The 283,589-nt window shown below is 43.3% G+C and overlaps 10 protein-coding genes and 1 long non-coding RNA gene across 23 annotated transcripts; 5 read left to right on the top strand and 6 right to left on the bottom strand.

Annotated features, from left to right (window-relative positions):
* Positions 1 to 35,375: 35,375 nt before the first annotated feature.
* Positions 35,376 to 41,424, bottom strand: VPS18 (VPS18 core subunit of CORVET and HOPS complexes). The gene is made up of 5 exons (XM_072624401.1): positions 41,145 to 41,424; positions 39,715 to 39,856; positions 39,343 to 39,434; positions 37,272 to 39,142; positions 35,376 to 36,692 (listed from the first exon to the last, which is right to left on the bottom strand). The coding sequence occupies exons 1-5, from the start codon at positions 41,233 to 41,235 to the stop codon at positions 35,988 to 35,990; spliced, it is 2,901 nt and encodes a 966-aa protein (XP_072480502.1). The 5' UTR covers positions 41,236 to 41,424; the 3' UTR covers positions 35,376 to 35,987.
* Positions 41,425 to 41,464: 40 nt separating this feature from the next.
* Positions 41,465 to 67,026, top strand: LOC140514253 (uncharacterized). Its single transcript, XR_011970516.1, has 2 exons — positions 41,465 to 41,951; positions 66,915 to 67,026. It is a non-coding gene; the product is annotated as an uncharacterized lncRNA (long non-coding RNA).
* Positions 67,027 to 70,513: 3,487 nt separating this feature from the next.
* On the top strand, positions 70,514 to 73,931 carry RHOV (ras homolog family member V). Its single transcript, XM_072625646.1, has 3 exons — positions 70,514 to 71,262; positions 71,669 to 71,727; positions 72,367 to 73,931. The coding sequence occupies exons 1-3, from the start codon at positions 71,055 to 71,057 to the stop codon at positions 72,808 to 72,810; spliced, it is 711 nt and encodes a 236-aa protein (XP_072481747.1). The 5' UTR covers positions 70,514 to 71,054; the 3' UTR covers positions 72,811 to 73,931.
* A 17,431-nt stretch (positions 73,932 to 91,362) lies between these two features.
* On the bottom strand, positions 91,363 to 108,917 carry SPINT1 (serine peptidase inhibitor, Kunitz type 1). Its single transcript, XM_072624477.1, has 11 exons — positions 108,615 to 108,917; positions 107,757 to 108,291; positions 98,870 to 98,997; positions 98,066 to 98,204; positions 97,790 to 97,960; positions 95,649 to 95,675; positions 95,298 to 95,423; positions 94,982 to 95,032; positions 94,042 to 94,212; positions 92,851 to 92,898; positions 91,363 to 92,614 (listed from the first exon to the last, which is right to left on the bottom strand). Exons 1-11 carry the CDS (start codon positions 108,900 to 108,902, stop codon positions 92,394 to 92,396), a joined length of 1,905 nt encoding a protein of 634 aa, XP_072480578.1. The 5' UTR covers positions 108,903 to 108,917; the 3' UTR covers positions 91,363 to 92,393.
* Positions 108,918 to 141,498: 32,581 nt separating this feature from the next.
* On the top strand, positions 141,499 to 152,738 carry PPP1R14D (protein phosphatase 1 regulatory inhibitor subunit 14D). 3 transcript variants are annotated; one of them, XM_072625422.1, is made up of 4 exons: positions 141,499 to 142,092; positions 151,457 to 151,537; positions 151,883 to 151,915; positions 152,337 to 152,738. In XM_072625422.1, exons 1-4 carry the CDS (start codon positions 141,841 to 141,843, stop codon positions 152,400 to 152,402), a joined length of 432 nt encoding a protein of 143 aa, XP_072481523.1. In that variant the 5' UTR covers positions 141,499 to 141,840; the 3' UTR covers positions 152,403 to 152,738. The 3 variants fall into 3 exon arrangements, with proteins under 3 accessions (XP_072481523.1, XP_072481525.1, XP_072481524.1); XM_072625423.1 differs by lacking the exon at positions 141,499 to 142,092 and adding an exon at positions 142,140 to 142,233; XM_072625424.1 differs by lacking the exon at positions 151,457 to 151,537 and having other exon boundaries at positions 141,746 to 142,092.
* Positions 152,739 to 153,353: 615 nt separating this feature from the next.
* On the bottom strand, positions 153,354 to 159,128 carry ZFYVE19 (zinc finger FYVE-type containing 19). 3 transcript variants are annotated; one of them, XM_072625417.1, is made up of 11 exons: positions 159,005 to 159,128; positions 158,141 to 158,262; positions 157,823 to 157,876; positions 157,178 to 157,308; positions 156,683 to 156,828; positions 156,363 to 156,477; positions 156,009 to 156,218; positions 154,940 to 155,013; positions 154,474 to 154,563; positions 154,060 to 154,190; positions 153,354 to 153,873 (listed from the first exon to the last, which is right to left on the bottom strand). In XM_072625417.1, the coding sequence occupies exons 1-11, from the start codon at positions 159,056 to 159,058 to the stop codon at positions 153,795 to 153,797; spliced, it is 1,206 nt and encodes a 401-aa protein (XP_072481518.1). In that variant the 5' UTR covers positions 159,059 to 159,128; the 3' UTR covers positions 153,354 to 153,794. The 3 variants fall into 3 exon arrangements, with proteins under 3 accessions (XP_072481518.1, XP_072481519.1, XP_072481520.1); XM_072625418.1 differs by lacking the exon at positions 159,005 to 159,128 and adding an exon at positions 158,300 to 158,482 and having other exon boundaries at positions 158,141 to 158,209; XM_072625419.1 differs by lacking the exons at positions 158,141 to 158,262; positions 159,005 to 159,128 and adding an exon at positions 158,300 to 158,482.
* Positions 159,129 to 159,402: 274 nt separating this feature from the next.
* On the top strand, positions 159,403 to 195,688 carry DNAJC17 (DnaJ heat shock protein family (Hsp40) member C17). 2 transcript variants are annotated; one of them, XR_011970774.1, is made up of 12 exons: positions 159,403 to 159,533; positions 182,367 to 182,436; positions 184,355 to 184,413; positions 184,773 to 184,860; positions 186,140 to 186,225; positions 186,398 to 186,494; positions 187,088 to 187,131; positions 187,571 to 187,648; positions 188,382 to 188,462; positions 189,107 to 189,226; positions 192,487 to 192,672; positions 195,482 to 195,688. XR_011970774.1 is itself a non-coding variant. In XM_072625420.1 (11 exons), the coding sequence occupies exons 1-11, from the start codon at positions 159,456 to 159,458 to the stop codon at positions 195,602 to 195,604; spliced, it is 924 nt and encodes a 307-aa protein (XP_072481521.1). In that variant the 5' UTR covers positions 159,403 to 159,455; the 3' UTR covers positions 195,605 to 195,688. The 2 variants fall into 2 exon arrangements, 1 of the variants encoding a protein (XP_072481521.1); XM_072625420.1 differs by lacking the exon at positions 192,487 to 192,672.
* C7H15orf62 (chromosome 7 C15orf62 homolog) lies at positions 191,950 to 192,598 on the bottom strand. Its single transcript, XM_072625421.1, has one exon. It carries the CDS (start codon positions 192,596 to 192,598, stop codon positions 192,074 to 192,076), a length of 525 nt encoding a protein of 174 aa, XP_072481522.1. The 3' UTR covers positions 191,950 to 192,073.
* A 188-nt stretch (positions 195,689 to 195,876) lies between the features above and the next one.
* On the bottom strand, positions 195,877 to 199,261 carry GCHFR (GTP cyclohydrolase I feedback regulator). Of its 2 annotated transcripts, XM_072625427.1 has the most exons (4): positions 198,973 to 199,211; positions 197,469 to 197,563; positions 196,414 to 196,483; positions 195,877 to 196,094 (listed from the first exon to the last, which is right to left on the bottom strand). In XM_072625427.1, exons 1-4 carry the CDS (start codon positions 199,006 to 199,008, stop codon positions 196,071 to 196,073), a joined length of 225 nt encoding a protein of 74 aa, XP_072481528.1. In that variant the 5' UTR covers positions 199,009 to 199,211; the 3' UTR covers positions 195,877 to 196,070. The 2 variants fall into 2 exon arrangements, with proteins under 2 accessions (XP_072481528.1, XP_072481527.1); XM_072625426.1 differs by having other exon boundaries at positions 195,877 to 196,483; positions 198,973 to 199,261.
* Positions 199,262 to 207,380: 8,119 nt separating this feature from the next.
* On the top strand, positions 207,381 to 230,303 carry RMDN3 (regulator of microtubule dynamics 3). The gene is made up of 12 exons (XM_072625408.1): positions 207,381 to 207,567; positions 210,312 to 210,504; positions 210,924 to 211,067; positions 219,426 to 219,696; positions 220,771 to 220,873; positions 223,271 to 223,331; positions 225,656 to 225,731; positions 225,908 to 225,985; positions 226,237 to 226,335; positions 226,580 to 226,633; positions 228,919 to 228,999; positions 229,455 to 230,303. Exons 1-12 carry the CDS (start codon positions 207,381 to 207,383, stop codon positions 229,506 to 229,508), a joined length of 1,401 nt encoding a protein of 466 aa, XP_072481509.1. The 3' UTR covers positions 229,509 to 230,303.
* Positions 230,304 to 231,227: 924 nt separating this feature from the next.
* Positions 231,228 to 276,471, bottom strand: RAD51 (RAD51 recombinase). Of its 7 annotated transcripts, none has more exons than XM_072625415.1 (10): positions 276,449 to 276,471; positions 258,824 to 258,919; positions 255,318 to 255,455; positions 250,054 to 250,171; positions 248,898 to 248,989; positions 243,708 to 243,802; positions 235,520 to 235,633; positions 234,826 to 234,955; positions 234,295 to 234,416; positions 231,228 to 233,246 (listed from the first exon to the last, which is right to left on the bottom strand). In XM_072625415.1, the coding sequence occupies exons 2-10, from the start codon at positions 258,908 to 258,910 to the stop codon at positions 233,123 to 233,125; spliced, it is 1,020 nt and encodes a 339-aa protein (XP_072481516.1). In that variant the 5' UTR covers positions 258,911 to 258,919; positions 276,449 to 276,471; the 3' UTR covers positions 231,228 to 233,122. The 7 variants fall into 7 exon arrangements, with proteins under 7 accessions (XP_072481516.1, XP_072481511.1, XP_072481512.1 ...); XM_072625410.1 differs by lacking the exon at positions 276,449 to 276,471 and adding an exon at positions 275,684 to 275,900; XM_072625411.1 differs by lacking the exon at positions 276,449 to 276,471 and adding an exon at positions 275,696 to 275,879.
* Positions 276,472 to 283,589: the final 7,118 nt, after the last annotated feature.

Raw genomic sequence — 283,589 nt, 5'->3', positions numbered from 1 at the left:
TTTTATTTTCAATAACCTCTAATTGAAATTTTGTGTTTCCTTCAGTTATGATTTAAAATGAAAAATTCTTCAAATGGATACTCCCAAAGGGATCCATGACACAAAAAGAGATTAATAACTCCGGGAATCGACCATTTCCTTCCTTCAGTCCTATGAATAACCTTAATAGCTCACATTCACAGTATCTCTTCCAGGTAAGTATTACTATCCCTGAAGAAGCAGACTGAAATAGGTTAAGGGACAAGATGAAACAATGGAGAAGGAAGTAGAAGGAGGAATGGAAGAGAGGGAGAGAATTTCCTCTTGGAATATTTTTTAGAAGTCAGAAAGCAGAAGGTTTTTTTGAAGCATTTGGAAGAACCATCTTTTGTAGCAGGGCTTCTGGGTAAACCCATCCAACCATGGCCAAGTCTAGCACCCAAATGACTTGTCATTGGGAGACAGTGTGGTTCTGTTCAGAGTGCTACTTTTGTGACTATTTCTCGTTCTATGATCCTTTGATGTGCACTGGGCAGCTAGTTGAATGTAGAAGCAGGAAAGAAAACAAGGTTTATTCTGAAGTGTTCTGGTCATGGAAAGCTGGGGTGGGGGAGAGGTGAGGGTGCCTGGGGTTTTATACATATATACATTCCTCACCTATATATGTGATATGTATGTGTTTCACAAATATGTTGTTATTTTTATCATTAGATGTGGCCTATTCTTTCCTCAGACAGGCATAGAACATAGTTACATGTGACCCTTGGTTGCAAGTGTCAAATTGCTCTGACCAGAGAGGAAGCCAGAATGAGAGGGAGCATGGTGTGTGTGCATGCGTGTGTGTGTGTGTCTGTGCATGTGTCTGTGTGTGTACACAAAAGTCAAAGCTCCCAGCCCTGGCTCCTTGCAGGCCTCTCTGACCACCCCAACCTATCCACCTCATTTCTTTCCTAGCTTCCTGAGTTGTGGACCTGTTCAGAACTTAGCACAGTGACTGATCCATAATAGGTGCTTCATAGAGGCTAGTTAACCAACTATCCCTGCAGCCCTTTTCTAGGAGTAGTCTTGGTAAATGGAATGGGCAGGGAACAGCTAGCCATATAGACTACCTCCTGATCAGAATGAGTATTGGGGCAAACAAGTTTTCGGGCCAGGGCATCAACATGTTCCTTCTTCATGTGACCACCATCCTTGCCTCTCCATCGTCCGCTATCAGCTCTCTGGGGACACCCCTTCTACTAACCTCTACTGTGCTTATAGCAGGACTGTGTCCTCCCCCACACCCACCCAATGATTGCTCCTCCCCATCTCCAGCTTTTTTTTGCCCAAGATTATAAACAAATCCTTGCTACAGCTCAGTACCTTATCCAGGCTAACCCATGGGGATTTAACAATTCAGCAGACATTTACAAAATGCTAACTATGCGCAAGATACTGAGAATACAAAGACAAAAATAAATTAGTCCCTGTCTTTGAAGAGCTTATATTGCATGGGGGCTATCTGATATCAAAGTCCAGCTGGAAAAGAGGTGGGCCTGCATTAGGAGACTCTGCCCTTCCAATACTCCTTTGAGAGGAGCAGTGTGGGGGTGTCCTGGATATATCCAAGGAAAAGCCCTCAATGGGCACACTTGGGGCATTTGGATAGAGACCTCCACCCTCCCAGGACTTCTCCTTCAGGGACAATGCTGATCAGGAAGAGGAGAAAAGAGAATTTGCAAAGGGAAAAGAAAGCATGGTGTTAAGATCGAGGAGGAGGAGAGGGGTTGAGAGTTGAAGGCTCCGAACTTGGGTAGAGACCTCTACTGTGACCCTGGCAGCTGCCCCAGCACAATTAGCTGGTGCCAAGCAGTAGCAGCCTCCCTGGAAGCCACACCATGGGTATTTCCAGACACTGAGGAGGCCAGGGGTTGGGGGCCCCCTCCAGAGCAGCCTTCTCTGGGCTCCTGGCTTCCCCTTCCCTAGCTCTTTCCTGTCCACGCCCAGGCTCAACAGAATGTTGGCTGGCAAATTGGCAAATTGCACCAAGGAGAGAGGGTTTGTGTGGGTACCCCATGGCCAGGAGACATCTTGCCCTGAGGCCCAAGGGGGACCACGGTGACCTGCATTGCCTTACCCCAGTCACTTCCTTGTCTCCCAGGATTTGAAGTCAGTACAGACGAAGCCTTCACAGTCCCCAGGTAAAGTTTGAAAATTGAGCCCTATCTTTGGGGGGCTTTAAGTCTTCATGAGGAATTGAGGGTGGCTTGATTATTCACAAAATTATTAACATTCTTATGCCCTGAAAGAAGAATTTTCTGGCATTAAAGTATATACATTTATACGAAGTCATACTAAAAAGTGTCCCTTATACCCCCTTGTGTGTATTCTACCCTAGCTGACTCCCTGTCCTGACTGCCCCTCGTACAGCCCCTATTTTTTCTGGAAAAATTGGAAAATCCCACCACCTCTAATATCTCCCTAACTCTCTCCACTACCCAAGTAATCCCTGGAATTCTGTAGGCCCGGAAAGGGATCCCCTGGGTTTATAGCAAAAGGCATTTCTGAGAATCAGTGGATTCAAGGTATAGAATTTTAGATTTGGAAGGCACGTTAGAGTTCAGCTAGGCCAGCTAGGTCATTTTACAAGTGAAGAAACAGAAGCCCCAAAAGTGAAGTGATTTTCCCAAGGGCTCACGGCTAGTTTGTAGCAAAGATAGGATCAGAGCCCAGGTTTCCTGACCAGAGCCCAGTACTCTTTTCATTTTGTTATATTGCCTCTCAAGGAAACCACTTTTCTCTTTTTTTTAAATTATTTTTTTCCAATTAACAAGGATTTACTTTTATTTCCTTCTACTGCCCCCCCCTTAAAAAAAGAAAAAACAAAACTCTTATAACAAATAAGTTTAAGCCAAACAATAAAGTCCCATATTGGAAGGAGGCCATTTTTCTCTTCCTTTCTTCCTTCCTTTCTTTCTTTCCTTCCTTCCTTTCTCTATTCCTTCCTTCCTTTCAGTTATTGGGGTTAAGTGACTTTCCCAGGGTCACACAGCTAGTCAGTGTCTGAGGACAGTTTTGAACTCAGGTCCTCCTGCTTTCAGGGCTCTACTCACTGCACCACCTAACTGTCCCAGGGGTCATTTTTCAAGATTGTACACAGGGTCCTTAAATTTAATCTTCAGGCTCTAAGCCCTCCCTCTCTGACATTCTGCTGGGCCCCAGGTTTTTCTAATGGCCTTTCTCTGGAATCCTTCATTTAGTCTCTCCTCTATATTGTCATTTGTGACTCTTCTGACTGGAGTCATAGCTCTTATTTTCTACCTTTCGTGTAGCCCTAGGCTGAAAACTCTTCAGTCCCTCATTCTGGCCTTCATTCCATCCTCTCTGCCAAGTCTGGAGGGCTTCCCAAGCTGCTGCCACCCTTGACTTTTTTGCTATTGAATATACCACCTCTGAACCTGACCTCAGGGAAAGACCCTAACTTCTCCTAATCCTCCTTACCGCCAGTGTCTGATCTCAAGTTCTGTCAGACTTGAAACAAGCAAGAATCAAGGAAAGGGGACCTCTCCTACTCCCTGCCTCCGTTGCTGTTATAACTGGCACCTTCCCCAGTGGAGAGATGAATCAGTCCTTCTCTACTCCTCCAACCTGGTCTGTCTTAGCCAGCCTCCCTCAGTGTCCACTCTAAGCTAGAAAGTTCAAGGCATTTAATGCTTTCCTACAATGATGGATACCTGGAAAGGAAAGCAATGAAATGATGAAGATTTGGGAAAATGGAACGTAGGTAGAAAGCTGAAAGAATGGGGGATGGATCCTTGCCTGCCTGGAGAACAAAAGACCATTTAAAAACAGTATTCAAGTATGTGAAGGGTTATCCTAAGGAGAGGATGGTGGCCAGATGTTGCCTACCTAATTCAGAATAGAAGGAAATAGACTTTGATGAGGGCAGGAAGGATTTAGGTTAGATTTGAGAAAGAACTTCCTGTAACAGAATGTGTCTATCCCAAGTAACATATATGTTAATCTGAATTGAACTCCATTGGATGATAGGAATTGCAAATTTCTCTCCTGCAAATCAATTCATTTGCCATTTGATATGTGGGAGCAAAGGACTCCAGGAATCTCTTCCACAATAGAGAGAAGTTAGGGAAAAGTGGTATATTTCCTCTCCACTGTTGAAGTCAATGGAAGTGTTGACATGGTGTGGGTCTCTTCAAGTAAGACATTTCAGAATAAGGAAATAATAGTAATAGCAGTAATAACTGCTTTCCAGTTTATCAAGCGTTTTGCATATTATCTCATCTGATCTTTACAACAACCTGATGAGATCAACAAGGAAGGTATTTTTATTTCTAGTTTGCAGATTTGGAGACTTAGGTGACTTATCCAAGGTCACACAACTAGGCACAGTGGCTTTGTTAACTGACTGGTTAGAGCCAGGGTTCGAATCCATTTTTTTCTGATTCCAGATGCCATGTCCTTTATGTTACTATCCTAGACTAGGGCTCTAGATGAGCTCTCTGGGCCTGGAAGTCATTGGGTTTGAGGATTTAGTGAGTCTGAGTCCTGACCACTCCATACCCCTCTGCCCTCAACCTCCAGGTATAGAAAATAATACTGGACTACTCAGCCATTTGTTCACTAGAGCAAGGACAGAAAGGGCCTCCCTGAATTCTCTTTTCCTTTACAATCTGGGCTCTTAATACTAAACATGTCAGAAAGACCCCCTTAGATCACCTTTATATTGTCATTTGTGACTCTTCTGACTTGAGTCATAGCTCTTACTTTCTACCTTTCGTGTAGCGGTGAGATACCCACTCATTTTATGCTCCCTCTTGCCCTCCAAAAGTAAGACTTGCATGGTATTCGTGGCACAACTGAGTGGATTTTTCCTAACTCAAAATTATTAATAAATCAATATGCATTTATTAAGTGCTTACTATGTATCAGATACAATACTAGTAGGTCAGATCCTAGGGTTACAAAGACACAAATGAAATCATTGTTACCCTCAAGGAGTTTATATTTTATAGGAAGAGACAATGTGTAGATATATAGATATGTACAAAATAAATAGGTAGTCTAGTGGATAAAGCACTGGACCTAGAGTCAGGAAGACCTGAGTTTGAATCCTGCCCCCGACACTTACTAGCTGTTTGACCCTGGGCAAATCATTTAACCCAGATTTCTTCCAAAACAACAACAAAATAAAACAGTTGGGGAGAGGAGAGGAAAGGGAAGGAAATCAGGAAAGACTTCTTCTTGTAGGAGGTGGAACTTGATGGAAACTAGGGAGGCTAAGAGATGGGAGTAAAGAAGGCCAGTGCTTCAGGCATGGGAGATGGACGGGTGCAGAAATGAGAAATGGAATATCACATGGGAAAGGGAAAAAGACCAGTTTGCCTAGACTCTAGAGGGCATGAAAGGGGATAACAAGACTGGAAAGAGCAAGATTGAGCAGGGTTTAAAACGCCAAAGTCATTTGTATCCAATGCTAGAGATGACAGGGAGCCACTAGCTTGGGAGCAGGGAATTGACATGGTTTTAGGGAGACTTCCCTGTTGCTTATCTCAGCTCTAGATCCTGACCTGGCTCCATCCTCATTCTTCAAGCTACCATGGGATTTACCTCAATAAATGGGAAAGAAATGTAGATTGGATCTGGGAAAAAAGAAGGAAGGAAGGAAAAGGGAAGGGAGAGAGGGACAGAAGGAAAAAGGAAAGGAGAAAAGAAGAGAAGGAGGAAAGGAGAAAGAGAGAAGGGAAAAGGAAAGGAGAAAAGAAGAAGGGAAGGAGGAAGGGAGGGAGGAGAGAAGGAAGGGAGTAAGGAAAGGAGGAAGAGTGAAGAAAAAAGGAAGGAAAAGAGAAAAGGGGAAGGGAAGAAAGAAGGGAGCAAGGGAGGAGAGAATGAAAGGAAGGAGAAAAGGGAGGAGATAAGGGAGGAATGAAGGAAAAGGAAGGAAGAAGATACGCCTCTATTAAAGCTTGTGCCAGGCACTGTACCAAGTGTTTTACAAATAATCCTCACAAGAATCCTGGGAGGTAACTGCTGTTATTATCCTTATTTTACAGATTAGGTAACTGAGGCAAACAGAGGTTAAGTGACTTGTACCCAGTCACATAACTAGTGAGTGCCTGAGGCTGGATTTGAAATCCAGTTGCTGGAACTGAAGTCACAGATTCATCTTCCTGAGTTCAAATCTAACCTCAGACACTAACTGTAACTCTAGGCAAGGTGTTGCTATGTTTGTCCTTTGTTCTCGAAGAGGACCATGACATCAAGATGATGACATGCCTTGCCGTTGACTTTGATTTGAGTGAGGGAGGGCTGTGCAAGGTCACCTGTTATGGTTCTCTTCAAGAAAGAAGGACAAACACAACTCCAGGCAAGTAATTTAACCCTGATTGCCTCAGTTCCTTTTCTGTAAAAAAAATGACCTGGAAAAGGAAATGGCAAACCACTCCAGTATCTTTGCCTAGAAAACCCAAAATGGCGTAAGAAGAGTCAACATGACTGAAATGACTGAACAATTTCCTGACTCCAGGCCCAGGGTTTTATCCACTGTGTCACCTCACAGAGTGGCCTCTAGATGTTTTAGAAATATTTCTGTGTTTCATTAATGCGCAATGTGTTTGCATAAATGTGGCAAGTAGAGTATTTCAATGTCAACCAAGACTTACTGACTGAAAACCTGCTATGTATCTGGCATTGTAAGGGGATAAAAAAAATTGGCTGTGGGTCCTACGCTCGATAAGCTTATACTTTGGTTAGGGAGATAAGACATGATGCAGTCAGAGAATGGTGAGCTACTAACTGTATGCTACAAGACTGTGATGTGCACTAGGATTTCTGAGAAGGGAGGGATCCTTGTAGGTCAGAATTATCAGAGAAGGTTTGGAAGAAGTAGAGTTGAAGCTGGGCCTTGAAGTATTGGTATGAAGTATTGGTAGAGACTCGGAGATGGGAGGGTATGCCTGGTCAGACTTTGGGAGACATCATGAGCAAAGGATAGGAAGCAAAAATGTATGTGGCATGTACTTGAATGATGAAGAGACAGGCCCAGCTAGAACAAGGGATGAGTAGCAGGGAGTCATTTTTGTTTGTTCTTGAAGAGGACCAGTGCTATCAGGAGGGTGATGTCTTGACTTGCAAGTGAATTGGATTTAAATGAGGCCGAGCTGCGCAGTCATCAGCTTCACTCTCTCCTCCAGAGTCATCAGAGTCCAATGACAAGGTCCAATAGATCAAGATAATTGGTGAATGCCCTGGCTGCAGTGGGAGACCCTGACTTTTTAAATTTTTAAATTAAGGTCTTTCCCAGGTCTCAGTTTGTCTGAGGCAACACCCATTCAAGCTAGGTAAGAATCAAGGTAAAAAATGATCTAGTTTGCCTTCCCAAAAGAATCAGTCCGAGAGGTTTGACCAGAGTTTCTGGTCAGAATGAAACAACTGCTATTAACACTCATGAATCATGGAAAATAAGGTTAGACAGACAGAATGGGTCCAAATGATGAAGAACTTTGATGCTAAGCAGAGGACTCTGGATTTGGTTAAGCGGACAATAGGGCGCCACTGTAGCTTCTTGAGTAGAGGAGGAATGAAAAGGAGCATGATGGGAAGGAGGTTAAGGGATGGAGGGGCAGGGGTAAAGATCCAAATGAGAACGTGACAAGATAGGATAGTTGCTAATAAAATTAACAGCCTTTTCCAATTATTTTCTTCCTTTAAGAATTTGACTGTTATGCCATTTAGTGTACGTGTGTATAAATATATACACACACATATATGTACACATACACACATATATTTTTATATATTTAGTATTGCCATTGTTGCATTATCTATGGTGCCTTTAAGCATTATGTAGTTTCCTTGCTTATCTCTTAACTATGTCTATTTTTATTGTTGCCTTGCCTGAGATCATATTTGCCTCCCCTGCATCTGTTTCAGGAAAACTAGCCAGCAGTGGTATGCAAGATGGATCGGAGGATGGAGAGGCTGGACTCAGGAAGGCATATTTCTGGGTTTGAGTGGGAGTGGTGTCACAGAAGATCTCATTTAGCGCTAGAAAAGATCTCAGAGGTCCATTTAATCCCACCCCCTCATTTCACAGATGAAGAAACTGAGGACCAGAGAGATAAAGTGATTTGCTTTAAGCCACACAGGTACAGAGCTGAGATTTGAACTTGGAGCCTCTGATTCTGAAACCAGTATTCTTTTAGGGCATTTGATTATGTTCGTGAGTGTAATCTTCATGTCTATATCCTGTCCCTATGATATATGATGGATGTCACCTCCCAGAGGATCACCTCTAGGGCAGAGACTTCTGGAATCTCTACGGTCCAGCTCCCCTCGCCCCGCCCCTTCATCCTGCTTCTCCCTCCATTTCCCTGACAGCTCTCCCACCAAGTGCATAGTCAAGAATAGTAGGAGGGCTTCCCCAGGGCCTCTCCACTCTTTACAGTCTGGACCTCTGTGAGGCTGGCTTGGAGCAAGAGTGGGAGCAACTCCGAAGTATTTTCTGATAGCTTGAATCACCTTTCTTCCTTCCCCTCCTTCCAGAGTCCTGAGAATTAGTAAACCTGGGACTTGGGAGCCCAGAATCCTTCATGCTGACCTCCCCTTACACTGCCCAAGTTCTGGTCCAGTCCTCGGAGGCAGATCTGACCTGGGTTGCTGAAGAGGAGACTATCTGATTTTTTTTAAGGTTTTCGAATCATTCGACAAACATTATTTCATTTAATCTTCAGAACTGGAGGAGGTAAATGCTTTTGTTGTTTCTTCAAGCACTACAGTTGTGTCCAACTCTCCATGACCCCATTTGGGGTTTTCTTGGCAAAGATAATAGAGTGGTTTGCCATTTTCTTCCCCAGCTCATTTTACAGATGAGGAGACTGAGGCAAACAGGGTGGAGTGATTTGCCCAGGGTCATACAACTAGTAAGTGTTCCAAGCTGACTTTGAATTCAGGTCTTCCTGAATCCAGGTCCTGCCCTAAGGTAAGTGCAATAGATATTAATTATTATACCTATTTTATGCCTGAGGAACACACAGTTCTCTCTCTCTTCTTTTCTCTCTCTCTCTCTCTCTCTACACACACACACACACACGTACACACACACAGACACACACACAACATATTCCACATCCTTAGAAAGGATCATTTTTCTCAGCTCTTTCTTAATCACTATAACTATACAGAGGAGTTCTCAAAAGTCTTAGCAATTTTAAACTTGAAAAGCTGAAAACTGGATTAAGACTTTTGGGACACTTTGTACAAGGGCCCTCCCAGTTATGTTCTAGTCACCTCCTTTGTAATGAGTAGACTGAGCACCAGAGAGAAAAAGTCATAGATTTAGATTTGGAAAGAATCTTACAAGCCATTTCTTCCAAACCCCACATTTTACAAATTTTACCAGAAAGGACCAGCGACTTGCCCAAGGTCACACAGCTAATTAGTGGCCAAACTAGAACTAGAACCAGAATCCAGGTCTCCTAACTTTCAATTCCTCTTCTCCTTGATTACGCTCCTGGACCCGAATCTGATGACGGATCAGGGCTGTACAAGACTGATTCCTAAAAGAATTCTGTCATGTTGTGACAGAATGAATGAAGAAGAGAAATGTGGGTTTGAGAAAGGCTCTCTCCCCCTGGGCCCTGCCCTCCCTGGCCACATGCACCAGGCTCCAGTCAGCTCTGACTTTGTCCAGAGACTGGCAGCCAACCCTGATCTAGCCCAACAAGGGTCGCTGGGTGGAGACAACCTGAGCATAGGAGGAATGTAGAACAATCCAGCTGGTATAGGGGAGGGACAGAGAGAGAGAGAGAGAGAGAGAGAGAGAGAGAGAGAGAGAAGGAGAGGGAGAGAGAAGGAGAGGGAGAGGGAGAGGGAGAGGGAGGGAGGGAGAGGGAGGGAGAGGGAGAGGGAGGGAGAGAGAGGGAGAGGGAGAGGGAGAGAGAGAGGGAGGGAGAGGGAGGGAGAGGGAGAGGGAGAGAGAGGGAGGGAGAGGGAGGGAGAGGGAGAGGGAGAGTGAAATGTCCCAGAGATCTCTGGGTACCTCCCTCAGCATCACCCAGAAGGGCCAAGTTCAGGTCAGCACAGCTCTTCCGCCTGCCCCCACCTGCCCCTCCCAAAACTGAGGTCATAGTTCTCTGACTTCCATGACAGCTCACTCTCTCTCTCCCTTCTCCCCTCCTCCCTGCTGAGCTCATGGCCTACTGGCTGCCCGGCAGGTTTGGGGCATTGTTGTTCTACTACCCCCCCCTCCCTTCCCTCCCCTCATCTCAATGAGCTATTTGTTGGCATGTCCGGGCGCGGGCAGGCGAGGGGCCGGCCATGGCGGGGCCGCCCGCACACAATGGGGATTCCGTCCATTCTGAGCTGGCTTCGGGAACGGCTCTCACTTTGTCCGGCGGGGCCCAAGCAGGAGCCCAATTCCCACCATTTAACAGGAGCCGGAACACTAGGAGGAAGGCCCTGTCATAAGGACAACAATGTCGTCACCCCCAGCCAAGGGTGGGGGAGGGTGCTCCATTCTCAGCCTCCTGCTAACCCAGGGTCTCCCCCAAATCGGGAGGACTGCCTTAGAGGCAGCCGTTTCAGGACAGGGGTGTCAGGCATGCATGGGCAATGGGAGGGGAGGATTAGCGTTGAGGCATCTACCTGATCTGATGAGGAAATGCAAGAGGAGGCAGACTCTAGAATTCACATAGTTGGCAGCTCACCTTGTCAGACCCACTACCCTACCCATGTATTTCTTGGGATCTGCACTAGTTATGGAAGGGTAGGCCCACTGGTGATGTGTTTATTTGGGTGGCTCAGGCCAGAAGCAGCTTCCCTTCCTTTAAACAGGAACGTCTCCTAGCACACTTCTTCGGAAGGGTACGTGCTTGGCTCCTCATTACAAAAAGGAGAAACTGAGACCTGAGTCAGCTGTAACACTGGAAAGGGCCCATAGTTGGCACATTCCCAAATACATGGAAGGGTTTTCAACAAGACTCAGGTCAGGGGTAGAGATACAGACCAGTTTTGCCTTCAGTTACAAGGATCAAACCCGGGGCACCATCCTGGGACCTGTACATTGCTGAGGAAAAGTCCTCTGCTCCCCACTACCTTTCCACTTGCACACCCTGCCCTGCCCTGCACCCCCATCTGAAGGGGTGCTGGGCCCACTCAGACAAGTGTTTATTTTCCGGGGGACGTCATGGCGTTTCCTCCTGCTTGGAGCTGTAGTCTTTCTCACAGTCCGGGCACTGATGACATCACCAGCCCTTCCTCCCCAGCCCCTAGACAACCCCCCCCCCACTTCCCCAGAGACACCCCCCCCCCCCCCCCCCCCCCCCCCCCCGCAGCTGCCCTGGCCATATTGCAACATTCTGCAACTTTGGCTTCCGGATCGGGCACTTCTGAGCATGAGGCGTGGGGTGGAGGTGGGGGGGGAAGGGTGGCAAGATGGGTCGAGGAGCACCAAGGCTGCAGGGGATCGGGTTAGGAAACTACCAGTGCCTTGCCCAGATCAGTGCTTAGCACTCGGTCCCCCATCTAAGACTTGAAAAGCCACCCCACTACCCAGCTCTTTTCCCCTAAACTGATTCTTAACCTATCACTCAACTCAGTCTTCTACCACCCCCATCCTAACCCCCATGGGCCCAACTTCCCGCCTAGGCCATGCTCCTAGTGTGGTGCTGGCCCTTTAAGGGTCTCTGGAAGCCTGAACAACAGGAAATCCAAACGGCCTCATTAGGCTGCTAGGGGCTCAGCACAGTAATTAGTGCCCTGAAAACAAAACAAGGAAAAGCAGGTGGTGGCGGTCCCCCCCACTCCCTCCCCCCAACACACAGCCGCCCCTGGCGTGGCCCATTGTACCCACATCCAGGCTGCTAGGGCTGGTACGCCCCCCTTTGCTCTTCCCCCACTCCCAGCTCACATTCACACAGGGGCCCCAGGGCTTACAAGGCTGCGGGGCCAGTGCCCAGGACAAGGGTCAGGAACTGAGCCAATCTAGAAGCAGGCATCCCAGGCGATCGAGCTCCGATCTCTGGGGAAGGAGATAGATCAGTACGGTAACCACAGACCCCAAGGAGCGAGGAATTGGGGTTTGTATGCCCCCACAGCTAGACACCAGGCCAAGGGGAAGCAGGCAGGTTTTCCAGCATGGACCCTGCTTTCTAGCTGGATGCAGGCCTCCCCCTCTCCAGAGGGGAAAACCAGCCATTGGTGAAGGAACAATGAATAGGAAGTCTAGATTGGAGTAGCTTGGGAAGAATTTTCAGGGCAGAGGAGGAGAGAACATGGGCCCTGATCTCTGAAGACTCCATTGTGTGGAGGGGGAAACTGAGTCTCAAAGAAAAGAAATGACTGGTCTATGTGTGTTGACTTTCAGCTCCACACTCATCCATCCACAGCAACTCTGAATGACCCAGACTAACCCTTTGGAGGATTATGGGAGCTTAGGCTTGCCTAGTGAATTCATGGTCTTGGCCCCAGTTCTGATTCCTCACTGCAAACCAGTGCTTCTTGTGGTAGGGTGGAGAGTGAGGATATTGTGTGATTGTACCTTGCTCTTTGACCTAGCCCTGGGAAAGTAACAATGAACTACTGGGAAAAGACTAGCAGGTAATGGTTGGGACTAGGGAGGGTAAGGGGATATTTAGCATGGACACTGGCAGGTGCTCTTCCTAAGTATACTTCCTTGTACAGTCAGCTGAAGCCTAGTCTACCCTCTCCCTTCCCTTTCCTCTTCTCTACAGGATTCCCCACCTTCCCTTGGTTTCCCTGTAGTCAGCCCCTTGACATTCTTAGCTGTGCCCAATCTTGTTATCGCTGCCTTTCTTGACAGTGTTGGTGGTATTGGCATGCTATAACTGACTTAATCGATCATTAATCAATAATATCAATAGCCTATTTTGTACCAGGCACTGTGCTGGGAACTTCGAAGATCAGCGTTAGTAATAAAGCAGGATATGCAGCCCTGTGGTGGAGGCTGCCAGGTCTGGGGAGGAGATACTTGACCTGGGTACCTAACTCCTGGTTTATGCCCATGGAGCCATACTTAAAGAAACTAGATTGCTGGTCATATGGATTATGGGGTCATAGAATCATCAGGATCATAGATTTAGAACTGGCAGGGACCTAGAGATAATCTAGTCCCATTTCATTTTACAGATGAGGAACATGAAGGCTGGGGAGGGGATTAAGTCACACACAGGTAGGAACCTGGTTTTCTTTAACCATGATACTCTGGGTTCCTTTGGTTGGAGGGAATCACAGATGAGTACACACTCCTATTATTCATTCTTCTTTAAAATTTTTATATACCTTTGTAGTATCAAAGGGTAGTAGTAAAAAAAAAATAAAATCAAAAGCTTTTTTTGGACACATCTGGACTCAATTCAGTTCAGTATTTCTTAAGCCCTTACTGTAATGTTGAGGATACAGAGATAAAAAAACCAACAGGTGGACAGCATCTGAAAGCAAGAAATATCATAGATTCTGGAAGGGTGAGGAAGAAGGGATTTTAGGTGGGAAGAAAAACACCTGAAGATGTAACTGAGAGAGATAAGAGAAGAGACAGTGCTGGGGGCAACACAAGAGAGGAGATTGCTGGCTTGGTTGGAAGGTTCATAGGACCAGAAGGACCTCAGAGATTGCCTAGTCCAACCCTGCTCTCACTACCGACTCTGGTCCATATACCACCACCATCAGGAAAAAGTTTATAGATGAGGAAACTGAGCTGGACAGGGCATTTTGCTTGAAGAATAGGGGAAAAAGGGTTATCAGGGAATTTCTGTGGGCAAAATCCAGGGGATGCTGACTCAGAGTTCTGGTGGATTTGAAGGGAGCGATTTTGATCTGAAGCTGAAAGGGGGTGGACCAGGGGTTCAAAAATAAAAGTACCTTGCTCCTCAATCAGGCAGAAAACCAAACCAAACCAACAACAAAAATTTTTTTTCAACCCTGGGAGGTGAATTTCTTTAATCTTTTCCTGGTCTAATCTTAGTCATGGAGTACTGGGTGACTAAAGTGCTGGGTTTATTGTCAGGAAGATTGAGGTTTGAACGCTGCTTCTGACACTTACTAACTGTGTGATCCTTAGCACATCAATTCGTCTGTTTTCGCCTCAGTCTCCTTATCTGTAAAATGTCTATAATCATACTCCCTCCTCCTCATGTTAAGAGGCAACATGATGTGGTATATAGAGAGTCTCCCTAGGAGTCAGGAAGACCTAGGTTTTCAATCGTGCTTCTGGTGCACACTGTCGGTGTAACCCTGGGCAAGTCATTTAGCTTCTAAATACTCCAGCCAATTCTCCAAGACTGTAAGATGCAGCAAAAGCGAAAACTGCATTGATAGATATTTTCTTTATCTGAGAATCCCCTATATCAATGAATTTGCAGGTTTAATCCCTATTTACCCACAAGGTTGTTGTGAGGTCTATCACTTTGCAAACTTTATAGTGTTAGATAAATGTAAGTTGTTATTTTTTATTATTGTCCAGAATCACACAGGTAGGAATTGGCAGAGACCAGTTATTTTTTTTTAACCTAAAAAGGAAAGATAATTTTATAGATACATAGTGTTCTTAGTCAGAAAGTCTCAATTTGTCCAGGATGTCAAGAGGGGTCCATGGCACATAACTGTAGGTAAATTGATCTCAGCCAGGTAGATCTTCTGTTAAAAGATAGAATGTCCCTTGTCAGGGGGAGTTTGAATGACGATGGCCTCTTTCAAATGGGGTAGGTAAGAACTCTGGATCAGGGGCAACTCCTAGTGTAGTTCAGTATAAGGTGACATCTTGGAAGTTTTGGCCAGGGGTGATCAGAACTGCCATCTCCCATTTCTGTCCCTGTGGTTCTGGTCATATCATGGCCAGTCTCCTTGGACCTTTACCTCATTTTTCTCCTCTTGTTTTTCAGCTTTGTTCTCATGGCAAAGTAGTAAATGACAAATTGGCACAAATGACAAGTTGGCACAAAGACTAAGAACCTAGAATTTACCTTGTCTATATATGGTTTGCCACTATAAATTTCTTCCTCATGCCTTCATTCTTTCAGAAGATTTGTGATTTCATCACTGTGGGTATACCCACAGATTCTCACAGACTCTCCACACCTAAGTGTTAGACACTCTCATGAGTTACTCGGGCCAAAACAATCGTCACCTGGGGCCAGTCATTTAGTGATGAGTCCCTCCCTAATGGTAGAGGAGAAAATATTTAGGGTATGTGGAAATATGTTTAATATGATTGTACATGTTTGCAGTCTTGGAGAGGGAAGGAGGGAGAAAAAAATTGGAACTCAAAATCTTATAAAACTGAAAGTTGAAAACTATCTTTACATGTAATTGAAAAAAATAAAATACTATTAAATAGAAGAAAAAAGAAAATTACTTAGGGTAATTAATTAGACTGAAAGGGCTCTATATCCCAATGGAGGGGGCAAGTCACTTTATCTCTATGTACCTCAGTTTTCTCAACTGTAAAATAAGGAGATAATAACAACTAACATTTATATAGTGTTTACTGTATGCCAGGTGCTGCCCTAAGTGCTTTACAAATATCTCATCTGATCATCACAACCATCATGGGAGGTAGGTGCAATTATTTTCTCCATTTTACAGATGAGGAAACTGAGGCAAAGAGCAATTAAGTCACTTGTCCAGGATCACACAGCTAATAAGTTTCTGAGGAAAGATTTGAACTCAGGTAACTGGACTGGATAACCTCAAAGGTTTGTTCTACCTCTAAATCTGTGATTCTATGACTTTTTTTCATGGTGTTGGTAAGCATAAAATAATATTGCATTGGTAAAGATAGAGATTTAATGAGATTTGGAGTCAGAAGGTCTGGGGTCTACCACTTGTTACATGGGTAAGTCTGAACAAGGATTTCCACTACTTGGGATGTCAGTTGGTTACCTTATAAAATAAGGTTAGACTAATGACTTCTAAAGTCACTTCTAGCTCTGAATTGGACCCTAGAATTCAATAAGGTTTCATTAAGCTCCTACTATGTGTCAGAGCCTGTTCTAGATTCTGGGAATTGAAGACAAAAAAGGAAATAACTCTTGACCTCAAGATGCTTATGTTCTCCTTTGAAATCCTGTTATCCTATGTCAAGGGATATATAAAGGTGAGAGCTATTCTTATCAAGCTATTTTAAGAGCTTTGGAGCGTTCTACAATTGGACTTTGTCCCATCCTATCAACCTGGCTTCAAGCACCTGAGGAGGAAGACTGGACACAGGGACAGGGGGATGTGTTCCAGTCCTGAATCATTTCCCGGATATAGTTCAACAAACCAGGCCAGACTTCAAGGTTTGGGGGGGGAGGGGAACGGCTTTTCCCCCCCCAAGTTCCTTGATCTGTCATCCTTCTACCCTCCCCCACTTCTCTCAGTCCTGCCAGATAGGATGAGTCTCCTCTTTGAGCTCTGCCTGCAGCTCTCCCAGGCTGAGGACTTCTCAACCTCCCTCTCTGGACATTGTTTTCCACCTCAGGAAGTCTCTGATGCCCTGAACTGGATTTTGTTTTCCTTGTTATCGGGACAACTAATATTTTTTCCTGTATGGAAAAAAAAGAGGAAAAAAAAGATTTTCCCAAGCAGATTACGACTATTGGTGAAGGGGAGGGGGGGGGGAAGGGGGAATATCCGAGGCTGAGTTGTCCTCCTCTCCCCACCCCTCAAGCTATATGACTACTTTTGAATGAAGGAGATGGCAAAAGCAGACTGCTTGAGGCCTCATCCCATGGGTGATACAGGATGTGATGCCCAACATTTCAGGCAAATAGCAGAAAGTGATCAGAGTCCACATGGACCCTGGGATCCCTGTTCCTTTTGTTTAGGTTCCCAGGCTGGCCCTCAGCCTAGTCAGAGCAGAATAGAAAAAGTGGGTAGGAGCTAAGAACCATTTCTAAACAACTGTGGCATAGCTACTCTACATGTGAGATTCTTGTCCAATGCCCAACAAATTGAGCCTACTAAAGAAACAGAATCCTATCATTGTTAACATTCTCATTATAAATGAAACAAGAAGATAGAAGGAAGCTTCACCTAAATGAAAGGGCAGCTCACTGGTTCTCCTTGGAGAGGCCAGCGAAAGGGTTGGTTTTATCAATTGCCCAAAGTCAAGAAGAAATATTGTTCCATGGGTGGTGTGGATAAATATTTTCAAACAGACCACCAGGAAGATAATTTCAACTTATTTATTGATACCTGTTGCAGAAGATGAGAATGTGAAGAAATTCTACAAACAACTACAAATTATCTTGACATTAATACTCAGCAATTTGAATGTAAAGGTAAGAATAGAGTGGAATGGGGAAAATATGGTAGATAATGTTGTTTGACGCTAAGCAGAAAGGAAAAAAAGGATGTCAAAGGCTTCAGACAACACAGAAGCGTCATACTGACATATCGTGAATTCAATGACATCTCTTCGGAGAGGATTCCAGATCTAAACATCCAGCCCTAGACTCTTTCCTAAGTTACAGTAATGCATTACCCACTGCCTTTTGGACATACTGAGCTGGCTATCCCATAAACATCTTCAACTTGAAATCTCCTAAAACAAAATTCACTATCTCCAACTCCATCTTCCACTCAGCTTCCAAGGAGATGTTTCTAAAGCAAAAATCTGATGGTGTCATTTTTCCCACCCCCAATTCATAAATTTTACTGGCTCCCTATTAAGCCTAGGATGAAATAAATGCCTTTTTTTGGTGTTTAAAGCTCTTCATAATCTGGCTCCTTGCTACCTTTCTCTTTTTTTAACCTTATGTACTCTATGATTCAGCAATATGGATCTGCTTGAAGGTCTGCAAACAACACTCCACTTCCTGACTCTGTACTGACTTCTGCCCTGGCTGTCCCCCATATTCGGGATGCTTTGCACACTCCCATCTGCCTCTCTGGCTTCCTTCAAGATTCCACTCTATTCTCACCTTTGTAGCCCAGCAGACTTTCCTAGTCTCCCCCAGCTGCCTTTCCTTTTCAGAATGCCTTCCATATACTCTGCATATGCCTTGCATGTATCTATTACTTACAGATTCTCTCCTCCATTAGAATGGATGTCTCTTGACAGCAGGGACTGTGTTTTGGCTTTCTTTGCATCAATTCCAGTGCTTAGCATAGTGCTTTCATTTCTCTAGAAATTCACCAGAGTTTCTCTGCCACCTTCATCCTTTTAGCTTTCTTTTATGATTTGCCTTTCCCCACTAGCTTGTCAGCTCTTCAGGGCACGGACGGTCTTCCTTTCTATTTGGTTTGTATTCTCAAAGATACGTAGTGCCTTGTTACAGTGAACACTTATTAAATGCTTTTGATTGCACTTGACTTGCCTTCTACATAGTGTTTAAAAAATACTGAATAAATGCTTTCTTCAAGAAGACAGTCAAGATATACTAGGCAAGGACATGAGCAGCAAATAATACCAGAAAAATCAAGTTGACTATATTCTAATGGTAAACTCCTGGTTACAGATGGGGTAGTCATTTCCAAATCAGGTCTATGTAATCAGACCATCAGCTTATTAGAGAGAATATAAAAATTCATACATAATTGGTGAAAGTATAAAAGTAAGAAGATGAAGCATAACAAGCCAAACATGAACAATTTAAACAGGCTACTGATGGGGGAAGAGAGGAGAGGGAGGGAGGGAGAGAGAGAGAGAGAATGGATAAAAGGACAGACATTGACACAAACTGGCACTATTGCCTAAGAAAGTATTTTGTTATATTATTTCAGTTATGTCTGACTCTCCATGACTCCAGTTGGGATTTTCTTGGTAAAGATACTGGAGTGGTTTGAGGAAACTGAGCCAAATAGGGTTAAGTAACTTGCCTAGGGTCACATGGCTAGTGAGTATCTGAGGCTGGATTTGAACTCAGGAAGTTGAGTCTTCCTGACTCCAGGCCCTTCACTCTATCCACTGAGTCACCTAGTTGCTCAAGGAAATTTAATTAATGTAAATCAATTACCACAGTTAGCAGGTAAAAGAGAATAGAAAACAGATCAGTCAGAAAACATATCATTTCAAGCACACTGTTTTAGTTTATTACTTTTACTTTTTTCTGTGTTTTCTCTTGCAGCATAACTAATAATGCTTTGCATGACTGCACATGTATGATCTATATCAAATAGCTTGCTTTCTCAAGAAGGGAGGACAGAAGGAAAGGAAAGAGAGAATATGGAACTCAAAATTTTTGAAAATGAATGTCAAATTTTTTTGGTTACATGTAGTGAAGAAAAAAGATAAAAATTTAAATTAAAAAATCATTTCCTTGCCAAGGGGGAAATATAGAAACCAAGGGCAAGACTGATTTAGAATATAACCTTATTTATAAAATTGAATGGAGGAAGTAAGTAATACTGTATCACAAAACAGTAAAAAGCAGTGAGGCACATTCATACATACAAGAGAAGCCCTTAAGCCAACTCATTATGAAAGTATCTTTAAGAATGAAACTGAAAGCAGGACAACAAATGGAAGCCCAATGACAAAGACTTGTTAAAATTTCTATTTTAAAAAAATCCAACTCTTTTCTCCACAGTGGAACCATCACATTTGAACTCTAACATCAAGGTCCCTGATGTTCTATATGAGGAAACACAAATAGGACCAAAGAAGGCAAAGATGAGAAGAAAAGCTGGACCAGATCACGTATGCATGATGGAGACCTGTTTTGGAGATGATACATTTTTTATATCGTTGAGGAATCAATTCTTGAGATACCTGAAAGAAGGAAGGATGGCAACTGACAAAATATAGACATCTTTACTTACCTCCCCAAAAAAGGGGTTCAGATAAGGTGATGCAGTAACTTCTGACTCATAAACTTACTTTTCCATCTTTATAAAATCTTTTACACATGTTTTGAGGGCAAATTTAGTGAAAGGAATAAGTAGGTTCCCATTAATTTCTTTATTTCTATTTTGAGCCCCACTATCCTTCTAGTCGTCCAATGTTTGAAAATTTGATGTTATTTGACATCCAGTCAGATGCCAAGTCCTTCCTGTTTCTACTTCCACAATAAATCTTGCATCTCTCTCTACTCACAAAGCCACCCCCCTCCTTCAGGTTCTTATCACCTCTTACCTAGGCAACTCTCACAGCTTCCTAATTGGGCTTCTTGACTTGTCTCTCTACTCTCCTATCCATTCTCCTCACAATAGTCCAAGTGATATTCTTAAAGTAAAAAGTTCTAACCATTATAGACCTTTAATCAACAAACTCCAATGGCTCCCTATTTCCTCTAAGATGAAATAAAAGCTCCTCTGTTTACTTTGTAAAATTCTTTACAACCTGACCTACCTTCCAACTTTATTATCCATTCCTGTCCTCACAGTCTATAATCCAGTCAAACTGGCCTTCTTGCAGTTACTCACAACACAAATCTCCCATCTTTGTAACTTTGCACTAGCTGTTCCTTCTGACCAGGGGTGTGCTGGAGCCAGCTCGAACAGCCTCCTGAAAGCCAATTGTTAAATCTTCTGACTTGGCTTTTACACAGTCGATAAACCTTTGAATTGGTCTTTGATTTATCGTTCTGTGGATTGTCTATACTAAGAAAGTGTTAATAAGGTTAATAAATCTAATAAGATTAAACTTAAAAGTACATTTTTTTTCCCCCTGAAGAGACAGTTGTGAAAGATTTACCGTAAGATGCCTGGAGCGCACTCCCACCTTACTTCCACCTCTTAAAATCCCCTGTTTCCTTCAAAATTATTTTCAAATGCTACCCTTCTAAATAAAGCCTTTCCTGATCATGACCCTTCCCCTTTCCTCCTTCCCCCCCAACTCCTAATTCCCTTCCCTCAAAAACTTATCTGGTATTTATTTTGTAGATGTAAGCTACTGTCCTTTTAAGGTACTTCCCTTTCATATGAAAGCAGTTTGTTGCTGAGTTAAGTTGGCTCATTGTTCTAAGAGAAACAGTTACTCTGACAGATTTCTGAGACAGCTGTTGCTTATTTTGAATGTGACTAGTCATGGTATACTGGAGAGATACAGACATGAAAGATAAGATGAAAAAGAGAGGGGAAAAGACACACTTCAGACCTTCATCACCCTTTGACCCAGCAATACCACTTCTAGGGATGTATCCCAAAGAGATCATAAAAATAGGAAAAGGACCCACACATACAAAAATATTGATAGCAGCTCTTTTTGTGATGGCAAAGAATTGGAAATTGAGGGGATGCCCATCCATTGCGGAATGGTTGAACAAGTTGTGGTATATAAATGTAATGGAATACTATTGTGCTACAAGAAATGGTGAGCAGGTGGACTTCAGAAAAACCTGGACTTACATGAAGTGGTGCTGAGGGAAATGAGCATTTGTACACAGTAATAGCCACATTGTGCGATGACTGACTTTGATAGACTTACCTCTTCTTAGAAATGCAAGAAGCTAAGACAACTCCAAAAGATTCATGATAGAAAATGCTATGCACATCCAGAAAAAGAACTGAGTCTGAATGCAGATCAAAGCAGACTATTTGCTCTCCTTTTCTTTTCTTTTGTGGTTTTGTTTTCTTTCTTCTTTCTCTTGGTTCCTCCCATTAGTTCTAATTCTTTACATGACAAATGTGAAAATATGTTTAATATGAATGCATATGTATATATAAATGCTATGTAAATGTTAGCTATTATTATTAAGTAAATGTTATGTAGAGCCTACATCAGATTGCATGCCATCTTGGAATAGGGAGAAAATTTAAAACTCAAAATCATGTGGAAGTGAATGTTGAAAACTAAAAATAAATAAATTATATGTTTTTTTGAAAAAGAAAAAATAGGAAAAGAAAAAAAAAACAAAGGAAATGAGGATAGTTTGGCATGACCTGTCTGTTCCTCATGAAATCTTAAAAAAACAAACAAAAAAAAACCTTCATCAGCTAGAAGCTGGAAGTGATAGATACTACAGTTGCAATTGAGGAGTAAGTCTAATTGATCAGAACAGCTTAGAAGACGAGAATTAGAGGGATCACTCAGGGAATCAACTGATTTGTTTTAGAAATCATGCTCAGTGAGGTGTTGTTAAGTTAAGCATGATAAGAATCAACTCAGCCGTAGAAGAATCTGTTCAAGCCTTTGCCACAGGAGGTCTAAGTGTTGTACTGTGAGGCCAATCAGAAGGAAGACACATCTAAATTTAAAAGGTCCTCCGGGCTGACTTGATCTTTGGTCATTGAAAGAGGTCACTGACACAATTTATTGGTTACTGCTAGCCTAACTAATAAATTTGTGGTGGTGAGATGGCACAGTGGAATTGGACCTGGCACCAGGAAGACTCATCTTGTTTAAATCCAGCCTGAGACACTTGCTAGATGTGTGATCCTGGGCGAGTCATTTAACCTTGCTTGCCTCAGTTTCCTCATCTGTAAAATAAGCTAGAGAAGGAAATGGCAAACCACTCCCACATCTTTGCCAAGAAAACCCCAAATGGAGTCATGAAGAGTCAGACATGACTAAAATATTGAAAGCCTAATAAATGGATTTTGCATGAGTCTCTGGTTTACTACTGGGAGACCAGTATAACTCATTTTTACTAACAGTATATACACATCACTGTTTTAAAAGTATTATTTTGCTCTTGAGATAACTGTACCTTAGCATCATTTTTACTTGCCACCCCACCCCAAATACCTCTTTGTACATACATACACATATTACATATACTTAGTTATGTACATATTATCTCCCATGATAGAATGGAAGGTCCTTGAAGGCAGGACTGTTTCATTTTTGTCTCTGTATCCCCAGTGCCTTCCAAATAGTAGCGCCTTAATTATTAATTATCAATAAGGCTTATTAATTGATTGATATTCTACAGCAGATCACAGCTCTTCAACAGTGACAGAAAGGGACACAAAATATATTATTTCACTTGTTTCTTGTTTGTATTTGACATAGTATAGGAAAATGATACCTTAAAGCATCTCCTCTGACCATGAGGTCATAGGTTTACAATCATGCAAAATTTCTTGAAAGATGTGATAATAGAAAAAAACTTTCACAATCTTTCAATAAGCCTTCAAACAGGAAGGTGTATATTTGCCAAAGGTGTTTGGCATTGTCATGGGAGACAAATGGAGAAGAAATTCACTATAGATGGCGAGGTCCTCCAGATACACCTGTTTTCAGATAATTTTGTGCCAACTACATTAACATTCAAATATTAAAAAGACTCTCCCCACTCTATCCCCATTTTTTTCTTTTTGTTTTGAGATTGGGTCTCCTTATCTTGACCAGCCTGGAAAGATCAATGATCAATCCCACGACTGATCACTATGGGAATTTTGACTTGTTTTGTTTCCAACCTAGACTGATTTGCCCTTTCTTAGGCAACATGGTGCACACTCCACTCTCCCCGCCCTTCCTGCTCTTGGGAAACCACTTTATCATTACTGGACACTCCATCAACTTAGCACACTGAAGCTCAGAACTCCTGAACTCAAGAGAGCCACAAGCCTCAACCTTCCTGGTAGTAGGGAATACAAGTGTATGTCATCACTTCTAGCCAGAGTCTCCTAAGTGAAATCCAAAAAAACTCATAAGACTTTGGTCTAACATCTATAAAAGAGAAACTTAGTGAATTAATGCTTATTATCCAGACTGACATGAAATCAGCTAGATAGCTTATAATATCCATCTACCTATCTATGCCTAGATCTATACTTATGTATCTTAAACAGAGTGTCTGAACAATAAGATTGGCCCAGAATTGGAAAAAATTAGAAAAAAGTAGAATAGACTCCATTTGGGAAACTGGGGAGCACTTTAAGTGATCTCAAGTTTCTTTCTGAAAAAGAACTCCATATTTTCAGTATCAATACTATATGGCTATAAATCATGGTGCACTCCAATCTCAAGGACAACAGAGAGCTGTATGGGGAGGGAGGGAGGGAGGGAGGAGGAGTTGGTGAAATTATGAATCAATGCAAAAAGATTATCAAAGAAATTAAGTGTTAGTAACAAAAATAAAGTAAGGCACTATTTCTCACTCTACACTGCTACTTCCATTACTTTCATTATATTAGCTTGACTAATCCTATCCTACTGCTACAATGGGGCAGCTAGGTGGCCCAGTGGATTGAGCACTGGGCTGTGGAGTCAGGAAGACCTTAGTTCAAATTCAGCCTCCAACGCTTGCTAGCTGTGTGACCCTGAGCAAGCCATTCCACACTGTTTGCCTTAGTTTCCTCATCTGTAACATGAGCTGGAGAAGGAAATGGCCAACCAGTTCAGTATCTTTGCTAAGAAAACCCCAAATAGGGTCAGACATGACTGAAATGACTCAACAAAAAGTCGATACTAGGATTACTCCCCTGACAGAATCACCAAACCTCAGATTTGAAAGGGGCCCTCGAGCCCATGTAGTCAAACCAATGTAGAATCATGCATGGCAGGTGTGAGCCAACTGCAGTGTATGACCAATGAGAAGTCACATGAAACATTTTCAAAGAAATGCCCAGCCAGGAAAGAGGTGGGCTGGTTATAGATCCAGAAGAAGGAATAGCTGATAGACAGCCTGGGTGCTTTTTTGGGTCCCCATGCAATAAAAAGATCTCGGGGGTGGAGCCTACATAGAGCATCTGTGATAGGAATTGGACAAGAGCTGCCCAGGATTAGAAGCTATGGAAAGTCTATGATCCACCCATTGTGATAGTGCCACCCCCATGAAGAGATCTAAGTATGCAAAGATCCAAGAGGCAAAGGAGAACAGTCATTGCAATGCCCAAAGTAGAGCAGTGGCAGGAATTATAGCAGGAATAGCATCAGGAGGGGGTAGAATTAGGGGTTCTAGCCAAGAGAGCTAACTGGTAAATTTTCAGTGTGAATGTGTGCACCTCAAAAATAATCAAACATTACAAATCAGGGCTTGATTTATTGTTTTATTGATTTTCTAGACTTTCAGAAAGGGAAGGATAAAATGTTAATAATGCAAGGTAGACTTAAAAGTGTGTCCAGCATAATCTGGAAGGGGGAGAGGAAAGCTGGTTGTTAAATATTTACCCGCACCCCCATAAGAAGAATTTTAGATTTAGAGATGAAAGGTGCATCTAAGGTTATCCACTACAACCTCTTCACCTATCAGTTGGGGAAACTGAAGTCCAGTGACTTGCCCAAGGTCACACACAGTAGAGGTAAGATTTGAATCCAGCTCTTCTGACTCCAAATATTGTGCCCTTTAGACTCTTCGTGGTTGTTCTGTCTTTCCAGTTGTGTCTGACTCTTCGTGACCCCATTTGAGGTTTTCTTGGCAAAGACACTGGAGTGGTCTGCCATGCCCTTCTCCAGCTCATTTTACAGATGAGAAAACTGAGGCAAACAGGGTTAAATCACTTACCCAGTGTATAAAGGTGAATTTGAACTCAGAAAGATGAGCCTTCTTGACTCCAGGCACTGTGTTCTGCCACTTTCTTCTCTAACCAGAGTAATAGCAGCAGCAGCAGCAGGAACAGCAAAAGGAGTAGTTGTGGCTGTAGAATGAATGTCTGGAAGACAAGGGACCTCAGCTCCAACTGGGATCATCCCAATCCTTCCTAATAGAGAAAAAAAGGGCTGACAAAAGCTGGGCATTTGGTTCCCTTTAATTCACTTTAAACATTTATTCACAAATATACTCACATCAAAGCACACACACAGAGTCACTCTCATACATTCCTCCCTGGAATAGTTTCACTTTCTAAACTGGGGCACCTTGGTGCCAGGGAAGGGCTGGGTGTGTCTCTTGGGGTGATCTATGAACCCTAGACTGGAAATAACCGTAACAATAGTAACAACCAGAGTCACAAGCACAATGTCCTGACCCAGGGCCTTTCTACTGTCACATACTCTCCTGACCCTGCTGCTGAGCGATAGGATAGAAAGAGGATGAATCCATGGAGGTGCTGGTTCCAGCCCAGCCCTAGAGCCTTGGAGTAAGCCAAGAATGGTCACCTGGACACTCAGCTACTCAATCCTGTGCAGGTGACAGTTTGCTAAAGTCATATTTTCCTCCTCTGTAAAATGGGGATAATGATACTTGACTATCCACAATGCAGGTAGTGCAGGAAAGTGTGACTGGGGAAATGTGATTGTAAACCTTAAGAAATTATCAAAGTGTGAGTTATCACCGTCTCAGGATCCTCTACACTAGAAATACTTCCCCAAACCCCAGCTTCTCCTCAATGCTGAATCATGCTTGCTTTCCCTCTTCCCTTCCCCACCAGTTTCCCAGCCCTAAAAACCAAGCCCTCTCTGAACCCTGCCACTACAGTCAGGTACTAGGGAGGGTTGGAGGATGTCCGCATTTGATTCGAGTATTAAGTATTTGTTGCTACCATCTCCAGCATCATTATTATGAACTTAGTCATTAACTAAGATGAACATTTCAGTTTACAAAAAAGTTTGTATGGGGCCATGAACTTACTACATACAATTCGTTCATTTAAAAAGTGTATATTTAAAGATGAACAGCTTTGGTGTAGGGAAAGATCTGCACATTGTCTGTGTTACCCTGGGTCCATTTAACCTCCCAGCGATCTAGACATCTCTCAGACCATAAGGTACGGAGAAGCCACCTGGCCCCATTGGTACAGAGTTCCCAGTACCAGAGAAATTACAAGTCTAATCCCTACCCATGTATCTTTAAGAAGTATATATAATAGTAGTAAAACTGCCCAGTTTGTACCCTTGGTTGGATTTGTCGTCTTGTTTTGCATATCTGCAAATGTTTTACTGATGCTCTCTTTTAAATCTGGGGGCCTCTATTAACATGCTCCCCACCCTCAAATCTCCCCCCTTAAAAGGCTTCCCTTGTAACAGATGAACGCAGTCAAGTACAACAAACCAACACACTGACCATGTCTGTTAGATGGAATATTCTTCTCTGTCCCTGAATGTGATCTTGGGTAGGAAGGCTTGAAGAGAACCTTCTGAATGATCGATACCTTTCAGATACCTTCCTTCTCCACCCTCCATGCCTATCCTCCAGTTGAAGGAAGGGGCAAAGGCTGATGTCCTAGGAAGCTTTCTCAGCAGCCTGGCTTCAAAAACTGTATCACCCCAAGGAGAAAAGTCCCTGGCGGTACAGGAGCCACAGTGCCGGGAGGCTGTTTCCTCAGGCAGCCAAGGTAAGAAGTGGGGGATTTCCAATACAGCTAATAGGAACTGATTTCAGTTATTGGGGGAAGAATGGTTCCTTTGCTTCCTCATGCAGAAAGACACCCTGGAAGAGAGGGGGAATCCTTCGTGAGGAGGAATGGCCCCCTCAGGCGACTACTGTTTTCTGGAAAGCAGAGGTCAGGGGAGTGAGTTGGGGCCTCAAACCTCCAGCTTCCCTTCTCTGTCACGTCCCCAAAATGAACCTAGCACAAAGGGGAGGATCTCAGGGAACGATGGAATCTTTGGAGTTTTCATCTGGGAATGATGAATGTCTTCAAAGAATATCCTCAAGGCCAAAGGTCAGGAATGATGTCCCCTGCCCCAGGCCTAGGACAGAGTCCTTAGATGGAAATCTATGATAGGGCTTGCCTACTGTTACAGAAAGAGAAATCCCCCCAAGAGTAACCACATACACACTTTATCCCCCTTCTTTTGAGGTTTCAGGGTTACTCTGACTCTGACATAGGGCTGTTAAAATGGGTTGGGGGGATCAGAGTTACAGGCACACCTCCAGAGCCAATCTCACCAACAGGATGTAGCAGGAAAAGAACAATCTGGAGTCTGCAACTAATAGGAAGAAATGATTTAACCCACTGAGTCTCAGTTTCCTCATCTGCAAAATGGAGATAACGGTACCTGCTCTGTCTGGCTTATAGGGCTGTTGTCAGGGTTTTACAGAGGTAGCAGCACCACAAAATTTCTAAGGCAGAATGCAGGTGGGAGCTGAGGGAAGGAAGGGAGACTAGGTCAGGGAGGTGGCTCTGGTGAAGAGTGGCCAGTATCCAGCGATCTGTACCCAGGCTCCTATTGGCTCTGAGAAGACCATTCCCCTGGTCTGGGGATGTCTGTGTGCTTTAGCGCACACAGGCCTCTGCCTGGTCTGAGGTCTGGCTTATTTCAGTCGTTCCCAGCTAATCCAGGATAAGATAAGAATCTCTCTGACCTTCTGAGTTGGCCCTTCCCCTGTTCAATAGTTTTGTCCAGCTTCTGGGGCGTGTGTGTGTGTGAGAGAGAGAGAAAGAGAGAGAGAGAGAGAGAGAGAGAGAGGGAATGTTAGGGTGGGGGTAGCAAGTGGTGGCACTCTTCGCTATTACCATTTCACAGACAGATAAACTGAGGCCAGAAACTAAAGTCTTTTAACAAATCTGAGATAGGAAGCAGAGATACTGATGATATTCCAATAGTTTGTAGTTCCAGATTCCAATCCCAGAATTCATGGAATGTTAGAACCAGAAGGAACCTTAGAGATCATCTATGCAAGCTTTTCCTTTCACAGGGGGTAAAGTAGAGACAGAACTAGAACCCAGGTGGAGTGTTTTGCCAGCCTCTCCAATCGCCAGCTGCCTTGTAGCTTTTTTCTAGTCACTAGCACCTGCCTGCTCCCCTTCCCAGGCTTGAAGGTCACAGAACAAAGTCCAGGAACCTGTACTTGGGTGAAGGCATAAGACTGCTGGCCCTAACCAGGAGAGTCCAGGGGGCACAAGGTTGAGGGTCCAGACCAGAACAGCTAGGGTTGATCTGGGGCAGATGTTTACAGTAAACAGAAAGCTCCCTCCAAGAGAGGGAGGGAAGGAAGGAAGGAGAGGAGGGGCTGGGGTCGTCATGGAGACTGGGACCTAAGCACAGGGACCGCCCTCAGCCCTGTTCTTCAAAGCAGAGTGGACTGAAAGAGGTCTGCGACAGGGAAGTACGGAATGGGCAAGAGAGGAACAATCTGATTTGATAAGGCGGGTAGAAGACAGGTCTTCTCTCTTCCTACAAGGAGAGAATCCCATCTCACCACTGCCTTGCCACTCTGAGGCAGGTGGGACATCAAACCCTTTCTTGGGTGGCATCTCGAATAGGTTACGGTAGCCAATTCAGGCTTAACAGTAATGGAGAAAGTGGGGAAACTGAGTCCTTGTGGTACTTAAGGGACTTGCCCAGGCCCCCAGGGTGAGTCAAAGGTCAACCTGGGGACAGAACCTATGAATCCCAACTCTAACCACTAGACCACATGGCCTCTCCACAGCCCAAGTTGGGAAGGTCCACAAAGAAAACTCCCTTCTGAGATCCAGTGTAGGACCCGGGCCCTTCCCCAGTTAAAACAGCCGTTCTCTCCCCCTACATAGCGGCATCGGTGGGGGGTGGGACTATAGGATGCTGGGGATTTTCTAGGCAGGATATATGGCTACCAGACATCAGAGTACCAGAAAGAGGCCACTAAGGGCAGAAATGGGGGATGCCAGAGGACAAATTTAGATTGATTACTGAAAAACCCAAGAAACCATTAAGAAATCCAAGCAAAAATTCCATTTGTACACCAAAGGGAATTATTGGGTTGTGAAACCAAATGCCAGAGTGTAAAATAATTGAGGATGAAATGTAAAGTATGGATTGCAAAATATGAGTATGAAACAACACTAAAGCCAGAGGATATGGAAAGGCCTGTCATTCCTGGTCCTGCCTAGGTTCGGGGGGTTTTCTGATGTGGGGTTCAGCAAGCTAAATCTGGAAGCCTTCCGGCTCCTGGGGGACAAGCTGAGAAACGAAGAATGTGCCCGGATGAGGGACCTCCTATAAAGTCATTATAGTCTCACCCCTCAGAGGGTCAGGCCCTGGGGTACTCTTTCCAGCATGTGACTGTGAGCCAGGGCCTGCTCCAGCCCACACTGAGTACTGCCCTAGGCAGGGTTCCAGCCTGTCTGAGTCCAAAGCGAATGAATGGGAAAGGCTTTGAGGTGGGAAATCTAGGAAGCCCCAGGTCCAGGTGTGAAAGTGAAGTAGCCAGGAACAGGTAAGGAGGCTTCAGGGCTCCAACTGGGAGGCAGAGAGGTATGCTTCACTTCCTGGAATACTGGCCTGGTGCCTGCTGGAGGGGTCAGGGATGGAGGGGAGACTGGGGGACTTCCTGTGACTCCCCAGAGAGTGCCAGCCTGGGTATTATGCAAGCTCTTGGTGGGTAGGGGCCAGCTGGCTAAGGAGCCATCCTCGAACCAGGACTCCGGGAGATATCTTGATGTGGCCCCCATCCCATTGAGCTGAAGTGCTTACTTCCTCCCACTAATAGAACAGGGATCCCTAATACTCCTTCGTCCGGCTCTTATTTAATTTTGGAGATCACAAACGTTCCCTAATGCTCATGGTGCGGTTGTTTCAGGGTTTCAGGCTTCCCTAGTATTTCTGCTTATCACTGTGGGGGGTAGTGGAACTGCCACTGATTAGCTGTGTGACCTTGGGTAAGTCACTTAACCTCTTTGGAGCTTGGTATCCTCATCTATAAGATGAGCCAGCAGATCCAAAGGATTTCTAAGGTTCCTTCCAACTCTGATATGCTAAGTTAAGAAAACTGTATACTCCAGTGGGGTGAGGCTTACCCTTAAGGTTCTACTCTCACTCATTTCAGATTCACATTCATCATGTGAATCATACCAGTCTCTAGTTCTTTTGAGGGAGCAAAGCTCACCTAACTTCACTGATTCTCCTTCAATATGTGCTAAAGGTACTGTTGGAGAGGGAAAGGGATAGGGAGAGACAGACGTGAAGACAGAGAGATGGTCACAGGGGGCTCTGTCAGTAGGATTTCACCCATAGGGATAAGTCTCTGGGTTACTTCAGAAGAGGTTGCTTTGATACTACTGCCAGAGGCAGCTCCCAGGCCTCTGCTGTGCCTTTCTGATCTCCAACTCATCTTCTTAGATGAAGGGAAGGAGCAAAAGGCATTGCATGCCACTATGGAAAGAGCTCTGAACTGAGAGTCAGGATGCCTGGGTTCTTAGCACTAGTGTAAAGAGCCTTGGATTTAGAGGTAGAAGACATTACTGATCTCAGGCAATTTTGCTTCAACTCTATGGGCCTCAGTTTCCTCATCTATAAAATGAGAGGATTGGACCTTAGAGATCAAGGAATCCAATGAGGAAACTGAGGCCTACAGCAGTGAGGCAACTCATTCAGCTCTAACAGTCTGAGGTCTATGATGGTTCTAAGTTCAAGTCCAAAGGAAGGGAGAGAGATTAGGAGAATGGGGTCAGTTCCACAGAATGAGTTTCTCAATTCCTGAATGGGGAAGGCTATTAGAAGTCACAGAGGATCTGGGCAAGGCTGTGAGAGCTACGCAGGAGGGAGAATCCGTAGAAATATATGGTACCTGAGAAACACAAACAAACCTTTGGTCCCAGCAGCCTGGGAACCATAGGCAGCACCCACCTCCCATTCTGAGCAGTGCCAGCCTAGCCTTGTTCCCAGGAGACAAACACTAGGGTCAGTCAAAACAAGCGAGCAGCTCCTCCTGGCAGCCAGTCCTAACTGTGCTGAGGACACCCTCAGCCCTGCCCAGTTCCCTGCCCCCATTCCTAACTCAGCTCTCACAGGATTCCATGACTTTCCCCCTCCCCCCAACTTCTTGGAGCTTTGGAAAAAGCCCAGAAGTTTGTTTTCCTCTTGCTTTCTCAGTAGGGAGGTAGGAGGGAGAGAAAGCAGTTATTTGTTTGAGAAAAAAAATTTCTAATTAGAATTAAAGAAAAAAGACCCAAAGGAGAAAAGACTCAGGGTAGCTTCTGAGCAGATCAGTGGGGATAAAGGGAAACATGCCAGCTGTGGAGATTTATCAGGACCAAGTACTGATCTCTCCCTGAGGAGAGACAACCTCCATGTGCTAGGCTTCCTGGGTTCTCTACCCAGGTCAGTGTCTGTGCTTATAAAATCAGAAGGTCAGAGTCATCTAAAATGTGGTGGTGTGTTGACCACTGTAATTTTCCCACCTGAAAACCAGGCAGAGGGACTGTGCCCCTCTCCTAAGGGCAGCTTTCTGACATCACTGTTATCTTTAAAAAGTGCCTAGGAAACATCTGAGCACTGTTTGTGGCCATCATACCTATCAGTCACTGAGTAAACATATATTCCACTGCCCATCTTTTCCATTGTACCTGAATCTTATTTTGCACACTCTCTCACGCTATGCCCACCATTCCCCTCCAATGGAAAGACAGCTGCCATCAGGGTCCTTTTGTGGGGCTGTTCCCATGTGGCATTGGCTAGGGGGCCCCACTATGGGGCACCAGATGGACCCATGATCTCCACAGAACAATGGTGGGGGAGGGGCCCTGGCATCACCAGACCCAAACAGGAAGCCCTGAATGAGCTTCAAAGGGTTGGCAAGGCCAAGGGGCTGAGGGGCCAGAGCCAGCTCTAAGGGATGCCCCAGGTCCGAAGAGGGAAGGCAGGGGAGGAGGTAGCCTCTAGGGTAGACAGTGAGCAGAATCCATAGACTTCCCCAGCACCAAGCTTCCAGTGTCTCTCTGGCCTTTTCCTGTTCCCCCAGGGGAAGAATGTGCAGAACCTGGGGCCCAGACTTCTTAACTCTGCTCCCATTTCTGACCCCACTTTATTCGCACGAGGGGCTTGTTTCTCTCCTTGTCCACAGGAGGGGAGAAGAGGCCTTGGGACCCAGTCACTGGGAGATTGACCCAGGTGGTTCTGCCCCACCACACAGGGTCACTAGCCCTGTAGCCAGGGAGCATGTGGGGTGGGGTTGGCATGGAGCCTGGAGGGCCGCCCACTCCCTCCCTCCTGCTCCCAGCTGCTGTAGTCAGAGCCTTTTCCTCTGCACTTCCTGTTCACACAGTGGGGGGGGCGGGAAGTGGAGGGAGGAAGTGGGGGGAGGCAACCAGGGGGGGACTCATTGAATAAAAGGAATTAACCATTTCCCTCCTCTGACCTCTGGGAATTTCCGCCTGTGAAAGTGTCTCGAAGAATCTCAAAAACTGGGGATGAGGAGGAGGGAATTGGAAGGGGCGGAGGCGGGAGGAGTCATCTCTCCAGTGCTTCTCCGTACTGGCCACATCTCTCACCTCCTCCGACCCTGTGGCACCAGGAGCTAATTCCCTTTGGGCCCCTAACTTTTTGTTCCCACAGCACCAAGGTGCAAGGTCAAGGGCAGCCCTGGACACAGGCAACGTCTGAACCAGCTCTCAAGCCTTTCAACAAAAATAATGAGGCTCAGGCATGACCTCACCTCTGCCTTGTCAGTCATGGGGCCATAGCTCTACTTACCCACTGACCCTTCTGAGGGCTTTCTTTGGTGTCATTCAGTGGCAAGATGCCAGGGTCAATATCTTTTTTTCTAAATCTCCCTCTCCCATGAATAACTGCCACCCTGTGCTGACCCTTAGGTAGAGGGAGAATATCAATGGGAGAAAAAATGTTTTCCCCTTCCCTGGGGACAGCATCCATAGGGTGGGCAGCAGTATGGCTGAACAGAGACACCCTCTACCGGCAGTTTCAGATGAGCCAGCCTGGGAGGAGGGCGATCTCTTTACCTAAAGGTACCCCCAACAGAGGAGTCCTCGTTAAGGTCCTAGTTCTAAAAGCCAGTGGAGAGCACCCCCTGGTGGCTACGAGGCAGACAGGGAGGTTCCAGGGTGGGTCAGCTCAGGAAGCACCTGCTCCCCCATGACAGGGAAGCCTCCTGCCCCCCTCCCCCAGGTGGTTTCCTTGTTTACAACCTTCCCGCCCCTATCCTGAACCCAGCACCAATGGCCACAGCCCCTCCTATTTCCAGTGACTGCTCCAGAGGCAGTTCATTGATCTTGGCGCTTCTGAGAGCAGCTGCTCCCCACACCCGCACAAATCCTCCCCTCCCCCCCACAGGCTCTTGGCCAGGGCCCCGAGGGCCTTGTCCCTTCCATTCCCAACCCTGCCTGGTTTCCAGGGATCTCAGAGCTGCGGTTTCCCGTCGCCCTGACTCACCGGAACACCATTCTGTCATAGCCAAGGAAGGCCCGGGGCCTTTTTTCCAGGAAGGGGGAAGCAGCCTACAACCAGATGGGCCAGCTTGGGAGACAGGGCAGAAGGGCCAGGGAAGTCTGAATCCTCAGCCAAGCCCTCTGGGCCCCTTTTGGGATGTGGAGGTGGGCAAAAATAGGTAAAAAAAAAATGTAAATATCCATTTGAGCTCCTTTGTTTACGTGAGAATGTGAGTGAGGCCAAACCAAGGCTGGGCTTCTAAATTTCCAAGGATAGGAGGCAAGTGAGAAGCCTAACCTATTTCACAGGTAGTAATGGCTACCTAGGATGGATAACACCATCTTAGCAATTCTTGGAGGCTGAGCATTCGCTTGAGGACCAGAGAGAGGAAAGAACAGGTAGCCTGGCTGTCCCCACCAGGAAAAAGTTGCTATTACAAGTTCTCCAGGTTGGCATAAAGGCCCCATAGACTTAGTAAAGACATGACGGTACATACACATAGCCTAATTACAACGAACTAGGCCCGTGTCCAGCCATGCTGTCTGATTTAGAGTTCTGTCAGTGCCTAACTCTTCTGAGCAGCGAGGTAACCCTGGTCTGAACCTAACTGGCCAGATGATTTTGTGGCTCCAGTCAGGATCTATGATAAAGGCCCATCACCCCAGTCTCTGATTCCAGCAAAGCAGGGGCCATCCTGGGCAAGGGGCACAGAACGGAGATAAGGGGGGACTGGAATGGAGCCACACCCAGGGTGTGGTCAGCAGGAGCCTTTGGGGCAAAGTGAGGCCAGAGAATGGAGGCCACCAGTCACTGGACTATGGCCATCCTGATTCATGGTCTGGGGAGGGGAGCGGCGTAGGGGAGGAGGCGAAGCCCTTCCAGTCATTGGGCTGTCTCCCCAGGACTACAAGGACTCAGCCCCTGAGCGCGATGAGGAAGGGCAGGCCCCCACAGGAGAACAGAGGTGCAGGCTGACCCCAGGGGACCCAGAGCCCAGAACTATGGCAGGATCAGGCAGCAAGTGTTGCAGCTACCTCCTGTCCCCATGAGAGCCAAGGGTGGCCAGAGGGCACTTAAGTCCAGCAGGAGCAGTGGTTTGGGCACCTGGTGTGGGGGAAGGGAGGCTGGGCCGCAGAGCCTGTCTGAGGGAACAGTGTCCCCTGGTGGCTACAAGCAAGAACACCACGAGCCATCCTATGAGTGTAGTGCCACCTCCTGGCCAAAGGCAGGAATGGACTCTCTTGTTCCCCAACCCAACAATGGATCCACTGAGAAAGTTCAGCAGGGATCCTCACCTTAGCTTCCTTGCCAATCCCTCCCACCTCCGGGCACAAGATTACAGAAGAGGTCTCCTGGGGAGGTTCACCGATGGCCATAACTATGCTGGCAGCAGGGCCCAAAGAAGACCCTGATGCAAACACTGGAACCACCTAAACCTGCCCCTCATACACACACCTCAAGACCCAGGCTCCTTGAATACCAGCCCAGATTCACTCAGCTTCAGACACAGCTCAGCCCTGCGTCACAAAGTAACCAATGCCAGGGACAGCATCATAGAGTTTAATGTCTTCTAAATCCGAGGAGTGGATTCCCCCACAGACCTTCCCAAAGAGAAGCCCTTACAATGGCTTCCTAGGCACATGGGGCACAAATGCCCACCAGCTGATATCCCCTTCAGCCAGTCTTTTTTTCCCCAGCTCAGGGAACCCATGAGGATTCAGAAAAGTATGCAGACTGCTGGCTCCTCCTCTGAAGATTTAATTGTGTTTGCTAGAACCTGAGAGGTTATGCAGTGAGAACTCTAGCAAGTGAATGGGAATTGCCTCCAGCCAGGAAAAGAAACAGAGGCATGTAGACAACAAAGGGGAAGGCAAAATTTCTAAAAAACAAATGCTCTTGAGACAAGAAGCACTGGTTAGATTGGCTGGGGAGTAAGGGTGGCCCCAAGAACATGGCACCATCTCAAAGAGACAGCAGAAAAGCTGGCAGATCCAGCTCAGACAAACAAAGGGCTGAGGTGAGATAGGCCCCACAGGGGCACTTATAATCCTGCCTGTCCCTCACCTCAGTGGAAATGAGAATCACTAGATGTCTACAGGAGGGACAGGGACTTAGCAGGTGGTGGGTTTCTGTATCTTGTGGTGAGCAGCAGAAGCCCCTAAAGCCAGCTTTGGTGTTCCTCTTCATATCGCTGGGGGTCGATGAAAGGTCGGTCAATGGAACGGATCATCAGCTCCCCACAGTAGACACATTCAGCTGCCACCAGCTCATCCAGGTCAGCTTTCAGCTGCTCCCGGCTGGGAGCCCCTGGAGTCCCTCCCTCTCCCTCCTTTGTGCGAGGTGGAGCAGCCCCCAGCTTTCGCTGCAGCTCCTCCAGACGGGCTTGCTTGTAGGCAGGGAGGCCAGGCCTAACAGCCTGCAGGAGGCAGTCAGCGTGGAACATGTGACTGCAAAGAAAGACATAGAAAGGACGATTGAGCAGAGGGAAGTCACAGGCTGAGCATTTGTCTTGAGGCTCCACAGTGCCGTAGCGCCCACGCAGCTCCTGCAGGTCTCTTCGAATCCGCTGGGCACTGGCAGTAGCCTCCTCCATCTCCCGCTGGAGCTCGTCAATGTGCCGGTTGTAGGCTTGCAGGGAGCTGCAGATGGCCTCCTTGAAGTGGTCAATAGTGACAAAGTCAGGAAAAAAAGGCAACACATCCTCTATTTTGAGGAGAGGACAACTAGCCAGACAGGCCATGGCAGTCTTCACGTCTTCTTCCTCTTGTACAACGTGCCGGGCGATCTTCAGCCACAGTTTCTTACGCAGCTCCTCATCCTCTTCTGGCAGATCCGCACACTGTTTAGCCAGGTCCACATCCACCTGGAAGGAATAACACAGTTACTGATGGCACACTCTGCCTGGCTGGGAGAGGAAGTGGACACAGATTGTCTCCCTGGTCCCCATGTCAGACCATGGAGCCAAAGCAACCTAAGAACTCATGCTCCCTGCTTTTTCTGGGCAGCTGGAAGGATAAGAACTTCAGAGTGATGGGAATAAGAAACCATACTCCTTACTTCTAACCAACATCCCATGGTCCCAACAGTCAATTAGCTTTCAGTGTCCCAGCTGACCAAATAATTCTACTGATACCAAAAGTCTAAGCCTAGAGGCTTACAGCTCACGTTTTTTAACTAAGCAATGAACTCAAACCTCTGCAAGGAAGAGTGAGGACTCTTCTCACCCAAATTAATCCTCTATTGTGCCTCTCCATTCCCTTGGACCAACCACAGAAGTCAATATCAATCCAAAAAGCACAAACTGATCTCTTCTCTGCTGCTCTCATAGTAGCCAACCCCAAATAACAAGGAATTCTTGGCCCATCCATCTACCACCCTCATACACCCAGAGACATCTCTTGGACTCTCTCTCAGTATGACACCAGGACTCTGCACCCCTCACCTGGAGAGCTAAGTCGACGGCCTCTTCATAAAACTCTAACACCTTGTAGACGTGAACACAGGCCCGGTGATGGCCGTGCTCCGCACAGAGTCGTAGGGCGTATTTGAGGTCATAGTGCACGCGGTGGGGACTGGTCCCTGCCTGCTCCAGGTAGGCCAGCAATGAGGCAGCCTGACCTCTTGCATACAATGAGAGAAGGTAGTTGTGAATGGCTTGCTCAGTTTCCCCTAGCACATTCACACAGAATTCCATGTAGCGGATGGCCTGGCTCACTTGCTGGGCTTCCCCACCTTGGCTGTAGTTCACCAGGGCGGGGATGAGTTGCCGGGCGTCCAGCCGGCTGCCCAGCTCAATCCAAGCATCCACCAGCTGTCGAGGAATATGACGAATGAGAATGGGTGAAAATTTATAAAAGAGTTGGGGATCATGGTGCCGGGAGAGCACAGCCAAAGCCTCCTCATAGGCTTCATGCTGGCAGTGATATGCTACAACCCGCTCATAGTCCTGCATGATCACAGCAAAATACACCATGTGTTCTGTGTCCCCATGGCTGGCCAGCAACTCATGGATTGAGGCTCGGCTGGCAAAGAGCCATTCTTTGTTGCGTGGGCTACTGAGAAAGTCTCGGAATCGCTCTCGTGTTTCCCGATAAAGAGGCAAAGAATCTGCATCACCCTGTAGTGCTCCCAGCCGGCTCAAGTAGAGTTCTGTCAGCCAGGCAGTGAGTAGTGTGGCCTGGGTGCGCTCAGTGGGCTTCAGCCCCGCCAACTTCCGCTGCAAGAATTCTGCCAAGGCTTCCTCCTGTCGAACTTCCAGGAACTTGAGGGCAATCTCTTCAAAGTAACTTTGGGTCAAAGCATAGCATCTAGCACTCTCTACGTAGCGGCGCTGACGGAAGCAGAAGTCAGCTTCACGGGCCAGGACTGTGTCGAGACAGTCAGGCCGCTCACGGCAATATTCCTTGGCTAGGTCGAAACGGTTCATATCCAGATAGGTACGCCAAACATCCCGGGCCTCACGCTGCACATGGTAACGGAACACGGCCCGCTCAGTGTGAGCCCACAGGTGGCCTGTAGAGGAGTCTTTCACCATATGTCGGAGGGGACCAAATTTTTCTAGAAAGTGATCTCGTAACACCACCTGCCCTGTTAATGTACACACAGCTTCTACTCGGTCTGCTAGGAGCAGCAAGAAGTGGAACTGGGTCAACACAATAGCCAGAGGTGGGCTGGCTCCAGGGCCTACACCAGGTGGATAATCCCATACTCTCTCTTCACTCAGCAAAGAATCAGGACGCCCACAGTCCAGGGCTCCATACAGTACACCATCCCCCATCATCCAGGCAAAAGCACGGGGTGCGGAGCGCAGCTTGGGGGTATAGAAAGCCAGCTCACTGTAACCCAGATTGCTGGGGAATTCTCGAAAAGGTGGTGGGTGGTCAGTATAGGTGGCAAAGAGCCCTGAAAAGCCCTGGACCTCAGCCCCCTCTGCCACACGGCCTGTGAACTGGAAGAGGCGCTGGCGAGTAGTAGCAATGACGAAACAACGTCCATCAAGGCCACGTTCTGCCTCAATGGAGCACACAGGTGCTGGGCCTCCCTCCTCCATCAGTACATAAAGTGGGCGGAAGTAGAGGTCAGGTGCAGGACCAAAAAGTCCACCTTCACTGGCTGAGAGTTCTGCTTCAAAGATCTGGCCCTGGGCTGTACCCACAAGAATGGGTCCAGTGCTGCTCTCTGTGCCCAGGGCCTTGTTCCAGCCCACGCTCTCCACTAGCTGCCCCTTCCATCGTGCCAGTGGCCGAACCTTCTGTCCATTGCGGTTGATGTAGAGGACCTCAGTACTGCTCAGGGCAATCAAGAGATGTGAGCCTGGAGTAAAAGGGGACAGGAGATGCCAGGACACACAGTCTGGCTACTAAGTCCCTCCTACCCTCTACCCCATTTCTGAAAACACCACTCTCAAAATGTTTAACATTTTCAGGATGATTCTAGATCCCCTATGACTAACTTGTCCTTCCTCCTCCCCATCCTCAACTCCCTCAGTACTTCAGTACATTACCACCTCTTACCAGTGTGATCCAGAAACATCTTATGAACTTTGGCTTCATCTTTGCGTCCCAACTCCACATGGTTTGGTTCATTTGCCTTTCCCAGATCAATGCTGTGTGGAAGGAAAGCCACAATTTCACCCCTGAGAAATAAAACCTATGGGAACTACCTTATCCTGAGATGTGACTACACTGAAATCTCTCTCTTCTAATCAACAAACCAATATGTCAAGGATACCTCAGAATTAAGGTGGATTACAAACTGCTTCCAAACAAAATTCTAACTAAATTACTTCCTCTTCTTAGAATGGAGCAGTGGCTTTGGTATTTTGAAGTAACTCTTCCCCACTCCCATAAGCTGCTTCCTGTCTGGTTGTTTGGGCCCTGAGTTACCGGAGTAGGGTATCCTTGCCCAGGCTCATGCAGAGTTGATTGCAGGAGACTACAAGGCTGGTGATACGGTCAGACGGAGTAAAGTCAATCCGCTGCTTGGTAAAGATGGGTGCCTCCTTCTCCAATGGAGCATTTACAAACCCTGTAATCAAGAGGAAAGTGAACTCTAGAAAGTAAAAAAGGGAAGCATGGTATTCTCTACTTATGTAAGAACGGTTTAGCTTTCTTGCTCTACTTCAGAGCCAAGACCTTAGTTAGACTGGACTCTGAATAGGCACTTACTCAGTCTTTAGGGTTTTCTCACACATCAGAAAAAGGGATCCTTAACATTTTCAGTGAACCTCCAGACTGTTTCTGACCCTGTTATACCTGCCCCCATCCTGTGTTTACTCACTGATGTCCTTGCCATTAACCATACATTCCCTTAAGTTTTGTAGGGTCAGCAAGCCCAACTCAAAAAACTCAGTTACAGTGTGTCTACTTTCTGAACAACTGAGACAGCAACTTTTGGAATGAACTACCAAGGTGGGGATAAAATTTGCTTCTTCCCCAAAAGTCATTCAAAAAGCTTCCATCCTTTTAAAACTCTCACCCCCTCCAATTTTCTGCATCAACTTCAACCAAACACCAGGGCATTTCCAAATTCCAATTTCAAGTCCTGAGCTCTCTTTTTCATCTACCTAATCTACAAAATAAGAGTAGCTAGGTGGCAAAAGTGGCCCTGGCATCAGGAATACCTGAGTTCAAATCCTGCCTCTGACACTCACCCCGGGCAAGTCACTTCACCCTGTCTGCCTCAGTTTCCTCATCTATAAAATGATCTGGAGAAGGAAAATGGCAAATCACTCTATTATCTTTGCCAAGATGGGGTTACAGAGAACAATAAAAATTTACACAATGACCACCGTCATCTCTCTTTCCAGAACTACTCTGCAATTTCTTTCCTTCGAAATTCCTCATCCCCTGTCCTGATCTTTACCCTGAACAAAGATTCCCGCCCCAATCCCACTATTTATTCAACGACAGAACGGGTGCAACCCAGCCTCTGGATACTTCATGTTACCAAGGTGACCGCGGGCGGTAATTTACTAATTAGGAAATTTACAAGACTCAGCGAGCCCAGCTTCCTAATTCCTGATCAGTTTCCTACTCTGTAAAAGCCTCCCCGCACAGGCTGCCGGGAGGAAGACGCGCGTGGCCGGCCCCTCGAGGCAGCCCATTCATTCGGACACTCAGCCGACCGCTGCCACACTCAAGGCACCCCGCGGGGCCCGACGCGAAGCGGAGAGAAAGGGGAAGTGACACGGCCAGAACGGGACTCGCCCGGGTCACCTGACAGCCCTTTCGGACGCCAGGAGCCCGGGCCCCTCCCGGGCAGTGGGCGAGGGGGGCCCCTCCCCAGCCCCGCACCCTCCGCGGCTCGCGCTTACCCGAGTGGGGGATGCCCACGCTGGGGCAGCTCGGCTGCAGGACGGCCGAGCGCGACAGCGAGTCTTCGTACTCGTCCAGGATGGACGCCATGGCAGCCGGCCTCTGGGCCTCCCCCGCCTCGGGGACCGACCCCTCCGCGCCCCGGAACCGAGGGCCCTCCCTGCCCGCTCCGCCTCGCGCGGCCCAGCCACGACCCCAACCCGGCCCAGACGGCTCAGCTGACTCCGGCCCCGTGACGTCACGTGACCTGTCGCGGCGGGCGGGCGCACCTGCCGTGACGTCACTTCCCCTGCCCCAATGCGCATGCGCTGCACCGCTTTCTTGGGCGGATGTAAATAGATGTCAAGGAGGTGGAGCAAAGGAACCCTTCCCCTCTCCTTACCTCCTCCCCCTGCAGGCTCCCTCTCCCTTCCTTCCTTCTCCCCTCCCCCTCCTGCTTTCCTCCCCTCCCCTTTCTCTCCCATCCCTCCTCCCCTTTTTCCTCTCCCCGTCCCCTTTCTTCCCTCCCCTCCCCCTCCTCCCTCCTTTTACAGCCAGGTTAAGTGATGTGTCCAGGATGGCACAGCGGGTGCCCCTGGCAGAGCTGGTGTATCCTTCCGCCTTTCTGCCTTTATATGTGGGCGTATATAGAGGCCCGTTGGAGCAAATTGTCCTCATCCGCCCATTCCGCCAGAGGAAGGCTTTACAGGCTTGGGTAGGCACCCCCCTAACTCACCGACGGGATGGAGAACCCTCGGTTACCCCCGTCTGCCCAAAAGGTTTAGGGGTGTGGCCGCTGCACGTGCTGCCCCTTCTTGGAGCCACAGGTGAGAGTTCGGTGGCCCAGGTGAACACCCAAGGTCCTGGTCCTCCCTGAACACACCTCCGCAGGCTGGGAGGGAAACTTAAGCCAGAGGGTCCGGAGGAGCCCAGCTCCAGAGCTGTGTGACTGTGGGCAAGCTACTGAACTGCCAGTTACCTCAGTTTTCTCATCTGTAAAATGGGCATAATAACAGGATCTGTCTCCCAGGGCTGTTGGATCAAGTGAGATAATCTGTGTAAAGCGCTTAGCACGTAGTAGGTGCGATGTAAATCCTAGCTGTTATCATCATTACTGTATAAACTCCAGTGGCCCCTACCCCCTGCAGGATCATATGTAAAATGCCATTTGTCATTCAAAGCCCTTCCAGCCCTGCCCCTCCCCTTCCAGTGTTCTTGCCTTGTTCTCCCACATGCTTTTGACCCAGTGACACTGACCTCTGTCAGATAAGACACTCCTGCCCACTCGGAGCATTTTCACTGGCTCTCCTCATCTCTGCCTCTGGGCTTCCCTGGCTTCCTTCAAGTGTCTGCTAAAGTTCTACCTTCTAAAGGAAGCCTTTCTCAAATCCTTCACTCTGCTGATGATTGCAAGTTTATCCTACTGTATATAACTGCTTGTTTGCACATAACTATTTAGACATGTTATCTTCCATGTTAGACTGTGAGATCCTTGAGAGCTGGGAGTCTTTTGCTTTACTTTGTAACTCCATTTTGCACATTGCCAGGCACATAGGAGGAAGTACTTTATAAATATTTATTGCCTGACACAGGTAGTAAGTAGAAGAGTGTAAATCTGGGCTCCCGGTTTCCTACCTCTAAATTCCCCCATCCATTGCTTATATCACTACACAATGTTGTCTTTCTCATCCCTACCTCCAGCACTATCCAACTGCTTTCTTATAGGGTCCAAGTCCCCTACCAAAATAATTTCTATATGTTTCTAGCACCAGCCCAATTTTGAATTCCCAAGCTTACCTCAGCAGCTTCCTGGACTCCCCTGTCTCTCACTAGATCCAGCTCTTACAATTATGTGTGTTCATTCTTCGTTGCTGAAGAAGACCATGCCATCAGAGAAATGATGACATGACTTGCACTTGACTTTGTTTTGAGTGAGGGAGGGCTGTTCAGGTCACCAGCCTCACTTCTCCTCCAGAGCTGTCTGAATCCAGTGACCAGATATTCATCAGGATGACTGGAGATGACCCAGGATGAGGCAATTGGAGTTAAGTGACTTGCCCAAGGTCACACAGATAGTGAATGTCAAGTATCTGAGGTGAGATTTGAACTCAGGTGCTCCTGACTCCTGCACTGGTGCTCTATCCACTGCACCACCTACCTTTCTTTCATCTACTGGCTTCTTCCCTAGAACAGCCCCCTTTGATTTTTTTCTACTCCTCTGCCTTTCCCCTTCCCCTAAAAATTCCTGCTTCACCCTGCCTTTTTTTCTTTAGCAGAACTTTCCTCTTATCCTTTCTAATCCTAGTATCATAGGATTATAGATTCAAAGACTTCTGGATTGTTTTCCCAAAACCAGACTGCAGTTGCCCAAGGTTTGGAGCTGACCCCTGGGCAGGGGATGGGCCTACTATGCCTTTCCCATACCCAGTTAAAAAGGGAGTTTAGCAAGTCATCCCTTCTCTCACACAAACTAAGGCCAAGAAAATACAGAACAGGTTCCCCAGGTCAGGGGCAGGTCATCTCCATAACTCTTATTCCCATCTTGCCTTAGAGTTTGTCTCTTTGGTGTCTAGCAAGGGTGGGGATGGGACAGTTGTGATTTCAGAGAGGTAATAATAACTGATATTCCTATAATAGTTTCAGGTTTGCAAAGTGCTTTACCTGTCCTGTTCCCTTAGCTCCACAACACACCTGTGAGGAGGCACAGACGGGGTCTAGATCTAACTGTGTGTCCTTAAACAAGTTGTCTTAGAGACTCAGTTTCCTTAAAGGGATAATGGTAGCACCTCTCTTACAGAAACCTGAGGATTAAATGAGATAATAATATGTAAAATGATTTACAAATCTTAAAGAGCCATTTATATGATAACTATTATCATTCCTATTTTACAACGGAGCCTTAGACTCTAAGTGTGCGGGAACTGAGATTTGAACACGGGTCTTCCTGATGTCAAATCCAGTGTTTTATCTATCTACTCTACCACATTGTCTTCCAAATTCTGTAAGTGTTATGCTTCTGTGGATTAAGTAGAAGCAAGAAATCAGTTCAGTCAACAAGAATCTACTAAGTACCTACTATCCAGGTGCTGAGATTGTGTGAGATGTTGAAAATACAAGCACCAAGAGTGGAACAATCCCTCCTTGAAAGGAACTTACATTCTAAGTTGTAGAAGGAAGAGAGAGTTCCTTGAGAGTTGTTGTTCAGTAGTTTCAGTCCTGTTTGACTCTTCCTGTCCTTATTTGGGGTTTTCTTGGCAAAGATACTGGAGTGGTTAGCCATCTCCTTCTCCGGATCATTTTGTAGATGAGGAAACTGAGGCAAACAGGGGGAAGTGACTTACCCAGGATCACACAGCTAGTAAATATCTGAGACTGATTTGAACTCAGGTCTTCTTGACATTCTACTGAATGTTTGTTGAAATGAACTGCTAGGACTTCCATTCCCAAACCTACCTAGTTAGATGGCCAAGCTAGATATATTTTCTTCTAAGTACACACAGTCTGTTGTTGTTGTGGCTGACTGTACAGCTAAAATGAATGGTTCCACTAACTATGTGGAAAATAATTGAGAGAGTAACTTCATCATCTTTCTTCCTAAACCTTCCCTCCCCAGACCTTCTCTATTTTAGTGAATGACACCACTATCCTCCAAGTCATCCAGGAGTCATCTTTGTCTCTTCTCTTTATCTCATCTCACACATCCAGTCAGTCCTGTCCCTTCTGTCTCTACAGTACAGTATTTCTATATTTGGTCTCTCCTCTCTACTATCAACCCAGTTACACTGGTGATCGTAACAAACTTTAACTGGTTTTTCTGCATCCGGCTATCCCATTTTGAATCCAACCTCTACACTGCTGCTCCAGTACTACTACTGTGTTCCACCCTTTTATTCAAAAGCTTCCTATTGCCAATTTACTAGAGTATAAAATTCTGCCTTTGACTTTCAGGATTGTTCCAAATCTGGTCCCTACTTACCTCTTCAACCTTATTTTCTACTACTCACCTTCATATTTCCTATGTTCTAAAGAAATTGGGCTACTCATCATTCCCCCTTCTCAATATGGCCTCTCAAATCAGGGAATGACAATAATTTACTATATCCAGACACTGGCAATACAAATGTAAAAGTGAACCAGTATCTGTCCTCAAGAATTTTACATTTTCCTGGCAGGATGAGAGATGTTCACAGATAATTAAGTACAAATAAATAGATAGACATTCATATATTATACACACACACACACACACACACACACACACACACACACACACACACACACACACACACCAAAGTGTTTGGGGGAGAGAACTCTAATAATTGGGGGAATTAGGAAAGGCCTCTTGAAGGTGGTATTACTTGAGTTGACCTTTGAAGGGATCCCATGGCTTCAAGATCCTAAAGTGAAGAGGGAGAGCATTCTAGATATGAGGGACAGTAAGGGTGTCATGCAAGTTTAGTGTAAAATTCCAGTGTATGGCAAGGGAGGGAGCCTGGGATAGATTAGAAGAGTTTATTAATACAGCCAGGCAGGGATAGAGTCACACATGGTCTCCTTTGCCCCCAACATGGAGCAATATGTTTAGTGGTGGCACTTAGAAGCAGTAGGATATTTTCTTGAAAGCTGAAGGCTCAGAACTCCTGAGGGCAAGGGTTTACATAAGAGTTTTCATTCTAAGGGTCTGCCTTAGCAGCTGACATATCTATAGAGGGGCAGTGGGGTCAAAGAGCATGAACCAGTAGTAGTTAAAAGTGGGGTGAGTAGGGAGGAATCTAAAACTGGAAAGCCTAAACGTTTTCCATTTAGAAAATTCCAACTGGCAAGGTAGGATTATAGCTATGCCACATCAGCAAGTCATTTCTAGCTAGAACTGGATTCGTTTTAACCTTTAGAATATCGGTTGTGTAACCCTACATGGCTCTAAGAGAATGGGACCAGAGACTCCTTTTGTTATCCAAAGTGCAAAGGCAAAGAAGTGAAAGACAGAATGTCATGTATGGGGGAAGAGTAAATAGACCAGTTTGCCTTAAGTGTCTGAGTGTCTGAGTCATTTGTAATTATCCCAGAAAGATATACTGGAGCTGTGTTTCACCATAAACAGAACTGCTCTGTCGGCTCTCTCCAGTATGATTGGTTGGTCTGGGGGTCATGATCCACTGTGCTAGATAGATGCTAGGAATACCATCATGAAAAAGGATGATATATTTTCTCCCTTCAAGGAGATTATAATATGGTAGAGAGAAGAGATTTGTCCATAAGTAGACACAATAAAAGGTAGAATATGATTAAGTGCATAGAAAAGGTCGAGAGCATGAGGTATTCAAGGAGAGATGTAGCACTTCCTGCTTGCAGAAATTAAGGAAAGGTTCGTTTAAGAAGTGCTCATTGAGTTGTGTCTTTAAGAAAGAGAAGAAATGGGAGAGAATCTACTCCAGGCATTGAGATTTTTCTTGTACAAGTATAAGAAACTGAGGAATAACAGCATCAACCAATGAATAAGTATTTATTAAGCATCTACTATGTGCCGGGGACTAGGCAAAGTGCTGGGAATACGAATTAAGAAGGAGACAATTCCGATTTGCAGAGAGCTTACGTTCTAGTGGGGGAGACTATGAGTACATATAAAAATATAAACAGCGCAAATAAAAAGTGAATAAATACAAATCTGCACAGAGTTCTAGGAGAAAGGGCATTAGCAACCTGAATTACATTTTATTTTAGTTTTAATAGTATTTTAATTTTTCCAGTTACATGGAAAGGACATTTGTAAGCACTCATTGTTTTTATAAGCTTTTGAGTTCCAAATTTTTCTCCTTCCGTTACTTCCCTCCCTTCTCCCTAAGACAGTAAGCAATTTGATATAGGTTACATACGTGCAACCATGTAAAATGTATTTCCATATTAGCCATGTTGTATAAGAAGAAAGAACAAAAGGAGCAAATTATGAAAACAATAAAGTGAAAACAGTGTGCTTCGATCTGCATCAGACTCTGTAGTCCTTTCCCTGGACATGGATAACATTTTCCATCATGTGTCTTTTGAAATTGTCTCGGATTGTATTTCTGAGGAGAACTGTCAATCATACTTGATCATCGCACAGTGTTTCTGTAACCGTGTACAATATTCTCCTGAGTCTGCTCACTGCACTCAACGTCAGTTCATGTAAGTCTTTCCAGGATTTTCTGAAATCTACCGCTGAGCCACATTAAGAAAAAGGGAATATGAAACTGGAGGGCAGTCAGTAGGTAACTGAATTTTACTGGCACAAGTATTTAGAGAGGAGTATGAATTAGTGCTGGAAAGATGGGTTGGCAACCAGTTGTAGCAGGTCTTGCTTGCCAGGGCAATAAGAATATATTTTATTCAGGAGACAATAGGGAACCACTGGAGTTTCTTGAGTGAGAGAGTGATTTTGGCTTTGCTATAAAGGATGACCTGGAGAAGAGAGAGACCAGTTACAATATTACAATAATTCTGGCAGTAATTTAGGGACAATACCACATTCTCCCTGCAGGTGCTGCTACTCAGCCAGACATTGCTATGAGAAACCACTAATAAGAAAGAAGGTAGTATCTGTGCGTAAACATCCCTATCATAAAGTGGCAATTGGGGTAATTGAAAGAAAAGAAGCAAAGTAGACTTCTGGTGGGAGAGGCTTCCTTTTAGGCAGAGAGAATGCTGATCCCCACAGAGATCATATCTGAGACTAAGGAGCGGAACCCCACCCCCCAACTGTATTACATTATTAGAAGCTGAGAATCCAGAATGAGGAAGGTGATTGTCCGTTTGTTTTCTGCCCTGAACTGATCTTAACTACAATATTGTGTTAAGTTCTAAGTACCACATTGTAGGAAGGATATTGACAAGTTCCTGTCAAGAGAGATCAAACCATATCTGTCATTTCAAGAAATGAGATATTCGGCCTGAGCTCATTGTGCGGCTCCACAGCTAGCCTTTCTGCTGGGAAGCTCTTTAAAGGCAACTAAGTAGTGAAGTGGTTAGAGCACTCAGCCTGGGGGAAGGAAACCCCAAATTCGAATATGGATTCAGACACTTAGTAGCTGTGTGACTCTGAGCAAGTCACTTAACTTCTCTTTGCCTCAGTTTCCTCAACTGTAAAATGGGGGTGTTAACAGCATCTATCTTGCTGGGCTGTTTCTGGGAGAAGCTACGATGCTATAAGATACATAACCCTTTCTAAACAAACTACATCACCCTCCTGGTGGCTGGCTTCAGAGGCCCTGAAGGGAGTTGCTGACTGAATTTATGTAGATCCAGACAAAGTAAGTGATTTAGCAACTCTGAATGAGTAATATTCAGGTGACACATACTAGATCTAGTTGGCCTAGATCTCCAAAGGGAATTGTGCTTTAGCATTTGTAAGAAACTTGAATAAAGCTTGTACAGATGTGAAAGCATTCCCTAATTACTTCCATTGAAATGTATATTTTAACTGTTATTAGCCCAAATCAAGTGACTTTGACTAAGATCTCTAATGTAGAGATAAGTAGGAGCAGATAAGCTTTAATTTAACTTTGGATAATCTTTCTACCTGCCTTTGATTTCTCTTTAAGTCAAAGATTTGAGAATTCCCTGTTCCCTAGAGCTTGGACTGGGGCCACAGGGCCTCCTGCCCCAGAGCCCCATCTTCTCCCTTCCCCCACCAGGCTCTGTCCCTCCTTTATCATCCTCCCCTTTCTGGGGGCCATTTCCAGTGGTCCTGATCTATATCCGTCCCAGATTGCCCCAGAGGAGAAAGTGAGACCAGTGGCTCTGCACAGTCTTTCCTCACTTAAATCTAAATTATTTGCAAGTCATGGCTTTATCCTCCCTCCCCCCTTATGTCTTGGTCCTCCTGGAAAATGAGAATGAAGGACAAACAACCACAAATCAAAGATTTATGATTTATTTGGACTGGGAACTCACAGTGTGACAGCATAGGTTTAGAGTGGGAAGGAGCCTGGTCTAACTCCTCCATGTTACAAATGAGGAAACTGAGGCTCAAGTGGGTTACACCTACAGTCACATAGCTAGTGGGTAGGCGGAACTAATATAATAAAAATGACAGTTCTACCTAAGTTAATTTATTTATTCAGTGCCATATCAATCAAACTGTCAAAGAATTATTTCATAGAGCTATAAAAAATAATAAAATTCATTTGGGAGAATAAAAGGTTAAGAATATGAAGGAAATCAATGAAAAAAAAATGTGAACAAAGATCGCCTAGTAATACCAGATTTCAAAATATATTACCAAGTAGTTATCATGAAAACAATCTAGTACTGGCTAAAAAATAGAGTGGTGAATCAGTGAAATAGATTAGATACATAATTTACAGTGGTAAATGACCATAGTAATCTAGTATTTGATAAACCCAAAGATCCAACCTTTGGGGTCAAGAATTCACACCATTTGACAAAAATTTCTGGGAAAACTGGAAAGCAGTTTGGCAGAAACTAGACATGGACTAACATCTCACATTGAATGCCAAGATAAGGTCAAAATGGATAAATGATTTAGATATAAAGGGTGATATCATAAATAAATTAGGGGAGCATGGGAAAATGTACCTGTCAGATCAACGGATAAGAGTTTATGACTAAACAAGAGATAGCGAGGTAAAAATGGACAATTTTGATTACATGAAATTAAAAGACTTTTGCACAAACAAAACTAATGCAGCCAAAATTAGAAAGAAAACAGGAAATGGGGGGGGGGGGATTTTTACATCCAGTTTCTCTGAAAGGCCTCATTTCTAAAATATATAGGGAAATGAGCCAGATTTATCAAAATATTAACTATTCCCCAATTGATAAATAGTCAAAGGATATGAACAGGCAGTTTTCAGAAGAAGAAATCAAAGCTATCAATAGTCATATAAAAATGCTCTGTCACTATTGATTAAAGAAATACAAATGCAAATTAAAACAACTCAAACAAATTGACTAACGTGACAGAAAAGGAAAATGACAATACTGGAGGGGAAGGTGGGAAAATAGGGACATTGACATACTGTTGGTCAAGTTGTAAACTTGTCCAATCATTCTGAAGAACAATTTGAAACTATGCCCAAAAATGCTATAAAACTGTGCATACACTTTGACCCAACAATATCACCATTAGGTCTGTATCCCAGAAAGATCAAAGAAAAGGGGAAAGAGCTATTTGTACAAAAATATTTATAGCAGCTCTTTCTGTGGTGGCAAAGAATTGGAAACTGAGGGGATACCCATCAACTGGGGAATGACTAAACAAGCTATGGTATATGATTGTGGTGGAATACTATTGTGCTATAAGATATGACAAGAGAAATGGTTTCAGAAAAACCTGGAAGACTTATCTGAACTAATGCAAAGTGAAGTGAACAGAACCAGATTATTATACACAGTTACAGCAATATTGTAATGATGATCTACTGTGAAAAACTCAGCTACTTTGATCAAGACAACGATCCAAGACAAATTGGAAGGACTTGTTAAAAAAATGCTCTCCTCTTCCAAGGAGAGAAATGATGAACTCTGCATGCAGATCAAGGCATGCTTTTTTACTTTCTGTATTTTTTATTAAATTCTAACTTATTTATTTATTTTTAGTCTTCAACATTCATTTTCACAATATTTGAGTTCCAAATTTTCTCCCCATTTCCCACCCAGCCCAAGACAGCATGCATTCTGATTACCCCTTCCCCCAATCTGCCCTCCGTTCTATCATACCCCTCCCTTCTCTGATCCCCATCCCCTCTGTTTTCTTGGAGGACAAACAGATAGAAAGATAGATTTCTGTACCCCATTGCCTGTATATCTTATTTCCCAGTTGCATGTAAAAACAATTTTTAACATTTGTTTTCAAAACTTTGAATTCCAGCTTATTTCCCTTCTTCCCTCCTTACCCATCCCCAATGAGAAGGCAAACAATTCCATATATGTTATACATGTGTAGTTATGCACAAGACTTCCATAAAAGTCATGTTGTGGAAGACTAACTATATTTCCCTCCATCCTATCCTGCCCCACCCCATTTATTCTATTCTATCTTTTGACCCTATCCCTCCTCAAAAGTATTTACTTCTAATTACACCCTCCCCCCATTTGCCCTCCATTCTATCATCTTCCACCTCCACCCACACCCCTCTTCTCCCCTTCTCCCCTACTTTCTTGTAGTGTAAGATAGAGTTTCAGAGCAAATTGAGTATGTATGTTATTCCCTCCTGAAGTCAAACGTGATGAAAGTAAGGTTTACTTTTTCCCTCTCACCTCCATTGAAAAAGCTTTTTCTTGAGTCTTTTATGTGAGAGATAATTTTCCCCATTTCATTTTTCCCTTTCTCCTCCCAATATATTCATCTCTCACCCTTTAATTTTATTTTTTTAGATATCATCCCTTCCTATTCACTAACTCACCTTGTGCCCTCTGTCTATATGTATATAATCCCTTCAACTACCCTAGTATTGAGAAAAGTCTCAAGAGTTATAAATATTATCTTTCCATGTAGGAATGTAAACAGTTCAACTTTAGTAAGTTCCTTATGATTTCTCTTTCCTGTTTACCTTTTCATACTTCTCTTGATTCTTGTATTTGAAAATCATATTTTCTATTTGGCTCTGGTCTTTTCATCAAGAATGCTTGAAAGTCCTCTATTTCATTGAATGACCATTTTTTCACCTGAAGTATTATACACAGTTTTGCTGGATAGGTGATTCTTTGTTTTAATCCTAGTTCCTTTGACTTCTGGAATATCATATTCGAAGCCCTTCGAATCCTTAATGTAGATGCTGCTAGATATTGTGTTATCCTGATTGTATTTCCACAACACTCAAATTGTTTCTTTCTGGCTACTTGCAATATTTTCTCCTTGACCTGGGAGCTCTGTAATTTGGCTACAATATTCCTAGGAGTTTTCTTTTTGGGATTTCTTTCAGGAGGCAATTGGTGGATTCTTTCAATATTTATTTTACTCTCTTGATTCTAGAATATCAGGGTAGTTTTCCTTGATAATTTCTTGAAAGATGTTGTGTAGGCTCTTTTTTTGATCATGGCTTTCAGGTAGTCCCATAATTTTTAAATTGTCTCTCCTGGATCTGTTTTCCAGGTCAGTTGTTTTTCCAATGAGATATTTCGTATTGTCTGCTAATTTTTCATTCCTTTGGTTTTGTTTCATAATTTCTTGATTTTTCATGAAGTCATTAGCTTCCATCTGCTCCATTCTAATCTTTAAGGAATTATTTTCTTCAGCGAGCTTTTGGGCCTCCTTTTCCATCAGGCCAATTTTGCTTTTTAAAGCAGGCTTCTCTTCGTTGGCTTTTTGGATCTCTTTTGTCATTTGGGTTACTCTATTTTTTACAGTATTATTTTCTTCAGCATTTTTTTGGATCTCCTTTAGCAAGTAGTTGACTTGTTTTTCATAATTTTCTTGCATTGCTCTCATTTCTCTTCTCAATTTTTTCTCTACTTCTTTTACTTGATTTTCAAAATCTATTTTGAGCTCTTCCATGGCCTGAGACCAATTCATATTTTTCTTGGAGGCTTTGGATGGAGGATGTTGTCTTCTGTTTGCATGTTTTGGTTTTCCTTGTCACCAAAGTAAGTTTCTATAGTCTGATTCTTTTTCAGCTTTTGTTCATTTCCCCAGCCATTTACTTGAGTTTTGAATTCTCTGTCAAGGTGGATCTCTGCTGCCAGTGGGGGTGGGGGGGTGTACTCTCATCCACTCTATTCCCCCACAATCTGTGGGCCTAAACCTCCAGAAAAGCTCCAGAAATAGTCGCTTTCTCTACCCTTGCTGCTGCTATGGCTGCTGCAGGTTCCTCTGCCCCCTCCCCCTCTGCTGCCTTGGGGCTGGAGCCAGACCACTCCACTCTCCCACATTGGTTCCACAGCCTTTTTTCACTGAGCTTCCAATTTGTCCTGGGTGCTTTGGGATCCTGAAGTCTGGAAATTGCCACAGGTATGAGAGAATGAGTCTCCCCAAGGCCTGCTCAGGTCCTGTCTGTGCTGGTATGGCCCACTCTGGACTGTCCTTCACCCTGTGTGGTGGGATAGATACTTCCCAGTGATCTCCCAGACTGTCTTGGCCTGGAGCTTTGCTTCACTCCATCATTCATCATTCTGTGGGTTCCGCAGCTCCAGAATTTGTTTAGAGCCATTTTTTACAGGTATTTGGCTGGCCTTGGGGGCAGCGCTCTAGAAAATGTGTGCTATTACTCTGCATCTTGGCTCCACACACCCCCCCACTTTCTTTATTTTTCTTGCTTTCTTGTGTGTGTTTTCTTTTCCAACATGGTTAATATGAAAATATGTTTTACATTACCTCATATGTATAACTGATATCACATTTCTTGCCTTCTCAAGGGGTAGAGAAAGGGGTAAAGAGGGAGGGAGAGAATTTGGAACTCAAAATTTTTTAAAATGAATATTAAAATTTTTTTAATGTAATTGGGAAATATTTAACAAAAGAAATTAAAAAAATGTATTTTTCAAAAGGTAGGACATGAACCCAAAACTTCTTGACTTCAAGTTCAGCCTTGACTCTTAGCAATGGTGCTATACTAGGTTCTCACCCAGGTCTTCTAATCTAACTCCCTTATTTTATAAGTGAAGAAACTAAAACCCAGAGATTAAGTGAATTGCCCCAAGGTTACATATCAGATCACAACCAAAATCAACAGGTACAACTGATGGAGGCTCAGAAGACAAGCGTCTAACTAGCCCATAGTCAAACCTGACTTAATCCACTGCTCCTGGTTACTGGTCTACTGGTCTTTACTGTTCATAAGTCTCTCTTCCCTTCTGGCTCTGGGCCCTTTCCAGAAACTGCCTATAGTGGATTGAATCTTGGACTTGTAGTCCAGTAGACCTGTGTTCAAATCTTACATCGAATACTTAACTATCTATAAAACCACAGGCAAATCACTTAACCTGAATACTAGTATTCTCATCTGTAAAATAGTGATAATAATACCAGTTTTACTCACCTCACAGCGTTGTAGGGAAGCCCAAATGAATAATGTCTGTAAAGTGCCATATGAATGTCAGTTGTTAATATTTTAGGTGCTTTTTTTTTTTTTAGTGTCCTTTCTCACATTGTGTAAGATTTTTGTTAATTGTGTAAGATGGGGCTAATGACTTCAACTTCCCCATCAGAATAGGAGAGTCACTTTAGAGCAGGGTCATGTTCTGTTTTATTTTAGGTTTAGGTTCTTTTGTGTGTTTGTTTGTTTTCATTTCCAGTGCTTATCACAGCTCCTGGCACATAGTAGGTGCTAATAAGTGCTTGTTGACTGAGTCACTGGGTCAATTTCTTTTTTTTTTTAAATTAATTAATTAGTTTATTTATTTATTTTTAATGTTCTACAATCACTACCATAAAACTTAGATTTTTACCCCCCCACATCTACCCCTCACCACCCCGCTCCCTCCCCGAGATGGCATACAATTCTATATAGGATCTACATATACTTTCCTATTGAATACGTTTTCACTACAGTCATGCTATGTAGACGAACTAAAATAAATGGAAGAAATCATATAACAAATCAAAACATGATATACACACACACACATACACAGACATGATCTGCTACATTCTGTGAATGAATTCCATAGTTCTTTCTCTGAGTGTGGAAGGTATTTTGCCTTAGAAAACCATTGGGAATTTTTTTTTTTTAAATTTCTTGTGTTATTATGAAGTTCCAAGTCTACCAGAAAAAACTCTCGCACACTGTGGTCGTTGCTGTGCACAAAGTTCTCCTGGTTCTGCTCCTTTCACTCAACATCAGATCATATAAGTCCTTCCAGGCCTCTCTGAAGTCTTCTTGTTCATCATTTCTTACAGTACAATAGTACTCCATTACATTCATATACCACAACTTATTCAGCCATTCCCCAATTGATGGGCGTCCCCTTGATTTCCAGTTTTTGGCAACTACGAAGAGTGCTGCTATAAATATTTTTGTACATGTGGGACCCTTTACCATTTTTATGATCTCTTGGGGATATAGTCCTTTTTAGGTGCTTTTAAACAATTTGATTCTCCTTAAATATGCCTAGGCCTTCCTAAAAAAAAAAAAAAAGGATTCTTCTGCTTATATGTACCTACTGTAACATCTGTCTTTCCAGTTCACCTCAAATACTTCTACTAATGTAGTATAGTATATAAGAATCAGGGCTGACTTGGAGTCAGGGAGATTTGGATTAAAATCCTACCTTTGACTCTTACTAGCTAAGTGACCCCATTTAAGCCTCAGTTTCCTAAACTGTAAAATGGAGGAGTTGGAGTAGGCTTCTTCCAACTCTAAGTAGTGGGAACCTAAAAAGGCCTAGCAAAAGGCTTTTTGGGAAAATGTACTGAAAAATACTCCCAATATCCCCCTCCCCCAGAAAAAAAAATTCCCTTCAGCTTTTTCCATAAATGGAAACTGATGGAGGTGATAGCTGACTTTCTTTCTGCTTGGTGGGAGTGGGGTGGGGATGTGGAGAAGTATTTGGAGAAACTACAGGGATTAAGGAGAGGAAAAAAGACCAATAACCCTAAGAAAAGATCAAGAATGAAAACTGTAGAAAGGCCAGCAAAAGAGCTAGTACATGGGGTCAAAGGTAACTAGCTAGAGTCATTGACTCTGCAAGGAGATCTGGTCAGAGGAGCCGTGCCAAGGATCCAGCCAGAAACTCAAGTGTTCAAGAGGAAATGAGGTGTTGGTGGGAGATCGGCAAACATGGAAATTTAACCTGAGCCATCCACCTTCTTTGCGTTGTGAGTCACAGGGAATGGAGCGGGGAGAAGACTTTGAGAGAGGGAAAAGTTGTTTTTTCTTTACATTCTATTCTTTATGAGCTTCTATTCAAACCCTTTTTGTGTTGTTCATTGTGAGAAACCTGTTCTGAGTTTGAACCCTTGTAAGCCAACTGTTGTTTTTTAAGAGAACTGGTGCTATCGTTATAGCAAAGACAGAGACAGAGATTTTGAATTTCTTTCTGGGTAGGGCCTACAATCTAAGTTAAGTGATCACTCAATAAATCACCCAGTCATATTTGCTTTTGTCTGGAGAAAGGTAGGTGTTGAAGTGGAGAGAGATAAATGTTGGGCCCAGAGTCAGGAAGACCAGAGTTCAAATCCAGTCGACTTTTAAAACTAGCTGTGTGACTTGGGGCAAGTTACTTGACCACTGCCTCAGTTTCCTCATCTGTAAAATGGGAATAATAATAGCACCTACCTCCGAGGGTTGTTTTGAGGATCAAATGAGATAATTTGCATAAAGAACTTTGCAAAGTTCTGTAGAAATGCTAGCCATTATTATGTTAGGAGGGAGATTGATACAAGGGTTATTGATCTTAATGATATGGCTGTTCTCTCTAACAAAGCCCATCTCCTCTCATTCTCATCTTGCATGTTTACTATCTCTGTACTCTGTACTCCATAAGTCAGGGGTTCTTAATCCAGGTTCCATACGCTTGGTTCTTAAAAATATTTTGACAATCATATTTCAATATAATTGCTACCCTTTGTAATCCCACATCTTTTATTTTACGCATTTACAAACATGATTTGGAGAAGGTGGTCCATGGGCTTCTCTATATAGCCCAAGGGGTCCGTGACACACAAAAAGGCTCAGAATCTCTGACATGAAAGATCTCCCATTGTGCTGGAAAACCTTCCTCATGTTCTTTTCATGGGTCCCAGTTTAGTGCTTGAGCTGTAAGAGTTCAGTCTTTTTTCAGTCATGTCCAACTTTTCATGACCCCATTTGGGGTTTTCTTGGCAAAGATACTGGAGTGGCTTGCCATTTCCTTTGCAGGCTGCCCATCTGTTATCCCTCGCTCTCATTACCTGACCAGCCTCATTGCCTTTTCCAATCACGCATTTCCCATATGATTTCTTTTATGCCATTTTTTAAACTGAAGTTATCATTGGCAGTATGTCACACCCTACCTGCCCACCAGGTATCTCTTCATTGCCTTCTGAGTCAGTCACTTGACATCTTGATTTTTCAGAGATTTTGACATTCTATGATTCTCAGCTTAGTAGTACCATAGGAACAGAGATAGAGACTGGACCTGTTATTTCACTGTATAGGTAAACTCCAAAGCAAGCAAATTCCCTTTGCCAAAGCAGGTCAGCACCTTCTCTGCCATTTGTTTGTCTTAGAGATCTTAGAAAAGTGGCATTAAACTCAAGTAAAAATGGGCAGCCACTAAGCAGTCCACAATGGTCCTAGGGAGCTGAAAATTGACAATGTCTATGCTATTGCATTTTTATTTATTCTGTTAAACATTTTCCAATACATTTTAATCTGGCTGGGGAGGGTTGCCTCCAGGATGTGTGCATATTTAGATATCACATTATACATATCTGACTTAGAGCTCTGAGAAGTGATGTGGTTTGCTATAAACCAGTTGGAGCCAAGTGAAAAGACTGTTCAAAAGTCCTCTCCAAAGATGTAGACAAAGTGGTGGAATTGTGAACTGATCCAACCATTCTGGAGAGCAATTTGGAACTCTACTCAAAGGGCTATAAAAATGTGCATGTTCTTTGACCCAGCAATACCACTTCTAGGTCTGTATCCCAAAGAGATCATAAAAATGGAAAAATGACCCATGTGTACGAAAATATTTATAGCAGCTCTTTTTGTTATGACTGGGAATTGGAAATTGAGGGGATATCCATCAATTGGAGAATGGCTGAGCAAGTATAGGAATGTAATGTAATACTATTGTGCTGTAAGAAAGGATGAACAGGCCAACTTCAGAAAAACCTGGAAAGACTTCTATGAACTGATATAGAGTGAAGTGAGTAGAACCAGGAGAACATTATATACATCAGGTGGCATAGTGGAGAGAAAACTGAGCCTGGAATCAGGAGTCAATTCTAATCTGGCCTCAGAGACTTACTTAGCTGTATGACCCTGGGTAAGTCACTTCACCTCTGCCTGCCTAGGTTTCTTCAGCTGTAAAAATGGATACAACAATAGCCCCTACTTCCCAGGGTTGTTGTTGCCTGGCAAAAATACCCCACACATCCATACACACATATAACACACACATGCACACAACACACATATGTATATTGGGCAGCTACGTGGCACAATAGTCTCAAACTGTAAAGAAGGAAGATTCATCTTCTTGAGTTCAAATCTAGCCTCAGACACTTACTAGTTGTGTGACCCTGGACAAATCATTTCACCCTGTTTGCCTTAGTTTCCTCATCTGTAAAATGAGCTGGAGAAGGAAATAACAAACCAGCCCAGTATCTTTACCAGGAAAACCCCAAATGGGGTCATGGAGGGTCAGACGCAGCTGAAAAATGTTTGGACAGCAAAAGAAGAAGTAACAGTGGCTTGAGACCCCTGGACACTTAAATGATTTGGTAATTTGAATTTGCTTAGCTTGCTATGTGGAAATCATTTAGCCACACCAGGATTCTCTCTCTTCTAGTTTCTTGTGAACTTTCCTTCGTCCAGTCTAAAAAGCCCCTTATAGGTACAAAAACAGTTGGGGTCAGGGAAGCATGCAGGACCCCTTGAGAGGGGGATGTAGGGAGGTGAGAAAAAGATAAAATTCTTCTGGGAGAGATGGAGGGAGGCAATAATTGCAAGTACAGAGCAGCACAAGCTATTGGAGATCTACCAGGTGAAGTGTAGGGACTGTAGTATTGATGCCCTGGGGCAGATAATAAACAAACAAACCTATTCACTCCATGCTAATTATAGTTCTGAACCTGGATCTCCCTTACAGACCAGCAAAGTTTAAATCTGTTTGCTATCAACATTTCTGTGTCTTAGCTTTGTTTTTAGGTTCCGTGGTACTATTGTATCCTTGGTTTTTATTTCTTTCCACTCCCAGGTCCCTTCTTCACTCTATCCCCTAGTTCTATCACGGATTCAGATCTCTTGTGCCTCTGAATGATTCATAGAGATAACTCTCTAGCCTCAACCTGTCTTTCCTGTCCAGTCCTACTCTACAGACCATTTTCAAATGGAGGTCCAACTACCACGTGAAATTAAACATGATAAACATGATATCTTACCTTCTAATCATTTTGTTCTACCCAACTCTTAGAAAATACAATGATTTTATCTATTCGTGCCACCACCTCTGTCATAGTTTCAACCTCACAAACAGAAAAGGGATTATATTGCCTAAAAGTGACACTGGAGTAACCAAGATAGACTTGGTCAAGAACCTGCCCAGATTCAAGGATTTAAGTCCAATAAAACACTTGCTAGCTTAAAGGAAACTAAGAGAAATGTTCTTCAATTATACCATGAAAAGCATCAACTCTGGCTTGTTAGACACATAGCAACAGTACTGAGTACTGGTTATCTGCTGAAGGGAGAGTTGCAATGAATGCTAAGAAGCATATATTTTTTAGATTGCTACAACTATTAATTTAATTGTATCTTAATGTTTGCTGTTGGTCCATCAATGAACAAATTAACAAACCAAATGCAACGAACTGTATCAGTGTTGACATTCTCACTGGAAGTGAAACTAGAAGCTATAAACCAGTTGAAGCCAATTGGAAACACTGTTCAAAAGTCCTCATCAAAGAGGTAAACAAAATGGTGGAGTTGTCAACTGATCCAACCATTCTGGAGGGCAATTTGGAACTATGCTCAAAAGGCTCTAAAACTGTGTATACCCTTTGACTCAGAAATATCACTACTAGATTTGTATCCCAAAGAGATCATAAAAATGGCAAAAGGACCCACATGTATGAAAACATTTATAGCAGCTTTTTTTGTAGTGACTAGGAATTGGAAATTGAGGAGATGCCCATCAATTGGGGAATGGCTGACCAAGTTGTGACATATGAATGTAATGGAATACCATCATGCTATATGAAATGATGATCAGGTGTACTTCAGAAAAATCCTGGAAAGACTTATATGAACTGATGCAGAGTCAAGAGAACATTGTACATAGTAACAGCTACATTGTTTGATGATTAACTTTGACAGACAGCTTTTCTCAGCAATGTAAGAATCTAAGGCAACTCCAAATGACTCATGGTGGAAAATACTATCTGCATCCACAAAAAGAAACATGGAGTGTGAGTGCAGATTGAAGCATACTCACTCTTCTATTATGTTTTGTTTCTTCTTTCTCATGGTTCCTCCCATTAGTTCTAATTCTTCTGTATGTGAATCATGTTACATGTTATGGGGGAGGGAGGGAATGGGAGAAAATCTTATGGAAGTTGAAAACTAAAAGTAAATTAATTAATTAAAAAATATATAGACAAAGGATTTAGTGAAGTAGGTTTCATCACATGCCCAAAGGCAATAAGGAACTTCCTTTCATGAGATACTTGGTTGCTTTGCAAAAAACATAAAGAAGACTACCATGAAAGTAATTACATCTTATGTGCCAACATTCAATACGGAGGAGGAAGGTCAGGTATTTTATGAAGAACTTAACAAGATTGTCCAAATTAAATAACATATAATTTGATACTTGGTAATATAAGAGTATGGAAAGGATGGTGAAAATTAGGTTGGAAATTAAGATCATCGTCAAGAAATGAAAGATGAATAGCTTCTGGACCACTCAGAATTCTCGTGACTCTATGTATCAAGAATACTTTTTTTTATACTTAAAAAAGTTTTGTTGATATCTTTCCTTTTTATATCAAATTTATTCTGAATATGTTCCCTCCTCCCTCTTTCACTCAAAGAATCTTCCCTTGAGCAAAGGTTAAAGTCCAAGTTGTTTAAGGGTATGACAAAAACACCATAAGAATTAATCATGTGCAGCATTCTGTCCTCATAGTCTCCACCTCTCCAACAAAAAGAAGGACAGTACATCTTATCATCTCTTCTCCAAAGGGTAGCTTGCTTATTGTAATTAAAGAGCATTCAGTCTTGTCTTATTTTTCTTTTAGCTTGATTGCTGTGGTCATTGTAAATATCACTTTCCTGGTCCTGCTTACTTCACTCTGTATCAGATCATAAAAAGTCTTCCAGAGTCTCTGATAGTATTAAATTTGAATGAATATTGATTGTAATAATTGGATCAAGTGTAACAATATTCAATTTGATTCATATCACAATTTGTGCTTTTTATTATGTGCCAGGCACATAGTAGGCACTTTAATAATTGCATTCTCTCTTCCCCTTTTCCCTGATCAATTTTATTTTCAGCTCTTTGAAACCACAGAAAGAGCTGTTGTGAATATTTTCTTTCTTCATTTCAACAAAGCCAGTGTGCACTAAGCAAGGTTGGAACATTTTTGCCCCTATATGTAACCATCTGTGAAAAGTTTTAAGACTTTACTGTAACAAATTTAACTTGATTTGCCACAAAATAAATACCTACATTCCATGCAGAGCATTTCTGGCATTTAAAATACGTTTCTTTAGGAAAAGTAGTATTTAGTAGGCAGTACTGTACAGTGCATAGATATTCAGGCTCACAGTAAGAAAGGTGTGGATCCAAGTCCCATCACAGACATTTCATGTGACTGTAGGCAAGTTACCTTTCAGTGCCTCTCCAGGTATCTAAGACAGAACAGTTGCTGATCTACATTGGTAGAAGGAACCTACACTACACTACACTAATTACATCACAGATTCAAACCAAACCCAACCAAACCAAAAAAACCAAAAAAAAATTTTTATGTGTCCTTAGTTTCATTTCCTTGTATGTTTTACCTCAGGTAGCTGCCTATTCTTAACCTGAGCATTGCTTAGGGAGAGAGTATAGGTAGAAAAATGAAAGAAAGGGGCCAGGACAGAGCTACTGAGTGAGAACATCCACATGAAAAAGAAAAACCAGTGAATGAAACCAAAAAACAGAGATCAGATATTTAGGAGGAAAGTCTAGAAGCCTAGGAATGAGGGTGTATCAAGAAGAAGGATGATCAACAGTGGCAAAAGTGGTAGCAATATCAAGGAGAATGAAGATTAAGGGCATCATAAAATCTGTCAATTGTAAAATCAATGGTGATCTTGAATAGTAGATGGGAATGGAAGCCAAATTACAAGGAGCTGAGGAGTGAGTGAGTGAATGATGAGGAAATGGACACAAGGAGTACGGAATACTCTAAGTATGTCAGTGAATGGGAGAAAAAAAAGATAGGAAGATGGGTAGAAGATGTAGGAGGATCAAGTGAAGGGTTTTTTTAGACCAGGAGGAATGTGAACTTGTTTGAAGGTAGAGGGAAGGGGCCAGTTGAGAGGAAGATATTGAAGATGCATGAGAGAGTTGTTGATTAATAATACTGGGTCCTGAAGAAAGCAGAGAGATCAAGAACACAGGTGGAAGGAAGAGGCTCAGAAAGTTAGGACACCTCTTCTCCTAAGACAAGAAGAAAGGAAAAAAGAATGAAAGAAAACATAGATTTTTAAGGTGTGGTTGCTGTTTATCCTTCATACTTTAAAAAATATTTTAATTAATTTTTAGTTTTCAACATTCACTTCCATTAGCTTTTGAGTTTTCTATTTCCTCCCCTTCCCTTCCCTCCCCACTCCCCAAGATGGTGTGCAATCTGATAAAGGTTCTACATATATATTCATATTAAACATATTTTCACATTAGTCTTGTTGTAAAGAAGTATTAGAACTAGTGGGAAGAACTATGAAGAAGAAACAACTCAAGAAAAAAAGAGATCTAATAGTATGCTTCGATGTGCATTCAGATTCCATAGTTCTTTCCCTGAATGTGGATAGCATTTTACACCATGAGTCTTTTGGAGTTGTCTTAGAGCCTTGCATTCCTGAGAAGAGCCAAGTCTATAAAAGTTAGTCACAGCATAATGTGGCTGTTACTGTGTACAATGTTCTTCTGGTTCTGCTGACTTCACTCAGCATCAGTTAATATAAGTCTTTCCAGGTTTTTCTGGAGGCTGCCTGCTCATCCTTTCTAATAGCACAATAGTATTCCAATACCACAATTTATTCAGTCATTCTGTCCTTCATTCTCGAAGAGGACCATGACATCAGGGAGGTGATGCCATGACTTGCAAGTGAATTGGATTTAAGTGAGGGAGGGCTGTGCAAAGTCACCAGCCTCATTTTCTCCTCCAGAGTCACCTTGGTTCAATGGCAAGATATAGATCAAGAGATCTATATCTAGAGATACAGTACTATAACTGGAGGTGGCCCAGGATGCAGTGGGGGACCTTGGCCTTTCCAAGCCCAAGTCTTTATGAGGTCTCAGAAAAAAAGACCTTCTTAAGATGTGGTAGAGGGGAGATGAGAGAGGTCACTTGAAGACCTTAGTCAAGTAGAAGGCAAAATCATCTCCTGAGAGAGTAGGGTTTGGAGGAAAGAGAATGTTCAGAAGAGTGGCTGAGAGAATTGCTTGGGAATCGATACAAGAGAAATAAAAACATTTTGTTCAAATAAAAATAAAGAAGTACTCTGAAACCAGGAGAAGGAAGGTGGGGGAAGAGGTAGGACTGGAAATTGTGGTTAGAAAGGGAAATTTCAAAGATCAAGCTCTTGGAGGCTGGGCAGATGGTGAGATTTAAGGTATTATCACCCTAGGGGATAACTGATATACAGTAGAGATAGAAGTCATAAGAGTAAAGAAGTTGAGGTTAGGGAACTGAGAAGTTTGAGTGAGCTATAGTTAGAATGGCTAGCAACATAACTATTGATAACAGGAGGAAGGGATGGAGAAGAATATGACAAGCCAGCTACTTACAGGGGGGAGGGACAAAGAGGGGAAGTTGGAGTGGAAAGTAGCAAATTCTTCCCAATGTCTTCCTTTATAAAGGGCAGAAACTGGGCTTTTTGTCTTACTCTACTCTGTCTGTTGGGGATTTTCAGGAAGGACTAGCACCTTTGGTGTGAGGACTACAAAGCCCTTTCCAGGGCTGCTCATCCACCTTTGGTGTCCACCTGCAACCCAACTCTCACCTGTGGTTCCAAGAAGCTGTAGCATGTGCATTGACCACACACCAATAAAACTGTCTGGGCAGGTGGGCAAAACCAGGTTGAGGGTAACCAGTAGGCCTCAGACTCACTGGTGAGTTAGGAGGATGTCTATCCCAAGTGTCTGAAGACTTCTGTGGCCCAAAGGGGCAGGTAAGAACAATTTGTTCCAATGGCCATGAAGGTGGCTGAAGCGGGAGTTGTAGAGCACTTAGAGCTTTGCCAGGTATCAAAGATGCCGAGGTCATCCACTGCATCCCAAACCATTACCAGTTGTCCTGACTTTTATCCTGCCACTGGTTTTCAATGACTGGAAGAAAGAATAAGGCTGAGGAGTGTGTGACTGTGGATTAAATCCAATTCACTCGTAAATCAAGACATCATCCTTTGACACCATTGTCCCTCTTCAAATATGAAGGATGAACAACTGCTGTTCTGCCTACTTTCAACTCCATGGAACAAGAAGTCTGGTACCCTCTGCTCTCTCCCCTCCCCACCTTTTCCTCTTCCTTTTGTGTGTTGTCTCTCCCCTTTAGATTATAAACTTCTTGAGGCAGGGACCATTTTTCTCTCTATTAATTGTATCCTCACGGCTTAGCACAGTGTATGGCACATAGTAGGCACTTAATTGGATTGAATTGGAAAGTAGAAGTGTCCTGGAGGTCTATAATTGTCAACAACAGGATCAAGAGAGAGTTATAGAATCAGACAGATGGTACAGAAGTTCAAAGGGGGAGAAGCTGATGAATGTCAGTGGTAGAGCAAGGTTTTGTATGTATCAGGTGGGAGAAAGACAAAGGTTGACTCCTGCTGTTAGAGAAGTTGAATGGTATGGAGCCAAGAGAGAGAAGGGACAACCAGCTTTAGGAATAAGAGATGTAGTATCCTCAAGGAAAAGCTAGGTTTCACTTATTCCTAGAAGTGGGGGATGAGTCTAAGAAGGAGAGATTGAAGATGAAAGGCCTAGACCTTAGTACCCACAGGACTGAATGCCTGAATAGACTTGTAGGAATATGACCCTATTCTCCACCCATCCTTAGGAGTGCACTTTCCCAGCAGCTAGATTTGTAGCTCATCTGATAAATAGGTGATTCATTTACCTGGGTAGGTCTGGTGGTTTGGAGATTTGTTTCTCTTTCTTGCTTGTAATCAGAACCTTTCCTATGCCAGTGGGAAGAGAAAGATGGAAAGGTCAAAAACTTCTAGAGAAGCAGTCTCCATAAGCTTTCTTCCACATACAAATGGAATGATAACAGATCTACAGTATTTTTACCACACAATTGTTGCAGATTTTATGCCAATTTTTTTGCAAAAAAGGAGGGGTGTGACTATTATGTGTAGCTTTTTAAAAAAATTTGTGCTAGTATTACTTAAAAATCATTTGTTACTAAACTGCATCCCTGGCTGACAGACTGTACAGTTTAGCTAGTGTAGGAAAATGCAAGTCTTACCATATCACATGACTTTCTCATAGCAGCTTTGCCTGCCTGCCCACTCCCTTGTCCCTCCAGCTCTTCATTGGGTTGAATGATGAGACCATTAGTACTACAGTGCTCTAAACAAACCATGCAAGTCTGCTTTCAGAAATATATTAGGCTTTGGCTCCCAATACCCAAGAGATTAATGTGAATATATATGTCACAGGTGAATACATTGCTGCTCTGTTTACCTTTTAAGTGGTATGACAAACCAAACCATACCATGCAGCGATTACATGATGAAAGGTTATAAACTAATTTTTGAATTGAAAAAACATGGCACAATGATTATGCCGTGGTGACGATTATGCGGTGAAATATGGTAGACTAATATTGAGCATATGTATACAACTGAAACTGTTATGGACTACCATGTTTTCCATAGCCAATAGCTTCATATCCCTCCCTTCACAGTCAGACATTCTCTGGTTAGCCTTTTCAACTATGCACTCCTTTTTCCCTCAAATCCCTGCCTTCTTTCCCTTCTGACTTTCCCTAGATAAGGCAATCCACTCCTGGATAGTTCCCACCTTTGACCTTTATCCACCTTTCTTTTGGCAGTATGATTTAGTGAAATAAATCAAAGATTCTCCCCCTTCCTCTTTTCCTCCTCTTCCTCCTTCTCTCTCTGTCCATCACTACTTCCCAAGGACTTTGGACAAATCTCTTAACTCCTCTAACCCTCAGTTTCTTCATCTGTAGAATGAGCCAATAATACTTTCATAATCTACCCAACAGTGTTGTTGAGAAAAAAATTTTGTCAGCTACAAAGAAACCTAGTACTAGTATTACTGCATCATGATGTGATGGTGATAATGATGCAGTAACATGGCCAGGTAGATACAGTGCTGGCCTTGGAGTCAGGAATACCTCTGTTCAAATGCTGCTCTCAGATATTTGGGCTGTGTGAACCTAGACAAGTCACTTAATTTCTCAATGCCCTAGTCAGTTCTCTAAGACAATATACTGCAGAGGTATCAGATCTGTATTGGAGCTCCCTATACCAATAAAAATCATTGGTCTCATAAAAATTATCATGATTATTTCTCAAAAGTACTATTGGGGAAACTGAGTAGATTAGATCTTCTACAAATCTATGTGTTAGAATTTCAGCTAAACTCTTATTATTACAACCCTTGATTTTTACCACCAACTTGCTGATGGGTCTGTTTTCCATAGGACAAGTATACAGGACAGCTTTTGGGCCCAACCTCTTTATAATCTGATGAATTTTAAAAAACCAAAAACCTTACACAGACCAACAACAAAAGTCAGACCTGAATGCTCACTCTGAAATTACGACAAACATGTTCCAAAGAGGAAATATAAGATGGCAGAGATGGTGTCTACAGATATGCCACACTGCCTATAATATCAGACTTTTTTTGATGCTATTTGATTTTGCTAAACCATTTCCTTTTCTCTTTTTTCTTTTTTATAGGGGATTGTTCTCTGGAAGGGACAGGGATGATAGATCCATTGGAAAAATGGAAGATAAAAAAAGATGAAGACCAAAGAAATCAATAAAAGTCTATATATCTTTTTAAAAACACAGATTGGTTTCACAGTTTTCTGGGGTCACAAAAAGCTCTACAATATGATTCTGAAGTAGGGCTTCTTAAATCTTTTGGTGTCAAAGATCCCTTTGACAATCCTATGGATCTCTTCTCAGAATGAGTTAAATGCAGAATGAGTTAAAAAAAAATACATATGATTGCAAAGGAAATAAATTATATTTAAATATACTTGTCAAAGTAGAAAAAAAAAATTATGGAACCCTTTCATAGACCCGGGTAAAGAACCTCTGCCCTTGAGATTCAGACGATAGGACTGGTTGGGATATATGAGGACTATTCAGTCTCCATAACCGTGAGGGCAATAGTCCTTAAATCAGCTAGTCGAGTATTTTCTAGCTGTGATTTCCATTACTTTAAGGACACATCATTTCATATTTGTAGGGACTCTCTCTAATGTTGTAGTTCATGACCCTCACTTGCCTTAGTTTACCGTCTTTGTGAGTTGTTGAGGCTGAGTCTGTCCAAACATAGCTAACATGGTTTTTTTGTTGATAAATATGCAGTATTTCAATAATCAGTTTAACAATCCTGATCCCCCAAGTATCCTCCCAAAAAATTGACCTTGGAATTATTTTTGTGTATATTCTGTTTATACTTTCTTATGTTTACTTATGTAAATATTGCATCTCATAATAGAATGTAAGCTTTTTCAAGGCAAGAATTACTTTGTTGGTTTTTAAAAATCCTTTGGCGCATAGTAAGTGTTTAATAAATGCTTGCAGATTGATTGATGCATTAAAGCTTTTCCAGCTTTATAAAATCTCCTGACATATCCATGTCTGGCATGGCCTTTAAGAACCAAATCCATTTTTCTGATGTAACAGGTATTGGAATAGGGCTTTAATGGAGATTTGATATCTTTCAGATTAACTGAAAAAGTTCTTCCCCATAATAACTAGGGGGAAAAAAAGTCAGATATAGGATCCTGGTCAAAATTCTGCTCATCCTTTCCTCTATCAGTCTTTCCTTCCTGTTTTCCAACTCTACTTTCTCTACCTCAAAAAACATCTGAAATTTTTACGGTTTTCAATCTTCCATTGGAGTCACAGACCAAAAGATTATTAGGTCATAAGGTCTTTGACAAATGAACCTGTGTCTTTCCTTTAATATATACGTAAAATGTGGGCTGGGTGTAAGAGTCACCAATGCAGACCTCCACTTATCTCCATGATTTAATGGATAAGTCTGAGGTTAAGAGGATAAGTAATTTGCCCATAGTCTCACAGCTAGTGTCAGAAGCAGAATGGGAACCCAAGTGTTCTGCTCTGTCGCACTGCTGGGATGCTCTCCATTTGTTATTTTGTCATTTTGGGATTAGACTTGCAATTCCATTTAAGTAGGGAGCTGCCAATGTGACCCAATATGTGTCAGAGGTAAAATCTGAACCCAGTTTTTCCTGATACCCCCCACCCCTTCCCATGTTCTTTCTTGTTTAACATGTACTTTTCCTTAATGTGAACTCCTTAAATGCCACCTACTCTGTCTAAAATAGCTCAGGAATGAATGATTATTGTTTTTTTAATTAGTTAATTTATTTATTTTTTGTTTTCAACATCCACTTCCATAACTTTTAAATCTTCTCCTCCTCCCTCCCCAAGATGGCATACAATTGGATATAGGCTCTACTATATTAAATTAAATAATAAAATCTACTATACCTATTAAAAACATTTTCACATTAGTCATGTTGCATAGAAGAATTATATTGAATGAGAGAAAGCATGAGAAAGAAAACAAAACAAGACAAAAAAGAAAATGGTCTGTGCCTCTCTGCATTCCAACTCCGTAGTTCTTTGGATGTGGATGGCATTTTCCATAATGAGTCCTTTGGAATTTTTTTAGGTCCTTGCATTGCTGAGAAGGGCTAAGTCTATCAAAATCAGTCCTCACACACTGTGGCTGTTTCCATGTATTGTGTTCTCTTAGTTTTGCTCACTTCACCCAGTATCAGTTCATATAAGTATTTCCAGATTTTTCAGAAGTTCACCTGTTTGTCATTTCTTGTAGCACAATAGTATTCCATTATATTCATATACCACAATTTGTTCAGCAGTTCCCCAATTGATGGGCATCCCCTCGATTTCCAGTTCTTGGGCACCACAAAAAGAGCTGCTATAAATATTTTTGTTATGTGTGGGTCCTTTTCTCATTTTTAATGATCTCTTTGGGATACAACCCTAGAAGTGGTATTGAGGGTCAAAGGATATGCATGATTATTTGTAAAGGAGGTTTTGCAGTATTGCTGAATTGAATGTTTCCCAGGCTATTAGAGCCAGAACCATCAGCTTCTAGATATCTGCTATCCCTGAGTGCCATCATACGAGGTTGATTGAATGAATGGACCTATTTAGGAAGGAGAGGGTATGTTATAGTGGAAAAAATCTTGGGTTTGGAGGCAGAGTTTGATTCTTGCCCCTGACCCTGAGATAACCACATGAAAGCAAATTAAATAAATCCTTCCCTGCCCTAATTTACAGCCTAAAACAACCTCTCACCCAGAGTACAAAGTCACCAAAAGTGGAGAGTTCATTATAATAACTAATGTTTATATGGTGCATTAAGGTTCATAAAGCGCCTTACAAACATTTATCTAATTTTTTCTTCACAACAACCCTGTAATGTGCTATTACAGATGGAAGAAACTTTTCCTTCGAAGTTTTGGACTTAGGCATGCAGGTAAATGGGAGGGCTAAGATTCCAACCCTAGCGCCTTTGACACTAAAATGGTTCAGAATAATGGTTCACAATTTACTTAATATTTTCCTGACAACAACCTTGCTGATGAGTGCAAATATTTAAAATAGTAAAAATTTTATTTACCACCACCACCCCCTCCCTCCTCCTCCCCCCGCTTTTGTAGATGAGAAAACGGAGACTCAGAGACTAAATGATTTCCCCAAGATTGTATACCCAGTTAGTGACAGAATTGAGGATCCCAGTCTCCTGCCTTTTGGGATGTACCATCCTTCTCTGTGCTCTTGGTAAGATTCTTAGATTATAAAATCCTCCCAGGAGAAGGGCAATGTCTATTTAATTTGCTTTGTTCCACTCCCAGAATAGATTGCTTAGACGCTTTGATAGATCCATGATCTCATCGCCGTCAGTTCACCAAGGCAGATTGCGACGCCTCCCAGCCTATCTATTCTGATGCAATTCTGGCCCCTGTCTTTTTTATAAAGAGCCATGAAGGATCCAAACAGCGCACTGGAGACTCTCCTTTGGATCTTTCAATAGTGTTGCGCTTCTTAATCAATATACATATTACATATACGCCAGGAACTGTCCAGGGCACAGGGTGGGGGTGGGGATACAAGGAGAAGCGTTAAACAATCCCTGCTTGCTCACTTCTTTTCTGGGAACCCATGAGCCTCCCCAGGAAATGAGAAGAGAAAGGAGCTCGGGGGTGTCAAGAACAGGGTAAAACTAGATTAAAGGGGAAGAACTTTCCTTTCTAAATCCTATGATCCTGTGAATTGGCAGGGCTGGAACAGACCGTGGCTTTCCCTTCTCTGTGTGTTCAGCATTTCTGTAGGAAGGTGGCTGGCCCCTTTCTTTCCCTCTGTGAATGTCTGTTTCTTTTCTTTTCTTTTTTAAATATTTTTTGTTCTTGGGGTGTCTCCCAGTTTCTTTGTGTATGATAGTCTTTGTCTCCTTACTGGGTGTTTCTTTGCCTGGGTAACGTCAATTTCTGCCAGTCGATCTTTTTTCTGTGTGTGTCTTTCCTGGATTCTTTCCAGTAGGGAAATCACTCAGGGGGTGGGAAGGAGATGGACCGGTGGGCAGGGCCAGAGGCCGGCCAGGTAGAATATGCAAAGGAGGCGGGCGGACCTATGCTAATGAACCAAGGGTAGGGAGGCCCGGGTCAGCTGGGCTTTTCCAGAGGGAGATCTCGGAGCTGTGAGGCTGGCCGGGAGCGGAGCCTGTCTGAAAGGAGAGGGCTCAAGGCCAGCGGACTGAGGCCCCCCATCCAGAGCCGGCGCCCCTGCCATACCGGGGAGCCGGTCATGCCTCCACGGGAGCTGGCTGAGCCGGAGCCGCCTCCGGTCCGGGCCCCGACCCCTCCCCCGCGGAGGGGCAGCGCGCCCCCGGAGCTGGGCATCAAGTGCGTGCTGGTGGGCGACGGGGCGGTGGGCAAGAGCAGCCTCATCGTCAGCTACACCTGCAATGGGTATCCCGCCTGCTATCGGCCCACGGCGCTGGACACCTTCTCCGGTACTGTTAGGTCCGGGTGTGGGGGGTGGGGCCGGGACTGGACTGGATCGGGCCAGAGGCCCAGGACCACTCACTGGCTATATAGGCTCCTCTCCTCTCGCTGGATGTGGGTGGCTGGGAGGGTAAGGAGGCACCCGCAGTGCCAAGGAAATAGATCTGCTGTGCGGCAAATAGCCCTGGCCACAAAATCCATGAATCTATATAGTCTGGGCTCTCCTATTCTTACATTTGTCTGGATGGATCTGGGCCCTAAGAGCCTTTCCATTTCAAACCTGTTTTAATTCTGGGGAGGCTATAGCGGTGGTGGTGGGTGAGGTCTAGGACAGGGACACCTAGGGATGGAGAAGGGAGTGTTGATTTGAAGGAAATGACTTCCTGATGGTTCTGAGACCTTCTCTCAATGCAGTACAAGTCTTGGTGGATGGAGCCCCAGTCCGGATTGAGCTCTGGGATACAGCTGGACAGGTAAGAAAGAATAGTAACCCCCTGGTTTGGCATCAGGACTCTAGAAAGGGTGGAGGAAGGAGAGTCCCTAGCCTCATCATCCCTCAGCTTTTAAAAACATTTAACTGATGGCTTTTTAAAAAATATATTACTCTTACTTTCCATTAACTTCTCTCTTCATCCCCCTGTCAATCCACAAGTATTTATTGAGTGCTTCCTAAGTACTAGGTACTTTACTAAGTGCTGAGAATACCTGTGGAAGCAATGTAGGCCCTTCCATTCTAATGGGGGGAAACAACTCATAAAACAACCTGGGAGGGGCAAGAGGGGGAAAAATATTAGTTATTCCCATAGAACAAAGAAATATCTAAGCTAAACATCCATTTATTGACCATGTCTGCAAGCGTATGCCTCATTCTGCACCTGTAGTCCACCACCTCTCTTCCAAGGTGAGAAAAGTACCCATATCAACTCTTCATTATTTTATTACCTAAATCCCCTAGTGAGAGATGAGCTAGAAAGGAGGATATTTAGCATAAGGCACAAAGGAGGAGGCAATGTTCTCTCCCTTCAGTCCCAGAGGGAGTTAATACTTCCTAACCAGTCCTTCGACTTATCGTCACCATCCTTTTGCTGATTCGAATTTATTTCCTGCTCTAGGAGGACTTCGACCGCCTTCGATCCCTCTGTTACCCAGACACAGATGTCTTCCTGGCCTGCTTCAGTGTTGTGCAGCCTGGCTCCTTCCAAAACATCACAGAGAAGTGGCTGCCTGAGATTCGAACCCACAACCCCCAGGCCCCTGTTTTGCTAGTGGGCACTCAGGCTGATTTGCGGGATGATGTTAATGTACTGATTCAGTTGGACCAAGGGGGTCGGGAAACACCTGTGCCTCATCCCCAGGCTCAGGGCTTGGCTGAAAAGATCCGAGCCCGGGGGTACCTGGAGTGTTCTGCTCTGACTCAAAAGAACTTGAAGGAGGTGTTTGATGCTGCTATCCTCAGTGCCATTGAGCACAAGGCCAGACTGGAGAAGAAGCTCAATGCCAAGGGCGTCCGGACACTCTCCCGGTGCAGATGGAAGAAGTTCTTCTGCTTTGTTTGAGCTCCTGCAGGGAGGAGGGGAGAGGAGGCTAGAAATGCCTGGAACCGAGGGGCTGTGGGAGACCTTGGAGCTGCTGGAAGGAGCAGAGCCTAGGTCACCTTCACATGGTGTGGACCTTTCCTGGTAATTGTAGGAACAGAGAGCCGTTAACTGTTCACTTTATTTTACCTATTTGGGACTAAGACCTGTAGGAGGGAAGGTGCCTGGAGTCTCCTTCCGAGGACCAACCAGTTCACCCTTTAGAAAGCAGCCTGTTCCTTCAGGTGACTCACATAGCCCTAATTTAATGGGGTTTTCCAGCATGGGCCTACAAGCCAATACAATTCTGAACAAGGAAGAGTCCTTGCTTGGGTTCCCTCCAGGAAAATGTCAGAGTCCCTTGTGCCCACAGATTGTAGCACAAGGAAGGGAGAACCTGGCCAGAACATCTTAGCACTCTGAACTCATCCAAGAGGACAGCTAGCTGAAAATAAATGTTTACAATAGGAGAGGGCTCTGAGGAACCTTGGGCAAGGTTTTATAATGGAAGAGAGATCTCTGGAGAAGAGACAGGAAAGAAGGTACTAGAATGATGGGACAAGGTGGGCATGGTGGGAGTGTAAGGCGAAAGAGATCTGAGAAAAGCAGGCTGGTAGAGAATGAGAAGATGGGAACTTGCGGGAGAGTCTACAATAGAAGAGAGATCTTTGGGAACAAGCCCTTTTGAGATGAGAGATAAGGAAGCTTGGAGCAGAGAGGTTGGGGGGGGGGGGAGGGATGACTATTGCTCTGGGGAGATAGGAGGGACCTGTCAAGGGCTCTTCCCTGGCCAGCCCTCAGCCCTATTTCTGCCTAAGGCCAGAGAGGGAGGGGCCGCCTGGGGCCCCTTATGAGAAGAGCTCTCTCTCAATCCTTGCTCTGTACTGCCCAAACTGGCTGGACAGGAGTCGAAGTGAGGGCTGAATCTCAGAGAAGGGGGTTCCTGGAAGGGAGTGGCCAGAGCAGCAACAGGGAGTAGCAGAGGAGAGAGCTTTGAAGACTGTATCCCAATCTTCTTCAATGAGGGTTCAGTCCCTAATAGGGCAATGCAGAAGGGATTGTGTGGAGTAATGTTTACCAATAAAAGTCTCAAGTGTCTGAAATTGATGTTTTGGTCTGTCATTTCCCAGTGCTGGGGCTACATAGGAGACTCCCTGACCTCCTATTCCATACTCAGGGGCCCATAACTTGGGTGTGAATATGACAGGGACCCGCTGGGTTATCTAGGGTCAGAGCCTGTAGTCTCCTAGAAGGAGACAGGGCCTGGGATTTGCTGAAATAATGTCATGGGAAGTTATGAGAGGCATAGAGTTAAATCCAATCCTTTCACTTTTATAGATAAAGAAACTGAGGCCCAGAGAAATTCAATGACTTCACATGCCAGTTAAATGTCTGAGGTAGGATTTGAACCCACACCTTTCTGATGTCAAGTCCAGAGCTCTATCCCCTACACTCAACTGGGAGAGTATTAAAACCACTTTAAAACACCCAAGTCAGAACCTATCCTCCCATCTTCTTTTGGCTCTCTAGCCCTCCTCCAGCCCTCTCAACGTTCCTTTCTGTTTCAGCTGAGAGCAGTGGCTGGAACTGGGGTGTGGGGCTCCTGGGATGGGTTTAGTCGGTTCCCAGGGAGCAAGCGTGGGAAGCTGGCCTGAGAACGGGTTTCCCCAGGTGTCAGCGCCAGTGCTTCTTTCCCATGACCTCACCTGTTGGGCGGGGCCCCTTCTTTCTCTTCCTGCTCCCCCCCAACTCCGAGGATGGCAGCAGCTCAAAACAGACTCTGGGGTAACCTGGAGCCTTTTCACCTTACTGCTCAGACTCAAGGTGAAAGCTGGTTCCCTTATCGACATCCCAGGTAGCTTAGGGAGTGAGTGAGCTCTTAGAGTTTGGGTATAGGTACAGGATGAAACCTCACATAGCCTGATCTTCTCCTCTCTGGAGATAGGGGTGGTAGCATCAGGAGAGACCTAGGCATCACTCAGATTTTAGGACAATGAGTGGACCAGTAGCTGTGATTTCACTAGTGTTTTAAAGGTTCCAACTTTAAGTCATTTGGACTTCCAAGCTGAAGTAGTCCTAGGAAACCCATATAGATCATCTCTGAAAAATATCTCAGGTAGATGACCTAGGCTTGCCCTGGAAGATTGGCTCACTGGTTAGGACCTGGGTTATAGGATCACAGATTTATTTAGAGCAAGAAAAGACCTTGGATCATCTCGTCCAACCCCCTCATTTTATAGATGATGAAACTGAAACCCAGAGAGGGGTAGAGAGTTTGGTCAGGTGCCCTGAGGTCACATCTGGACCTGCTGAACAGGACCATAACTTGGGTGGAATTGGAGAGGGCTGACTAAGGAAGGGTGTAGAATGAACCTGACCTGGAAGAGTTTAGGGAGCTGAATGCACTATTTGATTCTTTGTCCTAGAGATTTGGAGATAAAGGGGACTTTCAAGGATTCTGGGATCCATAGGATATTCTGAGCTAAAGGAACCTAAGAGATCTTCTGATCCCTCATTATAAAGGATCAAATCAACAAACGGATATTGAACTGTAAGAAAATGGAGATCCAGAGAGATTATATGATTTGTCCAAGATTTAACAATAAGAGTAATGGGTAGCATTTATATATAGCACTTTGAAGTTTGCAAAGCCCTTCATGTTTTTAAAATGTAGGTGCTATTGTTATCCTTGTTTTGCTCATAAGAAAACTCAAACTCAGAGAAATTAAGTGACTTATCCAGGTTCACATATCTAATAATTATCTGAGACAGGACTTGAACACAGCTCTTTCTGACTCCAGGTCCAATACTCTATCCACTTTGCAACTGGGTTAATGGTAATAGCCTCAAGGTCTCCCTATGAAGGCATAACTTGTAACCAATAGAAAATTAGAGGTCCCTAATAGGAATTTAATCAATACTTATTGATTGACAATACATCAGTTCTAGAGATCCTGGTTTGGAATCAAAGGAACTGGATTCGAATCCTAGCTCTGCCAATGCTACTTTCTACCTGTGTGCCTTGGGTAATTTGCTTAGTCTTTCTGGGCAGTAGTTTACTCATCTGTAAAATAAGGGGGTTGGAGTAGATCTCTATGATCCCTTATCTGGGTCAATCCTTCTGTTTATGGGAGCAGATCTCTATGATCCCTTATCTGGGTCAATCCTTCTGTTTATGGGAGCTATGCCTGTATGTGCCGGAGAGTGACTAAAGGATTAAGAAACAGTAAACAAATGAAAGAAAGACATGAATAATCCTTCAGAGTGGTATAGTACTCTTTGACTTTCAAAGTAGTTTCAACATAATAGTATCTGAATTTCATTCTCAGCGCAATAGTTAAGGTTGAAAAATTGACTTTGCTCCCCATTTTTCAGATGAGAAAACTGAGACTTAAGACTCCTCAAGCATTATCAGACACATACCAATATGAGTACAAGACAAGGCAAGAAGACTAACCAGAAGGCTATTGCAATGATTCCAGCTTCATTATACTGTCCAGCCAAGCTGGTCTTGATGTCCTTCACATGTGACATGTCTATCCTCTATGTGCAAAGGCCTTCTGGTTGGTCTCCCAAACACAAGTCTCTCCCTAATCCAATGGATCCTCCCCTTTGCTGCCAAAGTGACTTTCCTTTTAAAGCACAGGTCTGACCATGTCTCCCACTACTCTCTCACCTCAACAAACTCCAGTGGCTCCAATTTCATGGGGTCCCTTATGTCTCCTTCTTCCACTCTGCCTCTTGTAAACCCTACTGTCCTTCAAAGTTCAACTCATACACCTCCCCTAAGCTACTAATACTCCCCCTCCCCATTACTTGCCATATAACTATGTTTGTAGGCGCTCTCTTTCTCCAGTCCCCCTCACTAAAATGCAAGCTTCCTGACAGCACACAGGGATTGATTCTTTTTTTTTCTTTGAATCTTTGTATCTCCAGAACCTAGCATAGCACATAGCTTGATTATTGATTGATTGACTTGGCTATTCCACCATTAGTGTCTTTAAAATCATCTTTGCCACAAAACCAGTTCCTCCCTCTGAGGTTTTTAGAGACTTCCTCTATTGTCTCTTCTGGAAATAGATGCATTAAAAACAAACAATTAAAAAGAAATCAAGAGAGGGTAAAGTTAGGCCAAAGGAGTCAATGGCTCATGGGATTTGATTCTGGCAGGTGAAAGGTGAGATAATGAAAAAATTCTTATATTTTATGATCTTCATCCATGAAAACAGAGAACCCTTGGCCAGCCCATCTGGTAAATGTTGTTATGAGAATCTAGTTGAGGTAATGTTTGGGAGGACATCTAGAAAAATGTAACCAATTGACTAATCTTCCTCACTCTTCCCCATGTCTAAAAAGTAATCCAGTTCAATCTCGTTGTTCACTCATGTCCAACTCTTTTGTGTCTCCATTTGGGGTTTTCTTAGCAAAGACACTGGAATGGTTTGCCATTTTCTTCTCCACCTCATTGTACAGATGAAGAAACTGAGGCAAACCAAGTTAAGTGACTTGCCCAGGGTCACACAGCTAGTAAGTGCCTGAGGCCAGATCTAAACTCAAGGAAGATGAGTCTTCCTGACTCCAGGCCACCTAGCTGCTGGTTCAGTCTTTATTGTTGATCAGTTTGACCTCAACCCCTTGAATTTGAAAGGTAGGTGTGGTACAAAGAGCCTGGGATTTAGATTTGAAGTTAGAACACCAGAGTTTGAATGCTGACCTCTAACTCTTATCAGTTGGCTGACCTTGGGCAAGTCTTACTTTTCTGGGCTCCTTAATCTTTAAAATGAGGATTTTGGAGCATGTGATCTCCTGACCCTATATTAGTGTGTGACCTTGAGTAGGCTGAAAACTGCTAGTGCAAATGGAAGGTTATTGTAATGGTGTGGGGGAGAAATAGGAATTAGTATAGTGGTCATATCAGGAGAAAGATGGTACAGACATTTGCAAGAGATGCTAAGGTAGAACCAACAAGACTTGGTAAGGGATCAGCTATGGGGGAGAGGGGAGAGAACTGAGCCTCAATTTTCTCATCTGTAAAATGAGGATGATGACAGTATTTACAGTCTGGTATAGCAGAAACAACAATGGATTTAGAATTAGAAGAAGGAAGGAAACCCCTATGTATTACGTATGCATTACGTACTACGTATATATAATAAACCATTTATTATGTATGTATTACACAGTCAGGCACTGTGCTAAATGCTTTGTGATTATTAGCTCATGTGATCCTCACTGCAACCCTGGGAGACAGGTGCTATGATTTTCCCCATTTTATAGTTGGGGAAACTGAGGCAAATAGGTTAAATGACTTGCCCAGGGTCACACAGCTAGTAAATGTCTCTGAGGCTAGATTTGAATTCAGGACTTCCTAACTACAGGCCCAGTGCTGTGTCCACTGCGCTGTCTAGTTGCCTTAGTCAGAGGACCTGAGTTCTGCAATATGAATTAATTTGATGTCCTTATTTGATGTCTCTTCCAACTAGAGATTTATGATCCAAAGATTTTCCCAGAAAGGATTCTTCAGCGGCTCTCAGGAATTTATCTTTCCAGCTTTATTTCCCACTACTATCCTATTTGTCCCCAGTGCGACCGTGAAACAGGTCTACTTATTGTCCTTCAGACTTTTTGGGGATTTTCTACCTTAGAGGTTTTACTTTTCCTTCCCTTCTCTTCCCCTCATGCTCTGCCAAGAATTCCCTCCCCGTAGTGGGAGTATAGGGCGTCTCCTGTACCAACTGAAGGATGTAAGAGCCCTGAACTCTCAAACTCATGAGATTGTCACCAGACTTGGGAAGGTGCCTTTCAGGATCACCATTCTGTCACCTGTGTTCAGGGAAAGAAAAGGCAGCCAGAGGCCCACGGACTTGCCTAGCAGGATCTTTGCTCTCGCTGTCACATAGAAGCTGTTACATTTCTGCCAGGGTGGGGAAGGGTACCTTTCCTCCACCCCCCATGGGAAGTATGAGAAAGTAAGGGAAAGAGAATGCCATAGGGCAGAATTCCTGACTTCTCTGATACAGCCTTTCTCCCCAGATGTTGTCAAGGAAACCAAAAGGATTTCTGCATCATCCACAAGTCTTGCAGCACTGAGCTAGCATCAGAAAGGACCGGCTGGGCAAATATGTAACTGGAAGGGAATCAGCTCCAAGGCATGATTGCCTGGAGCCAATAAGTTGTGGGGCAATCCTTTGATTATATCCATCATGTATATACAAAGTAATATCCTGGAGAAATTACTCTCCCCTTCCTGGAAAGGACTGGGGAGATCAGAATTGGGAGATAGATGGAGGGAGGTAGAGGAAAAGGAAATGGCCCCAGAAGCTAAGACTCCCTCTGGACCAAGTCTCTTCCTGCTAGAACCATCAGGGATCCTTCCTCATACCCTCTCCTGATGTTCAGTTTCTGGGAATCAATACAACAATGCCCATGGACCCACAGGTCTCCTAGTTGCTAGATTGGACTTTGTTGCAGTTGCATTCTTATAGTCCTGTGAAACCTCATCCTTTCCAGGCTGGAGAAAATAGCTGTGGTGGAATCCTGAAGACTGGTGAGCCTAGTGGCAAGAGGGAATGATGACCTAGACATCCAGAAAGAGTACCTTCAGTGATCATCAGATGACCCAGTGGTTTGCTCCTTTAGCTTGAGTATCAAGAGGATAGCAATAAGGTGGGATGAGAACAGGCTGGACCCAGTGGGAATTTTTAATTCTGGGGATATTTGGGAAACAAGTGGGAAGAGTGTTTGTTGTTTTATTATATTTTCCTGATTATCTACTCTGAAGTTCTATTTTTAAAAAATTGTTCTCTTATTACTGTAAAATGAGGGAGTTGGATTTGAGAGCTTCAGATATCCTTTCTAGCCTGTAGGTCCTCAAGTGTGACCCTCTGACTGAATCCAAACTTCACAAAACAAATCCAATATAGGTTCCCTAAAGGGGGAAACTGTTGCTTGTTCTTCATGCTCAAAGAAGACCATGACATCACGGAGGTGATGCCATGCCTTGCAAGTGATTTAGATTTAAGTGGGGGAGAGCCTCACTTTCTCCTCCAGAGCCATCTGTGTTCAGTGACCAGATAACAATCAGGATGATGCAGTGGGAAACCTTGGCCTTTTTAAGCAAAGGTCTTTAACAGGTTTCAGTTTGACTGAGGCAATGCCAATCAATAATTAAAGCTGGGTAAGAAATGAGGTACAGAATGGCCTCTTTTACCTAGGTCCCCCCCCCCCAAAAAAAAAAATCTGGGAGGGGAAGACCTTCAGGGTTTCTGGTCAAAATAGAAACAATTACTATTTATATTCACTCGGAGCCAATTAGGGCCCAAACTGTGACCAGGTGGGACTTGGCCTGGAACCTTCCATTGGCCAATGAGAGTCAGAGTGATTTGGGTTTAAGGCAAGAAAGAAAGAAATCTAGCTTGTAAACCTCAAGATATGTGGAGAGGTTTCAGTTATCAAAATTTGCATTCCTTTGGGTAGTTGGGTACTTGCAGGTAAAGGTATGATACCCCATGTGGACAGAGGGAAGGAAAGAACTGGGGGAAACCACACACCTAGAGGAATGGTAACCAGGAAGGAGCGGTTTGGCTCTGGAAATTTACAAGGACTGTGAGTGGGGCCAAAGGGGAGCATTTTGACACACCCCATTCAGGAACAATGGTAGAGTTGATTTGATCTTGGGTTATGGTTCCAGAAGTGGGGTGGGTGGGAAAGGAAAGGGTATGTTTCTGAATGACTGGGGCTTTCCTGAAACAGTATTCCCAGGGTGAGGGCCCAGGGTAGAAGTTCCTCCAGGGTATGGTTTCAGGCATGGATATCTAGAAGGTCATAAAGGAGGGAATGTAGTAAAACATAGTTGGGACTTTTCTGAAGTAAAGATCTGGGAGAGGCAGTCACAAATCTAGGATCCCATTGCAATGAAATGCCCTGGATATAATACATTCTGGTCAATGATGTATTCAGAGAGGGGCTCAGAGCAGCAGTTGAATAGATGATGATCCTGGAACCAAGTTTTGGGGACCTATGTGACAATTGGCATGTTACATGCCTATTTCATAGATAAGAAACTGACACTCCAAAAGATAAAGTCTGTCACACAAAGCTGATATCAAAGTCAGGATTTAGCATCAGACTTCCTGATACAATGTCTATCAATTTTTCCACTGTCAAAGGGCAGCAATCAGGTTTCTGAAAGCCCACAACCCAAGTGAACTTAAGGATAATCTTTCACTAAGCCTCTCCCCTTTTTTCTTTCTTTATTCTTTCTTTTCCTCTCTTTAATTCTCTGTTTTTCTCTCCTCATACTCTCTCCCTATGTCATCTTTATCTCTTTTCCCCTTTCTAGACTCTTCTATCTTTTCCTATCTCTTTCCAATTTCTGCTCTTTTTCTCCTTTTTACTTTTTCTCCTCCTATCAGTAATAACACAAAATTAAAGACTGTTTTAAGAGATCTGTTATATCAGTCTAACAAAGTTTTATATTCTCTACTCAAGTTAAAAATGAGATAATTCTTATTTTTGGTAGATATTTTTAAAAACTAAGTTACTTTGTATGTGACTCAATGAATTTTCGTTTGGTTCTTTTTTTTAGACAATTAGGGTTAAGTGCTTTCCTCAGAGTCACACAGCTAGTATGTGTCTGAGGTCAAATTTGAACTCAGGTCCTCCTGAAACCAGAGCCAGTGCTCTGTCTACTGCATCACCTAGCTGCCTTCCCAGATTTTTTTTTTTCAATAGGTTAGCAGCCCTTAGTGGAAAGTTCTTCATTCCTGGTCTGAATACTCAGAACCAGAATGATTAATAATGCTGATCATATACAAGTAGGATTACACTTCTGTAATACTAATGGTTGTGTCTAGGTTTTGTGTAACTATGTGGATAAGTGTGCAAGACACTGTGTACAAAGTCTTAGTCTGGAGTGGATAGGAGCAATGGACTTGGAGTCGGGAGGACCTGAGTTCAAATTCCATTTCGTGACTCTGGGCAAGTTACTTATCCCTTCTCAGTCTCAGTTTCCTCATCTGCAAAATGGGAATAATCGTAGCACCTACTTCTTGGATTGTGAGCATCCAATAAGATAACCTACGTACAGCGCTTCACAAACCTTAAAGTGCTATAGAAGTACTAGCTGTTTTATTAGCAATGGGAGTTCAATAGAGAATAAATCAGGCAGAATGCTTTTTCCCCTCTTAAAATTCTTTGTTACAAGAAATGGTTTCAGGATGGCGGTGGGGGGAGGATATTTCTGGAAATGAAAGGAATGTAAAAAACAAAAATCATCACCAATTTTTAAAAAAGTAGTTCAGAACATTGTTCAATGATCAACTTTTATAGACTTGGCTTTTCTCAGCAATACAACATTCTAAGACAACTCCCAAAGACTCACGATGGAAAATGCTATCTACATGCAGAGAAAGAACTGTAGAGTCTCAATGCAGATTGAAGCAGACTATTTTCTTTTTTTTCTTTCTCGTGGTTTTCCCTTTTGTTCTGATTCTTCTTTCACAACATGACTAACGTGGAAACAGGTTTAATCTGATTGTACATGTATAGCCTATATCAGATTGCCTGCCCTCTTGGGGAGAGGGGGAGAGGGGGAGGGGCGGGAGGGAGGGAAAAAGATTTTGAGTAAATTGTAATTGGCAATTCCCCAAATTTTCATGTAATTGGAAAAAATACTATTAAGTAGGAAAAAATAAAATAACCACGGACAATAAAAGTGAAGAAATAAAGGAGTTCAGAGGAAAGAAGATAATGAATCAAAAACATTGGGTAAACATTCAAGGGTGATATAAATATGAACTGTTATTGATTCATTTTTAATCGTTAAGATGACAATGTATCCATGATTCTTAGCATGCATGATTCTTTTAATCTGTGTTGCTCTATGCATTCCTCTGTGTATATGTATTTATGTGTGTGCGTGTCCCTGTACGTCTAGATTGGTGTGTTGTGTCTGTTGAATGTCTGTTTATATGTCTTTGGGTGTGTGTCTATGCTGATGTATATAAGTGTTTATAAATCTAGATTTTGTCTATGCAGGTATAGATCTGCATCCATGTGAGCCTTCCTCTGTGCCTGTGTGTATATTCATAAATGAAGGTGTGTACCCCTTAAAGGGGTTGTGTCCCCACTTTCTCCCTGGGAGCCAAGAGCTGCCCAGGGCAGGAGTGACGCACCCTCTTCTGAGTTCACCTTTCTCTTGGGAACCTGCTCCTGAGAGCGACTAGACCGAGAGGAGGCTGCGTCAGGATCCTGGCTGGGCCCTTTCGAAACAGGCCCTAGGCAATAGTTAGAGCCGCTCACAGGTCAGACCTGCCCATCATTGCCAGGAAAGCAGCACTCTCTGGGGAGTGGCTGCCTTGTCAGCCTTCTCTGCTGGTACCAGGCCAGGCCCCCTTCACTGGGCAGTGCCAGCTGGTGCTCCAACTGACTGCTGTGACCTCCTAACTCTGGGAAACGTCTCTGGCTGCATGAGGAATCTGTTGCTTTCAGCTTGCCATGAGGAAGAGGCAGGCAATGAGAAAAGTAGCAGGGGGCGAGATCCAGAAGTGATGCTGGATTGGAGGCAGAGGATCCAAGTACAAATCTAGGCTTTACCATTGCCTCTGTGACCTTGGAAGACCAGAATTCAAATCCAGCCTCAGATACTTACTAGCTATGTGACTCTGCACAAGTCACTTAACCTCTGTTTGCCTCAGTTTCCTCATCTGTGAAATGGGCATCATAATAGCACCTACCTCCCGGGTTTGTTGTGAGAATCAAATGAGATAATTGTAAAGCTCTTAGCATGGGACCTGGCACATAGTAGGCACCTCATAAACGTTAGCTATTATTATTACTCATTTTTCTGAGCCTCAGTTTCTTCTCCTGAAAACGAGATGATTTCTAATGTCCCTTCTAATTCTAAACAGATGACCCTGAGACACAGGAATAATAAGTGAAAAATTTCACATTTACATTCGGTTCAATTTAATGCTTAAATTGTGCCCACTGTTTAAAAGGCACAAGGAGGAGAGATGGCATGGTATAATAGAGATCGTATTGAAGTTAGGAGACCTGCGTTCAAGTTCTGCCTATAAGATATATTGACTGTGTGCCCCGGGGCCAATCATTTGATTTCTCTTTGTCCCAAGCAACTCTCTAGTATTGCCCTTTGTATAGGAGCAGCTGCAGATCTACCCAGAAGAAGGTAGATGCCAGTGAAATCCCAGATCAGGTCCAAAAAATGTCAACCCTGACTGTACAAAGATAAGAAAATGACAGGGTCCCTGCTCTCGAGGAGCTTACGCTATAGTACTTTTCTCCCCCTTCTTTCATTTAATCTTCACATTAGCCCAGCAATGCAGTTACTACCTCTATATTATAGAGGAGGAAACTGAGGCATAGAGAAATTAAAATGGTTTACCATGCATCGTACATTTACTCGGTGGTAGAGCTAGGCCTACATAGAACTGATGTCTCCTGAAGTCCAAGCCAATTTTCTTTCGATTTTACCATAATGTCTAGGGCTGCTAGTTGGTGAAGTGGCCTTGGATAGAGCACCAGAACTGGAGTTAGGAAGACTCCTCTTCCTGAGTTCAAATCTCACCTCAGACATTTACTAGCTGTGTGACCCTGAGCAAGGCATTTAAACTTGTTTGCCTCCGTTTCTTCATCTGTAAAATGAGTTGGAGAAGGAGATGGCAAACCACTCTAGTAACTTTGCTAAGAAAACCCCAAAATGGTTCACAAGAATGGAACATGACTGAATGACAGATAATGACTAGGATCTGCCTCTAGCAATTACCTTTAGGAACTTGGGATGGGGACTCCCAGTCTGGGTAGGGGAATAGCAAAGGGCTAGTCAGGACTGTGGTCTTTAACACTTTTCTTTCCCCTGGCTGGGGAAGAGGGTCCATCACACTACAACAATGTTGGAATGGAAAGGGAGCCTAGAAGCCATTTCATTCTCCACTCTCACTTTCCATCAGTGGATGAGGAAATGAAAACACAGATAGGGAAGTGATTTGTACAGCATTACTCTTTAGAGGGAAGAGTCCTCACTACGCTCACTGGCCCCATCCTCCTCCTTGGAGCTCAGTAGCCAGAAATCTCTTTTTCCCTTTTCAGGTGTCTAGTTGACCTAGGCCAATATGTCTCTAAGCCCAGATGTGATCATGGGGGATATTTCCCCCAATTCCCGTAGTCAAAAGGAGGCCAAGAAAGAGACATGGAACCTGGGATTTCCTGCTCCTTATAGGCTGTTTTCTCCCACAGCTGGCCTGTCCCTTGTGCCTGTGACCTCACAACTCTTCTTTCTCTCTCTTCTCCTTCCCTCTTCCCTGTCCTGCCTGAGGCTATGGAGCAGGCTCTCAGCCAGGGAACTAGGGAGTTGGGTTCATGAGAAACCTGGTGTGATGTGAGTCACCACCCTTCTGCCTCAGTCTCATTAGTCTCAAGGGACCTCTATAGCACCCCCTGTTGTCCCATAGGCCTAGATTCATCCAAGGTCCTGGAAGGTCAGACAGATGGGAGGAGACAGTGGGAAACCTTATGGATTACCTTTGTATTTCTAGACAAGACCTAGGTAGGTAACATGATCTGAGGCCCGAGAATCTCGGGTTCTGTCCTATCTTTGATCTGGACTTGCTGGGTGACTCTGGACAAGTTATACCCCTTCACTTACTACATCTCAAGTATCTCCCCATTTATAAAAACAGGGTAATAATTCCTGCCCCTCCTTAGCTTACTCAGATTCTCTGAGGATAAGGAAAATAACAGATGGGAACAGGCTTTGGAGGAAGCTGGGGAGACTTTAGTTGTCAGTTTATCAAGTGTGTGTTCGTCCTTCGTTGCCATCACAGAAATAATGACATGACTTGCACTTGACTTTGTTTTGAGTGAGGGAGGGCTGTGCAGGTCACCAGCCTCACTTCTCCGCCAGAGCTGTCTGAATCCAGTGACCAGACATTCATCAGGATGACTGGAGATGACCCAGGATGAGGCAATTGGGGTTGAGTGACTTACCCAAGGTCCCACAGCTAGTGAGTGTCAAGTGTCTGAGGTGAGATTTGAACTCAGGTCCTCCTGACTTCTGCACTGGTGCTCTATCCACTGCACCACCTAGCTGCCCTATCAGTGTATACATTTTCATAGAATGAAATAATATTTGTTAACCATAATTTCTGGCATACAGTAGGCCCTTAATAAATTCTTGTTCCCTTCTTTTGCTCTCCCTCCCTTGTCCTCCCATCCCTAGATATGTATAGATGGCTTTCAATCATTGGAAGTGGAGATTCATTTTGTCAGCTAGGTAGTACAGTGGATAGAGTGCCTGGAGTGAGGAAGACTCATCTTCTTGAGTTCAAATCTGATCTCAGACATGTATTATTCGTGTGATCCTGGGCAAGTCACTTAACCCTGTTTGCCTCAGTTTCCTCATCTGTAAAACAAACTGGAGATGGAAACTCCAATATCTTCACCAAGAAAATGCCAAATGGGGTCACAGAGCTTCTGCCACAACTGATTAACAACAGAACTCCCACGGTAGATGGGCTCTTTGCTGTCTTGTTCTAAGGAATCCTCCCTACTCAGATACGATAGCTAACTGATCAGTAGTGAACTGCTCTAGAAGTATTGTATGGCTACAAGCTGGAATGTCGGGAGGTTACCTCTCAGGCAATCCCAAGCTCATTTCCCTTCCAAGGGAAGTCCAAACCACAGGGTGACAATTCTGAAGGATGATAATGAGCTCTTGCAGGGGGAGGGAGGGAGGAGTGGGATTCACTGGATAATATATTCAGAGCTAGAAGGGACCTCTAATCCAACCTCCTTTTACAAATAAGGAAACAGAGTCTCACAGAGGTTAAATGACTTGCCCAGGTACTAAGTGACGGAGCTAGGATAAATAAACTCAGATTCTTTGACTCTAAATCCAGCTCTCTTTCCACTCTACTGAACTGGAGGAGAAATATAGGCATTTTTTAGGGACTCTGGTGAGTTCCTTATTTTCTATGGGACGAACCTTTTGGTTCATGTTTACAAGGGATCTGGGAACTCTTTTACTTACGTATAATAAGGTATAGTCTCAGAGGGAACTCTGGGTGGAGGCAAAGTGAGGAGGAAGCAAAGTTGGTGCTTACCAACTGGGGAACGGCTAAACAAATTGCAGCTTGTGAATGTAGAGGAATATTTGTGTTTTGTTCAGTCATTCAGTCATTTGGGGTTTTCTTAGCAAAAATATCAGAGTGCTTGCCATTTCCCTCTTCAGCCCATTTAATGAATGAAAAACGGAGGTAAACAGGGTGAAGTGACTTGCCCAGGGTCACACAGCTAGTAAGCGTCTGAGGCAGGATTTGAACTCTCAGGAAGATGAGTCTTCCTGATTCCAGCCCAGTACTCTATCCACCCACGCCACCTAGCGACCCTAAAGGAATACTGCTGCACTATGAAAAGTGATGCATGAGAGGAACGAAGGAAGACTCACCTGGGCTGATAAATAGCCAAGAGAACCGGACCAGGAGAACAATGCATACCATGGCAAGGATCCTAAAATTGAAAATAACGCAGAACGGAAGCTAACTGATTAAATGCAATCAGCAATATTGAGTCTGAGCTTTGAGGTAGGGGTCGAGAGGGGACTGGGGCTGCAGAATAAAGCCAATAGGAACAAAGCTGCTGTTCCTTCTCTTCTTTATTGTGAGAGTGTGAGAGTTCAGGGTTGGGCTTTGGGAGGATAGGTCAGGGAATGAGACATAGATTGTCAGATATGTTTAGGGCAGGGGTGGGGAAGCTGCAGCCTCGAGGCCACATGTGACCTTCTAGGTCCTCAGGTGAGGCCTTTGGCCTCAGTCCAGTTTTCACAGAACAAATCCTTTTATTAAGGTTTGGGAGGTCTGGATTCAGTCAAGGGTCCCAATTCTAAAATCACATGTCTCTTTAAAAATCACACTTCTCCCTAGCCTCAAAATACTCTCCCAGGCAGTTTCTCCCCATTCTAAGGACAGCCTGCCCCAGCAACAACCATTATTTCCCTTCCTGCTATAGTAGTCAGCTACACCTATAGAACTCATTAGGCTTAACCCGCTATGCACTGGCTTAATGGACTGTGTACTGAGACGTTTACTACTCACTGACCAATCCTATGTATCCTAGACTTAGCCATACATATACTCCCTTACAGTTATCTTGTCTAATGAGACATTGATGAGAGCATCCTGGCATTTCTGAACCAGACCTGACCACTAGTTGACTTAGTGACATTTCAGGCCTAAAACCACACCTCTAGGTAGCCCCACCTTGGGCTATTTCCCATTGAATTTTGGGTAAAATACCTGTGCAGTAGATACCAAAAGTGCATGTTCCTTTAAGAACTGACCACTCCTTAATCCCACCCCAAAACACCTAGTTAGCATATTTGGCACAAGGAACACTACAGAATATCCTATATGAACTTTCCTTGTACCCCTCTAAAGTTGCAGGTTTCCTAAGAACTCTTTGCCCCCTGAAAAGTGTAATAAATCTTTACTTTGACTTCAACAACGCTTGAGTCCATGAATTCTTCTCCAGACGACCTGCCCCTGGTACTCTGGTCTTTGTAGGGGTCTCACACCTCCCTTCCAGCCCTCATCAAAGGGACTGCTCTTGAGGACCTAGAGGGGATTTGTTCTGTGAGGTTTGGATTCAGTCAAGGGGCTGCACTTGAGGACCTAGAAGGGATTTGTTCTGTGAGGGTTGGATTCCGTCAAAGAGCTGCTCTTGAGGACCTAGAGGGCTACATGTGACTTCAAGGCTGCAGGTTCCCCACCCTTGGTTTAGGGTGCCAGTTTGTTTACTTTAACTTGTTACAAGGGAAGGGCCTATAATAGTAGTACATAAGGGAAGTAAGAGAAATGGTTGTTTATTTTAAAGCATAATAAAATATTTTAAAAATAACTTGGACTTAGGTTTGGGTTCAAAGGCCACCTCAAGCACTTACCAGCTGTGTGGCCAGATGGCAAATCACATAAGCTGAGAGCCTCAGTTTTGTCATCTGTATCAAAGAGTATAGTATACTAATATAGGCACTTCATGTTGTAAATGAAGACAAGGTCAGCATGAGATGTTAAGCATTTGCAGACTACTGACCACAAAAGGTAGCAAGTTGGATAAATCTGGGCAAACCCATCCTCCTGCTGGAAAAACTACTCAACATATGGTAAGCAGATGGTGAAGGGGACTCAGGATGGAGGTTTTTTCTAATTGCACAAGGTTCAAGAAGAGATAATGGGTTCCACAGACAGCATGGTGCAGTGGAAATCCCTCCACCACCCCAACTACCGATCTCCTTGGCTTCCTTCAAATCTCAACTAAAAATCTCACTTCCTACAGGAAGCCTTCCCTGACCTCTCCTCATTCCAGCGATTTCCCACTGTTAATTATTTCCTAATTATCTTACTTTGCATGTGGTTTCCCCCATTACATTGTAAGCTTCTTGAGGACAGGGTCTGTCTTTTGCCTGTTTTTGGGTATCCCAAGTGTGGGCACAGTGCTGGGCATATTGTTGGTGCCTCAGTCATTTAGTAGTGTTTGACACTTGGTTGACTCTGTGGATCATAATTCATGATGTTTTCTTGGAAAAGATACTGACTGGAGTGGCTCACCATTTCCTTCTCCAAATCATTTTACAGGTAAGGAAACTGAGGCAAAGAGGGTGAAGAGACCTCCCCAGGGTCACACAGCTAGTGAGTGTGAGGCCAGATCTGAACTCAGGCCTTCCTAACTCTAAACACAGTGCCCTATCCACTGAGCCACCTAGCCTTTAGCCTAACACATAGTAAGCACTTAGTAAATATTGAGGTATTGAAAAGCTGCTGAATTAACCATCAGAAATCCTTGTTCAAATCTCACCTCTTCCACTTAATATGAGTGGCATTAGGCAAGTCACTCAACCTCCCTGGCCTCAGTTTAGGCATCTGTAAAATGGGTGGGTTGGACTAATGACACCTCCCCCTCCCCCCAAGCCCTTTCAGGCTCTATGGTTTTCCTCAATGAAGGTCTTCAGTTTGGGGCTCTTGCCACTTTTCAGTTTAGACTAAGGCATGGGGTGAACTGGCCATAGTACTGAAATTAGAGCATGTAAATTCAAATCCCAGTTCTGCAGCTTACTCTCTGTGTGGCGGGGGCATGTCCCTTTACATATCTAGATTTCAGTTTCCTCATTTATAAAATGACAGTGTTGGACTAGAAGGCTTCTAGTGACTTTTTTTTTTAAACTTCAGATCCATTGTTCTGTGTTCTGCTCTCCTTATAACGGCCCTTTACAATTTTGATATTCCATAACAAATGACTCTTGTTCAAGAACAGTAATAATGCCCCCTCCTGGAAAAAAGTGAAATTACAGTTTCCTAAGGAAAGGAAGGGAAATTTCCTAAGCAAACCAGCTCATTATCGATGGTCTACCCAAGAGAAATTTTTCTAGGCTGAGCGCTTTCCTCACAGATTCTCATTTCAAGTTCACAACCTGTGAGACGGGTACTCTATTTTCCAATCTCTCACCACCAGGTAGGTGCCACAATGGATAGGGTGCTTAAATTCAGAAAGATCTGAATTCTAATCCTGTCCAACACACACTGAGTGTGTGACCCTGGGCAAGTCACTTATACTGTTTACCTCAGTTTCTTCATCTCTAAAATGAGCTGAGGTGGCAAAGCATTCCCATATCTTTGCCAAGAAAATCCCAAATGGAGTCAGATAGGACTGAGCAACAACCAAAAATAAATGAATGGAGGGGGGAGAAAGTGGTTGAACCTAATGATTTCTAAGGCTCTTTCCAACACTATATTTTACGATTCTTAACAAGCAGACACAAACCAAGTTGGGGGGGGGGGGAGAGGAGCTTGCTTTTTCCCTTTTTTCCAAGGAGCATCTAAAGCAAGCCCTAGAGACAATGGTGAAACATGTCACCTTCTGACAGAGGTGATGGCCCAAAATGATATTCAAATTTTTGGATGTGGTCAACATAGGAAATTTTTTACTACATAGATTTGTTATGAGGTCTTTTTTTAAAAAAATGTTTTTTGGGGGAGTGGTAGGAGGGACAGAAAATAACTTCTGCTAATTGAAAAAACATGTTCAAACAGATGATAGACTACAAAAAATAAGTAAATAAAGGCCCTAAGACAAAGAAAGCTACTAGAAATCCCAGATTCCCACTGGGTGAGGAGGGTACCTCATGTCAGTCTGTATAACATTGAGATCTCTTGGCATTTATATCTTGGCCACAAAAAGAGTAAACCAAAGAGCCCGTTTTCTGCTGATACCAGCAAACCCCCTTTTCCCTTCCTACACCTTCCCATCCCCCAGCCCTTCCCCTGGGGTGGTCAAACTTGGCACTTCTCTCCTCCCACGTGGGCTGGGACAGTTTCGGGAGAGGCAGGGGAACCTGCTGAACAGGGTACCCAGAGTCTAAACCGGTCAGACAGGAGAGGTCCCTACTGAGGCATCAGCTGTCATCCTCCTCCCTCAACCCCTTTCCCCCTCCCCAGCTCAGATCCCCAACAAGTGGAAAGAGGCGCCTCGGACCCAAAGATTTTTTATTACAATGAGGAAGACGGCAAAGACTGGGCAGTGGGGGGAATGATGACTCCCCTGGAGGAAAATAACATCCTTTCACTAAGGAAGAGACTAAGGGAAGGTGAAGGCAGCCTTTGACATCCTCAGCTCTTTTAAATCAGCATACTCAAGCCCAGCATTTCAGGTAGAAGAGTTGCCACCCCTGTTCAGGCCCTGAAGAGGAAGTAGGGCTATAGAAAGGGACACAGAGACATAAGCTCTAGTCCCTACTCATTAAATAAACAAAAACAAACTTTATAGCACAAATGTACAGGCCCCAGCAGGGTGGTGCCCAGTGTCTTTGACTGGGAGGGGGAGGGGAGAGGGAACTTGAGCATAATGAGGTAATGAGGAAAGAAGGGACAGACTCAGGAGGTGGGGGCAGCTCTTGCCCCATCTTGATGTCACAGTACCACTTCCTCTCCTCTACCCTTTGGTGAGTCAGTGCCCTGGGAAATTAGGAGAAAAGGTAGAATCACAGACCATTTTGAAAAGGAAAGAGAATTCAACTTTCTCTAGTCCTAAGTAGTTGATAAGACTTTCTAAACAGGGGCATGCTGTCTCCTCTTGCCTACTCAAGTCTCTTGCAGCGCCAACTGTGTTTCCAGCCCCAGGGCCAAGACAACTCTGCCAAGGCAGGGCAGGAGATTTGGGCTCCAAGGCAGAATGGAGATAGGGAACAGGGGGGGAGTACCCCTAAGCCCAATCATTCTCTGCCCTGCCCTCCATTCTGACTGGGTATAGAAACTAAGGGGGGGAGGGCTAGGTCAAGTTAGAGCTGGCCAGAACTCATGGTCCACAATACCCAGGGAAGCCCCTGGCTCAGAGGGGTCTGGTGGCGTGGTTGTAGACCAAGTACTCCATGTCCTCAGTGGTGGAGACTGTAGAGTTGACTGGCCCTCCATTCTTAATGGGGACAGAAAGTAAGGGGGGGGGGCAAGGCTGTTAGAGCTGGCCAGAACTTGTGGCCCACAGTACTCAGAGAAGCCTCTGGCTCAGAAGGGTCTGGTGGTGTGGTTGTAGACCAAGTGCTCCGTGTCCTCTGTGGTGGAGATTGTGGAGCTGGCTGGTGTAGGAGGAGGAAGGTGGTGATGGAGGGGTTGATGACCTCGGAGGTCTCTGTTCAAATGGTTTTTGAAGAAGCAGTAGCCTATGATGGCTACCACAATCACAATACAGGTCCCCAGGAGCACAGCCACAGCCACCTCCACAGAACCTGGTAGGGAGATGGAATATGAGGGAGAGGTGAGGTGTAAGTCATTCATGTTGCATGCCTTCTGTCTCCAAAGAGGATAAAGAGAGTGGGACAGTAAGCCTGGAGACACAGACCCAGACCAGAGACAGAGGATCTCAAAATCCTGGGCAAATGAGGAAAGTTTTATCTCTAAGGCTCCAGGGTGCCAAGCTAGGAGGGAGTCTAAAGAAATGGCCCCATGTAAGAGTAAGGCTTACCTGAGTTTGGATTCGGGGATTCTCGCCGCAGGCCAAACACATCTTTCTCTGTAAAGATGGGGTTGGGGAATTGTGATTTTATTTTTTTAAATAACTTTTCTCAAAATTACATGTAAAAACCATTTTTAACATTTTTTTAAATTTTGAGTTCCAGATTCTATCCCCTCCCTTCCCTGAAACAGCAAGCAATTTGATATGGGTTATAGGAAATGGTGATTTTAAAGAACCAAGAGCACAGCATGCTTTCTAACTCTAGGGGTGGTCTACAGGTATAGAATGAAACATTCATTTCTAGACAGGGCCAATGCATTAAGGTGTTAGTAGCAGCTAAGTTATTCCTTGTTACTACTTGTTACAAGGGAGGGTGCATCACTGGGAAGTAAAAATGATTTTTAAAAAATGTATCAGTCAGAGTGGTGCAGGCCTGTAATCTGGGAGAGGCCAAGGTTGGTGGATCAATTGAACTCAGGAGTTCCAACCTGGAGTAGGTTAAAGCCAATTGTGTGTCCACACCATATTCACCACTAATAAGGAAAGCACCCATAAGGGTCACCAGGATGTCAAAAGAGGGTAAACAGGTACAAGTAGGAAAAACTGAGCAGATGAAAACTTTTATGATCAGTATTGAGATCTGGCTCGTGATCCCAACAAACAAAAAATATTTTAATTTAAAAAGTATTTAATAGAGGAAGATGCATGTCTAATAGACTATTTTTAAAAAATAACCTGCTGTTCTCCCATATCTCCTTCCTCAACTCCAAGTCATTCCTTTAAGGGAACAGTGAGGCTTTGAGTGGGGGTGGGGACAGAATAGTAGGGCCTGACAGTCTCTTAAGATGACTTAGAACTGGAAAGGACCTTAGATCGTTAAATCCAAACTCCTCCTTTTATAGTTGAGGAAACTGAAGTCTAAAGAGACCAGTTACTTAACCACAGGGCCAGCATTTAAAAGCAAGCTTTCTGACTCCCATATCAATTCCCTCCTTCCTGCCTTCCTTCTCTCTCTCCTTTCTCCCTTCCTTCCTTCCCTTCCTCCTTCCCTCCCTCCTTCCTTTCTTCCTTCCTTCCTTCTTTCCCTCTCTCCTCCCTTCCTTCCCTCTCTCCTCTCCTCTTTGCATCATAGTCCTGGCCTAAGTACCTTTCCCCAATTGATCCCTCAGGTTGCTCCCCCTCCCTCAACCTCTTGCTCACTGGAGATGCCTTCACAGGACTTGAGGCACTTTTCCTGATCTGGGAAGTTATTTTTGTTGCCATCACAACCTCCATAGGTGAAGAGATCACAGCGCTCACTGAAGGGGTTATAGTACCATCGAGGGATACTTTCTTTGCACAGTCCTGTGTCTGGCAAGTCTACACAGTGTCCTGCAGAAGGAAGAGAAGAGAGGGTCATCCAAGTCCCCAGGACCTTCCTAGATTCCATCCTGCTGTTCCAACAGGGGCAGATATAGCTCAGAATAAGGGTCTGGGATTTCTTTGCTATAGGGAACTCCCCAAAGTTCATCTGGGTAATGCAGATCTTAGACAGTTGCCCAGAGCACTGAGAGGTTCTTGCTTGCTCAGGGTCACACAGTCAATGGATGTCAGAGGTGGGATTGGAACCCAGGTCTTCCTGGTTCCAAGGCCTGTTCTCTATCTGCTACCCTAAGGCTCCCTCTCACAGCTTAGAATGTGAACCTGGTACAAATACACTGGTACAAAGACCTGGGCACTTATCCCATCTTCCACCTCATCCTGGGACTGGGTCACAACCTAAGTTGCATAGGAAGGGCCAGAGGGGCTAATGTGGTTCTGGGAATTTATATGAGATTACATGGCTCTGGGAAGGTCCTCTCAGAAACAGGACATGTTCTTGAAAAGGAAGGGACCCAGTCCTTTCCTGCCTGTGTCTGATCATAGGTGGTGAATCTGGATGACAGGGCTGGGGCCTGTTAGAGAAGGGTTGGGAAAAGTTAACCTTTGGGCAGCTAGGTGGCATAGTGGATAGAGCCAGCCCTGGAGTCCAGAGGGCCTGAGTTCAAATGTGGCCTCAGCTACTTACTAGCAATGGGACTCTGGGCAAATTATTTAACTCCATTTGCCTCTGAGGAAAAAAATAAAGATAACCCAAAGCCCCCCACATCTTGTCACTTACCTTTGTCACTAGGAAAGTGGATGCTTTGGAGCTCATCAAAGCCTTCAGTATCTGTATAAGGAGAAAGGCCCTAGTTACAAAGCTTAGTCAAGGGAGACAAAGGAAACCCAGGCCACACAATCCCATCTGTTTCTGAACTTGTGGTACCTAGTCGCTACCCCTTCCTTCCTTTTAGTCCCCAAGTCAGTTCTTCCAAGGACCCATGAGATTTGCTCAGTTTAGAGGATCAGAGCTCTTGTTGTGCCCACCCTGATGCATGGCCTTCTGGGGGGCACCACTAAGAAGATTCCAGAGACCTCCCTTCCCAGAACCTCACACTTGTCACAAGCAGCCTCATCAGAACCATCCGGGCAGTCAGGCAGGTCATCACACTCCATGAAGCCATCAATGCAGCAGCCATCGCGACAGCGGAACTGGAAGGGCTGGCAGGTCCCCGAGCATACTTTGTGGAGAGGAGAGAAAGAGCATGGATCAGCTGGGCTCCACAAGTGCCCGGTGAACAGATGATGTTGGAATAAGAGGGAAATGGTGTTGGGGGACCCCACCCAAAGAGCAGGTGTCAGAGACAGGGCCTTAGAAACTGATCTAACCTCATTACTAAGGAATCTAGAGAAGGGGAGGGATGGGGGATTGGAGGGAACCATATGGTACAGAGAAAGGCACTCACCTGGATGTTGCCTTTGGATTGAAGGACCTGAAAGAGAAAGGACAGAGTGGCAGCCATGGAATTCTTAGCAAAAAGGGAACATGATGGAGGCCTGGAACCTGGGAGTAATCCTCCACTCTCTTCCCTTCTTGGTCTGGCGTACCAGTAGCTCTTTCAGAATAGCCTATTAAATTTCACATTTGATGAAATACAATAGAGATAAAGCTGAAGCCTTATACTTGGGATTCAAAAAAGTCAACCATAAGTATAAGATGAGGGAAGACCTGGCTACTACCCCGACGTAAGTTGTATTTCCAATTAGAAAGTAAACTCCTTGAAAATGAGTTTCTTGTTACTTGTTAAATTGAGAAATTATCTTAAAAAATGTTTTGTTTGTATTGATAAATTTTGTTTTTTTTTAAAGCATCTGCTATTTCCAACACTCCAAGCAGGAAGTATACTTCCCCACCCCAAACCTGAGGAGACTGTATTTGTTGTTCTGTTTGTGCTCTCTCCAACCCCACCCCCTCCACCCTTGCCTAGCAAGGTGCTTTGAAACATGCAGATTCATTCATTCATTTATTCGTCAGCAATGGGATGTGGCAATCAAAAAAACTAATTCAAACTTTGCCTGCATTAACACAGAGAGAGTTTCTAGGAATAAGGGGCAGTTAGGTGGCACAATGGATAGGAACACTGGGAGTCAGGAAGATCTGAGTTTGAATCCAGTCTCAGACACTGACTAGCTGTGTGGGCCTGGACAAGTCACTTACCTTCTGTTTGTCTCAGTTGTCTCACCTGTATAATGAGGAAAATAAAACCATCTACCTCCCAGGACCAAATGAGATACTCATTGTCAAGAGCTTCACACAGTGCCTGGCACATATTACATTGACAATACTCTGCCCTCATCATGCTAGATGGCAATCATTATTTGGTTCTGAGTGCCACAATCTAAGGACATTTAAAAGCCAGACAGTATCTAAAGGAAGTTAAACAGAATGGTCAAGGATCTCAAGTAGAGGTCAAAAAAGGATCAATTAATTAAAAAATGTTCAACAAAGGAAAGATGCAGGGTATGGGGGATCCAATGGCCTTCTTCAAGTATGAGAAGGGCTGTAATGTGGTAGAGAGATTGGACTTATTTTACCTGGTCCCAGGAGCCTAAGAGCAATGGGTAGAGGCAGTGTGGTCCAGTGGTAGGAGGTCTAGATTTGGAGTCAGATGACCTGAGCTCAAATCTTGGCTCTGTCACTTACCATTTGACTCTAGGTAAGCCACTCAACATACCCTGGCCTATAATTTCTGGGTTTTTTGGTTTTTTTGGGAGGCAGAGAGGATTAAATGACTTGCCCAGGGTCACCCAGCTAGTAAGTGTCTGAGGCCAGATTTGAACTCAGGTTCTCCTGACTCCAGACCTGTCACTCCATCCACTGTGCCACCTGGCTGCCTCGGCCTATAATCTCTGTAAAAATGAGAGGGTTGGACTAGATGATCTCTATCTAAACCCATGATTCTGTGACAGAGTAGCAAAGAGGAAGATTGAGGTTTGATGTCAGGAAAAAAAAAAACCCCAACAACTTTCTTACCAATTAAAGCTGACTAAAAAGAGGAACGGGGTGCCTCCAGATGCGCCCCTTGTCAATCATGGAACAGTCAGGGATTCCTTCTGGGCATAGTCAAACCAGACAGCCACAGAGGTCCCCCCAGAAATTCTATATTGTAGTTCAGGATTCTATATTGTAGTCCAGGGTAGGGGTTGAAGGAAGCCCATTTTAATTCTCTAGCTCTAATCAACTACTCTCTTTTGTGGCTGTTCAGTTGTTGCAGTTGTATCTGACTCTGTGACTCCATTCTGGGGTTTTCTTAGCAAAGATATTGTAGTGGTTTGCCATTTCCTGCTCTAGCTCATTTAACAGATGAGGAAACTGAGGCAAACAGGGAAAAGTGACTTGCCCAGGGTCACACAGCTAGTAAGTGTCTCAGGCCACTCTTATCCACTGCACCACCTAGCTCTCTTTTTACAAAATGTCACTGATGCCTCTTTTTTTTTCATATCACTATCACTTCTTTCCCCCAGGACCTTCTATTCCCCTCAATATCTCCCTATTGCCTAGCCTGGTCACTTTCCCTTCCCATCCCAACCCTCCCCACCTGCTCACCTTGCACATCCTTGCAGGCCATCTTGCACTCCTCTTCCCGCAGGTAGTTATTCTTATTGCCAAGGCAACCACCATAGACAAAACTTTTGCAGAGCTGCTCAGTGGGGTCATAGTACCATCGGGGGAAGGAACCTCGGCAGCGACCCACTTTCTTGGGTGCCAGGCAATGTTCTGGGAAAAGAAGGGGCAAGCCTGAGGTAGCCATCTAAGGGGGTTATTTGGGCCCCTATCCCTTTCTTTGGTCCTTGCCCCTTCTCCCCCAGGCTAATCCCTTACCTTCTGTCTGCTTAGGTGACAGGACAAGGATAGTCAAGTTGGCAGTATCCTGCGTTTGGTCAGGCTCCTTCACAGTCAACTGAAAGACGTAGACCCCTTCTTTTAGCTGTGAGAGCTCTAGCTGATCTGGATCCTTTCTCTGTAGAAAAAAAGGGGAGTGGGCTTCAGACGTTCCTCATTCTCCTCTGTAATAGGTCCATGTAGATCTGAGGATATCTTTTATCTTTGTCCCCAAAAATCACTAAAGAAATCTTGTGGTACCAGAGTAGGGGAATACAGATGGAGAACAGTTAAGGGGCAGCACTGTCTGCAGGAATTTTTCATTAATGAGATTATAGAAATTATTTTAGGCAGCGGTATGCTGGTAGATCTTTAGCAATTGTCTTTCTCCCTCTCTCTCTCCGTGTGTGTGTATATATATATGTATATATACACATGCACACACACACACACACACACATATATACACAACACACTTCTTGGTTTATTCTGAATTATTAGTATTTTTCCATCACTTAAGTCTAGACAACCAAAAATCCAACCTTGATTTATAACGTTTGCAGATTTCCAAGGTGTAAGTGCTCATACCAAAACTTTAACAGTCAGTTCTCTTGCGCTGGTTCCAGTACAACCACACCCTTGGTTTTAGGGCACCCATAAGTCCTAGGACTCAGGCACCTCCCAAATGAGACAATGGCCCCAAGGAGATAGGGATAAAGGCTAGGAGAGGGTATTTAGGGTATGCAGTGGTTTGAAGGATGCTCTCAAAGTCCTTCCCTCCTAGACCCCACCTCAACTCCTCACCTCCACCTTCACATCAGTATCTCCCTGAATAAGATGCCATTCAGTGTTTTCTGTGCCCTGGAGCACTAGTGGCTCCTGAGGTTGCACCTTCATTTCCATGCCGGCCCACAATTTTGGAAGGCGAGCTCCTGGGGGAAGAAGGAGGAATGGTTAGGATGAACTCTCTACACAAGGAATGAGTCTCCTTTATCATATATATGATGTCCAGACATGCAAATGAGCTTAGGAAATCCATCAAATCGATCAAGAAGCATTTGTTAATCTTGGATTATGTGCCATGAACTATGCTGGGCACTGAGGATTCAAAAATTAAAATGTAATAATCCCTACCCTCAAGATTGCATTCAGTGAGAAAATGATAACAACAGGTCATCTCCCAAAGTCATTCAAGTGGAAAGGCACAAACTGGTTGGTGGGGGGGAGGGAAACTTTCAGCTTTACCAAGTAGTGCCAAGGGCAAGAACTGGTAGGAAAAGGAGTATCCATTGTCACCCCTTCTATAGTTCTTACCTTTTTTACTTGACAGAGAATCTATCCACCATCCCCAAATTTTGGTGGCTGCTCTCTCTACCTGAAATATCATTCATTCAACAAATATTTACTGAAACCAACTACGGGCCTCGTACTGTGGATAACGCAAAAAAAAACCCAAACACATTAGGAATCCCAGAACCTCAGAACTGGAAGAGATCTCAGAGGCTAGCAAATCTAATTCATGTGAAAAAGAATTCACTACATTCTGAGGCATCTTCTTCAACCTGTGAAGTTTATAATTAAGTATATGTACACAAGCATCGATGGGAGAGTTCATCCCTGGTTCATGGGTGGAATGTTATTTTAGTATTCTTGCTTTGTCTTCTGTAAGTGTTTCTGATTAAGATGTAATGGAGATCAGCTGAGTGATTTGTTGAATTTGGAGGTATACCAGTAGGGGCTCAGCATCTGAGGTATGTAGTCGTAGTAGTATATTCTTGTCACCAAGGTTAGTCCTGGAATCTGAAAAAATAATTTGTAGTTCTGTGATTGTCTCTGTCTAGGAACCAACGAGTGTGTGAGTGCAGGTTGGGGTGATCAAGGCAACCCAGAGAGAGAAGAGAGCAGGATTGGGTGCCAAGTCTAACTCTATATACACACAAATCCTTCCCCTATTACAAGGTAACATATATTAAATGCCAAGTGAGTTACATAGATATGTCATTGCTGTTCTAAGAAAGGAGGGAAAGGTCACAGGAGCCTGGAGTGGCCCTGGAAATTTTCCTGGGGAGTTGAACCTTGTCTTGAACCATGGACTTGGGTTGAACCTTAGAATGATACCACTGCTACAACTAAAATGGACCTTAGAGTTTCCAGCTTCCACTGGATTAAGGAACAGGCCTATAGAAATTAACTGAATTGCTCAAGGTCACCCAGATAATATGAGGCAGATCCAGAGGAAAGAATCCTACCCACCTTACATATCCTATTGCATGGGGAGTCAGAAGACCAGGGTCCATGTTCAAGCCAAACTACCCATTTGCTCTTTTGGGTATGTGACATTCCATCTCCCATCTCTATGCCTTTGTATCCCCATAAAAGACTACCTCCTACCCTTTCCATTTTAGAATGTCTAGCTCTTTAAGGCTCAGCTCAAATACTGTCCAGGGCAAGTAGGTGGCAAAGTGGATAGAGCACATGGGTCTGGAGTCAGGAAGACTCATCTTGCTGAGTTCTAATCTGGTCTCAGATGCTTACTAGCTGTGTGACCCCAAACAAGTCACTTAACCCTGTTTGCCTCAGTTTCCTCATCTATAAAATGAGCTAGAGAAAGAAATGGCAAACCATTCCAGTATCATTACCAAAGAAAACCCCAGATGGGGTCATGAAGAATCTAACACAGCTCAACAAGTACCGTCTCCTACAGGAAGCCTTTTCTGATTCACCTTGATGTTAAGTATCCTCCCAATTCTAAAATTTCTTTGCGTATGTGCTGTATCAAGTCATATGTGTACATATGGTTCTCTCCAGTAGAATATAAGTTCCTAAAGGGTGGAGATTATTTCCCCTTTGATTTTGGATTCCCAGCAAAGGGGAAGGGAAATGTACAACTGACGGTAGGGAGATCAATTTGTCTGCAGCAGAAAATCCACGTAGTGGAATAATGCAAAATGAGTTTGGTACCCAGTTAAGAAGTTCAGATTTTATTGTTGTAAGTAAAGAAAATTGTTGTAGGTAGGGAAAATTTTTGAGCGATAGTGACACTAAGTAATATATTAAAATATATTAACATTAGTGTTATTTATATTAATATATTAAGAAAATTATAACTTGGAGCAGAGAAAGGCAGGAGATCAGTTAGGTAGCCATTGAGGTAGCCCAGATTTGAGGCACTAATTTTCTGAATGGAAGTGCAGCAGAAGTAATTGAAAGGAAGAGTAGGAAGGTATGTGTGATTAATGTAGAAATTACAGACAATGATGGGAAGGGTAGGTATTGGGACTTGTACTGCTGGGGAACCTTTTTGGGGAGACAGTGGGCAGAGAGGGAGGTAATGGTGGAAATTTTACTGTTAAGAGTCATGGTTCTGTGTGTGTGAGGTGGACATTTTGGTGTTGAGGTCACTGATGACAATGGCATGGCATCACGGTTCAGATTTAGAGTCAGAGGACCTGGGTTAAAATTCTGGATATCCTACCTATGTGACCTTGGATAAGTCACTTACCTATTCCTCATTTGTAAAATGAGACTAGATGGTCCATTTCAACCCTAAATCTATGATCCCATGATCCAAATAGAAAAATTCAGCAGGCAGTTGGATACTTAGGACTACAGATCAACTGAAAACCCAGCTGATGAAAGGGTGGTCCCATACCATTTCAACTCAATGAGAGACTCAGGGTCAGAATTCTAATCTCAGAAAACAACACTGCTCTCTGTGGGTATATAGTGTGTACAGGAGTAGTTACTTAGGAGTGAGATATGGAGTGTGGGAGTAGATGAGATGGAAGGATAGAGAAGGTGGAGGGCAGAAAGACTGAAATTTTGACTACACCCACATCTACAGGACAGGAAGAAGATCCAGCAAAAGTAGTGGTTAAAGAGATGGGAAAACTAGGGTGTGTCAGGAGAATTGAAGGAGGAGAAAATTAATGAGAAATGGTTAACACGGTTAGTTGCGAGAGCAAGGTTAAAAAGAGTAAGAATAGGAGAAATAAACTGCATAGGAAAGGGAGAATGGGAAAGTGGAGAATGTATCTCATTCTGGTACCACTCCCACCGACCCTTTCCTTTCTATTTCCACTATCTGGTACCATCCTAGATAGTATATTTCTCACCCCCAAATTACTGTAAAAATAGTCATCATAGTCTTCAAACCTCTAGTTTCATTCTTCTTCACACATTTTATATCTTTGTATACTTTTTATTTGCACACATCTGATCATGTTCCTTTTCTTTCCAAAATTTTCAGTGGCATCCTACCTACTGTCTAGGAAATAACAGCCAATGTCTTGACTAGCATTCCATGCCCTCCGCAGTCTGGTAGTCAGGCAACAAGCATGTGGTTAATCACCTACTAGCAAATGAGATAACATTCACAAAGTGCATAGTATGGTTCCTGAAACACAAGTTGCTGCTTGTTTCCTTTCCCCTCACCACCTCATGTTCCACATATTGGGCTAAGCACTAGAGATACGAAGAAAGGCAAACACACTGTCCCTGCCCTAAACATTTCGATTCTAATGGAAGAAACAGCATGCAAACACACATGTACATACAAAATCTGTGCCAGGTAAATTGGAGAGCGTCTCTGGGGGAAGACTCGAACAGTAGTACCAACTGACATAGGGTTTATCTTATGCTATGTATGCCCCTCCACGTATGTACACCTCACTCCAGACAACCTGGGGACCATCCATCCTCCCAAAGACATCCTTCTTGGGAATAGGAATCACTCGCCCTTTGTATTCTTATCCCCTGAAGCACCTAGCACTAAGTCTAGAACTTAGTAGGCATTTAATCATACTTGTTGATTGTACTGTGCCTTTGTTTACACAGTCAAGCCAGTCAAGTGACCTTTTGCCTCCACAGATCTCACAAAACACTTTGTAGGTTTTTCTCTTATTCACTCTCTGCCCCAGATGGACAACCCTACTGTACACACCTTTGGATGAATGGAGCAAAGTCCCAGTAATCCTGTAAGAGTAGGGTGCTAGGACACCAGAGTTGTTTCTCCTGTGACCCCAAAAGCATCCTTGCAGGCATCCCACTCCCACTACAAAGCACTCCAAGGAAAAACCTGAAGAGTGGGTAATATCCCCTCCATTGCACAGGGAAGAAAAACTCAAGGGACAGGGAACTACATCTCAGATTCAGAATAATTTCCTTGCCAGTCAGGGACCCAGGAGGTAGAAGCAGGGTCAAAGAGAGGCATTGTGGTACATAACCTAAAGAACCTTTCCAGGTTTATCATAATATTTGGAGGCTGATGGGAGAACTCCCAATCCTTCCGCTCTCCCTTGCTGTTCCCTCTCCCTTTTCCCCATGCACAGAGCAAAAGGGCTAAATAGCCAGACAATAAATGGGTCCCTCCCCTCAGAAGCTCAGGTCCCAGGAAATCCCCATAGCAACCACAGGCCCCACCTCCCAATTCCACTCACCAGAAAGAAAGGAGCTGGAATTGCAGAAAAGAATAGGGGAGAGGGTGAGAAAGGAGGAGACAGAATGTAAACCCTCCCTCTCCTTTCTGAAATCTGGGCTGGCCCCAGGTAGGGAAACGAAAGAAAACTGAATCAACTTGCTAGGAGGGGGACTTTTTCTCCCCATCTGGGGGAATAAAGAAATCTTTCCTCTAGATGCTTGGAGCTAGGTTCTCCGTACCCAACAGCTCTCACACCTTATGGAGGGATGTTGTAATTACTTAACTCATCTCAGCCCCTCTGATACACAATAACCCAGACTTTCAGTCCATTCTGCTCTGTTGCCCTCCAAATGCCCCAATCTTCCTCCAGGCTCCAGTATTCCTGTCTGGATGAAAGAGGAGAATTCTGGGGTTTTCCCAAAGAGGAAGGACACCAAGAGTCTATTCCCATCTGCTGATTCCCCAGCTCAGGTCACCCAATCCTAGGAGCCATCTGGTCCCTGGGGGTTTCCTATTATAGTGAAATGGCTCCTGGTGGAAAATCTGCAACCAGGGACAGGAAGTGCACAGTCAGTGGTGGGGCCAATTACAGTCAATTACCACCCACCTGACCTGCCACTTCCTGGTGGAACAGGCTTAGTCTCTAGTTCAATGGGACCTGGTGAGTTAGCCTGGCTCCAGGAGAGAGGCATCCATCCCCAGGCTTTACTCTGAACCTCGGAGGGTCAGTGGAAGAAAAGAAGGAGCAAGGGAAGACAAGGGGGCCAATGAACAACTTTGAAAACTAGAAGAACTCGGGTCAATTAAATGAACGACCATCATTTCAGAGGGCTAGCTATCAAACGTACCCAGTGGACTCAGGGTACAGACTGATATGTATATGTATATTTGTGTATATATATGTGTGTGTGTGTGCGTGTGTGTGTGTGTGTGTGTGTGTGTTGTGGGTATGTGTTTGTATATATGTGTGAGTTTGTGTATATACATGCATACACATATATACGTATATATTTTTGGACCAGGCCAATGCAGGAATTTGTCTTCTTGACTAAAAATATTTATTACAAAGCTTTTGGCTCTTTTTCTTTATTTTTTTTTAATCTAAGGAGGATTGTGAAGGAGGGAAAACACATTTTTTAACTGAAAAAATTTAAATGGAATAATAAAAAAAGAAATATAAGGGGCCTAGTTTGGGAAGGAGAAAAATGTCAGCAAGAATTTACAAGTTGCACAGTATGTGGCAGGTGCCATGCTAGCCATTCTAATCAGTCTCCAGTACTTGGGTCGCTCTCATCTCCAATTCATGGTTCAAGCAAGGGATATGTAAAGCACAGGTCTCCCCATGCTAACTCTTATTCAAAGAACTCTAAGAAATTATCTTTAGCCTAAATGATCAAATCAAAACTCCTCTGTTTGTTTTTCAAAGCTCTCCAGAGTCAGGCTGTAGCCCACCTTTCCAGATTTATTATGAACTACTTCGCTTCATGAATTCTGTGGTATAGACCAACTGGCCTCCTTGTGGTCTCTCACTCAGGACATTGTACTTGTTTCCTTGACTTTGCACAGGCTGGTCCTCCAGGCCTGGAACTCAATCCCTCTTCAACCCTTATAAGATGTTATCTTGAAATTCCTAATCTTCTTTCAGGATTTAGCTCAAATATTACCACTCATAGAAGGCTTTTCTTGAATCCTTTTGATTAACTTCAGTTGCTTTGTATGTATCCTGTTTACTCATAAAGAATAAAGATCGGACCTGTAACTTGATTGATATAGAGAATCTCCAGAAGAGGAAAATCTGTTCAGAGGTTAAGTGACTCACCTAGGGCCACACAGTTAGCATGTATCAAAGGTCCAGGAATTGAACCCAAGTCTTCCTGCCTTTGGGCCAGCTCTCTATTTCCTACACTTGCCTCTCATCTACTCATTTGTATACATGTTTCTCCCTTCCTTTCCCTCACTTAAAGTAAACTACTTAAGGGTAGGGACTCTTTGCTACCCTCAAGGAACTTACATTCCACCCAACAGGATATGGAAATACAAGCTACATACAAAATAAAGTCAATTTAGGAGAAGAAGCGTATCTTACAGGAAGTAGTACTTGACAAAAGTGAGGAGAGAGAGAGCATCCTAGGCATGGAAGACAGAGGATTAATAGAAGAAACTTTTCTCCAATTCCAGATTGGTGGCATCACCTCCAGACTCAGCATCTGGTCCAATTATTGTATCACTGCTATTTCTAAACTTGTTAGTTCCTGGATAGGCTGGTAATACTAGATGTGAGAGTAAGATTGTGGAAGAGGGAGGCAGTAGAGAAAAGGCAGATAGGTAGGCAGATGCTGGGTTCTCTTTCCACAGATGTCCAAGAAGCAGGGTGGGGTTGACAATGAACCAGAAATCTGTGGAGGGCCTATAATCCCCAGACTGGTTCCCCTGGCTGCCAGCCAGGTGGGCTGGATCTGTGGGGTTGACTTCATCCCCAGATATAACCAGAGGTTAACCAGGGACTCAGAACCACACACACACACAGACACACAGACACACAGACACACACACACACAGACACACACACACACACACACACACACACACACACACACACACACACACACACACACACCCTAAACAATTGACAACCTTTCCTGACCAGGTACACCACATCAGTTGTTTCTATCTTTGTCTCTGCCTTCCTCTCCTCTCCTCCCCCGATCTCTCTTTCTCTCTCCATTGAAGCATCAAGCTTAGTCCAGTTCCAACTGAACCCCTTGGATTTGGGACAACTTCAGCTTGGGCAGGAGATTCTTGTGGTGCATCTGTTATCATTAGTAGTAGCCTGGAAGAGATTCCTTATCATCAGAGATCCCAGAAGACTGACCAGTTTTGTTCCCATCAGAAATATTTGGAATGTCATTCATCTGGTCCCGGGGTCCTCAATAGTTAAAGTTTTATGGGAGTTTTCCTAAGCTACCATACAGAAACCATAGCAATCAAGTACAGATATCTCATCTCTGAGGCTACTTTTGTGGTTCTGAGCATTTAATCTCCCTGGGCCTGTTTTCTCATCTACAAAACTGGAGGTTGGACTAGATGTCTTCAGAAGTCCTTTCAGCTCCATTTCTTTGATCCTATAATCCTATGAGTCTTCAGTATCTAAGTCTAGTTGGCTATGGGAACAGCCCCTCTCCATGTTATATACAGGACAGAACCAGATCTCACACAGTTTGAGTGCAGTACAACCTAGAAAACACTCAGGCTAGAATACCACAAAGCTGATAGCATTTGGCTCCAGGCTTACAGGACCTGGTTTAGGGCCCTCCCCTAGTCTAGCTGTTTCTGGGAGAATGTGACAGGATGCTACTGGGCAAGTCACTTACACCCATTAGACTTCAGTTTTCTCATCTACAAAATTTAGTCAACTGGATTAGATGGCCTTGGAGGAATCCTTCAGTTCTAGAGCTAGAGCAATGACCTTATACAGATATGGCACTGGAATCATTAAGTACCATTTTCTGCATGACATCAACAAAATAGAAACTCCCTGAGTATAGGGGCTGTTTCTTTGCCTTCTCCCACACTTTGCATACTGCAGGCACTTAATATATGTTCGTTAGATGGGCCTGAATCAGGATATTCCACCCAGTGTTTTAACTCAACATATAATGATCCTTTCACAGTCCTAAAAGGTGGAGTGGGGGGAACTCTTTTAAATTCAAGGAAAGGGCCTGCCCTAAAATCGTTTCAACTCAGTAAAACAGTCACCTACGACTCAGTGGAAAATACTATACTACATAACTATAGTATATGTAGCACTTTAGAATTTACAAAATGCCTTCACACCCATTATCACATTTCATCCTTAGAAAACCCTGGTGAGGTAGGTATGATCATCTCCATTTGACAAAAGAAGAAACAGGGGCCCAGTTTGGTTAAATGCCCTGCCCAATCTACTTTGTGGTAGAGGCAAAGCTAAAACCTTTCTCTTTCCATTCTCCCAAGGCAAATATCTTGCCTTTGAACGGCCAACCTATGGACCAGCCTCCTATCTGGTTCCCCTTCCCCCTCCTCCCCAATGGAATCTCCCTTCCTTACCCCGGATTCCCTCCCCTCGAGAATTCTCTACTTTCTCTTCTGAACTTTGCTCCTGCTCACCGATTCCAGCTTTTTCTGCGCTCCCACCTGCAACAATTCAGTCGTTACTAATACTCTCCCTCTATTTTGGGGAGTGGGATACTTCAACCTAGGTCTTCCCCATCCCTCCCTTTCTTCTCGATTTACCTCGGAAGGCTTGTTTCCTCAGCTCTCGGTAGGACTGGTACACATCCCGGGTAAGGTAGTTAAGGAAACCCTCCTTTCTGGAGAATTTGCAGACAAAAGTATGCTCATACAGACAGTTGAGAAGGAAGCAGGCATTGATGGCGTCCTCATCCCCACCTGGCTGCTGTTCCACTAGGGCCAGGTTGCAGGACGGGGTGGTACAGCAGGCACGGACACAATCCCAGCTCCTGCGCACCACGGGAGAATCCAAGAAAGTAGCCCCATTGCCAACGGAGGCGTCTAGGTCCAGTACAAAGGCTGGTACCCCAACTGTAAACTGTTCCAAACAGAGAGGCCCAGCCGGTTTCCCAGGGGGCATAGGTGGCTGCCCAGTCACTGTGTCTGGAAGGTTGGACGTCACCAAGAGCCACAGGGTAGTCGTGATCCAGGCCTCGGGGCAGCAGTTGGGGGTCATCTTCCTCCTGGGGAGGATCACCTTCCTCCCAAGGAGGTTCACCTTTCTAGGGTAGCTCTGTGTGGCGAAGGTGTTTGGGACCTGTAGGGCGGGGAAAGGAGGGGAGGAGAAAAGGTGACATACCTGATCAACAAGCCAGGGAGAGGACCTTAGAGGAAGGGAGGGCGGAAGTGAAAGGGAGGAGGATCTGGGACGAATGGGGGTACACAAGGATGTGCGTGGGGTGGGGTTCCCACACACGTCGGGTCAGTAGGGGAACACAGAAACTTCCTCTCTCCAGTGAAAAAGTCAAACTAAGAAGACCGACACGCCACTAGATGGGCAAAGCTAGGCTGAACAAAGGGCCAGGCTTGTTTCTGCTGCCCGCCCTGACTCCCTCTGGGAGGCGAACCTCCCTTAGTTACCTGCGCAGGTGAATGGCGCGGGGTGGGGCCGTTCCCAGTGCCCCTGGAGAGGCTCCGAAGGCCGTCTAATCCTTCCCAGACCGTGAGCCCTTCGGACCCAGGCCACCGCCTCCCGCAGAGTTTCAGGTGAAACTGAGTCAGCGGCCACCCGGTCGGGGCGGGGCCGGACATTAACTCTTGCGCCGCTGGCCCCGCCCCTGCCACTGCCCCTTGGCTCCCCAGCCCAGCCGGTTCCCCCTTCCTCCATCCCTCCAGACCAGCTTCCGGGCTCGTCCGCTTAGACCTCATTGTTCCAGACCCCCACGCCCCCGCGCAGACTGGCCGGGGTGGGGCTCTCCTGGGACTTCGGGGATTGTCCACCCCCAAATGTTGCCGCAGCCCTGCGCCCTCTCGTGGTTGCTCCACACTCGATCAACAGCCGCTCCAGACAGTCCCACCTTTCTTCTTGAGGTCCTGGAGGGAAAGGTGATTCCTTGGGTTTTGTGGGAGCGGGATCCATGAACCTCCCCCACCCCTACCACCCGCCATGCACACGCCCTAGTCCTTGCACCCCCTGCAGCTCCCATGGACGGTGAAACCAAGGACTAAGGAGGAGGAGGAGGCTTGCAAACCCTGGTCACAGCGAGTGCAGGTGTGATTTTCTAGAACTCCCGCCCGGTATTCCTAACTCTATACTAGAGATCGCGTTTTGAGAGGAGAGGGCGAAAAGAGAAATCATGAGGGGTCTCTAGTTGCCGAAGATTGCAAATTGGACACTATGTCAGGTTCTCATAGGAAGTTATTAGTAAGGAAAGCAGTTGTGGACTTCCTTCTTTCATAACTGGGCATTAGGCGGATTCTTAGCCCAGTCCATTCACTGGCAGTCATCCTGCCCACCCCATTCCCCACATCCGGAGTTATTCAATGCTATTGCTTTGAGTGGGGAAACTGAGGTTAGGGAAGGACCTTTACTGTAACCACTTCACTACCTACTGGAACTCCAACCTCCTTTTCCCCCCTCTTGCCTGGAGCACTTCCTCCTCATGCTATATTAATGTTAATATCAGGGTCTGACATCTAGAAGCCTAGTCTTCTTTGGTTGAACCTCTGAGTCTTCTCACTCTCTCAGTGACCCTTTTACCTTTCAGGAAGTCAGGCTGGATCTTGTTCAAGAAAGCTGTTAAGCTCCCTTTAAGTTACATTCTCTAAACTTCCCCAGTTCCTTCCGTGGAATTTTATGTGGCAAGATCTCAAGAACCTATACTGGTTGCCCTCCTATGAACTCTCCTAACTTATCAATGACCTTCCTAAACTATGGTACCCAGAATAGGATGTAATACTTCAGACATCAAAGTATAGCGTGATTCACTTCTTTATTGCTAGAAGCTATGTACTTCACTTACTACAGCTCAAAGTCAACTTCGCTTTTCTGCTCACCACTCCACCCTGCTGATCCATATTGAGTTTGTAATCTGCTACGAAATTGCATCTTTTTTCCCCACAGATCTTTTTGCATCTAATCACACTTCCATTTTTTAATTTACTTTCAACTTTTTACTTTGAAGTTAATTTTTTTCTGAACCATTAAACTTCCTCTTATTAGATTCAGCCCAACATTCTAGTTTGTTGAAATCTTTTTGTCTCTAACATCCAGTGAATTAACTATTATTGATGGGTTTTGTCTTCTGCAGGTTTGATAAGCATGCCCTCTATGCCATTATCTAAGTCACTGATAAAAAAGTAAAACACCATTGGCCCAAGCACAGATCTTTGGGACACTCCACTAAAGACTACCTTCCAAGTCGATAATGAACCTTTTAATAATATTGTCAGAAAATACTTTTTATCATACTTTGTGTTTCAAGCACATCTGCCAGAAACAATTGTAGTTTATCATTATTCTATATCCAAGCCCTTGTAGATAAAGTGCAGCCCAGTTGATTTCTTCATCTTCATTCAGTCCCTTAGAAATGGAAATTCATCCCCTAATTTAGGGAAGTATTCTTGACTTACCACAGTAAAGAAAAGGATAGCTTCTAGGTAAGGAGAAGGGAGGCCAGCTGCTGCACAGTCAGCTTCCTCCTGTCTGTACAAAAAGCTACCTGCCCTGCCTTCAATAAACAGTTCTGACAAAAAACTCCAAACCATTTCTAGCTTAGAAAAAGAAATGGACACTGGCATAGTCTCCCCACTTTATGCTCTTGGATATGACTCTCCCTTCCCCAAGATGATTTGAGGTAACAATTATAACAATCTTGAATAAAGAAAAAAATCATCACATGCTAAAATACAAGTTAACATTCCAGAATAGTCTCTACTCAATTCCTCCCTTGACCACTGTTATCAAGGATTGCAAGGATGTCCTTCCGATGATCAATATCAGTACTGGCAGTCTTTTCTGAATGGAGAAGGGTGGGATTATAGTGCCAGGGATTCAGAGGATGGGATGGCAATGATCTCATCTAAGCAAGAGTTAAAGTTTGATTATCACCCTTGATCCATTTCCCGGGACCTTACCTTTTGTGTCTGCAAAGGGCTTCTAACTAGAGAAAGTATTATTTCTTTACACTTTTAGTTGAACTAAGAAGTTTTTAATATACTTCCATAATTCCCCCATTTGCACATCTTGTACAATTATTTTAGGCCTAATCTATGTTTATTAATTCTAGGATCTCAGCTTTGTACCTTCTAATCAGTAGCAAGATATATTTCTCTAGTTGGTCCAAAATATGGAGTTTTCTGTGGTTTGCTTTTAATACAGCAAATATAGCAAGGCAGTAAAATGACAAAAATTATTCTGCATATTATTACAGTGACACAATAGTGTTGAGAGTATTGCCTCAAACTGGGGTACAGAAAACAATTCTTTGGGTGGAGACAAAACCCAATGTTTAAACATACTTGAGTTTACTGCCAGCCCTTTAATCTCCTGAACATTAGTCAGAAGTCTATGAAGAGCAGCAAAGGGATCTGAGATCAAAGTAGATCACTATAAAGGCATTTGGAATTTTACCCAGCTGCCCACTAGATAGTCTAGTCCTTTAGTTACAGTTATTTCAGAATATATATTCTGAATCCATATACTGATTCTTCAAATATAGTTATACCTCTCATCTGGAGATGAAGAATCTTTTGTTGTTCAGTCATTTCAATCATATCTGACTCTCTGTGACCCTATTTGGGGTTTTCTTGGCAATGATACTGGAATGGTTTGCCATTTCCTTCTCCAGCTCATTTTACAGATGAGGAAACTGAGGCAAACAGGGCTAAGTGACTTGTTCAGAGTCACAGAGGTAGTGTCTGAGTTCGGATTTGAACTCAGGTCTTCCTGACTCCAGGTCCTGCACTCTATCCCACTTCATCACCTACCTGCCCCTGGAGAATCTACTTACTATAATTTCTTGAATCCCACAGATCTTGTCATGTACTATGATTACATCCTCTTCTAAAATTTTGTGCCGAATGTATCTTTATGGTTGCAAAAATTCGAAAATTTTAATTCCCTATTCCATACCCAATACCTGGCATTGTTCTAGGAGAACTTACTCAGAGCAGAAGAGGTTCTCCTGGGCATCTGAGCTCCCACACTTCATGCTAGATTATTCGGTCCCAAGTGCCAACTTTCTAGGACTTCTGAGTCAGGACCCAGACTGTCTTCATTGGGCCAGAATTCCTGGAAAGCAAGTTATGAATATCTGATAAGCTCTGGAGAATAACTCCATGGCCCTAGGTCAGAAGTGATTTTTGATTCCTTGAATTGTCCAGTCAATACTGAGGAGTGAGGCCATCATTTGTGGCCCACAGCTGACCATTCAAGAAATGATGGGCTTCAGAGCATCACTTGGTCCCACTGGAGACCAACAAATTACAACAATATTACAACAAATGGAGAAGTTTTGAATGCTGTGGAGAAGTTCACTTATCTTGGTAGAAAATTTTCCAAGGATGTACACATTGACAATGAGGTTGATGCACTCACTGCCAGAGCTAGCTCAGTGTTTGGGAGGCTTTGAAGAAAAGTTTGGGAGAGAAGAGGTATTAGACGGCTACCAAACTGAAGGTCTACAGAGCTGTTGGGCTGACCTCATTGTTATATTCTTGTGAAGCATGGACAGTCTACCAGTGCCATGCCAGGAAGCTGAATCACCTCCATTTGAACTGTCTTAGTAAGATTCTGAAGATCACTTGGCAGGGTAAGGTACCAGACACTGAAGTCCTTGCTCGATCTGAACTGCCAAGTATTCAAACTATGCTTCAGAGATGCAACTCTGATGGGCTGGCCATGTTGCTCGAATGCAAAATGTAGGCTTGCCAAAAAGACCATTTTATGGAAAACTTGCATGGTGGCCAGAAGAAATGATACAAGAACACTCTCAAGGTCTCTCTCAAGAACTTTGGATTTGACTGTGCAACATGGGAGCCACTGGCACAGGACCGCTCAGCATAGTGTGCCCACATAAGAAAAGGTGATGTGCTGTTTGAGCAAAGCAGAATTGAGACAGCACAAAGTAAACACAGGATGCACAAATTTGGGATATCCACTCCAAATATTCATATGGACTAACCTGTGGGAGAGCCTTCTGAGCTCATATTGGTCTGATCAGCCACAGTCGGATGCCCTGACATTTCACTTTACAGTGGAGATGTCATTTTTGTCCTCTTCGAAGATGAAGGACAACAACCATCTGGTCCTATTGGAGTGTCGCAGCTTGCTAGACAATATCCTTTATTAATGAGGTCAGGAGAATTCTCATATAGCTACTGTTTTGGAAGTGGCAGTAGGACTGATGTAGCTACATGCAGTGCCTGGAGGGCTCTGGCTTTTGTCCTGACTATGGGAAAGAGGGATTCCTTTTTGCTGAGGCACATGGTTCACATCTGGTTCTGATAGCAGCAGGTGAGCTCCCAGTCACAGCCTTGATCTGAGGGGAAAAAGAGTTCCCTATTTCAGAGACACAGAGTTGAGATCCCTGACCTTGGCTTTCACATCCTAAATCACAGGGCTACATTCATCAGGTGTGGTTGCTGAAGGTCTTACTTCCAGACTTGGTTAGAAATTTATGGATCTAGTGGTAGGGGTCATATAGTTAGTAAATGTCTATGTTAGGATCCCAGGTCTTCTTGACTCCAAACTCCGCATTCTATCCACTACACCACCTAGCTGTCACTTTTTCTTGACTTCCCAACATCACATGCCTGCAAAGGAGCTAGGTGAGGAGGACAGCAGTTCCTGGGCAGCTAGGGGGTTCAGTGGACAGAGCACTATGCCTGTAGTCAAGAGGACCTGAGTTCAAATCTAACCTCAGACGCTAACCAGCCATGTGACTCTGGACAAATCACTTAACCACTCTGTTTGCCTCAGTTTTCTTGTCAGTAAAACAGGGATAATAATAGCACTTAGCTCCCCTGTGTTGTTAGAATCAAATGAGATAATAATTGTAAAGTGTTTAACATAGTGCCTGACACATGTAAAACTATATAATATGAATATAACATAATATAAAGTTCTATATAAATGTTATTATTATTACCATCATCATCATTATAGGAATCAGGTACAATAATATTGTTGAGCTATTAGAGAAAAATTTCAACCAATCTTTTTTCAGTTACTTTTTCAATTACAACAACACCAATTAATACCAATTTCCCCTTTTGTTCCAGTGCATTATGCTAAGCCCTAGAAGCAAAGTAAGAGATCATTTTAGGCAAAAACAAACCTTGCAGAAGAAAACAAGATCTTATAGCCTATCTAATAAATGCTGAAAAGAAATAAAATTAAACCCTAATTGTTCCATCTGAGGGGTGAAAAAAGCTACAAATCTTGGTTGTGTAGATTACCTCAGTTTAGATCTTTTTAAAATTGTCTTACCATTCCCAGGATGGTGTTGAACTGTACTTCAGAAAGACCTCTCTGCACAGGCTTCATGCAGTCTACAAAAACAAAGATATCAAAGTTTGTTCGTGATTTGCATTCTTTTTCTTTAAAAAAAAATTCTGTAGTTCTTTCATTTTTCTTTTATTTTAAAAATAATATCTCTTCCACCCCTTTCCTCATCCTGTCCCATGTCTGGATTTTCCTATTTAACTTTTTCGCTATTCTCCTGAACTAATCTCCTGGCCATTCATGTTTATGTCCAGTCTGGGAGGGGTTTTCTCAGCCCTTCACACATTAGAATGTTTCACATTTCTCTCATATGTCCCTCCACCCTGGTATAGGTTCTTATCAACTCCCCCTGGAATATTGCAGTACTCTTCTGGTTGATTTCCCTGCCTCAAGTCTCTCCCCACACCAATCCATCCTCCACTAACCTCTCAAATTGATCTTCCTAAAGTCCACGTCTGACTGTATCACCCTCTCCATTGTCAATAAACATCTCAATGCTTCCTTGTTACCTCCAAGATCAAATACAACCTACTCTGGCTTTTAAAGTCCTCCATGACTTGATCTCTCCTACTTTTCCAGTCTTCTTATAGCTTGCTCCTTTTTCTCCTACCATCCAGAAACTGGCTTCTTTATTGTTTCTCAAAGAAGACCACTCCATCTCCTAACTCTATGAATTTTCTTTATGAAAATATTAAAGTTTTATTAATGTGTTTTATTTTTACATTACATACATTTTCAGATTGCTGTGCCTTCGTGAGAGGTCTTGTGTAACAAATTTAAAACAATTAAGATAAACAGGCTCCTTCCCCACCTCTCTATATTAAAAAGTTTTTTGTTTATTGACATAAACCTATTTTCTATCCATTTTATCTCCCCTACTTAAAAAAAAAGATGAGAAAAATCAAACTCCTTGTAATAAATATGCATATTCAAGTGCAGCAAATTTTCGCTTTGGCTGTTTAAAAAAATTACATCTTATTCCTCAGAATGTCTATTAAAATTTTTTTTCTTGCTCAATCATTTATTTTTCAATATAGCTGACAGGTAGTTTTCTCACACATGTATGTGCACACACAATTTTAATCTAAAAATGTCATTCTTACAATTAGAAAAAGAAATAAAACATGGGAGGAGAAACTAAGTAGCTGGGTGTACACACTTTAAAATCTCGCAATTAATTACCTTTCAGTTCAGCAGTGAATAGATACTATGTTGCCATTTCAACATAGGTCCAATAAATTCAGCTTGAGTCAATATCACCTTTCTGTCAGGAGGTGGATAACATGTTTCATCATCAGTCCTCTGGAAGTATGCATGGTCATTGGCATTGATCATAATTTTTACAGTTTTCAAAATTATCTTTACAATTTTGTTGTTATTGTATAAATCATTCTCCTGATTCTGCTCATTTCATTCTTTATCGGTTTAATAAAGGTCTTGAAAATTGTTCATCTAAAAATATTATATTATAGTATAATTGGTTCTGGCTCTGGCTACTTTATTCTGCATCAGTTCATTCAAATCTTTTGATGTCTCATTGAAATCTTCTTTCTTCAGTTTTTATAACAATAGTATTCCATCATATTAATATATAATAATTTTATTCAGTCATTCTTCAGTCGACATACATCCTTTTCGTTTCCAGTTTTTTGTCACCACAAAAAGAGCTGCTACAAATAATTTTGTACATATAGGATCTTTTGCTATGATTTTATTAATTTATGTAGATAGGCCTAAGAGTGATATAGCTGGGTAAAAGGCCATATACTGTTTATAATAGCTTTTTGTGCATTAATTCCACATTGCTTTTTAAAATGGTTGTACCCATTGATAGGTCTACGTTATTTTTCTAACATGCCTGTTTTCCCACATCCTCTCCAATATCTATCTTTTTAATTTTTTGTCATTCATGCATTTTTGCTGGTGTTCCTCCATGCCTGGAACTCTCTCCCTTCTTTTCTCTGCCTTTTGGCTTCTTTATTCTCCTTCAAATTTCAGTTAAAATTTAATCTTCTGCCAGAAACTTTTCTCAGTCCTCCTTAAAACAAATATTTTCCCTCTGGGTCTTTATTTTTATTTTTTGGATCTCCAATTTATTATATAAACAAATATATAATTTTATATACATACACGTGTCTATCTATCTATCTATCTATCTATCTATCTATCTATCTATCTATCTATCTATCTATCTATATCATCTTGTTTGTATATAGATGTTTGCCTGTTGCCTCCACCATTAAACTGTGAGTTCCTTGAGAAGAGGGACTGGTTTTTGCCTTTCTTTGTTTCTTTAGCGATTATGGTATTTGGCACATATTAGTTGCTTTAATAAATGCTTGTTGACTTCACATAATAGAGAAGAGATCTGCAAACAACTGAAAACAATTGGCTGGGGTTCTAAATTACCCAATCCCCAACATCTATTAATTCAAATTTAACTTTCTCAAAGTAATGTCATCTGAATAGACTTCTGCAGTGGGATTTTCATTTCTATGGAACAATCACCAAATTTATCACAAATAAAGCACAAACATGCTATTTCACGTTTCAATTACATTCCAAATATCCTCAATTCTTTCAAATGTTTACCATTTTCAAATTCTGCCTTCTGATAGCATTTCTAGCTTCCCAACATCTGCTCTACTGTTTACCCAACACAAATTAACTCTTTGACTAACTGAATACTCAAGATAATCATTAACCAGAAGAGCCCTATAGTTGGATGTCACAATGGATAGACTGCTGGTCTTGGAGTCAGAAAGACCTGAGTGTGACCCTGGGTAAATCTCTTAACCTTTCCATGTCTCAGTTTCTTCATCTGTAAAATGGTGATAATAATGCCACCTAACCCTAACTCTATATCCCAGGATTGTTGTGAGAACCAAATAAGGTAATATTCCTTATTTAATTTTTAAAAATTTTATTTTCATTTTCAGTTCCAAGTTCTTTCCCTCCCTCCACCTTTGCCTCACCCACTGAGGAGTCAAGAAATAAGATACCCATTAATACATATGAAGTCATGCAAAACATATTTCCACATTAGCTATGTTGAGATAATACTTGTACAGCTCTTCAAAAACCTCGCAGCACTGTATAATTATTATTCCAGACAAAAGTCTCTATTATATAGTAATCCTAATCCATAAATCAATCAACATTCCAAACAAAGGGTATCTATAATTTCTCAATGTTGCAACTGCATTTCACTAGGTGAAGCAGAAGAGCTAGGGACCTGAAGATCAGAAGGCTCATTTTCCTGAGTTCAAATCTGACCCCAGACATTTACTAGCTATGTGATCTGGGCAAGTTACTTAACCCTGTTTTCCTCAGTTTCTCAGCTGTAAAATGAACTGGAGGAGAAAATGGAAACCGCTCCAGTATCTTTGCTAGGAAAGCTGCAGTGGGGTCATGGAGAGTTGGACACAACTGAAAAACAACTTAGCCCCAACAACAAATCCCATTCTCCAAATCAGCAGCACTTTTATATAAAAATTTCCGAAATCACAATCCAAGAAAAGAGAAAATGCAGCACTAACGTAGAACGTAGATTTCAAAAACAAACATTTAACAAAACTTATTGTTGGTCTAATACTTAAATTGAATACATATCCAAATCAGTCATACAGAAAAACCATTTTAATAATCTAACCATTTTGGCATTCAATACTTGTTGCATTCAGAAGGCAATATAGGATAGTTATCAATTTCACTCTCACCTCTACAAAGATGTGGCACTAGCTGTTATTTATTATTCAGAGCCCAGAATAAATATGCTAGGAATAATAATTGCTTCCAATTAATTTATCAAAATCCAATATAAATTTAAATTGTTCAATTTTATAGGTTGCTATATGATTTAAGTTAGTTTTCCAAAACCGCAAGAATACCAGTATTTTTGGTTAAGCTTGGCAATCACAAGAAATCTCAACGCCAACTCCATAAGAAAGAAGCAAGCATCTCTCCAAGTGGCATTCATAGGCAGGACAATCTATCTTGTTATATGATGTCTAAAAACTTGCTTAAACTGTCTGCCAGCAATACTTTCTAAAATCTTGAGTTTTTCTTTTTCTTTGCCTTTCCCGCCCCTCCCCACCAAGTTGGAGATTCTAAGTGTTCAGGAATCAGAAATTGAAGCCATCGAACTGGGTTCTATGTGAGTTAACACCATTGTATGCAAAATTGAATTTTAAATTTTTTCTGTTTTCCAAACACCTTTGTAAATTTCTCTTACTTAACTTCCAAACAAATTGTAAATTCAAGTCACTTAACCCCAGTTACCTCATCCTGGGTCATCTCCAGTCATCCTGATGAATATCTGGTCACTGGATTCAGATGGCTCTGGAGGAGAAGTGAGGCTGGTAACTGCACAGCCCTCCCTCACTCAAAACAAAGTCATGCGCAAGTCATATCATCATTTCCCTGATGATGTCGTCTTCTTTGGCAACAAAGGACAAACACACACACACATTTTATTTCCTTTTAGATGATTTTGTTTCTGATTTCTAGGCAATTTAAATTTGCCAAATCATTTAGAAACCAATGTGATCAGGTATACCACTCTTAAAATGAAATTTTCCTTTTTTTTCTCAAAATATTTTACTCATTTTAATCCCTGAGGTAACTCCTTTTTTCCAAGTTGGAGTGAAAAGTTGAGAGAACTGTCTTCAGAGCCAAAATCTTAAGAAGCACATGACTTTTGAGCCTCTTTGTACTTTCTCTGTTTTTTTTTAATCTCTTGAAGAAAAAAAACATTTAAACTGTCTTCAGTTTTTTGGATAATCTTAAGGTTAGCATTACAAATAAAATCAGTTCAGTCACTGAGCAGCAGTTGATGAAAGATTTTACTAAGAACAAATAGCCCAAGATGGTGATCAAGATGAATTTAATAAGAAACCTAGCAATATTTTGTTTAACTTTTTAAATAGCATTTTCTTTTCCTAATTACATGTAAAGATAATTTTAAATGTTCACTTTTTTAAAATTTTGAGTTCAAATTTTACTTTCCCATCTTTACTTCCCCTTCCCTAAGACAGTAAGCATTTGATATAGGTTCTATATGTGCAATCATGTAAAGCATATTTCCATATTAGTCATGTAGAAATATGGCAATATTTTTAAAAATTGAATTCATCTTTCAAATTTTTTATAAGTTCATAGCATTTATGCTTTTGAAATCATTAAAGCTTAGAACTACGTTAAACTTTGCCACATCCAGTACTTATATGTTAAAAGGGAGGAGTTTTGTTTGTTTGTTCGAAAGGAAGGAAAATTTGTTTATGGGGGAAGGAATGAAATAATAAGCAAAAAAGGGAGAAGAAAAGAAATAGGTACTAATGAAGCATTTATCAAATACATGGAAGAAAGCGGAAAGAAATTGAGAAAAGCAGGAGAGATAAGTATTGCGATTACAGACTACATGACTGAGATTTATGGATTCATACAGTATTCTCTTTTTCCATTCTTTGTCTATGGGGGGTGTGATCATATCCATTGATGTCACATTCACAATTATAAAAAATGCTATAAAGTGCTTTAGTCTCGTATCTGTGTTCAGATTGTATATCTTTGCAAAGGCTGTTCCCTATGCTTAGAATGGGCTCCTTTTTTACCTCACCTCTAAGAATCCCTGGTTTCCTTCAAAGATCAAATTGTGTCATTCCCTCCCTTTCTCCTTTCCTCCGTCTCCCATTCCAGGTTATATTGGATTTGCTTATTTTGTGTTTACTTATAAATGTTCTTGTTATTATGCCTTGAGAGCTGGGACTATTTTGTCTCAGAATCCTCACTGCCTAGCACGCCCATCGTAGGTGCTTAAATGCTTGTTGAATGACAGAATGTGAATGGTAACTATGATAATAAAAAATTAGAGAAAACTGTCTGGGTCAATTAACTCAGCGGCTCAAGCATGATACTAAAAAGGGCCAGCCACATCTACATTCTGACTACTCCAGTCCCATTACAGGCCACTGAACTTTGCATAGAGAAAAACTTCATTTTTTAGCTTAAGAGTTAATAGGTTACGTATGTGCAATCATGTAGAACCTATTTCCATATTAGTCATGTTGTGAAAGAAGAAACAGGCCAAAAGAAAAGAACCATTAAAAAATAAAGCAAAAATCATATGTTTTGATCTGCATTCAGAGCCTGGCACTTTTTTCTCTGGATGTGGATAGCATTTTCCATCATGAGTCCTTTGGAATTGCCTTGGATTCTATCACTGAGAAGAACTCATCAACCCCAGCTCATCATCACACAATGTTGCTGATACTGTGTACAATGTTCTCCTGGTTCTGCTCACTTTACTTTGTGTCAGTTCATGTAAAACTTTCCAGGTTTTTCTGAAATCTGCCTGCTTGTCATTTCTTTTTTTTTTTCCACTTAATAGTATTTTATTTTTTCCCAATTGCATGTAAAGAAAGTCTTCAACATTCACTTTTATAAGATTTTGAGTTGTAAATTTTTTTCTCCCTCCCTCCTTCCCCTTTCCTCTCCCCAAGACAACAAGCGTTCTGTAGGCTATACACATACAATCATATTAAACGTATTTCCACATTAGTCATGTTGTAAAAGAAGAATCAGAACAAAAGGGAAAAACCATGAGAAAGAAAAAATAAAACATGAAAAAAAGAGAAAATAGTATGCTTTGATCTGCATTCAGACTCCATAGTTCTTTCTGTGGATGTGGATAGCATTTTCCATCATGAGTCTTTTGGAATTGTTTTAGATCATTATATTGCTGAGAAGCTGTTTATCATTTCTTATAAGATAATAATATTCCATTACATTCATATAACACAACTTATTCAGCCATTCCCCAACTGATGGACATCCCCTCAGTTTCCAATTCTTTGATACCTAGAAAGAGCTGCCATAAATATATTTGTACACATAGACCCTTTTCCCTTTTCTTTGATCTCTTTGGTATACAAACCTAGTAGTGGTATTGATGGATCAAAGGTTATGAACAATTTAATTGCCCTTTGGGCCTAGTTCCAAATCACTCTCCAGAATGGTTGGATTGGTTCACAACTCCACCAACAGCGCATACGTGTCCTCCTTTTCGCACATCTTCTCCAACATTAATCATTGTCTTTTTCGGTCATATTAGTCAATCTCTTAGGTATGAGGTGGTACCTCAGAGTTGCTTTAATTTGCATTTCTCTAATCAATAGTGATTTAGAGCATTTTTCATATGACTATAGAGAGCTTTGTTTCTTCATCTGAAAACTGCCTGTTTATATCTTTTGACCATTTATCAGCTGGGAAATGGTTTGAAATGTTTACCTTCTTAACCTAGATATGTTAATTTTGTTTGTGCAGAAGCAGAAAGGATTTTAGTACAAATCTAATGACAGGCTGCATGTCTGAATCAGCCTAGCTAAGTTTAGGGAGACTCATTATCATGATGACTAGATCATAGTGGTTTAATGATACAACTCCTTTAAAAAAAAAAGCTTTATCAGTGTTTTGGATTTCTTGATGTATTCCCTCTTGCATCACATATAAGCCCTGTCTTATAATAAAAACTAACAAAGCAATCTCATCAGGAAGGCTATGTGACACTAGATAGTCTCCCACATTTCTATAGAAAGGAAGTAAGTATGTTTCATCAGGAGTCTTTTACAACCAAGATTGATCATAGCAATAAATCTGGGACGTACTTTTAGCACTGACAGTAACTGTTTTCAAGAGGGTAAAAATCTGTGTCAATAGAAGAAATAATCGCATCAATGAAATCACGAATCTTTGCAGTATTGAAGCATTTACTGATGCATTCATTTGACAAATATTTATTAGGTTCCTACTAAGTTCAAGGCACTATTCTAGTTGCTGGGTTTAAGAAAATGTAAAAGAACATATTTCTTGCCCTTAATTTACATTCTCTTAAAGGAAATACAATTTGTTGCAAAAATAACTATAGTTTTGTAAGGAATAATGTTAGAGAGTTGTCTTTGGTTATATAAATTTTTTTTTAAAAAAAGGTTTTATACAAGTAAAATAAATGCAGCTAGAATAAAAGGTTATGAAGTTGGAAAAAATCTTCCCATAATGCATCTCTGATAAAGGTGTGACATCTAAATTTTACAAGTAGTTTACATAAATCCACAAGACTAAAAGCTATTTCCCAATTGGTAAATGGACAAAATACTAACAATTCTGAAAAGAGATGCAAACTATTGAGAGTCATCTAAAAATTGCTCAAAATAGCTAATAACCAGAGAAATGCAATTTAAAACAATTCAAGGCATCTCTTCACACCTTTCAAACTGCAATATTACAAAAGGTGGAAAAATTCAGTGTTGTCAAGTATACAAACAAAATTAGGTAGCTGCTGGTAGAACTATGAATTAATCCAACCATTTTGGAAAACAGTTTGGAACCATGAAAGAAAAAATACAAAATTGTTCATGCCTGTTGACCCAGCAATCCCACAACTTATTTCTAAAAAGATCTCTCTGTATAAAGATATTCAGTTCAATTTGTAATAGAAAAAAATGGAAACAAAATGTATATTCAACAACAAATTAAGAAAATTGTAGTAGAAGAATGCAATGGAATGTTGCTGTACCATAAGAAATCACAAATATGAAGAATTCTAAGAAACTCCAGAAGGCACAGAGCCTGGTGAACAATTTACATGATGACCACAATAATACAAACAAAAACAATATTCAAACACTTCAGAACTATGATGAATGCATTTCCTGAGAGGAGATAGACAATAGGTACAGAAAGAGACAGGTATTTTCAGATAAGACCAATGTGTTGATTTTACTTGACTCGGTGTGTGTGTTCATCCTTCATTGTCAAAGAAGACCATGCCATCAGAGAAATGATGACATGACTTGCACTTGACTTTGTTTTGAGTGAGGGAGGGCTGTGCAGGTCACTAGCCTCACATTCTCCTCCTGAGCCATCTGGATCCAGTGACCAGATATTCATCAGGATGACTGGAGATGACCATACTTACTCACTGAAAGGAAAGTTCTGTTGTGCAGTGAGAGGAGTCCTTGGTAAATAACAGTAATATTTTTTAAAAAGGCATCAATAAAACTGTTATCTTTTTTCATTTCATTAAATATTTCCTAATTATGTGTAAAAAAATTTTAATAAACATTTTTAAAATTTTGAGTTCCGAATTCTCTATTTTCTTTTTACCCCTCCTCCCTCCTTGAGAAAGCAAAAATTTGATATAGACTGAAGTCATGTGAAGTCAGGCAAAACATATTTCCATATTAGTCATGTTACAAAATAAAACAAAATAATAAAAATAAAGAAAATTTAAAAAGTTGCTTCAATCTGTGCTCAGAATTAATCAGTTCTCTCTGGAAATGGGTAGCATTTTTCATCCTAAGTCCTTTGGAATTGACTTGAATCATTGCCATAATCAGTGTAGCTACGTCTTTCACAGTTGATTATCATTACGAAATTGCTATTATTATGTACATTGTTCTCCTGGTACTGCTCACCTCACTTTGCATCAGTTTATATAAATCTTCCCAGGTTTTTCTGAGAGTGGCATGCTCATCATTTCCTATAGCACAATAGTATTCCATCATAACCATAGGCCACAACTTGTTCAGAACAAAGAGAACAATTTACCCAGCTCAATGATGGAAAAGATAGTAACGTTGAATGACATTAGAACTCTGGCCAATGCAATGACCAATCTTGACTGCAGAGTACTGATGGTAAAGCATACTTCCCTCCTTTCAGCAGAGGTGGTGAATTATAAATGTGGAAGGAGCCATACATTCCCAGGTATAACCAGTGTATTAGTTAATTTTGTCTAATTATATTTCTATTACAAGAGAAAGTTTTATGGTAGGTGGCTAGTGGAAGGGAAAAGGTCAAAAGGAAGTGACAGAAATGAAAAAAAAAACCTATCACTAAAACATTTATTTTAAATTTGTAAAGAGAAAAACAGCTCAAAACACATTGTCTTAGACCAGTGGTGTCAAACTCAACTATAAATGAAAGTCCAAACATAAGAATGGTCCACATATTGACTTAGTTTTAAAATGTAATATTATCAATATTTTATCATATTTTTATTTATTTCATTAAACATTTCTCAATTACATTTTAATCTGGTTTGGGCTGCACTTGGGAGTTTGGAGGAAGTGCAGGCCCCCTGTTTGACACCTTTGTCTTAGAGGACAGACTGAATGGGAAAGATAAACTCTCCAGGTGTTAGTCATGGGTTTCTAGCTACCAGTTAGATGCATCCACCTAAATGACTCATTGACAATTTAAGTACAAATTTAATTCATGATTGTTCCCTCCTCCATGTCTTACTTTTCTAGTGGAGAGCATATCTTCCACAGTCACCCGGGCTCTTAACTGAGTCATCTTTGTCTCTTGCCTCTCCCTCCCCCTCATATCTAATCAGTTCGCCAAGCCTTGAAGTTTCCATTTCCATCATATAATATTACATATGGCTGCCTAGTTCCTTTCAGGGGTCACCCTTACTAATTCAAGTCTTTATCTTTTCTCTCTTAGCTTATTGCTAAGCTAATGTTGCTTAGCTAACGTGTTCAATGTCCTCAGGTCTTGTCCTGAGTCCTTGTCACCTGACAGAACCTATATTCTGGTAATGGTGGCATCTTCCTGCTTAGAATATGGAGGATCCTGTGCCTTTACTGGTAGGAACTTGTTCTGGTGTTCATGGGACCTCCTTGGCAGGGTATAGAGTTACTGGGCAGCACTATCTTCCAGGTGAGCTGTGAGGTCCTCACCTTGTCCTTAGTGCCTGGTGCATCATTGATACTGCATTATTGACGGTTTGTTACAGCAGATTCATATAGCTGTCCTACACACTTTTTTAAAAATTTCATTTAGAGGCAATGGGGGTTAAGTGACTTGCTCAGGGTCAGATCTAGTAAGTGCCATATTGCAATAGTCCAGGTGGGAGGTGACTGGGTGGGACAATGGCCATGTGAATAGAGAGAAGTGTATGAGAAATATTATAGAAGTACAATCAATAGCTTAGCAACTCAAAAACCTTCAATAATTGTTCTGATACCTCCTAATAAAAATCTTCTCCATTGCCCCTGATCTCACTCTTTCTTGGACCATGATTCTTTGTATATTTATCCTTCCCTGTTGGACCATGAGCTCCTTGAAATCAGGACCTTGTTTACCTTTGTATCTCCATGGCCCAATACAGGACACATAGAAGACCCTTGAGAAATATGCTATAGGGAATTATGAGGTGGTGTCAGAACTACCAGTTGGGATCTCTGTTATTGAGAGCTTGTTGCAAAATGTTTTTGATAAGGATGTCTATTAAAAGGGGGTAATAATTTTCTGTGTTCAGACGTTGATTGTTTTTCAAATCGTTTTTAGAAATGCCTCAGTAGTACAGATTTCATTTCCCGCACAGGGTCTATAGTTCCTAGTTGCACTCCCTTACCCTCTCCTTATCTTGGGTCCCTGACCTCTCTTATCTTGGGCAAACTCATTGATGAATGGAGATGCGTGGAAGCCTGTAGAACCTCCAGTGTTTAAGGGGACATATGTGAGTTGTATGGAGATGTATACATTTATGCAAAGGTTTTGTGGTATATCCTTGTATAAGTATATGTATTTGTGCATGTAGACCACATCTTGAAGCTCCACCAAGACTTGGATGTGGAACAAGACAGAACAGGGGCGGGATTGTTCACTGGCACACAGTTTTCTTTTGAACATTCTCTAAACTATCTAATATTACCCACAGGGCCATTGACCCTGACCTTAGGGAGGGGCTTATGGGTAAGAAAGGTAGAAACCAAGCTGAGCATGTAAGATGGGAAGAAGCAAGCAGGAAGGGGGGGGGGGTGTCATGATAACCAGTTCATGGATGAGTACAGCTGCAGGGAGTCTTGAGGCAGGGTACGAAGGATATGACAAACACAAACTATGTCTGAAGCAAAGCCTGCGCTGTTGATCCATTAGTCCAGGCAAGAGCGCATTTAGGCAAGAGACAAAAATGGGCGGCCTTCGCACCCCAGCACTTTCCTTTTTATTTGTTGATGTTGTCCAGTCATTTTGAACTCTTTATGCTACCGTTTGGGGATTTCTTGGCAAAGATAGTGGAGTGATTTTGCCATTTCCTTCTCCAGCTCATTTTACAGATGAGGAAACTGAGGCAAACAGGGTTAAGTGACTTGTCCAGGGTCACACAGATAGTAAGTGTCTGAGGTCAGATATGATGAGTCTTCCTGACTTCAGCTCTGGCACTCTATCCTCTGGACCACCTAAATGCCACAGAGAGTCGTTCTATGACAGCCCATTTCTGCGTTCTGAACCTAATACTTTTCTTAGAGTTTCAGAGGCATTTACCTTATATATTAAGACAACAAATAGGATAAAGCTATTGCTCAACAGAAATACTAAGGCATGTGTATATTTTATTTAAAGTTTACCAGTGAGAAGAGGGAAAGAGAACATATTCCTAGATCTAGAAGGACTAAAATGTTTCATTTTGAACCTGAGGGTTTAGGAACTGATTTAAGACAACTGCACAAAGTGGGAGAGTGTTAGTTATCTCTTACAAGCCTGGCATATATATTTGGAATTTATATACCACTAGATTGAGAGAGGGGGAAATTAACCCTTCTTGTTGTCATGCATCCCTTTGGCAATCTATGGACTTCTTCTCAGAATAACATTTTTTCTTTTTTAAAAAATAATATTTATTTTTAACATTCTTTTAAAAAAATTTTGAGTTCCAAATCCTTTCCCTCCCACTCCTTCCTCCCACTCCCCACTGAGGAGGCAAACATCGTGCTATCAATTATACATGTGATGTAATGCAAAACAAAACATATTCTGCAAAACATAGCAGAATTACAATAATATAAAAATAATATTAATACAACAATTTTAATAATAACATGATAATTTTAACAGCTTAAGTAAAATTCATTGTATTACAAAGGAAACTAATTATATTGAAATACAGTTATCAAAATATTTTTAAAGAGTTCCTTGTACAATCTTTTTTTATTATACTATTATGAAAATGCTTGTCTTATTCCATAAATTAAAAAAGAAAAGAAGGAAGGAAGGAAGGAAAAACTAACACTGGGTTTTAGAGGAAGAGATATGACTTTCAATATTTGTTTTTAACCATTTGATAGCTAAGACACTCAATCTACCTAAGTCTCAATTTCCTTTCTTGTAGAATGTGAATTTAAAAAAAAATTCGTGGATCTCAAGTTAAGAACCTCTGCTTTAGATTGCACGTTGGCTTAAAAAGCCTGTGGAAAAAGAAGCAAACCACAGTTATTTTCACTTTCCTTTTCTTGACTGGGGCCATTTGCCCTGCTATACATTAATAATGATATTTTATTACTTAAATATTAGTTGGTTTTTTTTAAATTTTGAGTCCCTCCTTCCCACCTCTCGCCTCCTCATTGAGAAGGCAACATGATATCAATTACGTACATGAAATCGTGCAAAACATATTTCCCTATTAGCCATGTCACCCAAAAAAAGCAAGAAAAATAAAGAATGTGGAAAATGTAATCTTCAGTCTGCACTCAGAGTTGATCAGTTGTCTCTCTGGAAGCAGATAACATTTTTCATCATGAGTCCTTTGGAATTGTCTTCAATCATCGTCTTGATGAGAGTAGCCAAGTCTTTCACAGTTGATCTTTGTTACAATGTTGCTGTTACTGTATACAATATTCTCCCAGTTCTGCTCCTATAATAAATTATGAATGTTATTTGCAAGACCATCCTGTTTGTCTTGGATTTCACCTATCAGGAAGTATGTAATAATAACAACTGATATCTTTTGTAATTTTAAAGTTTGTCAGGTACTTTATATGCATCTTTTCATTTCAGCCTCTTAACAGTTCTGTGAAATAGATGCTATGGACATCACCTCCATTTTATAGATGAGGAAATTCAGACTCAGAGAATGTAAGTGACTTACCCTGGGTAAGTCACAGAGCTAATGTCAGGGATGTATTTTGAACTCAGGTCTTACTGACTACAAGTCTAGCGCTTGATCCATGATGCCATGTCAATACAGATACATTAATTTTTATGGTTCATTCCCTTCATTAGAACTAACTTCTCTCCTTCCAAGGAAATAGGAAATAAACTAAGAAGAGAATCCTAAATCTATTTTGGTGATTATCTCTGATATTCCCCTGTCTCCAAGGAGGAAAGAGAAGAGGAAGAAGCCCAGAAAATGTCAGCATTACAGCTTATAGGCCAGAAGGGCTAAGAAGACCCTCAGCCTTAAAATATGTCTCATATCCAGATGTCACAATGCCTAAAATCCACCCTTTAGACATTTATTCATTGGTTCTGAATCTTTAAAAAATGCAAATATCCCTCTGCTGGTTTGGGCCAGCTAACAGTTCCCTAATGAGCATTCTCTACAAATTAGGGCTTGATTTACTGCTTTGCTGATTGTCTAGACTTTAGAAAGTATTCATAATGTAGACCAAACTTAAAAGTGTATGTGTATATACTCCTCTCCCCAATTCTGTTAAACATTTATGAGCATGCCCCTGTATCGCTCTATGAACATTGTTTGAGCTCAGCAGGAGTTCAGTAGAAAATTCAAGGAATGAAGCCATTGGTGATCGTAAGCTAACAGTAATAATAGTTAGGCATCTATATAGTACTTTCAGGCCAGCAAGGTGCTTTACATCTGTTACACACACCTGTCTGGGTCCCTTATTTGGGGACCTTAGTAAGAATTCCTTTAGATTAGTGGGCTAAGCCAATGAAGAGCGTGTTTAAAGAGGGCAAAGGGATCTGAGAATGGGGAAAGGATTAAGAAAAGATTATCACTTTTTGGCAGCAGCTAGCCCTACCCTGAAGAGTCAGAATGCATTTTGACTTAGAATTAGCAAGACTTTTAGAACTAAGGTAATTCTTTCTCCCCAAGGTCAGAAACTAATTCAACTGGACAAATTCAATTTACCAAACCTTTATTCATCCCCTACTGTGTTTAAGGCTTTACGCTGGGCACTGGATGTAAAGCTGACAAGTGGTATTGTTTTGCACTCAAGGAATTTACAATTTATTGGGCTGGGGGCAGAAATAGGACTTGTGTAAAAATGGTTGATTGGTTGTTGTCTTTTGTTGTCTAAGAGGACCAAAATGACATCCCTATGCTAGAGTCAAGTACAGTGTGTCCAACTGTGCTTGGTCAGACAAATAAGCATGATACAAAAGAGAAGCATGAAGGGGGCTGTGAGAAATTTGAAAAGAGAGTACTTTTACCAAGGGTTTGGCCAGGGAAAACTGTGTGAAAGAGAGGATGGTCAACCACCATGAGGAAAGGCATTTGGCAGCAGGTCTACCAAGTAATGCTGCGTAATTCAATCTAATTCAATAAGCACCTGGCTGGTGCTGACTAGGTGGCACAGTAGATAATGCACCAGCCCTAGAGTCAGAAGGACCTGAGTTCTAACTGTGTGACCCTGGGCAAGTCACTTAACGCTAATTGCCTGAGAGAGAGACAGAGACAGAGACAGAAAGAGAGACAGAGAGAGAGACAGGGAGAGAGACAGGGAGAGAGAGAGACAGAGAGAGACAGAGAGACAGAGAGAGACAGAGAGACAGGGAGAGAGAGAGAGACAGAGAGAGAGAGAGAGAGAGAGAGAGAGAGAGAGAGAGAGAGAGAGAGAGAGAGAGAGAGAGAGAGCATATAATAGGAGACTGAAAAACAGTGGGCAGGGCAGGGTATCCAGTGGCACGATAGAGAAGTCCATAGGAATGCAGACTGTGGGAAATGAAAAGATGGCTGGCCTGGGTGACCTCTTTAAATGGAGGTTTTTGGGAGGAGCTGTCCAATCAGAGGAGCTCCAGGAGCAGAGGCTATATCTATGAGGTGGCTACATGTAAAATACTGTGCTAGTCCCTGAGATACAAAGAAATGATCCTTGCCCTCAGGAAGAGGGAGTGGGAGTGGGCTCAAACAGGTCTATTACCATCATCCAGGGGACACCACAAGGAGCTCCTGCTCAAGAGTCACTTGTCTCAAGTTCAATGCTCGGAGAACTGACCCCAAAGAGAAGGGAAAAGATCTTTCTTAAATTTTGTAACTCATTTTGCCCTCACCTTGGAGTTCCAGAAAATCTTTACAACAAAGCCTGAGTATGGCTCTCCTCTAAAAGGGACTAACAGGGTTTCTTTTGGGAAAGATACCCAATGTACAAAGTAGATATTGGGCATAGATCAGGTATATTTTATCTCCTCTAAATCTCCAAAATACAAAGTACACATTAACAAACACTTAAAAACATAAAACAATAATGCATCAAAGCTATTATACTGTCTTGGGAGGTAAAGACAATTTTAGGACCGCTGAATAGAGAGTTTTTACATGTATGTGTGTATATATAGTATAGAATATGTATATACACAGGTATGTATATAAACCTTGGCTCTAATTCTGTATGAGAAACTCAACAAGTCCCCAGTTTCTGGCCAGCCAAATATAGTCCTTTAGTCTCTTTGATAATTACCCCCTTTGAGAAGTGATTACAAGAAGCACCTCCCACTGGGTAGTGTGCACTCACTCTGGGAATTTTGAACCCACGTGATAGTTGCCAAGACTGGAAAACCCCAGTCTTCAAGGGCAACTATTCAGGAATCTGAGCTCAGGGAAGGAAAGAGAAAGCTGAAGAGGTAGCCAAGGACTTAAAGTTCAGTTTTTGGCTCACTTAGGCAAACACATGTTCTCATGGCCATATGCATGGAGCCCCCACTGCTCAGTAGAAGGCCTGTGGAGAACTTGCAGAACTCTGAGGGGTGGAGCCTTTCTATGGCTTTTATAGTCTCCTATAGCTCTTCCTGGCTCAGTCACCAATCATTTTCAATGTTAGCTCCCAGTCTTGGCAACCAAGGGACTAATCAAGAGTTGGCTAGTCCCTAAGTAAGAGAGTAATACATATAGTACTTCCATCCAGACAAAACCAGAGTGCCTGCTCCTTGGGATCAATTTTGTTGCTTGTACAATAAAATGAGTCAAAAGAATATATATGCAGAGTAGAAAAAGGCATTTCAGGAGAAAGAGAGCACTACCTATTGGGGGATAACAGACAATGGCTCTTGAAGGGGTTTATGCCTGAAACGCGCTTTGAAGGAAGGTAGGTCTTCCACAAAGAAGAGGTGAGGAGAGCACATTGTAGACCCGGGGAAATACCTCTGCATAGTAGAGGTGGCAAATGAAGCATCATGGATGGATGAACAGAATCTAAGTAAATTTAGCTGGAAGGGAAAGGATATGAAGATATAGAATGAGTATTATATTTCTTGCCTTCTTGATGAGTGGAAGAGGGAGGGAAGAAGGGATAGAATTTGTAACTGAATATAAAAATTAACGAAATAAACAACAGAAAAAGAAAACATATGAAGGGGGACATGAAAACTAGAAAACTAGTGGTAGATCATGGTTTGTTAGGTAGAGAATAAAAAGCAACACTTACCCAGGAAGTACAGAAGAAAAACAAGCCTCTACGCTGTGTTTAAGATGAAGTCTATTAAGGTCACTTTTATGATTATATTTTATGCAATCGCCAAGAGAGTGCTTTCTCAGACTCTGCTGTCAAAGCGAATTCTGAGTAGTCGTGACCTAGTAGCTCCGATACATTTTTAAGAGTAATGTTATTTCTGGTTTGCATGTAAAAGGTTATAAACTAAGATAGAATTGTTTATCTTGAGAAAGCAAGCTCAAAGTACAAACAAGATAGGAGATAAGGTAGAATCTAAAGGATTTTTGGATGCGGCATCTTCATAAATTCGAAAAAATTCTAAATAAATAGCATTTTTTCCTTGTTTTTTCATCCTCAGAACAAACAGCTTATGATTCTTGTTTACTGGACTCTTTCCAGAGGTGTGGTAACAAATGTTTAACAACTGGCTCTCCAACAAAAAAAATCTACAGAGGTCATACTTTGATGTTTAATCTGTATTATTAACATTTTCTTCATCACTTTCTTAAGTCTGGACAATCAATAAAACAATATCTCAGACTGATTTGTAGGACTTGCCTCATTCTGTTTGCCTGTTTCCAAAGTATAAGTGCTTACACTGAAAATTTAACACTCAGATCCTCAATTGTAAAGGTTGACTCCAGTATTCCCCAGGCTCTTGCTCACTCCACCCACTAACAATTTACTAAATGGAGTTTAACTAAATACAATCTACTAAATAAAATTTAACTATAGCTCAAGGCCTTAGTTTCTTGGTTTCTATAGTAAGGTGGTCTTTTCTTTGCAATCCTCTGTTTCCTCACGCACTGGCACATTCTGGAGACCAAAAAGGCGAGTAGCTGGAAGTGGAACTGCCTAGAATACCGATGGCCATCCCTCAGTCAGAGTTAGCAGCTTATGTATGTTGCCTGGATAGAAAACAGCCTGTTCTACAACAGGGGCTTACTTTGTAAGTTTGGGAGACCTTAGACCAATTCATTTCCTTTTTCCTAGAGACTTATCTGCCAGGTATACAAGTGGTTACTTAAGGAAAGCAGTTGGGCTCCCAAGATTGCAGACATTTCAGACTGGTAAAGGGTGGAGAAATTATAAATTGAAAGTTTTATGGAGACAGCGCCTGTCATTGGTAATGAAGATAGCGGTCCCTTTTGTGTGATCTTCGAGTCTTTTGTTTTTGAATTAGCAAACCTTTATTTTCTATTTATTTCTATATTTTATTCTATATTATTTCTATGTATTTACACTTATTACCTCACCAATGGAAAGACAAAACCAGAAATATGAAGAAATACACAGTCAAGCAAAACAAATTCCCATGCTGGTCACATAAAAAGGTATGCCTCATTCTGAACCGGGAGGCCATCACCTCTCTGTCAGGGGGTGGGTGGCATGCTACATCATGGAGTCATGGATGTTTATTGCATTCATCAGTTTTTAAGACTTTCAGAATTATTTGCCCACATAATGTCATGAATGTTTCCATTGCTCTGGTTTTTGAGCTGAATTTTAAAACTATATCCATTTAGTTCAATTTTATACAGTAACTACACTCATCTAGATTGGGAGTGTGTTTTCCTTTTGAGTCACATAGAACCAGAATTGGAAGTTGATAAGAATCTTAATGGGAAACAAGACATGAGCTATTTTTGGAGATTTTCCAGGAGTTTTGGATGGGGATACAATGGGCCAATTTTGTGATAAATTAGGAAACTTTATATGTGAATGGTTTTACATTTTAAATCCTAGGCTAAGATGGGAGGAAAATGGACCAAGGAAGGAGATGAGGGAAGCGGGGATAGGGACAGGTCATTCTGCCTCAATATACAGGTAGGGAATTTCCTGTACCTGGGGCATACACATATCACTTCTTTTCTAGAGAAGGGTACCTAACCAATGCCCTGTTGTTTATATATGGGGACTCATTTTTTAAAAATTGTTTTTCTTGATGTCTTTTGTTATTTTTACCTCACCTTAGTATTTCCCAGTATCCTTCACTTTCTCTCTCCAAGAAAGCCATCTCCTATAACAAATAGTAAATCAGATTAATTGATCAATACATTAAAAAAAGTTTGAAAATAAATACAATGGCTCTCTTTGTGGTGGCCAAGAACTGAAAATCCATCAGTTGGGGAATGCCTGAACAGGTTGTGCTATATGAATGTAATGGAACACTATTGTGCTATAAGAAATGATGAATAGGAAGACTTCAGAGAGTCCTGGAAAGACTTATATGAACTGATGCTGGGTGGAAGGAGCAGAACCAGAAGAACTTCATACACAGCAACAACCACAGTGTGAGAGGAATTTTTCTGGTAGACGTAGCCCTTCACAGCAATGCAAGGACCTAAAACATTTCCAATAGACTCTCGAGGCAAAATGCCTTCCACATCCAGAGAAAGAACTATGGAATTAGATTGCAGAATGAAGCAGATCATTTTTTTGTATTATGTTTTGGTTTCTTTTATGATTTCTCCCATTCATTTTAATTCTTCTATGTAGCATGACTAAGGTGAAAATGTATTTAAAGAATTTATGTGTAGAACCTATATAAGATTGCATGCCTTCTCAGGGAGGGAGGGGGGAAGGATGGGGACGAGAGGGGGAAGGAGGGGAAAAATCTAAGATACATGGAAGTGTTTGTAGAAAACTGAAAACAAATATGATAATTTAAAAAAAGAAAATAAATACAATGCACATGAGTTGCGAACATCCCACTCGAGGGTAGAGTGGAGTCAGCTTGAACCAGCTCAAATGAGCTAAATTTTCGGGTGAACATCTATACCTTGGAAATTGGCAAGCCTACAGCTTAGAGCTTGATTTACAGTTTTGTCGATTTTCTAGACTTCAGAAAATGATGGAGAAAAAATAGATTAAAAAATATGTGTGTATGTGGGTGTTACATCCCCCCCCCTCACTGAGAGCTAGTGGTTAAACTTTTACCAGCACATCCCTGCCTCTTTAAATGGGTAGGGTGGAAGTGTCTTCTCCTATTCCTCCATCAAGCCATGTGTTCTGGGGACTCATTTTTTAAATGGGATTATATATATGAGATATGCAAATTTAGAGACATCTCCTTCCCAAATATTCATACTGACTGTGTCCAACCTGTGGTGGCAGAACCTTCTGAGTTCATTGGACAGCCACCATTGGACATACTGTATATTAACCTGTAGGAGCACAAAAGAAAAGGAACAACGAATGAATATATACATACATATACATATATGTATATACACATGCATGTATTACATGACCTTAGAGATCAACTAGCCTAATCCCTTCATTTTGCAGGTCAGGAAACTGAGGCTCAAACAGATTAAATGACTTACTCCACAGGTAGAAAATAGAAGAATCAGGATTTAATCCTGTGTCCTCTGACTTCAAACCCTGCCTTTGCTTAGTGGCTGCCCTCTTCTGTTTTTGGAAATAGGCAATGTGTAGGCGTAGAGGAAACAAGAGAGGGAGGATGGGAAAAGGGGCAGAAGAGATGAATTTCCTCCTTACCCTTGTCACAACCTCTTGCTTGTAATTCTGCCCATGTTTTTCTGTACTTTGTACTGTCTCATCCCTCTATATACTCAGCAGAGCAAAGCAAGTGGGGTTGATTACCAAAGGGTGGAGTTGTAGGGTAAGATTGTACCCATGAATCCCTGGGCTTGGGTTAAAATTGCTTCTGTTTGTTTATTATCTTCCTGGTGAGTGTCGTTGGGGAGTGGAGAGAAATTCTGGTCATTTTCTGTCTCTTGCCTCTTCCTGTTTTCCCTATTGGTAGATGTAGCTGCAGAGACCATTGAAAGGACAGTTTTTTTCAGTCATGCCCAACTCTATATGATCCCATTTAGAGTTTTCTTGGCAAAGATACTGAGTGGTTTGCCATTTCCTTCTCCAGTTCATTTTATAGATGAAGAAACTGAGGCAAGCAGGGTTGAGTGAATTGCCTAGGGTCACATAGCTAGTAAGTGTGTGAGGCCAGATTTGAAGTCAGTGCTCTATCCACTATGGGACCCTAGTAGCTCTTAGAGCTTATCAAATCCAACTCCTTTATTTTATAGATAAAAAACAAACAAACAGAACTAATGGCCAGAGAAGAAAAGTGAGTTGCCTAAAGTCTCCTAAGTAGTGAGTTATAGAGTCAGGATCTAAATCTAGGACTTTTGACTCCACATTCAGTTTAATCAACTAATATTAAATTTTATCCTTTATTCTTTTGTGACCCAAGGATGTCTATAGTCAGGATTCTCTCCAGCTACACTTGTAGATCTTTGAGGACAATTAGAATGGGAGCTAGTAGAGAATGAATGCCTCCATAAATAGTGTCTGATCTAAGTTCCTTTTTTCATTTTTTTCTGCATACAATAAACTGTTTGCTCACAACCTGCTAAGTCTTTGAATCTATGAATGCAAAAGAACATGAATTGAAAAAGAGGATTCCGTAAGTGGAATGGGGACTATATAGCTATATAGTCAAGGAATGAGCTATATAGACAGAAAATTTCAGATTTTAACAATTTTAGAGATAGCTAGGTGGTATAGTGGATAGAGGGCTGGACTTGGGATCAGGAAGACCTGAGTTCAAATGTGAACTTAGTCACTTACTAACTATGTGACCATGGGCAAGTGATTTAACCCCTATTTGTCTATTTATCCATCTGAAAAATGGGAATAATAGTAGCTCCTACTTCCCAGGGTTATTGTGAAGATAAAATGAAATAAAATTTGTAAAGTACTTTGTAAATCTTGAAGTACTGTGTAAATGACAGCCATTATTCTTACTGGAGTGGAGAGCAAAGTTGTTTGTTTGTTTGTTTTCACCAATACATATGTCATTCCCTAGATTAAGTCCTGACCTGGTCTTTGAGAAGTTAATCCAAGTTGTTTAGTCTCTCTCTCTCTCTCTCTCTCTCTCTCTGTCCCAAATGGGTTTGGTAGTGGTGGAATATCCTAGGTTTTTACAGACTGAGCACCCTCTGCTGGCCAGCAGGAAATGCTATGGCCTCTTACGAAAGGGCTATCCCTGTTATTGCCTGGGGAAAGTAACTTACAAGTCTGGGCTGGTAACTCAAGTAGAATGCCCCCTGGTGGACGATATTGCACTCCCTTGCTGGATAATTAATACAGTGACATGCTATTTTTCTGTAGGCTTAAAGGAGGCATCACTTCAGTCATACAACCAAAAGACTTCATGTGGAGGCTAGTGTCACATAGATTTAGGGAGTCTTCCATTCATATATGTAAAGATGGCTTTTTAACCCATGGAAAGTGGTGAGATTTCCAAAAGAGTGTGTAGAAAGAGAGTAGCAGATGGCTGAGGATACAATCTTGAGGGAAAATTCATGATAATGGTATGGAAGATGAATAACGATCCAGCAAATGAAACTGAGGAGACCAGTAAGAGAACAAGGAAAACAAAGGAGTATTTCTACTATAGCGTGTGGGCTCCATGCCAAAGTTTTCCTGGTTGGGAAAAAAGCATTATTTGTTTTTCTGTAAAGTTTTTCAAGTCCAACATTCTCAAAAATAGAAGGGAGAAAGCTAAGTAGCTTGTCTTTTGCCATACTGATATTTTAAAATGCTTTAAATCTTACTGATGGTACATATTATCGCTGAAACATGGCGGCAGAATAAAAACCAGAGCAGAGCAATACCAAACCCTCAAATCAGAAAGCATGCATAGGCTTTGCTCACTTAGAGAGTTATATGGAGCCAATAACTACTCAAATGGAAATTCATTATATTTTTCAACCACGTGACTCCCAGGGTTCCATTTTGGTCAGTTTCAAGCTGTAGACTGGATTAGATCGTGACTGGCATAGTGCTCAGCTCAGATCTATGACATTAATTCATTAAATGGTTGCCAGTTAAACTTCCAAGTGCAGAAAAAATTCAATAAATTCTGTATTGATCATAAATTTCAAGTTGAAGTACATTTAAGTAGAGCAGGGCTACATTCCAGCACCATACACATGCAAATAAGAATAATAGTAACTGATATTCACACAACATTTAAAAATTTGCCAAACACTACGTTACCTCATTCAATACTCCAGGTATTAATTATCCTCTTCATTTTATGGGTGAGGAAACAAGGGCTCTGAGACATTAAATGATTCACCCTAGGTCACACAACTTTTAAGTATCAAGGGCAAGATTTGAATCCAAGCCTTCCTGATTCCAAGGCTAGACCCCTGCCCATTAAGCTAGCTAGTCTCTCAGGATCTTAGATTTTAAAGCTGTTAGGGACCTTAGGGACCATATAGAATATAATCCATTGGTTTAATTCCATTTGCATAATACTCTCCTTGTTGGTGGAGATTGATTACTGAATGTTTGTGTCTGTGGGAGGAGTAGTTTGTGAGAGCTTAGGAGAAGAAAGATCCTGGTCTTTTGGCTTCCAACTTTGAGAGAAGACACATGGCTTCATATTCTCATCAGGTCTCTGAAGGGAAAGATAGACTCTTTGAAGAAGCTGTCACAGAAAGGAGCTGGAACCACCATCATTTCGCTATCTCTAGCTTGCTACTGTGTGAGAGATATCGGGGAATTCCCCCTTTGGCTGACCTCTTGGTTGAGTTATCTCTCTCCTAGAGTTCACTCTGTATTTTCTGGTATATTCTCATCTGTATACTTTCTTTCATTTCCATTTGCTTGGATAAATGGATCTGTTATTTGCTATGTATGTTCATTATGGAACCAACGTTTGGGGAAGGGAGTCAAGCATTGGATATATAGCTTGAGGTACTTCTTCCCCATTAGGGGACTGAAACTACAAATTACCTCCCCTAGACTAATGTAATTCAACCCCCTCATTTTACTGATGAGAAAAGTGAAGTCTAGGAGCTTGTGGCTTGTTCAAGGTCTCTCAGCTAGTAAGTATCAGAGGCAAGATTTGAACTAAGGTCCTTTGACTCCAAAGCCACAGCTCTTCTTTGCCTCAAAGAGGTCTGAAAGCAGCTCTTGAGTATTTAAATGAGGTAAACATTGAAGATCACAAATGCATATTCAATGTTCTATATTCTAAGTAGCAGGTATGCAAATACCCTATGAACTCGTCCTCTGTAAAGATGAACTCAACACAAGAATCACAAAAATGAAGGCTAGAAGACCACATAGAGAAACTGATGCATTGCTTCCTTTATGCCTTGAATCTGCCCAGTGCTACCTAGTTAATTGACTCTACTGAAGACTTAGTGATAAATGCCACCTCCAATCCTCCTCCAGCAGCCCTGAGCCCCCTAATTCCCTAGTCCTTTTCTAGGGTACATAGAGCAGTGGTAGTATGCTATAGTAAAAAGAGAATATATTGGGAGTTGATAAACTTGGGCTCAATAGGGCAAGTTACATCCCCTCTCCACACCTCAGTTCACTTATCTGCAAAATGAGTAAATTAGATTAGATGATGATTTTTAAAGATCCTTCCAGTTCTAAATCTTTGATATCACTTGAACTCAGGGCCTTAGATGGGAGGCTCCATTGATTCTGGCTAGCCTTTCGTATAGGACTCAACTAGCAAAATGGTTCCTTTAGGCAGTTAGTTGGTACAGTGGACAGAGAGCTAGACCAGTGTCATCTCAGACACTTCTCAGCTGTCTGTCCCTGGACAAGAGACTTAACCTCAGTTTCCTTATCTATAAAATGGGGATCATAATGGTACCTACTTCCCAGAATTACGGTGAGGATCAAATGAGATAATATTTATAAAGCACTTAGCACGGTACCTGGCACATAGAAGCACTGAATACATTTTTTTCTTTCCTTCCTACTTAGATTCCAAAGGTAGTCAATTTCCAAGAGAGCAGAAAGTACACAGGACCAGAAGGCAGGTTCTAGTCACATGTTGTGTGTGTGTTTGTACTTCGTTGCTGAAGAAGACCATGCTATCAGAGAAGTAATGACATGACTTGCACTTGACTTTGTTTTGAGTGAGGGAGGGCTGTGCAGGTCACCAGCCTCACTTCTCCTCCAGAGCCATCTGAATTCAGTGACCAGATTATTCATCAGGATGGCTAGAGATGAACCAGGATGAAGCAATTGAGGCTAAGTGACCTGCCCAAGGTCACACAGCTAGTGAATGTCAAGTGTCTGAGGTGAGATTTGAACTCAGGTCCTCCTGACTCCTGCACTGGTGCTCTACCCACTGCACCACCTAGCTGCCCTTTAGTCACATGTAGTGACTAGGTCTAGTTCATTTTTCAATTCTGTTTACCTTTTGGGGCCTATGTCTCCTCATTCATAAAAAAAGAAGGAAGGGGTTGAGCTAAATAAGAGTTGAGGTTGTATAACATAAATTTGAGGGCATCTAGATGGCCTGGTATATAGGGTGCTGGACCTAGAGTCAGACTCATCTTCCTGAGTTCAAATCTGGCCTTAGACACTTACTAGCTGTGCATCCCTAGTCAAGTCACTTAACCCTGTTTGCCTCAGTTTTCTCATCTGTAAAATGAGCTGGAGAAGGAAATGGCAAACCATTCCAGTAACTTGCCAAGAAGATCCCAAATGGGGTCATCAAGAGTTAGACACAAGTGAAAATGACTGAACAACAACCACAAAAAAAAACAAAAACAAAATTTGTGGTGGATACAGAATGGTTTCATTACTTTCTCCACTTCTATTCAGTCCTGGTCTAGAGGAATGGTGGAAATGATGCAAGGCTCAGACATAACTGGACATAATTGGTGATAGAAGAAAGGACAGTGTAGAGTTGAATTGGTTCACCATGGAGCGAAAATGGAGAAAAGAAGAGAGAATGACTAGTGTAGGGGAGAAAAATGGGAGCTCAAAGAATTGGGTAGTGGATAGTGTGGACAAAAATTAGGTCTTAGTAAGGGGAGGCAGAGGGGTGAAAAGTCAGTAGATTATGACCAGAGAAGAGGATTTTGGAAGTCTTGAACATGGAGATAATACATTTGTTGGTGATGGCAAGATCAAGATTATAGCTATCTTTGAATGTGTCTGACATAGGGTGGAGGAACAGGTCATCCATAGTGAATAGGGTGAGGGACTGAGTGGTTAGGGTGGTTGATGGAGAGTCAACATGTATACCGAAGTCTCTTAGGATGAGAGCAGTACAGGAGAGAAAAGTTGTAAGCCAGATAATGAAATCATTGAGGAAGGAAGAGGAATGCCTTGGAGGTCTATAGATGGCTATCAGGATTCTGATCAGGTGGTGGATATGAAGATCATGAACCTCAAAGGAGGAGATGTGACTGCGGGATGGAGATGGGGGAGAATCTGGAAGTGGCAATGGGGAGCAGGGGGTATTCCAATTTCCCTACCTCAACCCATGAGTCAAAGTGAAGAAATGGCCTTTGCCAAGGCATAGCAGCACCTCCTCTGTTATAGTCTTATAACCTTGTGGAGAGGTTAAATCACTTACCCAGGGTCACCCAGCCCTTATGTATCAGAAGGAAGACTTGAGCCCAGATCTTCCTGACTTTGAGACCTCTATCTACCATATCCCATTGTCTCTCATAGTCACAACATATACTCAATAATCATAAACATTCGTTGAAGGGAATTGATTTTGCTCTTGGCTCAGGTTAGCCACTCAGTCTCAGGCCCATCACCTAGCCTTGGCTCAGCTTCAGCCCTGTTCAGTGCAATCTAGAGCCCCCAGCTCAGAAGCTAAGTTGTTTTTATTTGTCTGGGTCCTAGATGCTGCTGGAATGAGACCTTGCTTCTCCCTGGGGCTTTAGGGTGATTGCCCTTTGAACTCAGCTATTATGTTCTCATATCTTGGCACAATAGAGTAATCTCTGAAAAAGCACCTATTGGAGAGCAGGAGTGTGTGTGTCTCTTGGCCCCTCCCCTCTGTCCCTCCCTTCTTTCCTCCTGTTCTCCTTTACTACTATACTATCTCTGTCAGGCCCTGAGCAGTCATTCCCAACGCTTTCCCTAGACCTGGACATTCATGCTTTCCTCACACCATTCTCCCTGTGGCTCTGTGTCCAACGGGGACCCAGGGAACCACAGTAAGCAGGTCCAGTGGAGTGCTAAGGAGAGAAGGACATCTCACTCAAGGCCTCGGCTGGATTCTTCCAAATCCACAAGTCCAAAGACCCGGAAACCAAGCCGTTTGACAGTGAAGTATGACCTGGGACAGCTACAGACGTGGCTAGAGACAGAGCAGTGGGTGGATTCCCAGCTTCAGGAGCTGTACCAGGTCTGAACAGAGCGGGTTTGGGGATGCCTGGGAGAAGTGGGCAGTAAAGGGGATGGCTGGAGGGACAGAGAAGAGACAAATAAAGGAGCTGGAGACCAGAAAAGAGTAGGTGACTGACCGGAGGGACAGGAAAATGAGCAGGTATAAAAGCTTTCTCTTGTGAAAAACGAAACTTATCTTTTGCCTCTTCCGTCAAAAGTTCATTGGGGCTGCTCCTCAGGGAACAAAATGTTCTCAGCTGTTTGGTATAATGGGAAGAGCACTGAGAAGGAGTGGGAGTAGTAAGGGAGGAATCAAGAAATGCAGATTCTAGTTACGGCTATGACAATAACCCTAATAATAGATAACATTCAGACAGCGCTGTATTACAGGGTGTCCCAAAAGTCTTAGTGCAGTTGGATAGCTTAATTTTGCTAGCTTAAAACTGCACTAAGACTTTTGGGACACCCTGTCTTTGACCTCGTTTGATCCTTACCACAACTACATGAGGCAGGTGTCATTATTATCTTCACTTTATAGATGGGGAAACTGAGGCTAAGAATGGTCAAGTGACTTACCTAAGGTCAGACAGCTGGGAAATGAAGCTGGATTAAAGTTTCCTGACTTCAAACCAAGAGCTCTATCCTCTGCACCGCCTAGTTCTCCCTCTAAGTTGCTGTGGGATCTTGGGCAAGATTTCTCGGGGTCTTAGTTTCATCATCTGTAAAATGGGGATGTTACTTGCCTTAGTAATTTGACTCAGTTCAACTAGTATAAGTATTAAATGTTTACTCTGTGATAAGGAGTAGAGGAGGGAAATCTAAGTGATGTAAAAACTAAAGAGATCAATCAAAATCTCTTTAAAATAGAAAGTAAAAAAAAAAATGTTGACTATCTAGAGACCTTTTTTCTAGTTCTGACTGCTACTATTTTGATGTATGACCTTGGATTAATCATTTTATCCTTTTGACTTTCATTTCCCCCATCTATAAAATCAGGAGGTTGAAACAGATTCATCAATTCATCAGTGAATCAATTAATAAGTTTTAAATGAGGGATTACTATATTCTAGACTGTGTGCCAGACACTGATTCAGCAGCAAAACCAGAGTTTTTCCTGCCCTCAGGGACCTTCAAATCTGTGGGGAAGGTAACATGTACGTAGATAAATCCAGGAACTCTAAGCTTCCTTCCAAGTTTTGATATTCTAGGAACTGGAGGTAGAAGGTCACTAATCCCATGGAGTTAGGGTGGTTGTGATGAATAAACATAAAAGCGCTTTGAAAAGCATGAAGTTGTATAGACCTTAATTTAATTTCACATACATGGTCCCAAGAGAGGCTGCTGGCAATCTGAATTGGTGATAGTCTGCTAATCTGGACTTTCTTTCACAGCTAGTTCAGAGGCAACTGGTGGCACAGTGGATGTAACACTGGGTCTGGTATCAGAAAGACCCTAGTTTAGCCTTAGATGTTTACTGGCTAAGTGACCTTGGGTGAGTCATTTAACTGCTACCTTCATCAATTTCCTCATCTGTAAAATAGGGATAGTAATAGCAGTTACCTCACAGGGTTACTGTGACATTCAAATGAGATTATTTATAAAGTGCTTAGCACAGTGTTTGGCACATTCTAGAGGCTTAGCAAACATGCATTCCTTCTTCCTGGTCCTTCGCTTCCCAGAAAGGGCAAAGATATGTTTTGTCTTCATTACAGGAAGCTGTCACTTTTTCTGCTTAGCCAGATCTGCGTTCTAACAGATGTCCTTGGACTCTACATCTTCTGATCGAGTATCCCTTTACCCTTATTCTCTTTTAACTCCTGGCTCTAACCCTTTCCCTTCCAGAAGAATAATGATTTTGACAATGTTACTTTTTAACAGACTTTTATTAATAGTTTTTAAAATATATCACCTATATTTCCCTATGTGTCTCCGCACTCAGACCCATGCTTCATAACAAATTTTTTCCATTTATATGTAAAAAGTTTTCAGCATTCACTTTTATGAGATTTTGAGTTCCATGCTTTTTTCTCCCTCCCTCCCTCCCTTTCCTGCTCCCTCCCCAAGAATGGCAAGCAGTCTGATATAGGCTATACATGTACAATCATATTAAACATATTTCCACATTAGTCATGTTGTGAAAAAAGGATCAGAACAAAAGGAAAACCCAATCAAAAGAAAAAACAAAACAAATAAGGTGAAAATAGTATGCTTCGATCTGCATTCATACTTCCATAGTTCTTTCTCTGGATGTGGATAGCATTTTGCATCATAAGTCTTTTGGAGTTGTCTTGGATCATTGACTTGCTGGGAAGAGCTGAGTCTAACAACGTTAATCATCAACGTTGCTGTTACTGTATACTATGTTCTAGCTCTGCTCACCTCACTCAGCATCATCTGACATAATATTCAGTGTTCCACACTCACAGACCCCACCTTTTCAAAGGAATTAGGACAGGTGTTTTCTCATATTTCCTCCTTGAGACTGATTTTTTACAATGTCACAACGTTCAGGTTCAATTGTTTTGAGCATAACTGTGTGATTTATAATTCAGTTGTAAGCTCCACCATGACAGAGATAGTATTTGGGATTCAATTCAACTCAGCAAGCATTTACTGGACCCATACTTTGTGACATTGTCAAGCACAGTCCTAGGCACTGAGAAGAGGACCAAAATGAAGCAGTCCCTTCCCTCAGGCAGCTTCTGTTATACCAAGAGAGAAAAACTGTACACAGTGAAGTAAATGCAAAATATATACGAATGTAAGATAAATCTAGGAAGGGTGCTTTCCAGGAAGCTAGAAGTTCTACATATGGTAATCTCATCAACCTCCATGGATTCAATTATCACCCATGCAGATGATTCTCAGATCTACTTATCCAACCCTGACCTTTCTGTTGACCTCTAGTCTTACATCTCCAGCTGCCTACTGGACATTTGGAACTCCATGTTGCTCAGACTCAACGTATTCAAAAGAGAACTCATTATCTTTACCCTGAAAAACCTTCCTCTCTCCCTAACCTCCCTATTTATTGATAAAATCATCATTGTTTGTTGTTCTTATTCAGTAATGTCCAACCATTTGTGACTCCATTTGGGGTTTTCTATGGCAAAGACACAGGAGAAGTTTGCCATTTCCTTCTCATTTTACAGATAAGGAAATTGAGGCAAACAAGGTGAAGTGATTCATTCAGGGTCAGATAGCTAGTAAGTGTCTGAGGCTAGATTTGAACTCAGGTCTTCCTGACTCCAGGTCTGGTCCTCTATCCACTGAGCCACCTAGCTGCCTTCATCCTTCCAGCTCCCTTAGCTCAAAACCTGTGTGTGTCTTCAGTCCCTCTTCATTCCCTTACTCCCTCCTTATGTCCCATTTGTTGCTAAGTACTATTGATTTTACCTTCGGGACTTCTCTTTAATATGCCTCCTTCTCTCCTGATATTGCTACCACCCTGATGCAAACCTTTCTCACCTCACCTATGGGCTACTGTAATAGCTGACTGATTGATCTGTCTGATACAAACAAGTCTCTCCCAATTCCATTCCACCCTCTATTTAGCCACCAAAGCGATCTTCCTAAAATTCGGGTTTGACTGTTATACCCCCTACTCAACAAACTGCAGTAACTCCTTATTGCCTTCAGGATCAAATAGAAAACCCTTTACTTTGTGTCCAAAGCCCTTCATCACCTCTCCTCCTCCCACCTTTCCAGTCTTCTTATACCTTATATCCCAGCCTCCAAGAATCCTTCAATCCAGTGACAGCAGCTTCCTTGCTGTTCCTTGCATAGGACTCTCCATCTCTTGGCTCTGGGAATTTTCTTTTTATCATTTAGTTTTTATTTTATTTTTTTCTCAATTACATGTAAACAAAAAAATATAATATTCATTTTTTTTTAAGATTTTGACTTCCAAATATTCTGGGCATTTTCATTGGCTTTCTCTTAAGCCTAGAGTTCTCCTTCTCTTCATCTCTGTCACCTGGCTTCCCTGGTTTCCTTCAAATCTTAGCTAAAATCTCAGCTTCTACAGGAAGCCTTTCTTGATCCCCCTAGAGCCTTTCCTCTGTGGATTATATCTCCAATTCATCTTGAGTATAGCTCATTTATACACAGTTGTTTGCACATTGTCCCCCTTTTAGACTATGAGCTCCTTGAGAACAAGGGACTACCTTTTTTGCCTTTCTTTATCTCCTTAGGCACTTAGCACAGTACCTGGCATATGCTTAATAAAAGTGGAAATTAAGAGGGAGAACGTGGCAGGCTTAGGCAACAGTGTATGCAAAGACACAGAGAAAGGAGATGGCAGTGTCACATATGGGGAGCAAGAAATAGGTCAATTTGGCTGAAATGTAGAGTGGATGTCGGGGATTGATTTATAATTGGTGCAGAAAGCACAGTTGGAGGCAGATTGTGAAGGTCTTTAAATGCCAGACCTAAGAGTTTGTATTTTATCCTAGAGACTGCTAGGGACCATTAGAGCTTCCTGTACCAGGGAATGACCCAATTAAACACAATTAAACACAAATATATGTTAAGAATGTCACTTTGGCAGCTGTGTGGAGGATGGATAGGAGAGGGCAAGACACCTGGAGTCAGGGAGATAATTTAGGAAATTTTTGTAGTGAAGGTAACAAGGGCTTAAATGAGGGGAGTGGCCCTGTGAGTGGGGAGGAGTGCACAGATGCAGCAGCTGTGAAAGTAGAATTGACAAGACTTGTCCACTGATTAGTTCTGGGATGGTGAGAGAGAAGCAAGAGTCAAGGATGATTCTGAGGTCAAATACCTGAGTGATGGAGTCATACCTGGGTGACTGAATGATGGCCCCCTCAACAAAAGACAGAAGTTAAGTTATGGAGTGAGGGGATTTGTGTAGTTGCTTCTTATTATTTGGGACACAAAATATAGCAAAGGAAACCTCCTAATCAAATGGCATCATTTAAAAGCCAGTCTACTTTTCAACTCTACAAACATGTAAAGACCTACTAGGTCACTTTGGAGAATGTCTTTCCAGGATGGAGATAAAAAGATGAAAAACATCAGTCTCTTGGCCAGCTAGTCCACACCCCTCTTTTTACAAATGAGAAAATGGAGGCCAAAGAAGTAAAGTAATTTGCCTACGTAATAGTGATTGGAGATGGACTTGACTGAGTGGAAGATGGAAGTGGCAGTGATGGACGTAGATCTGGACCTTCTAGCTTCAAAATCAAGAACTATTTCTACCACACCAGTCTAATGTGCAACACATATACACAGAAGCCTGAAAGCAAGTAGAAAGATAAAGACAAAGGAAAGACCCAAAGTGTTCCAAGAAAATCCATGGAGGGAGAGGATATTTTCAGTTGTGGTGGAGTGGTAGATTGTTGCACTTGTCCTTCATTCTGGAAGAGGACCATGACATCAGGAAAGTGATGCCACAACTTGCAAGAGAATTGGATTTAAGTGAGGCATGGCTGTGCAAGGTCACCAGCCTCACTTTCTCCTCCAGTGTCATCTGGATCCAGTGGCCAGATATAGATCAAGATGACTGGAGATGGCCCCATGGAGTGGTAGATCAGGGAAGGCTTAAGGGAAGAGTCAACACCTGAGCTGGACTTTGGAGGAAGAGAATTGTCCGAGAAGGAGCAGGGTAATATTCAGGAATGGGGGAATGCTTGAATGCCTGGAGATGCTGGAGTGGAGGATGAAATTCAGCAGCATCTATTAATCTAATCTGACTGGTTGGTAGAATGGGTGAAGGGGAGTCTGTCTGGAGTCAGATGGTGGAGGGCTTTGAATATCAGGCTAGTAAGGGGTTTGTTCTTTTTTATGTCAACTAATCATAATTACTTAAGCAAAATAATGGTAACATTAGCTCACATTTATAGAGTAGTTTGCAAAATGCTTTAAAGTATTATTTCATTTTATTGTCCACAACATCCCTGGGAGGCAGGTTCTGTTACTTTCCCCATTTTACAGATGAGGAAATGGAGACAGAAGTTAAGTGACTTTCTCAGGGTCAAACAGCTAGTAAGTGAATGAGGTGTGGCACTTTTATTGGTACTAGTAGGCGTTGTATTGTAGGAGGAGGGTTGGAATTTCTTTGTACTTAGAGTTGCTTCTCTCTCTCTCTCTCTCTCTCTCTCTCTCTCTCTCTCTCTCTCTCTCTTCCTCCCCCTCTTTCTCTGTCTCCCTCCCTCCCTCTTTCTCTCTATCTCTCTCCCTCCCTCTTTCTTCCTCTCTTTCCCTCTCTCCCTCTCTCTCCCTCTCCCTCCCTCCCCCTCTCTCTTCCTCTCTCTCTCTTCCTTTTTCTCCCTCTCCTTCTCTCTGTCTCCTTCTCTCTTCTTCTCTTCTCTTTCTGTCTCTGTTCTCTTCTTCTCTAAAGATCTCTTTTTTCCATTTCAAATTCTCATATTCTTGTATCAAAATCCCCATATCTTAGCCATATAAGAGTTCATCCTTTTAGGATTAAAATAGAATGGTTACTAAAAGGACTGCATTTTACCAAGCAGGAGGGAAAAAACAAAATACAGTTCTAAGTTAAGGAGCCCCAGACAAGGAGAAAAACACCCAGGTATGCAGGAACACCACTCCTAAGGACTGTCCGGAATCTGACACCAGGTTATCATGGCAACTGTCCAAAGTGCCAAGAGTTGGCATGGTTCCCAATCCTCAGCAGGAAAGAGGATTGTAGCTGAGGAAATCCTGGCCAGATGATCACTGTGGACAGAGGTCAGAGCCATCAAAGTAGCCTAGTCCATCCCCCCTCTACCCCTTTCCCCAGCTGCCAGATTGGCTCCTTGGAATCATGAGGTCATAGATTAAAGGAGCCAAAAGGAGCTTGGGGGCCATTTTGTCTAACTCCCTTATTTTATTGATGAGGAGTTAGGGATCCAGAGTAGATCAAAATCTTGTTCAAGTCACACAGGAAGTAAACTGGAGGAGTGGGATTTGAACCCAGGGCCCTGACTTTCAATCCATTGCTCTTGCCCCCGTCTTTGTATGCATAATGCCTCATATATAATAGGTGCGCAGGTCGACGGATCCATTATTCCCAGATCATATTCTCACTTTACTTACCTTATTGATTTTATGGGATCTGGGGCTTCTAGCTCTTTCTATGTTTGCACTCTCCCCAGCTCCCTAAGGACTTCCTAACCCAATCTAGATGAATATGAGACCAGATTTTGTACCAGAGTCCCACATGAGGAGAGACTCATCATCACCCCCAGAGCTACTATTGACCTGAAACAGAACATAAACTTGCCCTCTAGCTGTGAACATGGATAAGGACATAGGGTCCCAGATTTAAAGCTGAAAGGGATTTTGAAGGATATTGCTTTACAGATGATGAAACTGGGACCCAGAGAAACTATAACTTGTGTAACCCATAGATACGCAGGTAGTAAATGTCAGGGATGGAATTTGAACTTAGTTCTGGTTTCTTTCTGGAAAGCCAAACATACAAGTCTACGAGTCTAACTGGGGGAAGGAGATACTTGAGTTGAGCAGGGCAGAGGTTCTAAATTTGAGGGAAGGGTTACAATCCTATGGAAACTGTGGGAATTGAGTGAATCATACTGATTCCATCTTGTGACTCAATTCCGGATCTAGCTCAGTTCCCTTTCTATTCAATTATGGGTCTAGTCCAATTTCTGTGTTGTGAGAAAAGTCTGTTCAATTATGGGAATTGTGAGAAAACTCTGTTGTATTGTTTGAACCCTGTCTGGCTGGGAAACTGGACTACATTACCTGTGCCTTAGAGGTCTTTAACTAAGGATCTAGGTTTAGCTGACTAAAACACAGTTCTGATGATAAATGCAAGGAGTTTTCTCACCATTTCCTCATAATAAGGCAGCTCCAACCTTTGTTTCCTCAATTATTTCAGATTTCACCCAACACAATAATTAGAGCCCCTATCCTACCCTTCTCCTCAGCACTATCTAATAATCACTCAAGCACCTACTATGGGCTACACACTGGAGATATAGAAGCAAAGAATGAAACAATCCCTCCTCACATTCTATTGGGAGAGGGGGAGATAACATGCACCTATATAAGTGTATGCAGTGGGGCAGCTAGGTGGTATAGTGGAGTGGGTAGAGCACCAGCCCTGGAGTCAGGAGGACTTCAATTTCAGCCTCAGGCACTTAGCTGTGTGACTCTGGGCAAGTCACTTAACCTTGATTGCCTCAAAAAAAATAATAAGTGTATGCAGAAAGATGGCTAATATGAAAATATGTTTTTCATGACTTCACATGTATAAAGAGTAACTTGTTTGTGCTGGAAGGAGAAAGAGAATTTGGAACTGAAAATAAAAGTTTTTAAAAATATGCAGAATAGACACAAAATAAAAACAAAGAGTTTGTCAGGAAGGGAACTAGAGTTTGGGTGGGGGAATCAAAAATAACTGTGTAGAAGGTTACATCTGAGAAGTGAGGAATTCTATGAAGGAGGTGAGGAAGTGAGTGCATTCTAGGTGATCAGTGCAAATGCATGGAGAGAGGAGATGGTATCATATGTAAGGAGCATAGAAAGGCCAATTTGGTTGGTTCATGGACTTTAGGATGAGTATAATAATGTACCATGAAGCAGCAACCCTGAACTCCATCCACTGGACCACCTCGCTACCCACCATAGAACATAGATAATGCTAATATGTGGTTTTCTGAGTCAATATACCGTCTCATTTAAGTCCTTACGTATGAGTTAGCAGCTCCATTTCTATAGGAGCTTGACAACCACTGGTCTAGACTTTAGAAAAGTAAAGGAGAAAAGGTTAATATTGCAGATTAAATTGAAAAGTAGGGCAGCTAGTTGGTTTAGTGGATAGAGAGCCAGATCTGGAGTCAGGAAGGCTCATCTTCTCAAGTTTGAATCTGGATTCAGACACTTACTAGCTGTGTGACCCTGGGCAAGTCACTTCATCTGTTTGCCTCGGTTTCCTCATCTGTAACAACCTGGAGAAAGAAATGGCAAACTACTCCAATATCTCTGCCAGGAAAGTCCCAAATGGAGTCGTGAAGAGTCACACATGACTGAAAAATGACTTATATAATTTTTCCCCCTCAGAGAGCTGGTTGTTAAACCTTTACCAGCATATCCCTGTACTGCTCTAAAACTGTTGCTTGAGATCATCAGTAGAGAGCTCTGGCAATGAAGTTGTCACCAGACCAAAGGCTGGTCACTGTAGTCTAATAATAATGAGGATGATGATAATAACTGGATTTTACATATCAACTTCAAGTTTGCAAAATGTTTTACATCTATGATCTCATCTGAGTCCAAATTTATCAGAGTGGTGAAGTGACTTAGGCAGGGTCTCCCTGCTATTAAATATGGAAGCTGACTGACTTTTAAGACCGTTGGTCTTCCCGCTATGCCCAACACCCTGTATGATTCCTTTGCAGGAGCAACTGTCCTCTGTGCCTGAGTTTAACCTGGAAGATTTCATTGAACTCTCCACAGACGAACAGAAAACCAGACTGCAGGTGGGATTAGAAGGCTCAGCTCCAGATTGTTTTACATCACATGGAAACAGGAAGCTTGGGGCTGAAGGGGTCTATGGAAGGGGGCGGAGGAAGGAGGAGCAGACCATCCTCTGGAAGCTCTTTCTGGAGTCAAGATTTAGGTGAAGGGACAGGAGGAGGGTAACTGGGTAGAGATGGCTAATTGAAGGCTCTAGGAAAGAGCCTTTGGGCTCCTGCTGGGGAAGGACTCATAGCTCTTTCCTGACGAGCAGTAAGTTCGAGTTGGGCAGAGAGTCTGGAGACTGTAGGTTTGTAGAAAAGGTTTGCTGCCTTGGGGTGACTCATCGTTGGCTTTCTTTTTCCTAGGCAATGCTCCAAGAATGCGTCAGTCCTACAGAGGTGAGTGTGGCCAGTTTGTTCAAGGAATGAGAGGAGGCCAGAGCAGGTATCTGGTCTGTCAGCCAACAAGCATTTATTAGGCACTTACTGTGTGTTAGACTGGGGATATAAAGGCAAAAACAGTCCCTGCTCCCACAGCTTACATTCTAATGGGGGAAATAAGTTGTAAGTAACTATAGATACATAGAAGACATATATGGAGTCAGATGGAAGGTCATCTCAGAAGGTACTGTGGGAGGTAGTTTTACTTGAGTTCCCTATAGGGAGGTGGTTGGGGGGAAGTGGGTAGAATCTCTCCTAGAGGTAGGAATAATGGTCAGTACCATCCAGGGGCAGAGCCATGGTGTGGTGGAAGGTAGAAGCAGGGGGTAGATTTGACTACAAGTGACATGTGTAACTCCAGCATCTTTTCCCTTTCCAGCCCTTTATCTCTGAGCTGCTTTGCCGCCTCAAGAGCCTCCGGAGGCTCAGTCGGCCTCAGAAATGAAACTTTATGTACCACCTTACCTACCCCTAGACCTCAGCTGACTATGGACCCTTATAAGCCTCACCCTTCCTGCCTCCCAGAGTCACCTCCTCAACCTTGTAGCGTTGACTATGGAGATGAGTGGCAAGTCCCCTCAGGAGACATGGGCCAGCAAGTTGGAGGATGAAATGTGTGGACACTGCCCTAGGGGATATGGGGCATATACAGCTTCAGCCTGATAGTATCAGCACACCAGCTTGGCCTCCTCATTGACTGGACAAGTGACTCTGGGTCACCACCTCTAGAGTTCATGACTCATGTTTTGGATCTAAAAGGGTAAAGCCTATAGAAAAGTTATTGGTGTGGAGTTTTACTGACCCAAAGGGAAATGGGGTGAAGGATCATTGACCGTTTGTAGCAAAAGTAATGGGTAGGAGGTGGGTAAAGGTGTGCAGATGGATGGCACAGGGCTATAGCCATCATGACCACAGCTTTACAATTATTGTATCACTTGGTCTTCACAACAACTATGGGAAATAGGTGCTATCTGGGATAAACAGGGTGAAGTGACTTGCCCAGGGTCACACAGCTAGTAAGTGTCTGAGGCAGCGTTTGAATTTAGATTTTCCAGACTCCAGGCCTGGTGTTGTATACACCGTGCTATCTAGCTGCCTCTGGAAGGAAGTCAATAGTGCTCAGATTTTGGATACAGAAAGCAATATGGGGACTGACTGCAGGAGGGGAGTTAAGGTCCATGATGGGTCCCAAGACTCAGGTATCCTTCCTATTCTCAACCCCAGCACCAGAGGCATTGAGAAAACTGAGGTAGTTGTGTCAGATCGCCCAAAGCCTGATCCCTGCCCAGATCCAATGCCTTGACCTGGCCTACAAGGTCCAGAAGTAGCCCCTGGCCTGCTCCTAATTCTTCATCTCATGTCTCCTGTGGCCTTATGGAAGAGAGAGGACACAAGCTTTGGAGAGTTGACACATTTTATTGGAGGCTAATGAGGTACTGTGTATTTTCCAGTGGACCAGGAGGGAGAACAACTTTTTGAGCCAGGTTTTAAGACTGATAATATTAATACAGTAAGAATCAAAATGCTCAGATGACCTTCCATCCATCAGTGGTTCTGACTTGGGGTGCATCCTTCCCAAGACTCCCAGGCCCTTCCCCTTGCTGAGTCACCATCTTAGGAAAGAGGATCCTGCCTTCTCCTTGGGAAGCCAAAGGCTGAGAGGAGGGCTTCCTCCTGGATCAGCTCCACCCTCTGAGTAGCACCCATGAGGAGCATCCTCTGAGATGTAGGCAGAACTAGGAACCATTACACTTAGGCCCCTTCCCCAGCATCTCAAGGGAACTAACTACAGGGTTGCCTTTCCGGCAGGACCAACTCCAGCAAAGTCCCAAAGGGGTTAGTGCTTTCGTCCCCTGCAGGGTGCACGGTAGACAGATGTCCTGTGCTCTTTCCGTTCAAAGGCATCATGGCCTTCCCTGCAGGCAAAAGGGGCAATGGTCAGTAGTACTAATTCAGTGGAAGTGGGCACATGTCTGCATGTGTGCATACGTGTGTGTGTGGTGTGTGTGTGTGTGTGTACCCACTCCCTGGGCACCCAACTCCCCTCCCTGTGCACTCCCAAATGCCTCTGGCAGCCCCAGCACAGGGTCCCCTTTCCCCACCGGAAGCAGCGTGAGCAGTAGAGGTCGCCATCACAGCCATGGCAGCGTATAGTGGCATCTTCATTGCAAATGCAGCACCAAGGCAGTTCCTCTGCCATCTCCGATTCAGCCCTGGGGGCCACAGCCAGAGCCTGAAGAGAAAGGGAGGGCCGACAAGTAGAGGGTTACTCTCCCCCCAGGGCGCTGTTGTGATGGGAACAAAGTGCACTAACAAAGATGAATAGGATCGTAGGCTTTGAGCCTGAAGGGACCTTAGAGGCCCTCATTTTACAAATAAGGAAACTGAGTCCCAAATAAATTAAATGATTTGCTCAAGGTCATACAGCTTTACCAGCAGAAGACTCACCAGGACTCAAAGTCAGAACCCCACGACCCTTGTACCACACTTGAGGGCTAGTGCCCAAGGTGTCTCACCTTAGGCTTTGGCTGGGCCTGGGCTGGAGGCGCCTGCTTTGCAGGGATGTTGAAGCCACTTGTCTCATCTAGGGCAGCCTCCTCTGTAAGCTACAAACAGGAAGAGAGAGGAGGGTTCCAGGAGCAGCCTCTTCTCTACACTTCTCTTTCAGTCAGTCTCCCTGCAACCTTTTCCATTCAATCCCCACCCAAGCTGTCCCCACCCCTTGCCTGGTTTCACTTTCCTCTCCCACTCTGGCTGCTGCTTCCCCACAGTCATCGGGGAACACAAAGCAGAATGGGGGTTGCATGGGAGCAAGTGTTCAACTAAAGGGGCAGGGCCCAGACAGCAACCACCCCAAGCCCTGGGAAAGCATGCACATGTGCATTCTGAGGGGAAGGGCATGGCAGGCAGTGGGGAAATGACCCAGTGAGGGAGAAACAGGAGACAGGTTAGGTCTCAAGGTATGGTTCAGAACAGCCTTACCTGCTGAAGGATTCGCTGGATGGCCTCCTCTTCATCCTCATCACTGTCAGGGAAGTGATAATTCTGCAAGGTCACTAAAGGCAAGGGAAGGAGGAAATTAACACTGAGAAGATGTCTCTTGGGAGCACATCAACCTCCCTGCCCAGCTCTGTTAGGTTTAGGTCAATAAGCATTTATTCATCGCCATGTGCCAGGTACTGCACTGAACTGCCTTCAAACTCATAGGCTAATGGGAGAGACAACATGCAAACAACTGTGCGCACACAAGCCAGAGCGTAAAGGAGAGGGAATCCTCAGAAGAGAGGTGGGAGATGGGCGAAGACCGGGGAGGGCCTCTCACAGCAGGGGCACTGAGGCCAGGCAGCGGATGTGAGGGAGGGGAGCATCCTAAGTGGACTGAAATGCAAAGCCCCAGAAGATGGGGAGTCACATGTGAGGAGGAGCCCGGAGGCCGGGGTGGTTAGACCTTAGAGCTCATGGAGAATGCCCAAAAAGGTCAGAATAAGCCTAGCAAGAATCTTCTATTTGATTCTGGACGTCAGGAAGCCACTGGAATTTGAATGGGGGTGGCTGGGGAGGAGGTGACATGGCCAGACTGATTTAATAATGTCACTCTGGCAGCCTGGGATGTTGGTGGAGAAAGAGGTTACAAGGACACTGAGCCTGTCCTGGAACAGCAGTTTCTTTAATGCCTGGAGCACATCCTGCTAGGCTGTTGAAGTCAGACCAGCCTTAGGGACTGACGAGCGAGAGATATGGCATTCCTCCTGAGCATTTGCTCAGATAAGTTCTCTCAACATTAGGCTTTAGGGAAAGTGCGGGACATAGGGAAGATGGAAGCTGGGCCCCTTTGCTTGCCCGCCCCATCTGAGCCTCATATCCACCTGTAGGGGGCAGGTGTTGGTCAGTCTCCTGCTCTGGGGGGCACTGCAGCTTTGCTGACTCCAAAGTAGGACTTGTTCATTCTTGATAGAGGGTGTAGTTGGGCCCCTGCATCAGGCATGATGGGACAGGAGCAGCCCCTGGCCCTGTGGGCCAAATCCTGATGCTTCCCAGCCCCTTTCCCTACCTCCTTCAGGGTCCAAGCCCCGAAGCACAGCAAGCCGCTTGGCAAGGGCCAGGATCCTCTCCTGCCGCGTGTTCTCCTCCCTGAGCTCAGCTGCTGCCTCCGCTAGGAGCCTGCCCTTCTCTCCTTCCAGCTGCTGGTGGGCCAATTCATCAGGGCCAATATTCCAGCCTCTTGGGCTGTCCCGATTAAGGTCATTTTGCTGAGAGACGCCTGAAAGAAACCATAGATGGGGTTAAAGTTGGAAGAGGGAGCTAAGGACTGGGGACAAGGCTGGTCTCATCTTCCCTTGTCAGGAGGTGATGGTAAATCATCCCTGAGGGAACAGACAGGCACAGGGGATAGGGAGAGATTTACTTGGAGGTGGAGTTTCTTGATTACAGCTTTCATCAATTGCTACTTCAGCTGCTAATTGTATCAAGAGATCTTCTGCCTGCTGGGCCTGTGTCCTGGTGTCAGGAAGTTGGTGGACCTGGATCAGTGGAGAGAACCCCAGTCAGGAAGAGCTCCCGAAAAGGCATAGAGTGCAGAGAGGTGGGGGATGATGGGGTACCCTATCTAGAAGCAGATGCACCATCCAGGGTAATAAGGTTCAACAGAGACACTAGAACTCAGACAACCAACTTTGTTCAGCTGGGTAGGCCAAAGGTCCACACGTGGTGGGCTACAGCTCTTACTGGCTGAGGAGCCTGCGATGGGGGGAGCCTGCCCTGCAGCACAGCTAGTCGATCCTCCATGTCCTCAGTGGAAGGGATGGGGCCTCGAGGTTCATTCCGAAGAGCAGCCAGCCTGGCTTCGATCTCTGCCTGGGAAGGTACCACTTCTGTAGCACACACAGAAAAGCTACCAGTCAGGTCCTAGAATTACTCCAGGATTTTTAGTGCCCACTTCTCTATACACACGCCCTTAGATGTTGAGGCTTCCCCTTCCCATTGAAGTGATTTGGAGTTTACAGCATCATAGACTTAGAGCAAGAAGAGACTTTAGACGTTAACTAGTCCAACCCTCTTATTTTACAGGTGAGGAAACTGGGGCCCCAAGAGGTTAAGTGCTTTGCCCAAAGTCAAACAGAGAGTAAGTGAAAGACATGGGTTCTGAATTTGATGACTCCACATCCGATGCTCTTTCCACTGCATCAGCTTTCAGCTGGACCCATTCCCAATCCCACTCACTAGGCTTGGTTTCTTGGCGGAGTTTTTCAAGTCGCTTGACAATGACTTGGTCTTCTTGAGACAGTCCCTGTGGCCGAACCACGCCCTGGGGAGCAATGAACTTCTGTTTGGCTTCCAATGCAGCAACACGCCTATTGGGGGGACAAAATGGAGAAGGATACTGAAAAGCAAGGGTCACTGGAACCAGTAGTTGGTACAGGCAAAGGGATGGAAAAGCAGAGCCTACTTTCTGGATTTCTCAAAGTAAGGGGAAGAGGTAGGTAAGAAAAAGACTTCTCCAGTTATCAATAGGAAATTCCAAAGTCTAGATTAGAAAGGGGTGCCTTGGGTAGAAAAGTTGTCCCCTCAAGGGAGATTCTAGTTGCAAGCCCTTATGTATTCCCCAGATCTAACCCAGCAAGAGACTGTAGCAGAGAGGCCAGGACTGAACGTGCATAAATTAGTGAAAGTTCTATATTACGACAGGTATCATAGGGTAGGATATTGGGCCAGGCAGCCTGGAAAGCGGGGACCTTTTCCCAACATTCTATATTCCTTTGGGTCACAAGATAGTCTCCACAGAGAGTCTCTGTGACTCTATACCTCAGCATGAGGTAGATTCCCTGTCTCCATGCCCATCTCCATCCTTACCCCTCCAACACTCACTTCTTGTAGTTTTCAGGTGGTGACCACTTGGAGACACTGGCTTCCGAAGGCCCTCTGCAGGAAGAAAGTTCAGAGTCATAAGGAGTCATTCCTTTGGGCACTGCCACCATACCAGTTAGCGCTCCTCCAGCATACATTTTGCCTCACTGCAGTAGATCCTTATATTACAGACTTAGGAACATATATAGGTAAGTGGAACTGTAGAAGCATCCTATTTAATGACCTTTCCGCTGGCCTCTTCCACATTCACAAATTTATGATCCAGTCCCCCTACCAGAGGCTGCTCTTGTGTCTAGCTTGATCATCCATACTACTCACCTGGTCAGCGCCTCATGGCAAGGCTTGCAGACCTTTTGCTGGGTGTTCCCAAAGCGGGGTACGGCGGCACTGAAGGAGAGGCAGTTGGAACAGAAGGCTCGACCACAGTTCTTACAACCACACTACACAAAAACAAGATGCAAGAAAACGCACACTTACACTCCATCTGGTCCTCCTGGGGCACTTTTCCCGCAGGGATCTCTCAGGATGAAGAACATATGACATTCTGAGGAGGGAAACAGTGGGAAACCACTTCCAGAGGTGGGGAGATGGAGCCAGGGGCACGCTCAGCGGACCGGAGAAAAGAAAATCCTCTCCCAGGTTCCTTCCTGGCACATCGTTCTCGCCCTCTTCTGCCCCCAGAGATGTGGCAGACGCTCGGGCTTCTTCTGGAGAGAGGGTGATGACGGGGCGGGGTGCCCCATTTCAATCTGCCCCTGGCACAGAGGGTGGCACGAGGACGGGTCGCCATCCTCCCAGTCTATCGGTGTGGTTCCTCACACGTGGAAGCATTTCCTTCTTCTTACAGCCCAGGAAGCGAGCTGGGTACCATGCCCAGGACCACACGCCCCGGGGGCACCCAAGGGATCCTTAGCAGCTGGGTCCACTTGGCCCTGGTGGCATGGAAAGCCATGGGGACAGGTGACTCAAAAGGGCAGGCCGGAAAGGAGAGGACACATACAGCCAGCCTGCGGGATGGGAGCCGCGGGGCAGGGGAGTTCCGGAGCGGGGACCCAGCGGGGAAAGGTGGGCAGCGAGGGAGGGGGAGAAGAGGGGGTGACGGGCGGGGGCGGGGCAGGGGGCGGGGCGATGGTTACAAGGGGAGGTGCATCGCCCCCACATTCCAGGGAGAACTAGACTTGCCTCCTTTCGGAACAGGGTGAACTTGACCGCGCAACCATAGCACCTGCCCTCCATCTCCAGGGCAGGACAGACAGACAGCTTCCTGGGGCCGTCAGGACACTGCGCCTCCGCAGCCAAACCTTCGAGGGAGATGGGAGCAGCGATCTCGTCCTTACTACCATCGGCTTCGGGGGGGCCCCCACCCTTTAATAGCCCAGGAGGCCTTTGGATAGACCGGGCTCCGTCCACCTGGGTCTAGAGCGATGCTTGCTGGGAAGGGTAGTTCTTTTTCTCGAGCGGAGTCCTTCGGAGGGCTCCAAAAAAACTTCAATTCCCAGGGGGCAAAGCGCCTCCAACCTAAACAGTGAACGCAGGGTCGGCTGGACGTGAGGACTCCCTAGCGCGGGCCCGCGCTTAGGCTTCTGGGATTTGTAGTTCCCGGAGACAGACGCCGGTTTCAGGGGTCGGGACCATGGCGGTGACCAAGGAGTTGTTGCAAATGGACCTGTACGCGCTCCTGGGAGTCGGGGAGAAGGCGGCCGACAAGGAGGTGAGAGTCTGCGGGCTGTGGTAGCGGCGGCGGCGGCAGCAACAGCAACAGCAGAAGCTGGAGCTGCCCCGGGTGGAGGAGCAGCGCCCTGGCTGCTCTCGGGACCGAGGCCTGCAAGCATTTCCTAGCCTACAGTCCCCTGCCCGGGCCAACGGTCTGGGCGCCTCCTGGGCGGTACCGGGCCCCCTCCGTGGTCGGGGAGCCTCTGTGCTTCGGGGGGGCCGCGGGCCATGGGCCTATGGGAACTTCTCCCTTCGCCCTGCCCCCTCCCCTTCTTCCGCCTCCCCCTCCTCTCCCCTCTCGCTCTTCCGCCTCCCCCTCCCCCTCCCCTGCTATCTCCCCCTCCCTCTCTTCTCTCCCTTCCGCCTCCCCCTCCCCCTCCATCTCCCCCCTCTCTCTTTTCTCCCTCTTCCGCCTCCCCCTCCCCCTCCTCTCCCCTCTCGCTCTTCCGCCTCCCCCTCCCCCTCCCCTGCCATTTCCCCCTCCCCTGCCATCTCCCCCTCCCTCTCTTCTCTCCCTTCCGCCTCCCCCTCCCCCTCCATCTCCCCCCTCCCTCTTTTCTCCCTCTTCCGCCTCCCCCTCCCCCTCCTCTCCCCTCTCGCTCTTCCGCCTCCCCCTCCCCCTCCCCTGCCATTTCCCCCTCCCCTGCCATCTCCCCCTCCCTCTCTTCTCTCCCTTCCGCCTCCCCCTCCCCCTCCCCCTCCATCTCCCCCCTCCCTCTTTTCTCCCTCTTCCGCCTCCCCCTCCCCCTCCTCTCCCCTCTCGTTCTTCCGCCTCCCCCTCCCCCACCATCTCCCCCTCCCTCTTTTCTCCCTCTTCCGCCTCCCCCTCCCCCTCCTCTCCCCTCTCGCTCTTCTGCCTCCCCCTCCCCCTCCCCTGCCATCTCCCCCTCCCCTGCCATCTCCCCCTCCCCCACCATCTCCCCCTCCCTTCCCCTTTTCCTCTCCCTCTCTCTTCTCTCCCTTCCGCCTCCCCCTCCCCCTCCATCTCCCCCCTCCCTCTCCCCTCTCCCTTTTCCTCCTCCTCCTCCCCTCCCCCCTCCCTCTTTTCCCTCTCCCACATCCCCCCTCCTACTTTTCCCTCTCCCATCTCCCTCCTCTGCTCCCTTCTCCTTCTGTTTCCTCCCTCTTCTCCCTTCCCCTCTTCCTTCCCCATCGCTTTCCTCTTCCTCCTCTTCCTCCCACTTTCTTCTCCCTCCTCTCCCCTTTCCTCATCCCCCAGCATGCCCCTCTCTCCACAATCCTTTCCCCCTTCCTTCTTTCCTCCTTCCCAACATTTCCTTCCTTGCTTACTTAATAGAACTTAAACAGTTCCTGTTAGAAGGGTGTAGTATCGGTTTGGTGCTGTCAGGACATTTTCCTGCTTATAAAGTGACCCAGAGCTTGATTAGCTAATCAGCAGTCCTGTATTAGCCATTGGCATGTGCCAGGCTGGGGATGTGAGGAAAGAGCCCCATTCTGATGGGCCGCAGCTTGTGAATGACTGTTGGCGAGCTGAAGAAGACCATGACGTCAGAGAAGTGATGACATCACTTGCGCTTGACTTTGATCTGAGCGGGGAAGGGCTGTGCAGGTCCCCAGCCTCACTTCTCCTCCAGAGCCATCTGGGTCCACTGACCAGCTATTCATCAGGATGACTGGAGATGACCCAGGAGGCCCTCGGAGACTTTTCACCTACTCCCTTAAAATGAGGTAACACCCATTGAGTGGACAGGCCTCTTTAAGAAGTAGTCAGGGTATGGCCCTTTTAATGAGCAAAAGAAAAAAAACTAAGTCAAACTGGGAGGGAAAGAGAAAACCGTTACCATTGATAATCACTGTAAGCCAGTCGTTAAGTGGAGCTTGGGCAGGGACCTGTTGTCCAACCTATGGGCTTCAGAGTGCACTGGGTTTAAGGTTTTGGGAAGACAAGGAAGGAAGGGCGGAAGGATGGATGGAAGGACAGATGGACGGACACACCTGACACTATTGAGAGTATATGAAAGTACCAGCTGAGGGAAGGGACTGTTGGACTGGGGAAGGGCCCTTATGAAAAACAGGGTTTGATCTTGAAGACAGCCAGAGGCAGAAATGAGGAGTGAACATTCCAGGCTTGGGGGGCAACCAGTGCAAAGATGGGAGATGGAGTGGAACAGCCTGTAGGCCAGTGTGACTGCACCCTACAGCTGGGGAAGAATGGGAGGAGGTCACGTTATGAAGAGTTTTAAACGTCAGATTTTATTATTTGATCCTGCAGATAATAGGGAGCCAATCAAGTTTATTGAGTATGGGATTTGACCCATGTTATTAATATCCTGTTAAAAAGAAGTTTCAGTAGCATCTCATTCTGGCATTCAAGGTTTTCCACAGCATGGCCCCAAGCCACCTTTCCAAGCCCACTGCAGTGTACACTGAGCCTGCCAGCCCCTCCAGTGTCTGTAGCTTCTGCCTCTTGGAGTCTGGCACATTCCAAGTGCCCTCCTCATGAAGCCTTTTTGTTTCTCCTAATGACATGTGACTTCTGAACTATCATAGCATTTTACAGCTCTTTTACAGTTATTGTACTTTATATGCTGTCTAGATTTATAGATTTTCTTAAATCTCAGTATTAGATTATTAGATGGTAAGCGCTTTGAAGGCAAGGACTCTATTTTACTGATCCCTGTATCCAATATAGAACCTGCTTCCTACATGGGAGGTAGTCAAATATTTGTGCAATTGCATGGGAAGAAAATGCCTGGGGTTCCTCAAAGAGAAAATAGCTCCATGCTGAAACCAATGCACTATGGTCTATATCATGAGGCTTTCCTTTGCCGTTTGGTTTGAGGGAAGAAGAATAGAAGGGGGAAAGAAGGGAAAGAAGTGAGATCTGATAAGCATTCATTAAGCATTGTACTAAGTGGAATGCTTTCCCTCCTCATATCTTCCTCCTAGCTTCCTTCAAGACCCAGCTAAAATTCTACTGAGGCCTGTAAAACTTTAGCTTGAAAAGCCCAAGGTCCCCCACTGCATCCTGGGCCTTCTCCAGTTGTCTTGATCTTGCCCAGCTCTCCTACACTTAAATTCAGTTCACTTGCATGTCACGGTATCACCTCTCTGATGTCATGATCCTCTTGAGAACGATAAACACTCAGCAACAGCAGCAGAATTCTACCTTCCACAGGAAACCTTTCCCGATTTCCCCTTAATTCTAGTGCCTTCCCTCTGTTGATTATCTTGTATTTGGTTTGTACATAGTTTTTTGCATATTGTCTCTTCCATTAGGGTGTGAGTTTCTCAAGGGCAGGGACCATCCTTTGCCTTAGCACCCTGGCACATAATAAGTGCTTAATAAATGCTTATTGATTGAGTGAATACAGTTACAGAAGAGAGATAGTCCCTGACCTCAAGGACCCCATCTTTAAATGTGGGGAAATGTAGAGAAATGGTGGCCAGGGAAGGGGGTTTTGGTCTGGGGAGTCACGGTGGGTGACATGTCCTTTCCAGAAACAATGGTAATGTTGATTTGTGGCCCAAGGAGGTAGGCAGGTGACAAGCTGGAAGGCAAGGGTATACAGCTTTATGGGATGTAATTTGTGGTCTGGTCTCAGTTGGCTAGATGTTGTGGGCCACAGGAGTTTGCATTTACCCATCAATCAAGCTAGATCAGCCTCAAGGTAGGAGTTTCAAAGCTGAATTTATCCACTCCTTCAGAGACCCATGAGCATGATTTCTGGAGGTCTGGTCCAGAAGGGACTGGTCCTAGTAGAATGATTTGGGAGGGCAGAGGGAGCAAGATGGCTTGGGTGGGGAGCTGGGATGTAAAGCAGAATCTGGTTGCTGATGAAGATGAGAAAGCTGTTAGGAAGTATGGAGCAGAACAAGGCCAAGCCCCATACTCTGCATTTCTGTCCTTTGTCCTGTTTCAGGTAGTCCCATAATTTTTAAATTGTCTCTCCTGGATCTATTTTCCAGGTCAGTTGTTTTTGCAATGAAATATTTCACATTATCTTCCATTTTTTTCATTCGTTTGGTTTTGCTTTGTAATTTCTTGGTTTCTCATAAAGTCATTAGCCTCCATCTGTTCCATTCTGATTTTTAAAGAACTATTTTCTTCAGTGAGCTTTTGAACCTCCTTTTCCATTTGGCTAATTCTGCTTTTTAAAGCATTCTTCTCCTCATTGGCTTTTTGAACCTATTTTGCCAATTGAGTTAGCCTATTTTTAAAGGTGTTATTTTCTTCAGCATTTTTTTGGGTCTCCTTTAGCAAGGTGTTGACCTGCTTTTCATTCTTTTCTTGCATCTCTCTCATTTCTCTTCCCAGTTTTTCCTCCACCTTTCTTACTTGATTTTCAAAATCCTTTTTGAGCTCTTCCATGGCCTGAGACCATTGAATATTTATTTTGGATGTTTGGGATACAGAAGCCTTGACTTTTATGTCTTTTCCTGATGGTAAGCATTGTTCTTCCTCATCTGTAAGGATGAGAGAAGATATCTGTTCACCAAGAAAGTAACCTTCTATAGTCTTATTTTTTTTCCCTTTTTTGGGCATTTTTCCCAACCAGTTACTTGACTTTTGGGTCCTTTGTCAAGAGTAAGGTATACTCTGGGAATCTGTAATATCTCAGTTCCTCCAAGGTGGCACAATCAAGCCTGTACACTGGTCTGGGAGCTACCAGAAACTTTTGTGCCCAGAATCTGAGTAGTAGTTTCCTCTCCACAACCACCTGGCCTCCAGTTCTACCAAGCCAGCACTGGGGGCTGAGATTCAGATAATCTGCTCAATTCCCCCAGGGGCTTTAGGTGGGGGCAGGGCCACCATACAGGACTGAGGTAAGTATCAGCTGCTCAGTTCCCCCAGGGGTTTTACTGTCCAACAATGGATGCAGGCTGCTGTTGCTTTGCATCTCTGCCACCCGCCACCTGAGGCCAGAACTATGGGAAAACCCTGCTTCCTTCTCAGTCAGCTGAAAAAAACCCTCTCACTGACCTTTGGCACCTGTGGGTTGAATGATCTGCAAACTGCTGCTACTGCTGCTGGGGATTCCACCCCTAGGCCTGCTCCTGTCCTGGACCCTGCCTCAAGGCCAAGGCTGGGCTGGGCTCCGATCCATGTCTAGTGCAACAGACCTTTCCCATTGGCCTTTTAGGTCACCCTGGGCTGGAAATCTCCTCCACTCCGTTGTTCTGTGGCTTCTCCTGCTCTAGAATTTGTTGAGAGTCTTTTTTTATAGGTATTTTATGGGCTATTGATGAAGAGCTAGTGTATGTGTGTCTTTCTACTCTGCTCCCTCCTAACAATGGAGTTTCTAATAATGGTAAAAGGGGCCCCATCCCTTTCAAACTTGACACATTTGAAACAAAACTCATTCTTTGTCCTTAAACCTTCCTCCTAATTTCCTTATTTCTGTTGAGGGCATCTGCTTGACTCCTCACTCATCAAAAAGTCTTGCTGATTCTACCTCCCCAGCTTCTCTAGCAAGTGTTCTCTTCTCTCTACTCTCTTGGCTGCCCGCAGCTTTAGGCCCTCACCCCTCATCTGCTTGTTTACTCATCTCCAAGCCTTCTTCCATATAGCTTCTGAGGTGATAGTCCAGCCTGAAGCCAGGTCTGAGCCTGTCATGCTCCTGTTCAGAAATGTCCAGTGACTCCCTATTTTTTGCCTCTTAGGAGGCATTTAAAACTCTTTCCATCCCTCCTTTGCAGGCTTATTACACATTACTTCCGTTCATACCTTCTGTGTTCTGATCAGACTGGTTTACTTGCAACTATTCCTTCTCCAAGATGTTCTTTCTCCCACTCCCATGCCCTTCCTGTCCTCTGTGTCTGGAATAGACTCCTTCCTCACCTTTGCCTCTTAGCATCCCCACCTTCATCCAGACCACAACTCAAGGGTCATCTCCTGTAGGAGGCCACCTATCAGACTCCCAATCCCCATTATTTTGTACATGCTTTTAATTTCCTCATATATTATGTATTGTTCCCTGATAGAGAATGTAAGCTCTTTAAAGGTCAAGGATCACTTCCTTCCTGTCTTTTTATCCTCAGTGCCTAACACAGTTCAGCCACATAGCAGGCACTTAATAAATGCTTGTTGGTTCATATGCATACCCTGCCTTGAAGCTCCAACATGGATGAAACTCTTTTAGAGTAACTAGTTAGTACTCTGGTTAGTACTATACACCTGGCCTGGAGTCTAGGAGGCCTGAGTTTAAATCTGGCCTCTGACAGTTACTGGTTGTGTGACCCTGGGCAAGCCATTTAACCTCTGTCTGCCTCAGTTTCCTCATCTGCAAAATAGGGGTAATAATAGCCTCCACCTCCCAGAGTGTTTAGTGCAATGCTTGGCACATAGTAGTTGCTATCCAAATGTTAGCTGTGATGATGAAGATGATGATGGGGAGAAGAGGCACAGGAGGTTTGGCTCTTGATATAGAAGAAGGAGCAGTGGACTTAGAGTCAGAAGAAAACTGAGTTCACATCCTGCTTATGATTCTGCTGGCAAATTACCTCACCTCCCTAAGCCTCAATTTCCTCATTACTGAACTGGTATTGTAATTGCCCAGACTCTATCAGGAGCATCTGGACAGTGCGAAGACCTCCTAGACCCAGCACTCTTGGGAACACTCTCCTCTTTTCTGTTCCCTTTCCCCCATACCTTCCCGAGGTTGCCCAGAACCCTTCTTGGCTGTCTGACTGTTGATGTGATTGGGGTGGATAACATGGGAGTGACCAACTCTGTTTTGGTGAGATGGAGAGTAACCAAGGCTTGCTGTGTTCTTAGCCACTGCCTCCTAAGGCCTTCCTTACCATCCATTCTGCCTCTGCGCCCTCTGGATCCTCAGCATCATCATATGACGTAAAAATGAAACCTAAAAACCCTTGATGGATTTTCCCATCCGCACCCTGAGTACTTCTGGGACTGGCCATCCACCCCGCAGTCCAACTTTCTTTTGTGTGGTGCTTCTCCCAATTAGAATAAGAGTCCCTTGAGAACTGAGACCATCCCACGTTTTGTTGTGTGTTCGTTGTTGTCCTATTTGGGGCTTTCTTGGCAAAGACACTGGAGTGGTTTGCCATTTCCTTCTCCAGCCCATTTTACAGATGAAAGAACTGAGGCAAACAGGGATAAGTGACTTGCCCAGGGTCACCCAGCTAGGAGTCTCTGAGGCCAAATTTGACCTCAGGAAGACAAGCCTGGCCTTCTGTCCACTTCACTGCCTAGCTGCCCCTTGTGCGCTTAATAAGTGCTTTCTTCATTCATTCATTTGTGTATAAATCGCTTTGCAAACCTTAAGTGACCATATGAATGTCTGTTCTTGTTCACGTAGTCTTCATGCTCTGGAAACCTTTTGGAAAGAAACTAGCATTTATGAAGCACCTCCTCTGCACCCTGCATGGTGCTAAGTGCTTAGCTGTGTGACCTTGGGCAAGTCGCTTAACCCCAACTGCCTCATCCTGGGTCATCTCCAGTCATCCTGATGAATATCTGGTCACTGGAGTCAGATGGCTCTGGAGGAGAAGTGAGGCTGGTGACCTGCACAGCCCTCCCTCACTCAAAACAAAGTCAAGTACAAGTCATGTCATCATTTCTCTGATGGCGTGGTCTTCTTCGGCAATGAAGGACAAACACACACGTGTCATGGATCTGACCAGTGGGACTTGGTAGCCCCAGTTGGGTGTTAAAATGTATACAGGGAAGCCTGCATGCCAGTATCTCTCCCTGTCTTCCCTAAAGTTTGTTTTAGTGACTTGAGGGACCCAGAACTGGACAAAATGCCAGGTCCTAGAAAAGTCTGGCTTAACCTAAGAGCCAAGGACATTTTTGCTTCTTGCTTTCAAACAGAATCCCTAAGACTGTGAGTTTAAAAAAAAGTTGTCTTTTCTTTTTCAGAATTAGGGATTGGGGTAGAGTGGCTTGAGGTTGAGTGGATTAAGGTTTGGGGTGGAAATGTTACTGAGTGAGCCCTGGGGAACCACAGCTTTTGCTGGAACCCCCTCATCCTTTTTGGTGCCAGCTTTCCCTGCGCTGTCCTGAGTTTTCACTTAGGTTTTCTGTCATACTCATTTCTGTCAGCTCCTTTGTCCTCTGACTCTTGATAGTGATTTATCTTTCCCTTTTAAAATGTTCTCTGTTCTTATTTCTTGCTCTCTCTGTATTTCCTTCCATGGATTTCTCAGACTGACATCCATAGACCCCATTTCCAGTCCTTTTTCACTCTGCCCCCCCCCCCCCCCCCAGCCAAGTAGCCCATGCTTTTGAAGTGTAGAGGCTAGAACTGATAACCCATGGGGGAGGGAGCCCTTCATTTTACACCAAGTGCTCATACTGCTGTCCCAGGAAATTTCTACCCCAAAGAATTGGTGTAATAATATTTTGTACTTGTACAGCATTTAAACTACTCTCACACACACTTTACTATTTTATCCTTACCACACCAGGGCAGGGACTGTTATCCTATTTTAAAGATAAGAAAACTGAGACTTGGGGAGCCTTGCACACATCTGTGGCTAGGCAGTGGAACTCAGACCTTCTGATTACTGAATCACAAGGAGAAAACCTTGCAGGAATTCTCTCCTCCTAAACCATCTTTCAAGTTACTGTCATATTTATCTTTTAATTCAAAGAGATCATAGATTTAGAATTGGAAGGGACCAACAGAGTGTGAACTTTTTAAGGGCAGGGACTAATTCATTTTTGTCTCACTGGCCCCAAACCTTATCGAAGCCCTTGCTGCTTAGTGACAATTAATATGCTTGTTGATTGATTGCTGATTGGCTGACCTCAGTCCAAATCCCGCAGATGAAAAAACAAACTGACAAAACCTAAGGCATAAATCTATTCCTATTATAGACTCTTGTTCAGAAATCTTCAGCAGTTGCCTGTTACCTACTTTGTACAAGGCAGAGGATTCAAGGCTTCCTCAGTGGAATGCCATCTTAATTTTAGGCTTTTCTCCAGCCAAACTGGACTGTTTCCTGCCCCATAAATATACACCTGCTGCACTGTCCTGTGCTTGTGCTTTTCTTTACGCTGTCCCCCATGCTCGGCATCCCCCTCCTCCCTTCAGCTTTTGAATTCCTGCCTGTTCTTTAAAGCCTCAATTCAAATGCCATCTTCTCTATGAAGCCTTCCTCGATACTCCTAGTTGGCTAATGATTTTCCCCCTCAGACCCACATAGCAAGCACTTTGTTTTGTAACTTCTTAGTATAATAGGCCATGTAATAATGTGAATTATAATTAATTATAATGGTTGATGTCTCAGTCCCTGCTAAGCTACTGAGGCCCTTGAGGCATCAACACGGTACTCTGAGCACAGTAGCTGTTTAATAAGTTCTCATTTCATCTCTTCTTTCTAGAATATTGTGTTGTTTCTTCCTGAAGTGAAGTATAATCTTAATACATGGCCCTGTATCCCCAAAGATATTCTGCTTTTTTGTACCTGGTCTGTATTCAGAATAGGTACTAATCAACATATTTCATATAGATTTTTTAATTGATATCTTTGGTTTTTCATCTCCGAGATTTCCTTTCAGAGAGCTATCCCTTATCACACAGGATTTTAAAATCTGACATATTCAGTATTCCACACTTGTGAACTCTCCCTCCTCTATTCCCCTCTGCAAAGAAAGGAAGGAAAGGGAAGGGAATAAGATTTATATAGTGCCTACTGTGTGCCAGACTCTGTGCTAACTTAGCTCTCTTTCTCTCTCTCTCACTCCCCTCTCTCAACAAATATTATCTATCTCATTTGAGCCCAAGAATCAGCAGTGGAGTGGAAGAGGAAGAAATATTTATATATTGAAATGTGAAATAAGAAGCTCCTTTTCTAAACTCTTATCTGTACCTGTTGGCAGAATGGATACAGCCAGCCTTGGCATGAGGACTTGGGTGTAAAGTCTGCCGTTGGCACATCCTGGCTGTACAATGTAGGCAGATCACGTAACCACGAAGTGCTTCAGGTAGGAAGTGAGACAGTAAATTGAAGAGTCGTTGTCAGTGTGCGTGGGTGGAAGGAGCATCTCCTTTGGAAGCTAGACATAACGGTGAAATCAGAGCCAATCCAGAGCCTTGGAGCCAAGTTCATGTATGCAAACATGGATCCAGACATGAACCATAAACCCATAAGGCTTCACCCTTGAACTTAAGGATTTTGGCTGCTCCTTGGGGAGGTCGCTCAGAGGAGACACTCCAGGATTATTATCATTATTAATTACAGACACATCCTGGGACAGCCTTTCTAGGTATTATTTCTAGTATCTCCATATTTATTTGTTGTCCCTATGGGAATATAAGCTCGTGGATCGTTTCTTTCTTTCTGTGTATCTATATCCCCCTGCCTCACGCAGTGGAAGGCTGGCTTCAGTGAATCAGTTAATACTTAGATAGGCTAATATTTGTTGAGGGTGAATTTTGTTTTAGCTGAGGCAAGTCACTGGAGAACAGATCCCTGTCTTAACGTTTGTCTTTCTGCCCAAAGCCAACATTCTTGATCGATGAAATGACATCTGGGAGTTTCCCCTGTCATCAGTCTTGCTCAGGCCTGGGCTTCTGAATCTTTGTGGCTTATTCCCTCCCAGTGATATAAGGTGTCAGGCTTGATTTCTTCCTCTGAACAACTAGGGGCTTATCATGTGCTGGATTACTGTGGTCTTTTACTGAATTGTAATCCATTCCATTGATCTATCATTCTGTTTCTTAGGCAGTACCAGACTGTTTTGGTAATTAATACTTTATAACACAGTTTGAGATCTGCTATGTCTAGACCAGTTTCTTTCGCATTTTTTTCATTGATTCCTTTGATATCCTTGAGTTTTGTTTGTTCTTTATTATTATTTTTTTTCTGATTCTATAAGATAATTTTTTGATAGTTTGATTGGTATGGCACTGAATAAATAGATTAATTTAGGTAGAATTGTCATTTTAATTTTATTGGTTCAACCTATCCTTGAGCAATTAATATTTTTTTCAGCTGTTTAGATCTGGTTTTATGTGTGTGAAAAATGTTTCATGATGGTGTTCATATAGTTCCTGGGTTTGTCTTGGCAGGTAGACTCCCAAGTATTTTATATTGTCTACAGTTATTTTAAATGGAAGTTCATTTTTATCTCTTGTTGCAGGACATTGTTGGTAAAATATAGAAATGCTGATAGTTTATGTAGGTTTATTTTGTATCCTGCAACTTTGCTAAAGTTGTTAATTATTTTTTAATAAATTAATTTATTTTTAGTTTCCAACATTCATTTTTATAAGATTTTGAGTTGTGGATTTTCTCCCAAGACAGCATGCAACCTGATGTAGGTTATACATGCACGATCATATTAAGCATATTCTCACATTATTCATGTTATGAAAGAAGAATCAGAACAAAAGGGAAAAACCATAAGAAATAAAAAACAGAAACAAAAAAAGAGAAGATAATATGCTTCAATCTGCTTTCAGACTCCGCAGTTCTTTCTCTGGATGTGGATAGCATTTTCTATTATCAGTCTTTTGGAATTGACTTAGAACCTTGCATTGCTAAGAAGAGCCACGTCTGTCAAGGTCAGTCATGGCACAGGGTGGCTGCTACTGTGTACGGTGTTCTCCTGGTTCTGCTCATTTCACTCTGCATCAGTTCATATAAGTTGTTCCAGGCCTCTCTGAAGTCTGCCTGCTCCTCATTTCTTATAGCACAATAGTATTCCATTACATTCATATACCACAACTTGTTCAGCCATTCCCCAACTGATGGGCCTCCCCTCAGTTTCCAATTCTTTGCCACCAGAAAAAAAAAACTGCTATGAATATTTTTAAACATGTGGGTCCTTTCCCATTTTAATGATCTCTTTGGGATATAGATCTAGTAGTAGTATTGCTGACAAAAAGTCTGCACAGTTTTGTAGTCTTTTGTGCACAGTACAAATTGCTCTCCAGAATGGTTGAATCAGTTCACAGTTCTACCAACAAAATCCAAAAAAAGAGAAAGAAAATCTTCCAATTTTTCCATCTCTTCCCTAACATTTATAATTTTCCTGTTTTGTCATGTTAGCCAATCTGATAGGTGTGAGGTGGTATGTCAGAGTTGTTTTAATGTGTATTTCTCTAATCAATAGTGATTTAGAACATTTTTTCATATGATTGTAGATATCTTTAATTTCTTCATCTGAAAACTTCCAGTCTATATCTTTTGACCATTTATCAATTGAGGAATGACTTGTATTTTTATAAATTTGACTCACTTCTCTATATATTTTAGACATGAGACCTTTGTCAGAGACATTGACTGTAAAAATTGTTTCCCAGCTTCCTGTTTCCCTTCTAATTTTGGGTGTATTGGCTTTGTTTGTGCAAAAACTTTTTAATTTAATGTCAGCAAAATGATCCACTTTGCATTTCATAATGTTCTTTATCTCTTATGTGGTCATAAATTCATTTGTTCTCGATAGATCTGACAGGTAAACTATTCCTTGCTCTCCTAATTTGTTTCTAGTATCAACCTTTATGTCTAAAGTGTGTATCCATTTTGGCCTTATCTTGGTATATGGTGTAAGATGTTGGTCCATGCCTACTTTCTGTCATACTATTTTCCAGTGTTCTCAGCAGTTTTTGTCAAGTAGTGAGTTCTTATCCCAGAAGCCGGAGTCTATGGGTTTATCAAACAGTAGATTACTGTCCTCATTGACTGCTCCGTCTTGTGGACCTAATCTATTTCTTAGCTAGTACCAGGTAGTTCTGATGATTGCTGCTTTACACAACAGTTTTAGATCTGGTATGGCTAGGCCACTGAAGTTGTTAATTATTTCAAACAGTTTTTCAGTTGATTCTCTAGGATTTTCTAAGTATAACGCCCTGTCATCTGCAAAGATTGACAGGTATGTTTCCCCATCACCTATTCTAATGCCTTTAAATTCGTTTTCTTCTCTTATTGCTACAGCTAATACTTCCAGTGCAATATTAAATAACAGAGGTGGTAATGAGCCCCTGAGCGCGCATAAAAATGAGTTTATCCCTATTACAGGTAATTCTTGCTGATAATTTTAGATAAATATTACTTACATTTTAAGGTAAGCTCCATTTATTTATTCCTGTGCTCTCTAGTGTTTTTTAATAGGAATTGTTGATGTGTTTTGTCCCAGGCTTTTTCTGCATCTGTTGAGATAATCATATGATTTCTGTTGGTTTCATTGTTGATATAGTCAATTATGCTGATAGTTTTCTTAATATTAAACCAGCCCTGCATTCCTGGTCATAGTTTATAAACCTTGTGATATATTACTGTAATCTCCTTGCTAGTATTTTATTTAAAATTTTCATATCAATATTCATTTGGGAAATTAGTTTATAATTTTTTTTTTCTGTTTTGGGTATCAGCACCATATTTGTGTTGTAAAAAGACTCCTTTTTCATTTGTTTTTCCAAATATAGTATTGGGATTAATTGTTCTTAAATGTTTTTTAGAATTTGCTTGTGAGTCCCCCTGGTCCTGGAGATTGTTTCTTAGAAAGTTCATTGATGGTTTGTTCAATTTCTTTTTCTAATATTGGCTTATTTAAGTATTTTTTTCTTCTTCTGTTAATCTGGGTAATTTACATTTTTGTAGATATCCATTTCATTTAGATTATCAAATTTATTGGCATGTATTTGGGCAAAATAGCTTCTAACAATTGTCCTAATTTCCCTTCATTGGTGGTGAATTTACCCCTTTCATTTTTGATACCAATAATTTGGTTTTTTTCTTTACTTTTAGTAAAATCAAATTAACCAACGGTTTATTTATTTTATTTTTTATATAAAACCAACTTCTAGTTTTGTTTATTAGTTAAGTGGTTTTCTTAACTTTTACTAATCTCTCCTTTGATTTTCAGGATTTCCAATTTGGTGATTAATTGGGGATTTTAAATTTGTTCTTTTTCTAGTTTTTTTTAGTTGCATGCTCAATTCATTGATCTGGTCTTTTTCTCTATTGTATTGATGTAAGCAATTAGACATATAAATTTTCCCCTAAGTACTACTTTGACTGTATCTCATGAATCTTGGTATGTTGTCTTACTGTTGTCATGTTCTTTAATGAAATTACCTGCCATTTCTTTGGTTTGTTCTTTGACCCACTTGTTTTTTAGGATTAGATTATTTCATTTCCAGTTAATTTTAATCACTCTTTCCCTTTTATTGAATTATGATCTAAAAAGGATGCGTTTACTATTTCTGCTTTTCTGCATTTGTTTGCGAGGTTTTTATGTCCTAATACATGGTCAGTTTTTGTGTAGGTGCCATGTATTCCTGAGAAAAAGGTATATTCTTTTCTGTTCCCATTCAGTTTTCTTCAGAGATCGATCATGTCTACTTTTCCAGTATTTTATTGTCCTCCTTAATGGTTAAATTTATCTAGTTCTGAGAAGGGAAAGTTGAGGTCCCCTACTAGTATAGTTTTATTATCTCTTTCCCCTTGTAGCTCATTTACCTTCTCCTTAAAAAAATGTAGATGCTATACCATCTGGTGCATATGTGTTTAGTACTGATATGACTTCATAGGATATCTTTCAGCAAGATATCGTTTCCTTCTTTGTCTCTTTTAATTAGATCTGTTTTTGCTTTTGCTTTATCTGAAATTCTGGTTGCTAGCCCTGCTTTGTCATAGGTTCTGCCCCAGCCCCTTACCTTTCCTGTAAACAACATGTTGTAAGATTTTGGTTTTTAATCCATCCTCGTGTTGTTTCTATTTCTGGTTGAGTTCGTCTCATTCATACTTACAGTTGTGATAACTAACTGTATTTCCCTCTGTGCTATTTTTCACTTGTTTATCCCTCTTTCTTTTCTTCTTTTTCTTTCCTTCCTCACAAGTGTTGTACTTCTGATCATCACTGTCCCCAATATGCCCTCCCTTTATTGGTCTCCCCCTTTCTTTTATCCCCATCCCTTTCTGTGTTTCCCTTAAGTCTTGTATTTTAGAACTCACATTTTTTTGTTCAGCTCTGGTCTTTTAATTAGAAATGCTTGAAAGCCCTCTCTATCATTAAATGTTTATTTTTTCCTCCCGAAAGATTATATTCCATTTTGCAGGGTAGGTGATTCTTGGTTGTAATGCTAACTCCTTTGCCTTCCGGTATATCATATTCCAAGTTCTCCAGTTCTTTAACATAGAAATATCACTGTATAATCCAGACTTGTAGCTCCACGATATTGTTCCCATTTCTTGAATCCTATGGTTTGTTAATAGTTTTTTTTCCCTTGTGCTGATTCATCAGGGCATGGTTCATCTATTACGTGTCATAAACTGAGAGCAGGTCACATGGGTATTTTCCTTATCTGCTCCCAATCTGTCTGGTCTTTTACAGCTAAAACTAGTTATTTGGACTCCTTACTGTCACCATCTTTTATTGCATGGGAAACCAGAAGCCTGCCCCTAAACTATAACCTCTTCCTTTTAAAGCACCTTTTCCTGAAGGATTCAGAACCACCTTGCCTGCCTTCATGAGAGCTATTTTATATTTTTTTGAAACCCTTGGCACTTTGATTTTGGGGGTGAGTCAGCTGTTCACTCTCTGTAGGAGGCAAAACTGTTGAAGACATTACTGTGTGCCTGGGGCCATGGTCAAGATGGTGTCCAGAAAACCTTGCTCCCGGCCTCATCTGCTCTCCGGAGTTAAGGATTTCTTAACCTCCAGGTCCTAATTGAACAAGCTATGGGTCTTGTTGGTTCACTTCAGCCCACCAAGGAGGGGCTGGGACAACTTCCATAATCCTCCCCATAAAGACTGTCTATAGAGGGATGGAGTCAAACATTGAATTCAGTACCTGTGTGATTCACAGGACATCCTGTTTCATTAGGGCTTTTCCTTCTCTGGATGTAGAGGTGAAGGGGACTTTTGAGATCATCTTGTCTAAAACTCTTAGAATGCATGTGGGGAAACTGAGACCAAGGAATTCAAGTGATTTGTACCAGGTCACATTAGCAGAGCCATTATCTGAACCTTGCTCCTCTGAGTGCAGACACTTCCCGACAGTGAGTATAATTCCTGGCAAGTCATTAACCTCTGATCTTCAGTTTCCTCGATTTCAAATTCCAATGGTGATAATACTTGTCCCAACAACTTCACCATGTTATGATGAGGATTGAGTGAGATAAGGAATGCCAAGTGCTTTTGCAAACTTTAAAACACTAGAAATATCTGCTTAAGCAACATTATCACGTAGACCTCTGGGTTTTAATCAGGAAATGTGAATAGTAGGAAAGGGGAGTTGGAAAAGAGATTTAAGTTCTTGAAGGGCTGGGGTGACACTGTGCTCCTTTTTAACATAATAATAATAGCCTTTGGTGCTTTAATGTTGGCCGAGCACTTTATATTGGTTGTCTCATCCACCAGGAAAGGTAGGTGCTATTATTATTCCCATTTTACAGATAAAGAAGCAGAGGCAAACAGGTTAAGTGACTCTCCCAGGATCACACAGCCAGTAGTATCTGAGGCCAGTTCTGAGCTCGTGTCTTCCAGCCTGCAGGTTCAACTCTTCAACCACTGTGCCACCTGCCTCCCTCTCCAATTACCTCTCATAAAGCTGCTTTATTGTTCAGGGCACTTCAATAAAGCATGCTCAATAAATGCGTGTTTAAAAAAAATGAATGTTTGCACATGGGACCTTTCAGTTTATTAAGCTCCTGCTCTGTGCCAGGCACTGGGGATGCCCTCAAAGAGTTTGCCTTACATAGGGTAATTAGGTGGTGATTAGATGGGGCTAGTGAGCAGATAGTGTGCCTGGAAGTCGGAGGACTCCAGTTTGAATCCACGTGTCATGAGGGTACAAGATAGCGTGTAAAATACTTTGCGCATCTTACCGTAAAGGGCTGTATAAATTTTAGATACCATTTACAGATATGAATATATAAAGATAAATCCAGGATAATTTCTTTTGGGGGGAGGAGGCCCTAACAGTTGAAAGGGATGGGGAAGGCTTTCATGTAGGAGGTGGTGCTTCAACTGAGCTTTGAAGGACTCTAGAGATGTGATGTTGCCTGAGGAACCGTTACAAGGCGTTTGTCAGTCAGCCTCTTTTGTGGGGCAAGAGTTTTTTGAATTCTTTTGAAAATAGCTGAGTTCATAGACTTGGAAAGAAGAATTGGGGCTTAAGTCTCAGAACCTGGACTCACTTCTCTTTTTTTGGTTGAAAAAAGTCTCTGGAGATGCAAATGGCAAAGGAAAAGAAAGGCCTGAGATTTTGAGAGTTGTCTCCAAAGGAAATCTGAAGATGGGGAGGGATCCTTCCACAATTAAGAAAAATTCATAGCCTTTGGCATTTTAATGTGGCCGCTTCCCTTTCATTTGGATAGCCATTAAGGTGGAATGCCAGAAATTTAGTGGAGTCTGACTTCCCTGCCAATTTTTAGGTTCTTAGACATTTTTTATCAGCCCACATTTTTAGGTTCCTCCCTCTTTTTGTGTGCTCCAGAAAGTCCTTAGTCATAACTAACAGGAAAGATTGTCAAGAATGTTACTGGTAGAGCAGACTATTGAAATGCTAATCGGGAGTAGGAGTCTTGATTATAAACTGCACCAGACACTGGAAGCCTCTCAAAGGCCTCTGCTTAATGAAGGCCATTGTGGAGAGTTATGTTTACCGCATAAGAAATACTAATTTAGAGCTGCAGTCACAGTGGGAGGGCCGGCTAAAGCCGGGCATCCAGTTTGCCACACAAAGCACTGAACCCCAGGCCACCTGGCTGAAAGCATGAACTGACCTTGGGAGGCCAGAACCATGGCATGGCCCTCAACTCAGGCAAGTGCAGCAGTTTATTATGGTAGTAACTTGTTATGTAGGGCAACAAGCACCCATGTGCCCGCAGAAGGCATTGGATTTTGGCTGAGGCCCAGTCTGGAACATTCTAGGACATGGTTGTGTGTATGTCTGCGTGGGAGTGGGGAGAGTTCGATTCTGTTTTGTTGGGGACTTTTGGGGCCATGCCAGGACTCTGAGCCAAATTTAAACCATCCCTGTCCTCCACTGTTGGATTGAGATCACTTGGGGCCCCGGGCAGACCAGAGCAAACCCCTCTGACTTGAAAACTTCTGATCAGATATCAAATCCCTTTCTAGCTAGGGCAAGCGTCACTGTTTGCCTCAACGTTCATCTTCATGTCAGATTTCGGAGAACAATGCTCAGCTCTGAATTCTGAGGGAACAGTCTGGAGCCTAAGCCCGTGCTGCTTCTGGGCCTGGTTCTGACCTCCCCATTGTCACCGCTGCTAGTGCCTTCCCCTGAGATCGCTTTGCATCTCCTCTGGGTGCCTTGGTGTTTATTTAGTGTTATTTATGAATTATTTTTACCTTTAGAACACAAGTTCCTTGAGCACCAGGATTGTGCTTTTGCTTTCTTTGTAGCCTCAGTCCTTGGCATCGGACTCAGCGCTGCGCTTAATAAATGCCTTCTGACGTGTGGCTTGGTTTCTAGGCCTCTCTGGAGGATTGAGGAATCACTGGGCTTGGCTTTTGGGAGACAAAAAGCACTCTGGGAATGAAAAACAAACAGCCTGGATGAGCTTCTCCTTAAGCAAATTTTTGTGATGTTAAGGCCATAGTCTTTAAGGGGAGGAACCAGGTAGTGGCCTTTTTTTTTTTTTAAACATAGAAAAGAATTTTGAAAAAATGTCTACGGTATAGGTGAATCCTAAAGAAGACGAGTGAATGACCATCTGGGGTGAAATAAAAGTTCATATTTACATAACACAAGGAACCAGTGACAAAGGCAGGACAAATATTTTACAGATGGAGAAACTGATAGTAATATAGCTGGTAAATGGTGAAAGTCAGGACTTGAACTCAGGTCTTCTAACTCCAAATGGTGGGGTGTGTATGTGTGTGTGTGTGTGTGTGTGTGTGTGTGTGTGTGTGTGTGTGTGTGTGTGTGTGTTTTGCTCAGTACACCCCACTGCCTTTAAGTTGGAGAGGCTAGGTAAGATCGATGGCTTTAGCTGTTTTCCTTTAGACCAGTGAATGTCTAAAGCATCTCACCTGGGACTTCCCCCCAGTCAATCAAGTGTTCCATTACATTAGCATTTAAGAGTGAGGGATAACAAACAGATGGGCAGCCTGCATGTGCCACTGGAATCCTTAAGCTACAACACTTCCAGGAAGGCTTCCAGTGTGCTGAGAAGACCCTCTGGAGGATTTAGGGGTCCTGGCCAAGAGTCCCGGAGAATGAGAAGGCAGGGCTGGCAGGATCATAGTAATTGGAGGAAGTATCCACACTAATGAGATCAGGTATCCACCAAAGGGCAAAGCATAGGCAGCTATGAAATTCTTCTTTATATCTTGCCCTGCTTAAGGTGAACTTTTGCCCCGACCTTCAATATATTCAATAGCTTCAGTATGTTTTCTCCATTTATTGCTTTTCAGTTGTACGTACTGTATAGGGTTATTAAATTTCAGCTTCATACTAGGGGTTCATTTTAGGCCTTTTGAAAAATCTCTTTGTCTTCAAACTCTTCAGCAGCTCTTTGTCTGCATTATTGATCTGACTACAGGCTTTCACTTCCTGAATCTGGCTTTGTAAGGAACTTGAGTATAGCCTTTAATTGTGCCTCTTGGTACATGTTCTCCCCAGAAGTATGTCTTTCCCACTCTCCTCCATACATGTTGGAGGAGCTATGCCAGCTCTCCTTGATGCTGGTACTACCAGAAAAGGAAGGTACGTCCCTCCCTTTTGTCTTTGGAGGGGTCATACGCAAACCTGAGCATCTCTTCCTCTGCATAATTCCTCCACACTCTTCCCAAAGCTGAAGATGGTGTCTGAGGGTTGAGATCTAAGGGAGTCCGACTCCCCAAAGAGTTCATTACTTAGTCTCAGAGTCTGAGCATCTCAGTTGTAAATAAATGAGACTGGGGCTGCTTCTTGCAGCCCTAGCTCTGTCACTGAAGCTCACCTTCTCAGTCTATGCTTTGCAATGACCCTCCCCCATCCTGTGTACCCTTCTCAGGAGAAGTGGGCCTCTTCAGTCAGTCAGTCAGCATTTCTGTAGTGCCTACTACATGACAAGTGCTGAGGATAGAAAGAAAGGCAGACAACAGTCTCCTCTTCTATGTGGTTTCTGCCTTGGGGCCACTGTCCTTAGATAGAGGATTTGGGAGGAGCTCTCCAGGGTCCACCCTCTCCAGAGGGAAGGAGGGGCCCAAGGTGTGTATTGGGGCAGCAGGCATGGTACTGAGTCCGTTTGAGTTTCTGAGTTGATGTGATCTTGCAGGAAGGTGAGTTTCTGGAGATAATGTTGAAGTCCAGATGAGCAGTCTAGTGGGAAATCCCTCTCTTCCTTTAAGACCCAGTAGTAGTGCCATATTCCACATGAAACCTTGCCTGATGGCCCCCTTAACTGCTAATACCTTCCTCATTTCAAACTACTTTGTATTCATTCTCTTTATAGACACATATACAATACATACACCTACATGCATGCATATTTGTGTCCATATATACATGTGGTGTTTGCCTCTCTAGAATGTAAGTTCCTTGGAAGTCAGGAGTTTGGTTCAGTGTATTTGTATCCCCAAGGCCTGGCACAGTGCTTGGCACATAGTAGGTGCTTAATACACATTTGTTGGTTGATTGAATGGATTCTTCGTATACTTCCTTGCCTCATCCTCCCTCTACCCCTCAGCTGGGTTTCTGGTTTTCCAATGGAGTGAGGCCCTGTCTTAGAAGTGAAGCTGGGAATGTGGGGAGCAGCGCAGGTGAGAGGGATTCCTTTGTATTAGGCTCAGTCTCAGTTCCTAAAAGTCCAGCTTCCCATGTTTGCTTCCATTTTTAATTTCATCACTCTTCTAGATTCCCTTTAGCTTGGGCTTACATGTTATGTTCTAGAAGCTTATTTATTTACTTTTTGAAAAAAAAAATAACAGGCTTATGCTAACAAGGTTGTTTTTTGTAAAATGATAATGTTGTATTTTGCACACACACATTCCTCACCACTCCATATCCCCACTTGAAAGGGATCTCATTTTGGGGAGGATATCATGCTCCGTAGTTGAGAGCTATGTTCCTCCATCCTGAGCCTGCTCATTAGATACCTATTGTCCCGAATTGGTGCTTTGTCTACTACTAGCTTAGCTGTTTTCTCTTATCACCTCTTTCCTTCCTTATGATATTTAAAAGTAATTAAAATTTCTGTTGCCAAAACCATACTTTTCTTTTGATTTACCATTTTGTTGTGATTGTAGCGTGAAGTTTGGTGTCAGGAGATGGAAAGAAAGATTACAGGATCCAGACAGGAAAAAAGGGAAAGAGGACTTTGAGAAACAATAATGAGAACATGTTTGGGCACACTGGAGAGACTTTACCCCATTACTGCAGTATCTTGGAGTGTGCTTCTGCACCCTAGGAGGAGGCACCCTAGGAGACCTGCAGAAGGATGAGCTGGGGTCTGTTTTAGGGAGAGGGAGGAAGGGAGGAGAGAAAGAAGAGGGCAAGGAAGAGACATTTTGAAGTTGAACAAAGTGTAGATGAGGGACAAAAGAGAGTCCATGTGGACAATAGGCTTGCCAGAGGAGCATACTAAGACCTAGGTGCTAGGCCACCTCCCAGAAATCTTTCTCTTCTGGAGTCCATTATATGACTATAAATATCAGAAGTCCTTCAAACCTTTGAGGACTGATTTCCCGAGATTCTCGCTGGCAGGAAAGATGGCCAATGAAGCAAACACTTTGGAATGAGGCAGGAACAGAATTCTGAGTGCCTGTGGACCCCCTTCTTTTAAAAAATATTGATATCTTTCATTTTTATATTACTGATTTCCAGCTATCTCCCTCTCCTCTACCCCGAGACCCATCCCCTGTCACAAATAAAAAAGAAGAGGAAAAAAAGTTTTGAAAAATTAACCTATACATTAAGGGAGTCTGACAATATGGCCAGTGTTCTCCCCCCTCCTCAAATCCTCCAGCTCCACCTGCACCAGAGGGAGGTGCATTTTCTCATCTCTCCAGGACCCAGTTGGGCATCCTGATTATACAGCATTGGGTTTTAGTTGTTCGTTCTTTCCGTTTCTGGTTCACAAGAACCCTCTCTAAGCACACATTTCCTTGTGAGTTCCACCTTCCTCTGAGGGTTGCTGCTTAATATTCTCTTCCTGGAGGGGCACAAAGAGAAAGGTCCACGGCCTGTGACTGATGAGATTTGGTCACATAGCCGGCTGCGCAGCGCACCCAGCAGATGGCGCCAGAACCTCAGCGCTCTCTCTTCATTGTCCCTTGAACCTCTTTTATTACCAACGAGTTGTGTGTAGAATTCTCCCCTAGACCTGCAGAGGAGAGCTGACCCTCATCACCCTCGGAGCCTGTCCATCCGCCCCTGCTCCAACTTGTCCATATGAAGTGCATTGTGGCACTAGTACCCCACAAAATGCCCATTCACTCCCCTGGAAGGCCACTCTACCTAGCTGACCACCTCGAAAGCCTTCCCTTCTCATGGAGATATTCTAAAGGCCTGAGATCCCACTTTCCTAAGAGGATGTGGAATGAATAGAAGAGGGACCGTGGCCAAGGAGTCGTGATCCAACCACTAACATTTTATGCTTCCTTGGCATAAAGCACCTGTGGCTTATAAAGTTGGCATATAAAAGAGAAGCTTATTTAGTAAGGATAGCCTGTGTTTTGATTGTTGTGACTCTAGGAAGACCCTTCTGGTCTAGCAGTGGCTGAACCAAAATCAGCTTTCTCTGTAGGGTTTGCCTTCTTGATTTTAGGTTTCTCTTGTGGCTATGAGGTGATGCTTTTTGTGCAGAAACCAGAACCTTCTTTTTTGGGTGGAAGGAGATTCCTCAAGTTTGCTTCCATAAACCTTTGCAGTACCGTAAGTTTACGCCCTGGAATGTAAGCTAGCTCCATAGATGAATAACTGACTTCTGACTCTTTCAGGTGAAGAAAGCGTACCGACAAAAGGCCCTTACCTGCCATCCAGACAAAAATCCAGATAATCCCCAAGCAGGTGAGAATATCCTGGCTGAAGGGAAAGGGGTGACTGTCTTCATCCTTGCCACTTGGAAGCTGGGGAGCTTAGAGCAAGGATACCACATATATGAATGGGCTGCTGGGTATAGCCCCACATTTAGCATTCCTGTAGTACTGTACCTTTGCTATCTCATACATAGTCTAGCTACCTCCTCCTTTAGACTGTATCTGAGGAACCTACACCTTTTCCATGCTAGGAACTTTTAATTATTCCCCCAAATATTTCTTCAATCTCCGCTCAGGTATTAGTCAGTCAGCAGATATTTATTGTGTAAGTGCCCAGGCACTGTATTAGGCACTGGGGTGCAAGTACAGAGTACTAGTGAGGAGCTCATGGGAGAGCCAGAGACGTGTAAGCATAAACACGTGAGGTTTAACTATAAAGTTAACCAACACAGATGTATGCCAAGTTAAATACAGGATTGTTTGGGGGAGTCAGGAAAGGCTTCATGCCTTAGATGGTGCTCAAGCTTCCTCTAAAGGAAGCGAAGGACTCTGTGAGATAGAGGTAAGGAGGAAGTTCATTCCAGACATGGAGATGGGAGATGGAGAGTTACATGTGAGGAAAAGAGAGAAGGGCAGTTCAGCTGGGCTGAACAATTAGGAAAGGGTAGCAATGTCAAATGCAACAGAAAGGTTGTTCAGAGCCAGGTTGTAGAGTGCTGTTCAAACAGCCTATAAAAGAGACCCTATAACCCTATCACAGAGAAGCTTATATTTATTCTTAGAGACAGTAGGGAGCCCGTGATAAAATTTGAACTTGATTAAACAAGGAAATGACTGGTCAGATCTGTGTTTTAGGGGAAATTACTTACCTAAAACATGTAGGATAGATTAGAGTGGTGAGACAGAGACAGAGAGAGACACATAGAAAGAGACAGAGACCAATTGGGAGACTGTTGCCATAGTCCAGGCAAGAGATTATGAGAACCTGAACTAAGGTAGTAGTCGTTTGAATAAAGAGATGGGGTAGAATTTGAAAGGTGTGGTGGTAGGAGGGTAAGATTTGGCAACTTGTTGGGTATGTGGGGTGATGGAGAGTGAGGAGTCTAGGATAATGTTGAAATTAGGAATCTGAGAGATTGGAAGAAGAATGGTGCTTTTGACAGGTAGAAGGAGGTTTGGATAAGGGTTGGGTTTTGGGGGGAAATAATTTGAGTTTTGGACACCTTGAGTTTAAGATGTCATAGTGACATCTAGTTAGAAATGTCCCCTTGCAATTGCTGATATGGGCCAAGAGCTCAGGGTAGAGGCTAGGACTGCTTATAAAGATCTGTGAATCATCTGTGTAAAAATGATAGTTAAATTTATGGACACTGCTGAAGTCTGAGATGGAGAGAGAGAAGAGGGAATATGAGCGAGTGCAGCCCTAGCACAGAGCCGTGGAGCGATGAAGGAGACCCAGGAGTGGTCCAGCAAGTAGAAGAACAACAAGCAGAGAGTCCTGTCAAAAAAAAAGTAGACCAGAGCGGTCCAAGAAGAGAGAGAGGGTGGTCAGCAGGGTTAGATGTAGCTGATAGACTGCGACAGAGCAGGCCTGGGAAAAGACCCTTGGGTTTCGTAGTTAAGATATCATTGGTAACTTTGGAGAAAGCAACTTCTACTGAGTCAGGAGCCAGATTGCAAAGGCTTGAGGAGTGAGGGAGAGGAGAGGAAGTAGAGGCAGGGAGGGTAAAGAGCATTTACGAGATGTTCAGTTGGGAAAGGTAGGAGAGTGATGATAGCTTGAAAGGATGATGGGCAAGGTATAGTGAAGGTTTTTTAAGAATAGGGAAGTATGTATAGACTGGGCTGGACCCGTCCCCTGCGTTATGATACTAGCATGTCTGAGCTGTGATGGAGGATGCCATTTCCAAATTTAACTTCAGTTTCTCTCTTTTAATTTCCATACCCAGCGGAGCTCTTCCACCAGCTCTCCCAGGCTTTGGAGGTGTTGACAGATGCTGCAGCCCGGGTAAGGATATCTCCACTTTTTATAAGCTATTCTCACGTTAGATTCTGTTTCTTTACTTCCCTTCCTGTGTCCCCTCCCTGACCTTATTGTCACCCAGAGTCTTATCCCCATATAGTACAATCTTGCCCAAGTGCTTTGCCACCTAGGGTTCCCAAGGCTGAGGGGAGTAAGGTACTTCAGCCTTGTTGTGGGGGTGAAGAGGAGGAAGGGGAAGAAATGGGACTAGGAATTTACAAAATCTCAGAATTGGCAGAATCCTTGGTGGGATTTCAGAGATCATCCTGGCCAACTCAGAGGTGAATCTTGAGTTCTTTTTTCTGTAACTGATATTCCACTGTGTTCTCTTTTGTCCTTGCCAGGCAGCATACGACAAGGTCAGGAAAGCCAAGAAACAGGCTGCTGAGAGGACTCAGAAACTTGATGAGAGAAGAAAGAAAGTGAAGCTTGGTACGGAGAGCAGGCAGCCTTGTACAGCTCAGGGTTTGGTTTCCCTGTGGTCACTATCCATTAGTCCCCTCACTTTTTCTCTAGGAGCTCTGTTTCTAACAATGCAGATTGTGTCTTACTTGAGGTCATCTAGTTCAGCCCCATACTTGAGTCAAGAATGCCTTCTCAACCTGTGTGGCAAGTGGTCATTGACCCAAAGCTACTGAACTAAGTCTTCACACCTGTCCTGGGTCCATCCTGGGGATCTGGATCTCTTCTTTCTCCTCTGCATTCAGCTCTTCCAGGACTTTCCCAATGGGAAGTTTCACCCAGAACAATCCATAGTAGCATATAACCATCCTTTCCCCTCCTTTCTGCCCATTTTCTGGAGGGGGTAGACACTGGGTTTGGACCTTCATGTTGTATCACATTCATTGTTTTCATTCATATCTTGAGGGTCAGCAGTGTGGGAGCTATGACTTCTAGCTTTGGGATCTCATCTACTGTTTGAGATTAGCAAGTTTTGGGAAGTAAATCATCTGCCATCTCAGTATCTGTTTAAGTAAAATAGGCAGTGCTAGATGATTACAGTGTAAGGAGGGCAGGTGTAATCACTGCGCCTGAGAGGTATCTTCAAGCAGTTAACCCTGCTTTAGGGCAGTAGGAAGATTGTAGATGCAGGTTTAATGTCATATATAAAGTCTGTCAATACTGTACAAGGCCAGGCCCCCAGTTGGTACCCAGTTAATACAAATTGAACTCAGGGAGGGAAATGAGAGTGAGCCCAGGGGGAGGAGAAAATAGAATCAGAGCCAGTTCCCAAGTCAGTCTCTTGCATCAAAGCATAGGCGTAGAGACTGAGGATTCTACCCACTGCTGACCTTTGCCATCCAGGCAGAGCTATTTTTGTATTGACACCCACACCCACATGTACCCTTTGTCCCTGGTTCTAGGGAACCTGCTTGGTTGGTGTGAGTCTTTTGGGCTCTTTAGTCTGATGCTTTTTCATTACTCTCAAATAAATGGAAACAGGGCTTCCCCAAAGGGGCTAAATAAATGTTTGCTGACCAGAATTGAATTAGAGATAAAGTCAATCCCTAAACAGCCCTGAAAAGACATACTGTAGGCAGATATCTCTTCTTATCAGAGTCTCTTTGGGGTTTTTGGAGTAGGGAAGAGAGGCCCCATGTTAGGCCAGCCAGGACCATAGAGGAGGGCTATAACCCATAGAGTTGAATTCAGCCCTCATGGCCACAGCCAACTTGGGCTGCTTTGTAAGGTGGGCTCTATCTCTCCACAGATCTTGAGGCCCGGGAGAGGCAAGCCCAGGCCCAAGGAAGTGAGGTAGAGGAGGATAATCGAAGTACCAGGACCTTAGAACAAGAGGTAAGCTTCAGCTGCTGCTCCTATTTTCTCCCGTTGGTCACCAGGAGTCACCCCCTCCTTAGCACTGCCTACTTCCCAAAGTTCAGAGTGTGGACAGACTTGAACCTGGTTTGCATTGTAATGTTTGCTCTGCAATGGTAATGTGACCTCCCTTTTCTGTCCTGCTCGGCAGATCGCACGCCTACGAGAAGAAGGCTCCCGGCAGCTGGAAGAACAGCAGAGGCTGATCCAAGAGCAGATACGCCAAGATCGGGAGCAGAGATTAAAAGGTGGAAGAAGGCCAACTGCTTTGTTGGGTTACACCATTAGAGTAAAAACACTGGAGATGAATTTGGAGAAGGGGAGAGGAAACGGAGTGAGACTGTGAACTTGGTGGTTTTTGATCCTTTCCACACACCAAACCCCCATCCATCACCAGTTCCTGTCCCTGTCATCCCAGGCCTGAACAAAGGTGGCTTTGTCCCAGCGGCTGAACACTAGGGTTCATTGCAACATCATTGCCCTCTGGGGCCCTTGGGCTCCCAGTAAGCTTTCCCTCTGCCATGGAGGAATTGTGCGGTTTGCTTGTGCTTCCAGGGCCCTCCCCATAGCCCCCTGCTGCCATGGTACACTCCTAATCCTCATCTTAGAGCCCTCAATTGGGTGACTGCTACAGATGCAGAAACATGTTCTGGTCTTGTTTCCCCCACTTGCAGTGGCTGGCATCTGTGGGAGGATGGATTCACTTCTCTGTACAGGACCCTCTTGTAGAATAGATGCTGGCTTTCGTCAGCCCTAAGCACTAGCTTAAAGCTTTGTCCTCTTCAGAAAGACCTCCTTCTCCCTTGACTCTCTACCCTCTCTCCTTTGCCAATCTTTCTAGGAAAGACAGAAAATCCTGAAGGCAAAGGAACACCTAAACTGAAGGTGAGACTTTGCTGGAGCCCCTGGGGATCATCATTCCTCAGGTACTTGTCAGCAGGAGAAAATGTACCCACAGCTAAGGGAGCTCTGGCTTGGGGGAGTTGGAGCATTTCAGAATTGGGATCTCCTGCTAGTGTTATAACACCTGCCCTTGGGGCCTCTGTATCCTACTTCTCCCTGCAGTTTTGGGCTACTTCTCTTAGTCCTACCCTCGAAACTCTGCTCTCAGTGCAGGGACAGCTGGGCAGAGAATTATCTAGAAGCATCTTTCTCTGGGTAGTCATTTCTTGGCATTTCCTCCCATTTGTAGTTTAGGCTGTGTCCCTACTTCACAGCAGGTTACTGAAAGTGGTCCCTGCTAAACTGTGACAAACGCCAGGACGCCTGGTGCCGCACGGTACCCAGCGGCACGTATGTGTTTGACTTGCTGCTCTCTTTGCAGCTAAAATGGAAGTGTAAAAAAGAGGATGAGACCAAAGGCGGCTACTCCAAGGATGTCCTCTTGAGGATTCTACAGAAGGTCTGTCCTGCTGGCTCTGTTCCCTTCCCCTCTGTCCACAGCTGGTCTGGTCCAAGCTCGACTTCCTAGCATTGGCTCATCTGTATTGCTTGGTGGGCCTGGCCCCTGTGCCATCATCCCTACATTTTCTGTTTCTGTGACCTCTCTGCCTCTCTAGTCTCTCTGCACCTTTCTCCCCCCCTCTCTCTCTTTGCCCATCCTCTGTCTCTGTCTTCTTTTCTAAAGAGAAGAGATTGACCAGATGCATTGGGAGAGAGGGTATGGTTGGCCATCTTGGTCTTTGCCAGCTGAAAGAAGCTGGCCAGAGGAAGCTTGTTGGTGTCAAATTGAACCATCATGGTGCAACATGCTGACTTGCCTGAATTACAACTCTTATAAACCAGATCTGCATCTCCCCAGTTCTGGGGCCCTTCTCTTCCTTGTCCTCCTTTGGTTCTACTCTGGAAAAATCCTTTCTTTCCCCATCTCCCTCCTGTACAGTCCCAGCAACCTGTGTCCTTTGGCATTGTCACCGCCTAGTCAAGCTCCTTAGACATAAGGGATCTCCCAGAGCCACAGTGGACCAGTGGCCTTTACCAGAACATGGTGCTTGTGCCCTTCTCTCTGGTCTCTTGCTGGGGGGATGAATCACAGTTTTACCCTAGGCAACAGCTCGACTGTGTCTCTTCTGTTGAAACAGCCTGAGCTGGGGGGTGAGCTGGAGGGTGACTCAAGCTCCTTTTTGCCCTCATAGTATGGTGAAGTGCTCAACCTGGTCATCTCCAGTAAGAAGATGGGGTGTGCTGTGGTGGAATTTGCTTCAGTCAAGGCTGCGGTAAGTTACCAGGGCTTGGAGGTGAAGTAAGATCATTCTGGGCCTGGCAGCCACCTTGGGACAGACTCACATGACCTTGTGGACCCTGTAAGCTGAAACAAAGGCCGCACTAACCAGGATGATACAGAATAATGCCCAGGTTCCTTGGAAGAGTCTCCTTCTGCTTAGCTGGATTTCTTCTCTTGGCTAGTGGGAGGTAGCTCTACCTAGGGGTGAGGCCACGAGCCTGCTCTTAATCAGGTTTGCGACTGATGGCAGAAGTGTGAAAATGACAAATGAGATAGTTTTATCAGCCTGCTGCTGAAGGCTGGCACAGGACCTTTTTTCTGCCATTTCTAGAAGCCACTGCCTGTCTTGTTCCCCTCCCCGCCAAAACATACATATTTTCAGACACTTGCTGCCCCTTTGCTTTGGATAAGTAGCACCTCTCCCTCAGTATCAGCTAAAATTTGGTCTACTTTCTTCAAGGGTCATTAGGTTCAGATCTCTGCAAAAACGGTTGGGACCATGGCCCACCACTTGTTAAAAGTTGCCAGCTCTTGCTGTAGACTTTGGGCTCAAATAGGAGCATGAGACTAGCACTGTGGTCCCCTCCCAGAGTTGGTTAGCTGGCATAAAGAGGGTCAAACTTTCGCCTTTGGCAGGTACTGGCTGTCAAGAATGAAGTGGGCCTGGTCAATAACCCTCTGAAGATCTCCTGGCTGGAGGGTCAGCCCCAGGGAGCAGTGAGCAGCGACGGCACCACCCACTCAGGACTGTCACAGGTAGGAAGGAATCAGAGACCACTCAGTGAGGCCCTGGAGGTGGGTTGGGAAGCCTGGCAGGGAAAAATGGAGAAGCAGCTGCTCGAACCTTTCTCAGAGTCCCTTTTATCTCAGAATAAGATTTCCTTGGGAGGAGTGATGCAGACTGAAGGGCTTTCAGTGCTTAACTTTGTTTTCCAAAAGATTTGATTTTTATTTTTCTGTGTTTTAGAATGCACATGATTATTAGTACAGTTGTATGTCATGATAAGATAAATATTATAAAGGGTGTTTCATTCTGCTAACTTTTCTTGGATGTCATAGGCCAGTGCTTTCTAAATTTTTCTGATCACATACCCCGAACAAAAAAAAATTCTTTGATTATGCACTCCTCACAAATATATTTACTTACTTAAAATTAGGTACATGGATCACTGTACTGATAATCACACACACACACATGTATGCACACACATAGCTTACATAAAACTGATATTTTAAAGAGATAAGATAACAATGAAGTAATATTTTATGCAGAGGCAGTAGTGAGCCCCTGGAGTTTATTGAGTGGGGCAGGGACGTGTCAGACCTACACTTTTAGAATGTCCCTTTGGCAGTGGTGTGGAGGATGAATTAGAGAGAGGAGAAAGTTGAGGCAGAAAAATCAATGAGGAGGCTATCGCAGTAGTACAGATGAGACTTAAACTTAGTGCTTCTGGGAGGGAGTAGGAATCTCAGGGGACATATTCTCTGTTTTCTCCTTTGTTTTGTCACATGCCTCCTTGACCCCAGTAAAGAAGCCTTCTTCAGACTTTTTGGTCTCAAGACACCTTTACATTCTTAAAATTACTGAGGACCTTCTCCCTTCCTCTCAAATATTCACCATATGAGGAATTAAAACCACTTAGTATGATTATGAAAAAGTTTTTACCTCATGGGGTCTCCAGACTGTAGTCTGAGAACCACTGTTGTAGAGGAATAAACTGACTTCTGTGCAAGAGATGAGATTTCTTCTCTCTGAAACAATGCCTTTGGCTGTCCCACTAACTAGATTACAAGTGATCCAAGAGGGAAGTCAGACGCTCCCTCCAGTTTCCCTAACTCCTGCTCTTGGGAGGAGGCCAAAGAACATTCATTGAGCTCTTGTGACTGCAGTAGTGTCTCTTGCTTTGAGTAAAGGAAGCTGTGACATGGTCCTCTTGTCCTCAAAATGTACTGTTTCCCTCCTGTACATTTAACATACAGAATGAAACTGTCTGTCAGATGCTAGGGTCAGGAAATGCACTGAGGATTTGGAAAGGGCCAGGAGACAGGAAGAAGAGGAGACTGTGCACAGCCTTTGGTGTCCCCTGGATATGCCATGGTGAATGGATGGGTCATGGCCCTCTTGTTGGCCTGAGTTGTACCCTGAGGATCAAAGGTCCCTCCTCCTTAGGCAGCCCCCAGGTCAGTTGCCTCTGCTGTCCCATACTGGTCCAACAGCAAGAGGAGCTGATTCTGTGCCTAACATCCATGGAAATGGGAGAAGGAAAAGATTGGTTTTCCAAACAACCCTAGGGTCCTTCCACAAGGGGACATTATTCCTTGGTCTGTAAATCCCATTTGTATTGTTTCTGGCATACACAGAGATCCTCTCAGCTTAGGACCCTGGTGTGAAAGGTAATAAGACAAGGGAGGAGTCACTTGGAGATAAGTTTTCTTTTGCTTTCTTTCACAAGCCAGTTTGGGGGTCTAGCTTTACAGGGGAACTGCCCTGCAGTCTCTCGTTCCAATTCCCCAGCGATGGCCCCAGGCTGTGTCTTGTGGCCCAAGTCCAAGGAGCTTGTTTTAAGCTGGCAGTTATCCTCCTGGAGAGCTTTCCTGGTGCCAGGTCTAGGCAGGGCAGGTGCTGGCAGCTCCTCAGTCATAGCTGGGCACTGGAAGGTCAGCGGTAGCTTTACCAAGTGCCAGCCAGGAGTCCAGGGCCATGCTGAGGAGTTCTCATCCTAGTCTTTTCTAGGCCCTGAGAAGAGAGTGTGTATCACTTCCTCCCCTTAGTTTTTGTTGAATTTCACCATCTGTAGCCACTGATCCCAAGCTCATAATTCTGAGGATCACCTGTCGTATCTCCTGCTTTGAATTTGATTTGACGTGCTTTGAATTTGATTTGACGTCTTTGGTGCTGCTGCCCAGACCTTCCCATCTCACTATTTAGTCACTCAAGTTTATTGCTGCGATTGGGCCCTCTTCCAGGACCCCCTGTTCTGCTCATGGTTGGGTGTTATTTACGAGACATCCCTATTAGTTCTCCCTCTCTTTCTTCCCACTTCCACTCCTGCCCCTCCGTCCCCTCCAGCTTCAGACTCCCTTTTCTCCCCAGCACATGCACACATGCTACTTCCATACCTTGACTTTTTTTATCCTGTATCTCCCTTGGAGGAGCTCTCCACCTTCCCCTTCTGTTCTGTCCTGGGCAGTACTTAGCACAGTCCTTGTCTGGTTACCCCTGCCCATTTACCTTAGTACTTCATAAAGGCTGGCCTTGGGCCACCCAGCCCCTCAGAACCTCTGTCTGCATTCTTCCCCTTGCCACACTCCTCCCACATCTCCTGACTGCCCCTTTTGCTGTCTTTGGCACTGCTGGCCACCTGCATCCTCCTATCCAGGAAGTCACTCCTTACTTGCCCTACTGCACCCTGTGGGAGGAGGACGACCAGTTCCTCAGGTCTGTGATGAGGCTCAGGCTGGTTCTTCTCCCTCCCCCTGCCCTTTTCACCTGCTCCACCAAGTGGGGATAAAGCACAGATGTGGCTTTTATTGGTCAGCAATTCAGCCATCTCCCCTCGGTCTCATCTCTGCCATTCCCCATCCCTGTCCCTCTCATCCCATTCATGCCCACGGGTCCCTGGGAAACTGCTCTCTCAGCATCTGTAGAACTTCCTCAAGAAGCGAAATCCCTAGGTCCACTTCGAAGGAGAAGAAGGGGTCAGTAAGGTCTGCAGGTGCCTCCTGGAGGGGCGTGGCCTCAAGGGAGTCCTCCTCAGAATACTGGTGTAATGGTCCAGCCAGGGAGATGGCTGAGGGGAGGGTGGCTGAGTAGGCAGCAGCATAGGCAGGCGAGGGCTCCAGAATGTTGGGACAACTGGAACTCTCCCTGTAGAGGCGTGGGGGTTTGGGTGGGGCCAGCAGTGTGGATCTGGGTTGCTCGTCCCCCCATAAAGGCAGGCGGCGGCCGTCTGGCCTTCCCCGAAGCTCCCGGATGACCTCCCGGTTACTGTATTCCTCATGGTCTCCCCCCGCAGTGCTGGCTTGGCTGAGCACGCTGCCTTGCCGTCGGAGTCGCCGGGGTCTCCCGAGGCTCAGACGTTTGAAGAAAGAATTGTTGCGGAAGGATCCTTTCCGCCATGTCTCCATGGGACTAAGGAAAGCAGGCCACCTTCACTGCCCTCAAGAGGCCTCTTGACCCAGAGACAGACTGACTCTCAGAGGTTGGTTCAGAGGCAGCTGGTCCCCACAAGGAAGGCGTGGGGAGACAACCTGGGGCTGTGGGCAGAGGCCACCTGGGTCTCCTGCTTGCAGCCCTTGTGAGTGCACTTGATAGCAGACAAGCCACCGAAAGTTGTGGGAAGATGTCCCACTAAGAAGGCAGAGCTGGGAGCCCTGGGCAGGGAACCACTTGGGTCCTCGATCTCAGGGGAAAAGACCCAAAGGGGAAGAAGCACTTACTGCAGTGAGAGGCTGTGGGGTGCGCTGGTGGATCAGACACAGAGCTTCCTAGGATGGACAGGAACAGCTTTGCATGGCTCCTGTGGAGGCAGGCCTCGATTGGAGCCGCACTGAGCTGGGTCCCTGCTCCGTCTGTCCTGGCAGGTGTGGGGCTGCTCCCTCTCTGACACTGGTGCCTCCCAGCTTCTGATGAGTGGTTTGGCTGCTTGGGCCGGCGTGTGGCAGCCTTGGTGTTTTTGTTTTCAGCTGACTCAGTCACGTAGGAAGCTGAGTTTCATGCTTTTGAGTAATTGCAGCATCCGCATGCAGGGATGGGGCAGCCGCTCCTGCCAACGCCCAGGGCCGGTAGTAGGGAGTTGGAAATTCCTCTAGGGGCCTCCCGGCAACTGAGTCCTGAGGCCGTCCTGCTTTATATGTCACTGTGTTGTTTCCTTTCTCACTACTGACCAGTGGCTTAATGTAGGGATGGCCTGGCTACTGGGTCTGCTGCAGGGTGAGGGAGTACAAGGAAGATGGAAGGTGGAAGGAAAAGCAGAAGGGTGGCCTGATTGTCAGAGGAGGAGGGACTGCTTAATAGTGCTGGTGACTCACCTTCCCATAACCTGGTGACAGGCATTCATTAACCCTGGCCCACAGACATGGATGGTGGGAAGGAGGCCAAAAGGGGTGTTAGCAGGAGCAGCAGTGCCAAGAAAAGGCACTGGCTTAGGCTGGAGATGAGCTCAGCTCATGCACACAGTGAATTTCCAGAGTGAGAGGGGTGGGGGGATGGATGAGGGAATCTTTCTCTTGACCCTCCAGGGTTAAAGATATTTCCTGGCCTTGTCTTCAGCCTAACATCCTGCCCTGCAAGATCTTAGCTTGAATTTTTTACTAACCCCACTGCCAAGACAGGTTCTGTCAGCATTCTTCGAAAGAGGATGCTTCCCCCTCATTTTACTAACATAGCTTTCAGAGGTGACTTCCTGGTAGCAGTGGAGCTGGAATAATGAACAAGATCCCAAATTAGAATTCTAGACTCCAGGGTAACGAACATTTTCAGATCTTTCCCCTGTAGCTGTCTGGGCCTAGAAACCAAGATGCCATTCTGTATTGCTCATAGTATCTGGTGGTATGTCTCACTGGACAGCAAGTTATTGCTTCTGCATTTAACTGTTGGACTTTATTGCCTAATGGTTTTGGACCACAGGACAACAGGGCTGGAAAGTGAGTAGTAGAAGGCCTAACCAGGATAGCAGCTCTCCTGGGAGCTGTTACCAAGGGGAGGGGAAGATCAAGGAGCAGCCTTCCAGGGTTGGCTCTCAGAAGTCCAGGAGTTAGGCTAAGGGACTTTTCCCCCAAACTACCTGGTACCTAAACCAGTGCCTTCTTCCACTTCCCATGGAACATTGTTCCCTAGACTTCCTCAGCTTCATTCAGTAGGAATGTGACTCCTCAGTGTCCCACAGTATGGTGTCTTGATAGCCTCTTCTCCCAGAGAGAAGCTCTGGAGCCGTCTAACGCTCTATGCTTTGGCTTCCTTCGTTGCCAAGGTATGTGGGATCCTCCCTTCTTGAAGAGGCAGTTCTGACCACAGATTCCTCCCACCACCAGCTGGAGGTGGGAATGTAGCTTCAGTTGCACCAAGGGAGGTGGTTTAAATCATACTTTGCACAATTTTGTCCATTGAGATGGTTGACTATTATTAACTGGGCATTAATTAAGCCCTAAACCATAAAAGAACCCTTCCCTCCACTGTGTTTAGGAGATGAACCAGCCCCACAATTTTTTTCCTCTCTTGGGTGGGGCTTGTTTAAGACAAGGGTGAGCCTTCTCCTGGTTTTTTGCCCCAGCGTCCTCACTTGGGTATTAATCTAAAAAGCCTGAATGAATGAAATCCTTTTAGGTAGAAGCTAACTTTGAGAAAGATGTAGAATGAAGCAGGAGGCTGGCTGGTACAGGTGCCAAGATCCCCCTTCCCCCAGAATCAGCTCAGGGCACTTCTTAACTCACAGATAGTGGGGACATTCAGAGAAGCTGTCTTGACTGTACCATAACATTGTGCCTTCCGTTTAACTTGCTAAGGGGACAACAGTGCCGCAGAAATGCCAAGGTGGCAGAGGGAAGGAATGAATAAGCAGAATTAGCGTATTAAGGGAGCAGCAGGTGGTGAAGGCTGGGATGAGTAGGGGAGAATTCTTGCCATTAAAAGGAGAAATTGAAATTGTGCATAGTGGTAAGGTACAAGGAAGGAAATAGCTGAGGATGATCACTGGATGTGAGAGGGTGATGAGGCAGGAAGCTTGTTCCCCCAGTTTGATTTCCATTCTCAGCTGAGGACCTGGCTGCTATGAACAGTGACTGGTGGACTCAGGATGAACTCCAGAGGCATGGGAAAAGGGCTCAGTCATTTTCTCATTTCATAGGCATCCTGAATTCTCTTTGCTTTCTCACCTAGGGAAGCAAACTCTTTGGTGGGACTTAAGTGGCCCCCTCTCCAAGTCTAGGCTCAGCCTCAGTCCTTTCATGGAAGGAGGGAATGCCAGGCCTGGTGGTTGATCTCCCTAACCCCATCTCCTCTGTGTCCCACAGGGCTCGGTGCTGTCAGAGAGGGACTATGAGAGCCTCGTCATGATGCGCATGCGTCAGGCTGCAGAGCGGCAGCAGCTGATCGAGCAGATGCAGAGGGAGGATGAGGAGGGCATGCCCACATAGCCCTGAAGAACCCATCCCCTCTTCCCTTTTTTCCTCCCTCCTTTTCTTAAATTAATACCTACAATAAATTTTTTTAGAAAGAAAGTAGCTGATTGTATTAGATGTTTGTGACTGGCCAGAAGATGGCAAAACCCAGAACCTCTTCTTATTTCTGTACTGTCCCCCACAGGCCTCCATCCATGTCTGAGGTTTAGTATCTGACAGGAAGGCAGTCTGAGGAGAAAATCCCAGTCAAGTGAAAGAGAGAGAACCCTGGACCGGGCAGAAAAAGCAACAGGTCATCACAGTTCTTTATTGTCTTTGACTAGCTTACAGTTTGACCTGGGAATATCTTCATCTTCAGACTGTGTTTGGTTTCATGGCTGGGAAAATCCAAAATTAGCCTGGACTCCCCAGCTGGGCAAGGTTCCTTCTACCTCTAGGAAAACTCTGCTGGCTGTGTCAGGGCCTGCACAGGGCCACCGAGTCAGGAACAGAGCAGGTGGGGCAGCTGTGAGGACAAGGTGGGGGCAAGAAGGGGCTTCAATAACCGTGCTACCTCGGCAGATAGGGACTTCAGTCACTGACTGCCTCAGTTCTGAGAAGGCTGTAGATGCTGGCTAGGGAGATAGACAGGTCAGGGAGCAGCACTCCACACAGGCAAGGAGCTTGGCTATCCTTACACAAGGGCTTGGGAGGATGAGGCAGCTGGTACACAGGGACCTCTCCAGGTGGGTGTGGGCCAGAGAGGAGGCAAAAGCTTGGGTGAGAGATAGCTACTCCTTGTGTAGACACCACACAAGTGTCTGGCCCACGCCTGTCATGCTCACCACACGATAGCCCCGGACCTCCAGTTTATCCAGAACGATTCTGGGTGGGTCGTTGACATAATATTCCCAACTGTAGAGAGATGGGTGAGGGGAATGTGTGAGGCCTGGCAGGAAAAGGGCTGCTTCCCCCCTGCCCCCAGTAAGAGACACCAGACTGACCCCACTGAAGCACCAGGGTTTGTTTACATCTTCTTGGCAATAAGAATGCTTAATTCCTCTTCAATCAAGTTTGGTTGGGCCCATAGGGCTCATCTCTTGAGTTGATAACTCAAGGTAAGGGAGTAATCATTATAGCGGCCCCCATCTGAGGCCTAGAACCATTGGCTGGGCTCAGCACCCCTCTCTCGTCTCAACACCCTGTTGCCTAAGTTGTCACCGTAATATGGCATCTCCATGATCAGGAGCTAAGAACCGTTGTGGGCAGGTCTCTTCCCCTTCCTAGCAGCCTGGTTGATGTATTAATGCTAAGCTGGTAGAAAGGAAGCTGTCTTAACAGGGTACAGATTACAGTATTATGATTACAATATTATGAAAAGTGTGGAGGAAGTGGCCAGCTCACTTATCTGCAGCAGCAAAACAGAGGCTTTACCCTGTGCCTCCTGGCTCTCCAGGCTGTGGGATTCATTCTTTAGTTAATTACCTCTCTCTTGAGGAAAGAACTGCTTCCCTCTAGTTTCCACCTATTGCCTAGGAGGCCAGGCTTAGAACAAAGCTGGTTAGGTGCCATGGTGAGAAAGCACAGAAGGGGAACGAGAGTTATATGCCGAAACGATGTGGTTTCAGAAGCCACAATACTGTAGAAAGCACTGATTTGCCCTGCTGCCCTGCTTTGTGAGTTGAAAGCAGGGCCAGTGTCCAAGGCAGAAGCAGTAGTTGGGAGACTGCTGTAAAAGACACTGAATTCTCCGAAAGGCTAGAATTGCCCAAGGAAAAAGAAGGTATCTGGATGCTAACTTTTCATTGATAACAGTCTAGGGTGGGGGGGGGGGGGGGTTGTCCATAAACTGAGATGATGGTGAGAAAGGGGAGGGCCCAAGGTTGTCCCTTCTACTTACAAGAGGTTTCCCAGCACATGCCTTTTTGTGGCCCCCAGGTATCCCATCAGCTCCTTGTCAGAGAACTCGTCTCCCACCATTGTGGGACCCACCTCCTGCAAAAGGGAAATCGGAGAAAGCTGCTGAGGTCGGAATGTAGCCACCCTGCTTCCTCCTCCCTTATGTACCTCTTAGCCAAGCCTACGGTCAGAGTGCTGAGTGCACTTTTCAAAAGCTGCAAGGATACAGTTAATGTCCTCAAATCCACAATAAACAGTGATCAAAGAAGGGGACAGGGATGACCAGATTGGGTAACAGGCTAGGGATAGGCCCTCCCCAGCCTCTTTCATCTCAACCTCACCACCCTGGCATAGGCAGGTAATTAACACTATCGCCCTGGGGCAGTGCCAGGGCTTCTCCCAACTGTGAGACCATGTCTTTACCACTTCCTCATCCTCTTCATTCCAAGGGACTTCTTGGGAGCTCAGTACCATGGTGCTGCTTCTGCTGGAGAAACATACCATATAGGACCCCTAAAGGAGCAGATGGTGGTGCTTGCTTATCCACAGTAGTACCTGTGGGTCCCCATTTCCAGTGCTGTATATGTGTGTTGGATTGTGACTGTCTAGTGTTGTGTATGTGTGGATCTGTAGCTCTGACTGTGTGTGTCTGAGGCTCTGTGTCTTTGGATGGGACTGTGTGTCCCATCTAACTGGGTATCAGAGTGTGTGACTATGGATTTCAGTGACCAGCTGTGGATATGGGCACATGCTTGTATCCTTGGTTGTAACTGCCTGTCTGCCATTGGTAGTGAGTGATGGTTCATGCAGACCTGAATGTATCTAAGACCCTGTGCATGTCTATACCTTGCAATTGTATCAGCCCGTTCTTTTTTCCCAAAGAACTTGCACAGTTATACAAGTTATACAAGTTCTACCTATGGAAGGTGGGGAGATATTGTGTGCCTGTGAGAGCCTGTGATCCTTTGCTTCCGAAGCAGGTCTAGCTGGGGCAGGATCAAGAGACTTCTGGCCTGACTTCCAGTGGGTGGGACCGATGCCCAGAAAAGTCCTGCCCAACAGACCGTGAGCCAGGTCGGGTGGCCCCGGGTCGACGGGATCAGAAGGACCCACGTGGCCACCTTGCTCCTGGGGGGAGGAGAGGCAATCCGGATGGACCATCTCCAGTTTGAGGTCCGGGGGTGGAGGTGGGGTTGGGGGTGTGTGGCAGCTTCTGCCCCACGGGGCAGGGCCGGGAGTGGTAGCTGTAGGTAAGAGCTCTCCTCTAACGCGCTGGAAGGAACCCCGCGATCCGAAGGGCATCCCCGGGGACGCTTGAGCTCAGCCTGAGTGCACAAGAGGGAAGGGTGTGCCCAGGTCCCTTGGATCTCACTACCCCTACCCACCCCGATGCTGGACAGCGCTGACTCCGGAGCTGAGGACGAAGGCTGTCCCTTGTCTCACTCCTGGTTTCAGCGCCCTGGGGCTGGGAGGTACGCGACCAGAGTTAGGGAGCAGGTACTCACCATACGGATTTGGGTACTAATGAGCAGGTATGGCATGGCCCCTATGTCCCTCCCCAGCTCCACTGGGCTCCGACGACCTTGGTTTCGAGCTCCGGTCTCCCTACAGCTTGGGGTGCCCCGGACTCAGCGCCAAGGGGCAACTTATCCCTCCAGACGGACGACTGGACTCGGGGTCTCCTGCGTCCTAAAGTCCCGTTACTCGCGCTCCGACTCTGGGAGGGGCCACCCCCAGTCCAGACAAATACCAGGAAGCCCGTCTGGTGACCGTCTGACCAATCAGAGGCTGGCCGGTCCTATGACGCGGGCCGATCGCTTGTGAATTTTCGGGTAGCAGGGACTGATTTCAGGGCCAGTGCGGGGGCCGCGGAGACCATGACCTCCGGCCAGTACGCGCCGCGCTGGCCTCGCTCCTCTCCAGGCTGGCGCAGCTTTGCGTCCGTCAGGGCTTGGCACTGTAAAATGGTTCTCTGAACCGTCGGAGCTCTGGGGCTACTCTTCAGCTCCCCCCTCCCACCCCCTTCCCCAGACATTCACTCTAAGAATGTTTTTCAACAGTCTCAGTGCAAGACTGGAGAGGCAAAACTGACGTCTCCTAAGGAGCTTTACTATTTCAAAGGGAAGTTATGATACTTCACAGATCAGTTTCTTATTATATCGATTGTGGGTATTTTCTTCAGGATTGTGAATGGAAACCCATCAGAGCCTTCCCACCTGTGTAACCCTTTAGGTTTTTGGTCATGTCACTAACCCCTTCTCAGAGGATCCAGCTGATGTGCTGGGAGCTTTCCTTGATTTCCAGTTTATCCTATATATAATCTTGTATATACATTGTTTTCATGTTGTCTCCCTCTTTAGAATGTGAACTCCTTAGGGGCAAAGGCTGCTTTTGCCTTTTCTTGTATCTTCAGCGCTTTACCCAGTGCCTGGCACAAAGAAAGAGCTTAATAGATGTTTCCTGAATCTATATCCTTTAGATCTCTTGAGACTGAATGGGTACGGGGAGCCTGGCAGTTCATTATTCCTTCTCACCACAGGAGTAGGCCTTCTTCTTTTCTAATTATAGATACGTATAGATATATATCTTTATTTGTATCTATATATATCTGTTGTGATTTTACCTTGTTCATTTTTTCATTTTATTTTATTTTCCTCCCTTTCCCTTTTAATTAGGTCAACTAAAGCTTGCCAACTTTTTTAGTCATTTCTTTTTTAAAAATTTTTTCCTTTTATTTATTTTTAATTATTTTATTTGTTTTCAGTGTTCTACAATCACTTCCATATATCTTAGATTTTCCCCCTCCCTCCCCCTCCTTCCCCAAGACAGCCTGCAATCTTATACAGGTTCTATACATATATTCCTATTAAATACATTTTCACCTTAGTCATGTTGAATAGAAGAATTAAAATGAATGGGAGAAACCATAAAACAAAACAAAATATAATACAAAAGAAAATGATTTCTTCATTCTGTTCCATAGTTCTTTCTGTGGACGTGGAAGGCATTTTGCTTCAAAAGTTCATTGGGAATTTTTTAGGTCTTTGCATTTCTATGAAGGACTAAGTCCACTAGAAAAATTCCTCACATACTGTGATTGTTGCTGTGTACAAAGTTCTCCTGGTTCTGCTCCTTTCACTCAGCATAAGTCCTTCCAGCCTCTCTGAAGTCTTCCTGTTCATCATTTCTCATAGCACAATAGTATTCCATTACAATTCATATATCACAACTTGTTTAGCCATTCCCCAGTTGATGGGAATCTCCTTGATTTCCAGGTTTTGGCCATCACAAAGAGAGCTGCAATAAATATTTTTGTACATGTGGGACCCTTTCCCATTTTTATGATCTCTTGGGGATACAGTCCTAGTAGTGATATTGCTGGGTCAAAGGGTATGCACATTTTTGTAGTCCTTTGAGCATAGTTCCGATAGTCTTTTTTTATTTCAATTTATTTATTTCTTTTGTTATTATCAAGATTTACTCTTTGGGGCTTATTTACTAGTTTTGGTTTTTTTGGTTTTTTTTTGGTTGAGTGTTCAGTTTGTCAATCAGTCCTCTTTTCTATGTTGTTAATGTAGGTTAACAGGAATATATTTTTTTCCTTGTCGGGACTCATGCATCTCTCTGATGACATTACCTAATCTCAGTCTCTATTAACTACAGTTCCCAGTTCAGAGATGAATTTTTTCCATTTCTTTGGGTGAAGAGATCAATAGATTTTATTTACTGAGTCCATACTACATTCAAGACACTTGTAGTTGAAGATGAGGGATATAGGAAAGTAGCCTACAGTCTAAGGGTTTAATGGTCTATTTGAGGAGATAGCTATATCCATATATATATGTTTCAATCTAATAACAGGGGTTCTTAATTAAGGCCCACACCAAAATTAGATTTCAAGGGTTTATGGACCTGGATCAGAAGAAATTTCTTTATTTTTACTAACTTTTGGTTTCTATTGTAATCCTATGTATCTTTTTTTTTTTTTTTTTTACTTTTCAAAACACTGTTTTTAGAAAAGGCCCATACATTTCATCAGATTGACAAAGTAGGGGTCCAAAAAAAGATTAAGAATCGCAGATGTATAGGAAGTGGATGAATATTTATTAAGCATCTACTATGTGCCAGGCACTGAGCTGAACTCTGGGGATACAAAGAAAGACAAAAAGCTTTGATCCCTGCTCATAGTCTAATGGGGGAGATGAGGAGGGAGACGACATCCAAGTAACTATGTACAAACTATATACGAGATACATTCTTGGTGCTAGATACACAAATCCCCTTACAAAGATTTGTTCTGTAGAAGTTGGACTCAGTCAAAGGGTTGCACTTGAGGACCTAGAGGGCCACATGTGGCTTTGAGACCGCAGATTCCCCACTCCTCGAGGAATTAAGTGGGATCAGGTATCCTGTAAAGGTAGGATTTTACTGAGACTTGAAGGAAGTCAGAGAAGCCATGAGGCAGAGATGAGAAGGGAGAGCGTTCCAGGTATACAACAGTGAAAATGTCTGGAATTGGGAGATGGAGTCTCTTGTTTGAGGAAAGGCAGACAGGTCGGTGGAGAGGGGGATATAAGGGGTAAAAAGACTGGGAAGGTGAAAGGGGGCGAGGTTAGGAATGGCTTTGAGTGCTAAAGAGAGTATTTTGTATTTGGAAGTAATAGGGAGCCACAGGAAGTTATTGAGTAGTGACATGATCAGACCTGCATTTAGGAAAATCATGTTAATGCCTGAATGAGAGGATGGATTGGAGCAGGGAGACACTTGAGGCTTCCAGACTTGAGGTCATGAGGACCTGCACTAGAGGGGTGTCAGTATCAGAGATAAAGGAGCATATTTGAAAAAGGTTGCAAAGGTGAAATCAGGCCTTGGTAACAGATCAGATATGGATCTGTCCTAACAATACAAGGTAGTACCGAATGCCAAATGAATACTATTTATAAATAATGCACTATAAATAAGCCCATTCTTTATCATACTAATCTCCACAGCAGCAACCAACACCCTTGTATCCATTTTCAAAGTCAATGATGACCAACTTTACCTAAGGCTCTTTAGATCTGACTGGTTGTTTAAATCACATTTTCCATACAATCTTTTCTTCCTTTCACCTTTGAAGAAACTGGGTGCTCTCTCATCTGTCCCTTCCATCAGTCCATCCTTCTTTCCATCCATTCATTAGATGAACATTTGCTCAAACACCTAATGTATACTTAACACTTTATTACTAGGTACTATACACAAAACAACATGTACAATGTTTTTCTTCTGTGTATAAAAACAATAATCTAAGACTCATCTTTGTTGTAAGGAGCCTTTTAACGTAATTGAGTAGATAAGGTGTAGACTTGAAACAACCAGACTCCAAAAGCAAGGGCATGCTAATATCCATTCATTCATCCAACAGATATCTGTTAAGCACTTACTACGTGCAAGTCATCATGTTGGGTATTAGATGAGACAAGAAAATAAATATGAAAAGATACCTGCCCTCAGGGAGTTTATAATCTTGTAGGGCTGTATCAGTTCAAAGTATTAACTGTCTACCATGTACCAGAAACTGTGTTAGTGTTAGTCAGTCAGTTGATAAATACTTATTAAGTACCTATTATGTGCCAGAACCTGTGCCAAGCCCTGAGGTTACAAAAAAAAAAGATTAAAAAACAGCCCCTGCTCTCAAGCCTCTCACAGTCCTTGAGACCTCAAGGACTCAAGGACCTCAAGGACCTCAGAATCCTCACAGACAACATGAAAACAATTATGTACAAGCAAGACATATACAGGACAAATTGGAACTAATCAACCAAGGAAAGGCACTAGAATTATGGAGAATCAGGAAAGCTTTCCTGTGGAAGGTGGGATTTTAGCTGGGACTTGAAGGAAGCAGAGATGAGGAGGGACAGAATTTCACACAAAAGGGACAGCCAGTGAAATTCCCAAAGTCAGGAGGTGGAGTATCTTGTTCCAGGAACAGCAAGGAAGCCAGTGTCACTGGACTGAAGGGTATATGGAGGGTGAAGGGGAAAGACATAAGATGCAAGAAGATTAGAAAGACCTGGGCGAGGGTCAGGTTTATAAAGGATTTTAAAACACCAGAGTTTTCTGTTTGATTCTAGGGGTGATAGGGAGCCACTGGAGTTTATTGAGAAAGGGGTTGGGGTTGAGGGGGTGAAGCGATCAAACCTGGGCTGCTGGAGATAGAAAGACAAAAATAAAAATAACACCTGTCCTCAAGGACCTTACATTCTACCAGATGACACCCACAGAAATAAACATAATGCAGATAAAACTATTATAAGTGCATAAGAATAATAGAAAGTGTTATGAGATCCATATTAGTACAAAGAGGTAGATATTGGGAAGAGGAAAAGGATACAGGGAAATGAATGATAGCTCCAAGGTGGTGAGATTATGTTGTCTCTCCCAGAAACATCCAAGGAGATGAGATTCCAAGCTCCAGACATCAGAACCGAGGCAGGGGGGCAGAGTTTTGTTCTCACCACCCGTTGGCTTGTGGTACCACTGGAATGCTTGCCTTCGGTTTGTTAGCTTGTAGATGCTTTTTGGAGAAATGGAAAAAAAAAACCAAAAACCACATCCAAGGTGGGAGACAGGGGAGCTGCCATCTTGCTTGCAGACAGCATTTACCTCCAGGCAGCTGGCCTTGATGTCTTTGCCAGAGTAGGTCTGCAGATGAAGAACCAGATAGAAGGCTTTGTCCAATGCCATCTTGCATTGCCCCCACCCCCACTCTGCACCACCATTGCTCATTTCAGCTGCAGTAGGCCTGATGCTGCCAGATAACATCTTTAATATCCAGGGGGAAATGAATTCCTCTGCTTTGTCTGCCCATCTGTCATCACCTAAACAACAGAAAGAATTAGAGAATCAGGGAGCTCAGACACGTGGGACGAGGAGGAATAATCCACACACATCCCTGCTTTTGATCAGATTCCCCCATGACATTTCATGAGGCCATATCTTCTCCAACTGTGACAGACATGGCAGAGTGAGGCTTGGTTCCTACTTCATCCTTGACATCAAAAAAATAATACCTTATGCTTTATGGCTTGTAATTACTTTCGATTATATCTCCTCATCTGGTCATCACAAGAGCTCTGGAAAGTAAGTGGGGTAGGGCGAGTCTCATCTCTATTTTACAGATTTAGCTTAGAGGGGTTATATGACTTAGCAGCTAGTAAGTGGAGGAGCCTCAGTTTTGTAGAAAGGACATAAGGCTTGAGCCCTAAAAGACTTGGGTTCCAGTTCTGGCTTTGCCGCTTGTTGTATGACCTTGAACAAGTCACTTTTTTTGAACCTCAGTTTCCTCATTTGTGAAACAAGATAATAATGCCTGTATTCTTTTCATTTTTTTAAAATAATATTTTATTTTTCCCAATTACATGTAAAGACAATTTCTAACATTCAATTTTTGAACATTTTGAGTTCCAAATTTTCTTCCTCCCTCCCTTACCCACCCCTTCCCTAAGACAGAAAGCAATTTGATATAGGTTACATATATTTAATCATGTACAACATATTTCTATATTAGTCATGTTGTGAAAAAAAGAAATAGGCCAAAAGGAAAAAAATGAAAAAACAAAGAAAATGAAAAATAGTATGCTTCAACCTGCATTCAGATTCTATGAGTTCTTTCTCTGGAGATGGATAGCATTTTTCACCATGAGTACTTGGGGATTGTCTTAAATCATTCTATTGCTGAGAACAGCTAAGTCATTCACAGCCGATCATTGTACAACGTTGCTGTTACTGTGTACAATGTTTTCCTGGTTCTGCTGACTTCACTTTGTATCAGTTCGTGTAACTCTTTACAGGCTTTTCTGAAATCAGCCTACTCATCATTTCTTATAGCACAATAGTATTTCATTGCTCTCATATACTACACAACTTGTTCAGCCACCCCTGCTCCGCATATTATTTACCTAAGTAAGGTTCTTGTTAGTATTAATTCCTGTCAGAGGCTCTCAGATGACACACAAGACTTGGGTACACTTCAGGGAATTTCTCATCTTTCCAGTTTGACTCATCGCCCCCACTCGGAAAGTCAGGGACCCTCATTATATTATATATAATACCTACTGGGTTGTCACCTATTCCCCTTGCAAGGACAAAATCCAAATAATAAAAAAAGTTATTTACAAGTTAAAAAAAATAAATAGAGCAGTGGGACTCATGGAAAACATTGACAGTTGCCAATGAGTGAACCTTTGCCCAGAGATCTGAACGGCCTCATCTTACAGTCCTGCACTGAGCAGGGCTTCCAAAAAGCTTTCCTTCTAGAGCTCTAGTGTGGTGCATGTACCCCACCCTGGTGCCACACTATGGCACTACCAGAATTCTCAACTTCCAGCAGGTGGTGCTGTATTCCCTTCCTCCTATAGCAACTCCACAGCTGCCAGCTGATGGCAGAGTCAGTCAACTATTTTTCTCTGTCTGTAGTTCTCCACAGCATCCAGCTGGTAGAGGTCATTAGAGCCTTTTCTCCCCCCAAGAAAAAGCATTTGCTCCTGAGCAGAAAGAGAGGCCAGTCACATTGTAGTACAAACATCAAGAAGTGAAAACTGACCAAGTTCTGAAATCTCTCTCTTGTGCTAAGGTTCCTGCTAACCTCTGGCCTCACAAAAGATCACCCAGCTGTTAGGAACACAAATCTAAACTCATCTTTGAACAGTTCTGCATCAATACCTCTAGGTTGGATCAGGGCAAATCTATAGTTTGATGTCCCTCTTTTTACCCCAGCAGGGCATGTGCTGCCTGTATCAACTTTTTTCTGGTCCAGAAGCTTAAAAAATTAAAAAAAAAGTCTTCCTTTGTTCTTCTAGACTTGTGAGTCCCCCTGGGACCAAGTGAGTCAGGGTATTCAAGCCACCTGAAGTGCTTACTGAGGTATCCAGGGTCAGGAGGAGCCAAGCTCCATCTCCCAGGTGTAAAAATGACTACTGCCCTTGCCATAGGAGGATCAAATGAGATCTCATAAGGAAAGCTTCACGTGGGTGATGAAATTCCATTTCACCAAAGGCTCTGGGGAGGGCAGGGGCAGGGCAGGGGCAAGGGCAGGGGCAGGGGCAGGGCAGGGGCAGGGGCGGGGCAGGGGCGGGGCAGGGGCAGGGGCAGGGGCAGGGGCAGGGGCAGGGGCAGGGGCAGGGTAGGGGCAGGGGCAGGGCAGGGGCAGGGGCAGGGGCAGCAGGTGCAGCAGGGGCAGCAGGGGCAGGGGCAGGGCAGGGGCAGGGCAGGGGCAGGGCAGGGGCAGGGCAGGGGCAGGGCAGGGGCAGGGCAAGGGGGTGCGTCTTTACACGTGGAACAGGTATCGTCTCGCTGGCCTTCTCAATGGGGAGAACCTGAAAACTCAAAATGCAAAAAACCTGAATGTTAAAAAGAAAAAAAGCCTTACCCGGAGAAAACAGAGCTCCCCCGGGCCCCTCCCTCCTCCCTTCTGGCTCGCTGGCTCTAGGTCTCTCTCCCCCCACCCCTCCCCCTCCTTTCCCGGGCTCCTCTCACCCCTCCCCTCGAGGTCCCCGCAGGCCCCGCCCCCTGGCGGGGCGGGGCGGGGCTTGTGGTCAGACGTCATCTCTGCGCGCCGGGGTTGCCGCCGCCGCCGCCGCCGCGGTCAGGTGGCTGGATTAGCAGGTAGGTGGGAAGGCAGGTAGCGGAGCGTGGCGGAGAGACTGCGTCCCCGCGGGACCTGGCCGGAGGTGACGGCATTGGTGCTATGGTGTCCGGAGGCCGGGTAAGGGTCCGGGGGGGTCCGCGCGGCCCGGGGCGTCCGCGCCCGCTCTCTCGGGGGTCCCCGGAGGATGGGCCGGGCGCCCGGGAGGCAGCGGGCCGGGCTGCGGAGCCGGGCCGGGGGGGCCCGGGCCGCTCACCCCCCTCCCCTCCGCCCCGCAGGTGCAGCATGTCTAGACCGGGGGTCCTGGGGGGCGCCCGCTCCGGGCTCGGGCTGGTGCTCGGGGCCGCCGCGGGCCTCGGCCTCCTCTGTGCCTTCTACATCCACCGGCGGAGACGGACGCGCGGCCATGGCGGGAGCTGGAACGCGTCCAACTCCGTGGGCTACACCCGCACGCCGGAGCCGCTCCGCCCGGGTAGGCGCGCCCCGCCGCGGACCGCTCGGCCTCGGGGAGGGGGCTGGGGGGCGGGGCGGGGGGGGCTGGGGGGGGCCGGGGGGGCCGGGGGCGGGGGGGGGAGCTGGGGGGGCCGAGGGGCCTGGGGGGGGGCCGGGGGCTGGGGGGCCCGGGGGCCGGGGGGCGGAGGGGCGGGCGCGGGACCGCTCGGGATGGACCCCGGGACCCGCCTCTACTTGCGTTGTTTGTGTTTTAATGCCGAGAAACTCTTTATTTTAAACATTCCTTTAAAAAAATTTGAGTTCTGAATTCTCCCCCCTTGCATCCTCCCTCACTGTTAAGAAGGCAAGAATCGAGGTGCCAGTTGTGAACCATGCGAAGCGTTTCCCTCTTAACCGTGCTGCCAAACCCCAGGCTTAGGCTTGTGTGCCCGCAGACTCCGCCGGCTCTTTGGGGGGGCGCGGACAGAGTGAGGGGGATTCGCTGTGTGTTGAGTTCTTGGGGCCTGACAAGTGGAGGCGAGGGAAAGGGATTCCCTGCGTGCATTCCCATTTCACAGGAGCAGGAAAGGGAAGAGGGGGCACGCTGGTCCCCAGTACCCGCTGGTCGGTTTGGTTGAATACAGCATGCTTGGGGTCCCTCTGTCCGATGCTGGTCTCCTGATGTTTAATCCCACCCTCAAGGCTGGGTACGATGGCTGGCTTCTTGTTAGGGTGGAAAGAGTGATGAAAGACTTTCACCTTTGAACTCCTTTCTCTGGTTACCCTGGAAAAGTGTTGAAAAGATTGCCCGGTTCTCACTGCTAGTTCTGGCAACAGGCATTCAAGTGTTTCAGGTCCCAGATTGATGCTGTGTGGGTATGTATTGCAGGGGAGAGAAAGCCTGGAAAAGTGGGGTTTGTGTGTATTAAAACAAACCTGGGTATCTGATTTAATTTATCAGAGAATGTTAAGTTGGAAGAGACTGTGGAGATCCCCAAGCTAACTTGCATTACAAATGAGGCATTTGAGGCCCAGAGAGGTGGTGACTTTCTTAGCCAGGTTAGTGGCAGGGCTGGTCTTAGACTGGTATTCAGTGGTCTTTCTGTTACACAGTGCCACCTCTTTATTTAAGGTGAATGAAAGTATTTTTTAAGTTATTTATTCTCTTACTAATTTTGGCTCTGATCTCGTCTTCTTTGAAGTCTGATAGGGTGGTCTACTTGGCAGACAGAGAAACTAACTGTGTAGTTAGGAAAGAGCACTGGCCCTGGAGTCGGAGGACACCTGTGTTGAAATCCTAGCTCATTAGCTGCATAGTCTTAGGTGTGTTCCTTCTGTCTAAATCCCAGTTTTCTCATTAAAAATTATTTCTTATAAAAGCTTGGGACTGGCCACGATAATTTATAAGGCACTTTCTGGTTCTTATAAACTGCCTAAGGTTTCACTGGGAGTCATTTTGACTTTTTAGATATTAGGACTATTTTTCTACCTTGGGTTTTTGATGAAGTTTAGATAATGTTCTGCCCTGGCTGACTTTGGTAAATGGAACCCTGACGTGTGAGTGTTAGAACTCTCCCCCAGATTGCTTGCTTTCTGTTGTCAGCAAATTCATTCCCGGTGGGTGAGGGGCTTCCTTGTTTTTTTGAACCCAAAGGGCTGGGATGCTCTGCCCTCTGCTGGGGTGTGAGGGTATTACAATCCAAGGTAGAGGTTAATGCTGTACACTTAGCAAAGCTTCAGGGCAGATAAAATCCAAGTAGTCGCTCTTCTTGTTACAGGTATGACAGAGTTAAGTTTTCAGAGCACCTCATATCACATTACTAGGGAAAAGTGTCAGACTTTGTTAACAAAAGCAGGTCTGTTTTAAGTGGCTCAGGTGGGAAAAAGCATTAGAACCTCTCAGAGTATAGTTTTGCAATTCATTTGGTGGCAGATTATCATAGGGTGGTAATCTTAGACTTAGTACGGAATTTTGGAACTCTCACAACAGCCTGTGGTTGATCATTAGGGCTGTTTCTGTGCTGTGGTTTGGGGAACAGTGACTGATAGCCAAGGTATCTTTGTCGCCCAACATTCCTGAGCATTGCTGAGCATGTTGTGTAACCTATAAGCTTCCTGGGTGGTTAGTAACACAGAGGGTTTATTTCCAGCTCTGTTGTGCCTGCCATTCTAGTTTCTTTCCTGTTTTAGCATCTGGCATCTCAGCAGTCAGGGCAATACATTTATTCATCCAAGTGTGTAGTAAGTAGTTTGGAATTGGCATCAACCTTTTGTGTAATCCAAAAGTTAATTTGGTGGGCTCTGTGATAGCATCTTAACCCATAGGGTTGGCAAGGGATATCTTCAGTACATCTTTCAGTAGCTGCCACTCTTTTTGTAGCTTGTTTGGCCTCTATCATGGTGAGAAGGAATAGGGCTTTTGATTTTCTTGGCTTAGAAGTTTAGTTCTCATTTTGTGAAGCAGTGGTGAGAATTTGCACCCTAAGGCATCGCCTTGCTAGTTTCACTAGACTTTTAGCTGTGAAAGTGAACCAGGGATGGTATGATACTAGAGACATGCAGGATAGGTTATTGGTACTCTGAGAAAATATTTTTCTCTTGCAAAGCACTTGTCAGATCATCAAAGGACTTGATTCTAGCGTAGATCTGTGTCACTGCTATTAGATAAAAAGACAGTAGTTAGGCTCAGTCTGGTGAAGGCCAGTGATTTGTTGAAACAGTTGTCTTACTTGGGCAAGAAAATGGGAAGACCTTGTTTCATGTCTTCTGTCTCTCATGCTTCAGTGATGCTCTTGCGGGCAACACCAGGGGAGGCTGGTGATGCTGTGTCTGTTCCCAGCATGCCGAGGGAGAAGCAGGAGGAGGTGCTGAATCGCCTGGACTTTGTGTTGAGCAGCCTCACCGAGCTTCGGAAGGAGGTGGAAGAATTGAGGAATAGCCTTCGGGGTCTTGCTGGGGAGATTGTGGGGGAGGTCAAGTGAGTACTGGACAACTGACTGGGGCAGTGCCTTTAGCTTCTGTTGCCTGTATTGGCCATACTTCTGTACTTTCTTTTTTCCTCAAAGAACTTCTAATCCAGGATTAGGGTGGCACTCATGGTTGGGTATCTGGGGGACCTAGATTAAATTGTCTTTTTATACCAGTTAAACTATTTGCACTGAATCTCAAAAGGGCAGTCCCACACCCTACATATCCCTTAATAAACTTTGAGTCTTTAGAATAGACCTGTCTTGAAAAAGGGAGCTGTTGAACTCATTCTCTTACTAGTGGGGGCCTTTGGGACAGACCATCCGTGTGTGTGCTCTGTGTTCTCTCATTCTCCAAGAGTGGCAGTGTAGGTATAATAAATGCAATCTGGATCTAGTTTGACATTGCAGAATGGGCCATACTTTTCAGGTCTCAGATGGAAGAGAGCCAAAGAGTGACTCGGAGGAGGAGGTATCCATTCAGCAGGGAGAGGAGAGACTCCACTGGCTCCAGTTCCATCTACTTCAGTGCGAACTCTGGAGCACCTCTGACTGAAGGAGAGAGTGAAGGCGGGTGAGTCATAGGCTCCTGGGCATCCTCGCTGTGGGCTGCCAGGGAGGTTGGGCACAATCCAGGGTTTTGAGGGACAAGTAAGAAAATAACAATTCTCAGGTTACTTTTTTTTGGGGGGAAAGTTTTATTGATGCTTTTTTTAAAGCCTCCTCTCATCAGAACCTCCTTTGTAACGAAGGAGTACAGTCAGTGAAGTAAAACAAATGAATGCACTGGCCATGTCTGAAAGTGTACCTAGAAGTGGCAGATATGCTGCCCACTGAATTGATCTGAAGTCTTGAAATGTTTTTTCTCTTCCATTATTGTCATCATGATTTAAATTTTCTCTTAGTTGTTTTTCATTTGTTCCTTTTCAGTTTACATACAGATTTTCCCAAATTTCTATGAATTCTTTGTATTTATAATTTCCCAACAATTTCCTTTTCAATGTCAGTAGAAGCTTCTTCCCATAGAAGAATGTTACCTTAACACTTTGTAGTGACAGAAACTTCCTGGCCTGGAGTTAGGAAGGCCCGAGTTCAAATTTGACCTCATTCACTAGCTGTGTGACCCCAGACAAGTCACTTAACCCTGTTTGCCTCAGTTTCCTCATCTGTAAACTGAGCTGGAGAAGGAAATGGCAAACCACTCTAGTAACTCACGAAAACACGAAAGGGAGTCATGAAAAGTCGGACACAACTGAACAACCAAAGTGACAGAAACTTCTTCCTTTGGAATCTGGAGCAGCAGGGCCTGTTCTTGCACTCCATGGAGCCAAAGTATAGCCGGTATGACGCATAGGGAAATAGCAGAGTGGCTAACAGCTCTTTCCCCTGACTCATTCAAGGCTTTAAAAAAAAGACAAACCACCATGTGGTTTGTGCAGCTCGGTATCCCAGTGGATAGAATAGAACCTTGGAGTCAGGAGGACCTGAGTTCAGATCCTTCCTTAGACACTTACTGTGTGAACCAGGGCATGCCACAGAACCTCTTTCAGCCTCATTTGTAAAATGGGAATAATACCTACCTCAGAGGGTTGTTGTGAGGATCAAGTAAGGTCACATGTAAAGTGCTTTGCCAACCCTGAAGTGGTGATGATGATGAAGATGAAGTCCTGAAGGTCAGACCTGAGTTTTGTGTCATTAAAAACCTTGGTTTGAATTTTCTGCCTTTAAAAACCTTAAAATGATCATGATGTAGACACTTCAATCCCAAGGGCAAGCTCTGACTTTTGTGCGCTCTTCTATTTGTGGTTAATGGTTGAATCCATCCTTGGCTCCCACCAGATCTGCTAGCCCAGTGGCCTATGTGTAGTCTTGAGACCAACAGTCCTTTTTCTTTTGTGGCTTTTAATGATCAGTATTACATTATGTTATGAATTTAACATTAAACATCAGTACAAGCAGTTGTACTTGCTTTGTAGCTATTTGCATTTAAATGAGTTCTGATACACAGACTATTGTAACATTTTAGTCACTCCAGAATTTTTTTGTTCATTCTTTTTCATTTAAAATTTTTTAACTTAAATGCCGAGTAAAATAGGCATTTCCCTATACATAATAGAATAGAAAAAGAGGAATGCACATGAGATTGTAAATCTCTTCTGTACAGTTTGCTTTTCTTTTAAATAAATTCCACATGTAACTTTTACAGCTGTCCTGTTTGTGATTCTTTCTGACCTTCTGTTCTCTTCTATGTGTTAAAGTGCTTCAATGGCTCTTTTTCTTTCTTTTGGACTACCCTACCTAAATTCTCTCTTTTTCTCATTCCCCTCCCCAAGTCCTACATAAATTTAAAAAAGAAGAAAAAGAAAACCTAGGTAATAAATATGCAGGAAAGCAAAAAAAACCATTCCCATTTTGGCCATCTGAACACATCAGTCAATAAGCATTTAAGCACCTGCTAAATGCTGGGAATACAAAGGAAGACAGAAGACAGCTTCCCGGCTTCAGGGGGCTCTGCTCTGCGTGCTAGAAGGGGACGGCACACTGTATTACCCAGCTTTGTCACCTAAGTTGGTCGCTGCATTGATTACAGTCTTAAGTCTTTAAGGTTGTTGCGCGTATCGTTCTCTTGGTTCCACTCACTTTTTAAAAAATAGAGTTTTTACCTTTTTTTAGTTAACAAGTCTTTTTTTCTCTTCACCTCCCTCCAACTGAAAAGAAAAAAACACTTGTAACAGATACGCACAATTAAGCAAAACAGATTCCCACACTGATCGTAGGCAGAAATGTGTGTCTCATTCTGAGCCTCTGGTTCTCAGTTCTGTCAGTCATTGTTCTGAAATCTCGATTGACCACTGCATTGGTCAGAATCCTTAAGTCTTTTTATTTTTAATTAAATTTTATTTTCATGAAGTTTGCCTTTTCTCTCTCCTACTCTACCCTCACTGAGAAAGTAAGAACTTGTATCATCAAACAAAACAAATTCCTGTCTTGACCACATTCCCCCCCAAAAAAAACATTGCCTCGATCTACTCCCAGTCTAGCTTCTTTGTAATGTAGGACAAGGATGGACATCATCCTCTGAGATTGTGGTTGGTCTGAGAGAGCTTCTGAGTCTTTCAAAGTTGTCTTTATGGTACTGTTGCTACCGTATACATCCTTCTTCCAGTTCTGCTAACTTCACTTCCTAGGGTTCTCTGAAACCAGTCCGTTTGTCGTCTCTCATAGCCCAGCAGTGATACATCACACTCACATACCGTGAGTCGTTCAGCCATTCCTCAGCTGTCAGTTTCTTTGCCAACACAAAAGTTGCTAGAAATACTTTTGTATATATTCCTCTATCGTTGATCTTTTTGTGCGATGTAGACGTAGTACTGCTATCACTGGCTGAAAGGGTATGCACAGTTTAATAACTTTTGGGGTAGAGTTAAAAATGTTTTCCAGAATGACCGGACCAGTTTACAGTTCTACCAGCAGTGCGTTAATATACTTGTTTTCCCATGGTCCTTCCAGCATGTTTTTTTCCCTTTTTTGGTCAGCTTTGCCCATCAAATGGGTGTGAGATAGAATTTTATCAGAATCTCTGATAAAACATCAGAGATGTTTTAATTTGCAAGTCTTTAATTGGTGATTTAGAGCATTTTTTCATATAGCTGTGGATTGCTTGGATTTCTTCTTCTAAAAACTGCTTATTCATATTACTTTACCATTTGTCTGTAGGGGAATGTCTGTTATTCTTATAATGTTGAATCAGTTCCCTATACAGCTTTATCAGGGAATCTGCAAAGATGTGGAAATTGCTGCGAAGATTTTTAAATCTTTCAGAGCTGTTTCTCTTGACATTGTTGTTACTTGTAGATTGTTCTGCTGTTTATAGATGGTTCTGTTCATGTCTCTGCATCCGTTCATACAGATCTTCCAGGGTTTCTCTGAAACTCTATATTTTTCTCTCTCTTATGACACAATGATATTCCATTATATTTATATAACATAATTTATTCATCCATTCCCCAGTTTTGATGGGCATGTCTTACTTTCTGGTTATATGCTGTACCAAAAAGGACTACTATAAACATTTTTGTGAATGTGGGTCTTTTTCCTCTTTCTTTGATTTCTTTGAGGGCATAAGCCTAGTAGGGGTATCATCGAGTTAAATAAAGGGCAAACGTAGTTTATTGGCTGTGGGGGCAAAGTTCAAATTGTTTCCCAAAATGGTTGTACTATTTTGGTACCAATTCCCAGCTCCACCAACAGTGCTTTAGTGTGCCTTTTTTATTTTTATTTTTTTTGCAGCTCCTGCAACAGTCATCACTTTATTTTGTCAACTTTGCCAATATGATGATTTCCATTTGCTTTTCTTCTTACGTAGTTGTAGTTAGTTTTAATCTTCTTCTGGTTTTGCTTTCCATTATTAATGCCTTTTTCCATATTTCTTGTACTTGTTGATCTCAGTTACATTACAGATTATTTTATCTTTCTATTAAGGAGGGGATTATGATGGAGGTAAAGTCAGGCCTTGTTTGAATGACCAACCAAGTCGGATCACAACCGCTGATTTGTGGTCTTGTATTCTACCACCGTATTTCTTATTGAGTTTTCTAAACAACCACTGCAGTTTTTTTTTCCATATTAGTAAAAACTGCAGGGAAAATCATCCTTAAGAAGTTTTGTAACTTTTGAATCCCAAAGTTACTATCCATGGGGTTTCTTCCTTTAATTTCTTATTCACTGCTACCAACTTAACAGAACTTCTAAAAACTTGTCCACTTATTTGACTTTTTCTGGGCCGAGGGTGGCAAACTCTACTGCCTTTCATTGAACTTCAGGTTAATGCTTTGCCAAGAAATTAATGTAAAGAGTAAAATAAAAATTAAACAAGACACTGGACTTTGGTCATTCTTATCTATTAAGTTGCTTGACTCTATCACTAGAATTGGTGGCTTCTTTAATTAATCCTAGTTTCTCCCTTTGGGGCCTGTGTGGGTAAGGAAAGGGCTTGTGGGGAGTAAATCTCACCAGACCCCTCGTGGAGAAGTTGGAGTAGTTGTGATGGAGACCACTGTTCTCCGAGGAGTACAGGAGACTTTTATCTACAGAAAAGCCCATTTTCTGGGTCCTGGGTCTCGTTTGTTGGGAGCACACAGATGGACAAAAGAGACAGCAGGAACGTGCCAACCTTCTTTTGCCCCCTTTCATGTCTTACAGGTGTGATTTTTTTCAGAAAGCGTCACCATCCCTATTTTTAGTTGCCTGATGTGCTGTTGCCTTGGCAGACACCTACCATTATTGGCTAGACCATACCTGTGACCGTGTTCTGAAGGTTTAGGGAGGCGGCCTTACGTGCTCTGGTAGTTTGCCTAACACTTCTGGACCAGAAGATGCTTCATGCTAGAAAACTCCTTTCTCCCCAGCGCAGTCTAATGGACTTACGGTTGGAAGTTCTGGGCGTGAATTATGGCTCTGTTACTGTGTAACTGTGAAGCTTTAGGCGAGTCACTTAATCTTTCTTTGTCCCTGTTTCCACATCCAAAAAATGGGATCGTATTTGTATTACCTATTTCATAGGGCTGTTGTACCAAATGGGATAAAAAATGTTAAGTACTTTATGAACGACAAAATAGTATACAAATACATTATTGGTTTTTGTTATGTCAAGTTGGACAGTAGTAGTGTGGTGGAGACACAGAAACAGTAGTCTCTGGTGGAGAATAGTAATATATGGTTGTAATTTCCAAACTTTTCTTAGGGTGCATAAATGTTTTGGTGAGAAAGGAGGCTTAATGACAGTGAAGCAAGAATATTATGGGAGGGAAAACCTTGGGATAGAAATTAGAAGACAGGCTTTAGAATTGAGCCATTTGGGAGTTAGAATCAAAGGTTATCTGTTCCAAGTAGGCAGTTAGAGTATCCTGACTGGCTACTGAAGAACAAAGCCCTTTTCTTCCAGCATCACAAATGTAAATGGCATAAAGTTTGATAATCAGAGAGCTGACTCTAAGAAACATACTGTTATGAGTGACATGAAGCTGGAGGGGCAGTCAGACAGTCCACATTGTGTGTTCTGTTGGAAGCAACTTTGTCAGGAGTTCAGAAAATGGAACTTTGAATACCTAATGATGATTGTAAAAAGATTTACAAATAGTTGCTTATTCTAAAGTCAGTAAAAGCTAATGTGGTTTACGAATTAGAATTATAGGAAAGAGATGACCAGAGGCCAAGGACATATTTACAGTGACCTATTCCTTGGTAGCTGTCCAGGTGAGTTAATCAGTGTACTCTGTGGTACTAAATTCACCCCCAGGGAACAGATTGGCAGTAGTCCCTCTACTAAGAGAAGATGTGGCTCTCTTGGAATTAGTTTGAATTGTCAGCAAGACGGCTGACCCTTTTATTTATGGAATAAATTTATCATTTGAAGCCATGTGGTTTGATTTTGGGCCAGATATCCAGGTCAGTGGTCAGGGAGTGCTTCCACCACAGTCAGTACACTTGGGCAGAAAGGGAGACTCTGATGAACAATTTCTTTCTTGGGACAGACCACAAACTTGTGAATGACTCTGAATAATGAGAGCCAAGGGAAGTTAGTGCTTTAGGTGTTACACATCATTTTTCCTGTAAGGGAATGAGAGGATTTATTTGGATTGTCTTGGCTCTAATCCTTCAAAACTCTGAACTCCTTCACGGGTTCCAGGAATAAACAGTAAGATATGAGAGAGGTAGGCTTCCCAGTGGTGGACAGCAAATTCCTATTCATGGGCACTGCCAAGCAGGCAGCTTAAGTCCTTCTGTCTGTTGAAATTCTAGCCTGTCTTCAGGGTTCAGCTTAAAATTTTCATCTTTTCCATGAAGTCTTCCCAGGTCATTCCATTCTGAAGCCCTCTCCTACTTTTGAACTTCTTATGACTAGCCACACACTTGTATTTAGTTATTTCTGTACTTGTATTATGTCTGTCAGACTGAAAGTTTCTTGAAGGCAGAGACCATGTCTTAGTCATCTGTCATTCACAAGGGTTCATAGCATCCAGCACACAGTAGATTCTTAGTAATTATCTGTTAAATGAACTCTTTCTGTTGCTGACGGTTCTTTAGCCCTCAGAACATGAATTTTAGGAGTTTTCAACATAAAGAAAATTGTAGAGATGGGGCACTGTGTCCAGAAAGAATGTTAATTTTCACAGCTCTGATGTCACCAAATACTCCAGATTAAGCTGCTTTGTCCTAAAGAGTTTCCCTTTATTTCCCAGGTAGTCACAGAAGTCTGAAGGATAGGGTAGACATAGGAGGGCATAAAGGAAGGCCTACTGTATATTCAGTCCAGTGCCCAAGAGCTATCATAAAGGACATAGAGGATGCTGAGTGAGTAGTGAGAGATGATGACAATGACACCAGTACTGTTCTTGGTCTCTGGGTCCACATGGAGATTGGCATCAGCTCTTTGCTAGCCAACAAAACTGGAAAAATCCCTCTTTTCAAAACCTTAGTATTTCTGATGAAAGAAATGGGTTATAGATTTTTTGAACTGCTTTTACTTATACGTAAATCCATGCTGGTCTGTGTTCTCAACTCTAGCCTTGAAAGAAACTGAATATTCTTAGTTCTTTAGCACTGTTAGGACCTTAAGGTCATTCTTGACATCGTTTCCCTGAATTCTTGTTTCCCTTGGATAGTCTGTCCCAGGGGCCATAATAGATTGTAGCATTTTGTGACTTCCTGAATTTGAAGAAGTCAACTCCTGGGTCAGAGTTGTTGAGATTCTGTTAATGACCGTGACTCCACTGCTCTGGCACATGGAGAAACATGAATTTATGTGCATCAGCTGGATGGAGCCATCTTGTCTTTGGGAGGTTGTGATCCCTGAGCTAAGCAGAAAGTATATTGTCTTAGTGACTTAGCGTCCAGGGCTAAGTGGACCTAGCTTATGGGGTGACAACTCTGGAAGCAGGTAAACAAATCTACTAACTATGCTTCTGGGAAGGGTCTCACAGAGTAACAGCTGTATGTAGTGCTTTGTTATATTTATGTAGCTACTTGCTTCCACAGGGAGAGAGGTCGGCTGCATTTTCTCCTGGCCATTTATTCAACCATCCTATTTTCTACCAAGGTGTTGATTTTAGAGGCATATCTGCCTCTGATCTACTGAATAAGATATTAGCCCCTTTGAGGAAAGGGTACTATCAGTGAGTTGTTTCCTGTGTCCTATCAGTTGTCAACACCTGTCATTTCTGCATCTCCCAAACGCTTCTGTGCTTCTCTCCTGTGACATCGCCACCACCCTGGTGTAGACCTTCATCTCATGATGGGGCTGCTGCAGTAACCTGCTTGCCTCAAGGCTCTCCCTCCTTCATCCGTCTTCCACTCAGCTGTCAAACTGATATTCCTAAAGTGCGGATCTCATCATGTCAGCCCACTACTGCATTAACTCCAGTGGCTCCCAGGATTTAAAGCCCTTCATAACCTGAGCCTTTCCTGCCATTTTGCTCTTCTTACACCATCCTTTTCTCCAGCTATTCTGCAGTCCAGTGACATTGGCCTCCATGCCAGCTCTGGCCTTGTTATTAGCTGTCCTCCATTCCTGCCCTCCTTCCTCCTCTCTACTTCCTGGCTTTCCTTAGGTCTCAGCTAAAGTGCTGCTTTTTGCAGGAAGCCTTTCCCAGCCCTAACCCCAGTTTATCCTGTGTCTATCTTGTTCGCACACAGTTATCTGCATGTTGTCTCTCCCATGAGACTCTGAGCTTCAGAGAACACTGTTTTTTCCCCTGTGCCAGAGTCTGGCACACAGTGGGCACTTAAATGCTTATTGACTGACTCGTTGGTGGTCTTAGACATAGGTGCATTGGCTACTCCTTTTGATTGGGGAAGAATCAGTGGGCCCCCATTTATGTGGGCCCCAGGATGTTTCTCTGAGGGATGTTGTCCAATGTGCTTTCTACCCAAGATATACAACAGCCAATGCAGAGTCTGACTATGACTGGGAGACAGAAAAGGACAGTGAGGAGGATGAAGATGAAGTAAGCTGTGAAACAGTGAAAACAGGACGCAGGGACTCCCAGGACCTGACCGGCGATGGGGATTCCCTCCTGCTGCCAGTGGACTCCTCGGGTGGTGAGGAGCTGCTCCTGCTGCTGCGGCAGGCGGATGAGCTGCACCAGGGCGACAAGCAAAACAAACAGGAGGGTTTCCAGCGACTCCTCAATAACAAGCTGGCGGTAACGTACCCCTCCCCACCCTCGGTGCTACCCAGCAGCGGGCAGTGGCTAGTTCACCAGGCCAGTGTGACTTGTGGCAAGTGTTGCCAGGCCAGCTCTTGAAGCACAGTGTCCCCTACCTCAGGTGTGAGGCACCTCCAAGTAGGCTGAGCTTCTTTGTGTGGTTGGCCTTGGGATAGGGTAGAGCAGGTAGGGGACACACTGATGTTCCTTTCTCCCATAGCCCACCTGTCCCTTTTCTCTTTAGCCTCTGAAAGGAGAGGATTCTCACATCTTCAAGTCTGGCAAATATTTGGAGCCTAAGGAAACAAGTCTTTAAAAAAAACCTAAAAACTGAAAATGGGGAAAAGGGGAAAAATAAGTGAAAAGTTTCTGCCAGTCAGTGGGTGGAGAAATTGTAAAAGGACCTGGCCTGCTTTTTTGCCCTTAGTTCTGTGCCCCACCCTGTTTGCCCTCCTACCATAGCACCTGGAACCCAAGCTTCCGCCTTTTTGTCTCATTCGGAGGAGCTCTGAGATAAGCGCTAGAGAGGGCATTCTGAATCATTCTTCTTACCTCTTCAAAGAAGAGTGATGAAACCAAAACCCTTCAAAAGAAAACCAGGATAAAATTCCTCCCTGGGGCAGCCCTTCCTAAGTTATGCCTAGAGTGGTCTAGGTTTCCCTGCCCTGACTTAGGACCAGATCTCTGTAGGCTGCTCCCCATCCTCATTTCCCATCTCCCCACGTATGTTGCCTAGGCCTTTGGACACTATGCTGCATTGCAAGTTGGGGAAGTGGGAGTGGAGTAGTTAGTTGGAGATTCAGCCTTTAGGGACTGTTAGCAGAACGTTTAGCTGAAGGCTTCTGCTGCTTTATTACCTCTGCCTGGGTTTGCTTCCGTCTAGGGATCAGGAGGAAATGACCTCATCCTAGGGTACTACGTACATCCCATTAAGTAGCATTTTCACCATTCATCTGTTGAGGATTGTCCCTTTGGGCAGGGTTGTTGTGCCAAGCTTGGCCAGAACAGGGGATCCCTGGTACCCCAGATGCAGGGGGAGAACTGCTTTCAACTCTTTTGTTCCATCTGCAGTATGGGAGTCGACAAGACTTTCTATGGCGCCTGGCCCGGGCCTACAGTGACATGTGTGACCTCTCCGAGGGGATGAATGAGAAAAAGTCATACGCCCAAAGTGGTGAGCACTTGGGGGAAAGAAAGGTGACCTTAGATGGTGGCTCTAGAACTGGAATAATGTTCTAGTCTAATGGCCACAAAGCTCACAGAAGTTGTCATTTGCCCAGGGTCACACAGATACAGGAGGGAGTATAGTCAATATTTGGTCCAGGTCTTCTGATCCCAAATCCAGTGTGCTTTCTGCTAGAGTACTGACCTAAAGGACTGAACCAGCAGGTATATTCATGGCACAGCATGGTTAGCATTCAGAGGGGCTCTCAGGGCAGTGCTACAGTGGGAATGAGTTGTCTTGGCTACTGGCCTAGGACAGATGACTACCAGTGGGGACCCAGGCTTCCCCACCCAAGACCTGAGAGCAGGGGGAGACCTGCTTATCCCTACTTTGTGGTGATTAGAGAGTATGTATCTTCAAGGTTTGTGGACATTTTCAGAATATGATTTTAGAAACAAATTTAGCTTGCCTCTGACCATAGGCTTTAGAGCTAGACAGGGCCTCATCAAGCCCCTCATTTTACAGATGAAGAAACTAGCAGAAGCTGCAGCGCTAGCATGGGAACCCAGGCTTCCGGATCCATGTTTAGTGCTCTCTCCTTTATGTCACTGCCTGATCCGTTCCTTCCATGTCTCTTACTGAATTCTTTCCTAGTCTTTAAATCCCACCGGAATGGAATTTAAACATGTTCCAGTGTTACTCTTCTAACGAACCTTCCCGGATTCCTTCCAGCCTGAACCTGCCTTGCACTTTTCATCTCTCTCTCCCCTACCGACGCATGTGACATGAGAGAAGTCACTCGTTAATGTACTTCAGGTTTCTGCTAGGTGTCAGTTAGCTCTCTCTGACAGACTGTAACCTCTGTGATGACGAGGCCAGCGCTGATCTAAACTGTTGGGCCAGTACCCAGAGTGGGTGTTTCATAAATATTTGTTTTGAATCTCCTTATGGCTTATAAACTGCTCTCCTCCAAACCCCGTGAGCCGCAGTGTCAGTGCCAGTATTTTCCCAGTTTTACGGAGGCAGTAGGAAAGTGACTCTCTCCTAGGCACCTCTAGAAACATCTTGGTCTCCTAGTGCGGAGGGTGCTATGGGATACAGACTTAAAGCTGTAAAGGGACCGTAGAGGCCATCAAGTCCAATCCCTCATTTTACAGATGGGGAAACTGAGGTTGAGGACGATTAAGTGACTTGTCCAGTGTTACACATTTAGTAAGTATCTGAAGCAGACTTTGAACGTAAGCCTTCCTGATTCCAAGTCCAGCAGGATCCGCTCTGCTGCCTTGAGGCCTCAATCCTGGAACTCTTAGACTTGCCAGAAGGCTGGGATTTAGGGATAGAAGCTACAGGAAGATTTTTAGCTTAATACAATATGAGGGAAAACATTTTAGCAATTGTACTTGTCCCACAGTAGAACTGGTTGCCTTAAATGATAGTGAATTCATTTCTGTTATCATGGATGGGGCAGGGGTGGGGAAGAGAAGGCCTGGGTCATCGTGTGAAGGCCAGATGGCCTCTGCTGAGGCTGTTCTGGAGGGATTCAGATTTACTGTGGATTAGGTGACCTCTTCACCTATTTCAGTCCGTAAAGTCTGTGATTCTTTGCCCCTGGCCCAGTGTTCCCGTGATCCATCTGTCAAGTCTTATCATAAAAACCTTTGCCCTTGGGAGCCGGGAGTGCTTCCACATCGATAATCAGGGTTCTGGGTTACTCCTTGTGAGGTAATCACTTTCAAAGCCAGCCATTTGTGAAGTTGCTCTACATCCTGGGCCTAAAAGGCACCCGAGAGAGGTCACATTGTTATCTTGCCCTGAGAATCAGGCCTATGCTTGTGTAATAGGAAGAAAATAGCTTTTTGGTGTCTGTTTTTATAGGACCTCAGCGTCAACATTTTGAACATTAATTCTTCTTGAACAGTACTATAAGTAGTATAGGGAGTTTGGACTGAATTTATAATGCCCTCAGATTAAAAAAAACCAAACCTTAAACATTGTAATTGAAGTTAAAGTTTAAAATTTTTTAAAAAATTAAAATACTTTGTTTCTTTCTCTTCTTGAAGAGACTTTTTATTGACAAATCCCAGTTTTACCTACCTGAGGAATCTAATTAATCAATGTACTTAACCTTTTGGTTTCAGAGACAATCTCTAAACCTCTCACTATTTAAAAATCATTGGGATTTATCTCCCCTTTTAATTCCAATAATAGCCAGCATTTACATAGGGCATTAAAGTTTGCCCAGCACTTCACAGGTCTGCCACTTCTAAATTGGCTCCAACTATTGACCAATGAGGACGAAAGCAGGCATCTTTGCCTCCCTTGATTTTCTGAAGAAAGGGCCCTTCAGGTAGGAAAGACTTCTTTTCACAGTATTGCTAACTTCTGGCACTGTCTTTTATCTTTTAGGAAAAGAAGAAGCAGAGGCTGCCTTGGAGAAAGGGGATGAGAGTGCTGAGTCTCACCAGTGGTAAATGGGGGGTAGAACCAAGCATGGGTGCGGGAGGCTCATTTAGGGCCTTGGTTCAGCTGGCTTCCACTGCACCAGAGGCATTCTGGGACTTGTATTTTTTTCCTTGGCAATGACCAGAGTCCGCACTGCCAGTAGGTTTTTAGGAGAGCTTTGGTTTGGTTTCCTGTTTGGCCCCTTGTAAAACCTGAAGGATCTGCTTTTTTGAAGCAAAGGCTGTTTGTGCAGGACAGTGCCTGGATTTTGTGTGTTCGTTTGTTTTGGCTGAAGCAACCCTGGAAATGAGGTAGAGAAACTCAACATGGTGTAGGAAATGAGGTTCAGAGAAGTGAGTTCTTTTGGGGTTGGTGGGGACAGGGAAAGTGTAGCTGATGTCTAAACTTGTTTGGTTAAGCTACAGTGAGACACCTTGATTCCTGGGTGCAGTCCTGACTGATGGACTTTGCCTTTCACTTAGCTGGGGTGGGGAAACCTGTCCATGAACTTTGTGCACAGTGAACAGAACTTCCAAGTCTGATGGTTAGTGGGATAGATTGTTTCATTGACGTTAAAAAAAAATATCAACCCTGTTTATGACCTCATGAAGCCCTGGTAGCTGTCCTGGGGCAGATCTTAGCCAGAAATTCACTGTCCTAGAAATCCTGAGCCAAACTTCTGGGTTTCAGTGAAAATATTGCTGTCTTATGTTTTTGTTTCTTGCTTTTCCTATCGTCCTTTTGGCTGTCTATATGTCTGGGAAGAGGGACAGAGGAGGAGAGGGTTTCACCAGTTCCTGGTGAGCATCACATCTATCTACTCTGGTTCTCAGTTACCAGGCCCTTTGGCCTCCCTGCGCTTTTTTTATGAGAGCAGCTTTATAGGGTAATGATTTTCCTTGTTCTTCATCCAGCTACTGCCACTAAGTTCTGATAATAACAAATGCTTATTAGTATCTCTGGTCTAGTCAAACTGACCCTGTATGTGTGGTTCCTCACACGTGAATACACTATGCACCATTTCTCTGTTTTGCACAAGCTCCATCTACGCCTTCACAGCCATCATGCCTAGAATGCACTCATCCTTATAGCTGCTTCTGAGAAGTCCAAGTTTCCTTCTAAGCTCAGTTCAGATGCCAGCTGCAAATAAGACCTTTCTTGATCCTTACTGTCATAAGATCTTGTCCTTTATCTCAAATTTCTGTGATGTTTTTAGCTGTTCCCTCCATGAGTCATTTCTGAGACTCATTTGGACCGGCTCTATTGAGATCCTGCTAATCATCGTAAATATTTCTTAGAAATTCTATCCATCCATTTATCTGTGTGTCTGTAGCCACACAATGTACACATATGTATGTGCATGTACATACATGTTTTCATATGTGCACATATACACATCTGATATACACGTGTATATATATTTTTGTGTATGTGTGTGTGTATCCACGTACTAGTTGTATGCATTAATGTTAGTTGTAGGATTAAGCTTAGCACTTTATGTTAAATTTAGCGCAGTACATAGTACTTCCAACACTGCCCTGTTTATCTGTGTGGCTTTCTGAACTTGATTCCATCTTCTGTATATTTTTTAAAAATTGTTTTATGAAAGCTCTTTTGTTTCTTTTTTCTATATCACTGTTATTATCCCTGGCCCTTCCTTGAGAGAAATAAGCATAGTCACGTCAAATGTTGTGTTGAGTCGGTCATATCTGCAGATGTATGTCTCACTCTGTACCTGCAGTTGTCGTCTCTCTCCTAAGAGGTGGGAAGTGTGCTGGAGTCCTGACTGATGCTGCATCAGTAAGAGTTGTCAAGTCTTTTCCTGACCCTCCTCATTCTGCATCAGTTCATGGAAGTCCTCCCAGGTTTCTTAAGAAGTGTCCCTTTAATTTCTTACGGCAAAACTAACGTTCACATTATAGTTTGGTTCATCCATTCCCCAGCTGATGACATCCATTTTGTTTCTAGTTCTTTGCCACAATGAAAAGTGCTTCTATAACTATTTTTATACATATGGGTCCTTTCCAGTCTCAGGTCCTTCAGGGTTTGTACCAACTAGTGGAAACCACTGGATCAAAAGGCATACACAGTTGAGTGACTTTTTGAGTCAGTCCCAGCATTTCACCAACATACTCTTCCCTTCTCCTGCCCTGGAGAGATGGTAGCTAAGGGCAGAGTATAGGAGAGCATAAGCTGCAGCAAAGGGAGGAGCTGTGGAGGTCATTGGAGAGCCAGTGGAAGGGTAGGAGGGCATAGAGAAGTGCTCTGGGCCTCTTGCACAGAGATGTCACCTTTCCTTAGGTACTTGGTCTTCAAATTCTAAGCTCACTTTTGCTGCCTCTTTGATAGGTACGCGGTACTGTGTGGTCAGCTGGCTGAGCATGAAGGCATCCAGAGGCGCATCCAGAGTGGCTATACCTTCAAGGTGAGAAGTTACTTCTCTCTGGAAATCACACCCTAGTGAGACCCTGGCTGCCTCCCTGGCTCTTCACACATCTACTCTGCCTTCTCAAAGCAGCTATCTTCCTCTATGGTGTTCCTCTAGGATCCTGGGTTTGACCCCTTCAGATCTGATGAGTAACTGTTTTTTCTCCTTCCCAGGATCATATAGACAGAGCTATTGCCCTCCAGCCAGACAACCCCAAGTCTCACTTCCTTCATGGAAGATGGTGCTACCAGGTAAGCCTATTGTTAGGGCCTTCAGTCACCTTAGGAGGCCATAACCTGGGTCAAATTGGCTTTTTTTTTTTTTTTTGAGGAACTCATGAGTCTGTATGTAGAATGGCGATAAATACTGAATGAATGAAAAGGCACTGATTATGCACTCAGCATAATCATCACAAGATGTTATGTGTGCATGTCTCAGGTTTCAGTGGGGTGAGTTCTGACAATCCTCTCCCTACCCAACTTAATTTGTTGTTTGGTGACAGGTGTCTCATCTCACTTGGCTAGAGAAGAAGACTGCCGGAGCCTTGTTTGAGAGTCCTCCCAGTGCCACTGTCCATGATGCTCTGCAGAGTTTTCTGAAGGTATCAAGAGAGAGGAGGGCAGAGGGAGGGAACAAGAAGCCTGTCAGTGGGTTTGCAAGATCCCACCTCAACGTGGGAAACAGATGGTCTTGTTCTGACCTGGTGTCTTCCAAGTGGGGCTAGGAGGAGATTCAGAGGCTTCCTCCTCGATGCCAGGGGCTCCTAACAGGATTGTTTGGCTTGAGGTTGTCTTCTGCAGGGCCAAACTGACGCTGTTATTGACCCAGCTGTCTCCTTTCTTAAGGCAGAAGAACTAAGTCCAGGATTTTCCAAAGCTGGAAGGGTGTACATCTCTAAGGTAACAACCTTTTTATGTTCAAAAATATATTTGATGCCTTTTGTCATCACATCACACTAACTTTCAGGGAACCTTGCCTTATTACCAGAAACAGCTAAACACAACACACAATGTAGACAAGTCCGTTCTCCTTTGCCATCAGGAGGGTAGTAGATTTCATTTTCACGTCTCCAAGACCACCCATCATTTACTCAGTTTGGGGCATTGTTGCCATCTGTGTTGTTCTTTTGGTTCTACTTATTTTACTGTATCAATTTTTAACTGGTCTTTCTATTCTCTAAATTTCTTGTCATAATTTTTACTGTAATCTTTTACATTTGTAAGATCATAGATTTTTAACATTATCTGGCCCCAAAGGACTAGTAGTTCCAATATTCCTCATTTCATTTTTGACCAGGTTTGACTGAGGCCTAGTGGCTCCCATGTTCTTAAGACCAAATAAAAACTCTGGTTTGGCATTTAGAGGTCACCACTTGGCCCCCTTCCTGCCTTATCAGTCACACAAATTTCTCCTTTTAATGCACATTATGATCCAGATCCAGCCAAGCCCTTTTATGTACACACCTCCCTCTCCTGCTCTTCGGAACCTCTTTAGCACTCTGCTTAAACACTGCTTCCTACATAAAGTCTTTCCTTATTTCTGTCCACACTAACCCTTAGCTGCTAGTGCGCCCCCTCCTCAAACTATCTTGTATTCATTCATTCATATGCTCATGTTTCCTCTGGTAAAATAAAAATAGTAATTTAAAGACAATAACTGTTTGATTTTTTAGCACTTAGCATAGTGCCTGGAACACAGTAGGTGCTTATTAAGTGTGTTCATCCTTCGTTGCTGAAGACCATGCCATCAGAGAAATAACATGTTTTGCACTTGACTTTGTTTTGAGTGAGGCAGGGCTGTGCAGGTCACCAGCCTCACTTCTCCTCCAGAGCCATCTGAATTCAGTGACCAGATATTCATCAGGATGACTGGAGATGACCCAGGATGAGGCAGTTGGGGTTAAGTGACTTGCCCAAGGTCACACAGCTAGTGAGTGTCAAGTGTCTGAGGTGAGATTTGAATTCAGGTCCTCCTGACTCCTGCACTGGTGCTCTATCCACTGCACCACCTAGCTGTCCCCACGTGCTTTTTGGTTAATGGATTAGGTGACAAGAGTTGGAAATCCAACCCAAGCCCTGTGCCTCCGAAGCTAGAACTCTATTTGCTACATTATGCTTAAGGAAAATTAAGGTGGAGAATGTGAGGCCACAGCAGGATCCGTGCACAGGCAAGGGGACTGAGCCTAGGAGTTTCAGGGAGGACAAGGAGCAAATTCCAGAGTGAGGTAATAGAAGACAGACATGAAGGACCCAAGGTTATGGTCAGTCTTACTGAAAATCATAGTATATCAAGGTTCTCAATGTCTATGTTTCAGCTTTGTTTTTTCAGCCATTCTCCCATCAGTAGGCACCTACTTTATTTCTGTGGGGTTTTTTCCTCTACCATCACTAGTACTGCTATGAATATTTTCATGTATATTAGACCTTTGGTTTTTGTCTTTGACCAGTATGTGCCCAGGAGTCCTATTGCATAGCTTCGTAACCATACATCTGAATCGCCTGCCCATCATATGTATGTGGCAGGAAGTAACTGAGAAGTACAGCAGCTTTTCTCATGCACTTAATATCAAGTAAGATCAAATTATATGAACAGCACTTTGTAAGCCTTCAAGTTTCAAATAAAGGCTATTATTAATGATAATGATATCCTTGAATTTAGAATTCAAATGTTTAAAAAGATTGTTAAATTTTTTGCATGTATTTGGAAAATATTTAATGAAATAAAAAAATTGAGAATATACTCCATTTTCTAGTACAGTAGGATATGTGTAAAATTTACCTCCAACCCCCCATCATCTTCTCTGAGGCTATAAGGCTGTATTATCTGATCCCTTATCATTTAGTGTAGTGTTCTGTACGTACTTAATGAACATGTTAAATTGAACCTTCAGCTTGAATTAGTGACGTATGTCCTCTGCCTGTCCTTTCCCCTACTTCCTCTTCAGGTTCCTGGTATCTCTTAGTGAGGACAGCTAGATGGATAGAATGCCAGGCCTGGAGTCAGGAAGACTCATCTTCCTGAGTTCAAATCAGGCCTCAAACATTTAATAGCTGTGTGGCCCTGTTTGCCTCAGTTTCCTCATTTGTAAAATAATCTGGAGAAAGAAATGGCAAACCAAATGGAAAGACTGAAACAAAGACTGAACAACATCCTTTAGTGATGATTACTACTGTCTTCTCTCTAGTGCTACAACGAGCTAGGGAACAACTTGGAAGCTGGACAGTGGATGAAGTTGGCCCTGGAGCTGCCAGATGTCACTAATGAGGTAGCCATCCACGTCTTCCCTTTTTCTTGTATCTCACTTCTCTGTTCATTCTAGCCCTTTCACCCAAGGTTCCTCAGTCTCCTGAGCTTCATCTGTTTAGAATGGGACTGGAAAACTGCCCTGAACTCTCAGAAACAGAAATGTTGGACCTAGCTTACTCTCCAGGCTTCTGACCTTAGCACCATTATTGGTCGGATATTAGGGCTCAAATCTGTTCCTTTTCAATGCCATACTTTCCCTAGGAAGTTCAGCACCTTCCTCCTCACTATTAGTGTATGGGGAAGAGAACCTATTAACTGTGTTCTTCATCCTTAGACTGTGCAGCGATGAGCTCTAGGAAGTCATGAAAAAATAGTTTGGGAGAGCTAGGGATGGGACAAGGCTCTGGTCTGTCTCACTCTGGTCTGTTCCTCTCTCCTTTGACCCTTTCTTTTTCTCCCTCCCATTCATTTTAGGATGTTGTCTGCCACAAGGACCTGGAGGAGCTGAGAGCAGCGTTGGAAGAGTAAGCACATTCCTTGGCCTTCGTCACCAGAAGCGCAGTACCACGTACAGTAGCAGGAGAGAGGGAGTCCCCTCCTCCCCTGCTTAGACAAAAATTCTTCCTTGGTGTGGAGGCTGAGCAACGTCAAGGCTGGGAAAAGGGCTGATCGCCAGGATTTCTGTCCTCACCAAGTCTGTGTTTGCCTATTGCCCTGCCACAATTCACTCACTCCCAGCCTTCACTCTACCCAGAAACCAGGGAAAGGTGTGATGATTTTCCATCAGATCAAAGCTTTTGGTTTCATGTGTTGGTGTTTTTTTAAATTATGAATTCTGTGGTTGAAGCTGTGGTGGCAGAAGGAAGTAGCTGTGGCTATAAGCACAGGCCTGGTCAGGTCAGTGACGAGGAAAACCATCTGCCAGCTGGGGCAGTAGGAGGATGGTGGCACTACTTTTTCCGCTGATGGGGAGGTCAATGCACTTTATAAAGCCTTGGGAACAAAATATAGAACTCTCTTTTCATCTTTTTCACCGACCAGTCCCAGCTTCATTGTAAGCACCCCTAGGATCCCACCCTGCTCGGTCAGGGTAAGAGGAAGGGGTACGAGAAGCTAGACCTTACCTTCATGTTGTCCCTAACATGGGCTCAGGCTTGGGATAGGATCTGGCCGTCTCTTCCCTGCCTGGACCTTGACACCTTTTAAAAAGTGAGGCATTATCTTAAGAGTTTAGGGTACTAATAAAGCTATGGTATTTATAGCTGCCTGGTCTGTTGTGGTACAAAATTGAAATAAATCAGTTCAAGTGACAGTGACATCAAAGCCATCCTATCACTGTTGGTCTTTTTTCCACACGTGCTAATGTAATCACTGAATGGGTACGCTGCTCCCTCAATGCAATGTTTGTTTGATTTGAGGTATCAGTGCAAAGATTATTTACAGACAGCAGGAAGCAGAGGAATCAGTTTTTGTCAACTCCCTGAAGTAATTTGTCCCTTTCCTTTGACATACAATCGTGGGCTTTGTACATCTTCATTCTAATGCCTAATTGGCATTTCCAAGTTCATTCTTCCTTGGGCATATGCAGCATTAGATAAGTAAGGCCAAGGCATAAACATGAAGTAAAACACACATATCTGAGCCTTCTTAAGAATAAGGCAGAACTCTGACGAGAACGTCGAGGCTTCAACCTTGAAGAAAAATGAAAAAATGCTGGGTGTAAGAGGGCATCTGTCTATCTATGTACAGTTTCAGCTGTTTGTGAAGGGAGTGTCCTGGCCTTGAGTCAGTCTTTCTGAATAGTCACGGGCAACCTCAGAATACATTAGTCCAAGGGACTTGAGAAGAGGGAGTATCCTTTTTTATTATACCATACAACCCTGCAGGAGGAGGGGAGAAGCACTGGTCTTGTCAGAAAAGCTGAAAATGTGTTAAGATGGTGCTCTTTGCTGGCTGTAGGACCTCAGATGAGTTCACCTTTCTAAGCTTAACTTTTCTTATCTTTCAAATGGAAATATCTGTCTTACCTCTTTCATGGGATCCTTTTAGTAGCATGATCTAGTCATGTTGTCAGGAAAAACTAGATTCAGGTTATGTTACAAGCACGTGGATCTGAGCAGACTTCTCACTATCTAGACTTTCTGTAGGCCATGACTTAGTGAGGGAATATGCATGCCTCTGAGCTAAACCTGGGTTGGCTTCATGTACTTAGGCTGCATAGTTTAGAAGCATTTTTAAGTACAGATGTTTTCAGACACAAGAATATTTTAATATTTTGTTTGGAAAGTTGTAGCAGTGAAGACCCTGAAGTTACATTGGATATCCCCTTACAAATCATTTAAGTAAGCATCTAGCAAAGTTTGATAAAGAAGCAACATGGACTCCTTATGCTGAGGAATGTAGATCTAACCAAGCACCTCATTTCAGAGGGTGTGGAAGAGAAAAGCAGTCAGCAAGAAAATGGAATCTGAGAGGGCCAGCCAGGGTAAGAACCATAAATTGCTATAGACAGAAACAGTAAAGTATAAACCTCCCCTCACGCTCTTTCCTTACTTCCTCAAGGAGCATAGATTTTATGTCAACAGTGTCACATCAGCACCAAGGCATGCCTGGTCAAAGAGGAAGAGGGAGGGGGAGAGAGAGAGAGAGAGAGAGAGTGTGTGTATGTCTGTGTGTGCGTGTGCACGTGCGTGCTCTTTCAGGTACATGATCAGGGAGCAAAGGTTAAAATTTTCAAGGATTCATGAAGGTGAATCATGTGGGTAAAGTTCTACACTTAGTGTTACATTTACACAATAGGCAGCTTACATGCTAGAGAAAAGGTATGTTCTCGATTCCCAACACTGACATTCCACCGGGCTAGTCCAAGCTGGACAAGCAGGTAGTCTTTGGAGCTGTTTTATTGATGCATTTTGTTTTTATGTCATGTTCATGTCTAAATACATCCTTCCCCCCATATTGCAAGCCTTTTAAAACCAAGATTAGAAAATTGAGGTTCTATTTTGGCTGGAAGGAAAGTGAAAGAAGTGATTTCAAAATAGCATCAGAACCTGTAGTGGAGAAGCTTTTTGGTTTGGAGAAGGAGCAGCCATCACACCACCTTGATAAAAAGCCATATATTCTGTGATCATGTTTCATTCTTCCCTTACCCCACTGCTAGCAGTAAAGATGGGGATTCTGCCCCCTTTCTTATTCCCCTCACGGCTGCTGATAATAGGATTCAAGCATCTAGATTTTAAAACAAGACTCTAAGTATATGCCCCCTTCCATGAACAACCCAGTAAATAAATCAATCAACAGCAAGGTGGTAGAGAAAACTTATCTTACAATATTTAGCCAATATAAGGCCTCAACATAGGATGTTAATTTAGCCAACAGAAGAAGGCCTCAAAAACCCAGCTTCCAGCATGTATTTCATTTTTGGGCTCAAATCCCTTTGCCAAGGCTCCTGAAATGCCCAAGACCCAAGAACTTTACTGTAAGCAGTAAAGGAAGAGCTGAGTTGGGACCAAGCAAGTGGCCTCATAAATCCAGGTCTCCTACTCCACTTGTTTCCTTAAAAGAAAAAGACTTCCCTCAATGGGTACAAATACTTATGTAGAAAATCCCAACAGTAATACAGATGCCTAACAACTTCCAGGTGAATTTTACTGTCAGAGAAACAAGACCCTGGGAGAAACTTGGAACAAGGAGGAGATTATTTGACACTTCTGTGTTACGGCCCTGGTCCATTTAATTTTCGTCATTAAAGACAGTAGGGGGAAAGGGCCCAGTTTTTTTCAGGTTGTCAGTCCAGTTGCAGCCACATGTTTAAAAAAAAAAAAAAAGACATTCCAGACGAATGGAAATCTTATGCCCACCTAAAGATAGTGTTATGGGAAGAGCTGCTGCTCACCTCCCTCAAGGGCCAGAGAAGTCACATAGAGATCAGTAAGCTCAGAAGGAATCAACATTTCGGATCAGGGTTCCTGAGTGCTGACCTGTCTCCTGTTTACACCTTCAGATGGGCAAATACAATGGCTGTTTTCACGGAAGTCTCTTCTGGGGCCGTCACAACAGGAAAAGGCCTGTGAAGGATACCAGGGAACAGTCCTATTCATAAGGAAACACTCAAGTTTTATAAGCAAAATCAAAGTAGTGCCTCAGTCTTTGGCATCTCCCACTCCATCAGCATTAATGGCAAACATAGCTTCGGCTTCAGGAAGGCAGGGAGAGTCATAGATCTTGCAAATCCTGGTTTCTCCTCGTCCTTTCCTTAGGTACAGCCTGATTGAAAAAAGCAAACAAATGACGTAGTATTTGCATTCCAAATTTCACAAGCCATGTCTGAGTTCTAAACAAGTCCAAGTTTTGCTAGGTCTGCATACTTCTTGGGAAAGAAAATGAGAACTTTTCTTTATTTCTCAACAACAAAGGCATTTCTTACATGGGAAAAACCATTTTTAGTCACTCAGTAGATTATCAGGACAGTGAAATATTGTTAAAGTTAGCAAAACAGTTCTTGATTAGGAAGGGCATGAGAGGTCTCATATGTTTTTTAATTTCCTTCCTTTAAAAGCATGCGCCTACCAACTAAAGTCCATTCATTAACTGCTGAGCTGGTAGCAGTAATACTAGATTCAAAATACTCCTAAACAATAGACAAAAAAAAGTTTAAAAGATTTTTGTAAACTTTCATATTTCTGCAATTCTCAAGTAGTTTTTTTTCCAAATCAAATTTTTTTTCCACATAAACAGCTAGTTTTCAAAAGAAATGTAAGCTATTGATAAGAAAATACTCCAAATAGCCAGTAAGAGAAATGCAAATTGTTCTAACTCTAGTTCTACATCATAGCCATGAGACTGGAAAAGATGACAAAAGGGGAAAATGACAATTATTAGAAGGGCTATGGGGAGGAAAGAGTTGTGGGACAGGTAAGGAAGTAGACAGGACAGACAGTGATAGTGATATAAAAATAAAAGAGCATCCCTGGAACATTTTTAAGAAATCCAGAGAGGAAAACACAAAGGTCAGAAGGGGGCACAAACAAGCAGGTCAGTTTGGTATTATATTAAATTTAATATATGTTTAAAAACAAACTACAACATATTCACAGTTTCACATACAATTCCCCTTTTCTGTTCTTTTATACTGGGGAAATTTTCATGTTAATGTTTGCTTAGTTTACAATTTTTTTTAAAAAAAGAAGTCATCCTTTAGAACTCAAAATTTAAAAAAAAAATGTTAAAAATTATCTTTACATGTAACTAGGGAAAAATATTATTTAAAAAGAGAGAAGGCACCTTTGTAAATGCATCTAAGTCAATACGATACCTGGTTGTTGAGGCATGTGCAATGATGTTTCCTCCAATGGGTTTTTTGGGATCTGCAGCAAACATGGCTGCCCCATCTACCTGGGCAACCACCTGATTAGTGATCACCACTGCCACACCAAACTGATGGGGAAAAGACAAACACAAAGGCTCTTTTGTTACCACAAACATCAGCAGGCACCTTGACCTAGGCTTCCCAGAAAGTTCTACTGGCTTTAACTCTCTTTTATGAAAAGGAGAAAATGGATGACTAAAATTCCCTGGTCCTTCCTCCAACAAAAAGGAACTGCTCTCCCCTTCTAACAGGTAAGGAAATGAAAGCACAGAGAGGCTCAGTTACTTGTGTATTTGATCTATTAGATCATAAGCTTCTCAGAAGCAGTTTGTGCCATGACTCTCGAGCATGGAGCAGAGTACCTTACATTGAGCAGGCCCTTAAAAGCCTGAATTTTGCATTTTCTCATCCTCTTAGCAAGACTCACTGTACAGACTAAAAATAAGGTGCACCCTCACTACTGCCCAGCAGCTCTACCTCATCAGCAAGTCGCAGAAGCATCCGCAGGAACCTGGCTAAGTGCATCTGTCTGGCGGATAGCTCCCCTCGGCCAGAGTAATCCGTCCGATAGAGGGCTGTAGCACTATCCACAATTAACAACGCATACCTAAGGAGTAAGGAAGAGAGAGATACACTGGAGCACACTTTTTGCTTAAGTATGGCTCAGTCTTCTTCCTCATTACCCAAAATCTCAAGTACATATTCAGTTATTTATATAAATATTCACTTGAAAGGAAAAATGTACTTCAGGCCATGTCAGAGAGCTAGATTCCTCCACTGTACTGATACTCCCAAGTGTAAGTATATATACAGCATGTTCAGTTGTTCAGTCATTTCAGCCTTCTCTGCCTCTAACCCATTTCCTCCTTCAGTTCATTTTATAGATGAAGAACTGAGGCAAAGAGGGGTAAGTGACTTGCCCAGGGTCACACAGTTAATAAGTGTCTAAGGCCAGGCTGAAACTCAGGAAGATGGGTCTCTCTGACTCCAGGCCCAGCCTTCTACCCATTGTACCACCTAGCTGCCTAAATTCTTTGCTTCCTCCCCATAAGTTCAGCTGTATTAGTCTCCTTTTCGTCCTTCTTGCCCCCAGGCCCAGCCTCTGATCAGTTTGTACATGCTGCATCTCCTCAGGTCCATGGGCATCCCTGCCACCTGCTTCCAAACATACCTGGACTCCACCATCATGGCTGAAGCCTGATAGAGGAGCTGGGTTTGGTGATCAGTGTTGAAGCCTCGAGCATACGCCACATTATCCAGGACATCACTGCCAGACAGGCCGTACCTGGTGAGAACATTTGAATAGGCTTAAAAAGCTAAGCATTCTCTAGGCTCTGCCTCTGGGATCATTTGACCATAAGGTGTCAAATTAGATCTAGTGATAAGAACATCTCAAAAGAGATGCAAACTATTCATCACATGTTCCATATTTCTAATATTAAGATTAAAAAAATGGCTTAACTCAACTCGTTAAATTGGCAAAGATAATAAAATACCACAGGTCGGTGCTGGAGGGCCTACAGAAAGACAGGAACACTAAGAAATTACAGACTGAATTGGTAAAACCGTTCTGGAAAAATATTCAGAATCCTGAAATAATAATACTGACAGCTGGCATTTGTGTAGTGCTTAATTTGTGCCTGGCACTGTGCTAAGCACTTTTATCTTATCTGATTCTAACAACCTCATAAGGTAGTTGTTTTTATACCCATTTCACAACTGAGGACACTGAGGCAGATGGTGATTGACAACTTGCCCAGGATCACACAGCAGTGTCTGAAGCTGGACTCCAGGCCTGAGCTCTATCCACTGTACCACTTAGCTGCCTTAAACTGTTTAAGCCAATAATTCTACTACCCCCAAAAAAGCTGAGGAAATTTAAAAAAAAAAAAAAAAAAAGGAAAAAAAGCCTTCTCTAGCTTCCTTTAATTCTCAGCTTACATCCCACCTTAAGCAACTAGCTTTTCCTAGTCCTTAATCTTAGTGCCTTTTCTCTCATATCTTGACTATATCTCGTCTGCACAGTTAGCATGCCGTCTCCCCCATTAACTGTGACCTCCTTGAGAGCACATAGTAGGTGCTATTAAATGTTTGTTGATTGACAGGTCAGATATTTATAGCAAAAATTGGCAAAAAAGAGGTGCTTAAGTGCTTGGAAATAGCTGAACAAACCACAGTATATGAATGGGGTGGAATGGAATTTTAAGGCTCTCTAGGAAACAATAGATGTGAGAAAAAATGGGGGGAAAATGGGAAGCCTTTTATTAAAAGGAAATTAATATCAGAGTCAAGCAGAACCAGATCATATACACAATTATAAAGAACATGATCCCACAGGGAAGATGATGAAACACATGGACTAAGGATGCAGAATATTCCATGTACCATCCAAAATGGTTGCTGTGTCAGTACATTTTGCTTCACTGTTTTTCTTAATTGCAAGGGAATGTAGTGATGGGAGTTGGGCGGGGAGCATGGTATAAAACCCCAAAGGCACAAGTACTTGCAGTGTCTTCACACAGAAGTCCAATGGATTTCCTTAAGCCAGAAAGAACATTTTCACAAATACCAAAATATTCAAGTAGCACTTTCTTTCTGCAGCCACAGTGGGAGTGCTCATAGCCTGAGGAATGGCCACACAGGCTGTCAGACACAGTCAGTGTATTGTGGGGTTGACTGTTCTCTTTCTTTTCATATAATCTGTTACACGGGAAAGTTTTGGGGGATGTTCAGAAATGGATGTGATACAAAAACAAAAAGCACCAACAAAACTTAAAATAAAAAGTCTAGTGAATGAGAACCAAGAGGATTCTGGTCATGATCCAGAAATTTTTTTGTACCACCCATTTCTGTAATAACTAGGACTTTTAGTCCTGGGTAGCAGACAGAATTGATCAGATGCTTGCTCAATCTTATTTCTTCAGTCCTGCACCCTCAGGGTCTTTAGACATCATCTAGTCAGCTATCCTCATCTTATATGGTCCCGTGGTCTTTCTATGACCCCATGCGGCTGCCTGTAATTCAAGTGCCACTGGCACTTCCACATCATTTGACTTGATTATAAAATAAATAATACACACAAGGCTGCTGTGAAATAGCTCCTTTCAAATGTTATAGAATGAAAACCTCCAGCCCCCACAGGTATCTAAACTAAGAATGTAGCCTGCGATCTGCAACAGTGTGTCAAGCCATTTTTCATAATGCAATCTTTACCATCCCTTGCTTCTTTCCTACAACATAAGAAAAGAAATTGGTCCATCAGAGGTTATAACCTGGAGAAATCTTCAACTTTCAGGAGTCCATGAAGATGATCAAAATGGAGCAACAGAAGGAGCAGAAGCTGCTGACAGGGTAGTTCAGAAAATCAGACTCGAACAGCCAAAAGAATTCAGGTTTTCCTTCCTTTTTTTTTTTAAGCTTCGTTCCAGAAAAGGGGTTTTCATTTTGGATACCTCATACTGCAGAACTGATTTACAAAAGGTCATTTAAAAAGCCACAATTCAGTCCTTTGGCTTTTCACCTCATTTTTCCTGTACCAACCCTAAACCAAGTAGAGAAAGTACCCTGGGTTAACATGGTTAGAAGACCTGGATGCTACTCTTGCTCTTGCCAGTCATTAGCCTTTTTATCTTGGGCAAGTTACTGCCTCTACCTGAGACTCAGTTTCCCTACCTGACAAATGGAAATAATACTTGTAACCTCTGTCTCTCTGGGTCTCGGGATGGAGGAGCTGTGCAGAAAACCACAGTCCCCCATAAAGCACTATACACCTAGGGGCCGTTGGAGATCTTGAAGCCCAGGACTCTTTGACTCTACAGCTGGGCTGAAAGGCTGCACCTTATGTTTGGTCAGAGCAAAGATCTTTCCGGACTAGTCACACCCAAAGGCGCACTTTCAAAGGCAGGCAGGTCTGCCAAGGAGTGCTGCTGTGCTTTGCTTGAAACTCAGGACAGGAAATTCCAATCCCTCCAACAGATGGAAATAGAAACAATTTTGAAATTCATGACTAAATCCCTAAATTACTGCTCCAGAAGGGAATCTGGAGATGCTTCTCTACACCTTAGGCTCTACCAAGCAGTCACTCAAAAGCAATGGAAGCCAAGGGCCATCTCAGAATTTAGACTAGAGTGCTCTCAAACCAAAGGGGAAGAGAAACAGCCTAAGCACGAGAGAAACTAAAAGTTATCCTTGGCTGGAAGGAAATCCAGTTACCATTAGCAAAAAGATTGAGGGCGACTAGAGGGAATGAATTGACGACTTCATTTCAGAAGCACAAATAACACTTGAGATTTTGCAACATTTGAGTGTGACTTCTAGCACACTAAGGCTCCCACCATGTGCATTCAGATGAAGGAGTCTGATACTTAAGTTCACGTTTGGGGCTCAGTAAATGGTTATCATGATAAAGTACATACCACTGCTTACTTTTAAACACAAAATAAAACAAAGCATATTCTGTTTCTTAAAATCATGTTCACTTTTACCACAACCATTTCCACTTCAGACAGTAAAAAATATGCCATGAGAGCTACAATTAATAAATTCCCTTCTGAATACAAACAGCTATTCACTTACATGTGGTGCCTTAATGGAAATCATTTCCTGGCAGATCGTTCTGGTTTAAAGACCTTATTTTTAATTTTTTTTAAAGACCTTATTTACCAAAGGGGTACCTTAAAACCACCAATTAAAATAATCAATTAGCAAAATACAACAGAACCATCTGAGAGGCAGCTTAATTCCAGATGCTGACACGTAGTAGGGACTTAATAAATGCCTACTGATTGACTGATGACATCAGTAACCACTGACAGCCTATCCTTTTCATCTCTATGAAATCTTTATAAGAATAGCCGATACATACCCTGGCACTTATCCTTGATGAAAAATGTTGAGAACAGGAAGGTTTTCAGAGGCAATTCCCTTTAGCAAGCCAAAATTTATCATACAGCTGATACGAGAAGTAGAGCAATTACAAGGTGCCACCAATGGAAATGAGCAGAACCTGGGGACTCATTTACACAATGACCAAGCATGACTCCAGAAGACTGAGGAGGAGGGCAGGCTTCCCACCCCTTGGCATAGGGGTAAGGTTGAAGGGACAGAATGAGATGCATATCTTCAAATGTATACATTTATTTTGCTTGACTACACTTATTTGTTAAGAGAGTTTTTCTTGGGGGATACAAAAGAAAACAGAAGAACGCTAATGTAACATGTATATACACTGTACATTCGAAGTATCACATAAGCCCTTTTGTTTTTCCTTTGTGTAAGGAAAGACACTTGTTGATATTTGTCAAGTTCATAATAATAAAAAAAGAAAACTTACAAAAACATACCCAACCAAGGTAAACAAAAATAAAATGAAACTGAAAACTATGATGGCTAATACTAGATAAATGTCCCTTTGTTTAATGATCCTCTGACTACCAATATTGGGTAAGGGATATGATAGGGAACTCTCAAATGCTTAGACAGACTTCTTACTGATGGTGAGGTCCTCCAGATAGTCTTGTTTAAGATTCATATTGCTCTGATTATGACATATGCAATTGGAAAGAAATCCTACTGAATGAGTTCACCCATCACTACGGAGTTCTTGGACAGGCATTAGAGCTACACAGATAAGCTGGGTTCAGACTGAGTAAGGGACGGAGAGTGGGTCAGATAACATCTGGAAATCTGCCTCACTTACAAGGTTCACACATTGCTGCCTGATGCTTCAAAGCATGTCTTTTTAACATCAATATTCTTCTGTTTAAGCTATACTGCTGCTAATCACAGAACAACAAACAGTCCAGAAGACTCAAGCTAGGAGAAGAGTGAAAGGGCAGTGGACAGAAACACATGGGATGTTACCAATTATGATTTGTTTGAAAGGGGTATAAAAATTTCAAAGGCATTTTATGAAAAGAAGATGGCCATCTCCTTTGGTCATGTACTGAGTGTAACTGGTAACAAATGGCCAACCTAAGCATTGCATTGGTATCCATAAAATATGAGAAGAATCAGAGACAGACCCTCTGGGGAAGGACATGCACAAGAAGTAGCACACATGAATGAGCTGCCATTCGCACCACTGGAGAACCTCCATTAATAAGATAATCAGTGTTTTGGTTGTTGAGTGCGCACTCACCCAGACCCGTGTATTTTGGCCTCCACTCATCCCTCTACCCCAGATACCTGGGCTATTGCTCTGCTTCACCACCATGCACATACCTGCCTCCAGATTTTCACTTCCTGTGCTGTGACAAAGAAACAAATCCCTACTAGCACTGCTTCTGAAAGCATAATGATCACCTGCCCTTTGGCTCTACTCACATTTTGGTGACTCCCCAAATCAAAACTTCCTTCCCTGTATGTATTACTCTATCAATTACAATGTAATTTCCTCTGAAAAGTGATTAAGCCGTGCTTACCCCTGGCTTTAGTGACAACACTACTAGGCTTATATAGCCAGAGATCAAAGAGAAAAGGATACAATATACAAAAATATTTACAGCAACTCATTCTGTTACAGCAAACAACTGGAGATAAATGGGATGTCCATCAATTGAGGTATGGCTGGATAAATTCTGGTACATGAACATGATGGAATTTCACTGTACCAAAAGGGATGGTTTCATAGAAATCTGGGAGGACTTGTATGAACTTGAAGCAAACAGAAAAGGAGAACTTTTATACAATGTCAACACTGTGAAGAAAAACAATCTTGAAAGACTTAAGAACTCTATTCAATGCACTGGCTAAGAGCAACTTCAGAGAATCGATGAGGAAGCGTATTAGCTCCCTACTGACAGAGGGGCAATGGACCCACAGGGCAGAGTTAGACAGACATTGTGGGCAAATACCGCATGTGGCAAATGTGTGGATTTGTCTTAAAGACTGTGTTTAAGACATTAGAGTTATTAAATACTCTTTAAAAAGGCAAGCCATATATCCACATCCAGAGAAAGAACTATGGAGTCCAAATGCAGATCAAAGCGTACCATCTTCTTTTTTTCCTTTCTCATGGCTTTTCCCTTTTGTTCTGATTCTTCTTTCACAACATGATTACTGTGGAAATCTGTTTAATATGATCATACATGTATATCCTGTATCAGTTACATGCCATCTTGGGCAGGGGGAAAAATTGAGAACTCAAAATCTTGTAGAAGTGAATGGTGAAAACTAAAAATAAAGTGGGAGGAGAAAAGACAAGTTATACGTACGAGATTCATATTTCTATCTAGAATCTTGTTTCTGAATGTTTGATTTTGTACATGAAAATGCTCTTTTTTTTGCTGTTCATGAAATTCAGATGTAATCTCCTTACAAGAACTGTCTCACTTTTATATTTGCATTGTCGGGGTCCAGCAAAGTACCTGGCACACAGTGGGTATTAAATGCTTTTTCACTCATCTACTTTTCCTTCTTGTTCACTATAAAAGTGAGCAATCTTTACTGCTCAGAAAATACTCGAAATGAATTGCTATCAATACAAGGAGAAGGTTTTCACCTTACAGGGGTCACACCAAGTTTACTGGGAATGGAGAACATTCTTCCTGTTCTCCCTCCCACACACCTACACCCCCTTGTAGGATCTTACGCTCCAGGTTGCTTGTCCTTTGTTCTTGGAGAGGACCACGACATCAGAATGATGACATGACTTGCAGTTGACTTTGATTTGAGTGAGGGAGGGCTGTGCAAGGTCACCAGCCTCACTTTCTTCTCCTGAGCCATCTGGGTTCATCAGGACGGCTAGAGATGGCCCAGGATACAATGGGAGATACTTGCCATTTTAGGATAAGGTCTTATCAAATTCTCACTTTGAGTGAGATACACCCATTCAATGAATAGGTTTCTTTAAGTAGTTACTCAAGGGATGGCCCCTTTGAAAAAAGAAAAAAAATCAAACCAGGAGAGGAAGACCCTCAGGGTTCCTGGGTAAAAGTTACCTATGATTTTTAAATCCCTTAACTGGGAGTGGCTTCTTGGAAATACACCCCCTCTACCACCACGAGAGGGTGCTCTTTCTCTGGATAAAGAGAACTCACAATGGTTCCATGAAAAAGGAACATGTCATGTAACACAGGAAAATTATGCCGTAATAGCCTGAATTGGGCTAATGTTCATAAATAACAGGTTGTACTTAAGCAGTGTTGGCACTCTCAATGCTTTTGCTGTGACAAATAATCACATGTTCGCTTAAGCAGACCCTGGGCCTTACTTTACAAAACCCATTTTGAGGAACCATTGATAGAGGTAAGATGTATACAATTAATGCATACATAGGAAATTCAAGCAGGAAAAATTTTCGTAACAAGTAGGAATGGGTATAATAACACCACTATGAATGACCACCACCAGCTCACATTTATGTAGCACTTTGAGGCTGACAGAGTGAGTGTAAGCACCCCGGGAAAGTGGCCAGTACAAATATCCCTGACTATCTGGATGCTCACTGGGGTGATGCAGCTCACCTGGGTCATGTAGCTATTGAGTGTCTCAGCCAGGATTCAAACCCAAGTCTCTGGCCTCAATCCAAGTCAAATGCACCCGGAGGCCCCTCATAAAGATCATTTTATAAGGCAATAGAATTGCAAAGGGAAATTGCAGATGGCTAAGATGAAGTTTTTCAACTGTGATCTCTGAGCAGGATCTCCCTGTATGGGTGCTGTCACTTTGGAGGAATGATCCACTGTGGAAATATACATCTCCCTAAAACAAAAGTCACCAAGAGGAAATCTGTCCACTTTCTCGACTTGCCAAAGAACTGTGGGATTTGAGATTAGAGTCTGCAGTGATGCAACCACAGCCCAGTTAATTTGCACCTCAGTGATCCTGCCTTATGGTTTAGGCTCACACTAAGGGACAAAGAGGAAAAAACAAAACAAAACAAAAAACCATTCCTTAAATCAAAGGGAATTTCAGTCAACCTTTCTCTATAAACCCCACAGCTGCAACGGTGTAACCAGCTGGATTTGTATCAATGTGGGACTACAGCTAGAGAAAGTGTGGTTCTCAGCCATGTAACAAGTATTCCAATTCACTTTCAAGGCTTTAGGTGACAAGAAAAATGATCCTAGATGTGACCATGAATTAGATTATAGGTGGCATTAACTTGTGAGCTGACCTGAAGATTCTAGCTCAAAAGCAGAGTCTCCCTGATCAAAGAAAAAAAAAAAACCTACCTTTCTTATAGCAAAGTCATCCTCTCATACCAAGAACAACATCTGAACAGCTTTGAGGGATACTCTTAGAGAAGTTAAGGGAAGCCAAAGGACCTAGCCATCTAGATCAGCTGAATCAACCCCAGTAATTAGTGAGATGCTAAATATAACACCCAGACAGTCCTCACCTTCAGAACAGCCTACCTTTCAGCCACTGCCAGCAATCGCTCTGGCCGGAAGGTTCCCTCAGTATCAATATACATGGCCTTCCCTTCACCACCACCTCGGTCTATTGGGAGCTAAAGAAAATGAAAAGTAAACAACAGTAAGCATGAACTACAGCCACATATTTCGATATTTGAGACTAAATTGTCTGAGGCCAACCACTATAGCTTATTAATGTCTTGTACCAATTGTCAAGAACCACATGCAACTCTTCATAATGGAGTTACACTTGAATTCTCAAAGGCTGTGACAGTGGAGCATTTCTCAGATGGGCCAAGACACCTCTGTCATCTGAGGACCTGTGCCTGGTAAAGTTCTGACAGACTCATCCACTATTCAGCCATGAGGTGATAAATTTTTTTTTTGGCTATGGTGACTCATGAAACCATCTTGTAAGGTAGGGGTAGGGAAAATGAGGCCTCAAGGCCGTATGTGGCTCTCTAGGTCCCCAAGGGAGGTCCTTATACTGAATCCGAAGTTCACAGAACAAATCCTCTTAACAAAGGAATTTGTTCTGTAAAATTTGGACTTCATCAAAAAGCCGCACCCAAGGATCTAGAAGGTCTCCTGTGGCCTTGAGGCTTCAGATTCTCCAGCCCTGTCCTAAGGCATTAAGGAGCCAGTTACACTTTGTGTCAATGGGAGAAAAACATGTATAAATAAAATCACAGATTTTTTACTTACTGAAATCACAAATCTTATAAAGTATAAACGCAGACAAGATGAAGTTAAAATACCTCAGTCTGATTTAGGCTTGGGCTGGTCTGGGGCCAGAAACAGGAGAGTAGGCTAGGACATTTTGGGGATTTGAAGACCCTTGAGTCATGCAATAACTGGTTTTACGCACAGCAGCTTAGGAATGTCACCAACTCTAGACCAATGTTTATATCCACTCCACTGAGCAGAGTCTGATAACAAGAGAATTATCAAAGAAATAGTAACAGAACACTGAGAAAGAGGTAGAGCATAAAAAAGGATGAGAGGTGGAGAAAAGAGAAGAGAAAATAGGTGCCACAGAGGCTGCCATCCAGGACTGCCTTGGTGCCTATTTGAGGTACGTCTCAGGACCTCTCTACACCTGCCTTACAATGTTGTGCCAAACACCACAGTATCTGAGAACTCTGAAGTAGTTCTGGGGTAAAAACAAGAACAGTGTGTCCATTTTACTGCTTTTATCCAGTTGGATCCATTGCCCCATAGGGTTCTCTTGTCACTGCTTGAAAGATCTAGGGACAAGCAGCCCTGCACTCTATTACTGGCAGGATGAAAGAAGCAAAGAAAGGAGAAAGTAAGAGTGGTCTTGAGAGTCATAGGACCTTAGATTTAGAGACTTGGGGGGATGGGGGGAGAAAGGGATAGCAATTTGTCCAAATTTACACAGAGGAAGTAATGGAGTGGGATCTGAACCTAGGTCCTCAGACTTTCCAGGACATTTGTGCTGCTTCTCTAGCTCTGAGACAGATCAACAGTGTGATGAGGCCACTTCCCCCACCTGAACTCCACTTCTCTTATTTGTAAAATGGGGCTAATATTTCCTATACCACTCCAAAATGTGAAGAGTCACTATTATTTACCTAAAGTCTCAGCATTAATTTTCTTTGGATAAAATCAAAGGCTTGAAGTTAGGTATTCAGTTGTCTGTGAGTATTCTGTTATTTTTATAGACAGGATATGTTTACATGAGAATTTTGCTTCATTTTATTGTTGGCAGACATGAGCTGACCATTCGGTAAACATTCCCAGCCTGGGATTCTGTTTATACAACTTTAGAACGTCAGCATGACACGCTTGGTTGCCATGGCAACCATGGACAGGGTGTACTGTACTCTAAATATTTATTCTGCATGAATCTCTGTCAAAACAACATGGGGAAAACATTACTATTTAAAAGGTCACATATAATGCCAGAAGACCTATAAACGGTGCCCTGATATTAAGGGTGTCATTTTCAACGGCTTTATTTCCCCCCAGCTGCCAATTTCCAAATGGCACCTGAGCAATGACAAGAGTGTCTCTTGATTTTATTCCTTCCCTCAAGTCCCTCTAAATTATTCTCAAGGTTTTCCACAGCTCTCCTTCCCTCTACTCCCCAAACCCTTTCCTACTCAGAATCACATATAAGGGAAAATAAAAATGGCCTGGCCCTCCTCATCAAATGAGCAGTGCCAGTTAATTCTGAAATAAATTTTTGAATTTGAAGGTCATCCTGTCACTAAAATCCTCATTTTGCTGTCATCCCAGAGAAAATGACTACGTTTGCTTTATAACAAATAAAACATTGGGGCAACCAAGAAGGGAAATTTCCATTTTCAAAAAGGTCAGGTCTTACTTTTCTTGTGTGGTTTGTAGAAATTAATCTTATTAAATTATAGTTATACCATACACTTCTTGATGGCTTCACACTTTGGGTACACACGGACGTGTATTGTATTAAAAATGGATTTTATGAAAACAGAGGATACTCATGGAATTTATTTCTTTAGTCCCAGGCATGTTCCAATTCTAACTATAATACAAACAAACACTGGCACAAGAAAAAATGTTTTCTCAACTCCAGTATCATAATTATGAGCAGTTCTTCCTTCAAGGTACCCTCACCTCTAACTTACTGAGAAAATACGAGGACATGCCCCTGCAATTTTTGTCACAGCTCAAAACTCCTCTCCACTCCTACCCTCTCCTCCTGCTCTCCTTTGGCAAGGCCGCGCCCTCTCCCTCATGCCCTGCTCACACCATCTCCCGGCTGGAGACCTGCCCTGACACCTTCTCTGTGCTCCCCACCCCCAGCTTCCATCTCTCTTCCTCTACTTTTTTCCTCTAGTACATTTTTTTTTTTCAAATTAGCAAAGACTTCTACCTCACCAAAAAATATGAAGATGTACAGGTTGGGAGCTTGTTCGTGGTGGGGAGTGAAGGTAGAGATCTTATTTGTCGGCCCTGAAACCATGACAAGTTTCTTGCTTCTTAGGATTAATAACCACAACTACCTCACACGGTTGTTGGAAGCATCAAATGAGTCTCTTTATCTACTTTAAGATATGACAGAAAGTCCTCAAGGCCTACAGTTTAAAGCCTCTATAAACTGGCTCTCTATTTTCACAATACAATATATTCCCTTCTTTCAACTCCCACAGGCAGCATTCCTTGGTGTGGGCCCTCACCACCTCTCAGGTGGACTACGGCAAGTCTTCTGCTCTGTCTCCTCACTCGGCTCTCTTCCCAAAGGACAGGTCTGACCCTCTCCACCCTCTACTCAATAAACTCCAGTGGTTCTCTATCAGCTCCAGCATCAATGATCTAGTCCTTTGTTTTGTAATTAAAATCCTTCCTTTCTGGTCTACTCATACTTTATTCTCCTCCAAGGACAGAGGCCTACTTGCTATTCCTTGAACAGGACCTTCCAGCTCTGCCTCTGGGCCTTTCCACTGGCTTTCCCTAATGTCTGATCTGTTCACCTCCCCTCCTGGCTTCTCTGGCTTCCTGCAAGACTCAGTTCAAATTCCACATTCCTCATGACCTCCCCCACCCACACCTGCTAGTGCCTCCCTTTTAAGAATACATTTATTTACACTGTATATATCTAGCACATACAATGTTTCTGCCTGTTGTTTCCCTCATTAGAATACAAGCTCCTCGAAGATGATTTTTGTTTCTCTCTGTATCCCCATCACTTAACACAGTGCCTGGCACAGAAAGCACTTAATAAATGCTTAATGACTCTGACTGGCTTCATGCTTTTTGCTGTAATAAGGGAGGCTTCTACTTGATAAGTAACCGTGGTCTAAAAAACCCCCCAAAAATCATTTTTTCAAAAGCCCTTCCTAACCTGGCTCCTACTTGCTTTTCCAAATTTATCCCATATCCCTTCTCTTTATGCAGACTCCATTCTAGTCAAGCTAAACACTTGAAGCTTCCTACTCCCAGACGTGGCTTGACCCAGCTGCGGCTTTGGGATGCCCTCTTTTCCTAGATTCCACAAGAACACTTCATTTGGATCTTCCCCATAATTGGTCTCTCCCTTCTTAAATCATCTTATATTTACTTACGCCCTCCTCCAAAAGCACTTTGTATTTAACTTTGTGTATATTTGTATTTATTAGTGTTATATTTGTGCTGCATGTATCTCCTCTAGGAATGTTTCATTCTGGCACAGTCTCAATAAATACTTATTGATAACTGATATGCTCTTTCCTCCCAATCATGACTCCACAAGTGCTTTATTTTGGCTTTGCCTATCATATTATCAATTAATGCATGATGGTTGAAATGAAATGAACTATTACTGCCTATATCAGCTTCCTTTTAAAAAGTACTTTGCTCCCATTCCTCTTGTCCTCCAAATGACTTTCTACACCCTTAGAGTAGAAACCCCACCTCCCCAAGTCAGCAGCTCCTTCCCCACACTTCTCGGCATTATGCATGCACGTGGTCTATATGCAAGAATGTTGTCAGTAAGGGAGTGAGACCCAAGAAACAGGAGTTGAAGATGATGTCATTTCTCCTGAAAAGCTTTCATTTTACAAATGAGGAAATTGGTCTGGTGATGAAGGGCAGGCAGATTTTGAAAGCAATTTATCTCGGCAGACTTGTTGATCTTAGTAGGTTGACTTCTTGGTGGGTATGTTTTGGTTTTGGTTTTTTTGGTTTTTTTTTTAGAAATGTCTGCATTCATTTCCTACCTGATGGATATACGTCCTACCTCCTGGTACAGGAGATTCCAATCTCAAGCTCATTTTATCTCTTTCTCCTTGTCTCAGATGCTTCTAGCCCACATTTGCTTAATCTATTTTTTGTCCCAATTTTCCACAATACTCCTGTAGGGCAATCTTCATGCAGTCAAAGCCCACCCTGGCTCCCTTAGATCAAAGTCAACTTTTATACTAACAAATCTGACTACCCTTTTACTTGCTTTGGATTGAATTAACTCATTGGCTTATAATTAATTTATACCTCCAAATGTGATGCCACTAATAATAAATATTTTATTACTCATCCCAAACAATAATTTAAGGTTGTAGGATCACAGGATTTTACAGTTGTAAGGGATCTTAGATATCATTCTCAATTCAGCTGTATCATTTTACAAGTTAAGAAAACTGAGGCCTAGAGACATTACAAAGTAAGGCTGAGGGTTAGAACTCAGGACTTATCAGGATCCCACTTACTCACCTGACAGGTTACAGCCAGTGTGTGACAAATCTGAGTCTTCCCAGTTCGAAATTCCCCAAATATCTCTGTGATGGACCCAGTCTCAATCCCACCTAAAGGGGCAATAAAAGATATACACAGACACCACATTAAAAGTTAAGTTGGGAATTTACTTATGGGTCTATCCAGATGATAGGTACAGAATTGAAATAATGAAAGTTCTACACCAATCGATCCTGGATATTACTGTAGCCTCTGGGGCACTGACATGTAATAAATCCACTTGAAGTCCTCAACGATTATGTAAACGAAGAATGAAAAAAGAAAGGAGTGGAGTAGATAAGGAAATAGCAAAAGTCAGACCTGACCAGGTAGTAACTTGGAAAAACAACATTGTTTTCAAGAGTGAGCAGATTCAGGATAACTATAGCTCTCCAAGGAGCTGAGATGACTGGATTATATATCGTGTATCCTAGTGATTCTAACTGTCATAAACCTGGATACTGAAAGGGATCTTAAGAGAAGATGTAATGAAATCCCCCTCATCTTAAAAATGAGGAAATTGAAGATATCACTTGCTCAAGCAGGCGTAAGTAACAGAATAGGATTCAAATCCAGGTGTCTGACTATATCCGGTACTCTAAAGGACAAGAAAAAGGTAAGAAAGCTGGGTAGGATTTTAACCAGCCATAATATTTCAACCTTAAAACTAAAATTATAGTAAGAGGCTTTAATTGAAAATATTGACTCAAACAAGAAGGTGACTCAAGCATTTTTTAAAAGCTTTTTTCAATCAACAAAAATCCTCCTTTTCTCCCCTTCTTACCCCATTAGCTGATTTTCTTAAACTATTAAACACTTGATTTCTTTAGTTTTTTTATCTTGTCTTTGTATCCCCAGTGCCTCCTACAAATGTCAACATACAGAAGGTATTCAATTAATGATTGCTGATTGATAAGACTGATTTTCAAATAATCCCTGTAATCACAGATAGCTCTCTTGTTTCATGTAGAATATCAGGTTCTTCCTTCCAGCATCTTTACTCATTCACCACAGAAGTCCTCTTCATAGCCCTCAGAAAAAGACAACTACCCAAAGTGTACTTTCCAGCATCTCCTTTTGCCTGCCATCCCCCTCCCCCATAAGAGTCTACAATATACTGCTAAGAGATTACTACCTTGCAGTAGCTTGTCGAGCTCTTTGGAGCCGGTGGTGATCTGTATCATTTCTGACCGCTGCTGATGAAATTCAGTTGCAGTAGTGAAACCCATTGGGACCAATTTAGCCGCCTCAGCCTGGCAAAAATGGAGGAGATGGAAGTTAAGTCATTCCAAAGCTGCACATGAGACAAACAGGGATACCATGGATGGAGAAGATAACAAATACAGGACATCATTCCTGACTCTTCCCCCAAAACCACCCAAATACTAGAATTTCAAGAAAGAACTATTAATCATGCAACTGAAACACAAATTAATCCCCAGGCCCCCAGGAGATCAATTTTAAGATAAAAACTCTCAGAGAGGGAATTTTAGTCACCTCTTCCCTATAATTTCAACCTCTATGTTCCATATAGCTTTCAAATAACAAGATACTCTCCCCAAATGGAAGATCACCTGGGAGAGAGGTATTTCTCCAATTTCTTAATTTGCCTCTGAGTTTCAAAATCTATTTCCTATCTTCTGCAAGACAGGAAGAGTATAAGTATTGAGATTTAAGTTGTAGGAGTTTTAATAAGACTTGCAAAATCTTAGACATGATGGATGTAAATAGCAGAGCAGAATCATACTGAAATACTATATGAAATTCTACTGTGCTGAGTCAATCAGTACAAACCCGATGAGCTGGCAAATTAGTATTTAAGAAAAATTTAATTTAACTTCGAACTGAAAATTACTAGTTAGACTTTGGAGATAAATTTCCATGAAGAAATCTGGCAGCTATTCCATGAGGTCTTTAATGTATCCCTCTTAACTATTCTGAAATCAAGTTTTTATATTTTAGAAGCAGTAGCAAAACCAAAAAAAAAAAAAAGATTTCTTGGATATTTATATATTCTTCCTACTGACACTACAATAATAGTGCTTCTTCTGAAAGACCCTAAGAAGGGAAATGACTTAATTGTTCATGGACAAGCCATCATCATAGCCCAAAAGCAAACAAGGCAAATGTGGTCCTTGCTGTTCAGTCATTCACAATATACAATGGCTGACATCCATGCAAACAAAAATCTAGAAGTACACGTAGGTCAGTCTACACTGACACCACAATAACTGTGCACACATTCATTTGGTGGAGATTTGGATTTATGCATTTAATAAAGCATAGCAGTGATCTGATTGGCACATGAGGTCTTACAATGCACATTTGAAGCTCCCCTGCTGAAATTTGCTCATTGACAGAAGCTGGTGCCCAGAGAGAAGCAGCAAACGCATTTCACAGACCCCTGCTGGCCCAGTCAATACTACAAATATTCTTTTAATGAGGCACTAAGCACTTAGAACCTTTTTATTTTCAATTAGCATTATTTCAACAAACATTTATTTGATAGCAGTACTAACTCCACATTTCAAGTAATAGTAACATCTTTACACTTAGAATTCAAATCAGAAATTGCTTACACCACCTATACTTTCAGTATCTGCAGCAATCATGTTTTATTCAATAACTGGAGTAAGAGCTGGAACAACGCTTCCACATTGAAGACTCAAGAAACAGAAATTTCCACCAAGTAGCAAACTGTTCTTTTGAAGTACACTGAAGCCTTTCTAACTGAAAAACCCAACGGCCTGTGTTCAGTCTTCATCTTCTGGTCTACCTGCTGCCGCTGGAAAGGTGTTTGCTGGACTTGGCATGAGAGGGAGGGCAAGTACAGCGACTCTCCCTGCCGTTGTCATTCAGTCATGTCGGTCCTGTTTGACTCTTCGTGACCCCATTGGGGGTTTTCTTGGCAGAGATACTGGAGTGGTTTGCCATTTCCTTCTCCAGCTCATTTTACAGATGAGGAAACTGAGGCAATCCAGGTTAAGGGATTCAAGGGTTGAGGGACCCTGTGCCCAGGGTCACACAGCTGGTGGCTAAGGCCAGATCTGAGCACAGCAAGGTTGAGTCTCCCTGCCTCCAGATTCAGCGCTCTATCCACTTGTGCCACCTTGCTGTCATGAACCTGGAGTCAAATCCCAACTCTACCATTTGCTACCTTTGTGAATTTGGGCAAATCGCTTCCCTTCTCTTGATCTCAGTTCCCTCAGAGTGAAATGAGAGGGGTTGGACTAAGCTTCAGTTCTAAACCCATGATCCTATGGCACTTCCCCTATTAAGTCCTCTCTTCTCCCTTTATTTCAAAAATACACCTCCCCCCCCACACCGCCCAATTCCTTCTTTACTAGCTCCTCTTCTTCCAGCTCCTTAAGGTGAAGTGATCACTAAGATTCTGTCCATGGCCCATTTTTCTTTCTACAATCTTTTCTCTGGCCACCCCATTCACTACAATGCCTCCCACTATCATGTATGCAGATTATTCCAAACCCTGCATCTATTCCTGACTCCTCTCTTGAGCCCTCTCCTTGCCTACAAAGCATCTTCACCCACATGAATTGTAGAACCTCAAATCCAACAATCTTAAACTGAGCTGATCATCTTCCTAAATCTCATCCCCTTGCCAGGGGTACTAGCATTCCCCCAGGTCCCCAAGGTATAAAACCCTGGTGTTATTTTTGACTTTCCTTCTCTTATACAGTGAGTTGCCCAGGCCATTTGATTCTACCTTTACAGTCTCTCCCACTGCAATAGCATCCTAATAATGGTTCCTACCTCTGCTCTCTTTTTCTTCTTCGAGTATCAAAGCCAGACTAAGGTGTTGGTTTATTTTTTTTATATACTGACTTGGTCATGTCGTCTTTCTTCTCAAATACCTTCAGTGGCTCATTATTACTCATCAAATAAATCCAAACACTCTGTCTTTAAGGCCTATTACAAGCAGACAATGTATCTTCAAACTTTAAACTTTAAAACTAATTTTTACTGATATCTCTTGTTTTTATATCACCATCATTTCCCCTCTCCTACCAGAGACATTTCTTTTCAACAAAGAAAAATTTTAAAAAAGTTAGAGAAGGAAATGGCAAACCACTCCAATATCTCTGCCAAGAACTCCAAATAGGGTCACCAAGAGTCAGACATAACTGAAAAACAACTAAACAACAACCAAAAAGGGGGGGAGTAGTTCTGCAAAACTCATATGTCAACTAAGTCTGCCACCATACGCAATGTTCCACACACCCACAGTCTCCAACGATGGGAGGGAGCTGTATTATCTCATCTCCTCTCAGGGCTCAGTTCCTTTTTTTTGGCTGATGTCCTTTCTAGCTTTTTTCTTGCACTCGTCCTCTCCCTCTGCTTAAGCCAAACTGACTATGCATCAGTCTCCATACATTCTCTATGCTTTCCTGTATTTACTTAGGCCTGGAATGTCTCCCCCCAACTTGACCTGCTGAATTCCTACTTGCTCTCTAAACCTCAACTAAAATGACACCTCCTCCTTGAAGGCTCCTAGATGAGCAATTGTCTTCCTCCTATCTAGGACTTAACATGGCTTATACTTCTGTTATGCACTTACTTAAGTAAAATGATTGTGTACGTGTGTATCGTGTGTATCACATCCTCCTATTGTATTTCAAGCTCCATCAGGGCAAAGACCTCAGCTAAAGATTGAACGTCTCCAGGTATATGTCACAATTCTCTGAACACATCAGATGCTTAATAAATGTTTGCTAAATTAACTGCTGAATTTAAATACATATGCAATTCTTCCAAGGATTATGTGGGGAAAATAAAGGCAGAGATGTCATGCTGACAGAAGAAATGGATCTTAAAGTGAATATCAGTATTTAAGATTTGATTTTTAAATTACATGTCTTGAAATTTTTGTAAAGGGAAAGGTCAAATATCTCTGAAGTTATAACTGTGGACAATGGAAAAATACAATTTCATAATACAGGACTAGAACCTAGATATGCTTTATGCCATATAGAGTAAAATACTGAAGAATTAAATTTAAATAAAATATAACTATTTGGGGTCATCATTACTCAAATGGAGCTGTGATCTCACAGATTTTAGAATTCTTTTACACAATGAAGATTTCAACCCACCATTCCTGCTCATCCTGAGTGACTTTTATTAATGGCCTCCCCCCAATAAGGTGGGGAAGAGAAGCACTGACATTCTGAGGGCCTTTTTCAATTTCTCTTGACATCTCAAAAATATCAGTGGAACACCAAGATTGTCCACCTTTATTCTCTCAACAGGACCATGCACACCATTTTCTCTTTTGTCACATATTTGCTATTTTTTTTACTCCATTTCTTTCTTCATGTTCATATTTGCTATTTGTTTCAGCCTGCTTCACCTCTACCATGTTCTTCATTGTCTTCTATGTTATTTTATTCAGTACTGAACTATATCATTAGAAATGAAATTTTAAAACACTAGAAACAGGGTGAGAGAGGTGAAAATAGTGACAGTGTACCATCAGTGGCAGACAGCAGAATGTGGTGAAAGGTGTACCGGACAGCCAAAAGCGAAGTTCAAGCCTTGATATGAACGTCAAAAGACAAGTGTTTGCCAGTGACAACTGTGACTTTGGGTCAACCACTCAATCATGGTGGACTATGGTTCTACCATTTAAAAAAAAAGTCCTATCCTGGTTTGTTGTAAGGATCAACAGATAATGATATGAAAAGAATTTTTAAAATGTAATACATGGTACATATGATGTTAAGGATTATACAGTCACCATTTTACAAGTAGTCATTCAGGGAAGACATCATTTGTCATAGCTTATTAAGGTGAATGAAACCAGGCACATTTAAATCACATTCCCCTTTCGCCATCAAGAAGCCAGTAGGCTCTAAGATCAGATTGATGAATTTCACCCATACAGAGTTTAGTAAATACATGATTCAGATATTAAATCAATAAATGATTTTTTAAACTGTGAGGCCACAATACCCAGAAAGATAGGATATATTTGATGTTTTATTGGCCACCAGGAAGATTAGAAGCAAGAATTAAAATTATTTTGTAGTATTCTTCCCTCTTAGAGGCTTAGAGTGCTTTATACAACTCAGCCACCAAACTCAGCCTATAATCCTTAGAGTATTATACTTAGAAAGCAAATTACAATGAGCCCCAATGGGAGGAGAGAGCTTTTTCAGAACCCAAATCAACAGATATGTGAAAGCAATAAGAAGGTCATCAAAATTCCTAATGGGGAAGTTGACTGAGGGCACAGCTTATCCAGCATGGACTAATAACAAGTCAGAATTAACCAATCTACTCATTGATAGCTTTAACAACTGACTCAGTCCTCAAATTCAACAGTGAATTACAAATGAAAAGCCCATTAATGCCTCCCAGGTTCAACTGAGTAGTGCTTACCAGGATCTTATCAGCTTTGGCTTCACTAATGCCTTTAATATTTATTAGTTCCTTCTTTGGTGCATAGGCAACAGCCTCAACTGTGTGGTATCCAGCTTCCTCCAATTTCTTCAAGTCATTGGCATTTATGCCACATTGCTGCAAGGGAAGACAACCATTTAACATGGCTTTATCATTAACCTTTTCAGAACAGGCATGTTTACAAAGCAAACTGAATACTTAGCTCTTATTACCAGTTTAAATAGCCACAGAAAGAAAGCTGGGATTGAGTATTATTAGCAATTAAGGAATGAGAACTAGTTCCACAAGCACATCCTAGTTAGATACTGATCGTAGTTGAGAATAAACAATATGGTCACAGTAAAACTCAGAATATTATTCAAAATCATAGTACTTAATGACTTTGTTTGTTTACAAAAGAAGCTGTGGGAGCAATGGGAAAACAAACAAACCAAAAACCTCCTGAGCTGGAAATGCATAGCTCTGAGATAGAGTGACATCACACAAGTCACTGAAGTCTCTGGGCTTTAGTTTCCTTATCTGACAACTGGAAGGAAGAAGTCAGTAGCCAAAGAGATCTAGAAAGGCCAAATCACATACGATGAACTTTAATGAGATGTAAAATACTACACTAGGGTTAGAAAAGATCAACTTCACAAGTACAAGATGGAGAGTATGGAGCTAAATAAGTTTCCATAAAAAAGATTTAGTAAACTAAAGTAAGTTCAAAGAGAAACCAGCACAGCTCCTAGCTTTCACCAGAAAAGGCTCAGTGTGCAGCAGAGGTGGCAACCCTGTCACTGGAACGAGATTAAAAAGGAATTGGGAAATGTTTAACAAAATAAATAAAAATACAATACAACACAGCTAATGTTGATTTGTGGCTTCCTAAGTCAATATGTGGCCCACAGGGATCCATTTCCATTTGAGTTATACACCACTGGTGTGTGTTACAGGGCACAGGGTGTGATCATCTAACTATTCCGCTCTAGTTAGGCCACATTCAACGTAGTACACTGAGCTCTGGACATGCCTTAGGAAGGACATCCACTAGCTGTAGATCACCCATTGTGCAAATTTCCAAGGTCTTCCCTACGTCTTCAGAACTAGATTATGAACCCCTTAGAGCAATGATAATCTGACTGCCAAGTAGTCACAGCAGCATCTTCACAGGAGTTATAGGGTCTTCCATAGGTACACCCACCCTCTGCTCCCCAGGTCACCTGGTGGTTGCAGTAGGCCACAAGAGGTCATGCGTCCCCAGAAGCAGGGATTGAGAAGAGCCTAGCCTTCCCCTTGATTTTGGGTGTGGCTGAGTTGAACAGGTGCTGATAGACTGTGATATTCATGGTAGATCTCATTAAACTTGCTCCTCTTCCAAACTTTCACGTAACAGTAGAAAGCACAACCCTCCTCCTCCCCTAGATTTACAAGCACTGAGTCATTTTAGACTCTGTAGCCCACCTATCAAATCCTGTCATTTCTGTCACTCAACATCTTTCAAACCTGACCCCTCGTGGCTCCTCACTCTCACCTCTCCCCTGGACTACTGCAGAAGACTCCTAATTGGTCTCTCTTCTCTCAATCTACCCTCTCCTGAGCTGCCAATGTGTGGTTTTCCTAAAGCACATGTGACCATTTCACTTCTCTACTGAATTAATGTGGGGCTCCCTATCAACTCTATGATCAAATATTATTTTACCTTTAACTCATCTATTCTGCTTAAATTTCATAAGGTCCTTCATTATTAGTACAGTAATACAGGTAGGCTTTCATTGGTATCCAGTCTGGCACCTTCTCTACACTTTCGTCTCATTGCCCAGAGCACTGAGAAGTTAAATTTCCAGTATGAATCAGAGGCAGAACTAGGACCCATGTCTTTTGGTCTTCAAGGCCCTCTTTATCCACTATGCCACACCATCAGTACATTAAGAAAAACCAAACAACAAAAACCTGAGCACACCCCCCCATGCGTATACATTTATTTATATTTATAAATAAGTAAATACACATACATGGCAGCATGTGCTTTTTTTTCTTTTTTTTTCACTCATAGGGATCAAAAAGGTTTGGAGACCATTAATATAGATGGCAGTGACCAGGATGGTGAAGGGGGCTGGACAGCATGCTGATATGACGATCAGTTAAAGAAACTGGGGGTGTTTAGCCTAGAAATCAGGAAACATCATTTTGGGTGATCATGGGAAGGGGAAGGTACCTATGAAACCTGACAGGTGGCTTCCATTATCTGAAGGGGTGTCGCACAGAAGAGGCAATAGACTTGATCTATGTCTTGGACGGCAGAATTAGGATCAATGGACATTATGAAAAGACAAATTTCAGCTCAATTTAAGGAATATTTCCCCAGAAATTAGAGCTATTCAAAGTTAGAATGGAATGCTCCAGAAAGTTATGGATTGCCCCTCACTAGAGGCTTCAAGTACAGAGGGTGACCAGACTGTACAGGTCAGTCTAGATGGTCTCTGAGTCTGTGATTCTGGCATCATGCCTATTACATAAGGCTACAGGGATGATCTGTGCTTTATAGCAAAGAACTGTTGGTATACATAAAATATACAAACATCAGGTGCTAAAATATGAACTGGAAACCTGCATTTTTATAAGCATAATCACAATACACTCAGTTTTAAAATAGCATATATTAGGCAACTGATAGTGAATTCAAATTTTAGACATCAGAGATAGGCCTGCATCATCAAGAAAGGATAATTTTTAAAAACAAAACTATGGATTTGTGCCAATAACTTTTTCTTGCTTTTACCTGAAACAATGCTTTTTAATACTAAAGCCTAAAAGGGAAACGAAACTGGCAATTTCTAGTTTTTAAAACTTGCATACGAAGTGAAAAGGGACACTTTATGTAGAAAGGGAGCCTTCCCACCCAGCTTTCAAATTGTGCAAAACAGGGAATCCTCAGATAAGGAACAAGTATTGTGGCAGTTACACCTGAGCAACAAATTCCAGTGGCTCCCTCTTACTTCTAACATCAAACATAAATTCCTAGCTGACATTTACTTACACACACACACACACACACACGCACGCACGCACACACACACGCACGCACGCACCCACGCACGTGCCCATCTCTGTGTGCCTTTGCACCACCTACACCCTGTTCCTGGAATATAAGATCTTTAGCAATCTGGTCACCTAGCAACAGTAATGAGGACCTCTCTCCCCTTCTGGCTCTCAGGATTCTGCAGCTGATACTCACTGCTGCTCCAAAAAGGGATAAATGGTCACTGCCAGTCCAATGCAGGCTCTATTCCTCCAGGCTTGCCCAGGATATGGCCCTGCCCATTGAGCTCCCTCTTTAAGTCTTTATAGAAGACCATTCATCCCCTCTGTAGATCCTCAGAAACCCTAACCTGGGTCTGACCTGAGGTTGATAGCCAGCTGAACAGATAAAAGCAGATTTTCTCATCAGGTAAACATGATATAATCCAGAAATATAATTTCAGATTTAGATGTTGAATACATACCTCTAGTCGTGAAATGGGCTGTGGGCCAATGTTCTCTTCTTCCACTGAAGTGTCTGCACTAGCTTCAAATTGCATCTGCATGGCCATTGTTCGGTGCTGAGAAACATAAGTATGATGAGATTACAGACAACAAAGGAACATCACTTGCAATACCTTGATACCTACAAATGTACAAAGATTTTCTCAAAAGCCTTCCACTGACTGCCATTGTCCTCTGCCTCTTCCTCCTTCAGCTCAGCTCCTTCAAAAAGCAGTTTTTCTATTTCTCACAAAGAGGAGCCATAGTTTTCTGTGGCATTCAACACCACTAAAGACCACATCCTCCTGGGCACTACCTATGTCCTTAGCTTACAGGAAGGAAACAGCTTTCCTGAAAAGTTCTCACTAGGTTCCACCATCCAGACAAGTATCAGCTTATTTTTCTCCTTCCTTTCTCAGTCAAAGCAGTTTGCTTACTGCCTCCACTTTGTCTCTTCTCACCCTCCTTAACCTTCTACAACCTTGCCTCCACAACCTCATCACTCAACTGAAACTGCCCTCTCCAGAGTCATCAAGGTTAAATCAAATGGCCTTTTTAGAACCAGGAAGAGAGTTTATACCATAACTACAACATTGCAAAGAAAGACAATTTTGAAAGCCAAAAGACTTAAAAACTCTGATCAATGCAATGTTCAACCAAAATTCCAGAAGAGAGATGATGGATTTTAATGACATCTCCTAATCATACATTTTGTAACACTGCCTATATAAGGATCCCGTTTTGACTACGTATTTGCTATAAGAGAGGGAATTTATTTATTTGCTGGAAGTGAGGGGGGGTTGGAAAAGAATGGTGGTCTAACAATGATGCCAAAAGATAAGAAAAAGAAATGAAAGATAATTAATGAAATATTTACAAAATACAACAGAAGACAGTTTAGAAATGCAGACAAGAGGAGAAGTAATGGAATTAACATGTTAAATATATTATATACTATTTAAAAAACCAAGCTGTCCATAAGTAAGATTTGGTTTTATATGCAGTTCTTTTTTTCAGTTCTTTATATATAGAAATGGTCATATTTGTTGATGTTTATCACGTTCATAATAAAAAAAGAGAAAAAGCCAAGTAATCTTTTTTCGTCAATCTTCAGCCTTCTTGACATCTCTGAAGTATCTGACACTGCTAACCATTCACTTCTGCTGGATATTCTTTTTATTCTGGGTTTCATGATACTGCTCTTTTGGCTCCCTTCCTGCCAGTCTGAAAAACCCCTCTTAATCTCCTTTACTGGATCTCTTTTCTCTCTAGACTCTCACCTGGTATAATGTTAATGAGAGTCAAAGATCTTCCCCAACCATTAAAGGGCCTGCCCATTAAGGGAAGCTTGATTAAGGGGAGACTTTTTGCATAGGAAGGCCTGCACCTTTTGTTAATTCCTAATGAGGCCCTGGTTCTCAAGGGTTGTGATGCCCTCTGGCTCTGAAAAGTGTAGGTATACTCTAAAGTGAGGTTTTGTTTTGGGGCTTAGTTTTTGGAAGGTTTGTGTGTCAGATAAGACTCTAGGAAGCTGTTAAGGAGCCCCTCCTCCCGCCAGCTTTGAAAACCCAGATATCGGTGCTTGTCTCTCTGGTAACTGTATGTATTGCTTATGGTGAGACAGTTGGAAGCCTTGTCTGTTGATGTTTATTTCTGTTTGTATTTTCTCTGAAGGTCAGGGTGCTGACTTTTCCCCCTGAACTAAGTGAATGATATATGTGCTTGATTAAAGGAGATTGCTGACCCCTCAAAAGTTGCCTTCCTTTTAGAAAAGCAGATCTAAGAACCTGTACAGCAGGCCCTCCAGCATACACCAGGGTTCTGATGACCCCATCAGCTTCCATGGGCTCAACTAACATCTCTGTGCAGACAACTCCCAGGTCTGCACACTTTGTTGCTGTTCAGTGTCCAATTCTGACTCTAGTGACCCCAGGGACCATATCCCTCCAGTACTGTCCATGGGATTTTCTTGGCAAAGATTTGCCATTCTTTCTCCAGTGCATTAAAGCAAACAAGAGGTTAAGTGACTTGCCCAGGGCCACATAGCTAGCCAGTAAGTGTCTGAGGCCATATCTGAACTCAGGTCTTCCTGACTCCAAGCCTACTATTCTACCCACTGAGCAACCTAACTGCCCACAGTTCTACATATATTCAGTCCAAATATCTCTCCTGAGCTCCAGTTCCATATCACCAACTGCCTACTGGCAATTTGAACTAGATGTTCCACAGATATCTCAAACCCAACGTGTCTGAAATAGAACTCACTATTTTCCCCCCCAAACCTGAATTTCCTTATTACTAGCAGGGCACTGTTGGGGTTCAGGGGACCCTGAAATACCAACACTCTGGGTCCTGCTCAAATGAATTCGACTCAAGCCTTCTTAAAGCCAAACAAAACAAAGTTTATTAAAGATTCATCATACTGGGTTGACTCTTAAGGAGCCTAAGCATTTGTAACACTTGTATTCACAAGCAGGCCAGATAGAATCTCAGCTAGACAGAGTCTGAGCTGGATTGAATCTAAGTGCCTTTGTGGAGGCAAGATGGAACTTAAATACTGAAAAAGACTACAGGAGGGATCTGGGGGTGGTCTGGTATAGTCTAGGGTGATGGGAGGAGGGGTTTAGGGAGGGTCTTGAGGAGAAGTCCAAAGAGGACCTCAGTGGGACTGGGGTGACTGCTCAAGGGTTGGAAACAGCTGGAGGCAATCAGGAGATATCAGACAGTGGAGGGCCTGGGCCAGAAGCAGGTGGCCAGGTAGTGTGGGGTCTCAGGGATTGTCTTGATAGATCAAACCCAGGGAGGATGCTGATGGGAGTAGTCAGAAGCCTGAGGGTTTGATAAGATCAAGGGTGGGGAGTGCAACAGAGACCTGGCCACAGCAATAACGAAAAGCCCATGGGCTTCCAGAGACTGCCATATCAAATGGGAAGATTAGATCTGAGTAAGAAAGACCGGATCAAATGGGAAGACCCAAGGGGAGCTCAAGGAAGCCCCCAGAGTCTGAAGCCCATCAGCACCAGCACCATCCCATTAACCCAGGTTCACACCCTCAGCGTCACCCTCAATTCCTCAGCCTCCCTCACCCAGCACACTCAATAAGATTACAAACATCACTTCTACTTCTACAAGATTTCTCACATATATATCCTTTTTACTCACAGCCAGAACCCTCGGTCAGGCTCCTGTCACCTCTCACCTGTTTTCAGTGGCTTCTAAGGTCCCTTCCAGCTTTAAATATATGATCCTGTAATTCCTGCCATGGCCTCATCATCGGTCTTCTGGACATTTCCCACCACACAGATGCCAAACCGATTTTCCTAAAGTGTAGGACTGATCATATCACCCATCCAATCAATAAACTCCATGGGCTCTCTATTACTGACAGGATCAAATATAAAATCAGGAGCTTGGCATTTAGTAACAACAAATATTTACATAGCACTTAAAAGTTGGCAAAGCACTTGCTACATATATTATCTCATTTTAAACTCTTTATAACCTGGCCCAATCCTACCTTTCCAATTCTCTTCCGCATTATTCTCTGTTAGCCTTTCTGAGATTTCTCACAAGATGGCTCATTTCACCTCTTTAGTTCTGAGTCCTTTAATTGGCTGTTCCTCAGGAATTGCTTTCCCTTCTCACCACCACCACTTGGAAACAATACAAGACTTCCCTGGGATTTCCTTCAGCTCAAGGGTCATGCAGGAATGGAAAGTCTGTGTCTTGTATATACCATAAATATGTATAGACTGTCTTCTCCCTGGCTATGTAAGCTCCTAGAAAGCAAGAACTGTTTAATTTTTGTTTTGTTTCTCGAACACTTAGTACTTAATAGGCACATAACAGGTACTTAACAGAAGCTAATCAACTGACTGTCCAGCAGTCTCTTGTCTTTCCCCACCCAGCAGGCATAGATGCTCCCCAAAGTATTGTCCTCAGTCCTTTACTACTTCTACACTTTCTCCAATGGTGATCTTAGCAGCTCCCATGGCCTTAATTATCATTCCGAATCAGTATTAAGTCTTGTTCTTTCGCTAGAATTTTAGCTCCACATCTCCAACTGCTTCCAGGCCAACCTTCATCTTCAAGCTCAATAAATCCAATAAGTTCTATTTCCATAACATCTTACATTCTTCTCCTTTCCAGAAATTCTATCACCCTAATCCAGGCCTTTGCTACTTCCTACAGGAAGTCTCTCACTGGTGCTTTCCTCAAATGATTTAATATTTACTGATCTGTGCTAAGTGTGGCATCCTCCTGTGCTGTGGGCCTACCCCCATGAAAGCACCTTTAAGACAAGGGCTATTTTTTGTTTCATCTCTATATCCCCAAAGCCTAGACACAGTGCCTTACAATACAATACAAACTAGTTAAATGAATCATCTCTCACCTGAATACCCTCTTAAACCATACTCCCTTTCTCCCCTCTCCAATCTCACATTCTTTTATCAAAATAATCTTCCTTAGGAACAGATCTAATTATGCTGCATCCCTACTTAAAAAAAAAATCTTCAGAGATTCCCTACAATGTTTAATTTTACTGGATTGCCTGGAGGATAAAACATCCATTCCTGAACTTGACCTTCAAAGCTCTTCACAGCCTGGCTAAAATCTACCCTTCCAGACATTTGCGTTGCTCCTTTCCCTTCACTCTACATTCTAGTCACACTGGCCTTCCCCAGAACTGACACATCTTAGGATTTTGAGTATTTGCACAGGCTGCCCCATCCCTGGAAGTCTCTCTCCCTCCTGGGCTCAACTCAGCTGCTACTTCCATTGCTGCCACTATTCCCCTAGTTGAACATACTTTGACTCTTCAGATTTTCCTACAGCACTTATCTGGACCTCTCCGTTCTTCCATTAGAACCTATTTTTGTATTATATTTGGCTGAACACGTATTCTATCCCTCCAGGAGAGCAGGAACTGTGTTTTTTTAACCTAGTTTTATGACTTTCTACACAATTACATGCTGGTCTCCTGCTTAGATACTCATTTGCTTCTATTCAATTTAACCTATAAGAAAGGAAGTAACAATGTTCTCACTATCCTGGTGTAACCAATCAAATAGCATTTATTAGGCCCCTGCTATGTCCCAGGCACTGAGCTAGAAGAGTGGAAAAAAATACTGTATTTGGAGACTGATGATCTTACTTGAAATCCTAGTTCTACCAACTTAGTGTTCATAAGGCTTTGTGCAAGTTTCCTCTCTAGGCCTCAATTTCCTTATCTAGAAAATGAGGGGGTTGAACTGGACAACCTCCAAATTCTTTCCCAGTTCCAAATCTAAAATCCTGTGATTTGACCATATTACTTCCTGGTTAATAGCCTCCTCCTCGAGATCTTTAATAGATCCTTAGTGCTTCTGAGATAAATACAAAAATCTTAATAGAGTACTTAAAGTTCTCCACAATCTATCTTTTGATTCATTTCCTATTACTACCCTAACATCTCCTCCTGCCCCCTCTCTGTTTTACTCAAACAAGCCTGTTAGCTGGTTTCTGTCCAAGAAATTCCATCTCCCACCTCCATGGTTTTGCATGGATATTTCATACCTGCAATACCCTTCTTTCCAATTTTTTAGGATCGCTTGCATCCTTCAAGATTCATCTCTTATTTGGTACCTTTCCTGTTACTCCCCTTCTGCCACAATTCCCAACTTTTCCTCCTCCTGAAATTAGTTTGTGTTACTTAATACACATTTTTTTATTTGTTGATCTGTGTTCTATCTTCCCATCCCCACCAAAATGTAAGCTTCTTAACAGCAGGGGCTGTTTTTGTTTTTTGTATTCCTCAAATCCAGAAAGGGCAGTTAGTATCTTACCCAGAGTGGATTCTTAATAAATGTGGCCACTCAACCTTAAAGCCCCTCCAGTTGTATATCCAAAGAAGCTGCCTGGGAAAGTCAGCAATGGAAGAAAAATCACAGGGTGATAAAAGTACGCTTTCATGATAAGGAATATGCAGAAATCTTGTGAATTCACTGCCAAAGTGTGCAGCAAGTCCCTGCAGCAAAAGGATATGCTGCACATTTTGTTAAACATGTAAAGTGCTGTAAGTTTTATTCCATAGGGCAATTCATTTAATTGTTTTATGTTGTCTCAAATAATGTGCAGACCACAGTAGCTAACACCACCCACAACTACGCCACCACCATGACCCCGAACTCTAAAATTATTCAGATCATAAGCACTCATCCTCCCAGCTACATTGCTCCTTAAACTTACTCTCCATCCTCACTGTGAACTCCATGCCCACCCCAGTACGTCTGCTCTGACACTATGACTGACCAGTTCAGCATTCAAGTTCTGAATCCCTTGAATGCTCTTTCCTAGGTGCCCATGGTTGTGAGGCTTGACAAAACACAACCCTGGATCACTCCCACCATTTGTTTTCTCTGTACATGAATAAGTGTTGAATGCTGTCAAATAATTGTACCAAGTAAGTCAACTATTAATTATTGTTATCTAAACTCACCTTGCCTGTGATGTGCTTGTGCTTGGACCCCAGTTCCAAGATCACATTTCTCCCTAGCTTCAAAACACTGTCCCTGAGAGTTTTCTCCCCAGCCCAAGGACACTATGCCTAGAATAACTCACCAGTGGCCCCAGTATGACAAACTATCTTTCCCCATCACAAGCTGAGCTCTGAAGAAATTCTCTAGTAAAAAGAGGACTATTAGTAATCACAAAATTTTCATGTATCGATTTCCAGTTATCCTATTCCATCCAGAGGCCAAGTTATAGTCATCAACTCAAGGCTATCTTGCTACAGATGTAACAGACCAAAAATACGCCCCTGAGAAACCCCTTCACCTGGATGACACTGGTGACCATTAGCATATCTGCCAGATAATCCACTCCTTTTCCTAAATAAGTTTTAGCATCATTCCTGTTAAGTTGCAAGTTCCTTAAGAAGCTCTGCTAGTTACAATGCTTAAGTCCGTGAATTCGTTATAGATGACCCTGTCCAGTCTTTGCATGGGGGGGGGGGGGATGTGAGGGGGGGGGGTTTGAATCTCTCAAACTGAATCACCTTTACCATAATCCTTTACTCTTCCCAAGTTCTCTTTTTACTACACTTGCTATAATGGCTGTGCCAAAACTATTCTTCCCTCAACCTCCATATACTACTACCTCCTTCCTCTCTCCTCTCAGCACCTCAGGAAAGTACCTCACCTCTTTCCTGTGAATAAATTTTCTTTTCCTTCCTTATTTCCACACTTGGAAATCACTCTACATTATCCCTCTCTTTTTTTCTTTTTGCTCTAGTCTCCAAGAAAGAAGTGTACCCTCTTGCTAAAATCATCCCCATTACTTCTGTTTTTGCTCCATAAATTAACCCATTTATTGTTGGGCTATTGGGCTACAGATATTTGATAAGAAGATTTTAGTGGTCTTTCAATTCCTTCCGTGTTCTGATGGCAAATCTGACTGTGACTGCGGAGGTGGGCAGAGGTGGTATTGTATGTCCCGCACCACCAGCTACTGTTTCCATACAGGATTCACAATGCCAGATACCCACAGCCCATCTCTTCACAAAAGGAGCAGGTATACTTTGCATACTGGCTAATTTCAATGTTCTTCACCATTTTTTTGAGGGATATTTACCAACAATTCCAATCTTCTTGGTATGTTTGGCCATGTTGCCAGCTGTGGGGCTCGAGCTCAGAGACGCCATCCCCGACTTAATCACCCTCTAGCTCCTCTGAGACACTGCCCTTTTAATCATTCACTCATTTTCGAACACCATCAACCAGCACTTACTTAAATACCGAGCACTATGTGTCTCCTCATGTGTTATACGGTTCCCGATGCCTACAGATATGCCTAGGTGTCCCTTTCCAACAGTCCTTGCAAGCTATTATCTTCTGTTTCTTCTCCCTTTCACAAATTCCTGTAAATCATTTCCAGCCCTTAATATTAAGGACCAAACTATTAAAAAAATTAGAAGAGAAGTAAATCATATACTTCTCACAGGTATGGGCAGGCAATGTATTCTTAACCAAATTGATTGAAGCAACTACAAAAGATAAAATAGAAAACTGATTACATGAAACGGAAAAGTTTCTGTACCTACAAAACTAATGCACCTAGAATAAGAAGGGAAGAGGCCAAATGGGAAAAAAACCCTCTATCAAATTTCTCTGATAAGGGCTTGGTATCCAGAACATATAAACAAATAACAGATAGAGATAAACAGATAAATGACCAACAGACACAGGACCCCAGTAGGTAAGCAGTCCAGGCACATGAACAAACAGTTCTCTAAAGAACTACAAACCAGGAAAAAGTGCTCCAAACCACTAATAATAAGAGAGATGTAAATCAAAACAACCCTGAGGTTTCACCTCACACGTAGTAAAACTGGCAAAGGTGACAGCCCTGCTGGAGGGGCTGTCAGAAGGCGGGCATCCTAGTGTAACTGCTGGGGAAGCTGTCAATCAGCACAACCATTCTGGAAATAATGTGCTTTTATGCAAACAAAGTGACTCATGTTAAAAGTGACCTTTTAACCTAGAGGTTCTACCATTAGGCTTGTTACCTCACGCCAAGAAGGATAGATACGAAAGCTCCATGTACAACAAAATATCCATGGCAACGCTTTTTATGAGAGCAAAGACTGGAAACGCAGCAGTGAGCGGTAGGCTGGGGAAATGGCTGAAGAGTTTGGGTACATGAACGTGATAGAACGTCACTAGGCTATAAAGAAGCGAGGAGAAGCACCGACACAAGCACCGATGCACGCCCCTCCCATCTCCACAGCCCCTCGGGCGCGCGGGGACTCCCACGAAAGGCGGGCTGGGAGGCTCCCGCGGGAGAAAAGGCCAAAATCCCACAGAAATCCGTCCGGATAAGTCAGGCAGCGGGGCTGGTTAGACCCGGCCTGGGTGGAAGGTCTGAAGGTTACAGGCTTTACAGGGAAAGGCATCCATCCGCAGAAGGGGAACGGACGGAAGCACCGCCCGCGACCCCCGAGGGGCAAAGGCCCGGAGGGCGGACCGAAGGGAGCGCTTCTGCTTCGCGGCGGGAGTGAACAGAGCAACCAAAGGCTACAACGACAACAAACGGACAGAGGCCCCGGATCGGGGGCGGAAGGCTCACCCCAGCCCCGGGCCTCAGTTTCCTCGTCCGGACCGGAGGCCTCCTCGGCTCTCTTTCCGCTTTCGAGGCGGGAGGCCTCGGGGTCCGGGTACCACAGCCGCGGGCTGGAGTCGGGGGTGGGAGCCTCCGGAAGGACAGGCCGCTCGTTCCGGGGGTCCCGGGGAGGGGGCGCCTCACTCACTCACCGCGACCACCGTCCGCGAGCTCCGGTTCCGGTCCCGCGCGATCCCGCCCCCGGCGCGCGCTCTGCCTCTCACTTCGACGGCGCCCTTCGCGTTTGGAAATCCCGCTAAACTCAGGTTACGTCGGGGTCACGCACGCGCCGCACGGCCCCGCCCCGTAGCGCCCTGCCGTTCCCGCCCTCCCACAATCTCCTGCGACTGACGCTTCCGTGGCCCATGGTGTTTTTTAAACTAAAGAAATTAAACCCCAACCGTCCACTGGCTCCGCCGCTGCGGCAGAGACCCGAAGCAAAAGTCAGGGCGGGGTAGGAGGGATGAGGGGGCGGGGAATGCCACCCACTTCCGCGTGCCCCTCCCAGCGCGGACGACTACAACTCCCAGCAACTCAGTAGTGCGTGCGGCGAGGCCTGCAGCTCCCAGCCTGCAACTGGTTCCCTCTGGGACTACAACTCCCAGAATGCATTGCCACAGGCGGCCCTTTTAAAGGCTTGAGCCCCCAACCTCCCCACACCCTATGGGGACTGGGCCCAGCGAATCAATACTTGGCTCCTTGATGGTGCCCACGTTTCCAACAGAGACGGGTCCACAACTAGGGTTAGCAACTGCTCGCGAATTGGGGGAAGGGGGAGGTGGTGCTAAGGCTGTAAATTGTAAATCTGGGGATGTCAGAGGAGGGCCGGGCTTGGGGGACAGGCCACAGGTTAGAATGACGTGGAGGCTGAGATGCACGTGGCGGGCCTGGCGCCCGGGGGTCCCCGAAGTCCTGGTGCGTGTCAGGGGCGGGGGTGTCTTCTTTTGGTCTCCACAGCTCGCAGTCGTCTTCAGAGACGTGAGAGTTGGACCCCAAGGAGCTGATGACCTCCCCAGAAGCTGGGGACCCCCAGCCCAGGGGCACGGGATCCCCCCACTCTCCTGGCCGTCACCCCGACTCCTTGGCCTCCGTGCCTCAAGCCTCTGCGCTCTCAAAACCATGGAAAGACCCAAGGGATCCAAGCCAAGGAGGGGTCCCTCTTTCCTCCCCAGAGCTCTGGTGGCTGCCTCTTTTAGGACGAGATACGTCCTGGACTCTCAAAGTGGACTCTCTGTCTTCAGTCCACTTCTGTCTCAACCTTTGCCCAGGTGTATGGAAGCACACCTTCATACGCACGGCTCTGCACAGCTCTTACAGTGATTCATTTCCCCCCTGGCTGATGTCCCGACTTCATCCTGGCCTCCAATAACTCCTCTTTGTGAGAGATGGCATGAACTCTGAAACTCCCACCTTCCTCAGTTCTCAGGAGTCCAGTCACACTCAGCACCCCCTGGCCTGGGAACCCCTCCTCCTGCTGATTAGACTCGGTGGAAAGCTCCTCCCAGCTAGCCCTGAGCAGTGTCTTCTGTATTTCCCACTTGGCTGACCAAAGGAGAAGATCTGTGTCCTTCCCCCACTCCATAAGCTACAGCACCTCATGATTTCTAAGATCAAACTGACTAAGGACTTGGGAGCTTTCAGTCAGATTTGCCACTGTCTCTCCTATTAGAATGTGAGTTCCTGGACAGCAGACACTGACTGTCTTGCTTTAGCAGATAACAAGTCTTCAAAGCTTTATTCATACATCAAAAATCCTGTATTTGGCATTTTTAAATACCTTCACCCTCAACCCATCTTTCCAGCCTTTTTATGCATTACCACCAAGCACACTATTTTGTCCAGTCTAACTAGCCTATTCATACAGCACTGTGGCTTCCATCTTCTTGTTTATGCATGGGTTGAAGGCATACGCTCTCCACCTCTGCCTCTTAGAACCCATCTTCTACTTGAGACTTTATCTTATTCTGCTCCCCTTCCACAAATTATCTTGTATTTTCTATACATGCAAAATGCCTCTTTTCAGACAGTTTGTAAACTGCTCAAGAACAGAATGGCCAGGGTCACCCATCGCATCCTGGGCCTTCTCTAGTAGTCTTGATGAATGTCTGGCCACTGGACTCAGATGACTCTGGAGAAGAAAGTGAGGCTGGTGACGTTGCATAGTCCTCCCTCAAATCCCAGTCAGCTGCAAGTCACGTCATCATTTCTCTGATGTCATGGTCCTCTTCGAGAGCGAGGACAAACACATCACCTCCTATGGGTTCAGATGTCACCTCTAGACAGACAGCTCTCAAATCTGTCTAGCCCAAGTCTCTCCTGATTCACAGTCTCACAGGGCCAGCTACAACACTGCCAACTGGATATCTGTTAGGAATCTCAGACTCAACAATGTCCACAATAGAATTCATTATCTTTCCATTTGAACCTACTCATATTCTGAAATCCCTTCTGTTGAGGGCAACACCCTTCTTCCTATCAAACAAAACTTTATTCTAAACCTTTCCTTCTTCATTCACCCCTCCCATGCAATGAGTTGCCAAGTATTGTCCATTCTGCCCATATAATATGTACTTTCTACTTACAAGGCCAGCACCCTACCTTAGGCCCTCATTACCTTCCATGTTGACTATGATAACAGCCTTTTAACTATTCTCCCAGCCTCAAGTCCCTACATAGATGCCAAAGACATAACCTTAAAATTAGAGGTCTGATCCTGTCATTTCCTGGTTCCAAATACTCCAGTGGTTCCCTTTTTTGAGATAAAATAAAAACCTGCCTGTTTGACTTTTAAAGCCCTTCATGATCTAGCTCCAGACCTTTCCAACATCATGTGCACATTACTGCTTTTCGTACACTAAGTTGAATGAGTGCGTCAATGAAACATAATTTGGTAGGTGCTTACTATGTGCCTAACATTTTACTAAACTCAGGAGATATACATAAAAAGTAACCGACTGGCCAGTTTGCTGTTCCCTGAATGTGACACTACATTCTCTTCTTCCATTCCTTTGCACAGGCTGTTCCCCATGCCTGGAATGCCCTCCTTCCTTACCTCCACTTCTTAGAATCCCAAGCTTCCTTCAAAGTTCACACCAATTACTCTTAGCTATATGGATTGGTCCAGCCATTTCAGAAAACAGATTGGAACTGTGCTGAAATAGTCACTAAATTATACATACCCTTTAATTCAGGGATAACACTACTAGAATCTATATCCTAAAGATATCAAAGAAAGAGAAAAAAATAGTTAGTTCAAAAAATATTTATAACAGCTCTTTTTGTTATATCAAACAGCTGGAAACTAAAGGTATGCCCATCAGCTGGAGCATGGTTGAACAAATTTTGATGTGTGAATATAACAGAATATTATCTTGTTAAAAGAAATGACAAAAGAGATGGTTTTAGAAAAACCTAAGATTTGTGTGAATTGATACAGAGTAAAGTGAGAGGAATCAGGAGAACAATTTATACAGTAGCAGTATTGAAAAGATTTTGAAAGACTTAAGAACTCTGATCAAAGAAATTACCAACCATAATTCCAGAGGACTGAAGATGAACCTTATTACCTTCTTCCTGAGAAGAAGATGATGACTGACCTCAAGGTGTGGAATGAGATATACATTTTCTGATTTGGGGGATTTCTTCTGCTTGACTTAAACATATTTACTACAAGAGTTTTCTTTTTCTTTTTAACTTGTGAGGGAGAAAGTGGAAGAGAGGGAATATAGCAATAGGGTTGCTTTAAGAAAAAGAGAGGCATTGGAGCACTTTTTAAATTCATGGAAGAGAACGAAAAGCAGACCAAGGGAAATACAGATAGGTAGGGCAGTTTTGAAAGTTACATGTTCAATTTGTCATACTTGGGAAGAAAAGCACCTATACGTTGTGTAGATTTGTATGGCTTCATGCTTTTTCCTGCTCTATAATGCATGTGGAAATGTTTGGTTTGTTGGCTTCAGAATAACAAATAAACATATATGTAATTGTGGGTATGTCATTTAATTTGTCTGCCTCAGTTTCCTCATCTGTAAAATGAGTAATATAATACTAACATTTAACTCTCAGGGTTGTAAGGAAGATAAAAGGAAATAATATTCATAAAGCTCTTTGCAAACCTTAAAGCACTGTATAAGAGTTAGCTATTATTATATCTATGATAAGAGTTTTATATAAAAGCTATATAGACAACTAACAGAAATATATGACAAAAAGCTATTCTCTGATAAAGAAATGCTAAAGAATATGAAGTTACCCCCCAAAAGAATTAACAACCAGATACATCCAGATATTAGCAACTATATGAAAGAATGCTATAAACCACTAATAATAATGGCAATTATAATTACTAATAATTACAGTAACCACTAATAATAATAGTAATCGTGACCAATAACTTTACATAGTTTTGCAAATCAAAACAAGTCTGAGGCTTCACCTCTCACCTAGCAAATTAGCAAAAATAACATGAGAAGGAAATAATCAACGTCAGAGGGGTGTTGGTGGTAGGTGGAGTTATGAAGTGATGCCACCTTCTGAGAAGCAATTTGGAATTGTGCAAATAAAATGACTTCAATGTCCTTGGAACCAGAGAGCCCACTGCTACAGATATTCCCCAAAGAAGACCTTGGCAAAGGCAAAGTTCCCATGTACATGAAAATATTTACAGCAGTACTTTTTATGATAGCAAAGAACTGGAAACTAAGGTGATGTCCATTACTCTGGGGAATGGCTAAACAAATTATGATACATGAATATAAAGGGATCTTACTTTTGAATAAGAAACAGCAAGAGAGAGGAATGTAGAAAAGCATGGAAAGAATTATGTGAACTGATGTAATGTGAATGAAAGCCAGAAAAGCAATATATTTATCTACAACAATGTAAATAGAAAGAACGGTAAAAACTGAATGTTGTAAAATTATAGAGACCAACCTTGGCCCCAAAGTAGAGATATGAGTGGATCACTTCCCCTGTCCTTCTTTTGCAGAAGTCAGAGTCTATGTCTATGGAGCATTGCATATAATTTCGGATTTATTTCAATGTTTTGAATGGTTTTATAAAATCTTTTTCTTTCCTTTTTGTCATTTTTTTTGTCACAAGAAATGTTCTCTGGGGGCAGGGGAAGGGCAATGTAAAAACAAAAGATATAAATACAAAACTATTTTAAAATGAGTAAAAGGTTACCTTGGTGGGGGGTGGGACTAGTTCATTAGAGATATCAAGGGGTTTTGAGAAGTAGAAAAGGAGAGAAGAGGGAGCTCGTGACCAATAACTGCATTTTTTCATAAAGTATGAAGTGAGGTTTCCTGCTAAGAAAAAGGGAGGAAAGCAGTATGAGAAGCTGGAGGAGTGGAAAGTAGGTTTAGGACAGACTTTGATAGGAATGTAATGAAGAGCCAATTAGGATATCCTTTGGTTATCTTTTGTTTCACCTGTTCCCAGAATTCTAATAGGCCTTATGGCCTTTCTCTGAAACTGTGGTCCTACTCGCTGTGGAGCTCTTCAACTATGTTTATATCCTAAGTATTCCTAGATCTATGAAATTTTTCATTTTTGGGATTTTCTATTTATTCGTATTTTTAGCTTTATGTTTTCAATTAGAATTTTTTATTTTGGTCAGGGTCAGGTTCCAACTCTCCTGCACACTTGGATGGGATGGTAGACCCTTGTTTGGTCCCAATCTGTATTGTTTGGACTTCTGCTGGTAACCCTCCCTCCAACTGATAACTGTTACGTACAGTTATCCCCACAACATTGTGGGGCAAGGGATATGGAGCCTCTCCCTTCCCCCAACCTCCCCACCTTGATCTGGAAAATCTGCATGAATTTTTTTTTGGCTCTCCCTTCGTATCAGAGAAGTCTGAATTATTATGGTATTAAAAGATAGAATATGTTGATATTATACAATACTATACATACATTTTATGCATTTCTGAGTTTTTGAACTTTCTGTGTTGTCTACTGCCCTTTTTGTATCATCTGCAGCTTCTGCAAAACTCCCCCAAAATTCCCATTTAATTTCTTATGCTGACCTATGATATAGCAAAATCATGATGAGAAAACTCTCAGTGTGGAAGGGATAACTGTACAAAGTACTGGCAGGTCTCAGTCTTCCCTATATCTTCTGAGTACAGAGTCCTGCAAGGTCATCAGGGGAAGCTCATGTCAGTTTCAAATTTTCAGAGACCCTAAAGTGTGTGGATTGATCACTGACCCCTTGATATAGGAGCTGTCAGTCCCCCACAAATGAAAACCTAGAACGCTTTAGGCATCTATCTACCCTCCTGTGAGCATTGGGGGTGTGCTTGACTATCCTGAAGCTTCCTGGCTGGAGCACTCCTGTCTAAGCGGGAAAGTCTCTGAAAGCTGTGCTTGCCTTGCTTAGCTCCTCTGGCCTCAGTGCCTATGGTCTTCTGGGTATTCTTTTTTTGCCACCCAAGGCTGGATGAAGGAACTTACTTGATTTTTCTGTTTCTTAATCATAATTTGGCTTGGTGCTTTTGTTTTATCTTTTCTGGAGTACATATGAGGGAACTGGGCTGCTCTGCCACCTTGACTGGAAGTCTACTTATTTCAGTGAAACTGGACTGCTCTCCAATGACAATCCCTGTGCCTTTGATCAATGGCCCTCAGCATCTGGAATGCATCTCCTTCTCCCCATTCTCCACCTGTTGCAATATCTCACCACCCCTCAGTAATCTCTCCATCCTTGGACCGTTTGCTTCACACTTCTATTATGCACTTATATTTCCAGTTTGTATTGTAGTCATCTGAACATTGGTCTTGTTTTCCTAACTAGATTATAACCCTAAGGGCAAGGGCTTTTTTTTCATCTTTGTATACCTGCCATTGTTTAGCCCCAAAGCAGAAAGGAGGGAGGGAATAAGCAATTATATATCACCTGCTATGCTCCAGACACTGTACTAAGAGTGTTTTACAATGATCTTCACAACAACCCTGCAAGAAAGGTGTTGTTATTATCCCCATTTTACAGTCGAGGAGACTGAGGCAAACAGAGAGTAAGAGTCTTGCCCAGGGTCACATGGTGTCTGAAACTGAATTCATGCCCAGGGTTCCCTTGACTGTGCCACAGTCACTCAGTTACCACTGGTTGAATTGAACTTATCCTCAGATAAGTCAAACTTCAGGGTGTCAATGAGACATCCAATTCAAAATGTCCGTTACGCAATTGATAAAGTAGCTCAGGAAAGAGGCTGGTATTGGAGTTATCTGAGTTATCTGAACAGTGATGGTAATTAAATCCATGGGAATTGATGAGGTTTCCAAGAGGAAGAGTCTAGAGGAAGAACCTAGTTGGGGAACATGTGGTCAGTCAGTCAACACACATTTATTAAAGACCTACTATGTGCGCAACATTCCTCTAAGCGCTGCAGATCCAAAGAAAAGCAAAAACCAACCAGACAAACAAAATCAATCCCTGCTCTCGAGGCATACATAATATGGGTGATGAACCAGCAAAGGAGACAAATGACAGCAATCAGACAGGTAGGAGAACAAGGTGGTGCCATGGAAGGACAGCGTATCTAGCAGGAGAGGGTGGTCAGTAATGATGAATGCAGCATAGAGATTGAGAAGGATTAGAACTGAGAAATGACCAGATTCAACAATTAAGGAATCATTAGTAACTTTGGAGAGAGTAGATTCAGTGGAGTGGCAGGTTAGAAACACTATAAGAAACTTACATGTTCCCTTACTTTGGAAGCTCTTTACCAGCACGTGATCCTTGAACAAGTTCCTCACCTTCTGGTGGAACTTTTTCTGAAGCAAGTGAAATGTACAAAAACTTGAAATAGACGTAAGAGAAGAAACAAAAGGCGTCAGAGAAATTGTAAAAAGAAGAGATCTATTCTTAGTTTATAGTCAGGGACAGTTGGAACTGACAGTAACAGTTAGAATGTTCCACTGAGATTGGGTCTAACTGCTTTTAAACCCTTCCAAGACCTGAAAGGCTAAGCACCACATAGAAGGCTCATCCTTTCACCCAAAAGGCTGTCCTGCAGGGAAGCAGTGTGGTGGGGTAGTTAAAAAGTCAAGACCCCTTAAGGTCTTCTTTCACGTCGGGCAAGTCACTTTCCATCTGTTATAAATATCCTGCCAGTGCTGAGAAAATGGAGATCAGTCCTAGAGCATTTGAAAAGTCTTGAAAGCAAAGCACAGAAAAGCATAAAGATGGCTTCTTGGATGCCAGACAGGCTGCTCAGCTCTCACATATCCCAGCAAAACCGTGAAGTTTGCACTGTGTGGAATCCAGGTCAATAAATCAAATGAAAAATTCAAGTAACTACTTCTACCCCGGAACTACATAAGAGATCAGCCAGAAGTAGGAGGACGATAGAAATGGAGTCTGCCAGCAAAGCCAGTGGCAGCCCAGGACAGCCTCTCATTTCTCTCTCGCTTCAATTTCTGACCCTCCAGACTTTACTATTATATTTCAGGGACCTTCTCACCTTGGGTTCCTTCCACCCTTGTGGCCTTCTTAACCTGGAAGATCCCGTTCCCTCTCAGAACTCCTCCCCAGGCCAACCATGCCTTCATTCCCCTTCTGGTTCTGTTTCTTTAGACTTTGCCACCGTGCCTCTAAGAAGGTATCTCTCCCACTTTCCCATCCCGTGCTTTTCAGTTCCCTTTTATGTGCTGTCTTCCTTCATTATAATGAAAGTCTCTAGAGGGCGAAGACTCTTCTTTTTGCTTGTTTTTATCCCTCACTCCTGGCAAAAGTGCATAGTAGGCACTTAGTAAAGCTTGATGACTTAACACTAAAGACTGGACAGAGATATGTACAGCTTGCAAGGCTCTGTGTTCAGAGGCAGTAAGGGAGAACTCTACAAAAAAGACCCAGGTTGGTCAGGAAACCAACAGTGATACCCTGGGAAGCAGCAGTGGGCAGCTACCAGGGTGGCACCGTAGCTTTCATAATGGAACACCCCAGGCTCAGAGGCTCTGAGGTGCCAGAAAGGGCCCTGAAGATACAGCAGTCTGAACTTCAAAGATCCAAGGGATTGTAATCCCTGGAGGTGGAGGTAAGTGTAGGAACCCAGGGGACTCAGGGCAAGGTCAAGCAGGGTCAATCATCCGGACCAAAACTTGAACAGGAGGTGGAGCCTGGCCTTGGCACAAAGCCTCAGTTCAGGAACCAAAGATGAATAAATCAATGAAAACACCAATCAATATTAAAAAATTACAAATCTGGAGATATACTAAAATGCAACAATTACAAAAGTTATTGTTCAGTGGTGTCTGACTCTGTGACCCCATTTGGGATTTTCTTGGTAAAGATACTGGAGTGGTTTACCATTTCCTTCTCCAGATCATTTTACAAATGTGGAAACCAAGACAAACAGGGTTAAGTGACTTATCCAGGGTTTCATAACTAGTAAGTGTCTGCAGACAGATTTGAATTCTGAGGATGAATCTTTCTGACTCCAGGCCCAGCACTGTATCCACTGTCCCAATTACAAGAGGCTCAAAAGAAAAAATGGATTTTCCACAAAAATTACATGAATACCTAAAGGAAATTAAACAAGAAATATGAAATAAAAGCTTTTGAGAAAAGAACTGGGAGAATAAGTAGCTTAGAAGAGAGTAAATCTTAGTTTAAAAAGTCAAGAAATAGAATCTATGAAAACTAGATCAAAAAGATATCAATGACTCCATTAGACATCAAGAAATCTTCACAAAATCAAAAGATTTTGTAAAAGAAAATGTAAGATATCTGATATTTAAAATAGGTCAAGGCAGGATAATTTAAGACTCTTAAAAACCATGATTAAAAAAAATTCCATGGATACTATATTTCAAGAAATCATAAATGAAAAGTGCTCAGATCTTTTAGAATCATTTATCATCTCCTGACAGGTATTCCCAAGGGAAAAGCAAAAGATTGTAGCCAATACCTAGAATTCTCATGTCAAAGATAAAATACTGTAAACATCAGAAAAAAGTGGTTCAAATACCAAGGGTTTATAATAAAGATCACAGAAAACCTAGCAGTTTCTGCAAGAAAATATCCTGGAATACAATATTTCAAAGAGCAAAAAAATATAACCACGAATCCTCCTGCAAACCTAAATATCATTTTACTGGGGGGAAAATGGGTCTTTAATGGAATAGAGGACTTTGAAACATTTCTGATGAAAAGCCCAGGCAGAGCTGAGCAGAAGCTTTGAAATAAAAATACAACAGTCAAGAGAAATCTGAAAAGGTAAATTTATGGACAATTGGAAGGAGCTCTATAACGATGTGGTGCTAACATTCAAAAAGGAGAAGAAACAAGTGTCCTTTCAGAACTTTAATGTATTCCAAAGGTATTGAGAGAGTTAAACAAGGAAAACGCAGTTTGAGGTGGGGGTGGGGGTGGACTGGTTCTACTCTGAGGACTTGAAGGGAAGGTAAAAGGAATATACTCGTATAGAAAGGAATAAAGGGGTGGAACTTGCTACTCATAACTGGGGTGTGTGAGAATGTACAAATATGGAGGAAGGGGTGGGGGAAATGAGGGGGAAATGAATCTTTTATCTGCAATGGACATAGGAGGCTTGGGCATACATACAGTTGGGTCTAGAAATGTCACAGGCAATGGGAAAAAAGCAGGGATAGGGAAGATTGAGTTAAGAAGACAGTAAGGAGAAGGGGATCCTCAAGTGGAGAGCAAAACAGGTGGGGGAGGGGATGGGGTAAGCAAAGAACTAGAATGTAATGGGATGCCTAGGTGATGGCTGAACACATTGTGGCAGATGAACGCAAGAGAACGCTATTGCACAGTAAGAAATGACAAAAAAAAGATGATTTCAGAGAATACTGGGTAATTTGAACACAGAGGGAAGTGAGTATAACCAGAACCAGGACAGCAACACTGTTAAGAAAAACCAGTTTGACAGACTTCAGAACTCTGATCAATGCCATGACCAACAGTATCTTCAGAAGCTCCGGGCAGAGAGAAGATGGACACAACATGAAGAGACATACGTTTTTGGACATGACCAAAATGTATGGTTTCCTTTTGTTTTACTATGCTTATTTGTTACAAAAGTTGGGGTGGGGGTGAGGAGCACTGTAATTACACACACACAAAAGGGCCATTGAAAACAATTTAAAAAATGAGCAGGGAACAAATGGAAATTCTGAAAGAAGTATAAGCAAGACAGTTTTGAAGGTGATAGGTATAATTTGTTATATAAACTTTTAAGAAAAGCAAGCAGTATAAAATATGGAGGTCCATAGTTCCATAGTCATCTGTATTCTGCCATGCATGAAAAAAATTATTTTGGTGTTTAAGTGTAGAATAAGGACATTTAAAAGGAAGGCAAAGCATAGTTGATTATTTGCTTCTAACTTCTATTTTATTCCAGTTGAGCACTTAGAGACTGAATGACCACTTATTAGTGGCACTGATTCCTCTGCTGCCTTTTCATTTACATTTTATTGGCTTTCCCTTAATTTTTTTCTTATTATGAACTTGACAAATTTCAACAAATATCAACATTTTCTTATATAAAAAAAGAGGGTTGCTTATGACAAAGTGAATCTCTATTAGGCACAGCTTGTATTTTTGTAAATATATATTCAGCTTAACATGGTAGTTCTAACACTGCCCTGCTTTTTAATGATCCCTCTGGACTTCTGTTTCTGGGGGATATTTAAAAATGTTTCATTGGTGCTTTTTAAAAATCATTACCATTACCAGCTTCCTCCTATGTCCCCCTGAATAAAAAGCCTTTTCTTGTAACAAATAAGTCAAGTAAAACAAATTCACATTAGTTACTCCTAGCATTTTGTCTCATTCTGAACCTCTAGTATTTTTTTCCATCATAATAATTTTCCCCAGACCCCTTACTATTCCATGTAACAAGGACAAAGTCAAGGATAATCAACCAATTCAGCAACTGTGTCTTCACTTACCACATACTGTTATCTATAGTGATATGACCTATGAGTTCAAACTTAGTCATCGCATTTATTTTGACTTCTTTTTGTCTAGTTTTAAAATACATATTATTGTAATTATTTCATCTTGTTCCTCCTGGTTATTTCGTTATCAGTTCATATATATTTTTCCCATGTTCTGAATCCCTCATATTTCTTTTTTTCTTATAGTACAATAATATTCCATCACATTCATATATTTCAATTCAACCATCTCCCAGTCAATGAACACACACTTTGTTTTTCGATTTTTTGCTAACTAAAAAGTATTGTTATATTTTAGTATGTGTAAGTTAAGTTTTTTACTTCTTTAGGGTGCGTATACCACAGTGGCGATGACAAAGGATATGGATTAGTAACTTTTTTCATCTATGTTGTTTTTGAGGAAGAGTTAGACTGAATCACAACTCTACTGAGTATTTGCACAGCTAAATTTCTTCAGTCCTTTTGTTGTTGTTTCAGTCGTGTTTGACTCATTGTGACCGCATTTTGGATTTTCTGCATTGGAGCGATTTGCCCAGGTCACATAGCTAGTGTCTTGAGGTTGGATTTGAACTCATGAAGATGAATTTTCCTAACTCCAGGCCGGGTGTTGGATCTACTGCACCACTTATCTTTCCTTTTTAGAATGGGCTTGTTAACTTTTTCTTTTAACTTTGCCAGTTTTGATGTGTGGGATAAAAATTTCAATTTGTTTTTACATACAAATTATCAGCTCTCTGGAGTATTTTTCCATGTGGTTACTGATATTTCCCATTTCTTTTGAAAACCTTTGCCCACTTATCTACTAGCAAATGGTTCTTGGTTCTATTTGTGTCAGTTCTCCATGTATTTTAGAAGCCAGACTTATCAGATGTTTAATGCAAAGATTTTTCTCACATAATATTCTAAATGTTCATGCAAAACCTTTCTAACTTAGTTTTTCTCCTTATCTTTATAACTTATTAATTTTACCCCTAGCTATAGTTCTCTTAATTAATGACATGACAACGATATTTAGTGTACAATGCTGGTCTTTTTTTAGTGAAACTTTTCTAGTTTTATTGTCTAAAAATTGTCTGCTTACCAGACCCTGGTCTGATTACCGCAGGCAGGCAGGGAATCCCACTCTGCAGTTGAAACAAAAAGAAATGTACAAAATGTACAAAATAATCTGCAAAGATGATTCCACTCACCATTGGCACATGGAACGTGTGCACACTTATAGACAACACAAAATCCAGTAGACCTGAAAGACGAACTGCTCTTGTTGCAAGAGAACTCAACAGGTATCGCATCCAAATAGCAGCCCTGAGTGAAGCAAGGTTGGCAAATGAAGGCCAGCTTACTGAAGTTGGAGCTGGATATGCATTTTTCTGGAGTGGCCGCAGTGAAGGGGAGTGCCATGAAGCTGGCGCAGATTTTGCAATCAGAACTAATCTAGTCAGCAAGCTGGTATGCCTGCCAAAAGGAGTGAATGACAGACTCATGACAATGCGATTCCCACTTGCAGGAAAACACCACGCCACCATCATCAATGCCTGTGTTCCCCTCATGATGAACCCTGATGAGGTCAAAGAAAAATTTTACGAAGACCTAGACACTCTTATCATCAATACGCCAAAAGAAGACAAGCAATTCTGGGTGACTTTAATGCTAGAGCAGGCTCAGACTACCAGATTTGGAAGGGAGTCCTAGGGAGGAATGGAGTTGGAAAAAGCAACAGCAATGGTCATTTACTGCTGAAGACTTGTGCATTACATGACCTTCTCATCACCAACATCGTTTTCTGTTTACCTAAATGCAATAAAACTTCATGGATGCACCCTCGCGCAAACATTGGCATCTAATAGATTATGTGATTGTAAGAACAGACAGACAAGATGTGAGAGTGACAAAGGTAATGTGTGGTGCAGAGTGCTGGACTGATCATAGACTTATCCTTTCCAAGCTGAATATTCATATTCATCAAAAGTGCTATCCCCAAGGCAAAATGATTACCAGAAGAATTAATGTCAATAAATTAGAGCTCTTCTCTGAGCATGAAGTTTGTTGCTAACTTGGAGGGAAAGTTGAGCCAACACATAGTTGGCAACAATGGAATAGAAAAGGAGTGGGTAGCTTTCAGAGATTTGGTGTACAGCACTGCATTTGCTCATCTGGGTCAGAACACTTGCAAACACCAAGACTGGTTTGATGAAAATGATGGAGAAATCCAGAAGCTGCTAAAGAAAAACAAGAACTCCACAGGACTTACCAACAGGATAGTTCATCCATTTTTTAAATTTTATTTTTAACACAGTTTATAACAGATAAAGCAATTCAAACTTTTGGTCAGGTGATACATCTTTTTAAAGCATTTACAATATGGACCACAAAATTTTTTTTTTTAAAACATAAACCAACTGAGACACAGATAATATTTATGTTGCTAACTTCACAAGCTCTTGACCTAATTGTCTCCACAGTATTACTAAGAATTAAAGGACCCTAACTTAATGTTGTTGGTCTAAAGTCCTATGCCTAATAGCTTAATTTTAGACTTAACCTCAGATGTTCCCCTACCAATAATCTATAATTGAATAGATCTGGTATTAAGCTTACAAACTTTTTGACTATAGGAAGTTGCCACCAAGAGTAGGGACATTGCAGGGAAACAATATCTCCCCAACTTCATGTCAGTTCCAGGCAGGAGTAGATTGTCCACTTGCATTCAGTCAGGCTTAAGGTCTGCCAGGTGTCAGTGGGGAAATTGAGTCAGGAGAATCCCACCTCAGCCCATGCTGAACAGCTGCTCTCCCACCCTTCCCTTGAGATCACTTCTACAGTTTATACTGGCATCGTGTATTGGAGGTTCAGATTGCCTTTCTTGCTTCCCATACCTGGAGTTAGACTCAGAAGAACAGTCACTTAATAGTCCCATAGCATCTAAAAATGGCAAGTTCCAATAACCAGGTTTCAAATATGATTATAGTTTCACTTTGGCTAAGGAACATCTTTTGAGGGAAGTCTTAAGTGGCTTACATGTCTTTCTATACATGTTCTAGTTCCTGATTAAATGGCAATCATAAAATCTAATTTACCATTAAAACCTTAACTTTTCCATCAATGCCAAATTTTATCCAAGGTTACCTTCCTCTTGGAAATTTAGACTGAAATTCTTTTCTCCAAACTAAAGATGTCATTGATTTATTCTCAGTAATTAATTCAGTCTATTGTTTTAATACCAATTGCTTTTACCTCACTTTGTAACATGACCAATTTTTCTCCCCATCACTCCCCTTCCCCTGCTTCCTAATATCTTGCATTCTGATTACTCCTTCCCTCAATGTACCCTCCCCTCCATCACACCCCACCCCTCTCCTATCCCCATCTTCTCTCTTTTCTTGCAGGGCAAGATGAATTTCCATACTCCTATCCCTATAGTTCTTATTTCCCAATTATATGCAATAAAAATTCTCAACATTCGTTTCTACTACTTTGAGTTCCAACTTCTCTCCCTCCTCAGCCCCACTAAGAAGGGAAGCAATTCAGTACAGACTAAATATGTGTTGTTTTGCAAAAGACTTCCATAGTAATCATGTTGTGTAATACTAATTATATTGCCCTCTGACCTACCCTATCCTCCCTTATTTTTCCCCCTTACAATTGACCTTGTCCCTTCTCAAAAGTGTTTATTTCTAGTGA

Source organism: Notamacropus eugenii, chromosome 7, assembly GCF_028372415.1.
Source record: "Notamacropus eugenii isolate mMacEug1 chromosome 7, mMacEug1.pri_v2, whole genome shotgun sequence".
NCBI lineage: Eukaryota > Metazoa > Chordata > Mammalia > Diprotodontia > Macropodidae > Notamacropus > Notamacropus eugenii.
The sequence above is the reverse complement of the archived record's forward strand: the minus strand, read 5'-3'. Positions and strand labels throughout refer to the sequence as shown.

Excerpts from the sequence above, each read along its gene's own strand:
- RAD51 (XM_072625415.1), bottom strand. The coding sequence starts at position 258,910 with ATGGCCATGCAGATGCAATTTGAAGCTAGTGCAGACACTTCAGTGGAA. Across the intron at positions 248,990-250,053 it reads GCTCGACAAGCTACTGCAAG|GTGGGATTGAGACTGGGTCC; the intron begins GTAGTAATCTCT and ends TTGCCCCTTTAG. Across the intron at positions 234,956-235,519 it reads GCCATGATGGTGGAGTCCAG|GTATGCGTTGTTAATTGTGG; the intron begins GTATGTTTGGAA and ends CTTACTCCTTAG.
- RMDN3 (XM_072625408.1), top strand. The coding sequence starts at position 207,381 with ATGTCTAGACCGGGGGTCCTGGGGGGCGCCCGCTCCGGGCTCGGGCTG. Across the intron at positions 211,068-219,425 it reads GAAGGAGAGAGTGAAGGCGG|ATATACAACAGCCAATGCAG; the intron begins GTGAGTCATAGG and ends TTTCTACCCAAG. Across the intron at positions 229,000-229,454 it reads TGCCAGATGTCACTAATGAG|GATGTTGTCTGCCACAAGGA; the intron begins GTAGCCATCCAC and ends CATTCATTTTAG.
- VPS18 (XM_072624401.1), bottom strand. The coding sequence starts at position 41,235 with ATGGCGTCCATCCTGGACGAGTACGAAGACTCGCTGTCGCGCTCGGCC. Across the intron at positions 39,435-39,714 it reads GGCAAGGATACCCTACTCCG|CATTGATCTGGGAAAGGCAA; the intron begins GTAACTCAGGGC and ends CCTTCCACACAG. Across the intron at positions 39,143-39,342 it reads GATGTTTCTGGATCACACTG|GCTCACATCTCTTGATTGCC; the intron begins GTAAGAGGTGGT and ends CTTTTACTCCAG.
- GCHFR (XM_072625426.1), bottom strand. The coding sequence starts at position 199,008 with ATGCCATACCTGCTCATTAGTACCCAAATCCGTATG. Across the intron at positions 197,564-198,972 it reads TTAGTACCCAAATCCGTATG|GAGGTGGGTCCCACAATGGT; the intron begins GTGAGTACCTGC and ends TCCCTTTTGCAG. Across the intron at positions 196,484-197,468 it reads CATGTGCTGGGAAACCTCTT|TTGGGAATATTATGTCAACG; the intron begins GTAAGTAGAAGG and ends ATCTCTCTACAG.
- C7H15orf62 (XM_072625421.1), bottom strand. The coding sequence starts at position 192,598 with ATGGAGACATGGCGGAAAGGATCCTTCCGCAACAATTCTTTCTTCAAA.
- DNAJC17 (XM_072625420.1), top strand. The coding sequence starts at position 159,456 with ATGGCGGTGACCAAGGAGTTGTTGCAAATGGACCTGTACGCGCTCCTG. Across the intron at positions 182,437-184,354 it reads TCCAGATAATCCCCAAGCAG|CGGAGCTCTTCCACCAGCTC; the intron begins GTGAGAATATCC and ends TTCCATACCCAG. Across the intron at positions 186,226-186,397 it reads CCAGGACCTTAGAACAAGAG|ATCGCACGCCTACGAGAAGA; the intron begins GTAAGCTTCAGC and ends CCTGCTCGGCAG.
- PPP1R14D (XM_072625422.1), top strand. The coding sequence starts at position 141,841 with ATGCTTTCCTCACACCATTCTCCCTGTGGCTCTGTGTCCAACGGGGAC. Across the intron at positions 142,093-151,456 it reads AGCTTCAGGAGCTGTACCAG|GAGCAACTGTCCTCTGTGCC; the intron begins GTCTGAACAGAG and ends ATTCCTTTGCAG. Across the intron at positions 151,916-152,336 it reads AATGCGTCAGTCCTACAGAG|CCCTTTATCTCTGAGCTGCT; the intron begins GTGAGTGTGGCC and ends TTCCCTTTCCAG.
- ZFYVE19 (XM_072625417.1), bottom strand. The coding sequence starts at position 159,058 with ATGGAGGGCAGGTGCTATGGTTGCGCGGTCAAGTTCACCCTGTTCCGA. Across the intron at positions 154,191-154,473 it reads AGGCCCAGCCAAAGCCTAAG|GCTCTGGCTGTGGCCCCCAG; the intron begins GTGAGACACCTT and ends CTTTCTCTTCAG. Across the intron at positions 153,874-154,059 it reads TACTGCTCACGCTGCTTCCG|GGAAGGCCATGATGCCTTTG; the intron begins GTGGGGAAAGGG and ends TTTTGCCTGCAG.
- SPINT1 (XM_072624477.1), bottom strand. The coding sequence starts at position 108,902 with ATGAGGTCTAAGCGGACGAGCCCGGAAGCTGGTCTGGAGGGATGGAGG. Across the intron at positions 95,033-95,297 it reads TGAGGCTGCTTGTGACAAGT|ATACTGAAGGCTTTGATGAG; the intron begins GTGAGGTTCTGG and ends CTCCTTATACAG. Across the intron at positions 92,615-92,850 it reads ATCCCCGAATCCAAACTCAG|GTTCTGTGGAGGTGGCTGTG; the intron begins GTAAGCCTTACT and ends TCTCCCTACCAG.
- RHOV (XM_072625646.1), top strand. The coding sequence starts at position 71,055 with ATGCCTCCACGGGAGCTGGCTGAGCCGGAGCCGCCTCCGGTCCGGGCC. Across the intron at positions 71,263-71,668 it reads GGCGCTGGACACCTTCTCCG|TACAAGTCTTGGTGGATGGA; the intron begins GTACTGTTAGGT and ends CTCTCAATGCAG. Across the intron at positions 71,728-72,366 it reads TCTGGGATACAGCTGGACAG|GAGGACTTCGACCGCCTTCG; the intron begins GTAAGAAAGAAT and ends TTCCTGCTCTAG.